The 239,306-nt window shown below is 50.7% G+C and overlaps 10 protein-coding genes across 16 annotated transcripts; 6 read left to right on the plus strand and 4 right to left on the minus strand.

The window, feature by feature from the left end:
- Positions 1–2,651: 2,651 nt before the first annotated feature.
- On the plus strand, positions 2,652–15,754 carry EEF2KMT (eukaryotic elongation factor 2 lysine methyltransferase; the record flags this gene model as incomplete). The annotated part of the gene is made up of 8 exons (XM_082856622.1): positions 2,652–2,747; positions 4,598–4,660; positions 6,556–6,636; positions 7,465–7,566; positions 11,967–12,100; positions 12,184–12,479; positions 13,787–13,936; positions 15,644–15,754. 8 exons carry the CDS (start codon positions 2,652–2,654, stop codon positions 15,742–15,744), a joined length of 1,023 nt encoding a protein of 340 aa, XP_082712748.1. The 3' UTR covers positions 15,745–15,754.
- Positions 15,755–16,591: 837 nt separating this feature from the next.
- Positions 16,592–27,848, minus strand: ALG1 (ALG1 chitobiosyldiphosphodolichol beta-mannosyltransferase; the record flags this gene model as incomplete). Its single annotated transcript, XM_082856621.1, has 13 exons — positions 16,592–16,723; positions 17,836–17,911; positions 18,812–18,926; positions 20,057–20,167; positions 20,916–20,975; positions 21,298–21,336; positions 21,519–21,640; positions 22,390–22,500; positions 22,838–22,927; positions 24,405–24,553; positions 26,387–26,490; positions 26,629–26,706; positions 27,644–27,848. 13 exons carry the CDS (start codon positions 27,846–27,848, stop codon positions 16,592–16,594), a joined length of 1,392 nt encoding a protein of 463 aa, XP_082712747.1.
- Positions 27,849–29,087: 1,239 nt separating this feature from the next.
- On the plus strand, positions 29,088–40,444 carry LOC309973481 (UPF0764 protein C16orf89 homolog; the record flags this gene model as incomplete). Its single annotated transcript, XM_082857773.1, is given in 9 exon segments — positions 29,088–29,198; positions 33,862–33,880; positions 33,883–34,009; positions 35,302–35,419; positions 36,784–36,919; positions 37,596–37,700; positions 39,179–39,265; positions 40,253–40,377; positions 40,379–40,444. Coding segments are annotated over 9 exon segments (894 nt in total).
- Positions 40,445–41,516: 1,072 nt separating this feature from the next.
- On the plus strand, positions 41,517–49,857 carry NAGPA (N-acetylglucosamine-1-phosphodiester alpha-N-acetylglucosaminidase). Its single transcript, XM_082856342.1, has 11 exons — positions 41,517–41,620; positions 41,711–42,166; positions 43,164–43,303; positions 44,258–44,366; positions 45,445–45,573; positions 46,055–46,260; positions 46,365–46,412; positions 47,456–47,584; positions 47,745–47,876; positions 47,962–48,025; positions 49,432–49,857. The coding sequence occupies exons 1-11, from the start codon at positions 41,535–41,537 to the stop codon at positions 49,640–49,642; spliced, it is 1,710 nt and encodes a 569-aa protein (XP_082712468.1). The 5' UTR covers positions 41,517–41,534; the 3' UTR covers positions 49,643–49,857.
- Positions 49,858–60,344: 10,487 nt separating this feature from the next.
- Positions 60,345–98,469, minus strand: SEC14L5 (SEC14 like lipid binding 5; the record flags this gene model as incomplete). Of its 2 annotated transcripts, none has more annotated exons than XM_082856465.1 (15): positions 60,345–60,450; positions 62,735–62,913; positions 64,500–64,727; positions 65,202–65,336; positions 66,343–66,477; positions 70,092–70,263; positions 71,861–71,931; positions 72,025–72,113; positions 73,669–73,858; positions 76,233–76,345; positions 79,960–80,107; positions 80,728–80,856; positions 83,201–83,332; positions 83,751–83,900; positions 98,407–98,469. In XM_082856465.1, 15 exons carry the CDS (start codon positions 98,467–98,469, stop codon positions 60,345–60,347), a joined length of 2,040 nt encoding a protein of 679 aa, XP_082712591.1. The 2 variants fall into 2 exon arrangements, with proteins under 2 accessions (XP_082712591.1, XP_082712590.1); XM_082856464.1 differs by having other exon boundaries at positions 79,960–80,152.
- A 15,560-nt stretch (positions 98,470–114,029) lies between these two features.
- On the plus strand, positions 114,030–157,274 carry PPL (periplakin). Its single transcript, XM_082857125.1, has 22 exons — positions 114,030–114,097; positions 133,715–133,814; positions 138,281–138,435; positions 139,103–139,223; positions 139,836–139,961; positions 140,051–140,092; positions 141,508–141,669; positions 141,766–141,873; positions 142,803–142,898; positions 144,152–144,274; positions 144,370–144,516; positions 145,152–145,303; positions 146,601–146,698; positions 146,866–147,023; positions 147,950–148,128; positions 148,209–148,347; positions 149,100–149,293; positions 150,598–150,748; positions 151,502–151,585; positions 152,293–152,409; positions 152,909–153,001; positions 153,762–157,274. The coding sequence occupies exons 1-22, from the start codon at positions 114,036–114,038 to the stop codon at positions 156,417–156,419; spliced, it is 5,265 nt and encodes a 1,754-aa protein (XP_082713251.1). The 5' UTR covers positions 114,030–114,035; the 3' UTR covers positions 156,420–157,274.
- A 234-nt stretch (positions 157,275–157,508) lies between these two features.
- Positions 157,509–194,259, minus strand: UBN1 (ubinuclein 1; the record flags this gene model as incomplete). Of its 2 annotated transcripts, XM_082857538.1 has the most annotated exons (18): positions 193,668–194,259; positions 189,174–189,461; positions 185,579–185,665; positions 184,924–185,019; positions 184,427–184,561; positions 183,602–183,705; positions 182,454–182,892; positions 176,113–176,183; positions 174,594–174,723; positions 174,304–174,422; positions 174,037–174,165; positions 173,709–173,852; positions 165,665–165,715; positions 165,524–165,566; positions 163,184–164,407; positions 161,883–162,126; positions 161,517–161,606; positions 157,509–159,567 (listed from the first exon to the last, which is right to left on the minus strand). In XM_082857538.1, exons 2-18 carry the CDS (start codon positions 189,420–189,422, stop codon positions 159,518–159,520), a joined length of 3,405 nt encoding a protein of 1,134 aa, XP_082713664.1. In that variant the 5' UTR covers positions 189,423–189,461; positions 193,668–194,259. The 2 variants fall into 2 exon arrangements, with proteins under 2 accessions (XP_082713664.1, XP_082713663.1); XM_082857537.1 differs by lacking the exon at positions 157,509–159,567 and having other exon boundaries at positions 161,431–161,606.
- A 251-nt stretch (positions 194,260–194,510) lies between these two features.
- On the plus strand, positions 194,511–230,837 carry GLYR1 (glyoxylate reductase 1 homolog). Of its 4 annotated transcripts, none has more exons than XM_082857404.1 (16): positions 194,511–194,586; positions 195,626–195,662; positions 196,822–196,901; positions 207,130–207,268; positions 207,816–208,058; positions 211,684–211,770; positions 212,686–212,742; positions 213,690–213,740; positions 213,830–213,903; positions 216,940–217,039; positions 222,033–222,143; positions 222,838–222,939; positions 223,652–223,814; positions 224,133–224,312; positions 224,629–224,753; positions 228,673–230,837. In XM_082857404.1, exons 1-16 carry the CDS (start codon positions 194,549–194,551, stop codon positions 228,745–228,747), a joined length of 1,662 nt encoding a protein of 553 aa, XP_082713530.1. In that variant the 5' UTR covers positions 194,511–194,548; the 3' UTR covers positions 228,748–230,837. The 4 variants fall into 4 exon arrangements, with proteins under 4 accessions (XP_082713530.1, XP_082713531.1, XP_082713532.1 ...); XM_082857405.1 differs by having other exon boundaries at positions 194,535–194,586; positions 222,051–222,143; XM_082857406.1 differs by lacking the exon at positions 207,816–208,058 and having other exon boundaries at positions 194,535–194,586.
- A 556-nt stretch (positions 230,838–231,393) lies between these two features.
- On the plus strand, positions 231,394–237,434 carry ROGDI (rogdi atypical leucine zipper). 2 transcript variants are annotated; one of them, XM_082856466.1, is made up of 11 exons: positions 231,394–231,464; positions 231,536–231,607; positions 232,288–232,370; positions 232,595–232,649; positions 233,373–233,453; positions 234,232–234,327; positions 235,568–235,666; positions 236,043–236,156; positions 236,232–236,281; positions 236,394–236,520; positions 237,247–237,434. In XM_082856466.1, exons 1-11 carry the CDS (start codon positions 231,420–231,422, stop codon positions 237,319–237,321), a joined length of 897 nt encoding a protein of 298 aa, XP_082712592.1. In that variant the 5' UTR covers positions 231,394–231,419; the 3' UTR covers positions 237,322–237,434. The 2 variants fall into 2 exon arrangements, with proteins under 2 accessions (XP_082712592.1, XP_082712593.1); XM_082856467.1 differs by lacking the exon at positions 237,247–237,434 and adding an exon at positions 236,830–236,931.
- A 331-nt stretch (positions 237,435–237,765) lies between these two features.
- Positions 237,766–238,247, minus strand: SMIM22 (small integral membrane protein 22; the record flags this gene model as incomplete). The annotated part of the gene is made up of 3 exons (XM_082856623.1): positions 237,766–237,842; positions 237,949–238,034; positions 238,112–238,247. The coding sequence occupies 3 exons, from the start codon at positions 238,245–238,247 to the stop codon at positions 237,801–237,803; spliced, it is 264 nt and encodes an 87-aa protein (XP_082712749.1). The 3' UTR covers positions 237,766–237,800.
- Positions 238,248–239,306: the final 1,059 nt, after the last annotated feature.

A 239,306-nucleotide genomic window follows, 5' to 3' on the forward strand; every position in this document is an offset into this window, starting at 1 on the left:
AGTGTTTCTCATCTGAAAGGGGTAATAAGATTTCATCTGTCCTTCTCATCTACCTTGTGCAAGCACATTTAACAAATTAGCTCCCAAGACACTTCCAAATGGAGTTTTATGAGAGATTTGTGAAGGTAAATGTATTAGACTTTGAACACAGTTCAAACTCCAGAGGCAGCACCAGTGCCTTTCACTGTTCTGCTTTTCACTCAAGACATAATAAGGTCAAATGAAAGTAAATTTTTTCTTTTCTTCCCATCCCCACCTCTGTACCACTCTTACTCTTCTTCCGGATTCCTTTCCCTGCAAAGTCAAAGCTACTACTCTAAGCCCTCATAGTTCCATGTGCTCACCGGCGCGGTACATATTGCCATTGTACTTCTTTATTTGTTTGTGTGATAATTAGTTCAATACCTACTTCCCGCACGAGACCCTGAACCCCTGGAGAGCAGCAACCACTCGGGTTCTTCTCACTGTTGCATCCTCAATGCCTGATAGTGCCAGGCACATAGTTGGCGCTTAATAAGTATTTGGTGAACGAAAGACTCTATGGGTTAGAAACAGACCCTAACTGGGGTCTGGGGCTGGGGGATCAGGGGCTCCTACCTTGTGTTGGAGGACGTCATTGAGAGGTAAATGAAATCGAGGGTAATCATTGTTAAATCCATCACACCTGCAGCCTGCCTTTATCGCTCAAGCTCGCTTTAGTTTTTGCTATAAAAGACTGGCAAGTCCTCTAAGCCTAAACAATAAGACGTAGCCTAAACAATAAGATATAGCCTAAACAGTAAGATGTTTGCCCGAGTTGTTTTCCAGGAACTTGGAATCAGCTGTCTCTAGTTCAAGCTGGTTAAGACTGGTTAGGACCACCGACCCTCCAACTGGGCATGCGCGAGTGTCCGTTCGTTGACCTTCTGACGTCAGAGGGCCAAAAACCCCACCCTCTGAACCTGCTAACCATTTTCTGGACAAGCCTCCCATGAGGATGCCTGTAGCTCATTTGCACCTGCGTGAAACGACCATTACCTCACATTTTTCCTATTTACAATCGCCTTACCCCACGCCCTCCACGTCCCAGACTACCCGGCTTCTTTAGCCCATAAATACGCCAGCCCCTCACCCACAGGGAAGCAGGTTTGAGATTTGTTTTCTCGTCTCCTCACACGGCTACCTTGTGAATAAACCCTTTCTCTGCTGCAAACGTCGGCGCCTCAGCGTTTGGCTTGCTGCGCCTCTGGCAAACGAACCTGTTGGGTAACAAGGTGACCGCCGGTTGACCCTCCGAGCCGGTCCCAGTCAACCAGGGTCTCCTCACCCCACCACGCCCTCAGAAGTACATTCTGCCCCCTGTTCCCACAACAGAAGCTGTTTCGAGGATGCAGCCTAGGGAATTCCCTGGCGGTCCAGTGGTTAGGGCTTGGCTCTTTCACTGCTGGGCCCTGGGTTCAATCCCTGGTGGGGGAACTAAGATCCTGCATGCCGCACAGCTCGGCCAAAAAGAAAGAAACAAAAAAAATGCAGGCTTGAGAGAGCAATGTTCTGTGGAGATACTGGACTCCGTTAAGGCTTCGCTATAAACTGTTAAGATTCTGGCAGGAGTGTGTGGAGAGGCAGGACGTCATTGAGAGGTCAATGAAATCGAGGGTAATCATTGTTAAATCCATCACACCTGTAGCCTGCCTTCACCGCTCAAGCTCGCTTTAGTTTTTGCTATAAAAGACTGGCAGGTCCTCTAAGCCCAAACAATAAGACGTAGCCTAAACAATAAGATGTAGCCTAAACAATAAGATGTTTGCCCAAGTTGTTTTCCAGGAACTTGGAATCAGCTGTCTCTAGTTCAAGCTGGTTAAGACTGGTTAGGACCACCGACCCACCGATCTATTCTCCTTGAGGTGCCCACGACATGCCTCGTAAGTTCCCTCACTTATTAAAACTGCCACCTACCAACCTGGAGGGGCCTGCTGCTTTCTTCGGTCTCTCCTTGCCCCCGTGTACGCGGCAGTTTGCCAACCAACACCTTTGCCTCGGTGCCTTTTACCAAGGCGAGAAAAGTCTTTGAAAGTCTGAGCCCACCGGCCCACAGACCTGAGGAGACGCCCGCACCCGAGGCTGAGCTTGAGGGCGCAGTCCCAGAGGGGTTGGGGGAGGGCTAGGATTAAGCCCAAGGGACGACGCGTCTGCCCAGAGGGCTCCTGCCAAAAAAGACCCTCGAGAAGGCTCTGGAAGAGCGAGAATGGTTACCTGGCCCTTGGCCTGACTGGGAGCTCTCGCCGCCCCGCCCAGCGGAACCTGGCGCCAAACCCTGACTCCGCCCCCACCGAAACCCTGGCCACGCCCCTTCCGACCCTGGTCCCGCCTCCCAGGCCCCAAATCTGCCCCAGAGCCCGCCTTCAGGGCCCGCCTCCAATTTTCCCAAGTCCCGCCTTCCAGGACCCCTGCAACGCCTCGACCCACCCCCACCCCACCTCCGCACGCACCGCCGGCTGGCACCGCCTGCTGAACCCCGGCTCCCTACCTAAGCCCCGCCTCCCAGGACCCAAGCGGCGCCTGGCCCCGCCCCAAGCCCCACCCCGGCTCCGCGCGTTGCCTCGGGCCGCCTCCCGGCGCAGCCCCGCTCCCCGCTTCTCTCGGGCAACGCCGAGGCCCGTCCCCGCCCCGCCATGGCGCCTGAGGAGAGCGCTGAGGCTGCGCCCCTGCTGCGAAGTTTCGAGCGCCGCTTCTTGGCGGCGCGCGCCCTGAGCTCTTTCCCCTGGCAGGTGGGCGGTGGGGAGCGCGGAAGACGGGTGGGGGGCGCCGGGGTCGCGGTGGAGCGGGGCTCCGGGATCACCGCTGCTCGCCCCGCCACGCGGCGGCCTCTGCTCCCTCGCGGGCCCCGGCATCACGTCCGGTTCCCCGGGCATCGCTGGGGCCAGCGCGGGCTGGCGGCGGGGAGCAGGAGGTCCACCTCAGCACCCTTGGGCCCACCCTGCGCTCAGCCCCCAGCTCCGTCCTCCCCTGGGCCCTTCCCGCCCTCCGCTGTCTCTGCAGACCGAGTCCCACGAATTGAAGGAATGCGGGCTTTCCTCCCAACTCCTTTTTTCGCTGGGTTTTTAGGGTCATGGACAGTTTGTGCCTTTTTTTAGCCAGTTGTTATCCTGGCCATTGGGTAACAGCTGCTGCTGCTCATTTAAACAGCCCACGTTCTCAGGGCAGCGGGAGACCACGCTGCGTTGAACTCAGCGACCAGGTCACAGACCCCTCAGGCCTGGGTGTTCTCATCTGTGTCAGCAGCATTGGACAAAGCCCTCTCAGAGGCAGCTGATGGAAGAGACAGGGAGGTACAAAACAGTCCAGGAAAGAGACGAAAGCTCACTTCCCTGCCCTGGGGACCTGCCATTCACACAGAGGCGCATGGCCGAGGCAGCAGCTTCTTTCTGCCAAGTCCAGGGCTCTAATGACGCTGCGTCCTTTATAATCCATAATTCAAGTGCGGTGAACCCACTGGGATGGCTCAGTTTGAACATATATTCCTCCCCAGGTCTGCCCCATCTTAAGCGTGGAGGTTAGTCATTTGTGTTTCATTGACATAAACCATTTAGCATTCTGGGAGATCATTTCCCGTCAGAAAGGAATGTGTACATTTTTTAACCCCAAATTTAAACTTTCATGACAGCATCCATTGGGCCCAATTCATATCGACTATAATTGTTCATGAGTGAGTGCTTACTCTGCACCAGTCCCATGCTAAGTGCTCACTTAGGCTCAGCCACAGCACCCATGTGGTGAGAACTGTTCTTACCATTGGTTTGACTAGAAAAGAAGTTGACAGCAGCATTGGAGCACTCAGACCTGGGAGACAGACAACCTGCTTTGAATTCTGGCCCTGCCCCACCCCTCACAAGCTGTGTGACCTTGGGCAAGTGACTTCGTCTCTCTGTGCCTTTATATTCTTATTAGTAAAATGGGGGTATAATGATGTTTAACCTCATAGGGCTGTTGTCAGGATTACATGAATATGTGTTAGCTAGTACTTTTTATTCTGTCAACGAATGTTTACAGAATGCCTTCCACAAGCCAGGCACCAGTATCAGCAGAATACAGACAAAGCCCTGATTAGATGGGAGAGCCAGAGAATAAACAAGTAAATGAATAAGCAAGAAAACACGGGGAGATGATGGTGGCTGGAAAGTCAATACAACAGGGAAATGCATCAATTTAGGAGAGTCGGGAAGGCCTTCCAAGGAGGTGACAGGAGCCGGGACCTGAACAGTGAAGCAGCCATCCTGCCGTGGAAAGGTTTCAGGTTGCCCACCAGGTGTTAATGCTTGGCTCCCCCTGTAATTCCAGTTCAGCCACAGAGCTGGTCTGTGACCCAGGCAAGGCTAAGCTGCCAGGGCTAATGCAAACCAAGAGTCTGTCTTCTGATGTTCTTTCTCTGACTCATCCAGGTGTAACCCGGAACTTCTCAAGGTCAGGCTTTCAGCTGCCTGTGCCTTCCACATCATTTGGCCCCAGGTCCCTGGGGAGAGATCACTTAGCACTTTGCCAACACGTCCCATTGCATGTTTAATGTTCCTGTGATAATGCCCTTGAGATTTCTTTCTCTTCCCCCTCTCTCTTTGAATAGAGCCTAGAAGAGAAATTAAGGGACTCATCAGGTTCTGAGCTGCTGCTGGATATTTTGCAGAAGGTAAGAATCACAGAATCACTGGAACGCATCAGTGGCCTGACTTGCCCATGAAGACGTAACAGGTGCACACGTATCCTTTAAAAAGAAAGACGCTGCATCTGGGTGTGAGTACCTCAGACAGCTCCGGCTCTTTTGTTTTCTTAGATAAAGACATCAGAATATACAACAAGCTGCATGAGAGGAGGGAACCTGGGGGATGTTTTTTTAAACCGTCCACAGAGAAAGTGGAGATGACAGCTGTAGGAACATCTTCTAGCATTTGCTAACTGCTCAGAGACTTTTTTTTTTTTAACGTTTAAGGGGAAAAGAAGCAGGCAAGTCTTGCCCACCAGTGTGTCTTGTCTAGTTGTGGATGGGCCCCTGCTTTTTGTAGGTGGGGTTTGAACTCTAAGGTGCATCTGGGTGTGGGTAGAGGAGGGACCACCACTCTGCCCGGCCTGTCCCACTCTGCCTGCCCCTGGCCATGTGGGTCAGGTGTACATCACAGTGCATCCGGGCTCTCTACCCTCTTACGGGTCATGAATCCTTCTGAAAACCCAAAGGTGTGGACACTACCCCAAGGAAAAAATGCTCCAGAAGAGTACATTTTGTGTACAAATGCATGGGAATCATACACACCCCTCCAACCACTGGTCCTGTCCAAAGAGCCCAGGGTCAGAATTCCTGTCTGGAGGGTGAACCAAGAGTATCCATCTGACCACCGTGTCGAGAAGATGCACGAGCTAGGGAAGATTCCCAGGAGATCCAGCAGTTCAGGACTGTGAGCTCAGACCTCTCTGAGGCCATTGTCATGCAGTCTGCTCTGATTTTTCACCCCAAGGTTAAAACCTAACACCCTCCAAGCCCCTGAAGAGTTGTGTGGACATTTTGTTGCCCTTGAGTAAAATCACATCCCTCCGGCCAGCAGGTCCCATGTGACACAGGCCCTACTCTCACTGTTCCCGTCCCCTGCCCTCCCTCCCAAAATGCCAGGTGGGGGCCTGCACAAGCTACCCAGCTGCCTGGAACTCATTCCCCTGCTCTCTGCTTCTCTCAGCTTCAGCCGAAGTGTTGCCCTCAGAGCCCCCATCCCTCTCCACTACATCCCAGGCAGAGTCCCCACCTTCCTCTGTCCTGGTCAGCGCAGCACCCCAGCCGGGGGTGTGATCTCCAAGGGGGCAGGTGCTGAATCTGCCTTGTCATACCATTTGGAGCTCTCACCCCTTCCATGGAGCCAGACAGTCCCACATTTGTCCTCACTACAAACTCTAGTTCCTGCTGGCTGCTCTGGGAAGGGGGATGTCTTAGTCCTGCTATAACAGAACCCCACAGACTGGGTGGCTTGTGAACAACAGGAATTTATTTCTCACAGTTCTGGAGGCTGTGAAGTCCAAGATCAAGGTACCAGGAGATTCAGTGTGTTGTGTGGTCCCACTTCCTGGTCCAAAGACGCTGTCTTCTTGGCTATGTCCTCAGATGACAGAAGGGGCAAGGGAGCTCTCTGGGGTCTCTTTTATAAGGACACTAATCCCATTTATGGGGGCTTTACCCTCATAACCTAATCACGCCCCAAAGGCCCCACCTCCTGATATCATCTCAGTGGGTGTTAGAGTCAACATGTGAATGTAGAGTGGACACAAATATTCAGTCTACAGCAGGGTGTTAGCCTGAGTCCGTATGCCCTATGTTCCTGCCCAGAAAGGGCATTAGAAACACTGCCATGGTCTGTGCCACTGTAGTGGAGAAATATTTTTAGGAAAGGGCTTATATCTTAAACTCTTTCAGATGCATAAGGGTCACCCAGGGCCAGAATTCCAGGAATCGGATAACTGGGGTTTGCCCTGTATTCACTTGAAGCTCATGGGAGACTTAAGGTGGAGTCACTCCAGCAACCCACACTGTGTTCCTCGTCACAGACCGTGAAGCATCCTCTGTGCATGAAGCATCCCCCGTCAGTGAAGTATGCCTGGAGTTTTCTCTCAGAGCTCATCAGAAAGGTCAGTGATGGGCACTGGCCATCTGGTAACCAGGCAGCATCTAGGACTTGGCTGGCTCTCCAAACGTGGGCTTTGCCTGTTGGAGCCCAGATCCATCCCATACTCTTTGCCTGCTCTACAGATCCCCGTGTAGCAGGGGGCTCCCTGGGCAACTGCTCCCAGCTGAGTTCCACCAATGAGAAGCCATGGAGGGAGGGAGGAAAGGAGGGGCGAGGGTACTTTCTCTGTGCTTTGAGGGGTCTCCAGCAGTGGCTGCATCTCCTCTGTGGTCCTGGTCCCCCATGGAACCTTCCCACTCCTACCAGGAACCCCTGAGTGTGGGAAATGCCACCTTCTCCTTCTGTCCTGCCAGCTCTCACATATCCCATTTCTCCTGCCCTACACTACACCTCACCCTCACCCTCTCTACACCTCTCTTTGAGGTCCCCCAGGTCCCCCCACCAAGTGATCTGTATTAAGTCAATCACATCCCAAGTCTCCCCTCCAAATTTGGTGAAAATCCTCCAGCCATTTTTACAAGTCATAGTAAAAGCAAACAGGTGGGGGCTTCCCTGGTGGTGCAGTGGTTGAGAGTCTGCCTGCCGATACAGGGAACATGGGTTTGTGCCCCGGTCCGGGAAGATCCCACATGCCGCGGAGCAGCTGGGCCCGTGGGCCATGGCCACTGAGCCTGCGCGTCCAGAGCCTGTGTTCCACAACGGGAGAGGCCACAGCAGTGAGAGGCCCGCGTACCACAAAAAAAAAAAAAGCAAGCAGGTGGAACCTTGGTTTGATTCACGAGGGTCAACTTAATCCTCTTGCTGAAGCTCTCGCCCTGCCCGCCCCCAGCACGAGGCTATCCACACGGAGCCTTTGGACGAGCTGTACGAGGCGTTGGCGGAGGTCCTGACGGCCGAGGAGCCCACCCAGTGCCACCGGAGCTACCTGCTGGTAGGAGACATGCGCCCTCCTCCACACACACAGTTGATTCAGGCTCCAGTCAGCCTCATGTGGCTTCAATCCTGACTCCTCAGCTCTGTAGTCTTAGACGAGGTCAGTTAACCTTCCTGAGCCTCGGTTTCCCCACCTGTAAACCAAGCACTTCAACAAATAACACCTGTCTTACAGGGTGACTGGCGTTGAATTAGGTAACACACATGAATTGCATAGCAGCGATCTGGCGCTCAGACCTCAATAAATATTTGATGGATGGATGTTACAGGACAGCAGTCTCTCCCCACTGTCCACTGCCACCATCACCAGGCTGACCTGGTGCTTGGCCTTCTCACTGGTCACCTGGCTTCTTACCCCACAGAAGTCCATTCTACACACAACAGTTTTTGTTTTCTTTCTTCTTTAACCTTTTATTTTAAAACACAGATACAGAAAACCATGCAAAAGAATTAGATTATCGAATTGTTGCAAGGCGGCCACCACGGTAACTGCCAATCTAGCCAAGGACTTGGGCAGCCAGCCCACAAAGCCCTCATTTGACCCATCCCAGCCCTCCCTCTCTTTCAGAGTAATCACTGAGGTCGTACCACTGCCATGTGCACCTCTGGACATAGTCTTGCCCATTAACTAGGTCTGGCTCAAAATTTCCATTCATCCGCAGGTCCCCCCAGCTCTTCCTGGCAATTTGGCCTGGACAGCTTTCCACAAGCTGGCTTTTTGTCGCACACACATGGTGCTGTTCAGCTTGTTCCTCTGTCCTCTGTCCCCCCAAAATTGGCGGCTGGATTCACAGGCCCACTCGGACTCTTGTCTATTTGACCCCTTTGGCAAGAAAACAGCCTGGGTCCTAGAAGTCACGTCATCTCTTTTTTATCCTCTTCATGGTAGCACTTGTGGGTGCTTAAAGCTTAGACTCATTAATTCATTGAAGGATGCAAAAAGGTGATTTTTCTTATTTATTTATTTGTTTATTTATGGCTGTGTTGGGTCTTCGTTGCTGCTCACGGGCTTTTCTCTAGTTGCAGTGAGCAGGGGCTACTCTTCGTTGCGGTGCGCGGTCTTCTCATTGCGGTGGCTTCTCTTGTTGTGGAGCACAGGCTCTAGGCACACGGGCTTCAGTAGTTGTGGCACGTGGGCTCAGTAGTTGTGGCACACAGTCTCAGTTGCTCCATGGCATGTGGGATCTTCCCGGACCAGGGCTCGAACCCATGTCCCCTGCATTGGCAGGCAGATTCCTAACCACTGCGCAACCAGGGAAGTCCCAGTGATTTTTCTATCATTTTGTTTTCATTCATTAGCTGGAGAAATTTTATAAGGAAATGCCTCCTTTCATCCGTATTTGGTTACCTACTGGTACAGCTAGTAGAGGAAAGGCAGAATACAGACTCCTTTCCTTTTCAAGATAGTGAGTTGGTTTCCTGTCATTCCCAGTAGGGGTTCAAACCATTGCAAATTGCGTCGTTACTGAAGCTCAAAATGTGCTATTTTGAGTCACTTCAAATAGGCTTCTTTTTTTTTTTCAGTAATTTTATTTTATTTATTTTTGGCTGCATTGGGTCTTCACTGCTACGCATGGGCTTTCTGTAGTTGTGGCGAGCGGGGGCTACTCTTCATTGCGGTGCGCAGGCTTCTCATTGCAGTGGCTTCTCTTGTTGTGGAGCACGGGCTCTAGGCGCACAGGCTTCAGTAGTTGTGGCAAGCGGGCTCAGTAGCTGTGGCCTGAGGGCTCTAGAGCACAGGTTCAGTAGTTGTGGTGCACGCACTTAGTTGCTCCACGGCAAGTGGGATCTTCCCGGACCACGGCTCAAACCTGTATCCCCTGCACTGGCAGGCAGATTCTTAACCATTGCGCCACCAGGGAAGTCCCCTCAAATAGGCTTCTGAGTCCTTTGACATCACCTCATAGTTTTCTTACTTTAGTTTATGTCAAGCTTTTCCAGACTCATCTTGTATGTTTCCTGCCCCAGACCTGGAATCAGCCATGTCTTCAAGAAGCCCTAGTTTCTTTTAGTGGGAAATGATATTTAGAGACCACAGTCTGGGCATTAGGGATGATCATTGCTGCTGTCTAGGCCTTTCCGTGGACAGAGCTAGGATATGGGTGGAGATACATATCCATACTTTTTAAGAGAAAATACCTCATGAGTCCATATCGATGTTTCTGATTCAGGATCAGAAGGGTTTTCACTCAGCCTCTTCGGCATTGGATCCCTATCTCCTTTCTTCTGCTCTGGAAATTTCGGTTCTCAAGAGCATGGGGATGATGTTAGGATATCCCCCAACTGCCTTTGGCTTATCCCATATTATTCGTGCGTGCAGCGATCTCAGAACAACAGCACTAATCCCTCACACCAACTGTGGTTACTGAAAACAGCATAAATTTTTATATGTGCCACCCTCATTCTCCCTACATAGACATCATAGAGCCGTTACATAGTATTACCACAAACTAAGCAGCCCAAAGCAACATAAATGTGCTATCTTCCAGTTCTGTAGGTCAGAAGTCTGCTGGGCTCAGCTGCTTACTCTTCTTTGAGTCTCACAGAGCTAAAATCAGGGTATCTGTAGGACTGGGCCCCCGGGGGAGGACCATTCCAGGCCCTTCAGGTCATTGGCACAATTGCATTTTCTGCAGCTGCAGGAACGTGATTCCATTTCCTTCCTGGCTCTTGGCCCAGGATTGTTCTCAGCTTCTAGGAGCCGCCCTGTCCCCCTGACTCATGGCCCCTTGATTCCAAAGCCAGCAACCACCTCAAATCCCTCCTGCCTCTTTTTCTTCTGCATCTCCCAAACATCAGCCCTGATGATTAAATCGGGCCCACTTGGATAATCCAGGATCATTTTCCCATGTCACGTTCTGTAACCTTAGATGAATCTTCAGAGTCCCTTTGCCAAGAAGCACAGCACAATCACAGGGTCCAGGGATACGGGTGGAAACATAACCGACCTCAGGCACATACCGTAGTCTGTTACTTTTCAGTCTCTGTATTGGTCCGTATATTGATGTCTCTGTAGCCATTTTGGTTGTCTCATGTTCATTTTCTAGGAGGTTCTTTAAGAAGGGCTCGTCGGATGGACCTTCCCGGACTTCTTGCATGTTGATAACAGATTGAGCCATTTTTACTTGAATCTTGACTCACACCTTCTCTCCCTGAGTCTCTTAAATATATTCCTCCACTTTCTTTGGCATAAAGCATCATTGTGCAAAAGCCTGATGATAATTTAATTTTCTTTCCCTTTTATGTCACATGCCCTTTTCTCTTAGATAGCCAAAGCATTTTTTTCTTTAAAGTCCAGTAATTCTATTAGACTACGTCTCGAGGTTGTGATCGTTCTGAGTCAGTGACCTCAGGTGCAGTGTATACTCTTTCAATATTCATTTCAAATCTGTTTGTTTTCTCAGGAATGCTTTCTTGAATTATAATTTTTAGTATTTGTTCTTTGCTTTTGTTTCATTAAAGGTACCTAAAAATTTGTGGCTTAAACAACAGAAATTTATCATCTCACAGTTCTGGAAGCTATAAGTGCAAAATCAAGGTGTCGACAGAGTTGTTTCTGTCTGCGAGGAAATGATGTGCTCCAGGCCTATCCTCAGCCTGCAGATGGCCATCTTCTCCCGTGTGTGTGTCCTAATGTCCTATTCGTATAAGGACACAGTCAGATTGGATTAGGGTCCCCTTATGTCCGTATTTTAACTTGATTCCCTCTACAAAGACCCCATCCTCAGGAATTCCCTGGTGGTCCAATGGTTAGGACTCCGTGCTTTCACTGCCAAAGGCAGGGGTTCAATCCCTGGTCGGGGGAACTAAGATCCCGCAAGCTGCACGGTGCAGCCAAAAAAGGAGGAAAAAAAGACCTCATCTCCAAAAAGGTCACACTTTGAGTTGCTGGGGCTTAGGACTTCAGCATATGAATGTTGGGGGGAAACGATTGAACCCATGACAATCTCTTAATTTCTTTTTGATTTTTAAAATTTTGCTCCTTTTCACTTCCTGTTTCTCTTTAAGGTTGATCTGTTTTTATGTTTTGGTTTGTTGTTACGCTCATGCTTTTTTGAATAGCCTTTATTTCTGAAATGATGTTTTCTGTTTTTGTCACACATTTCTAAGTGTTTCGAGTAGCCATTCAGGCCTTGCCTCGGGGCCCTCACACCCCCACTACCGGAGCAGGCAGGTTCCCTCCTAGGTGGGCTCTGGGGTCACTGTCCTCGGGTCTACCACGTGCCCTGTTGCTTCCCTCTTCTGTCCCCACTGACACGTTGAGCTCACGAGGGTTGTGTCACCTGCTCAGAACCCGCCAGTGGCTCCCCATCACATTTAGACTCAAATCCTAATTCCTTATGTGATCCACACCTGCCCTGGTTGCTGGATTAATTCTCTCTCCCTGTTTCTGCCTAGCCCTCCGGGGACTCTATCACACTCTGCGAGAGCACGGCCATCATTTCCCACGGCACCACGGGCCTGGTCACGTGGAATGCCGCACTTTACCTGGCGGAGTGGGCCATGGAGAACCCAGCGGGCTTTGCTCACAGGTGACCTGGGGGTGCAGGGCTGGGCACCAGGGAGGTTTGCCACAGGGGGATCACAGACACAGCCGCTTCTCCCTGTCATGCAGGACTGTCTTAGAGCTTGGCAGTGGAGCCGGCCTCACGGGCCTGGCCATTTGCAAGATGTGCCGGCCCAGAGCATATGTCTTCAGCGACTGTCACAGCCATGTCCTCGAGCAGCTCCAAGGGAACGTCCTTCTCAACGGCCTCTCATTGGAGCCAAATGTCGCCGCCCTGGCCCAGCACCCAGAACACGACACCACCGATGCAGAGAGCCCCAGGGTGATGGTGGCCCGGGTGGACTGGGATGTTGTGACAGTCCCTCAGCTTGCTGCCTTCCAGCCGGACATCGTCATTGCCGCAGGTACCGCCCAGCTTAGGCCACTGGAGTGTGGCCTCCCTGAAGCTCCACCTGGCTTTCAGTGCTGGGAAGGGGACCACCTTCCAGCCAGTGAGTGAGCCACCTTCAGTGAGCCACCTCCCACCAGTGAGTGCTGCCTGGTGGGAGGAATGATGGGATTTGGGTCGTGTGGGCCTCCAGGGTGACATCAAAGCACAGAGCGTGCCTCTTGGGTGCCCTAAAGCCACAGCCCTCCCATTTGAGACAGTGGCCATGCCTACTGCCACGCTAATGGTCCATCCTATAAAGGAACCAGCTCTTCCCAGCAAGGCCTGCGATGAACAGAACAGGCCCCAGGGCACCAGACTAGGGTGACCAGTCTTAGCCAGGCCACAACCCAGCGGACAGACTTCACGTCCCTCTCCAGCAGCCTGAGGGAGGCCTCTCAGTTGCCATCCAGAACCTAAATGAATAGGCCAGAGCAGCCCCACAAAGCAAGGGAGCCGAGCTGGCCCCACCTACACCCCCTGTCTTCAGATGGGGGCGGAAGTGGCCACAGCAGCCTTGTCCTTTCAGGACCACAAAGAACAGCATGATCCTGATTCCTCTGCATGCCCTGGGCCAGGCCGAGGGTCGGGGAAGGAGCTCTGGGTGCCCCCACCTCTGTCAGCACCTGCTTCCTTCTCCATGCACACTTGTGTGTCCCTGAGGCCGAAGGCGCTCTGCCTGTGTATCTCTGTCCTAGGTCCTCAAAACGAGTCCCACAAGGAGGGACCACCCACTCTGGTGCAAGGATGGGACCCTTGAGGGAAGGGGCATATGGTGTGGGCACCAACGGGACCGTTGCCCTCCACGGCGCTCACCCAGCCCCATCTGGCCGATGGTACTGTGCTCTGGCCTGGCCATGGCCCTGAGACCCAGGCCCAGAGCAGCTGGAGCACAGAGGCTAAGCAGCTCACCCCTGCAGGCCCAGCTGGTGGGCGGGAGGGGGCTTGCCCCCCACAGGAAGGAAACAAGAAGTCTGAGGCAGTCAGGGTTTGCTTCATTAAGCATCTTCTAAACAGGCCATAGGCAGAGAATTGATTTTTTCTTTTAAAGGAACACCAGTGAGTCCTGGATATTTTTCATGTGTTGCAGTGTCTTTCAGCAGCTTTCTCTGCTAAGGGTTTTTCTTTTTACCCCCGTAATTTTCTTACCGTCCAACAGCACGAACCTAATAGAACTGCTGCTTTCCAGGCCTTCACCCTGCTGCCCATGTCGGCACAACCCAGAGGCCTCTATCCTGGGGTCCTGGAGGAGCCCCTTCCAGTAACCTGGGGTTTTTATTGCAGATGTGCTATATTGCCCAGAAACTGTCCTCTCCCTGGTCGGGGTCCTGCAGAAGCTCTCTGCCTGCCAGAAGGACCAGCGGGTTCCTGACGCCTACGTTGCCTTCACCATCCGCAACCTGGAGACATGTCAGCTGTTCACCACGGAGCTGGGTGAGCCCCGGGCCCCTGGCTGGGCTGCTGGCTCTGAGGGGCTGCCACCCAGGCCTGCAGGGCCACTGCATTGGCCACACACAGGACTCCAGGGAGGCAGAAATCAGGAAAGTAAAAGAATGGGGCCCTGGAGACAAGCCAGGAAGCCCCAGACCACAATGTGCTGAGCCAACGACCCCCCACCCTCCGCCCAGGAGGTCAGCAGAGGAGCCAGGCCCAGGGAGTTGGTGCTCTGGGGAGGAGATGGCTGACGCGGTGATCTCAGAAGTCTGAGACCAGCAGTCCTACTGTGTGTTTAGGGCAGGTTTTCCTTGCCTGTAAAATGGAAAGGATGGTGGATGCCAGCTGGTATCAGGGTAGATGAGTTCTGGCCACACAGCAGTCAGGTGCAGGCTCTGGAGGTGGGTCCCAGGTGGAGCTGGGCCACCCCTCTCCAGGTCTTCATTCATTGTACAGCAGAAACATCCACCTCAGAGGTGGAACAGGGCTGGCACAAAGGGTGTGCTCGGGAAAACGGCAGCTGCTGTTACTAGATCAAGCACACAGTAAATGGAAGAGTGAGGGATGCTTTAGAGAAGGGGGTGGGGTCTGCCTGAGTTGCCACTGCTGCAGGCGGGCACTGTTCTCAGACCTGACCTGCGTCAGCCCTTCTAGCACCTGTTGGGGGGGGGGGGGGTGCTGCCATCCTCTGTTCCACCCGTGAAAACACCGGGGTGCAGGGCAGCTGAGTCATCACCCAGGCACCCATGGACTGAAGCCAGGCAGCTGGCTCCCACTCTCCACCCCCAACCCCATGACCCCCACTCTGCAGTCCTCACCACGAGCCAGGCCTGATCAGGGTTTCCCACACATGACTGGGCAGCAGTGCAGAGCCCTGTGCTTGCCCCAATCCCCCACCCCCCAAACAAAGCTCTCGCACAACTGCCTCTGCTGACAGAGAGGACCAGCGCCCACCCCTGTACAGCGTGTCCCACTGACAGCGGGTGTTCAGCCTCGAGAAATAACGAAGTCCTTCAGATGCTTATGTGAAAAAATATCCACGCTGTATTTTAAGAAAGCTGAGTGCTAAACAGCATATACAGTATAAACTCATTTTTTAAGCTCATTTTTATTTTAAAAAAATAACTGTCATGTTAATACACATATGGGGAAACTCCATACACACCAATTAACATTATTATTAACATGTTATACCCGGACGGTAGTATCATGACACTTATACACTGTATGTCTAGTATTTCATTCTTATAAATACTAATTTTTCATTCCTAAAAAACTGATGACAAAACAATTCTTGCCAGGGGCTCGTCAGACATCTGTGCTTACACAGAGGACGTGAGCCCCTCTGATACAGGTCCAGCCTCTGAAGGCACCAGGCTGAGCTGTCAGGCAGACGTGGGTTCAAACCTCAGCTCCTACTGAGCTGTGCCCGGTAACAGGATGGAGGACCCAGACGGGGCCATGACTTTCCAGGGATGCACACGGCCCAGTGGGCAGACGCAGCAAACCTGGCTGCTGTGAGCTGCTTACAAATGGGATTCCTGGTCCCACCCCTGGAGGCTGATTCCAGGTGTCTGGATGGGGCCTGGAAATCTGTAGTCTGTACCCCCCCCACACACCCCCAGGCCTATCCCAAAGCCCCACACTGATAGGGTAGTGTCCCATCCCCAAACCCCACATCCTGAGACGCATATGTTCTGTCTCCAGGCCAGGCTGGAATCCCGTGGGAAGAAGTGCCTCGTCACGACCAGAAACTGTTTCCCTACGAAGAGCACTCGGAGATGGCAATTCTGAAACTAATGCTGTAGATTTATAAATGGTTTTGAAGAATAATGTGAAAATTAAATCACTGTTCTGGAAAGAATGTGATAAAACTTGCACTGGACTTGAATGTTTGAAGAATGTTAAATTCTGAATCGGGAACCACAAACTGTTCGAATAAAATATAAACTGTTCAAGCGTGTAGACCCCTCTCTGCCAGCTGGCTTAGTCCTTAAGAAAATCACCATAAATCAGAAATGAAATTTTTGGCTCAGAGATAAGCATTTCATTCGCGCAAATAAAAAAACAAACCAAGTATGTTCCCCCCAACCTGGACGCAAATCCCTCGCGGAGCCAAGCCCGCTGCACACGTGGCACATCTGACTGCCCTTGCAGGGCGGTGGGCTGCAAAGTCTGTTTTCAAGGCAGGAATCAAAATATTAGGGACACAACCAAGCAATTCTGGGAAAGGCAGACACCAGGAGACAAAACAAGGATGCAGAGATGTTCAAGACGACACAAATAACAGAAAAGTCATAAACTGGGAGAAAGAAAGACTCATAAGACAGGAAGAGAAAAGAGAGAAGGGATTCAGAGCCTCCAAAGATGAAAGCAGGCTAAGCCAGCTTCCTGGTCAACAAAAACTCCTGATTATTAAAAGTAACTTCATTCCCCAGGCAGTGCCCACTGCCAGCCTTTCAGCTTCCATCCACCAGGAGGCGCTGATCTACAGAGTTTGCCCAGGGACTGGCCAGCAGTAGCGGCTGTGAGGAGGGGAGTATGGGCCAGCTCCTGGGGAGGAAGATGAAAGGTAAGGAGGGGTGTCAGCTTGAGGGTCTCTCTATGATGTCCAGCACAGGACACCTCAGGAGTTTCAGTCGTTGGCCCGAGGGGTCACGTGTCCGTGATCAAAGGGAGCACTGTCCGCTTCCAGCTCTCATCCCATCGAAGCTGCTCTGACTCCCGGAGGTTCTTGCAGAACTGGTTCAGTTTGCCAGCAGGATCAGGAAACTTTGAGAAAAGCATCTAGAAGACCAGAACTACCTCATCACTGCTTCCTGCCCCCACCCCAGGTTCCACCCCAAGCTGCCCCTCCTCCTTCCCAGCAGCCCAGGCTCCTGCTGCACCCCAAGCCCAGCTGCCAGGCCAGTCATTCTGCCAAAACCCTCCCTCCTTCACCGCACTTCCAGAACCACCACCAGTGTCCTGGGGTCTCCAACGGAACTCCCGCTCTGGCCCAGCTTCCACACCAGGCCTGGCTAACTAACCCTTCTCAACAGCTCTGACCCCAATGTCCCTGACCCAGCAAGCCCCCCTCCCTCACCAGGCACAGGGGAGCCTTCATGGCCCAGCTACGCTCTATCTCCTGCTCTGCTCCGACCTGACGGCACAGCCAAGCTGCAGTGTTCACCATCCACACCCCATGCTCTGCCAGCAGCCCCCCGCCTCTGCCTCTGCAATGCTCTGCTGTTCCTTCCACCAAGAGCTGGCCTCTACCCAGCACTGTCCTGCCCACGTACTGAGAACTAGGTGATGCCTGCGTTCTTTCCAGCTCTGCTAAACTAAGGTGTCTGCAGACGCCAGCCTGTGGGCTGCATGCAGCCCTCCGCCTGTCTTTGTAAATAAAGTTTTATTGGAACATAGCCACACCCCTTCATCCACAGATTGTGGATGCTTTCACGTTACAACAGAGTTGAGTAGTTCTGACAGAGACTATGGCAAAGTCTAAAATGTTTTTTTCTGAGCCTTTCCAAAGTCTGTTGCCCTTGGTCTCAATGATCAAGAATGATGACGTGTTACTTTTTGTAATTTGTAGTAAGAAAGAAGTATCCTTTGAAGATGCCCACCCATCTCATAAGGCCGGTCCAGGAAGCTCCCTCGCTCCTCACTCTCCCTTCTCAGATCCAATCACCCCCTAAATGGCACAGTCCACCTGGCTCTAGCATCATTGTGTGGTGTGAGCTCCATAAACCCAGACGGCAGGTGGGGCGAGCCCTGATCCCTTCGGGGCCCAATGGAGCCCAGCCTCTGAGACCGCTGCCCGCTCACCCATACACAGCCCAGGGCCACCCACCCAGCTGCAGGAACAAGGAATCTCCAAAACCCTGCAAGCCACAGTGTGGGAGCAGACACGCTACCTGCAGCTGAGCTGCCAGCTCCTCTGAGTCCTCGAAGACCAGGCCATTTTCCTCGTGTTTCACAAGCTCGTGTAAGCTGCAGAGAGAATCAGGGGAGGTCTGAGAGCTGCCTGGAGGAGATACAGAACCCAAGGTGCCCACCTGCTCCCCCCCAATTCCACCCCACCCGCAGGCTAAGCTGGAGGCAGGAACAGTCTGGTTTCAGGAAGCCTGTTCTTAGATTTGGCATCTGAATAGAAAAAAGACCTGGCAGGATACACATTAAAAATCCAAACCAATTTGGGGAAGGAGGGACAGCAAAGGGGTATGTGGACTTTTTGTGCTACATGCTCTCTTCAGTGAGAACGTTCTTAGTAAGTTCTGCCTTTTTTTTCTTAATTCCACAGCAGAGAAACCAGGTAAAAGGCAGCCCTGCTGGAGGCAGGCTCAGAGGTGATCAGGGGGTTGATCCCAACACTATCTGAACCCGGGCTCCAACATCCTGGACTTCCCATTCAGAAGCTGGCTCCTCAGCTCATGGTGGGGCCACTGTTTCTAGAACCTTTTCTAACACTACCGTCTCCAAATGCCCTCTCCTGCCCATCTTTGCCAGGAAGAGCGGAGACAGAAATACACTCATTCAACTGATTCGAACACAACTACATGAGATCAGACTAAAGGGACAGAGAGAGAAATAAGTCCATGTGAGCTGTGCAGGCAATTCCAGCCACCATTGCACCCTGTGAGCACAAGCCCCCAAGTAGAGTACTTAAGACTCCAATTTTTATTCAACACGAGTTCTAACTGGAAGCCACCCTGTCTGGTGGGGCCCAGCCCGCCCACAGGGACCAGAGGGCTCCTGCTCCCTCTGGGTGGCAGAGCTGCACAGATGGGGAGGTGGAGCCCTCCAGGAAGCTTTCCCGGGCAATTCTGCTGGTTCCCCCCAAGCTGCTGATTTGATAACCTAACCCTGGGAGGACTGGGTTTCTGCTCCTACCACTGGAAGTTCACGGCACACACAGGCAGGCAGCACCCGAACATGTCCACCACCTTCATGGGCAGGTCCAGGCCACTGGAGGACCGGTGTAGGCAGACGCCCAGGTCCGCAGACCCTGCAGGGCGAGGATGAGGGGGCCATCAGCTCTGGCTGTGCGCCCGGTGACCACACATCCTGCAGGACTGTGGACTGAGGCCTGCGGGGAGGAGTGGAAAGGGGGTGATAAAGTCCCCAACCCCACGTACGACTGCCTGGGGTTGGCCGAGCAGCCTGGCAGGAGGCTGGGACACGGAGGTGCTTCCCACCTGCCGCTCCTGGCCTCTCGGCCCTTTCTGAAAATGACCTGCCCGTCACCAATGTTTTTCTTTAAACTGACCCCCTTTTTCTCCTTAACCACGCTGTATTTTAAAAGAAGCCGCAGCAATGATTGCTTAATGGGTTCTGAGTTTCTACTTGGGGTGATGAAAATGTTTTGGCAAGAGACAGTGGCGGTGACTGCAAAACACTGTGAGTGTAATTAATGCCACTCAATTGCATACACTTAAAAATGGAAAAATGGTTAAAATGGCAAATTTTGTTATGTGTATTTTATCACAATAATTAGAAAAAGAACCCAAAGCAGACCCAACAGAAAACCAGCTGTCGCTGTGAATATAAAGCCAAGGAAGCAACCGTATATCACTCAGTGCCGCTGGAGCTCCTGCCTACAAAGGCTCCCCGCCTCCCACTCCGGAGACAGCTTAGTGGCTGCTGAGACCTATAGGCACCCAGCCAATAAGCCCTCCCCAAGGGATCAACAACGCAAGAGAAGGGAGGGCTGCCCCTTCACACTGGGAGAGTCCACACTGTTTACCTCGTGGTCTCTGTACCTCCCAGACTTGGGAATTGACCCCAACTCAAGCCCCGCCCAGCCCTTCTGCCCAAGGGAAGAGCAGGGTGAGTGGAGGGCGTGGAGGCCAAGAGCACTCCGATGGAGGTAACCTTGGCAAACAGGCAGGGAGGTGGCACACCAGGAAACAGCCTCGTTCTCCCAGAGTCCAGCCAGGGCCCATCCCAGCCTGAGACCTACGTGTGTAGGGCCCCTGAGCAGACAATGGCTTGAAATCATTAAAGGGTTAAAAAAACAAAGAATATGCAAAAGAACCTGGTAAAACATTCATTATCTGGCCCTCTTCAGAAAAACTCTGTCCCCTGCCCTCAGGTACTCCCTTATAAACCCCAGCCCTCCCCCTGCAGGCCTCTTACCTAGAAGCAAGGGGTAGTCCTCGGCCTCCAGCCATGGGGTACAGACCTGGATGTGCTGGAAATGCTTCTGGCAGATGAGGCGGCTGTAATACTCCTTCAGAGGCCCTTTGCCTTACAGAGAAAACCGGAGTCACTGCACTGGGCCCACGTCTGGCCCTGTCCCCCAGCCCCAGGCCTGAGAAGCCCCTGCAAGGGCGTGAGCAGAAGGCCCACAGGCAGCAGCTCCAATCAGGCCCCTATCCAGACCCCTTCCAGAAACGACCCCCAAGGGGTGTGCACCTCGACTGCTGAGGCCATGGCCGTTCCCCCAGCAGGCCTTGGGCTGGGAACACAGCCAGGATAAACTCTGGCCAGGCACCAGAGTGCCCACCAATACAGCTTCTCACACAGACTGCCCCTGTGCCCCGCCCAGATCCCCAGGTGGCACAGCATGAGCAGTGGGCTCCTGCCGCCCCTGGGCGTCCAAGGGCCTGGAGGAGAGGAGTGTCCAAGGTGGGGCAGCTGGCTGAGGACCCTCCTCCTCCAACCAAATCTCCTCTGCCTCTCTCTCTTCACCCGGCTCCTTTGGAAACAGTTTGACATTGGACAGCAGACTCTCATTTTTAAACAAAAAGATACGTGGAAACCACTGTGAAGTAGAAAGCTCAGAATCTCTGAGGTCACGCTATCTGAGATTGAAATCTAGACTCCATGCTCTGCCATGAAGCCCTTCTGAGCCTCAGCCTCCCCATCAAGCTGGTGTAGAAAACCATACATCACAGAGTTGGGGTGAGAATTAACGAGACAACAAACATCACAGGCCTGACATGCCTCCACTGCCCCGTTTGATACAGGAACAGGGATGGTCCCAGGTGGGTACCTGTTATAACACAGACCAGAGGAGGGAGCCTTTCTCCATCGTCGATCAGCTGTTCGAACTCTGTGTTTAGGAAAATAAATACATGATAACCAAGATCATGTAGTCGGGTGAGTGAGGGGCTGATGCGAGGGGATGGGGGAAGGGAGAGGAGGAGGGAGCACTGCTCCCAACCATGCAATCCCTTCTCCTGGAGGTGGCAATTCAGAGCTAGGCTGGTCACTCACTGACCCAAAAGGGGACTCACGCCTGCCACCTCCACCCAGTGGCCCTGGCCCTGGGGTCAGGAACACTCTGCCAACAACACCACGCAAGGCCAGGCGAGCATCCTGCAGCTCAGCAGCCCCCCGACAAGCCCAGCTCCTGGTCACAGCCATACACCTACTTTCTAATGCTGCCAACAGGATGGAGAAGTCTTCATCCTCTACGGGAAAAGAGAACCGAGTGTCACGGGCCAGTTTCTAGATGCCTCCCCACCCAGCTCAATGTGTTCCCCTTTCTCATCGAAGCCCCAAATACATGTGGGGTGCACGCCTGGCAGCGGCGAGAACACAGGCTCAGCCAGGTGCTCATACAAGCCCCAAGCGCCCGGGCGGGTCCTGAGACCTGTCCAGCTCGTGCTGCTGACCAAAAGGGCCGGCCGCCCAGGAAGGCAGGTCACTGTTCCACTCTGGGCATCCCGCTCCGTGAAGGCCGACCTCTCCATTACCGAGTCCGAGGGTTCTGAACTGAAGGAGCAGAGAGAGCCCGTGAGCTGCCACAGAGCAGGCCCTTGGGCCCAAGAACGGCCATTCTCCCACCAGAGTGAGGCCCGCAGGCTCCCAGTTGTTGGGGTGCAGCCACGTCAGAGCCACCAGGTGGCCCTACCACCCAAGGCCTTGGGCACAGACCTGCACCTTGCTTTCTCTCTTATCTGTATTTATGTGTTGCTAGGTGCTGAGGTCGCAACGGCAGACAAGGCCAACTCAGCCCCTGCCTTCACAGGGCTTACTGTTCTAATCATCCCCTAGACTTAAGATGAGGACGCTGTGACCCCTCCAACTGCCCCCATGTTACTGAGAAGAACAAAGACCAGCTGTATGGAGAGCCGCTCAGAAGGGCTCTCCTTACCCCTGGGAGATGCCCAGAGAACACATAGGTGCACAGACCCCGCCATGCGGTCAGGAACCACTGGCAGGAGGGTAAGGACACCCACAGCCTAGTACAGGGCAAACACTTCCTTAAAGGGCCAAAGAGTAAACACTGTAGGTTTTGGGGAGCCATACGGTCTCCATTGCAAAGCCCAGCTCTGCTCTTATAGTGTGGAACTAGCCAAGGACAACATGTAAATGAATGAACGTGCTGTGTTCCAATAAAACTTTATTTACAGAAACAGGCAGCAGGCCTGCAGCCATAGTTTGCCATCCCCTGGATTAGATCTCCAGGTCAGCAGCGAGCATAAAACAAGGCAGCTGAAAGCTGAAGACAGCAGACTTACCAGGCCCTGAATGCAGAGTAGGTGCGGCTCAGCTTCATAAAGAGCTGGTGTTGCAGGTCCAAAGGCGTCTCTTTAAAGAAAGATGCTGGCTTGTCGTAGACAGTCACAGCTCTGCAATGAGATCATTGGGGGGCTCTATGGAGGGGTGAAGAAAGGCTTAAGGAACATAAGACCCAGAAGTATCCAGAAGAAGAAGGGTGCTTAGGTATCCAAGTCTCAACAATAAGCTTTAGAATTACTTGGAGAAGCACAGAGAGAATTTCTAACATGAACACTTCCTGGACCATCTGGCTGGCTGGGAAAGAAACTCTAGCTTCCTCCTCCCTCAGCCTCCCCAAACCAGTAACCACCTCCCGGAACCCTGGGAGCTCCCAATGCCTTGCAACATGACACAGCAGCTGGGAGTCAACGGCGCTGGGAGGGACCCCTCGTTTCCCGAGGCCCCTACTTGATGCCCCAGTTCTCTGCCAGGTCTTCCCGCATCGCATTGGTCACACACAGGTTCAGGTGGGACAGGCGTCCGCAGAGCGTCTCATACCTGAAAAGACATATCAGTGGTCAGCCCAGAGCTCTCTGGGCCAGGAACCACCACCCCAGCCCCATGGGACTCAACACCTTATGATACAGAAGAGGCCGCAGAGCTGGGATCTCCCAAATCAGGTCACTGGCGAGGCACCTTCCCCATGTTTGCACAGAGTTCTACCACCTGTACTATTACCTCCCGCACACCTTTCTTTAAATCAGATTGCTTTTCAGCTTAAATACAATTACTTTCAAGAGAAACCATATATCACTACAGAATGGAAAATCCAGTCTCTCTTGCCATAAAATGAAGGAGAAATACAATAAAATCTTGTTATTAAATCTCAGCCACACTGCACTATTCCCTGCAAAGGCTGTGGGGCTGAGGCTCACTCCCAATGGGTTACAAAGGGAGTTTAGCAAATGCTAGAAAGGCGTTATCAACAGATTAGCTCCAAACGGAGACTTGAGCCCTGGTGACAGGGCAGGACTGAAAAAGAACTGGAAATGAACAGGGTTATTTCGCGTGTGTAGGTACCACGGCCTGTTCCTCACTCAGGATGCAGAGAAAGCTCTGGAGCTGGACTGCCTGGGATGGAATTTTGGAGCTCACATGTATTAGCTGTGTGGCAAGTGACATGAGGGCTCTCGGTTTCCTGGTTTGTAAAAAGACAGCGATCACAGGACACCCTTGCTGGGCGGCACTGGAGTCTGAATGGGATAAAGGCTTGGCCTGAGGCCTGGCATGCAGCAAGCGCTCACTGACTGCTGCTGCGACCACCACCCACGAATGACCCATCAGGGGAAACGCCACAGCCGGCCAACGGCTTGAGGCTGCAAGTCCACACCGAGGCAGATGGTATAACTCGGACTCAGAACACGACATTGCTTCCTCCTCCAGGTCCAACCTGCTCCCAAGGCCCTTCTTCCCTCTCCCTGTCTCATCAGCTGCAGCAGACTGTGACCCACATCCCTGTCTGCCAGCAGCAGTCCCCAGTTTCCATTTGGGTATCTGGTACGGGTTCATCTGGGACCCCAGCTCTCCAGTGGAGCACTTGTCCCAAGCCTGAGACAACGGGGTACTGAAGCCCCCCAGGCTCAGAGGGCGTCAGAGGACGCCAGGTGCGCAGGAGCCAACCACAGGCCTGCTCTCTCCACTGAGCCTGGTGGGGTGGGGATGAGAGCGAGGGGCTTCCAGAGCCTGAGAAATACCTCTAGGAGGAAGTGTGGAGAGACATGAGAGGGGTCCTGATGACACCTTTTTTGAGCTCAAAGTCAGCCATTTCTCAGGACTTTTCAGTTTCATGGGCCAACAAATGCCCTCCTTTGCTCAGGCCTGTTTCTATCACTTGTCACCAGCGTCAGTCCAACTCCCCAGCCTTGCCCTCACCCCCACAGGGCACACGGGAATCAGCTTCCCCGGGTCTCCACACCGGCCCTTCTTCCCACCACAGTTTGGGGACAGTGTCGGCACCCTCATCCCAGACTCTCACCACTTGGCCAGCAGAACAAGGGGGTGGCCGGGGCCGTGCACCAGACCCATAATGGAGTAGCCGTAGTTGTGCCAGTCAATGACGAGCTTGCTCCCACAAAGGCAGCCTGCAAACCAGCACACGGCAATGGCGGGCAGGCCCGGAGGGTTCTGGGAAAGAGAGACTTGAAGGAAGAGAAGGAAACCAGACCACGGTCAAGAATAAACCAAGTAAAAATAACGTACGTGGCAAAGAGTCAATTATCTTTACAGAGCTCTTGATAATCGATAAGCAGAAGAAAGACCCTCTTCCTCACCAAGAGGTATAAACAGTCATAAAAGAAAATTGACCAACCTGATAAGTCCAAGATCACTGATATTCAAGGAAACAAAAAATGGAACAAGGAGGTACCATTTTTCACCTATCAGAATGGAAACTCTAAAACACTTAATGATACCTGGTGGTGGTGAGGATGGGGGGAAGAGGCTTCCCTGTTAGGTGGGGGATAAATTGACCCAACCTTACTCTAGGACTATCCAGTAACACATCACAACATTTTAAAAGTGCATGGACTCTGACCAAGCACTTCCCGTCCTAGGAATTTATCCCAAGGAAGAAACAGAACCCATGCAAAAGACATATGTTCACTGATACTCTTCACCATACAATTTTAAAAGTAAAGGGCTTCCCTGGTGGTGCAGTGGTTGAGAATCCACCTGCCAATGCAGGGGAGACGGGTTCGAGCCCTGGTCCGGGAAGATTCCACATGCCGCGGAGCAACTAAGCCCGTGCGCCACAACTACTGAGCCTGCGCTCTAGAGCCCATAGAGCCCATGCTCCACAACAAGAGAAGCCACTGCGATGAGAGGCCCACACACTGCAATGAAGAGTAGCCCCCGCTCACCGCAACTAGAGAAAGCCTATGAGCAGCAATGAAGACCCAATGCAGCCAAAAAAAATAAATAAATATAAATAAATTAATTTTTTTTTTTAATTTTTAGGTAAAAAAATCAGGAAGGGCTTCCCTGGTGGCGCAGTGGTTGCGAGTCCGCCTGCCAATGCAGGGGACACGGGTTCACGCCCCAGTCCGGGAAGATCCCACATGCCGCGGAGCGGCTGGGCCCGTGAGCCATGGTCGCTGAGCCTGCGCATCCGGAGCCTGTGCTCCGCAACGGGAGAGGCCACAACAGTGAGAGGCCCGTGTACCGCAAAAAAAAAAAAAAAAATCAGGAGGAATCTGAGTGCTCATTAAGATGAGACTAAATGAATACATTAGGATACATCTCATATCAGGATACAATACAGTCAATTAAAAGAAGGAGGGCTTCCCTGGTGGCGCAGTGGTTGAGAGTCTGCCTGCCGATGCACGGGACACGGGTTCGTGCCCCGGTCCGGGAAGATCCCACATGCCGCGGAGCGGCTAGGCCCGTGAGCCATGGCTGCTGAGCCTGTGCGTCCGGAGCCTGTGCTCCGCAACGGGAGAGGCCACAACAGTGAGAGACCCACGTACCGCTAAAAAAAAAAAAAAAAAAAAAGAAGGAGCTTCTCTACATTAAAAAGCAGTCAAGGTAAGAGGCTAAGAGTGGAACTCCAGAACTAGAGTGACAACCTGGTTCAAATCCTGACTCCAGCACTTCCTAGCTGTGTGACAATGGGTTACTTACAGAACCTCTCTGGGTCTAGGTTCCCTCATCTCTAAGTGTAGGTAACACAAGAACCTACTTCTCAGGATTGTTGTGAAGAATTAAATGAGATAATGCATGTAAAACACTTAGATATGTAACAAGTACAAAATAAGACTATCTGTAAAACACTGAAAAACAGAAGGGATGAGTACCATAAATAGAATGGACACATACCATAGGCTCCTACTCATGTTTTTAAAAGTTTATACACACACATGTGAATATGCATTTACCAATCTGTACATTTTTTAAAACTGGAAAGTAAAGAAAACTGTTAAAACAGTGGTTCTCACAGCGGGAGGTGGAGCTGACACGTACCTGGAGAAAGATGTAAGCTGCTGGCTTCCTGCACATCAACTTCCACAGCAAGTGCACTGCCTGAAACACAACTTTGACTCCATACTGGAGAATATGGGGCCCAACTGCAAGTCAGAAAACAGCCATCACTAGTAAAGGAGTTCTTGGCAATTTGCAGATCCCCCCCACCCCACGCTCCCCGCCCTCCCCTCCCCCCCACACACACACAGATTCAGAGATATCGGGAGTTGACTGCTTCCTACCTGCAAGTCTCTGAAGTTCTGTCAGACTCACAATCTGAATTCTGTCGCTTTGCAAGAGCTCATCGTGGGGTTTGGAGGCTGAAAAGAATGTCCCTATTAATGTGCTGGAGAAGATGATCTAATTTAAAGTCAGATGATCCCCGCCCCACAGGCTGAATAGGGGAGAGTGTTTTGGAACCTCTCTGTTCCTCAGTAGCCAGAACAGAGAATGAGGCCAGCTCTTGTCCAGATTCCACTAGACCACCCACAGAGGGCGGGCTGGAATCTTATCCATTTTTACTTAGCACAATGCCTGGCACATAGTAGGCACTCAAGCTGACCTAGATTCCCTGGATGGTGAAATTATCACACCATAGGGAGACCCCTAGGAAGTCTCACTCCAGCCCCTCACCCTGGGGTAGCAGACTCTAAACAGGGACCAGAGGCAACCAGTGCTATTCCTTTTTTCCCCTGATATGGGATAGAGCTACCTTCCAAAGATGTCAAAGTGGGGGGAAGATGGAGGAGCAGACACCCCTGCCCCTGCACACTGAGGGAAAAACGCTGGACATCCTGCGAAAATGAAATACCTCCTGCCTGCAGAGTTCTGCGCTGAGGGTGAGGAACGGAGAGGAGACAAGTTGCCTGTCTTCTCAGACACTGCCTGACAAAAGAAGCCTCAGAGATGTGCTTACCAGCACTTGCCCTGGGATCACATCCACCCGGGTTCCAGTCCATCTTTCCACTTACTAGGAATAAGTGAGACTATGCACTGAGTTCATTTAGCTTAGCACAGTCCTGGCATATGGCAGGCGCTCGATTAATGCTGACTGTTCCCAGGGACCCACCCAGCAGAGGCTGGGCAGAAACCTGGCAACCGCTGTCCAGGCCACAACCCGGCTCGTCCAACCTCGGAGAGCTGCCCGGCGGAGGCGAGGGTAAAGGGGCGTCCCAGCCTCGGCCCCCGTGGGGCGGTCAAAGCCGAGGGTCAAAGGCTGAGAGAGCAGCCTCCCTCCCAGGCCCCCGGGGCACTCACTGCAGAACCCCAAGAAGGTCACGGAGAAGCCGCACTTGGCCAACGACAGTGCGTGATACTGCATGCGGGGACTGCGGCCCACGTCGCCCAGCACCACGACAATCACGTGGCGGGCCGCACGCCCCCACCGCCAGCGCTTCCACGCCACCAGCAGCAGCAGCAGCGTCAGGGCCAGCGCCAGCAGGACCACACAGGAAGCCGCCATCTTAGCGGCCCGGCAAACGTCACGTGACCGCGCTCCCGCCGGCTGTGCCGGCTGTCCGCAGCCGCAGACCGAGCCTCCTAGGTGGGTGGAGAGAAGGGAGGCGGGGACGTGGTTCCCTGTTCCCTAAGCCGGGGCCCGCGAACCTCCAACCTGGGAGCGGAAGTTTAGTGGTATTAAGGTAAAGCTGTTACTATGTAGGGATCTAGGAACATTTTTTTCTTCAAAGTTCTAAGATAATTTAAAATATAGTGAGATAACAATTTGGATGAAACACATAAGCATAATGTTGAGAAAAGAGACCAGCCAGAGTGCATACTGGCTGGTTCCATTATGTAAATCAAAACTTCTCTTTACTGTTAGAAGTTAGAGGGGTGACCTGCCTTGGAGGGTCGGGGAGTGAGTGGGAGGGGGCAGTGGAGAGCTGGTGGGGGTGTCATGGTCTGTTCCTTGATCTGGGTGCTGGTAAGGTAGGTGTGGTCCATTTGGGAAAATTCATCAAAAAGCAAACTTATTCATTTTTCAGGGTGTATGTTGTACTTGAATAAAACATTTAAAATATAAAGAGAAAGAGGGAGTTCCCTGGAAGTCCAGTGGTTAGGACTCTGCACTTTCACTGCCGAGAGCCGGAGTTCAATCCTTGGCAGGGGAATGAAGATCCCACAAGCAGCGTGGCACAGCCAAAAAAGAAAGGAAAAAATAGAGACAGAGAGAGAGAAGGACAATGAAGGAACTAAAAACCAGAACGATTTTAAGTATTCATAGTAAGAAAGGAAAATTTCCCCACTGACCCTCCTGTCTCACCTCCCAAAGTAACCACACTAAAGAGTTCTGTGTGGATCTATGTGACAGCGCTTTGACTTTGAAATGGGTCCCCTTGAAGCCACCCCCTCTGCCCTTGCCTTGGGAGCTGCCCCAGAACCTGCACGTCAGGCACAGCGACCACCTGCCCTCAGCCCCACCTCACCCACCCACATATTAGACAAATGACACAGCGCCTCCTCCCTTGATGAGAGCCTGGATGGGGCAACACCAGGGACCCTAGAACCCAGCTCAGGACTTGGCATGTATCTCCTTTGCTTCTCCCAATAGCCCTGTGACTCCCCTTCTTACAGGTGAGGTCATTGAAGGTCACAACATTAGTGAGTGTGTGGCAGAGGCAGGGCTTGAAACCTGAGGGTAGAAGAGGGTAAGGAAGGACGAGTACATACATACGGATGGAGGGATGGGCAGACAGACACCATGGGCAGCCTCGTTAATGCCCCAGTTCCCAGGGAGGCCACTGCCTTCCGTTACATTGCCAAGGGTGTGAAGCTGGAACGCATGCCCTGCCCACTCCGGGCACCCTCTGAGGTGGGACGGGGCTGGGATCCAGAGACCTTGGCCTCAGGGTGCCTTGAACTTGAGCAAGTCACTCTCTATCAGTTGGCTTTCCTGACCTGTAAATTAAGGGATGGGAACTTCACATCTCAGAGAGCCCCTCTTGTTCTCATGATCTAAGAGGATAAGGACCAGGTGCCATGGTTGTGACAAACCAGAGGTAAACGCCTCATCCTGGAATATGAAAGCCTGATTGAGGAAGGCGTTGGGATCGTTCCCCTAGGGAGATAGAGAAGCAGGATTCATCACAAGCCAGTCCTGCTTGTACTGCTTGCCCACTTGGCCAACATCACACATGAAATTCAGTCCTCCCAGAGGTCAAGAAGGTACTGTTTCCCTTTCCAGAGACAGGAGGCTGAACCTTGGCAGAATTTCCACGATTAAGAAGTGGGCTTGGGGGACTTCCCTGGTGGCGCAGTGGTTAAGAATCCACCTGCCAATGCAGGGGACACAGGTTTGAGCCCTGGTCCGGGAAGATCCCACATGCCATGGAGCACCTAAGCCCGTGCACCATAACTACTGAGCCTGTGCTCTAGAGCCCGCGTGCCACAACTACTGAGCCTGCATGCCACAACTACTGAGCCTGTGAGCCACAACTACTGAAGTCCACGTGCCTAGAGCCTGTGCTCCACAACAAGAGAAGCCACCGCAATGAGAAGCCCACACACCGCAACGAAGAGTAGCCCCCACTCGCCGCAACTTGAGAAAGCCCTGCGCACAGCGACGAAGACCCAACGCAGCCAAAAATAAATTTAAAAATAATAATAATAAATAAAAATTTAAAAAGAAGAAAAAAAAAAGGATGTGGACTCAGGTGTTGGAATCACTGAACCACCTCATCCTAGCTGTGAGACAGGGGGTCAAAATAAGTCACTTTCCCCCCAGAACTTCAGATTTTAAGGTACAAAAGGGGATAAGAATAGTACCCACTTGAGGGGTTGTTGTAGGGGTTAACAAGTGATGATAGTGACAGGCTTCACCTGGAACAGTCGTTCTCAGTGACACACCCAAGCCAGAAAAAAACGGTTCTTGAGGAGTAAAGAAAAACATACTCTTTTTATGTATAAAGTGCAGATATAGATACGGCACACAAACAAATATGGAATATATCTGCTGTATTAAAATTTCACCTGGGGATTTCCCTGGTGGTCCAGTGGTAAAGAATCCGCCTTACAATGCAGGGGATGCGGGTTCAATCCCTGGTCAGGGAACTAAGATCCACTAGGCCCTCGTGCCACAACTACTGAGCTCACGCGCCTCAACTAGAGCCCGCATGCCGCAAACTACAGAGCCCACATGCCCTGGAGCCTGCACACCACAACTGGAGAAGAGAAAACCTGCACACCACAACTAGAGAGAAGCCTAAGCACCACCACGAAGAGCCCTCATGCAGCAACTAAGACCTGATGCAGCCAACAATAAATTAAATAAATAAATCTTTAAAAAAAAATTTTCAACAGGGACTTCCCTGGTGGTCCAGTGGTTAAGACTCTGTGCTCCCAATGCAGGAGTCATGGGTTCAGTCCCTGGTTGGGGAACTAAGATCCCACATGCTACACAGTGCAGCCAAACAAAAATTTCACAGGAGTTCTGAACAAAAACTTGTGCAGGAGGAACCCTCCCACATCACTGGTGGCTGTGGAAAATGGTGCAGCTGCTGTGGAAAGTAGTCTGGCAGTTCTTCAGTAAGTTAAACGTTAGCGTACAGTTACCATGTGACCCAGCAATTGCACTCCTAGGTGTATACCCTAGAGAACTGAAGACAGGTTTTCAAACAAAAACCCATTAATGAATGTTTATATCACCATCATTTACAGTAGCAGAAAGATGGAAACAACTCAAGTGCCCATCAACTGATGAATGGATAACATGTGATCTATCCATACAATGGAATATTTTTCAGGCATAAAAAAGGAATGAAGCACTGATTCATGCTACAAGATACATGAACTTTGAAAACGTTATGCTCAGTGAAAGAAGTCAGACACAAAAGGTCATATATTGAATGAGTATTTGTGTGAAATGTCAAGAGTAGGCAAATCCATGGAACCAGAAAACAGAGTAGTGGTTGCTAGGGGCTGAGGTTAGGGGGGATGGGGAGTGATTGCTGATGGATGTGGGGTTTCTTTTTTGGGGGATGAAAATATTTCAGAATTAGACAGTGGTGGTGTTTGCACAACTTTGTGAATATACTTTTAAGAGACACTGCCAAAGTGTATACTTTAAAAGGGCATGTGAATTTGTAACAGGGAAGAGCTAAATTGGACTCCATGTTCAATCTGTTTCTTTGACTTTAACCTTTGCTTTTCGTTGCTTTTGTTATTATAATCATACATAATGGCCTGCCTCAGGGAACCCTGCCCCTTTGCCTGAAAGTTAAACTAAAGTGCCTCTGTTCAGCTCACAGGGAGATAATCTGAACCCCCCCCCCCCCACCTGTGGATGGCTTCAAGAAAGAAGAAATTAACACATCCCCTCACCAGGGGATTTTCGCAATTATGGCCTTTTTACTTTACTTCCTCATCTCCTCCCCTTCTCTGTACTATAAAAGAAACTGGCATCCAAACCCCATAAGATGGTTTACCGGAGACACTAGTCTACCATCTTCTCGGTCTGCCAGCTTTCCGAATAAAGTCGTATTCCTTCCCTCAACACTTCGTCTCCCCATTCATTGGCCTGTCGTGCAGCGAGCAGAGCGAGCTTGGACTCGGTAACAAATTATATCGCAAAAAAGCTATTATTTTTAAATGTTCACGGGGAAATGTCTTAAAAGGCTGGAGAAGGGCAAGAATGAAAAATAGATTGAGAAACCCTGAGCTGGAGCCTGCCCACAAGGAACATCAGATGCACATTTTGGTGGTGGTATTTTTATTATTCTTACAGATCTATAATCTCTTAACTGAAACCCTGGGGACCAGATATGTTTCTGAATTCAGAATTTTTTAGAAAGGGCATATGGCATGCATACACGTAGTAGTCCCAAAGAAGTTCGGGACAGCACCCAGTACTCCAACAGTGACATTTTGCAGGGAAACAGATGTACTTTCACAGTGAGTGAGCTGCATGAGGGCGCTAAGTCCTCACTGTCCCAATACGAGAAGCACACGTGGCTGTGGGGCTCTTGAAATGTACCCAGCCTGAGCTGAAATGTGCCACGAGTGTAATACTCCCCAGATTTCAAACTTTGTAGTAGAAAAATGATATTAAAAAAAGAATGCAAATAATTAATTTTTATTGATTTTTCATGTTGACAGCAAGTTGAAAAGATAATATTTTGGATATTGGGATCTATTTGTTCAAATAAAATAGATTGTTAAAATTCATTTCACCTGCTTCTCTTTGTTTTTTTTTTTAATGTGGCCACTAGACGATTTTGAAGCACCCACGAAGCTCGCCCTTTGCAGCTCATATTCTGTCCCTACTGGACAGGCTCCACTCTAAGAAATCCTCTGTTCAGTTCAGAGGGCAGGTGTGCCCTCAAACGATCTTATTCCAAACTTATTTTTAAAAAAGGGACCTCCCTGGTGGTCCAGTGGTAAAGAATCTGCCTTGCAATGCAGGGGATGCGGGTTCGATCCCTGTTCAAGGACTAAGATCCCACATGCCGCGGGGCAACTAAGCCTGCGTGCCACAACTACTGAGCTCGCGCGCCTCAACTAGAGAGAGAAAACCCTCACGCCACAACTAGAGAGAAGCCCACGTGCCACAATGAAGAGTCCGCATCCCGCATCGAAAGATCCCGCATGCTGCAACTAAGACCTCGTGCAGCCAAAAAAAATAAATAAAATTAAAAGAAAAAAAACAGGGGCTTCCCTGGTGGCACAGTGGTTGAGAATCTGCCTGCTAATGCAGGGGACACGGGTTCGAGCCCTGGTCTGGGAGGATCCCACATGCCGCAGAGCAACTAGGCCCGTGAGCCACAACTACTGAGCCTGCGTGTCTGGAGCCTGTGCTCTGCAACAAGAGAGGCCGCGATAGTGAGGGGCCCGCGCACCGCGATGAAGAGTGGCCCCCGCTTGCCACAACTAGAGAAAGCCCTCGCACAGAAACGAAGACCCAACACAGCCATAAATAAATAAATAAATAAACCAGCTCCTTGTATGGTCCAGCCCTGCCTCCCAGGCTCCCAGCTCCCAGGTCCGTGGGGGTGAGTGGGGAGATAACTGGCCAGACATCATGACCAGACCCCAGCCCTCCCGAGCTTCGGCCTGTCCCTCTGCAGTCAGCGTCCACCACCCTCTCCCAGGTCTGGTCCTTAAGACCATCCTAGCCCGTGTCATCGTGAAGTCTGTTCCATAAGAGCTCCACATTCTAATGGAACAAAAGGTGTCAACTAACCCTACTTATATGTCTCAAGCTTCCATGGGATGTGATAGATTTAGTCAGAGCCCATCCCAACACTGTTCCTAGTGATTTTTAAAAATTTTTTTACAGAAAGAGCTTCCTTTGTGTTTCAAATGCAGTGACCAACCCTCAGGCAAGGCTTGGAGCCCTGAAGGCACCCGAGTGTGCTCAGGGCTGCCAGGGGAGGGACAGCCAGTCCTGGGCTCAAAACCACAGGAACCTGGGGGGCGGTTAAGCTCGGCATGGCCCACTGCTCCTGGGTCTCCCCGCAACCCTCTCCTCTCTGCCAGAGTTCCAGCCAGCCGTTGAGCCTGGTTTTGGAAGCTCCCGCACATCTGGACCCGCACCAAGGCCTCCATGGTCTACTCCACGTTTGAGCAGCAGGACTCCTTCTCAGAGGAGCACAGTGACCTGTGCCTGGTGCAGCTGCTGGGAACCGGGTGGCCCCCTGGACGGGCCCCGCTTCCTGAAAATCCCAAAGTGCTTGCCCTCCGCCAGTCCTCCCGTCCCACTCACTCTCCAAATCCCCAGGGGTTTGGGCAAAACCAGGCGCAAGCTCCCCCGAGAGCTGTTCCTTCTCCCATCCCCATCACTGTGAGTCAGCCCCCCTCTCTCCACCCGAGGCTTCCAGCCCTCTCCAAACACCTACCTCCACGCCCTGCACTCCCCAACTGGCTGGTCTCCCCACACCAGAGGGATCCTTCCAAAAAGCACATCTGAACACCCCACCCCAGTGCGAAGCTTCCTTGTTCTCAGGAAAAGCCCCGACTCCTCTGCCCTTCCAGGTCCCCGGGCCGGTCCAAGCCCTGGGGCCTCTTTTCAGACTCTCAAAGGCACCGGCTCCCTCCCACTTTAAGCCTTTGCCTGTGCCTGGCAGTCGCCTCTGTGGGGCCTCCTCCCACCCTGCCCCGCCCCAGGCCATGTGCCTAAGTAACTCTGCTCACACTTCAGGGCCAGCTCCAGCATCCTTCCTCCAGAACCTTCCCTGACCCCACCGCAGGGGGCTGACCTCCCATGGTGGACCGGTTCTCTTAGCCAGATGCAGTTCACATTTGTTTTATGGTTCTGTAGAACAAATGTGAACTGCCTCTGGCAAGGAGAAACAGTCCCAGAAGGCAGGACAGGGCTGTAGGCCCCAGAAAGAAGGACCCAGCCTAGTTTAGCTCACCTGCTGTGCAGTGGGCTTGGAGCAAACCCCCAAGGGGCAGCCCTAGGTGCAGGGACCCATGAAACCCATGAGCAGAAGGGGCAGCAGGTGCCCGAGCTCCCACCTTCTCAGCATCCTTCAGAGAGGTGTTTGGGCCAGGACACAGCTGGGCTTGCAGACGGGCTATGCTCCAGTGAGGGACCTGCCCTGTCCCTTCCATGGGGCAGGCTTGGCACAGGGGGGTGGGCATGCCAGGCCCGGGGATCTGCTGTTCTGGGTCCAGGGATCTGCTGTTTAGGGCAATTCTGGGAAACATGGTACTTGGGAGTCCCACGGAGAAATGGGAAGTCGCAGCCCCTGGTGGCTCCCCTAACTCAGGATAGCTCCAGCATCGCCTCCCCTGGGCCAGGGGGAACAATTTAGCCAATCCAGACACAGGACACCTGTGTTTATCTGGCATGGCTGTGTGCCTGGACCCTACTGGGGGGTCTAATAACTAGAGGGGGCATCAGGACCAGGAAAGGCTCCGTGCCCTCGGGCTTCATTCAGGACACTTTTAACAGCTTGGAACCACTTCTCCCACAGGACAAACAGCAGCCAGCCCTGCAGGCTCTCCGGTTTCTGCAAGACCCTCGTGACCAGGCCCGGCTGCTCTGGCTACTGTCTGTCTCACCAGCTGCTCTTCTTCCTCTCGGCCAGAATGGTGAGTGCCTGGCGTGGGCTCAACCCCAGCCCAAGGAAGAGGAAGAATGACTGAAAGGGGCTCATGACAGTGTAGTTTCGTATGTTCACACCTGGAAAATAAGCAGGTTTTAAACCCCTGCTTCAGACCTCAGGAGGCAGAAGTGAGTAGCCTGTCATTGTTCAGCCATGAAATCCAACCACAGTGGTGTGGTGGGGCGGGGCGGGGGGGGGATGAGATTCTGTTGCACTTTGCATGCTGAACTGGATCACAGGGTATTAGAAGAAGAGAGTGAAGCAGCAGAAAGAACTCAGTAAACAACAGATGGAAAAAGGTCTTAGAACAAAGTCAGTAGCTAGCTGCTTCCAGAAAACCAAACCAAGACCAAAACAGCCCCACCATCACTTCTCCTGTGCCCAAACACTCTTCCAAGCACAAGATTTGCTAGATACACATTTTATTTTATTTTATTTTGGCCTCACCGTGGGGCTTGTGGGATCTCAGTTCTCCGACCAGGGAATGAACCCGGGCCATGGCAGTGAAAGCACCGAATCCTAACCACTAGACCATCAGGGAACTCCCGCTAAATACTCATTTTAAACATATATTTATTTATACACAAAGTAGGGCTTGCTATCTCTATTCAAAAATGTTACTCAATGTCCATAAATTCTTAGCCAAGAAAGGACTTGCTGATTTTGTTTAATAGATTTTTTTATTATTATTTATTTGTAAGCTGTCACAGCCCAGTGTTTTTGTAAATACAATAAAAGCCAAGTTACAAGGAAAGTTATTGTGATTACTAGATTCAGCAGATAGAAAGTTGCTCTGACATATTGCTATAGAAGTTTCCAAAGCCTGTTCTCATCCCCTGTCCTTGTCTCCGTGCAACCGCTCCGCGGCCCAGGCTTTGAGCTGCACTGTAGCTGCCTGCTTGCGGGGTTAGGCTGAAATCAGAATGCGGTGACAGAGCGCTTTATAGCGCCCCCTAGTGTCAGGCGTCGTGTCAGGCACTTCCAGGTTATGGTACCGGCCCCCCCCACCCCCACACACACACAAGCTCCCCTCGGGTGCAGCTCCCATCGGCATCGCCCTTTCCCCATGAAAACCCTTGAGGCTCACAAAGGTTAATTTAGGGGGTGGAAGTCGCACAGCTCCTAAGCTGCAGAGCCGGGGCTCGAACTCAGCTCTCTCTGTCCCCCAGTGACTAAGCCCCACCAGGCTGGGAGTGTGGATAGGGAAGAAATTTTGGGAAAAGGGAAAGGACTTGCCCCAAAGGCAGCCACTTAAAAAACCGTTTCAGAACAGCAGGTCTTTTCCTGTAACAGCGTGCATGAATCGCTCAGACCACCAACTTCCTTGTCTCTTGGTGTTTGTTCCCCCAGATGGAATGCACGAAGGGGCTGTTCCGCCAGAGCCAGCGCTACATGAACCTCTTCTGTGCCAACATGATGGACCTGAACCGGAGAGCTGAGGCCATCGGATACGCCTACCCCACCCGGGACCTCTTCATGGAAAACAATGGGCCCCCCGCATTCTGCTCTAGGAACAAAGCAGCAGGGTGTCCCTGATTCCGGCCACACACACAAACACACACATACACTAGGGCTGCCAGGTTTAGCAAATGAAAATATAAGAGGCCCAGGCAAATTTGAACTTCAGATAAACAACGAATACATTTTTAGTATAAGTGTGCCCCAAACATTGCATGGGCTATTATACTTAACAATTTTTTTCTTTTTTTAAATTTTTTTGCCACACCGTGTGGCATGCTGGATCTTAGTTCCCCAATCAGGGATCGAAACTGCGTCCCCTGCAGTGGAAGAGTGGAAGCACTTAGTCTTAACCACTGGACCACCAGGGAAGTCCTACTTAACAATTTTTTATTCATCATTTATTGGAAATAAATTTAAGTGGGCATCCTGTATTTTATCTGCCACTGTTTTGACTGCTTGCTGCCCCCAAAATCTGGCCCAGTGACGGAGCTCTGGACAGACTGAACAAGGCAGGACCCAGGTTTGGGGGCCCCTGCTTACTAAGGCAGACCCTCAGGGCTGCCTCCTTGCAGCCACTGTGCTGAGTGCTCACCTGCTGGTGCCACCTCTCTCTAGCAGGTGGCACCATGGTGGCCTTGGGGAGGGGGAAGAGGTGGGCCTGGGGGATAGGCCTGAAGAGGGTCCCCTGTCTTTGCTTCCAGTCATGGTCTGTGGAATCAGTGGCTTCTCCAAATTCTATAAACTCCGGTGGCTGGAGGCCATTCTCAGCTGGCAGAAGCCACAGAAAGGATGCTTTGGGAAGCCAGGTGAGCTGTACTTCCTCCCTGGCTGGGAGCAGGGGTGGGGGTGGGGGCGCTGGGCTTCTATGCCAGTTGGGGAAAGGATGTACTGGTGTTGGGGGGGTGCAGAGAGAGGTGTGCAACATGCATGTCCATGCACACACATGCACACACACACATACATACACACACACACACATGTGGAAATAGGCTCAGAGTTTTGGAAGCCAAAACTTTGCAGGATGAGGGGCGGTCTTGTTGGAAGATATCGGACCCCTGCACCTGTGTTAACAAATTCCTTTCTTCATCAAGTATTCCCTGAGCACCTACTATATGCCAGACACAGTTCTAGGCTCTGGAGAAACTAGGCAGGGAAAAGAGAAACGAGGAAAAGAGACAGAAACCACCTACACAAACCAGTAAGTGAAATGCGAGTTCTGATAAGGATTGTGAAGGAGACATCAGGCTGAGAGAGAAAAGAACATTGGAGAAGCTTCTTTAGGCAGAGTAGTCAGGGGAGATGTCTGAGAGGTGGTGACACAGAAGCAGGGGTGGAGGGAACTATATTCAATATCCTATGATAAACCATAACGGAAAAGAATATGAAAATGAATATGTATATGTATAACTGAGTCACTTTGCTGTACAGCAGAAATTAAACACAACATTGTAAACTGTACTTCAACAAAATTTTTTTAAAAAGAAGAAGCTGGGACTTCCCCACCGGTCCAGTGGTTAAGACTCCATGCTTCCACTGCAGGGGGCGTGGGTTCAGGGTTTGATCCCTGGTCGGGAAACTAAGATTCCCACATGCCGCGAGTCATGGCCAAAATTAAAAAAAAATAAAGAATAAAAAGAAGAAATAGAGAAAAAGAAGAAGAAGAAGAAGCAGAGGGTGGAAAGGCAGAGGATGCAGCCCCTTTCCAGCCATGTGACACCAGACAGCTGGTCCTCTTTGGAGTATATCACTTCACCTCTCTGAGCCTCAATTTTCCTGTCTATAAATAAATGAGCAAAATAATCTCCACCTTCCTGAGCTATGAGGAGTAGACATAATACATATGAAAACACCTAGCTTTTGCCAGGTACAGACAAGGCTCCCAGTAAATGCTGGCTTCCCAAATGAGAAGCTTAGGATGCTCAAAGACCAAAGCTTTTGAAATAAGATAGTCTGTTTTAAGACAGAGGCATTTATAAAATGAAGATTCTCAGGCCTCCAGACCTATAGATTCAGCAGGTGGAGGGGCTGCGGACCCCCATTTTCAATGAGCTCCTCTGGCCATTCTGATATTGGTGATTGGGGGACCACAATTTGGGAAACATCAGTAGATGCATATTGAGGTGGTGTGGAAGTATCTCTACCCAGGGGCACGAGGAAACTTCCAGAAGTGCCTCCAGATTCAACAGAAGACTTGAGTTACTTGAGGTGTTGTGAAGAGTAGGGGGCTTAGCCAGTAATATTTAAAAATCCATCTTGAGAAGTTCACCTTTCATTCTTCTCTCAGCTGCTGAAGATGAAGAATTACCCAAAGCCATTCAGTACCAACAGCATCTTTTGAGAAGAGTGAAGAGGCGAGAAAAACAATTTACAGGTAATGAAAATACCCAAGACATGAAACCAAAACCTAGAAAGGATACACACGGCTTGCATTCAAGGAAAACAGGCTCCCAGCATCACCCAGGAGCCAGGGTGGGGGGCCTTTGTGTTTGGGAGCTAGAGGGAAGGGTAGGAGTCTCTGATGCCCTCCTCTTTGAAAGTGGGGAGTCCAGAGATGCTGTCTCCAGTGAAGGGAACATAAAAGAGAAGTTTCGGGGCTTCCCTGGTGGCGCAGTGGTTGAGAGTCCGCCTGCCGATGCAGGGGACACGGGTTTGTGCCCTGATCTGGGAAGATCCCACATGCCGCGGAGCGGCTGGGCCCGTGCACCATGGCTGCTGAGCCTGCGTGTCCGGAGCCTGTGCTCCACAACGGGAGAGGCTACAACAGTGAGAGGCCCGCGTACCACAAAAAAAAAAAAAAAAGAGAGAGAAGTTTCAGTGTATTACACACTGAAAGTCACAGAGATAACTGCTCTCGGTCAAAGTCTAGTCAGGAAAACAGAACCTGCATCAGGAACTTCAGCAGAGGGAATTGAATATAGGGAACTCAGAGGTGCTGCAAGAGCTGAAAACAGAAAAGGTGAGAAAACACAGACATTAACCACTGCAGGAAGCCCCCGTCCTCCCTGGAGGCAGAGCTGGAGGGACCGTGAGAGGAGATGGGGTGAGCGGAGCCTGCAGAGGCTGGACACAGAGGAGACAGAGAGGGGCAAGGGGAGAAATACCCTGGCTTCTCCCCTCATCCCACCTGTGCCTGCCTGTGGTGGGCAGGGCAGTCTGGGAAATGTAGTTTGGAGGGGTTGGTGCACTGGGGTTTGGAGCAAAGAAGGGCAGAGAGGGGATCTTTGAGCCAGGGGACAAGTGATGAACACAGTTCTGGTGGCCGCACGTCCCCAGGCTGGCCGAGGGAACATCTGAAAAGTACTCCCAATGGAACGGTGGCCACCCCCCAGCACTCACAGCAGGGCCTGTGCCTCCCCAGATGGCTGCTCTTCCCACAACACGGCCATGGCTGTTGCAGCCCTGGGCGGCTTCATCTACGTCCTGGCGGAACTCCCGCCAGCAGACGGAGAGCTGCGGCCGCCCACACCGACACCACCCAGCAGCCACTGACAAGGCTGGTTCCATGCCTGCCACCTGCCAGGAAGGTGGCCTTTCGTCCTTCCTTCCTTAGTCCTGGGGCCTGGGTCACACCCTGAGAAGGAGGCAGCCCAAGCAAAGCAATCCAGCGTCATCCCCTCAGGGAGCAGGGCTGGGGATGTGGGGCTGGGATGGACCCAGGCTCGGAGCAGATGAACAAATTTAGAGTGCAGTTGAGTGGGGAGTTGAGTCTTGTTCCTCAGCCTTTCAGACAACTTCACTTGGGATAATTATAGCACCTATCCCTATATTACCTCCACAGCTGTGACAGTTGTGTCTGTAGAGTACTGAGAACAGTACCTGTAATGTAGGAGGTGCCAGGTAAATGTTACCTGCTCCTGCACAGTGAGGATGTCGCATTCCCTGGGAGCTTGTCCCGAGGCAGTTGGCGGCGCCGGGGGGTGCGGTGGGGGTGGGGGGCTGGCTCATCAACGTTTCTCTCATTCCCAGCTTGCTTCTCTTCCCTCCTGTTCTGCTTCAGTGTGAGCATAACTAAATGTGGCAGGTGGAGCCCCGACACTAATCTCATGTCTGGGAAAAGACCTGGAAACTTATTATAGGTCCAGGTGTGTCTGTGGTGCTGATTTCAGGCTACGTGCACATGGGCATTAAAAAAAAAAAAAAAAAAAAAAGCTAGGGGGATTCCCCGGTGGCGCAGTGGTTGAGCGTCCGCCTGCCGATGCAGGGGACACGGGTTCGTGCCCCAGTCCGGGAAGATCCCACATGCCGCGGAGCGGCTGGGCCCATGAGCCATGGCCGCTAAGCCTGCGCGTCCGAAGCCTGTGCTCCACAACGAGAGGCCACAACAGTGAGAGGCCCACGTACCAAAAAAAAAAAAAAAAGTCTATGAATAAAGCGCAAACGTTAACAATTGGTAAAGATAAGTAAAAAGTGTAAGAGAATTCTTTATACTACCTTTTTTTAACTTTCCATAGACTTCAAATTACATCAACGTGAAAACTTCCCGCCGCCCCAGCGCCCGCCCCTTCTAAAATAACACAGTAAATTACAGGAAGAGATTTTGGGATATCCAGAAAAGTATAAGCAATTCAGAGCTAAAAGCTGCCACCAGAAGTCCTAAGTCATGTGGGGTGGGCCCACGTGACCGGAGGCCCGAGTCCAACATGGCGGCCTCCATGGGTCGCTGCCTTCTCTTCTTCATTTCACTGCGCGGCTTCCTCGGTGAGGCGTCCGGCGACCTCGGCTCGGGGTGAGTACAGCTGCCTGGGTCAAGCCTCGTTGGGGGGTCCCCCAGACCCGGGCACAGCACTCCGAGCTCAGGTCTGCCCCATCCCAGCAGGGCCTCCCGCGACGATGACTTGCTGCTGCCTTACTCCCGCACGCGGGCGCGCTCTGCCCGGGACTGCACAAGGGTGCGCGCCGGCAGCCGCGAGCACGAGAGGTGGCCGCCGTCCCCCTCAAACCCCGGTGCCCGCGGCCCCAACGTACGCATCTTCGTCTCGCACTTCGCAGACCGCGCGGTGGCCGGCCACCTGACGCGGGCCGCCGAGCCCCTGCGCACCTTCTCGGTGCTGGAGCCCGGCGGGCCCGGCGGCTGCGCTTCAAGGCGCCGCGCCACCGTGGAGGAGACGGCGCGGGCGGCCGGCTGCAGCGTCGCCCAGAATGGCGGCTTCTTCCGCATGGATACGGGCGAGTGCCTGGGGAACGTTGTGAGCGACGGGCGGCGGGTGAGCAGCGCCGGGGGGCTGCAGAACGCGCAGTTCGGGATCCGCCGCGACGGGACCCTGGTCACCGGGTGAGGAAGCAGGGAGTCCCGTGACTGTCTAGGCCCTAGATTCTAGAGCAGAGAGCCTGAGAGTTGAGGTGTAGCCGTGCTGCCGTGTTCAAGTCCCCTAACCAAACTGAGCCTCCGTTTTCTCATCTTCAGAATGGGGAAAGTAATGCCTTCCTTGTAGAGTTTATTCATTTTCCAGTATCGTGTAGCGCTTGCTTTGGGTCGGTAAATGTGCTGCGTACTGAGGATATAGCTGTGAACAAGCACAGCCTTTGCCTTCAAAAAAGGACACTACCCCCCCACCCCATTACTAGGAAAAATAAACAAAACCCAGGGAGATAATTAAGTTAATTCAAATTGTATATGTGCAGTGAAACGTTGAACAGATTGTAAATAGAGTGTTGAGTTTCGGGAAGGTGATAAGGAAAGACTTGTCTGGGGAGGTGACCTTTGAGTTGAGACATGAAAATTAATCACAAGTCAGCCAGAGTCAGAACTGGAGGAAGAGCATTGCAGTCAGAAGGAACAGCAAGCACTAAGGCTCAGAGGTGCAGAGGGGCTTGGTGTGTGTGAGGGACTGAAGGAAGGAGCAAAATATCAGAGGAGGATAGGACCGACTTTGGTCATTTATTTATTTATTTTGACTTTGGTCATTTTAAAGCTTGCTCTGACCCTGCTGGATACTAGGCTGGTTGGGCCGTAGTAGGAGCAAGGAGGCCAATTAAGAGGCTGTTGCAGGCATCAGATGGTAGTTTGGCTGGGGTGACGGCCTGAGAGATTAAGGGCCATAGGTGGACTTGTGATCTGTTGGGGATGGTTGTTTCTGTTAAATGAAGTGTAGATTGGGATGCCTAGACTGTTTGCAAAGATTGCTTCCAGGACCAGGCAGGTTCCTGGGCATGAGGAGGAATCAAGTAGCCAGGTGGTGGGGCGGGCGGGGGTAGTGTGTGTGGGGGGGAGGGCACTACCTGCAGCTGCCACTGCTGTTGACTGAATCTCATGCCTTCCCTGTGTCCAGGTACCTGTCTGAAGAGGAGGTGCTGGACACTGAGAATCCGTTTGTGCAGCTGCTGAGCGGGGTCGTGTGGCTGATTCGCAACGGAAGCATCTACATAAACGAGAGTCAGGCGGCTGAGTGCGATGAGACACAGGAGACAGGTGGGGGAAGGGCAATGAGTATGATGAGATGTGGGTGATGAGTGGGGGTGTTGGCAACAAGCCTCTTGAAAACCAGGACCAGTGGGGTGGTGGGGGAAGTCTTTCAACAAGTACTATTCTAGGTATTGGGGATCAGTGGGGATTAAAGCAGATAAGATCCCTGCATTGTGGACTATATAAGAAATGAAATAGATATTAATTATACTGGAAAGAAGTGGTAAGTGCTAAGAAAGAAAAAGTTGGAGGAAAGGAGCTATGGACAAGAGAATAGAGAAGTGTTCCTAAAATGTTTGTGGACCGGCAGCATCAGCTCGAACTTCAGCCCCTACCCCTGTGCCTCAGTGCTACAGAATCAGAATCCCTGGGGCTGAGGCCCAAGAGTGTGTGTTCTAAGGAGCCCCCTGTGTGATTCTGATTGACATTCAATTTTGAGAACCACTGGGATATGGAATACTGGGACAGGGAAGGTTCCCCATGGCCCTGATGTGGAAATGGGCTGTTTTAGACTGTGCAATCAGGGAAGGCCTCATGGAGGAGGTGACTTAGATCAGAAGGCGCAAGCCATGGGAAGAGCTGGGGAGAAGTGCAGTCCAGCCAGAAGTAGAAAGTGGCGGCAGGGTGTTCAGAGGCGTGGGCCCCCAGGAGATGAGGTAGAAGAAGCAGGCTAAGGAGGTCATGCCAGGCCTTGGTAAGGCATTTGGATTTTGTTCTAAGGACAGTGGAGGCCGTTGGAGCATTTTCACCTGGAGTTTGATCTTGATTTACATTGAAGAACGCCCTTTGGCTACTCTGCGGAGACCGACTGGGGCGGGGCACGGGAAGAGAGATGTTGCATGCATAGACCTGGAGGTGGAGAGTGATGTCTCTGTGGAGAGTGACTGGCAGAAAGTGGCAGGCAGAGCTTAGTAGGCCTCCCAAAGGGCCAGGTGATCAGCCAGGCTGCCTCTCCTTCAGGTTCCTTCAGCAAATTTGTGAACGTGATGTCAGCCAGGACAGCCGTGGGCCACGACCGGGAGGGGCAGCTGGTGCTCTTCCACGTGGACGGGCAGACGGAGCAGCGGGGGTGAGTGCCGTGAGCCAGGGCCTCTAGGCCTGGGCTGAGTCCTGCTCTGAGGAACTCCAGCCCACCAACAGCTGCCCTTCTGACCTCCAGCTGTTCCCTGGGGATGTTCACAGCCATCTGTTCCCTGTCTTCCCACAGGCAGAGGGTCCCTAGATCTGTCCCACTTCCAAGAACTCATCATCTTCCACACACTTGCTCTCAGTCTCGCCAACTTAGGGCCTTATCTCTCCTGAGCTCTGATTGGGGTGAAAGGAAATTATCACAAAGTTAGCTGGGAGTAGACCTCGGTTCCAATCCTAGCTTGGCCATCTGCTGGCTCTGTGGCCATAGACAAGTCATTTGACCTCTCTGAGCTGCTGTTTCCTCCTCTGTAAAGTGAGTGTGCCAGTCTGCTGTTGCTGTGTAACAACACAGGCAGCACTGATTTGTTAGATCAAAGCTCTGTAGGTCAGGAGTCAGTGGGTGGGGGGGCCCAACTGAGTTCTCTGTTCAGGATGTCCCACAGACAAAACCTAGCTGTTGGCCAGGCGGGGTGCTTATCTGGAGCTTCTGGGGAAGAATCCTCTTCCCATCTTCTTCGGGTTGTTGGCAGAATACAGTTCCTTGGAGTTGTAGGACTGAGGTCTTTGTGTCATTGCTGGCTGGGGGCCTCTCCACTCATGAGGCTGCCCACGTTCCCCCTTATGTATATACCCTTCTCTTGTATATCTTGAAGCTGCAAAGGTGTGTCAAATCCATCTAATCCCCTTGTATTTCCAATCTCTCTCACTTCCTCTTCTGCCTCAGCCATAGAAAGCTCTCTGCTTTTAAGGGCTCCTGTGATTCCATCGGGGCCACCCAGATAATCCAGGACAGTGTGCCCACTTGCAGACAGCTGTGCCATGTATCATAACATGATCAGGAGAGTGATCTCTTGTTATAGTCATAGCTTCCCGGGATTGGGACAGGACACCTTTTGGGGGGCATTTAGAAATTTGCCTGTCATAGTGGGTGTGTGATACTGTCCACTGTGGAAAGTAAGATGCATTAACCCAGAAACGGCTGTGGCAAGGTCAGCAGCACTGGTCTTGTGCCACAGCATTAACCTGTGGGAGATGGCGGAGTTCCTGCTGAAACAGAACGTGGTAAATGCCATCAACCTGGACGGAGGGGGCTCTGCCACCTTCGTGCTCAACGGGACCCTGGCCAGTTACCCATCCGATCACTGGTAAGCATACCAGAGCCCCCTTGTTGAGGTCCAAGGCCAAGCTTGTCCCCGACTGTCTCATTCAACAAATATTGAGTACCTACTCTGTGCCCGGCTCTGGGGATTCAGCAGAGAGCAGGAGGAGCCAAGACCCCTGCTTCTCGCTGCTTACAGGAAGTATATGTAGCGTACCAGCACCGCGCAGGCCGATGGAAGGGGGTGATTGGTCAGGAAAGACCTGAGGATAGTGAAGCATGAGCTGAGATCTGGAGGATGAGGGGCTAGGTGGGCATGGGAGAGCCTTCTGGGCATAGAAGAGCATGTGCAAAGGCCCTGGGGTGGAAGGGATTGTTGGGGGTGGGAAGAACCTGTAAAAGGCTGGAGAAGAGACAATGAAGAGAGGCAGGGAAAGGCAGCCCTCAGGGGCTGCAGTGGGGGGTTTGAGGGTTTGCTGGGGTGGCCAGCACTTCAGCCTCTCTTCACACTCCTGTTTCTTCTGCAGCCAGGACAACATGTGGCGCTGTCCTCGCCACGTGTCCACCGTGGTGTGTGTGCACGAGCCCCGCTGCCAGCCGTCTGACTGCAACGGCCACGGGACTTGCGTGGAGGGGCGCTGCCAGTGTACGGGGCGCTTCTGGCGGGGCGCCGCCTGCAGCGAGCTGGACTGTGGCCCTGCCAACTGCAGCCAGCATGGGCTCTGCACGGAGAGTGAGTGGGACTCGTTGGGAGGCAGCTCCATCCCGGGCTCCCCGCTCTCACTGCCCCAGCCCTGCCTGGGCCCTCACCTGACCTTCTTGGTCTTGTCTTGGCAGCCGGCTGCCGCTGCGAAGCTGGATGGACAGGGTCCAACTGCAGTGAAGGTAAAAGCCACCAGGCCAGCCTCCTCCCCAGCCCCCTGGGCACACGGGAGAGGGTGAGCCTGGCAGCTGCGAGCCTCAGCTGCCTTTATCCCTGCCTCCTGGTCTGCAAGTCGCTTGCCTCTTGTCTCATGCTTTTGCCTCACGTGTAAATCACTGTATTAGTGTCCTGGGGCTGCTGCAACAGATTCCACCAACTCAGGCTTAAAACATTACTTTATTCTCTCACAGTTCTGGAGGCTAGAACTCCATAATCAAGGGGTCAGTAGGGCTGCACTGGCTCTGAAAGGTCTGGGGGAGGGTCCTTCCTGCCTCTTCCAGCTTCTGGGGGTCCCATGCATTCCTGGGCTGGTGGCTGCATCGCCCCATCTCTGCCTCTGACTTCACAGGCACAGCCTTCTCCCCTGTCTGTCTCCAGTCTCCCGCTCTGTCCTCTTACAAGGACCCCAGGCCACTGGACTTGGGTCCACCTTAAGTGCAGGATGTTTTCATTCCAAGATCCTTAACTTAATTGCATCTGCAAAGACCCTATTTCCAAATAAGTTCACATTCACAGGTTCTGGGGATTAGAACATATCTTTGGGAGGACACAGCTCAATGCACTCATAACCCTCCATAGCTTAAATCCTTAGTGGCTTTCTTTGGCTCTGAGTGAAAAACTTGAACTCCTCAGCATGACCTGCCAGGCCCTGGGGGCTCCAGCCACGCCCTGCTCTCCAAGCCTCAATGTCAGGTCCTCAGAGGCCTCCCCACCCCACCTCCTCAGTGCTTTGCTGCTGCCACAATAGGTCCCCTCCCTCCAGCGTGTGTCCTCCCTTGTCCTTTGACACCTGCTTTCTGGCTTGCTGGCTGCCTGCCCTCAATGAGATCACAGCCTCGGGGCCTGCCGCATACCAACTTCTCCAGAACTATCTGTTGGGAGAACATGTGAACCTACAGGGCCACTTGGGGCGAGAGAGTTGCGTTTGCAATCCTGTTGGCCCCAGCCTGGGTGGGGTTGCGGGGCAGGACCAGATTTTGCAAAGGCCCTGCTTCCCTCATCCCAGCGTGCACCAGCAGCTCCTTTGGGGAGGACTGTACCAAGAAGTGTCAGTGTCATAATGGAGCCACCTGTGACCCAGTTCGGGGGACCTGCGCCTGTCCCCCTGGATTCACTGGAGACATCTGTATGCAGGGTAAGCTGGAAGGGCCCCTGACTCAGCCACGAGGGAGCCCCGCCCAGGGGATGCTTCTGCATCAGCTCAGCTCAGCACACCACTGGGCCCATCCCGGCAGTGCAGAGAGAGGCCCTGCCACTGATGCCTCCACCTCTGTCCTCCTGGCTCCTCCCTGCAGAGTGTCCCCTCGGCTGGTACGGGCCAGACTGCCAGAGCCCTTGCAAGTGTGAGCACCAGTGTCCCTGCGACCCCCAGACCGGCAACTGCAGCCTCACCTGGTCACACACCTTGAATAGCATCCTCTCCCGAGGTACGGCCCCTCCCAGCCTCCCCGGGGACAGCAGGGGGCAGACCCCTCCTCTCCCAACCTTCAGCCTCTCCCTGGCATCTTGCAGTGAAGCAGTGTCTCCCGCTACCCAAGGACACCCTGCGGGCAGGAGAACTCTCCCTTTTCACCAGGTAGGTACTTTGCTGGGAGCTGGGGCAGGGGTGGGAGGAATCCCCCCTCCCTCTGCCTTTGAGGCGTGGCCTCTGCTCAGGGTCTGGGCAGGGCTAGGAAGTGGCAGCTGGGCACCAGATGACAATTCTCTGACATAAGCACAGGGAGAGTCCTAGGTGATGCTCGCAGCCACCTGTGCTGTCCAGGGAGATGCTGAGAAGGACCCTGGCCACCACCCCAGTGGAATCTAGGGGCCAGGTTGTGGGCTTTTTTTCTCAGCTTCCGGTGCAAGAAGCATGAAGCCCTGAGCAGTTCACGTCATTTCTCTGACACCTGGGGGTGTTCACCCCTCGTGTTGGGTCTTTACTTTCTAGTGCAGGGGGTCTTCAACTTGACCTCCAGGGGAGTGTGTTAAAAGAGAGAGCTGGGTTCAAGAACCAATGCTGTTGGTCTGGGAGCCCCACTTGGAGAACCTCTCTTCTCATTGTTCTCATGTCCCATAGCACCCCTGGGTGCTCGGCCCAGCCCCGTCCCCTCAAAGTGGGAAGCAGGTGTAGGTGTGAACGAAAAGCCCCTTAGCCTTGTCCTGGAGGCAGCACCTGGGAGCTCATCACAAACGCAGATCCCAGATCCCTCCTGGAGGTCCTGACCCTGAGTTGGGTGGGGCCTGGAGGAAAATCCTGGAAGTGTGCTGGGAATTGCAGCGGAGCAGGGACAGTGGTTCCTGGGAGCCCTGCACCCCAAGCTCAGCCTCCTCGGGTGTGAGACCTGCAGTGAGGGAAGGGGTGCCATGGGGTGCTAAGGGGCACAGCTGCAGGCCCTGCCGCCCGAGCAGTCTGCTTTTGCATTGAGGGCTTCAGACAAAGACTCACGTGAAGGAAAAAAGATCATTGAAGGACCCCACCCATCCCTGCCAGCTCCCTGCCTTGGAGGAAGGGGTGTGGGTCCTCCCTGCTCTGTGTGCTTTGAGGACCCTGGAGAGAACCCAGCCTCTGTTGTCAACATCCCCGGAAGCACAGAATGCAAACTGCTGCTTCCCGGGGCAGATTAGGTCCCCAGCTGTATTACATGTGGCCTGTACCCATTGAAATTTACACTTATTAGCAACATCTGAAACTCAGTAACATTCATGTAAAAATCTTCTTTTTTCCCACGGCTGCTCTTGAAATATCAGGAGATGTGGCCGCACCGGCCTTAGTCCCACATAACAACTGTCCCCGCTGCTCCCAAACATGCGTGGAGTGTGCCCTCCACCCCACCAGGCCCATTTGTTCCTCGACAGTGTGCGGTCCCTGGAGGCCCCCGACCCTGTGCCCCTGTTCTGGGAGGAGGAGCCAAGTGAGGGGAGGGAGGGAGCCCCTCCAGCACACCCCCAGCCCGAAGCGCCCAACAGTGTCCCCGTTCGGGGTTTCTCTCCTGCCCCCAGGACCACCTGGCTGGCCATCACCTTGGCCCTGGTTTTCCTTCTGGTGATCAGCATGGTGGCAAACGTGTCCTTGTTCCTCGGGTCAAGGGCAGCGAGGAGCCGGCACCTGGATGGGGCCTACGTCTACCACCCACTGCAGGAGATGAACGGGGAGCTCCTGGCTGCTGAGAAGGAGCAACCGGGTGACACCTGTAACCCCTTCAAGGACTGAAGCCTCCAGCTGCCCGTCATGACCTGTTCTGGAGGCTCGTTGCCATGAGCTCTGGCTTCTGCAGGGGAAATTCCAAGGCCACTGACCATCTGGGTGGTCTCGACCCACGTGCCAAGCCAGGCTTCTGACAGCACCTGTGCCTCAGCCCCTCACCTGGCCGCCTGCCGTGGCACGTGCAACCCTAGCGATGCAGCGCGCCCTGGAGAGATGCTGCCTCCTTCCCCGCCTGCCTGTGCCTGCCGCTCACGAGGCCTGTCCCCCAAGGGCCTGCCCCGCTGCTGCCAAAGAGCCTCCAGCCTCCTGGGGCAGGGGCGCTGCCAGTGGAACTCATGATGACCGAACTGTGGCCAAGTGGCAGGGTCCAGCCAGCCCCCGTCGGATGGGGTGAAGAGACTATGGCCACATCGAGGGACCCTTTTTTACAGACCTCATCACCGAACTTGCCAACTAGAATTCTATTTCCCGTCATGGGAAGCTCCTTAAAGGGAAGAGGGGTGAAATCATGTTTACAGGCTCTCTATTTTGTCCTGCCGCCAGAAGGGTTTTTCTACCACTTGAATAAATTGATATAATAAAAGGACCCCTGGAGCGGCATCTGAATGTGGAATTGTGGAATTGAGGGACCCCTAGATTTTGACAGGTGGGGCTGCTTAACCTGAGTCAGGGGCATGTCCAGCTCCCTTATCTATTTTGTTTAATCCAGGGGTTCTCACTTTAAAGTGTACTCGAATTATCTGGAAGAGCTTGCTAAAAATGCAGATTCTGGCCTGGGCTGGAGCCTCAGAGTCTGCAGGTCTCACTGAGCTCCCAGGTGATAGCTGCAGGTGTCTGGACCACACTTTGAAAGAGGAAAGTTTAGTCCGCACCATGTTTTAGTAGAATTTAAATTAGTTACCAACGCTTAGAAGTCAAGAGGTTAACTCCAGTTTTCTGGTTTCTGTCTTTTTATATATATATATAAATTTATTTATTTTTGGCAGCATTGGGTCTTCGTTGCTGCGCACAGGCTTTCTCTTGTTGTGGCACGCGGGGGCTACGCTTTGTTGTGGTGCACGGGCTTCTCACTGCAGTAGCTTCTCTTGTTGCGGAGCACGGGCTCTAGGCACATGGGCTTCAGTAGTTGTGGCTCGCGGGCTCTAGAGCGCAGGCTCAGTAGTTACGGCACATGGGCTTATTTGCTCTGCGGCATGTGGGATCTGCCCAGACCAGGGCTCAAACCCATGTCCCCTGCATTGGCAGGCGGATTCTTAACCCCTGCACCACGAGGGAAGTCCTCTGGTTTCTCTTTAAAAGAAAGAACTCGAAGCCCCAGCTGATGCCCTCCTGCCGCAGCAAGGAGGCAATGACTTGTCCGAGCTGAGATTGGCTGGTGCCGTCTGGATCTGTCCTCTCCAGCTCATAACAGCCCCAGCAGCTGGCTTCCCTCACCTGTGACCTGCATCCCGGCGAGTATTAGAGTTTGTAACTTGTGGCCTCGAAGGGTCTTTAGGAAGTGCCTGGCGACACCCTGCCCTATGAATATAATATCACACTGTGTGCTTAGCAGCTTTTGGGGGAGGGGAGGTGGGGGAGGTGCTGCTGTTTCCAGCAGGTCCTCAAATAGATCCAGGCATGTGATGGACTGAATGTTTGCATCCCCCCAAGGTTTGTATGTTGAAGCCCTAACTCCCAATGTGATGGTATTTGGAGGTGGGGCCTTTGGTTTAATTAAATTAGGCTTAGATGAGGTCATGAGGGTGGTGCCCTTATAAGAAGTGGAGGAGACAGGAGAGCACCATCTCCATGTGCACACAAAAGGACAAGGCTGTGAGAACACGGTGAGAGGATGGCCGTCTACAAGCCAGGAAGCAGACCCTCACCAAGAATGGAATCTGCCAACACCCAGATCTTGGACTGTAACTGTAGCGGTTACCTAGTGCTATGCAGAAAACAAGCCCAAAACTGGTGGCTTTAAACAACCAGTCATTGCTTCTCATGAAAAGTAATTGTTTCTTGTGCTTCTAAGGTCAGCTGGGTGATTCTGTTGATCTGGGCTAGGATCAGCGAGTCCAGCTGGGCTCACTTATGTGCCTGCCATCAGCTAATGGGCCAGCTGGGGCCTGGTCTGGGGTGGCCACAGCTGAGGACATAGCTCTGGTCCGCGTGGTGTCATCCTCCAGGGGGCTGGCTCAGGCTTGGGATGAATGTGGAGATGGGGATCCAGGGAGAGATGCGAAGCCTCTTGAAGCTTCACCCCTTGATGAAGAGCTGCAAAGGAACATGAATGCAGGAGGCTGACTGAACCCATCACTGCAGCTGAGCTACTGTAACACGGGTCTAATTTCACTTTAGAAAGGAAGTATTCGGTTCAGAGAAGTGAAATATCACAGGCCAGCTCCCAGCCTCCAAGTTCCTGCAGGGATGCATCTGTGGGTCTGTATGTCTTTGTCTTTCCTGGAGACAGGGTGTGGAGAGCTGCCGTGCCAGCCTGCGACATTCCCTACAGGGAACAGGATGTTTGGGTCCTACAGTAGGTGCCACAGGCCAGGGTCTGTCGGTGTCCTGGGGCACATCTCATCAAGCACCTAGTGGACCCATCAGCCCACAGCCCACAATACCCACCACCAAGCCACCAAAAGTTCTCCCTTCTCACTCAGCCCCCATCCTGAGTTTGTGACCAGGTTGGAGGAAAGAGGGGAATGGTTTTCACAGCATGTCCAGGAACTTGACCGCCACTTGTCCAAAGATCCAGGAGCAGGTTTTTATTCCTCCTTCCAGAAATATAAACAACCGAGTTCACGTGTTCCTCCAGGGACCTTGTGTTTCATCTCCACCTGGAAGTTTAGTTTTGTATTTTGCTTTTATTTACTTATTTTTTGGCCACGCCGTGTGGCATGCAGGATCTTAGTTCCCTGACCAGGGGTTGAACTTACGCCCACTGCAGTGGCAGCGCAGACTCCTAACCACTAGGCTGCCAGAGAAGTCCCATATTTTGCTTTCTTTTAATGAACCCCTGGGCTGCTTTGTTGTTTTGCCGCCAGTGTTCAAGGGTAGGAAATAGTTTCAAGAGCTCGGACAAGTTCCCAGGCACCTTAGAATCGATTTGGCATATTCTTTTTGTTTGTTTTGTTTTGTTTTTTGTTTTTTTTTGCGGTACGTGGGCCTCTCACTGTTGTGGCCTCTCCCGTTGCAGAGCACAGGCTCCAGACGCACAGGCTCAGCGGCCATGGCTCACTGGCCCAGCCGCTCCGCGGCATATGGGATCTTCCCGGACCGGGGCATGAACCCGTGTCCCCTGCATCGGCAGGCGGACTCTCAACCACTGCGCCACCAGGGAAGCCCAATTTGGCATATTCTTAAGACAGCTCCCAAGCCTGGCTGCAGGTCTGAATGTATTCCCCCAGAATGACCCACTGAATCAGAATCTCAGGGGTGGGAGTTGGTGGGGGGGGGTCAAGGAATCTACAGGGAGCACCCCCGGGGATCCTGAGGCAACAAGCTGTGGAAACCCTGGTCTTGAAGGGTCTGACGTCCACTGAGGGCATCTTTGTTCTCAACTGTGCTGGCAGCTGGCTGGAGAGTTAGAGTGCTGGGCACAGGCCTAGTGGACTCCAGGCCAGAGGGAGCACAGCAGTACCTGGGGAGGGTCCATCGTGGCGTGCCTGAGGGTCCCTAGGACACTCTGAGCCATGTGAGTCCTGCCCACATTCACCCTCCCTGTGGCCCATGGATTTTTAAAAAATTTGTCACAAGCAGGTATCTATCTTTTTTTATTTTACTTATTTTAATTTTTTTTGTTTTTTTGGGGCCAGGCTGTGCAGCTTGCAGGATCTTAGTTCCCCGACCAGGGATTGAACCCAGGCCACAGCAGTGAAAGCGCTGAGTCCTACCCACTGGACCACCGGGGAAGACCCACTGGTATCTATCTTTGCCCAGCATCCAGTCTCTCTTCTTTCGGTAACTTCCCTTCTTAGGCTGGGTCCCCTGGCAGCAGAACCTGACACTAGGCTGTGAGGGCAAGTAGTTTATTTGGGAGGCGACCCCAGGAAGCCCTGCTGGGGGACAGAAAAGTGAGTCTGGGAAGGGAAGGCAGCCCGTACACGGTGCCTGAGTGAGCAGCTCCCACTGTGGGCGGACAGGCTCAACCCCTGGGACCTCTGGGGGGTGGAGAGAACACCTCGGAGTTGGCCACCTGCTCACAGGGAGCTGAGGGTGTTTATCAGCCTACGTTCATTCATTGAGAACTGAGTTGAGAACTGCTCCTGGGGGTTAACTCCCTGGCACTTCCAGTCTGCCCTTCTCAGGGACGGGGTGATGCTCCAGCCACAAGAGGTAGCCATCAGAGAGAGGGTTGCAGGTTCGTATATCCAGATGTCCTCTGCCCAGGGAAGGTGGGCAGGGCATCGAGAGCCACAGCCGAGAGCCTCCCTCACGTTGCCTTTAGGTAATACCTCTCCCCCAGTCTCCATCCTTGTGGTTTGGCTGGCACTGTCACCTCCCTCCAAGTCCCAGGTGGTCTCAGTGGATGGTTCAGAGATAGGCATCTGTCCCAATCGGCCAATCAGAGCCCACCCTGGAACTTCTCCTGGAAGTGGGGGTGAGAAACTCTGCCAGGATTGTCCAGCATCCAGGGTGTGGGCCACATGGAGGAGAGTGATGCCAGTATGGAGAAGAACCCAACCAAGAAAGGGGGATATTTGATCCCCTGGATCCAGCTGTACCTGAAGCATTCTTGGACTTCCCAATTACATGCACCAGTAAATCCCCATTTTGCTTGAGAGAGTTTGTGTTGGATTTTGGGGTCTCTTGCAACCCCAAGAATCTGAAACTCATGACATTTTGGAGTTGGGAATTTGCAGAGCTTAGATGGGACATGGAGCAGGAGGCAAGATAGTGTCTGAGATTCCAGTACCTACCTGTGGTGTTGGGGGAACACCTGTGACACGAACATACAGGAGCCTAAGTCATTGGTACTGCTGGTCGGGGTTAACATGGGCTACTCATGGCTGTGCAAGTGTTCCCTCCCCACCCCATGGGAGTGATGGAAGACTCCCGGGCACAGAATGTGTACTAGAAGTCCTGGGGGCCTGACTTGGAACCCCAAGAGTTCTGTGTGTTGGGCAGTTGCCATGGTGACATGTGTCTCAGCTGCTGGGCTGCTCCTTATTTAGTTTTAGTATCTGGAAAGACCCCAGAAAAAGATTCCAATCCTGGGATCAACGGGTGGGCTCAGGGGCCCTGAAATGGAAACGGGATTCAAGTGTGACGCCACAGCTTGCATCGGATTCTCGAAGGATCTGTGTCCTGGCTCCAGGACTCTTAGGTCAGGGGTTTCAAATTGTGCCTTTTGGGGACCCGCATTTCTCAGCAGTGCCTTGGTGGGTGCTGAAGGGAGGGGAGGGGAAATGGGCTGGGGAGAAGTTTGAGAGCCACCCAGCACCTTTCCTTCCGGCTCCCTCCAGCTCCTTCCAGGCTCTGCCCAAACTCCCGCAAGAGCTACTTGCACCCTGAGACCCGCCTCCTCTGCAGAGGCCCCTGGCCTCGGAGGAATTGGGCCCAGAGGAAGCCTTTGGGCCACAGGGAGGCTGGGTGTGTTGTGTTCTGCCCTCTCTGGACCGAAAACCCAAGGGGCCTCCCAGACGTCAGCAGTGGAACCTGACCCCAGCTCAGACCTGACCCCAGCTCGCCTGCCACAGGGAGCTCTTAGCCACACCCATGGCAGCTGGCTGTTGTGAGAGCCCCTGCCCAACAGCTCCTGGGCAACCAGTGGAAAAGCAGCAGCTGATTGCTACCTCTCCGGGCGGGTGGGGGCGGGGGGGATGGGGGGGCGCCGAACGCAGCCACAGGAACCGCACCTCCTCTGCTCCCCCGGCAGCCCTTGGCCTCCTGCTCCAAAACAAGGGACCCTTCCAGTGGTTAGGACTCAGCGCTTTCACTGCCGTGGGCCCGGGTTCAATCCCTGGTCGGGGAGCTAAGATCCTGCAAGCTGCACGGCTGCGGCCAAAAAAAAAGGGAATTCCGGGCTTCCTGGTGGCACAGTGGTTGAGAGTCCGCCTGCCGATGCAGGGGACACGGGTTCGTGCCCCGGTCCCGGGGGATCCTACGTGCCGCGGAGCGGCTGGGCCCGTGAGCCATGGCCGCTGAGCCTGCGCGTCCGGAGCCTGTGCTCCGCAACGGGAGAGGCCACAACAGTGAGAGGCCCGCGTACCGCAAAAAAAAAAAAAAAAAGGGAATTCCACGACGCCTGTGACACCTTACTCCGTGTCCCAGGGGCGCTCGCAGGAAGGACAGGGGCCACCCCAGACAGGCCCCCGCCCCCTCCTGATGTCAGGACTTGGCTGTCCTCTGATGCAACTCTGGGACTTCGGTAAAACCCAGGGGAGAGGGCAGAGCAGCCCAGAAAGATGGACAGCAGGGCCCTCACCTTCACCTGGATACCTGGCAAGTAGAATCCAGGAGCCCACTCCCAAGACTCGGTGTTGGCAGTGATGAGTGGGGCCTAGAGGCCCGCATTTAATACACTGAAAACTGCACATGTGTCTGTTCATGCACTGTATGCATATGTGGTGGGTTGAATAGTGTCGCCCCAGAATTCATGTCCACCCAGGACCTCAGAATGTGACCTTACATGGAAGTAGCATTCTTGCCAGTGTAATTGGTTAAGGGTCTTGAGATGAAATCATCCTGGATTTAATGGGCCCTAAATCCAATGACTGGGTGTCCTTATATAAGAGAAGACACAAAGAGGTGAAGGCCAGGTAAAGACAGAGGCAGAGACTGGAGTGATGTGGCCACAAGCCAAGGAATACCAGGAGCCTCCAGAGGCTGGAAGAGGCAGGAAGGATCCTCCCCTAAAGCCTTAGGAGGGAACACAACCCTGCCAACACCTTCATCTCAGACTTCTGCCCTCCAGACTGTGAGGGAATCAATTTCTACTGTTTTAAGCTACAACTTTGTGGTAATTTGGTACAGCAGCCCTAGGAAACTAATACACTATATTTGTGCTTTATATGTTAAAAACGTGATTTTTTTGTGCCACCCTCTTCCCTCCGAGAACCAATCTGCAACCCCTTAAGGGTGATGTCACCCCTGTTGAACATGCTCTTGAGTCTTTTAAGCAATAGCTGAGTAATTCTTGAACAAATCCAGGGAAACCTCCAGGGTTCTAGGAAGTAGACAACAGAGGTACATCCAAATCTAAAACGTTTAATGCTTCTGGTTGGAGCAAACGATCCGGTGAACAAGAAACATCGTGTTTTCCTGGCTGAAACAGACTGTGTGATCAGTTCATTTTACAGGGGGAGAAATTCCAGACGCAGGGTAGGAAAAAAAGTCTCAACCCGTGGGGAGAACATTCTGTAGCTTGTTGAGGGAAACACCACTTGGAATGATGCTCTTACAGATGAGTGGATGTGCCCAGAGAACACAAGAAGTTTCTAAAAAGGGAAAGTCAGAGGTAACTAGTATCCCAATCTCCCACTTTTCTCCAGATGCACAGTGTGTAAAACAGTGACGGATGTCTTCACAGGAAGTCTGGAGTCTTTGGATGAGAAGCATTAAATAATCAGAATAACCACTGACTTTTATCAAGAGCTTTCCATGTGCCAGGCTGAGGACTTCACAGCCACTCTTGTTTCATCCCACTACAACCCAGTGAATGAGGTAGGCTCTGCTATCCCTATTTTACAGATGAGGATATTTAGGCAAAGAGAGGTTAAGTCACCTGCTGGAGGTCACACAGCTAGTGAAAGGATGGCTGCGGCTTGAACCCCACTTTGTCGAGATTTTATGACCCAGGCTCCTAAACCCAGTGCCTGGGCAGGTCCTATTGCTAATGGGCCATTTCTGTCCTGGCCACAATAGGCTAATGAACAAGATGGAGGAAGAAACCAAGGCAAGGAGCTTCCAGCCCTGGGGTCTGGGGAATTTAGAAGCCAAGAGCTCGGCAGCGCTTCCTGGGATTTTTAACCCCAAGCCTCCCAAAGGTAAGAAGAATGGCTACTGACTGATGATGCTCCAACATGGGCCCCAGGGACCTCCAGCACAGAAGAACAATAGCAGATGCCACTGTGGTCACCTGCTGCTCCTGTGGCCCAGCTCCCTTTGTCCATTGGGTGACTGGCCCTCCCCTACTCCACTCTTGCTTCTGGAGGGAATGTCGATCACAGGACCCCCAGCCTCTTGGCCAGTATGTCCACAAGAGTGAGTACGTGACTTGCCCAGGGCCAGTCAGAGCCTTCTCTGGGATTTGAGATGGAAAGAGTCTCTTTCTGGCTTAGAGATTGAGAGCCCTGTGGTTGTAGGCTAGGGGCTGCTGGCAGCCACCTTCCCCTGAAGGTGGACAAGAGGACAGGCCAGCATGCAAAGTGATGCAGAACCAAGAGGCCTGGGTGAGGCTAAGGATCAGCACAGGAGCCTGAGGACACTGGGCTCCTGCATGCAGTCGTACCGGAAGCAAGCAAGCACCACCCTCGGCCATCCCAGTTACAGGAGCCAGGGAATTCCCTTTGTTGCTTAAACCTGTTTGAGCTGGGGCTTTCCCGAGGTGGGGCGGAGAGCAAGCTCTCAAAAAGAGAGGGTAGAGGCTCCTCATCGCTGCGGCTGCTAAGTCTGCACAGCTGATAGCCGACCTTCCTCTCTGGAATCAGCAGATCCAGGTTCCACTTGTCAAAAGCTACTTATAAACTCAAGTGAAGGAAAGGCTTCTCCATCCTTCACTGGGGGCTAGTCCTAGACACTAAGTGTGCGGGGAGTGCCAGGGCAGCTTACCCCAAAATGCTTCTAGTTTGTAGAGACAAGCTAGAAATTCACCTAAAGATAGTTGAAAATATTGCAGATTGCTCCCAGCGAGAAACGCCTGGTGACATGGGAGCAATTTGTTTTAAGAATGTCTCCAATCTCCCTCCCTCTCTCTCTCCCTCATGCATGTACACATACACCTTAATGCAGGATACAGAGTTTGGGATTTTGTTCCTATATCTGAGAAGTGAACTGAAAACCTTAAAGGTGGGCAAGGCTCCCTCTCTGCAGGGAGAAGGGGGTCTCTGAGGACGGCTCCTTCCCTCTCCTCCAGGTATGGGGTTGAGGGTGGCATGGAAGTAGGTCCTTGCCCCGTCATGTCGAGCTTGCATGGAGGTGACATCCCCTTGGTTGTGAACCCACCCCTTGGGCAAGGCCCAGCGACTCTGGGTGTCAGCCAGAGACAACCCCAACTGTAAGCAAAGCTGTGAGATGGGAGTAACGCTGAGTCTCTCGCCCCAGACTGTGGAGCTACTTCAGTGAAGTCCCTCCCAGGCAGACAATGCAAGCGAGTGATGTGGGCTAGGGGTGGGTTGATAGAGAGGGGTGGGGACTGGGGTGGCCCCATCCAGGGGCGCAGCTGTGTTGTCTTTACACAGCAATAGTGGCTCTGTTTGGCCAACACTCCTATATGCTTAAGTGAAGCTGTAAATCCTGATTTCTGTGTGAAATGCCCCAATTTTTAAACCTTTTGTTTAGGCAAAAAACAAAAACACTAAAAGCAGGCCGGGGGCTTCCCTGGTGGCGCTAGTGGTTGAGAGTCTGCCTGCAGATGCAGAGGACTCGGGTTCGTGCCCCGGTCCGGGAAGATCCCACATGCCGCGGAACGGCTAGGCCCGTGAGCCATGGCTGCTGAGCCTGCACGTCCGGAGCCTGTGCTCCGCAACGGGAGAGGCCACAACAGTGAGAGGCCCGCGTACCGCAAAAAAAAAAAAAAAATTAAAAGCAGGCCAGATCAGACTGCAGGCTGCCAGTGGTGACCTCTGACCTGTTGCCTTTTTGCAGGCCCAGGAAATGAAAGGAGAAATGTCCTCAGACCCCAAGGAGACCCACACCCCTCCCATGCAGGAACTCGGGGAAAGTCTTTCAATATTGGAGCTGGTTCTGGGGGTCAGATTTGCCCCAGGGCAGCTGCAACAAAGTCATAGCCCCCACACCACAGGGGAGTCCTGATGACACATTGAGAGCCTGGATCCAGCCTTACCTGAAGCAAGTCCTCCTACACTGGCCAGTTACATGCACCCATGATTGGTCACCCTTTTTTGTTTAAGCCACTGGGAGGTGACTTACAACCAAAAAAGTTTCAATTAAACAGATTCCCAGGAGAGAAAGGGACCTCCAGAGAGCATAAAGATAGCCAGAGCCGCTTTATCACTGCCTGGAACTCAGCAGAAAACCTGGGCCTTCCCACCCTCTTCAAGTCAGGGGTGGTCAGGGTTAGGCCTGCCCAGTCACGTGCTGGGAAAATGAACTTCAAGTCCAGGGTAGGCGGCTCCCCCCCAAAGTGGGGCCTGTAACTCAAATGACTGCTCACCAGCATATCCTGGGACCCAGGGCATCGCTATGGGTTTAGATGCTATGGCGAACACCCAACATTCTTGCTTCTTATGGAGGGAACCCCAATAGTCTTAGGAGGCCACCCCAGGGAAGCAGAGCCAGAGGTGGCGGGGTGCAGGGGGGCACTGAGCCTGATGACATCCCTGAGCCCCCAGACCTGAACGCGGTTAGCCCACCCCTTGGCTTTTCGTACGCGAAGCCCCATCTGAGATGATTCTGTTCTCACCACTTCAAGAGCCCACAGGGCTCCAGCCAGCCCGATTTTGGCTATGTCCAGATCCAGGGCTGCAGCCCACATGGTCCCAGGCCTCGTGGATACTTGTGGATGTGGGAGGCGAGCAGGCTGCCCCGCAGGGCTCGGTCCTGACTATCTGGAGACCAGGGAGCTGCTGTGGGACTGGCCGGAGGAGGAGGTGGTGGCGCTGAGCTGGGAGAAGCGGCTGGTGCAGGATTCCAGGCTGGACATGGAGCCCCTGGGGAGGAAGCACACGCACGTTGCCTTCTGGTGGTGACACAGCCCTGGGTGCAAATGAGGCCCCAGGGCCCTTTCCACAGGGCTGGTAACCGCCCCAGGCACAGAGGGCAAGTGCAGAGGGAAAAGCAAGTGAAGCTGTGATGAGAAACGAAGCCCAGCCCATTTCCCTGCACCCACTTCCCCGCAAGAAGAGCCCAGCCTTCCACCTACCATTCAGGGGCTTCCCTGACCCGGGGGCCTAGCATGGCGCAGAGGGGACCCCGTTATCTCCAGCCTCCCCTCTCCGCCTCCTTTCAGCTCCTCTGACACCTGCCTCCCATCGTGGGACCTTGTGTGTCTACACCTGCTGCCAGAAGCCTTTTTCTCCTGCCCAATTTGCCCAGTCAAATCCCACTCCAGACTACGGAGCAGCAGTGTCCAGGAGACCTTTCTGCTATGACAAATAACAGATGTCCCATATCTGCGCCATCCAACACGGCTGCCATTGGCCACATGGGGCTGCTGGGCATTCTAGATGTGGCTAGTGTGACCAGGAACCGAACTTTTCATTTTATTTAGCTCTAATCACTATGTTTAAATTGTTACCTTTGGCTAGGAGCTACCGGGTTGGAGAGTGCAGCCTTAGGGCCCAGCTACTCAAAGTGTGGTCCGGGGACCAGCAGCACCAGCATCTCCTGGAGCTTGTTAGAGCTGCAGACTCTCCGGCCCGCCCCAGAGCTGCACAATCAGAGTCTGCATTTTGACGAGCCCTCCAGGTGATCGTGTGCACACTGCCTAGATCTCAACTCCAATGTCACTTCCCAGACACCTCCCCCACACCCCCGCACCCCTGCCCACCCTGTGCCAGGCCTGGTCCTGGGCTCTGACAGCGCCCTATGTTAAGGCCTCTAGCACCTCCTGGAGTGTGACCTTGAGCAAGGACCCCAGGCTGGAATAACTTCATGGCATCTATCGGTGCTCGGGTGTGGATACGTGGTCTCCTGCTCCATGATGGCAGACCCTATCTGTCTGGCCTCCCCAGGGCCACCGGTTGCCCACTGAGAGCAGCCTTGAACTGGTTCTCTCCTGACACTGTTGAAGGTCAGGGCAGCAAGGTTCCCCCACACTGACCACACAAGACAGGCTGGCAAGCAGCATCCGGCCCACCCCTCAGCCTCCACCTGCCCTTCCGACGGCAGCAGCCCCCAGATGCAGGTGTCTGTGTGTCTGAGTGCCTCTGGACCTCAGTCTCTCTCTCCCACATTGAGCCCCAATGGCCAAAACAGGCTGCTTCCCAAAGGGAATCACCACCCTCTGACACCCTGTGGGGTCTCCCTTTGGAGTAAAGATGCTGGCCCAGCATTTCTTTTCTTTTTTGGGGGGTGTGCTTACGGCTTGTGGGATCTTAGTTCCCCAACCAAGGATTGAACCCACGTCCTCGGCAGTGAAAGCGTGGAGTCCTAACCACTGGACCGCCAGGGAATCCCCAGGCCCAGCATTTCCTGTGCCAGCTGCATGTGCCCCTAGGATCCCTGGAGCTCTGCCTTGGATATGGGTCCAGACTCAGTACCCTCTCGGAGCCTCAAATTTACTCATCGGTAAACAATTTAAAGCATCATTTTTAGAAGGAAACTACACAGATATATCACGAAGCAGGATGCAAAATCACACTTGTTTTTAAAAGATAAAACACAAGGTATGGAAGAAACCACTATTGAGTGCTTACTGTATGCTCAGGTGAAGGGCAGGCTTCCCCCAACCATCTCATCCTCAGGACAACCCCATGACGTAGGGGCTCCTAGTTAACAGTTGGGGCTCAGAGAACTAAAGTGACTTGCCTGAGGTCACAGAGCAACCAGGAAGTGCCGGAGGTCTTAACCACTACACATCCCTGTCTCTCTGACAGCAACACTTGGGGAGAGTTGTCTGTGAGGCATTATTCTAGAATGTTCTAGAGCAGTCCAAACCCAGTTTTATGGAATTCTAGGAGTGAGGGGAGGTACACATAGGAGGGCTCAGGCTCCCCTTCTCCCCCCACCAATCGATCTGGTATGTTAGGCTTCTGTGCATGGCTTCATTTGAAGGCAGGGTTCTGCAGCTGAGGCTGAAGCAGCACAGCGATCTGATCGCTCATGAAAGGGCGCTGAGCCACGGGCAAGTTTAACAACACCCATGCCAGGGCCCCACCCTGGAGAAGCTTGAGGGCAAGCAGAGGAGGTGAATCCAGTGTCCCTGGCCCAGAAGGAAGTGGCCTCAGGCATGCTGTGGGCCTGGTCTGGAGGGGAGTCGGGGGCCCCTCGTACCTGAAGTCCTCAGACGCCAGCACCTCGTAGTAGTAGAGGAGTTTGCACCTGGGGCCAGGGCTGTGCAGGGCCATCAGGACATCCTCCACGCCTGGGAGGCTGCAGGCCATGTGGCCAGGGGCACTGTGCATTTGCCACTGGAGCAGGTAGACGCCAGGCCACTGGGTCACGTGGGAGCCCTGAAACACAGCAGCCACACGCCTGAGGCCCTGGTCCACCAGGGAACAGGAGGCCCTTTCTAAACCAGTCCACCAGCAAATCCTTCCTTTTGGGGTGTCCCAAAGCCACCTTTGCTTCCCCTCCGCTGTTACCCCATATCCCTGGCAGCTGAGAGCCTTCCTCTTAATCGAGATGGGGGGTGGGGGTCAAGGCCTAGGGGGTGCGGCTATAGGACACCAGAGGTGTGGTTTGGTTAAACACCTGGATTTTGTTGGGCCCTTGTCCTGCCGAGTGGGATTTGCAAATTGAGGAGACCTGGAAAGGGAGCTTAAATGTGCTTAGAGTTTGTTGAGGGCAGAGGGACAGCAAGAAAGGAGGGTGTTAGGTTTTTTTTGTTTTTTGATTTTTTTTTGCGGTACGCGGGCCTCTCACTGCTGTGGCCTCTCCCGTTGCAGAGCACAGCCTCCGGACGCGCAGGCCCAGCAGCCATGGCTCACAGGCCCAGACGCTTCGCGGCATGTGGGATCTTCCCAGACTGGGGCACGAACCTGTGTCCCCTGCATTGGCAGGCGGACTCTCAACCACTGCGCCACCAGGGAAGCCCAGGAGGGTGTTAGTTCTTATAAGAAGAGCAACTTTGAAAAAGGGCTGGGATGTTCGGTGGGACCCTGGGGCGGGGGTGCTGGTGTATGATGTGACAGCTGTCTGCTCAATTCCCTTAGGAGACCTCCAGTAAGATCTGCACTGCTCGCCAGTGCGTGCGTGGGTGCGTGTGTGTTTGAGGCTGGTGATGTTTGACCTGCAAGCACTTGCCTCACAGAGAATGTGGGGGTCAGCAGGGGTGGCTCACGTTCTGGTGACACGTCCGAGTGCTGTTCCCAGACCTACAGTTTCTCTGTTGCCTGGGTTCTGAAAACTTGACTGTGCATAAGGGATCACAGTGAGAGGTGAGGGATACAGACACCAGGCCCCACGCCCAGAGGTTCTGAGCCGGCCCTCCTGCCGTGGGCCCCAGCAACCTGCATCTTTGACAAGAGTCTCGGAATTCTTAGGATGGGGCCCTGCCAGAATCTTTCTCCCCAACTGTCCCGCAGGGTCTCTGAGGCCAGAGACCAGGTCCAGTTTGTCCATTGCTGTATCCCCAGAACCCAGCACACAGTGGACACTCAGTCCTGAGTAATGAATGAATAAATGAACGAAGAAACAGAACCTAGGAACTTCCCTGGTGGTGCAGTGGTTAAGAATCCACCTGCCAATGCAGGGGACACGGGTTCGATCCCTGGTCCGGGAAGATCCCACATGCCTCGGAGCAACTAAGCCCGTGCGCCACAACTACTGAGCCTGTGCTCTAGAGCCTGCGAGCCACAGCTAATGAAGCCCATGCGCCCTAGAGCCTGCACACTGCAACTACTGAAGCCCATGCACTCTAGGGCCTGTACTCCGCAGCAAGAGAAGCCACGGCAATGAGAAGCCCGCGCACCGCAACGAAGGAGTAGCCCCCGCTCGCCGCAACTAGAGACAAGCCACGCACAGCAACAAAGACCCAACATGGGCAAAAAAATAAATACATAAATAAATTAAAAAAAAAAAAAGAAAGAAACAGAACCTGGATGCTCTCCCCTTCCCGGCAGATGAGGGGGGCCTCCACACGGCTGTAATCTGCACCCAGGGCCCAGCCTTTGTCTGTCAGCTGCCCGCCAGCCCTGGCACCAGGCTCCCGGGGGCCCGGCTTGGGAGCCTGCTTGGTGTGGTACAGACTGAACATCACGTCCCCTTGCAGGATGTCAAAGTCCCAGGTGATGACTGACTCCCTCTCCAGAATCTCCACTGCGACCTACGTGGGGACAGGTGACAGGTGAGGTCTGAACGTCCAGCCTGGTGGGAGCCAGGGTGGGGAAGTTAGCTGCAGGGGTGTGGGTGCCCACCCCGGTCTCCATTCCCTCAGCCCCGACCCCAAGTCCAAGAATTGCTCTGGACAAACAGAACCACCTCTGACTGAAAAATGCCTGGGAGGATCCACCCTGAAGCAGGGTGACCGCAGGGTGACCCACAGCCAGTGACCGGATGATATGAGGGTACAAGAGGCTGGCCCCCTGCCATGCTCTCCTCACGGATCAGGCTGGGCTAGACCGTGGCTAAAACCAGCTCTTGGCTTAGCTTCTGCCCCGCCCTCCTTACAGGTTTCTCCTGAGCCCTCATCCTCTACACATCACTGGCACAAGAACCCTCCACTCAGACTCCACTTCGGGGTCCCTGACCTACAACGACACCCAGCCCAGCAGGCCCGCCCAGGCCGGGACCCCGGCACCTCATGGGGGGCCCCGCGGAGCACGCTGGCCGACTGGTAGGTCTCTCTCCACTGCTGCAGCTGGTCTTTGTGCTCCTGGTCCTCTTCCGTCAGGTAGAGGGACTTGGGGACCAGCCCTCCTTCAGGGACATTACACTGGGGGACAAAGACAGCAGAGACAGTCAGGGCCCAGCCAGGCCTGGCTGACCCACAGAAAGGTGCTCTGTGACCCCTGAAACCACACTTATAACATGCATATATATCCTGACAACTGGGGAGACCTGGGTAAGCTTGGCAAAATTCCTAGGAAACGTCGTTTTTTGTTTTTTGTTTTTTGTTTTTTTGCGGTACACGGGCCTCTCACTGTTGTGGTCTCTCCTGTTGCAGAGCACAGGCTCCGGACGCGCAGGCTCAGCAGCCATGGCTCACGGGCCTAGTCGTTCCGCGGCATGTGGGATCTTCCCGGACCGGGGCACGAACCCATGTACCCTGCATTGGCAGGCGGACTCTCAACCACTGCGCCACCAGGGAAGCCCAGGAAACGTCATTCTTTACCCTGAAATCGTGAAAGCTTGCTCTTTGAGATTTCTGTTGGAGAAAGGAAAAGGGCTGCCCTCCCACAGTCATGAGATAGGGTCACCCCTGCCTATCATCTCACCCTCCAGGGCAGGCAATAAAAGTGGTCTGGGGGGAAAAAGGGGGTCTGGGGCCGCCTCGCCTGGAAACAGTTTCCTGATCATCCCCTGCCATGAGGCTGTGGGCTGGGGATAAGTCCCTCTGGGTACACCAGCTTCGGGGTTCAGGCCGCTGGGACACTTGAGTCCCCTCCCCTTGCAGCAGAGTGTGCAAAGCCAGCAGCTAAACCCTAACTGCTGCCTAGCAGCGTCCTGGATGGCAATACAGAGGGGGAAGCCTTTGCCTGGCCTGGTCTCTGAGCTTTCGGGAAACTTCTGTTTCGCTCACTATGTTTGAAAGAACCAAGGTCAGGCCCCTCCTTCAGAGAGGACAAGCTCTGCCCCAAAGAGCCAGCAAGGCCCTCCCCATGTCAGAGCACACACAAAGGGCCTGCCCTCCTCCCACCTCCCATCCTCAGCCCTGCCTCTCGGAGGCCACAGACCCTCCCCGTGCCGTGCCGTAAGCGCAGGGCCGGCTGGGGCCTCACCAGGCACTCTCCCCCGAGGAAGTCGGGGATCACTTCTTTGTCCAGGTAGTCGACAAGGCCTCCGGGACCCTGATAATTGCTGCCACTGTAGATGAGGAACTTCTGCCTGGTGTTCTCATTGATGAAGGGGCTGATCTGAGAGGAGGAGATGGGGCAAGACGGAACGCTGGTGTTTTTCTAATTGAAGTGTAATTCACAGAACACAGTTAACCATTTTAAAGTGAACAATTTGATGGCTTTTAGTTCATTCACTATGTTGGGCAACCATCACCTCGAATTCCAAGACATTTTCTTCCCCCCAAAAGGAAACCTCAGACCTGTTAGCAGTCACTCCCCTTTCCTTTCCCCTCAGCCCCTGGAAACCACCAATATGCTTTTTTTTTTTTTTTTTTTTTTTGCCTATTCTGGAGATTTCATAGAAATGGGATGACACAACATGTGGCCTTTTGTGACTGGCTTCTTTCACTGAGCGTCACGTTTTCAAGGTTCAACCACGTTGTAGCATGAGTCACAACTCCCTTTTCACCTAGAGATTGCCATACTGAGTGTAGTCAGTCAGAGGAAAGACAAATATATCACTTGTATGTGGAATCTAACAATGTGGTACAAATGAACTTATTTACAAAACAGAAACAGAGTCACAGATGTAGAAAACAAACTTATGGTTACCAAGGGGGAAATGGGGGGGGGGAGGGATAAATTGGGAGGTTGGGATTGACATATACACACTACTAAATATAAAATAGATAACTAATAAGAACCTAGTGTATAGCACAGGGAACTCTACTCAATACTCTGTAACGACCTATATGGGAAAAGAAACTAAAAAAGAGTGGATGTATGTATATGTACAACTGATTCACTTTGCTGTACAGCAGAAACTAACACAACACTGTAAATCAACTATACTCCAATAAAAATTAATTAAAAACATAAAAAAGAAAACAAAAGAACTCCCTTTTCATGGCTGAATAATATTCCATTGTGTGGATGACCATGTTTCATTTATCCCGGATGGAAAGTATTTCAACACCAAGCTCTAAGCTGCACGTCAGTCTGGTTTTTCACGGCATCCCAATGCTGGGGTGGTGCCTGACTCAGGAAATAGTTGGGGAAGGAAGGAAGGAAGGAAGGAAGGAAGGAAGGAAGGGAGGGAGGGAGGGAGGGAGGGGGGAGGGAGGAAGGCACTTAGCACAGTAGAGCACAAGCCAATTCAGCAAGGAATGCCACAGGCAAAAGATCATTTGGGGGACTTCCCTGGTGGTCCAGTGGGTAAGACTCCATGTTCCCAATGCAGGGGTCCTGGGCTCAATCCCTGGTCGGGGAACTAGATTCCACATGCATGCTGCAACTGAGAAGTCTGCATGCCACAACTAAACATGCTGCAAAAAAGACACCGCATGCTGCAGCTGAGACCCGATGCAGCCTAAATAAATAAATACTTTTAAAAAATCATTTGGGAACTAGAAATCCCACCTGTGTGGGTCACACTCCTTCAGCCCCCATCCCGGGAGGTGGTCCCCGTGGGCCTCAGCAACCTGGCTCTGTGCACTGGCTTTCATCTGGTGTGGCCAGTGGGGGAAAGGGGGCGGGGGCAGCAGGAGATGGGAGGCGGGTGCGTCTTCCCTGCTCCCTCCCTGCTCCAGTGCCCCTGGCAGCTGCCACCCTCACCTGCCGAAGCTCTCTCAGGGCTCCAGTAACAAGGACATTCCCTCCTCGTGTCCCTCCAGCCCTGGGGTCGTCAGGGCTTACGGCAGTGGCCAGCCCCTGGGGCCTCCCCATCCTGCCCACACCCCTGAGGAGTTCTGCTGTGTCACACCCCCACTGGAGTCACCTGGGTGAATCTGCTTCTGTCCAGGACCCCGACCGACTGGCTCCCACCCCCACCCGACGTGCATCTTCTTAGGAAATCTCCAAACAGCAAAGAAACTTAATTTTCACAAAGATCAGGATATTTCAAGATAAAATGCTACAGTAGCAGATCCTGCCTGTCCCTCCCACAGCTCCTGTTCCCCAGCCCATCCCCAACGGAGCTGTAAAGTAGCCCCAGAAGCTAGGGAACTTTCTGCCCCAGAAGTCTGCTCATGTCCTCTCCTCCACCAGTCCTGCCATGGCTCCCTACTGCCCCAGGACAAGGTCCCATCTTCGCCACAGCCTGGACTCTGCAGGCACTGGGCCCTGAGCATCTTCCCAGCCTCCTCTGGCCACTGATTTTTCAGTCCCTCGGAAGCACCCAGCCGGGCCCTGCCTCCAGGCCTTTGTACATGCTGTGCAGGTTAGCCACCACACCCTTCCTCCCGCCCTTCTCCCACTTGACTCCCACTCCTTCCTCATGTCTCAACCCATGTCACCTTCTCAGTGGAAGCGTCTTCAGCTCCCCAACCTAAATTATACACGCCCTCGCCCCCTGACTTAGTCTCCCCAAGAACCCTGAACGTCCCCAAGCCCATGTCACAGGGCATCATGAAGCAGTTACTCACGTGGGGCTATTGGATTTCTCTCCCCCCCACACCCCGTGACGCAAGGGTACACACTCTGCATTCCCAGGGCCTGGAGAGGTGCCTGGCACACAGCAGGCACTTAGTAAAACACTGAATCCATTTAACTTTCAACTCACAAATCTACCCTGATTGAACCTCTAGGGAGAGCAGAGATTCTCAGGCTTTCCCAGGCACCGAATGCCAAGGGCATTCGGTAAGATGTTGACCCCGAGTCTGTAGGATGGAGAGGCCTGCAGACCACACTTCGGGAGCAAGGCCTCAGGGCAGTGGTTTTCAACTGCAAGTGATAATCCGGTAGTGGTTGTGATATCAACTTAGCTCTGTGACTAGCCTATTTTGAGTGGAGTGGACTAGAAAAGAATAGCAAAGAGCATGTTGTAAGTAGTTACGATAACCACCACTTGAGAATCTGTTGTTTCGGGGGTGTGTGTGTGTGTGTGTGTAGGCACGAGCCACACGAGGAGACCAGGTGGCAACATAAAGTGGGTTGTGGGCAAAAAGTTTTAAAATCCCAATAGCACAGGATCCCAACGCTCTTCGGAATCAGCTCACAGGAGTCCCAGGAACGTTGTACAATTCTAAGTGTGGCCCTCCCGTCCATGAAGCAGGACAGTGGACATGTAAAATGTGGTCCACCCATACAATGGAATATTATCCAGACATAAAAAGGAATGAAGAAATGATTCTTGCTACAACATGGATGAACCTGAAATCATTATGCTAAGTGATAGAAATCAGACACAAAAAGCCTCACATTGTATGATTCCACTCACATGAAATAGCTAGGACAGGCAAATCCACAGAGACAGAAAGTAGATGAGTGGTTGCAGGGGGCTGGGGGGAGGAATGGGGAGGAACTGTTAATGGGGACGGGGCTTCCTTTTTGGGGTGATGAAAATGTTCTAGAACTAGCTGGTGGTGATGGTTGCACAACTCTGTGAGTATACTAAAAACCACTGAATTCTATACTTTAAAAGGGTGAACTTTTTGTTTGTTTTTGGGGTTTTTTTGGCTGTACCATGCGGCTTACAGAATCTCAGTTACCCGACCAGGGACTGAACCCGGGTCATGGCAGTGAAAGCCCGGAATCCTAACCACTAGTCCACCAGGGAACTCCCAAAAGGGTGAACTTTATGGGAAATGAAGTATATCTCAATAAAGCTGGTAATTAGAGGAAACAATGCAGGATAATCGGGCGGAGCAGCTCACAGAGGGCCCCTCCCATCTCAGGCTCCTGGTCTTTCTTACCAGCGTCCAGAGCACAGGGAAGATGCGGGGGGCTCGCACGATGAGCAGCCGGCCCAGGGTCTCAGGGTAATTGTCCTCCACCACCTCGATCATGCGCAGCAAGGCCTTTATCCCTGGCCGCCACAGGTGCCGCAGGCTGAGACCCTCCAGGTCCACCAGGCAGGTCCAGGAGCTGCGGCAAAGATGCCCCCTCACTCTACCTCGCTCGGCCACCTCCCAGGGCCCCCAACACCATCCTCAGGGACCTGGGAGCCCACAGACAGGGATGGAGGGAGAGGCTCAGTAAGGCAGTGCTGGGAGCAGAAGGGGCAGGGACCACAGGGCACTCTTGTGGACCCTGCCACCGTGGGGAGGCCACGTAGCATGGAGGCTCTGAGTGTGCACACCGAGGCTGAGCACCCAAATTCAAGTGCCTGAGAGCTGTGTGACACAGGCACCTCCTCATCAGGACAGCGGCAATCACAGTAACAGTCCCCAGCTCATCCATTGTTAGGATTAAATGAGATGGTCTATGTAAAGCTCTCTGCAAGGACAGGCACATAGCACATGCTCATTAAAAGCCAGTTTTTACTACTAATTGCTGAAAAGATGCTGACTGCTAAATAGAGCACACACTCCAGAGCCAGATGGCCTGGGTTCAAATCCCAGCTCTGGCATGTGTTGTGTGGCTTTGGCTAAGTTACTTAACCTCTTTATGCCTCCATTTCATTAGAACCAATTCATTAGGAAAATGACTGTTTGGCTGCAGCAAGTGGTCCCCGGGAGCCTGTCCATCCAGCTTCATTCCCTTCACCTTGCCCACTCACTCCTAGGAGTGCCTTCATGACACCCTGTCATCTGAGCCATCTGGGGGGCATTCTGCTTCTGGCCAGGATGATGATTGATCGATTCCCCACTCCAACCCCAATGGATGCCCCTTTAGGAAAGCTCTAAATAGCAAAGGAGCTTAATTTGCACAAAGATCAGGATATTTCAGGATAAAAACTTCAGTAGCAGGGCCTGCCTGTCCCTCCCTTATAGGCTGTGATAGGGTGACATGACTCAAGGAGCTTGGAAGAGTCCCTGCTACACAGGAAGTGCTATGTGGTGTTTGCATCACCTCTTAAAGTCATGGCTTACAGGATCTTAGTTCCCTGACCAGGGATTGAACCCAGGCCCCAGCAGTGAAAGCGCCGAGTGCTAACCACTAGACTTCCAGGGAATTCCCATTAAGTCATTGGTTTTGATAAGCCATAAAGAAACCCTAGGAAGGGTTTACAGAAGAGGAAGCCACAGCTCAGAAAGGTTAAGTGCCTTTGGGGGCAATGCCACTGTAAGGACTGGTGTGGGAAACTCCGCTCAGGAATAGGAGTTTGGGGCAGCCCGAGGAGGCGGTGGGTCACTGGATGTGCCATGACACCTGCGAGGTCCGCCTGCCTGGGACACTGGCAGGGTGGCTCTTGGGGTGGGAGCGCTGGTCTCGAAAAGCCAAGTGCAGGAGGCTGCATGGCACGGGGAGAAAGTCCGCGAGCCCGAGCCAGATAGGACCGGGTTCAAACTCCAGCTCTGCCCCTTCCCCGCTCAGCAGCCTTGGAAGACCTCAGCACTCTGAGCCTCAGTTTCCCCTCTATAAAGAACAGGGATGCTGAGAGCCCCTGCCTCGTAGGGTAACTGTAAGAATTGGGGGAGGACATTTCCGTAAAGCATCTAGCAGGCTGCCTGGCACGGCATCCATGCCCAGTGAACTTTGGCTGTTTTTACTGTTTGGGGGAGTTTGCCTGGGTTCTTGCCTGATGGGACGGCCAAACTGTTTTGTGTTCCCTTCACACCGCTTCTGTCCTTCCTCATTGACGCAAAGAACCTGGAAAGCAGAGAAGGTGCTGGCGAATGTTCACTTGGCTGCTCCAGCCGCAGGAAACCCCGGGGGCTCCCAGGAGCGGGGACCCCAACTCACATGCTGCAGCAGCACCTCCTCCCCCACGGCCTTCATCAAGCCCTTGGTGTCCATGTGGCCCAGACGCAAGATGTACAGGGGGCGGCCATCTTTGGGGCGGGGCCGAGCAAGTGGAGAACAAAAGGGAAACAGAATTACATACTTTTACATAATCCTTCATATATATTATATATGTACAATCAATTCTTGTTATTTGCGGTAGTTAATTTCTATAAAGTCACCTCGAACACTGAATCAAGGAACTCAGAACCACTGCTTCTAATTGGGGAATAGGAGGTTAAGTTTCTGCCAGCCTCTGGTCGTGACATTTTTGTCAGTCGATCGATCAGTGTGTAACTTTGTTCTGCGTGTGTTTCTATTTGAGGACACGTTGTTTAATTTACACTGTTGATTCATTAACGTTGAACGCATGGCCAACAGCACTGTAACGCGTGCCTGAATGGAGTTTATCTCACATGAATTTTCTCCAGAAGGTGCATCACAGCCTTCGTGCGCTTAGGAACATAGTGCTTCTGCACGATGCGAAATCAACACAAAAAAGCACAAAATGCAAGAAAAAAGAAATGGCACTAGATAGGCTGCAGAAAGGATACTCATTTACAGTAGGAGCTGAAACAAGGAGGCAGAAGGACACTTGTTCAACCTCAGCTGGGGATGGATGTGCACGTCGGGTGACTCAGATTTTTCGTCACTCTGTCCGTGAAGGACAGTGAAAGCTCCCTGAGTATTGATTTGGGAGTTACAAATAAATTTTAGTGAGTAGGCAAATACAGAATCCATGAATAACACAGACCGACTGTATATTGAAAGCAAGCGTGTCAACCGGTTCTTCAGGAGACTCAAGCACTTGCCCTAATCAATACATATGAATTTTTAACTAAAGGACATTGAAAAGCATAGCAGGCGCTGGCGTCAATGGCAGATTAATAAAAAATCCAGAGATGATATTTGTAGTGGGTTGAACAGTGTCCTCCCCAAAGTTCATGTCCATCCAGAACCTCAGAATGTGACCTTATTTGGAAATAGGGTCTTTGCTGATGTGATTACTTAAGGATCTCAAGATGAAATCATGCTGGATCAGTGTGGGCCCTAAATCCAGTGACCCGGGGTCTTTAAACGATGAGGAGAGGACACAGAGAGATACCGAGAGGGGAGGCTGTGTGAAGACAGACGCAGAGATTGGGGTGACGTGGCCACAAGCCAAGGAACACCTGAGGCCACCAGAAGCTGGAAGAGGCAGGAAGGATCTCCCCCAGAGCCTTCGGAGGGAGCACCGTCTTGCTGACACTTTGATTTTGGACTTCTAGCCTCCAGAACAATGAGAGGATAAACTGCTATTGCTTTAAGCCACCCAGTTAGTGGTAATCTGCTAAGGCAGTCCCAGGACACTAATGCAGTCAGTATTCATGCAGCCAAAAAGTAATGGTGGGCTGACCCAGTCCCTGGGAGAAACATCTTGTCTCCAGCCCAAACGTCTATTCCAGCTCTGCCTTCGCGGCTGGGTTATCACCTCAAAGGCATCTCCAGATGCCCAGAAGAGCCAAAAGGAAAAATAATAAGACGCTAAGATGAAAAGGGGCATTCAACGTGCATTCGACAGTGACCCAAGTGTACACTCCATGTTATGTAGGTAAAGAGACGCACCCATGTCCTGGTAGTGCCAGCCCCCTGCGTAGAACTCCTCCAGGAGGGCAGGGGGCCACCAGGTCTGAAGGAGGAGGTCCACCTGGTGCTGCTGTCGCCAGCTCAAGGACTGGCACAGCATCTCACGGGCCCTGTCCAGGTGGAAGTCTCGAGCCCTCAGGAACCTAAGGATGTGCTCGTCTTTGGGGATCTGAGAAGAGAAGGAGGAGAAAGCCTTTAGCGTGGAATTCCCTAAGCCCGGCGGTGAAACTGGAAAATGAGTCTCCTGTCTTATCTGACAAACACTTAGCTGGGAAAAGGACGTTTAACTCAACCACGACGCAGCCAAGGGTGGACTGCAGTGAATGTCTGAGTTTGGGCTTCCTAACTTCCCCTCCTGTGCTGGCGGTGACATCTCTTTTCTCTTGGGGAACTGCTTTTCCTGCCCCCTTCCCAACACCAACGGTGGTTTTAGTTAGTGTTGCCAATCACAGGACCCCACTCCCACGGCCTCCGGTGGACAAAATCCATGCCAGGCCAATCAGAGCATTTAGACAATTTTAAATCTGAAGAAAGGGGCATGAATCCCTTTCTCTACCGAGGCAAAGGGGAGACTCAAAGCTGTAAGCAGGGCTTCCCTGGTGGCGCAGTGGTTGAGAGTCCGCCTGCCGATGCAGGGGACACGGGTTCGTGCCCTGGTCTGGGAAGATCCCACATGCCGCGGAGCGGCTGGGCCCGTGAGCCATGGCCGCTGAGCCTGCGCGTCCGGAGCCTGTGCTCCACAATGGGAGAGGCCACAACAGTGAGAGGCCTGCGTACCGCAAAAAAAAAAAAAAAAAGCTGTAAGCAGCCACAGATCCAAGCTCAACAAGGAAGCATGTCTGAGGGGATGAAGCAGACATAAACGGATACAAGAACCAAGCGGTCTCGACAGCATTTAAGTCCTGGTTTCATGGGACTTCTCTGGTGGTCAAGTGGCTAAGACTCCGCACTCCCAATGCAGGGGGCCCGGGTTCGATCCCTAGTCGGGGAAATAGATCCCACATACCAAGGATCCCGCGTGCCACAACTAACAAGATCCTGCATGCTGCAACCAAGACCCGGCGCAGCCAAATACATAAATAAATATTAAAAAAAAAAAAAGTCCTGGTTCGGGACATCCCTGAGACAGGCTGCGTGGTCAGCTGAATGGTGTCCCACCAAGATCATGTCCACCCAGAACCTCGGAGTGTGACTTTATTTGGAGATAGGCTCTTTGTAGAAGTAATTAGTTAAGATGAGGTCGTACTCTATTAGGGGGTGCCCTACTCCAATGTCTGCTGTCCTTATTATAAGAGGGAAATTTGGATACAGACACAGAATGTAAAGAGGGGAGAAGGCCACGTGAAGACAAAGGCAGAGACTGGAAGTGACGTATCTATACACCAAGGACTGCTGGCAGCCATCAGAAGCCAGGAGAGAGGAATGGAACGGATTCCCCCAACCCACCCAGCCTCCAGAAGGAACCAACCCTGTTGACACGTTGATTTCAGACATCTGGCCTTCAGAACTGTGAGAATAACTTTCTGTTGCTTTGAGACACACAGTCTGTGGTATTTTGTTTCAGCAGCCCTAGAAAACTAACACACCCCACTTAACAGTTTGTTATATGAGCCAATTAAGCCCCTACCCCCGCTTTTTTTGTCTGGTTGATTCAAGCTGCATTCCTAACACATATAACCCAGACTCTAAGTAACATGCAGAGGTGACAAGCTAAAGCCCACCGCTCTCCTTCCTTCCCTCAGGCAAGTATCAACAGTCAAGGGAAAGCCAGCCCCCATAAAAAGTGCACTGTCCTGAGTGCTGTGCTGAGCCAGACACCGAGTGGATTGTCCCTTGTAATTCACTCCGGGGGCAGGGGGTGTGCTCACATTGTACCCATTTTACAGATGAGGAAACAGGCAAACAGGTTACATCCCAGCCCAACACTAAAGTAACTCCCTTGTCTGCCCCCCGGTGGGGGGAGGGGAGGAAAGGCAAGCAACTCACGACTAGGCTGGAAGCTCTTATTCAACAAAGCTGAAGGTCAGGCCCGTGATTGAGACCTACAGGCATGGTGGACACTCATGAGTGGGGCTTAGAGTCTAAAGGCAAAGCCCAGGTGCAGTCAAAAATCAACCCTCGCAAATCATTAAATCTCTTAGAAAAGAACAGTATGCATGGTTTTGTGAACACAGTGACTGTGTGGTGACTGTGCTATGACTGTGCTCCCCAGGGGACATTGGCGATGTCTAGAGACACTTTTGGTTGTCACAGCTGGGGAAGAAGAGCTCCTGACCTCTCATGGGTGGGGTCCAGGGACACTGCCCAATGCCCTATGGTGCACAGGACGGCCCCCCATAAAGAACTGTCCGTCCTCAAATGTCAACTATGCCAAGGATGGGAAACCATGCTATCAGTGCTACGTACAGAATGCATGAGACAAGATATAACAAAAGAAGGCCAAATAGAAGTGTCCAGCATTGTTAATTACACAGACTTACTTACCTGGCCCTTCCTCCCCCCATGCCTGAAGCTGAGTCGCTACAGCCCCAGCCCTGACCCACCTTGCCTTTGTGGGTCTCCTGCAACCAATGCCGCAGCTGGATCAGGCAGCTCTCCTGCATGGGTGTGAGATGGCCCAGGCACCTCTCAATGTAGTCCGCAGCCAGCTTGTCCCCTGGAGGAGAAAAGGGGGTTCAGGACAGCAGGAGATGCTGTATGGTCTTCCCTTTCTGAAACCCTTGCCTTACTGGCTACCTTGAATCCTAAACGTAGTTCCAAGCACACGGTGACCCTTTCACCAATTAGCCACTGGTCTTCAGATCTTCTAGTGTTCCCAACCCATTTCCAAGGTGATTCTAAAAACTCATGCTGGGGCAAGCCTGGATCTCACTGTGCTGAGTGATGTGTCCCTTTGACCCTCAGAAATCAAGATAATTCCTACCCTCTGGGAATGTAAGTTGATATAGCCACTATGGAAAACAGTATGGAGGTTCCTCAGAAAACTAAAAATAGAGTTACCATATGATCCAGCAATCCCACTCCTGGGCATATACCCAGACAAAACTGTAATTCAAAAAGATACATGCACCCCTATGTTCACAGCAGCACTATTCACAATAGCCAAGACATGGAAACAACCTAAATGTCCATCAATAGATGGTTGGATAAAGAAGATGTGGTATATATATACAATGGAATATTACTCAGCCGTAAAAAAGAACAAAATAATGCCATTTGCAGCAGCATGGATGCAACTAGAGATTATCTTACTAAGTGAAGTGAGTCAGAAAGAGAAAGAAAAATACCATATGATATCACTTATATGTGGAATCTAAAATATGACCCAAATGAACCTATCTACAAAACAGAAACAGACTCACAGACATAGAGAAAAGACTTGTGGTTGCCAGGGGGAGGGGGAAAGGGAGAGGGATAGACTGGGATTTTGGGGTTGGTAGATGCAAACTATTACATTTAGAATGGATAAACAACAAGGTCCTACTGTACAGCACAGGGAAATATATCCAGCCTCCTAGGATAAACCATAATGGAAAAGAATATTAAAAAAGGAATACATATGTGTATAACTGAAGCCAGGGAGCCAGGACCCCTCAGCAGCTTGGCAGTGTGATGATTGCAGTGTGACTCTTTCCTACTCCTGTGCTGTATTGAAATGATGGGGACTGGGCTGTGTTGCAAATAAATCATTTTTTGTTGTTAAAAAAAAAATCATTGTAAATCAACTATACTCCAATTAAAAAAAAAATTCCCACCCTCTGGAGCTGCCCCACCCTCTGAAGATTATTGACAACATGAGCTCATGTCTACTGACATGCATCATCTGAGCCAGCTCCCAACAGCCCCTGGGAGGTGGGTGTCACTATCGTTCCCACTTTAGAGAAGACAAAACTGAGGCCAAGAGAGGTTCCCTAACTCAAACAGGTAAATGCCTGTGGTGTGCCCAGCATAAAGGAGGCAGTGGATAAGTACCAGTCCTTTTTGCCTTCCCACCTCCCAGCCCCATTGTGGGGTTCGAGGTTTTGGGTAGACAAAGCCCTGACCCCAAAATACAGCCTGGGAGCTGCATGGATCATGCCCACTGTTCAATCCTGTCTCGCACAATTGGGCTGTTTGAGGTCAGCATGTGCCGGCATTTAGAGGCGGGACTCGGAGCTGAGGTCTTGTTGCCCACTCTGAACTGCTGTGGTGGCGGATGCTGGCATGGTGAGGCATCTCAGCATCTTAGCATCTCAGCCCTGGGTGCAGATGGTCCACAAAGAGCAGCCTTCATGGGCATAGACTGTTCTTTGTGTGCAGAGGGCACAATAAGAAAACAAACAGAATGTCTACACATCCAGCAGCAGGACCCAGCGTTTCCCTCCAAAACAAAAAAAGCCCAGGGCTGGTGGTCATGGCAACTGCACCAGTAGCCACCTGGGTAAACAGAGTCAGGAGGAATGCTGTGGAGGGACCACCCAGCTCCTGCAACACCTCAGAGTGGTCAGAAGCAGAGATGCTGAAGACAGGGAGGGGGCAAGGCGGGGATGAGGGAGGAAACACGAGGGAGGCAGTAGACGCCAGTTTCCTTCCGGCCTCCAGGCAGATGTGAGGCCCCTCTCTCCTTCTGAGCACAAAGGCTCAGTGACACAGAGCAGGGTGGAAGGGGCATGATCCTGCCTCCCTCCAGCCATCCTGAGTACTGGCTTTGCTGGTGGACAGCACAGACAGAAAGGGAAGGGAAGGCCTAGTGCAAAATGGGGAGGGCACAGGGCACGACACACAGAGTGTATGCACAGAAAAGGGCAGAAGTGCAGTAAAAAAAAAAAAAAAAAAAAAATTTAATATTTTAAAAGCACACGCACAACAGCAGCCATCTAGTGCACACAGTTGGTGAAGAATAAATATTTGTTGAACAAATGAATTTTGTTCTCCCTAAACACAGCCCCAGATGTATTTTTGTGGCATATCTCTGTGTCAGGCAAGCGCTTACACTTCAGTGGTCCCAAAGAGAAAACAGTCATTGTGGGCATTAGTGCACATGGTTAAAACTGGATTCATGGGGCATGTGCAATTGTGTGTCCTAGGTTTTTTCCTTTAACACTATATTGTGAACATTTTCCATGTCGATGAGAGTCTGAAATATGACAAAGGGCTAATTGCCTTAATATGCAAAGAGCTCTTACAAGGCAATAAGAAATTGATGGGAAAACAGGAGAATGGACATAGGACAAGAACAGGAATTCACAGAAAAAAAAAAGAAAGAAAGAAAGAAAAGAAAAAACCAAACATGAAAAAATAAAACGACCTCACTCATAAAGAAATAAATGGCCACTAATCTACCATTGGTCACTCTTTGCCCTTCAGAAGTTTAAAACATTTACTAATAGTCTCGAGGTAGCTGGGGTAAAGTCCGGAATAGATGCAGCTACACATTTTTGGTGGGAACATTAACTACTATACCTCTTTGCAGGCCTAATTGATAAATCTACCAAAATTTTAGTTGCATATAACATTTGACTCAGCAAATCAACTCAAAATTATATGCTATATATATATGCTCATGAAAATATTTTTTAAAACCTTAAGTAAAAGGGGTACCACATTATTTGCATTTTTAAAAAGCATGGAAACAATCTACACGTCCATCAATAGGAGACTAGTTTAAAAAAACCTAAAATAATAAATAATCAATCTTTATTAATAAATAAATAATGGTACAACCACACCACAAAATACTGCAAAGTGCCAATACACATACACTGATACAAAAAGCTGTTCAAGCAACATTAGTAAGTGAAAAAAAAGCAAAATATCGAATGGAATGTATATATGCTCTCATTTGTTCAGTGTAGGTTACACATGTGTGTATGAGTGTATACACGTGTGTGTGCGTATTATGTACGTATATATGCCTAGATAATTTCAGGAAAAACTGTAGTTGCCTCCAGTGAGAGGAAAGGAGTCTTACTTCCTACTTCACATCTTCTGAGCAGTTTCAATTTTTTTCTACCACGATCATGCATTACTCATTTAATATAGAATATTAATAAAACAGAGGAAACGGCAGCCCTGAGGTACCAGATCAGTCAATTCCTGATCTAGAAATAAGTCAGTTCTGCCTCTTGGGCTGGAGCACAGAGAAGGCAAAGCAGCCAGGAGAGGGAGGAAGCTGAGTCCCAACACCAAGGGGACCCTTGGTAACTCTCCCCACCCCCACCTCCTCCCCCCAAGAGTGAGCAAACACGCTGCAGACCCCAGAACAGAACTGGCTGGCTGCCTGAGACCTACCATCAGTACTGACCATCTCGGGAGCAGGGCCCTGGGCGCTACCAGGCCCGCAGACCTCCAGGGAGCCAGGATCCCTCAGCCCAGCCTGGGAGTGGGTGTCCTCCTCTGGGACTGGGGCAGGTGTCCACCGGGGAATGTGAGAGGTGCCCTGGGAGATGAGCTCGTTCAGGTAATGCTCGATCACCTCCTTCCCCTGGAGGTCAGAGAGACACATCAGTACCTCGGAGTTCAGCCTGGGAGTCGCCCCCTCCTGGCTCTGGCCCCAGCCAGCCTGACATGTGGCTACTGAGCAACTGAAATTCAGCCAGTCCAAAGGGACATGTGCTGGGAGTGTTAAATACACACCAGATTTCCAAGACATAGTACCAAACGAGGAATGTAAAATAGCGCACAAATAAGTTTTATATTGATAACACGTGGATAAAATATATTATTAAAATGAAGTTCACCTGTTTCACTACACTAACAGGCCTCCACTCAGTGATGGGTCTGAGATCTTTAAACCAAGCAGCGCACAATGTCCCTCTGTCCAGGGAATTCACTGCCCAAGCCTAGGAGCTTTAGGACAATGACTATGGTGCCCCCATTATGGACCGGGTGCTTTCCATCCATTATCTCATGTGATATGACTTTGATTAGAATACCCATTCTACGGATGAGGAGACTGAGACTGAGGAAGGTTAAGGGTCTTGGGGTGGCAGATCGGGATCTGCAGGCTCTGAGGTCTGTGCACCTTCCTCTGCATGACCTATGGAACCCGTCTCTTACCCTCTTGACGTTGGCTGTGTACTGCTTCATGGCGATCTTCTCCAAGGCACTTTCAAAGCCAAAGAAGGACCGGATGTCGAGCGAGGCAGACTGCTCAAAGCATGTCCAGTCTTCATTCTCAGGGTGGACCTGAAAGCCAGGCAGGGGCAGTGACATGGTCTCAGTGTGGGAGACGCCATGCCCTCCCCAGGGGGCTCTCTTGGAGACCTGGACCAGCTAGAGCATGCAGTGGACAGCACGTCACAGCCTGGCAACACCCAAGGGCAGCAGCAGTACCAAAGGGCCCTGCCCAGAACAATGCAAGGCCTAAAGCCTTAGAGAACAGAGAGCCCTCTCAGGAGGGACCAAAAGAAAGTGAGACCAATGTTCCCATCCCTTAAAAATTGTACATACGTAGTGATATATTTAAATAACATATTTAATATACTATTATAAATAAATTATACATAAATACTATATTTTATATTTTAAAAATATGTATTTATATATCATATCTTTATTATAAATAAATATGCATATATATGTAAGCAAAGACAAATTTCATGGACAGAGCTACTGTGCAGACCCAGCCTTAGTGCCTCTCAAACTTCCGTGGGCAGAAGCATTAGCAGGGCATCTGTTAAATATGCAGATGCCTGGGCTGAACAGGTCCAAGGTAGGGCCTTAGAATCTGTATTTACAAGCAGCCTTGGTGATACTGCTCACCAACTGTTGGCAGAACTCACTCTAAGAAACACTACACTAAAAGTGACATAAAAAACTACCACCAACACCTCCCCAGAGGTAAACATCCTGGACTCAGTTTCCAGGAGGCTCCAAGAGGAGCTGAAAATGTGGAAGGAAAAAGCGGTGAGAATTTACTGGATGCCTGCTGTATACGAGGCACCACACAAAGTGTCTAGGGACCAGACAGATGAATGAGGCAAGGTCTCCCAAACAGGGGGCTGGGCAAAGACACATCAAAAACACCCAGGGGACTTCCCTGGCGGTCCAGTGGTTAGAACTCCATGCTTCCACTGCAGGGGGCGCAGGTTTGATCCCTGTTCAGGGAACTAAGATCCCGCAAGCCATGCGGCACAACCAATTAAAAAAAAAAAAAACCTGTAATGGGCCACATTTTTTACCCTGGAGTTACCACCTTGAGCTAACCATCTGGGATGTAGCATCAGCTAAGGGGCTTTACCTACATTACCTCATTTGCTTCTCCCAGTGCCCAGTGAGGCGGGTTCTGCTGCTGTCCCCATTTTACAGATATGGAAGGGTGGCCCGGGGAGGGGAAGCAATTGCCCAGTGTCACTCAGCAAGAAAGTGGCAGAGCTGGGTTCATCCCAGCAAATGCCTCCAAACTCCTCACTGCAGCCCCGAGGCCAGCAGTACTCGGCCCCTGCAGCCCCCATTCTCAGACCTCCCTCATCCGCCTCAGGGTCTTCACACGTGCTGTTTCCTCCTCCAGAACTCTCTTCCCAGCCCTCTCATCCTTCCAATCTCAGCTTCAGCGGCATGTCCTCAGAGAGGCCTGGGGGACACTGTTACCTAAGACCCTGTCACCTCCTCTTATTTTCTGTAACTCTGGATCCCTTCTTAGTACTGTGACAAAGTTGTATGTATATATTGATTTTTTTTCTCATCTGTGTCTCCCACTGGAATGGAAGTCCCGTGAAGGCAATGGTCAGGCAGATTGGTCCACTGCTGGGTGCCCAGGACTTGTCAGGTTGCCTGGCATATAGTAGGCGCTCAATCAGTATGTACTGGAGAATAATAATTATCATTAATTACATTAAAAGTTAACATGAACTGTACTCATTACTCTATAATGGCCTATATGGGAAAGAGTCTAAAAAAAAAAAAAGTGGATATATGTATAACTGATTCACTTTGCTGTACACCTGAAACTAACACAACATTGTAAATCAACTCCAATAAAAAATTTTATGAAAAGTTAAACACGTGGGCTTCCCTAGTGGCGCAGTGGTTGAGAGTCCGCCTGCCGATGCAGGGAACATGGGTTCGTGCCCCGGTCCGGGAAGATCCCACATGCGGCTGGGCCCGTGAGCCATGGCCGCTGAGCCTGCGCGTCCGGAGCCTGTGCTCCACAACGGGAGAGGCCACAACAGTGAGAGGCCCGCATACCGCAAAAAAAAAAAAAAAAAAAAAAGTTAACACGTATACAGGACTTAGTATGTGCCAGGCACTGCTCTAAGAGGTTCAGATATTTTACTTCATTTAATCCTCACCACAACCTATGTGGTAGGTACAATCATTAACCCCATCTTACAGGTGAAGAAACTGAGGCACAGTTTCATTAAGGGGGTGGGGAGGCAGGGTCTTGTATTTAGCCAATAAAATACAAGATGCCCAGTCACACTTGAATTTCAGATAAACACGAATAATATTTTAGTAAGTATGTCCCAAGCAGTTTTTGAGACTGCTTAAACTAATACATATATATCGGGGCTTCCAGCCCGCTGCTCACCGTGTAGCTGCAGTTCTCCTTGACCACCACGCGGCTGGCGAAGGTCTCGTTGTGCGCTTCGATGAGGAGAGTCCTCTCCTTCCAGTTCAAGACGTTTCTTTGCACGAAGACCACGTGCTCGACGCCTGCAATCTGCAGGGACAGGGCAGCAGGGACGTGCGTGCTGGACGTGAGGTGGCGGCTGGGGGCGCGAACCCAGAGTGTTGGCGCCTGTCACCCTCGGACCCCGGGACCCCCAGCCCCCTGCCCCGCACCTGCCCACCAGCCAGAGCCCGGATCCCCGACTTTTCCCCCTTCCCCCGACTTCCCGGACCCCGGGACTCCCTCTTGTCCCTGGTCCTCCTACAGTCTCAGCCCAGCCTCCCGGCCCTCGTCTCTCCTGGACACGGGAGGCCCCCAGCCCAGAACGCCCTCCGGGTACCAATACACACTCATTCCAACGCCTGAACCCACCCCCTGGTCCCAGGTCCCCCGCCCGCCATCCCCTACCACCCGTCCGGTCCCCTCCTCCGCGGGGTCCCTGGTTCTCCAGGACCCCCTCCGCGCCCACCTTCCGCAACAGCCGCGGGGCTTCCACCCGCAGCCGGCAGCTCCGCTCCACCAAGTGCACCGCCCCATCAGCGCTGCGGGACTCGCGTAGGACCTCGCTGCCCAGGAAGACCGGGATCTGCGGGCAGGTGGGGAAGCGCTTCTCATAGGCCTGGGGACAGAGGGGCGGGGGTGAGCGCCAAGGGGGCTGGGGGCAGCCAGAGCACAACCTTTCTCCCTCCAGCCCTCACTGGGCTGTTGTCTCAATTCCGAGAGGGGGTACCCAGAGAAGAGAAGAGAGTCCTGGCCTGTGCAAAGAGCAGTGACCACTGCCTGTATTACCAAGACCACTGTCTTAACATCTATTCTAGAGCAGTGACACAGGAGTGCCTGAGCTATGACTTGGCAAATCACGTTTTGACTCTACATTTGAGTTTTTGCCCTGGGAAGGTAGAGTGGGCTAGCTTGGGGCATTTTATTTTTTATTTTATATTGGAGTATAGTTGATTAACAAAGCTGTGTTAGTTTCAGGTGTACAGCAAAGTGGTTCAGTTATACATATACATGTATCTATTCTTTTTCAAATTCTTTTCCCATTTAGGTTATTACAGAATATTGAGCAGAGTTCCCTGTGCTATACCGTAGGTCCTTGTTGGTTATCTATTTTAAATATGGCTTGGAGCATTTTAAAAGAAGATATCTTTTAGAAAAAAGCAATCGACAAAACCAACACCCCTTCATGATTAAAACAATAAAAAACAACACTCAACAAACTCGGAATAGAAGGGAACTTCCTCAGCCTGACAAAGGGCACCTACAAAAACCCCAGCTAACATCATACTCAATGGTGAAAGACTGACACTCTCCCCCTACGATCAGGAAATAGGCAAGGATGTCTGCTCTGGCTGCTTCCATGCAACATTGTCCTGGAAGTTCTAGCCAGGGCAGTTAGGCAAGTAAAAGAAAGAAAAAGCATCCAGATTGGAGGATGAGAGCTCAATTCCAGAAGAGCCAGGGTCAGAGCCGCCGGGGGGCATACCAGCATCCGTGGCTGACTGTATTCAAGCAGGGTTTGCTCCAAGAGCCTGTCACAACCACGTGTCCCAGAATCAAGGATCAAAGTGAGCTCCAAAAATAGTGCCGGCATCTGAGGACACACACCTCCTTCCCTTCCCTCCTGGCTCCTGGCAGGGAGGCGGGACCACCCAGCTCAGAAGGGCAGAGGCGCAGGAGGGACAAGGAAGAGATGCTTGGTGCTCTTGGTGTCACTCAAGGTCCCACGAGGCCAGCCCAGCACATCGTCCGCCAGGGTCAGGAGGACAGGGCTGCCTCCATGTGTAGAGGCTGGTTGCTTTGTACAAACACCCCAGGGTTAGAATAACTCTCCTCAGGGGAGAATGCACAATGGCACTCCTGGGGGTCTAGCCTCAGGGCTGGCAAGGGAGGCGAGGCCCCCTGAGAACTGTGTCTCCCCTACACATCTCAGGCCACCTTGAGCCCTCTTTCAAAGGAAGGCATTTCTCCACTGAGGAAGGAGCTGCATAGCAAAGTAAGCAGAGCTTGGGGTGGGGTCAGGCGCCTGGCATGAAGCCCAGCTCCACCTCCAGGAGAAGCAACTCCCTTCTTTTCTCTTAGCCATTTCATCATCTGGAAAATGGGTATATACCAGGTTGAGTATCTCAGGCAGAGCCTGGAACATAGTAGGCACCCAGGGTTTTTATTCTCCAGGCAACAGGACTCAAATGGTGGCACAGTGCACATTTACAAGAACTGCAAACAACACCCTCCCAGCCCCTTCTGAGCAGAGGGAGAGCCAGAGGAGCTGGGCTCTGCCCCACCTCCGTGATGGGCAGAGGGTTGCTGACCTTTTTTTGAAAGTTTATGGAGGGAAAAGGGTGCGTGTGTCAGAACTGGTCAGGCTCAGTTTGAGTTCCTGCTACCTTCTCACTGCATGACCTTAGGCAAGTCGCTTGCCCTCTCTGAGCCTCCGTCTCATCATCTATACAATGGGCTGGTGGTAAGGATGTCGCTAGACCACGTCTCAGAGCAGTTGGCACCCAGTGAGGCCTCGACTCTGCTCCTCCAGCTGTGTGCCTTCTTCCATTTAACCCTCTGAATGGTGCCCTCATTTGACAAATGAGGAAACTGGAGCCCAGAGACACTAAGTAACTTACCCAATGTCACACAGTGCAATATGGTGAACCTGGATTTAAATCCCAAGCCGGCCCAGCCCCTGCTCCCTCAGGAACCCCTTGCTCAGCAGCTTGGAAACAGCCCAGACATTTTCCCCTGGGGCCATGTGGTCTTGATTTCTCTACCCTCAGTCCTTCAACTCCTGCCAAGCAGTGGCCACACTGCCCCTGAGCATCTCCAGTTCCTCTGTTCTGCAGTCTCTCTCCTGCTCCCCAGATGGAATGACATACTCAGAACAGGCCTGGATGCCCGGAACAAATCCCACTCTTACTCTTACACTCCTTACTCTGTTCCACCATCCCACCTCCCACTGCAGCCTCCTTTTCTCCGCTCCAGCCTTGCTGTTTTTGGAACATGCTGTCATAGGTTGAATTGTGTGTCATCCACCCCTAACAAAATTCATAGGTTGAAATCCTAACCCCCCCCCCAGTACCTCAAGATGTGACCTTATTTGGAAATAGGTTTGTTGTGGATGTAATTAATTAAGACGAAGTCGTATTGGAGTAGGGGGGAGGCCCCTAATCCAATAGGACTGGCATCCTTTTAAAACAGGGAAATTTGGACACAAACACACAGACAGAGAGAATGCCATGTGAAGATGAAGGCACAGGTTGGGGTGAAGCCAAGGAACACCAAAGATTTCCAGCCACACCAGAAGCTAGGGGAGAGGCATGGAAGAGATTCTCCCTCGCAGCCCTCAATAGGAACCAGCTCTGCCGACACCTTGATCTCAGGCTTCCAGCCTCCAGGACTATGAGGTAAAAAATGTCTGCTATTTAAGCCACCCAGTTTGTGGTACTTTGTTATGTCAGCCACAGGAAACAAATATACCCACCAAGCTTGTTCCTGCCACAGGGCCTTTGCACTTGCTGCTCCCTCTTCTTGGAACACTAATCAATCCACCTGACATCCAAGGGGGAGAGAGGTTTGAGTCACAGGGGCTTCCAGAGGGTAGGAGACCTGGATTGAAGGCTCAAGAGATGTTCTGGCTTCAGGGACTCATCTGTGCCAGCCCCCCTTCCTGGGATCTCCTCCCCTACCTTCATCCCTGCAACGCTGCCTCCTGTACTGTTCTCTGTCCTGTTCATTTTCTTGGCAGCACTTATGGCACCTTCTAACCATATACGTGCTTGCACATGGCATACCCAAGGCCTGGGCTATGTGTTTTTTTTTTTGCGGCACTGAACTCAGACATGTGCCCATCTCAGTTCTTGGGCTAACTAGGGCTAACAAGGAAAAGCCGACGGGCAAGGAAAGAAAGAATGCAAACTTGCCAATGGCCCAAAAAGCCCCAAGAAAGGGGTCCAGGGAGAGAAATGACAGGCCGTTAGTGCAGTGCACACAGCCAACCGAACTTCACCAACTTCCTGTTGTTACAAACCTCTTGTTGGAAGAATCCCGTCTGGCACCCCCAGATAACGGCGGAGCTGATCAGCAGCAGACGGGCTCTTGGACACAGCTTTCTCTGACTGTGTGAGGGAAGGCACTGCTGTTTCAACAATGGTGCCACCCCAAGCACTGTGGGGACCCCAGAGCCCAGGCTCCATCTGGAAGGCAGGGGGCCCCAAAATAAGGAGTCTACCCCAGTGCTAATTCTCCAGGGTCAGAGGCTGTCAGCCAGAGATTCCCTGGGGTTGTGAGGGCTGGTGTTGACACCGTTGTTATGGTGACATTTACAGAGGGCTGACTGCACCATTTTGTCCTCATGACATCCCGTTGGGATGGAAACTAGTATTTCCCCATTTTACAGATGAGCAAGTTGAGGCTCGAGAAGGCAGAGTGACTTGCCTCTGGCATCACAGGGCCAGTAAGTGGTGGGGTTGGATCGCAGGTCCATCTGACCCAGCCCCCAACCTTGAACCTCCCAGTCCTGCCTCTCAGTGGGCATTGGCTACATCACAAATGTCAGTGTTTTGGAAATCCTGAATCCTGCTGGCCCAAAACCCTCAGATCAGGGGCCCTTTGCCTTTGGCAGGTGACAGGGTCTTACAGGATCAGGTAGTTCACAGGACCCTCCCTGTGTTGGAAACCAGCTCACACAGATAGTTTTATCCCTACTTGAGAGCCTCAGACACTGACTGCTATCCCCACAAATCAGGCCTGAGCTTCTCCCAGCTGGACAAACACATGCTGTGGCCTCCTCGGGGACACAGGGTAGCAGAAGGATTTGGTTTCAGCCCTTCCGCCAAGTGATTGGAGAGGGACACCCACGCATGCCAGCTCAGAAAGGGAGCTGGTCCAAGGCCCAGAACCTGCCCAGGCAGGGACAGGGCTGGGGCAGGCAGAGGCCAGTGGAAACTTCTATTGAAGGTCTCCTACAAGCTGCCCATCCTGCAAAAATCCACATCAACACACTAACCATGTGGAAAGGGGAGCCTAGATTCCTAGCCAGACTTGCCCATTTCCAGGCTGGGTAACCTTGAGCACAGTACTTCCTGTTTCTCCCCGAGAACACGATTAGTCTATAACATGATTACTCTATAAAGGGAAGTAATCATGAAACCTCCCAATGAGTGCTCAGTTGTGCCTCTTTCCTTCTTTCCCGTGTCACAACTGCTGAAGTAAAAAGTCATCAGCCCTGAATCCCTACTGCTTAGCAAAATACCTAGCATGCAGTCGACACTCAATAGACATTACATGATAAAGGAGTGAAGGACAGTGTAGCTTAGCCATGAAGGTTGTGGACTCTGGGGCTTGGGTTCGAATCTCTACTCGGCTTACTACCAGCTCTGTAGCCTTGAACAAGTCATCAAGCTCTCAGTTCCCTCCTTCCTTCATTTGTTAAAAGGAGAATAAGAAAAGTAGCTCCCTTACTGAGCCATCAGGGGAATAAAGGAACCTGTTTTGGTTAAGTGCTGAGAACAGTGCCTGGCACATGGTTCGTTCTACATAAGCATTTGTTCAATAAATTTAAATTTTAAAAAAGAGTGAGATTCTATAAAGTACAGAAAAGCTATTTCTGCTAATCACTTGACAGCTGCTCCCTCCTCCCCTCCCCTCCCTCCTTCCTTCCTGCTCTTCCTCATGCAAATTCAAAGGAAGCTGGAATGCTGCTTACCCCAAACCTTCCGCCAAAAGTGGGAAAAGAATATCCAAACCACACCAACATATTCTAGTCCAACACTTCACCTTCTCTTTCCGTGCTGCAGGCTGGATTTGGCACTGACAACCGTGACCATTGCACAAAGTGTACCCTCCCTGTCACACTCCTCAGGGGACTTTCTTGTCCACCCCCAGCTTCCCCCGCAAGCCTGGGAGACCCCAGGACAGACGTATCAATCCTCTCAGCCCCCCCAACTGTTTTTTTAAATTGCGATATAATTCTCATACCATAAAATGCACTCTTAAAAATTGTACAGTTCAGGGACTTCCTTGGTGGTCCAGTGGGTAAGACTCGGCGCTCCCAATGCAGAGGGCCCAGGTTCGATCCTGGTCAGGGAACTAGATCCCACACGCCACACCTGCACCTAAGAGGCCACATGCCACAACTAAAGATCCCGCATACCACAACAAAGATCCTGCGTGCCTCAACTAAGACCTGGCGCAGCCAAAATTAATTAATTAATTAATTAAAAAAATAAAAATAAAAATGTACAGTTCAGTGGATTTTAGAACATTCACAAAGTTTTGCAACCATCACCACTCTCTAATACCAAAACGTCTCATCACCCCACAGAAACCCCACACCCATCACAGTCACTGCTCTTTCCCCCCACCCCAGCCCTAGGCATCCACTAATCCACTTTCTGTCTCTATGGATTTGCCTTTTCTGGACATTTCATGCAAATGGAATCATACAATACGTGGCCTTTTGTGTCTGGCTTCTTTCACTGAGCATGATGTTTCTGAGGTTCATCCATGTTGTAGCCCGTGTCAGTGCTTTATTCCTTTTCACGGCTGAATAATATTTCATTGTGTGGACCCCCCAGCTCTTGGCAGAGTTGCTCAGAGTTGCTGAAGGAGCCATCAGACACCCGATGGCAGTAGTTACATCCCCGCTGATGAAGGCAAGCAGACGTGGGTGAACCAGGGCAACATCACTGGAACATTTTGAAACGACTGCTGTATACAATCTATAGAAACAGCTGTACCCAGATGGCCCTGGAGCTGAGAAACCTGCTGCTATTCTAGTCAAAGGCAGCTCAGGAGACAAAACGGAGTCAGAAGGACCCAGGGGGCAAGGCTGGGATATGGTGAAATGGCAGAGACAACGCAACGCCTGGGGTTTAGACACTGCCTCTGCCACCTGCCAGCGGGGTGACCTCAACTTAGCTTCTCTGAGACTCAGTTTCCTCAGAAAGAAAAGGATGATGATGATGACAATGATACCGACTCTGTAAGGGGTGTTGAAAAGATTAAAGGGAGATAAGGTGTGTGAGGCATTTAGCACAGTGCCAGTCACCACATAGATTTCTTTTTTTTAATGGACAAGGGTAAACCAACAGGTTCTTGAATTGATATTTGTACACCCATGTTCACAGCAGCATTATTCACAGTAGCCAAAAAAGTGGAAACCACCCCAATATCCATTGACAAATGAATGGAAAAACAAAATACGGTCCAGCCATGTAGCGGAATATTATGCATCCATAAAAAGGAATGACACACGCTACAACGTGGATGAACCTCGAAAACATAATACTCAGTGAAAGAAGCCAGACACAAAAGGACAAATACTGTGTGATTCCACTTATATGAGGTCCCTAGAGTCGTCAAATTCATCGAGGCAGAAAGTAGAATGGTGGTTGCCAGGGACTGGGGGAGGGAGAGAACAGGGAGTTAGTGTTTAATGGGGACAGAGTTTCAGTACGGGAGGATGAAAAAGTTGTGGTGATGGATGGCGGTGACGGTTGCACAACAATGTGAATGCACTTAATGCCACTGAACTGTACCCCTAAAAATGGTTAATTTTGTGTTATGTATATTTTACCACAGTTTTTTAAGAGGGTAAGCCATCTTCTGGATGGTTTATAGTCCTACCAGATTGTGATTTGGAATAGGGTATCATGTCTGTGTTTATTTGTTTATAGTCAATGCCTCTGTCTCTAGGTCTGTTTCCTTCCCCACTGGATTCCCCAGCGGCCTCGTAGCACACCTGGGACACCATAGACACCCAGCCAATATTTGCTGAAGGAGGGAAGGAAGGAAGAGGAAGGAAGCCAGCCTCCCTTTGCCTGGCTGGGACCTGGTGTCCTCCTCGTGAGGTCATGCCAGGGGAACGTCTGGCCTCTCTGGCCCTGCGGGAATGTGTAGCCCCTCCGCTGGGCCAGGGCACTGCACAAAAGCCTGCTGTGGCTTCTTACCCACTCGTGGGGAGCGGAGTGGGGAACAATTCTCCTGTGAACATGCCCTGCACCCACGGACTTCCGGGATCAGCTGGTACCCCTGATGGTTCAGGAAGAGGCAGGGCAGCAGTGAGGCCAACCCAGAGTATTTTGACACTTAGTGCTATGTCAGGATCATGATGGGAGGGAAATGCTATTTTATTTTTATTTTTTTATAAATTTATTTATTTATTTATGGATGCATTGGGTCTAGAAAGCGGCAAGCAGGGGCTACTCTTCATTGTGGTGCACGGGCTTCTCATTGCGGTGGCTTCTCTTATTGCAGGAGCATGTGCTCTAGGTGCGTGGATGTCAGTAGTTGTGGCACATGGGCTCAGTAGTTGTGGCTCGCAGGCTCAGTAGTTGTGGCACACGGGCTTAGTTGCTCCGAGGCATGTGGGATCTCCCCAGACCAGGGCGCAAACCCGTGTCCCCTGCATTGGCAGGCAGATTCTTAACCACTGCGCCACGAGGGAAGTCCCGAAATGCTATTTTAGGTTTTCTAAGTGTCTCCGAAATGCACCCAGCCTTGGTCAACTCTGCTTCCCCAAGCTCTCCCCACCTCTGGGATGGAAATGCCCCCTCCAATCCACTTTCCACACCTTCCCAAGCGCCCAAAGTCCTTGAAGAAATGAACTGACCCCACCAACAACTTTCTAAATCACAGGGGCCCAACTAAGTAAGCCACATTCATTTCTTCAAAGAAACAAGTTCTGCCCCAATTACAAATCCTGCTACATGACATTGCCTGGACACTCTCTCTCTCTCTCTCTCTCTCTCTCTCTCTCTCTCTCTCTCTCTCTCACACACACACACACACACACACACACACATACAAACACACACACACACTGCAAGCTCTATGAGGGCAAGAAGGGATCATGTCAGCAGAACCAGGTCAAGACAGAACGAGAACAAGACAGACCAGGTCTCCCCCTTTCTGAAGCTTAATGTAATGAAAAAGACCCATATAAACAAATAAACAAGCAAATTCCATATAAACAAGTAGGCAAGCAAATTAACAGAATAATGATGCATTTCAGGAAGTGCTAAGAATCACCTAGTCTGTAGCTCCTGCAACCTGGCACGGTGCTTGGCACACAGTGGAAACTCAATAAATATTGATGGAATGCATACATGCAAGAATTAACGCATGCATAAACTAATGAATGAGGGCCTAAAGTTGATTTCAGGGCCCCCTGAAATCAGATTACTTTGCTGGGCAGTGGATCACCTCCGTTCTCCCAGCCCAGATCAGAGCCCGTCAGGGCCCTGTAAGAAATCCAGGGTGGAAAATGTTGCTTCCCTTAATCTGTTAGCAACGGGATCAGATGACAGGCTCCAGGGAACTAATTTAAACTCATTTAAATAAGGCCCCAGCTGCTTTATTAAAACTACATCCATAACAACGATTCCAACTTTAACTGCCTGCCGTTGGTCTGGGCTGCAAGGATTTACCTTCAGAGGCTGCTCCTTATTAATAACCCATTTGCTAACTTACAAGCTGTTTATCAATACAAAGTCCAGGTCTTTAAATATTTTAACACTTAATTGCTACCAACAGCCCTCACCTCTATAACCTTTCCTCCGGATGAACAGCCAGCCTATTGCTTAGGAAATTATCATGCCGTCTTCCTTCTTTAGGTTTGCAGAATCTGAGATGACCACAAAACCACAGGGCTTTGAGCCCCACAGGGACCCCTGGGCAGTGGACGGACAAGAGGTAGGCGGGTTACTTCTGAAGCCACCTCAGCCACTGGCACATAGATGTTCACTGAACATCAGAGACAGAATCCAGGATGTCTGTCTGTGAGCTCAGGCTATGGGGTCAGATTCCCTAAATTCGAATCTCTGCCATTTAGTAATGATGCCATTGACTGAGAGTTATGGGCTGAATCGTGTCCCCCCAAAAAGCTATGTTGGATAACTAACCCTGGGTACACCAGAATGTGGCCTCATTTAGAAATATGGTCTTTATACAGGTAATCAAGTTAAAATGAGGTCATTAGGATGTTCTTACAAATCCAAGATGACTGCTGTCCTTGTAAAAAGGGGAAATTTAGGGAATTCCCTGGCGGTCCAGAGGTTAGGACTTTGCACTCTCACTGCTCAGGGCCCAGGTTCAGTCCTTGGTCGGGGAACTAGGCTCCCACTAGCTGCGTGGCGTGGCCAAAAACAAAAAAAAAGAAGAAATTTGAACATAGAAGTGCACACACACAGGGAACATACCATGTGAAAGTTGGAGTTATGCCACCACAAGTCAAGGAGCTTCAGAAGCCAGGAGAGAAGCCTGGAGCAGATCCTTCCCAAGCGCCTTCAGAGGGAACACGACCCAGGTAACACCTGGATCTTGGACTGCTGGCCTCGAGGACGGGGAGGCAATACATTTCCGTTGTTCTAAGCCACCCAGTTGTGATGCTTTGTTACGCGGCCTTAGCAAACAAATACACTGACACAGGGACAGTCTCCTTAACCGCTCTAAGCCTCAGTTTCCTCTTCTGCTGCAGCTGAGGCTGCTATTAAAGTACTTGCCTCTGAGCTGGCCGGAGGGGGTGGGCACACAGAGTGTTCGTTAAACCTTTCTGGACTGTTGTGATCAGCTGCCCTCCAAGAAGCCAGGGACTGTAAGTTTTGGCTCTGCTCTCCTTTGCAGGGTTCTGATGGGGTGTGGACATTCCAGACACAAACCTGATGGTAACTGCCCCATGGGACGGCTTACTCGGCCCAGAGGCCACCCCAATAACTTCAGATCCTCAGCCCTGAGAAACAGCAGAGCTCATGGTTGGAGATGTAAACTCTGGAGCCAAACTGCCTGCAGTTAAGTCCACACCTGCCATGTGTTCGCTGTGTGGCCTTGGATAATCCATTCATCCTTTCTGTGCCTCAGTCTCCTCAACTGTAAAATGGGGCTACCCAACGAACCTAGCTCATGGGGTAGTTCTGAGAAGCACATGAGTTAATATTTGAATGGACTCAAAACTAGTAGGTGCTGTGTACATGTTTGTTAAATAAAATTTAAAATAGAATCTGCCTAAATATTCTAAATAACAACGACCATTCACAGTAGGGGTTTCTTTGGAAGGAATAGGTCCACACAAAAACTTGTGCATCCGTGTTCACAGCAACGTTATTCATAATAGCCCCAAATTTGAAACAATCTAAATGTCCATAGGCTTGTGAATAGATAAACAAATGTGGTCTATCCACATAACGTGAATATTATTCAGCCACAAAAAGGGTTGAAATACTGATAGAGTCTACAACCTGGATGAACCTTGAAAATATTATGCTAAGTGAGAGAAGTCAGTCACGAAAGGCCACATAGTGTATGATTTCATTTATATGAAATGTCCGAAATAGGCAAAACCATAGACAGAGAGTAGATTGGTGGTTGTCAAGGGCCAGGCCCGACGGGGAAGTTTAGGAGATAATGATTAAAGGGTATGGGCTTTCTTTCTGGGGTGATGAAAATGTTCTAAAACTGACAGTGGTGATGGTTGCACAACTCTATGAATATACTAAAGACCCTTGATTTGGACCCTTTTTTTTTTTAATCATCTCTATTGGAGTATAATTGCTTCACAATGGTGTGTCAGTTTCTGCCCTACAACAAAATGAATCAGTTACACATATATACATATGTTCCCATATCTCCTCCCTCCCGCGTCTCCCTCCCTCCCACCCTCCCTATCCCACCCCTCCAGGCGGTCACAAAGCACCAAGCTGATCTCCCTGTGCTACGCGGCTGCTTGATTTGGACGCTTTAAATGGGTGAATTGTATGGTAGGTGAGTTATAGCTCATAAAAGCTGTTAAAACAATAAATGATAATAATACACTTTAGGGATATTTCATGAGCATTAAACAACATGCCAGGCTCTGTCCGGGTACACATGTCCCTTCACTTAATCCTCACTTCAGCTCTCTGAGGAGCAGAGGCCTTTATTATCTCCATTTCACAGGTAAGAAACTGGAGCAGGGACCCAGCCTGGAGGATCCGGCTCGTAACCTCCACCCATTCAGGAGAAGAGCCCAGATGAGCTGGAAATCATTCACAACAGGCTGTAGGCTGACCAGGGAGTGGCCTTCAGGGCTCAAGTAACCACAGTCCACAGTCCAAAACATGGTCTTTGTGTTCTACATACTGGGATCTCCACAAAGACCCCCCCACCTTCGGGGACCCCACATTCAAAGGGACAAGGGATTCTCTCCAACCCTGATAGGCAGCTGCCTCCATTGTCTTAATTGTATTCCTCTGCTTACCAATATAATACAAGCTCATTGTTTTGAACCCAATAATACAGAATACTATCAAGAAAGGAGAAAGCAAAGGTCCCTAGAATTCCATCCTTCAGAAACAGAATTCACGTCAAGGAATTTGGCCCAAGGAGAGAGATACCCACTCAGTGGGTTAGTTACATTTTTGAAATGAAAGAGAGAAATCATTTTTTTTAAGTTTTAAGCTGGATCTAGAAAGGTTGCCTTAGTACTATTTTATAACCAATTCCACAAACCCAGTTTCAGTGGTTTGTGAACTTCAGTGGTTTGGTGGATTTCTGAAGAAGTGAAGGGGTGCTTTGATTCTCAAGTCAGTTTTGTTAAACAGAAAAACCAAAAGCCAGCTTGTCTGGTCACTCGGATGTGGTCAAAATAGCTGAGTTCATCCGAAACTTCCCTGGCATCTGACCCAAACTGAGGGCAAGTGTTTAGCTGAGAAACAAAGACCGACATTAAGTGCAGAAAAACCCTTTTGTGCCCGCACAGCGAGCAAGTTATGTTGAGTTATGCAGCTATTCTGGGGACAATGATGTTTTGTAAACAGTCGGCAAAGTGGCTTTGTCGACAATGTTGGGGCAGTTTGGGGCCCTTTCACCAACAAGGACTGTATGGAGATAAGGCGACATAGTATTTGAAAAATACAAATGACAAATTAGTACAATACAGATAATAAATATCTGAAAACTTTTGTTTCCTGTTGTACCCACAAGCATTTATCCATCAACCCCTAGAGATTGTTAACAGCTAGGGGAGTAAACTGAGTCAATTATGGAACTCAAAGCTGACAAAATACACTTCACATATTCCAACAGTCCTATTAATACAATCTTAAGTGCTAAGTCTTAAGTCTTAGCAGGCATTTTTATTTTAAAATGCAATGATTGTAAATATTCTTTTGAGAATCCTAAACATACTAAATTAAATTCACATTTATTAAGCCCATGCAATAATAAAAATTTGCTAGTTTTCCATTCTATAGTCGTTTGTCTCAGCTTCTTGGCTTCATGGCTTTCTGGGCCATAGGTTATCCCAGAAAAGTGGGGACAGTGTCTCTCTTCTATTGAGTGAATGAATGAATGAATGAATGAGTCCTAGGATCAGAATATGTGAGCTGTCTGGAGCCTTAGACAGAGGATGATTATTTATATTTAGCTGCCATTTATTGTCCACTAAGTATAGACCAGGCCCTGTGCTGGCCACCTCCCCTCCCCCACCCCCCACCACACATGCACTACAATCACCTTCAATCCTAGTTACAACCTTATGAGGTGCATATAACCAGTCCTATTTCACAAAGGAAGAAATGGGGGCTCAGAGAAATTCAGTGACTTTCTAAAGACACACAGCCAGAGCACAGCCAGGCAACGGCAGGGACGCAGCACCTCTGACTGCACATCCCTAAGTCTCTGGGGTGTCCCACCCCCTTTACAAATGAAGGAAAGTCACACAGACAACAACACAATAACAGTAACAATAACAGTAATAGCATTTGGTCTGTGCCAGACCTTGTACTGGGAGCTTTACATGTGTTGACTCAATTAATCCACAACAGACCCCCAGATTTGGAAACCATGTAATCCTCATTTTAGAGACGGAAAGTGCAGGCTCAGAGAGGTTAAGTAACTTGCCCAAGGTCACCCAGCTTGTCAGTACAAGCCCAGGCCTGCTTCTGCTTCTTTCCTGACCTGGAACCATCTACACATTACAGCACGACATGTATGGATTACTGCAATGATGCTTTTTCATCTTTTATGTGACATACGTAGGTAGATTCATAGAATAGGTTAGGGGAGGACACACACACAGAGCTGTCAACTGATATCAAAGTCCTTGGAAAGAAGGCTGGGATTAAGCAACCAAGGGTGGGATGAGGACAATGTGGGTGGATTCTGGTGTTTCTTACACTTTCAGTACAATCACTTAAAACACCATATGGTGTAATAACAGGGACAGCTGCATTTAGTGAGCACCTACTGTGTGCCAGGCACTGAGCCAGAGGCACCGGGCACTATTTCATTCACTCCTCACCACAACCCCATAGCACTGCCTCTGTTTTACTGGGGAGGAAAGCTCTGAGAGGCAGAGTGATTGGCACCAAGAAGGAAACCCACGTCTGCCTGTCCCCAGCACCTGCCCCACAGTGCACAGACCACTGATCCAGGAGGGCCTGGGAGACAATTCTATGTTGCATAGACAACTGCTCTCAGACCCTTCCTGCCCACACGTGCCCCCTCTCCCCCTGGTCTCAGCTTCCTTGAAGGGGAGGGGAGGGGGTGTGTGAGCAGAGGGAGGACATGGGGGGTGTTGTGGCCCTGGAATTACCCCCTTGTCCCCGTGCAGGTCCAAGCCCGGCTCTACCTCTTCCTGGCCACAGAACTTAAGGCCATTCCTTCACCTGTCTGAGCTTTGGTTTAATGGAGGTAAAATGAGAATAATAAGAGCTTCTGGGAATTAAACAAAACAACATATGTAAACTTAGCAAACCCTCAGTGAATGGCTGCTGTCATCATCCTCATTAGAATATGTACCATTATTATTATTATTATTATTATTATTACTATCAGTACACAAAACGACAGCCAGCAAACAACTCGGCCTTTGCTATCCTTGTTTTCTGACAAAGGAGACCAAGGTGCAAACAGATAAGCTTCAGTAAGGAAAAGAAAGAAAGACCTTGTGTTTGGGTCAGCGGGCAAGGGTTCTAGAAGTTGTGGGGAAAGGTGGGATGGCCTGGTTAGAAGCTGGACCCACAAGGTTAGTGGAGTAGCTCATTAATTCCTTCTGATCTGGGGATCCAAGGGTCTCCGTCTCCCTCCCATCATAGCTGACCTCTTGTTTCCCTCCAACTGTTACACAAGGGGCCCCAGGGTCAGAGGTCACTCACCGCCATGACCAACTCAAATGGGTACTTGTAGACGCAGACAGGAGACTGGTACTTCTGCACCATGTTCTCGCAGGACCACCAGCGGAAGCCAGCCAGGCAGGAATGGGCACAGAGCCTGGGTGAGGGTATCTGGTGAGGGAGCAGCTCCCTCCACGGGAAGCAGGAACCCTGCCCACTGCTCCCCCAGCAAGGGGCAGGCCCATCCCTCTGGCCCCATCCGCACATCTCCCCAGCCCTCAAAGCAAAGGGGCCGATGTGATTCCCAAATTACTTTGGGCCATGCCCCAAACACTTGCCCTGTCCATTACTCAATGCCCCAGACCACACTCACTCCTCAGGAGCAATCAGTACCCCCAAACGTTCCTCCATCCTCATGCTGAGGGCCCCCGGAAAACCCCATAAAGCCACCCACCTGGAAACACACACATTCGCAATTCTTACACTCCCACAATTCATTCACCCACTGCACCCCACAGCTTACCATGGGCGTCCCGACCCTGCAGTCCCCCCAAGAATCATTGCACCTGCCCTCCCATTTTCCTCCAAGACACCCTAACATACGCACACAGTCTTCACCAAATTTCACACGCACTGTCTCTGCCACACACGCGCACACATGCACGACTCCCCTCCCACACGAGACCGCCCTTGCATACGCACTCAACTTTGCACACACGCCCAGCTCCCTGGAGCACGCACCTACTCAACTCCATGCTCGCACACAGCATCCCCTCTAGGATGCGCATAGAGGTTCACACACACGCACACACACTGATGCATGCGCCCACACGCATGCACGCACAGGTCCCCCGAAGCCCCGCTCACCCTAGCCCTCGGAGTCTCCGAGACGCAGCCCCACGGCAGCACGGAGCTGAGCCCGCCCGGATCCCCCGCGGCCGCCTGGCCCAGAGCGCAGCACCTGGGGCGGGGCGCAACCGCGATCGCTGGACCCTGCAGTCCGGGCCGGCGATCGCCGAGCGTGGGGCGTCCTGACCAGCACACCCTGCGTCCGGGCCGGTCAGGGAGGGGCCTGCGGGAGGGGGGAGCGCTCCAGGACCCAGGACAGCGGAGGTCCCGGCCTGGCCTGGCCCCGCCCCCGCCCTCCCTCTCCGCTCAGCCCCGGCCCCGCCCAGATTTACCCCCTGGACAGGCCCCGCCCCAGACTGGCCCCACCCCAGCCTTAGCCCCTCCCTTCTTTTTATGCATCCTTGTTTGACCACGCCCCCACCCCGGCCCTTTCTCCAGACTGGCCACTCCTCATGCAGGCCACGCTTCCATAGGGTCCCGCCCCTAAAGCACGCAGCCTCGGGGATGGCTCAGCCCCAGGAAGACCCCGCCCCAAGGCTCCAACCCCAGTCTAGCTCTACTCCCAGGCGAACCCTTGCCCCGCCCAGCCCCGCTGGCCCTAGTACAGTTCACGTTTGGCCCCTTCCCTAACTCGGGTCAACCCCCTCCTGGGCTCTGAATCTGCTCCCTCCACTGGCTACGCCCCAAAGCCCTTCTGGCCCTGCCCTAAGACGCCAACGTGCGTCTTTCATTCACATGCTTGCTTTTACAGAGCTCCTGCTAAGTGTCAGGCCTTTCTAGGCTCTGGAGAGTCATCAGTGAACACAACAGGTAAAAAATCCTTGCCCTCGTAGAGTTTACATTTCAGTGGGGGAGACAGACATTAAATAAATAAGGCAAATGTATAGTACTATGTGAGATGGGGGGAAATACCAAGGTGAAAAAATAACCAGGGAAGGGATTCAAGAAGCGAGCGGAGTGAGGGTACAATTTAAAACAGGGTGGACTGGGGCTTCCCCGGGAGGGTGACGATTTCCCATCCTTCCCACTTTAGCTCACAAGTAAACCCGCCCGGCCCTCCCAGGATCCCGGGGACCCAGCCTTCCTTCCACAGCCCTCCCTTCCCTCTCCCCATCTGTTTGTCCTGGAGGAGCCAAGAAGCTGGCTCTGGACAGCCTTGTCATCCGTGTATTCATTCACTTGACATTTACTAAGCACCTACTATGTGCCAGCACTCTGTGACTTCACCCATTTGCAAGAGGGAGTCAGACAAACTGCCTGCCCTTGCGTGGCCCACAGTTCTGGGCAGGGAGAGTGTGTACAGGGAGACAGCGCTCTGTTTAGCAAATATATGGTTGCAGCTTGTGATAAAGAGCCCGTTTGCTTCCTTCCTAGCGTGTGTCACACTCTGTAATCACCTTATTTATTCATTCATTTTATTTATTTGTAGGTCTGACCCAGGAGACTGTGAGCTCCGCAAGGGCAAGAGACCGTGTCTGTCTTATTCATCTGCCCCACGTCCGCAGGATCTTACTGGGGACATGGAACACGGGTAAGTACTCTGCGTTTTCTTGGTTAAGGTTATCAAGAATGGAGATGGAGCACACGGTTCCCATCCCTGCCACAAGGTGGCAGCAAACGACAGTCCATGGCTCCTGGGGTCGCCACCAAGGGGAATTGTCGAGGAAGATGGGAGTCCGGGGTGTATCGCTGGACCCGGGGTTCATCAGGGAAACTCATGCTCCTCCTGGGCGTCAGTGCAGGACGCGTAGTGAGCATTCACACTGTTGGCCGTTGTTACAGCACGAAAGGCATTGAGTTGGCACAAAGTAACCACAAATTGGGATGTTTACACCTGGAAAGGTGGGGCGGAGCAATATATCCCAAACTCTCCAACTCCTAAGACTTCCCTCAGCAGGGTGCATGTTGAAATCCCGTGCACTGCTCGAAGAGCCTGGGAACGTGCTTGTTTAACAAGCTCCCCAAGTGGTTCTTCTAAGCGGACAGGCCTGGCAGTGTGGGGGGATCTTGGAGGTCATTCCTAGCGCCTGGGGATCCCAGGATGCTTGGAGTAAATGCCAGCCCTGGGGAGGGAGCCTGTGCGCTCTCGTAAGTGGGGGAGGTCCGGTCGCAAGAGCTCCTCCTAGTTGTGGGCGTGCTCACGCTCCTATTATACTTTTCCACCCAGGCTGAATCGTCCTGGCTACCCCGCTCGTGTCTTCTTGGCCACAGAAGGTGGCAGCTTGGGGGAGTAGGAGCTGGCGTGGGAGATAAAGGGGTTGGGGGCAAGAAAAGTCACGAGGAGCAGAGGAGAGGCCCTGAGACTGCGGGGAGTCTCCAGGTCTCCTGGCTACCATCAGCGCCGCCCCTGCCCGCAACCGGTGAGGAGGCCACTGGGTTGGGGGGGGAAGGGGTGCGATCGCTGCGTGGGTACAGAGAGCTCAAAGTGGAAAATGGGGCCTAGAAGGGAATGAGAGTCTCCCTCCCTCCTCCTCCAGCCAAGAGAAGCGAATTAGTAATAGCACCACCTGCCACGTGTTTCCTATTCCGTTTTCCTATCAATCACTCCTACAGTTTATTGAGCACTTACTTGGCACGTGCTGTATCAGGCACAGTTCGAAGGCTTTACAAACATTCACACGTTTAATCCTCAAAAATAACCCCCGTAGGGATGAAAATGTTTTTGCACTCCACAGAGGTGGTGGTTGCACAACACGGCGAATGCACTAAATTGCCACTGACTTGTGTGCATTAAAATGGCTAATTTTATGTTATATAACTAGACCTAAATGGAAACAAACAAAGCAAAAAACCTTTCAAGGCCAAAACTCTGTTGATCCTTGTTATAAAGACAAGGAAACTAAGGCACAGGGAGGTTGAGTAACTTGCCCTAGGTCACACAGCTAGTAAGGAACTCAAACCCAGGACTTCTTGTCCCAGGGCTGCAGCGGAAGTACCCAGAAGATGTGATTTCCCAGCCTGAGCTGCAAAGATATCCAGGCATCCTGGTTCGGGACTGAAGAGGTACCAAAAGAATGGGCTGATTCGATGGGAACACTTGGAGGCATGAAGTCAGTCTCAGGGGCAGGACGTTCAGCCTCTATCTGCCGCTTCCTTCTTGCCCTGTGAGACTGACCGAGCCACAGCTGCCTTTTGGTATGGTGGGTTTTGAAGACTCCAGAAACCACCTCGCATGTTTGAATATCTTCCCACAGTTGGGCCACTGCCACAGGAAATTCAGCCATCAGTAATGCATTTATTTGAGTAAAACACTGGGCCCAATCCAAACACAGATGCCCCCAGAAGGCATCCTGCAGGGAAATGTCCTCGGAAAGCTTAATGTGACACTGCGGGGAGGGGGCGGGGGAGCTGGTGGGGAGTGAGAGGGTCCAGAGTCCAGACCCTTGTGGGGACACAAGCGGCCCTTGATCTGGGCCCTAGAATACATAAAGGCCCTGGGAGGGTGCTGAAGCTGGAGAGAGTGGGACATTTTTTTTATTATGATAAAACATACATAACATAAAAATTACAAATTTTAACCATTTTCAAGTGTACAATTCAGTGGCTTTTAGTACATTCACAAGGCTTTGCATCCATCACTGCTGTCTAGTTCCAGAACATTTTCATCACCCCGAAAGAAAACCAATACCCATCAAGCAGTCACTCCTCCTTCCTCCCTCCCCCCAGCTCCAGCAACCCTCAGTCTGCTTTCTGCCTCACATCTCATTTGTCCTGGGCTGCTCCTAATCCTGTTCCTTCTTCCTCCTCCCAAGAGCAGAGCTCAGAGACCTCCTAGATTGGGGACCTTCCAGGGCCATCAGGGTCATTGGCAGGGTGGCCATGTACAGGTGTGCAGGTTGTAGCCTGCACAACTCTGTGTGGTTGTCCTGGTCATTGGGCCACTTTAACTGAGCGGAGGCTGAGTCCAGGGGAGCCTCACCCAGAGGGCCATAGAGCCAGGCCCCACCCACCTCAACCCCCAGCCCACCCCCAAGTCCAGTCACTTCCACACAGGCTTTGGGATTCCAGCAGGCGCTGCATGTGGAGTTGGGGTCCAAAGGCAAGTAAAGCCTCTGAGCCCCAGGAGCTCTCAGCGAGGAGGGGAGGAAGTAAAAGGAAGGTAGGATGCCCCAGGAGAGTCAGCAGGGAGCTAGGGAGGGGGCTGGGCGGCAGAGTGATGAGTGCTGGGTGCCGGAGTCAGGTTGGCCTGGGTGTGAGTTCTGGCTCTGTTACCTTCCAGTGTCCCTGCAGTGTATGTGGCTGCAGTGTCCCCTTCTTTAACATGGGGATAATGCGGAAATTATTCAGCCTTAAAAAAGGAAGGAAAGGTTCATGGATGAACCCTGAAGACATTATGCTCAGTGAAAGAAGCCAGACACAAAAGGACAAATATTATATGATCCCATTTATATGTGATACCTAGAGTCATCAAGTTCACAGAGACAGAAAGTAGAAGGGTGGTTGCCAGGGCACGGAGAGGGGGAGTGGGGAGTTAATGTTTAATGGGTGCAGAGTTTCAGTTTTGCAAGATGAGGAAGTTGTGGAGATGGATAGTGGTGATGGTTGCACAGCAGTGTGAGTGTATTTAATGCCACTGAACTTGCACTTAAAAATGGTTAAAATGGTAAATTTTATGTTATGTATATTTGATCACAATAATAAAAAAAAATCACATTGGAAAAGTCTGAAACAAAATAGTGGTAAATAGTGCCAGCTTGGAGAGAGGGTCCATCTCCCATGAGACTCTGTTGAGAGCATGGCGTTGAGATGGAAGGGGAAGGAGACACCCACTCCCTGACCCCCTACTCTTCCACCTCCACCCATGACCTTCCTTTGGCCCAGAGTCACCATGATGGTGGCAGATAAAGTCCCCTGTGGGGAAGGGAAGAAGGGACCCCATGTATGAATTTCCCACTGCTGCTGTAACAGATCAGCACACTCTTTAGTGGCTTAAAAAACAACACAAATGTATTATCTTACAATTCTAGAGGTCAGAACCTGAAATCAGTCGCGCTGGGCTACGATCAAGGTGTCGGCAGGGATGTACTCCTTCTGGAGGCTCTGAGGGGAGAATCCATTTCCTTGCCTTTTCCTGCTTCTGGAGCCTGTGTTCCTTGGCTTGTGGCCTCTTCTTCCTTCCTCACGCCACATCTCTCTAATCTCTGCCTAAGTCGGGCATCCCATGGCCTTCTCTGCTGATGTGTCTCTGTCTCCAGTCTCCTTCTGCCTTTCTATTATAAGGACTCCTATTGTTGGATGCAGGGCCCACGGTAAATCCAGGATGATCTCATCTTGAGATCCTTAGTTTAATTACATCTTTAAAGACCCTTTTTCCAAATAAGTTCACATTTCCATGTTGCAGGGGGTTAGGACTTGGACTTGTTGTCTTTGGGGGACCACCATTAGCCCACTGCAGGGCCCAGCTTGTGACTGTACCCTGGGTTGATTTGCCTCTCCTGGGGTGCTCTCCCCCATGTCCCTCCCCGAGGGTCACTTTCAAAAGCAAAGCCCCTGCACCCAAGCTCTGTGTTCAGGGGGACCTGGGCCAGGACCGCTGTGGCCTCTGACTCCTCTAGGTTGAAAGGAGGAGTGTCGCTCTTGCCTTTCAGCAGATTAGATGTTACGCCAGCCCCCCCATCCAAGTCAGAACAGCGCCGGGGAGCAGGGACGGGCAGAGGAAGAGGTAGGGCTGCGATTGCGTTGAGTCAGAGGTCTGGGAGGGATGAAGGAGGCTGGCCCATGGTGCTGGAGACGACACTCCAACATCAAGAGGTCAGCTCGGGTCATGATTCTGCCCACCAAGCTGGGTCAGACCAAGGGGCTAGGGGCAGACAGCCTCAGGCTCTGAAAGCTAAACTTGGCCCCTTCAACAGACCCCAAGTGACCCCCACAGCTCAGTCCCTGAGGCCCTAGCTGCCCAACCATCCCCTACCCCAAGCTGCCCCTGCTTTGAGGAGAGGCCAGGGTTCCGGGCCATCCACTTCTCCCCTCTGCCTGGGGCCACCCGATGTGACAGTCAGCAGTCACAGGCAGCTATTTATTTATTTATTTGGCCACACTGCACAGCATGCGGGATCTTAGCTCCCCAGCCAGGGAACAAACCCACGCCCCCTGCAATGCAAGTGCAGATTCCTAACCACTGGACTGCCAGGGAAGTCCCAAAGGCAGCTATTTAACATGTCATATGTTCATGTAAATAAAAAATATAAACAACAAAATTAAACATCCAGTTGCACGAGCCACATTCCAAGCGCTCAATAGCTACACGTGGCTCGTGCCTCCCTTAAAATACAGAGTATTTCCGGCATTGCAGGAAGTTCCTTTGGCCAGGGCTGCTCTGAGTCATCCCTGGACCAGCAGAGGTTGCACCCTTTCTTGGGAAGAGGATGAACTGGGTGGGTGTGGAGTAGGGACCCCAGGGCCAGGAGGAGGGGGTGTTTGTCCAGAGCCGGCTTGTGTTGACTCATCGGTTCCGAGGCCTGAGCCCGGGTGAGGGATTAAGACTGAGCCAGTGACCAGAGAATGGCCCGGGAGGGCAGCCTGTGGTGACTGGGCCTCCTGGGTCCAGAGCAGGAATGTTTGACCTCAGCAGAGAGAGTGGACAAAGGGCCCGGGCAGGTCCAGACTGGGGTAGACACGCAAACTCGCGGACATAGGGGCAGCTCTAGTTTAAATCACAAATGGCAAAAACACACTGGTTCACTTGCTACAGCCTAGACTTCCTTTCCTGCAAGGCCTACGGACCCCCGCCTTCCTGACCCCCATCCACCTTTCCAGAGCCTGATGCTTTCATCGTTCATCTGCCGCTGCCCCGTGGATGGGCATTTAAGTCATTTCACTTATTTAAATGCGGTTGTCGGCTTGATTTTCTAGCCCTTTCTCGTCCCAGACCGGGGCATACAGGCTGTATCTTGTTAGCTACTGTATCCCCAGGACGGGGTGTACAGTAGGTACTCCATAAATGGATGGGTGAACATGTGGGAGGCACTTTGTGGGCAAGAGGTCAAGATCCTCCCCTCGGGACAAAGAAACCTGATTCCCATGGAAACATCAGTGATGCTCAGGAGGGAGGAGAAGGAGGAGGGAACCTGGGGTCCCTGCCTGCCTCCAGTGAGAGGCTCCAACCAGCCTCAGCCTGGGGTCTGGACACTTTCCTCACAGTATCCCCGGGACCCCCAGTCTGTGACTGTGCCTGGGGTGCTCCATCCTTGGGGACATGGGAGAGGTGCCATCATCCACCAGGGACCTCATACTTACACCGTCCCCACCCCAATCCTCTGCCGCCAACTCCCTGAAGGCAGGAACATGTGTCCATTGTATTCCACTTGTATCCTGAGTGCCTAGAGCAGGACTTGTTACATAGTAGGTGCTCAATAAATATTGGACGAATGGACGAATAACTCCCTTCTCTTCCACCATGGTCCTGACTCAGGACCTACTAGCCCTTGGTTGGTCCTCCTCTGGGGATCTTCCCCAGGACCGTGGTGCAGTGACCCTCTCATTCACTCACTCATTCATTCATTCAACATGACACTGGGCACTTACTCTGTGCCTGGCACCTGCTGAATGGTGATGGAGGTGGAGACAAGGGTGCTGGCTCAGACCGCAGGGTTTAAATCCTGAGGCCCCTCCTGACCTTCCTGAGCAGGCACTGAATGCCTTGGAGCTTCAGTTTCCACATCTGAAAAATGGGGAGAGGAAGAGGGCCAGTTTGTCATCTTTGTTGTGGCGATGGTTTCACCATTGTGTGCTTGTGTCAAAACTCATCAGATGGTACACTTTAAATATATACACTCTGTTGTACACCCATCACACCTCAACGAAGCTAGAAAACACAGTGCCGACCCTCCGAGCCAAGCACTTAGCACAGGGCCTGGCATATAGTAAACACTCAACAGATGTTGTTATTGTGTGTCATTGTTATGTGTCTTACTTCACCGAATCCTTTTAAGACTCTATGGAGCAGGTGCCAGAGAGTCCCCATTTTGCAGATGGAGAAACCCAAGTTCGGAGAGTTGAAGACATTTCCCCAGGGTCACATGGCTAGGAAATGAAGGAGCTGGGATTTGACATCTTAGCTCCCTGGCTCTTCCCCATTTTACAGATGGAGAAATTGAGGTTCAGTGAGGTTAAGCCCCCTGCCTAAGATCACACAGCTGGGCGCATGGCAGAGCCAGGATTCAAATCCAGGTTGGCTTCAAGCTAAAACCTGATTTGATTCCATATTCTCTCCCCTGTGTCCTGGCCTGGCCATTACTCAGGCCCCCAGGCACAGGAGGGAATGGGGTCCTGCCCTCCTGACCTAGGCCATTCCCAGGGGCTGTAACACACTGGCCCCAGAAATGTAGCCCCACCGGTCTGGGCAGCATGAGCCCTGGCAGGCAGGGCAGGAGGAAGTAAGCTTGGTCGTGGGGAGGGGAGTTTTGGGGTTGGGTTGGATAACCTGTCCTGCGAGGATCCCAGGCCTGGCAGAGCCTGTCTGGCCCCATGGCCCCATCCAGCTCCACTCACTGCCCTGACAGCGTGACCTCCTCACTGAGTGGCCCTCACAGCTTGATCTAAGAGGCCCAGGGATGGGCTTGAAATGAGGTGTCCAGAGATGTGGGGTAGGTTGTGCTGGAAAGCCACCCAGAGTTCAAGATGAAGCCTGGATCTACAAGATGCGATGATGGGGCAGTCTGGCTGGGCCAGAGTGGATGCCAGCCTGTGGGTGAGGCCAGGTCCAAGAGTTCCCCGGCTGAGCAGAGGGTTAACCCCTCAGTGGCTGGGTCCTGGGGCAAGGGCCAGGGTGGCCAGGACCTCCAGCCCCTATTCAACCGCTGGTCAGGAGCTGTTTGAATACTTTGACAGCAGACACAGGTGTACAGGTGCACACCTGCATCCAGAGAGGGCCAGCAGGAAGGTCATCTGAGCAGTGGCTCCCTTGGGGAGCAGCAGAGTGGGGCTGCCTGGCAGGCAGTAAATAGGTGGCCAGGATGGGGCAGCCTTCCAGGGGCCCTGGGCCGGTGGGGGCCTGAATCACATTCTTGGGGGATGACTCAGGGGCAGGCCGAGTGGGTGACTCACCATGTACCTTCTCCTGTCCCTGCTGCCAGGGCCCAGCCTCCCCTCTGGTCCCAGGGGGGCTGTGGGGAGCTCACTAGGCCCCCAGCCCAGGGCTGAGTGTGTCAGCCCATGTGGGCTGGAGGGCCAACATGATTTTCCATCCCCTGCATTGTTTTGCAAGAAAAGTAAATACATGTTACAAAACTCAGGGTGAAGCTGGGCCAGCCCCCTCCTGTCCCCTTGGAGGGCAGGGAGGAGAGGGACCTCCATGCCAGGTGCTCTGCACACATCACCAAGCGCTGGCTCATCCCCATTTTACAGATGGGGAAACCCGGTTCAGAGAGGTTAAGCCACATACCCAAGGTCACACAGCTGGTTGTATGGTAGAGCCAGATTCACACAGAGGTTGGCCTCAAGCTACAGCCTGTGGGTTCTTCCCAGGCAGGTATAGACCAGGGCCTGAGCATGGGCTGCATCTCTTTCTGTTCACAGCTGTGTTTCTCAGGGTGGCCCAGAAACCCACACGCTTCAGCATCCCAGGGAGTATGTGTTTGTTAACATGCAGATTCCTGGGCTGTACCAAGACCCACCCACCTGTAATCTCAGAAGAGGGACCCTGGAATCTGTATTTTTAAATGCTCCCCAGATTGGGGTGAGGCCATACCATTGGAGATGGGAGAATGACTGTCTGCAGGAGAATGGGCTGGGCCTCCGCCCTAGGAGGAAAAGGCTCTGTGGTAAGGAACCTGCACACCCCTCTCTCCAGGACTGGGGCAATGCTGCCCTTCTTGTTTCAAACTGGTTCACAGAAACACCCGAGCCAGCCAGGGAGTGAGTGAGCACCTCTCCAGCTGCTGGGGAAACATTGACAGCAAATAGGGAGGGTGTGGGTGACCCTTCAGAAGATGGTGGTCCTCCTGGGAGCCGGCAGCCTGGCCCAGCTGTAGGGAGGGGACAGAGTTCAGGGGCCTGGTTGCCAGGGAGCAGGATGGCCCTACAGATACTATCTCCGTGAGGTTAACCGTCATGTAAACCACAGGAAAGCAAACACTCTCCCTGAGACCCCACCCCACGGCACAGGCAGAGCAGATGAGTCACTTGGCATAAGAGGGCTCCATGGAAGCAAACAAATCCCATCTGCCCAGAGGAGAACTCACAGGGCCAGGTCACAGCTCCCATCCCGTCCGGCCTGCCCACAGAGCAGCGTGCACACGCGTGTACACATGTGCACACACACACACACACACACATACACAGCAGCACCAGCTCAGAAAGCAGATTTTAGAGACTGGAGGGAGGAGGGATGGTGCAGCACAACTCAAATTCCTCCCTCAATCTGCTAATTCTCCCTGAAGCACCTGGGCTGGGCCCAGCCTAGTCAGCGGAAGCCTGGCCCCTATGCCCGAGCCCAGGAGGGTGGAGGCGGGTGGGGGTCTGAGGGCGCGGAGCCAGAGCAGGCTAACCCAGGAACCAGCCCAGCTGGGCACGGGGCCTCTCAGTGCTCTTCCCTGGAACATGAGATAAGAGAGCTTCCTCCTGCGGGGGAGGACTGGGAAGGCTTCACCGGTATGGGTCCTTGGGGAGAGTCAATCAGCTGAAGCATGTTGGCCACATGCCATGTTGCCTGGCACGGAGTTGGTCCTCAATAAATGAGAAATGGCATTAAATCATGTGTCACAGCTGTCACTCAGCAGCTGAGCTACAAGCCTGCTAACCTGGAGGTCTCTACTTAGGTTCCCTCCCAAAAGCCAGATTTCACTTTTCTAGGAGGTGTGGAGAAGGAAGATATGAAAGTTTGGAGAAGTCCAGAGTTCTGACACATTTTGGAGGGGTTCCTGTAATTGCTTGTAACCCTCAACCCCATGAGCACGAGCCTCCAGCTGCAGAGGTAATCTCCTCCCATTTGTGGAGCCCTCACTCAGTGCCAGGGGGCATACCAAGTGCTTAACACATGGGATCTCACCCTAGGAGGTGGATGCTATAGTTGTGCCCATTCCACAGATGAGGAAAACTGAGGCTCAGAGAGACAAAATGACCTGCCCACAAGCTGTTCACATAAGTGAAAAGGACTGAGCAAGGACTCCACCCCAGGACTCCCCAGGCTGCTCCCCCTCCTCCCCATCTTCAGAGCTCTGATAACGCTCTTCTCCCCAGACTCATCCCAGTTGGCTTTGTATTTGTTTTTAATTAATTAATTGATTAATTAATTAATTTGGCTGCATCAGGTCTTAGTTGTGGCATGTGGGATCTTCTCTGCGGCCTGCAGGGTCCTTCATTGCCGTGCACAGGCTCTCTAGTTGTGGCGCATGGACTTAGTTGCCCCACGGCATGTGGGATCTTAGTTCCCTGACCAGGGATCGAACCCACGTCCCCTGCATTGGAAGGCGGATTCTTAACCACTGGACCACCAGGGAAGTCTGGCTTTGTAGTTGTTGTATCTTTGTCTCTGACCTTAGACTATCAGCAACTTGAAGGTAGAGAGGCTTCTTTCCTCAGCATGGGTTCTATTTTGCCCAAGTGTTATATCTTCCAAAATCCTTATCAACCAGTATCTTTCAGTCCAGTCAGAATGTCCTACAAGGAAGGAGGTTAGTACCATAGAGTGTGGTACTGAGTGGGCACTGACAGAGGGGCACAAAGTAGGGAGGGGGCAGGGGAGAGGGCGGCAGGGAAGGCTCTGGGAAGAGGGAATGCCAGGCTTGGGTCATTTTGAAATGAGTTTTTAAAGAGTAGCTGAAAAAAGCCATTGGAAAAGCAATCTAAGTACATATAAAAATAATATCCAAAGGAAATTTTAAAAAATAAAATAAAATCCAAACACTATAAAAGAGCGTATAATGAAAATTCAGATTTCTCTCCTGAGGGGACTCATGGCTAGCAGTTTGTTGTGGAACCTTCCAGAAGTTTTCTGTGTGTATATGCACATACATTCCCTGCTTCTCCCTCACACTTTGCTGCTGGTGCCTGACTACATTCTTTTCCAGCTGCATGGTCTTCCCGGTGTAGATATGCCCTGGGTTATTTAACCACCTGACCCTGATCCCAGTGGCCAGCAGGTTGTTTCCAGGGCCTCCTCCCTGGCAACACTACTGCCATGAATGTTCCCTAAGGTAGGTTTAGCCTCCAAGGGAAAGGTAGTCAGGAGAAGGAAGGAAAAGGGTTTCCACGCAGGGTTGTGCCATAAAGCAGGGTGATGGACAGTGTTCCTTCCTGAGCCCTTTGGCTCACCTGGGGTGCAGGAAGGGGTCCTGGGTGAGCAAGCTTTGTCCACAGTTCGGGCTTCTGTAGACCCCGGGTCCCTGCGCCTGCCCAGCCTGTGTGCTGAAGCCTTGGCTCCTCCCTGACACCTGCTCCCAATGTCGGCTGGCTGGACTTGCAGTCTCTAGGTGCCGGCCAACCCCTGTCCTAACCTCAGACTTGGGAAGGGAAGTCCCTTCAGGATGGAGGGAATTGCTCAAGCCCTCGGCTGCCTTGTGAGGAACTCCCCGCCTAGGACGGGCGTCTGAGAGAGGAGCCAGGCAGAGCCAAGTTCAGGGGGGAAAGAAAGGTTAGGTTTGACTGGAAGGTCTGTTCAGGTTTCTCCACCTGAGCAGGTGGGGAGCTGCAGGCAGGATCCCTCACTCCTGACTTCTCATAAGAGGCCAGGGACCACCAGGGGCACTTGCTAAAAGTTCAGATTCCTGGGACCCTTCCTGTGCTCCCCAGTCAGGAGCTGGGGGTGTGTCAAGGCCCTGGAATCTGCATTTTACAAACTCCCCTGGAGATCCTGAGCTGCGGCACCCCCCAGGGTCCTTTATCCTTTTTAGGTCCCCAGACCCCTTTGAAAAGTTAACAATTTGAGGTCATCAATTTATTATTATTATTACTATCATTATTAATATGTGTCATTCCCCCTCCTTTTGAAAGGTTAACAATTTGAGGTCATCAATTTATTATTATTATTACTATTATTATAATTATGTGTCATTCCCCCTCCCTTAAGAGAAAGGCTCTTTGCTGCTTTTTGGTTTTTCCCTTTCCTCATCAACGCAGAAGAACCAGGCAGCCAAGGCTGGGAGAGTGTTCATGTCTGTTGAATGAGTCAATGAATGAACCCGTTGAAAGAGATAGACCCTCCCCCCAAAAATGCACATTTGGACACACACATTTTGAAAGCAACTGTAGGAGGATCCACAGACCCGCTTAAGCCCATCTGCAGATGCCCCCTTAGGAATAAGGTTTTCCTAAAGTCTCTGTAACGCTTCAAAACTGAAGTCCTTTGGTGGCAGGGACACCAGTGGCCTAAAGGACATTATTCTCAGATGCTCTGGGGTCTGGGACAGGAAAAGCCTGTAGGCATCAACTTCCCCACCAACCTCCTTATTTTTATTTTATTTTTATTTTTTATTTATTTAATTTTTTGGCGGAACACGGGCCTCTCACTGTTGTGGCCTCTCCCGTTGCGGAGCACAGGCTCCGGACGCGCAGGCTCAGCGGCCATGGCTCACGGGCCTAGCCGCTCCGCTGCATGTGGGATCTTCCCGGACTGGGACACGAATCCGTGTCCCCTGCATCGGCAGGCGGACTCTCAAACACTGCGCCACCAGGGAAGCCCCACCTCCTTATTTTTAAAATAAAAAACAGCTGGGGAAGGGACTGCCCTGAGGACTCTGGATACCCAGTGGGGGCCCCTTTTTCTCTGCCTCTCAGACCTCATTGCTCCCCATTTGAGCCCTTTGGCCATAGCTTATCTCCAATGCCTTCTGGCATCTCCCGGGGGAATGTGTGTTCCTCCTTCCCAGCTGAGCTCAGAACCCCCAGCGCCCTCCAGAGTGGTGCTGAACCCTCCCCGCTGCCAGGGCCCCACTCTGGCTCACCTCCAGACTCAGTTCACTGTCTGCTAACTGCAGCCTTCTCTACTGGCACACGGCGCAACAGGGCCACGGTCTAACCTGGACTCGTGCTGGCACAGTCTAACTTGGCACTTCGGGCGCTGTGCTAAGTGCTTTGTGTGAATTAACTACAGGAACCTCCTATGGGATGGAGGACAGTTGTTATCACTGTTTGACAAATAAGGAAACTGAGGTTGGGAACGGCAAGAAGCCTTGCCAAGGAGTCAGCTGACTGTAGCGGCAGGATTTGAACTCAGGCGGGCGCACTCCAGAGCTCCCTTCTCTCAATTGCCATCGACACTGCTACCACCTGAATGTAATTCGCTAGCTATCCGAGGCATAGAGACCCATCCAGTGTCTGCCACACCTGGGAGGTGGGCACCCACCTGGGTTCAGCCAACGAGAAGGGAGAGCTGATGCCCAAGAGGGGCAGCAGAGAGCCAGATGGGGCCCTCAGTCAGGGGGGAGCCAGGCCCGGAGCGCGGGGGTGAGGGGGATACTGAGCACGCTCGGGAAAGTGGCCAGTGAGCCCCCGCCCGCCTGCCCAGCATCTCGAATGTCCGTGCTGGGCGGTGGGCTGTGTCCTGACAAGACCCGGTGTCCCCACCCCCAGTCCAGAGCGGACGCCCCACTCGATCTGGCCCGGCGCCGCACGAGCCTGGAAGCCCCGCCCGCCTGGTGCCCCTCCTCCGGGAAGGTAAGCACCACCTTCTCGGGAGCGGCTGGGAGAGCCAGTGGCCTGCGAGAGCCCCGCCCCCCGCGAGTAGTGACCGCGCGCCGCCGCCGCGCAGCACTCGGGGCTCCAGCGTCGCCGCTCGCTCACCTGTGCTCGCTGCTCGCCCTTTGGTGCGCACCGGGGCCTCCGCAGCCCAGTGCCCTGACCGGCGCCGCGACCCGACGTCCCACCCGCCCACCCCGAGCGCCACCATGAACTCGCTCTTCAAGAAGAGAAACAAAGGCAAATACAGCCCCACGGTTCGGACCCGCAGGTGAGGAGGCGCCCATGCGCAGCGCGCTTCGCGGCGCGCTGGGCCGGGATGCACCGCCCAGGTCGTGGGGGGCACAGCCGAGCCTCGAGGGCTGAGGGGATGGGGGGGTGCGCAGGAAGCACTGCCCTGGGAGGCCCAGGGGGCTGGGAACCCAGCCAGGAGTGCGCGACTCGCGGGAACGCGGGGCCCGAGGGCCACCCTTGAGCTGGGAAGCACCGCCAAGGTGGGGATGCGGATGGGCTGGGGGCGCCGAGGGAAAACACGCTATTTGGCACCGGAGAGTTCTAGGAGCCCAGAGAGCACTGGCTTGGGTGCTTAGAGGGCGAGGAACTTAGCTGGAGGTACAGGGGACCTCGGTGTTGCGGGGTCGCCCTTGCGCCAGGGGTCCTCCTGGGCCAGGAAGCACAGCCAGGGTGGAGAGTGGTGTGTCCTCTGGAGGACGCTACACCCAAGGCCGGGGAGTGGGGTGCGCAGGGGACCTAAGCATCGTCTAGGGGCGCACCCGGGCCGTGAAATTTAGCTGGAGCGTGAGGCGTTGAGTGGCGGGCGTTCACCAGTGCTTCTTGGAGAGCGCGCAGGTGCTCCTGGCGTCAGGCAGGCGGGGATGGGGGGGGGGCGCCTGATGGGGTTGTGCCACCTGCGGCAGCACTTCCCAGCACCTGCCATCCTGCGCTCCAGAACCTGGTCCAGGGGAACCGGTGGGTGTGGGGTCGGGTTAGGGAACCTGGGCTGAGCACCCCTTGTCCACCACCCGCCCCGGGGTCTGCGCATCGGCTGAGAGACGATGGGGCCTTCTCCCTCCGTGATTTCTTAGGGGCGTGGCTGCCCCCTGAAAAATCACAAAGCCCCGAAACTGGTGGCGTCTCTAAGCCTCGGGTTCTCAGGGCTGCCTGGGAAGGGAATAACGTGTCTCAATGTGTTTGCTTTGAAACGGCAGCCCACGTCGGTTTTAAGCCTAATGTATTCACTTCATAACTGGAGATGCTAAGATCGAGAGTGGGGGCAGAATCAGACCCTGCCTTGTCCTCTCTCTAAGGAAAATGGGGCGGGGCCTCCTAGCTGGGAGGGAGCCTTTACCAGACTTCTCTCGACAAGGGGCTTCAGGCAGGTGGGGAACTCAGCAATTGCATAGCCCACCTGCCTGGGAGTATCCACGCCAAAGTGCCCTCACCTGAGACACCCCCTCCACCGAAAGCTGTCCCTCACTCCCTCCCAGGCCCCAGATGAAAGTGAGGACACTCTGGCCTGGGCTCCCACCCTGCCCCTGTGGTCCAGTCCAGGCAGACCTGTCTGACAGGTGCAGGCGGCCTGGGCACTGGCATGGGGAGTGTGAGCCTTCCATTTCTTTGAGTTCCAGTCCTTTCAGAAACTCCCCTGTCCTGTGACCCCACTGCCCCCTCTCTCCTTTGCATTGTTTCAAGCTCAAAGACATTTCTTCCCCTCCCCTCCCAAGATTCCCGCCCCCCCCACACACACATACACGTACACACAAGCCTCCCTGGTCTTTCACATCCCCAGGGAATGGGCAGGGCCCTGCGTGCTGTTCCTCTGTGGCTGAGTCCAGCTGGCTCTCAAACCCAGCTGGGGTCCCGTCCAGTCCCTGAACTGTTCTTTCAGACGTTGCACAATCAAATGCTCCGTGCCAGGCACGGAGGACTATTCTGTTCTCCCCCCACCAAGACTGGGGCCCCTCCAGTCCTTCACACACGCACACACCCACACACCAGGAGATGGGCCAGCCTCGCCCTGCCCTCTGCCTCACCCATCGCTCAAGCTCCCCCTTCCTCCAGCTCTCCATCCATCCAGTTCCCCAAGGGCTGGGCTTGGACCTAACAAAAGTTATAATGAATCCAGACAAGCTGGGAGGGTCTTGGCCTTCCCAGCAGAGGGTAGGAAGGAAGGAATTCCCATCCTTTACAGCTTCAGGGACTCAGGGTGGCAAGGACACAGGTCCTACCCCTCTCAATACTCCTGGCCCAAAGCAGCCACCCTCTGCCCCTGGCTGAATGACTGATCTCAGCTTAGAGATCTCTTTCTCCAGGAAGCCTTTCTGATTCTCTCCCCAAGATGGGGTGAGAGACTCTTCCATCACACCCCCGTGGCCCCACACAGTCACAGCCCTGGGTAGGAGCCAGGTGCCCATGGTCATACAAGCCCAGCATGTCCCTCTGCCCCTTCCCCTTGGTGAGGACAAGTTCATGGACCAGATTGTGGGGTGGGGGGTTGCCTCTTGCCCAATTCTGTCAACAAGAATCTCTTGAGTGTTACCGAGTGCATAGCCCTGTACCTGTAACTCTAAGATGTGGTTGCTGGTCACAGGGTGCTGACCCCCAAGTTATTCTTGCACCCTGAGTTTTCTGGGGCCCTCCTCCTCTGTCTGGGGGAAGGCGGGCGGGGTTGCCAGTGAGATTCAGCATTGAGGAGGCTAGGAGCTCCTCACCTCTGGTCCCAGCTCTGCTACATCTGCTGTGGGCAGAAACCTCTCTGAGCCTCAGTTTCCTTGTCTGCAAAGCAGGGATGGTGCTAATATCTTCTGCATAGAGTTGCTGGGAGGAGCACATGTAACAATGGAGAGAATGCCCCCAGCACATAGGAATTACCCAGCCTGAGGGTCAGCATCCCTGTCCCCAGCAAAGGGGATCCAGGAACCAGGACTTGCGACCTTCACACCCAGCAGTCACGGGCTTTGGACTGCACAAATGAACAGAAATTAGTGAATGGAGAGCCCCCTTGGAGAAAGCCACCCCTCCCTGTTTGTCAGCCTTTTAGCAGCTGAAACTGGGTGTGAACTCAGCTGCTCTCATTGCCCTGGTTCCTAATGACAGGTATGGGAACTGGTGTGCACACCTGAACTAATGACAGGGTCAGGCCTGATGGTGCAGGTCACTGGGGATAGTATCCAGCTCAGCAGGGAGGGTCTCGAGGGGCCCTGGTCCTACCGCCCTGCTTTGTGGCTGAGAGTACAGCTCCAGCCAGCCCCTGCTTCCCGGCTGTGTGACCTAGAGAGAGCTGCTTGGCCTCTCTGAGCCTCTGTTTTCTCACCTGTAGAATGGGCATAAAAGTAGTACCTGCCTGGTGATATTGGCATGAGGATTAAATGAAATAATGCAGGGAAGGGTTGAGAATTATAGGAAGCCTCAGTCCACGGCAGCTATGATGATTATAACTATTGAATAAATTCGAATAGGCACCTACTATGTGTCTGGGATTGAGCTGGATGCCATGATGGACAGGCAGTGCACTGCACAACTCCAGGGGTACCATTCCCAGGCGGTGGGGGTGGATGTGGAAGAGACATTGACAGTCTCTCTGCACTTGATGGAATTTTGCTTAATTACTAGTATGGTTACAGGACTGTGTCGTGGTGGTGATGGGAGCCTGGTGCGGGGGGATGTAGAGCTGGACAGACGAGGTCTCCAGCCCGATGGCTCTGGTGCTCCCTGACTGGTCTGAAGTGAGGGCTGTCAGGGTTACGGGGAGACCTGGGCTATCAGGGAGGACTTCCTGGGGAGGTGTCTGCCCTGTCATTGGGAGAAATGGAGTGGTTAGATCCAGTTCTGGAGTTAGACTGAATTCTGCCTGTGTTTGATTTTGGCAAACAAATTTGGCCTCACTGTGAGCTTCAGCTTCCCTATCTGTAAAATGGGGCTAATTTTGCCCCTCCACACAGGCCTGGGCCCCAGTAAGCACCCAACAGCCTCGGCTCGCTTCCTGACCTCACCTGGGCACAGTCCTGCAAGAATGGCCCAGTCCTAATGGAGGGGGTGCCCTATGTGGGAGGCAGGGCCCAAGGCTTTGGAGACTGGTGAAAGAGCTGTGTGTCCTGGAAGCCAGCTGGGGTACCCTGGGCCTCTCGGTGGTTAAAAGCATAGAGTTTGATGCCATCCAGGTTTGAGTTGAAGCCCCAGCTCTGTCTCTCCTAAGCTGTGTGACCTTGGGCAGATCAGGTAACACCTCTGAGTCTCAGTTTCCTCATCTGTGAAATGGGAGTGATGCAGGAACACCCAGCTGGTGAGGTCACTAGTGGATCAAGCAAGATAATGCATGTGATGGGCCCAGCCCCAGACCAGGGCTTACAGTGGGTGCTCAGTAAATCATGGCAGCCAATATTGGTAATCACACACTGCTGTTAAAGATGAGAATGGTGCTGAGACCAGAGGTGACCAGGCAGCTGGTCTTCTTCCAGCTGTGGAGGCTACAGCCCAAGTGGCGCAGGAGGTCAGCTGACTCTCATTCAATCACCCCAGCATTCACATGGACCCCCACTTAAGAAGACACATGGAGGGGGACTTCCCTGGTGGCGCAGCGGTTAAGACTCTGAGCTCCCAATGCAGGGTACCCGGGTTCGATCCCTGGTCAGGGAACTAGAGCCCACATGCATGCCGCAACTAAGAGTTCGCATGCCACAACTAAGGAGCCAGCGAGCTGTAACAAAGGAGCCCATGTGTCACAACTAAGACCTGATGCAACCAAATAAATAAATAAAATATTTTTTAAAAAAAGAAGATACATGGAGAAACTTCCCTGGCGGTCCAATGGTTAAGACTCTGGGCTTCCAATTCAGGGGGCATGGGTTCAATCCCTGGTCACGGAACTAATCTCCCACATGCCGCGCAGCACAGTGTGGAGAGACACTCATGCGCTGATCAGTGAAGCTGGAAAGCTTGAACAGTTTGGGGGAGGGCCCTGTCAGCAAAGCCCACCTCCCACCATGTGGGTGACCAGGACCGAGTGGTCCACGCAGCCATTTCTCAACACCTACTGTGCTCCCAGCATGGCCATGGACGTTATAGCATCTCATTCTGACACCGAGCCTGCCAGGCTGGTGGTGGTGTCCCATTTCACAGAGGGTAACACTGAGGCCAATAGTAAAGGCACTCACCTTGGGCTCACAGCTCACAAATGGCTGATGTGGGGGGCTCAGGGCCCCTGGGGAGGGAAACTAGGTCTCCCCACCTGTACTTGGGGCTGGTGGCAGCTGTCTCTGGGACTGCTGCAGGCCAGATGGTGGAGTCATTGGGTTTTGTATCCCTGACTCCACCCAGCAGCCCTTTCTGCCTCTCCTCTCTCTGGCTTTGCCCTCACTTGCCCAGTTCGCTTGGCAGAAGGAACGAGACCTAGTAAATTAGATTCAGAACAGAACAATGGCTGCTAATGGTGGCATTTCAGGCACGTCAGGGCACTTATCTGGGAGCAGGGAGTTTTGTGGGGAGAGGCTGAGCTCAATTCATACCTTTTAGGCAACACTCTAAGGAGGGTGAGGGACCTCTGGAGGGCCCTGGGGGCTGGGGGAGAAGCTGCCTTTGGGAGCGTTTCCAAGGCTCTTTGTCAAGGGAGGAGGACCCAGGAGTCCCAGCTCCTCTCCGCTCTAGGCAGGGCTGTGCGGGGCGTTGCCAGTGCCACCTGCCACTCTCCCAGCCTGCCTGCCCCGGCCTGTCTCAGGAGTGCGAAGACAGAAATGGTCCTTGGTCTTTGTTCTCTCTGCTTTTGATGGGTCTTCTGTCTTCCATCCTCCTGAGCCTGGGGAGGGAGGCCCCAGGTGCCCCTTCCTGCCTCCAGGCAGGTAGAGCCCTTCCCTTTCCTGCATGGGAGGGCCTGAGCAGAGAGTCCCTTGTCCCATCCCCCATCTTCTGTGTGCTCCATAAACAGGCTGCAAGGGCTTCCTTGGCACGGTGGTTAAGAATCCGCCTGCCAATTCAAGGGACACGGGTTCGAGCCCTGATCCGGGAAGATCCCACATGCCGTGGAGCAACTAAGCCCGTGCACCACAACTACTGAGCCTGCGCTCTAGAGCCCATGTGCCACAACTACTGAGCCCACGTGCCACAACTACTGACGCCCGTGCGCCTAGAGCCCGTGCTCCGCAACAAGAGAAGCCACCGCAATGAGAAGCCCATAAACTGCAACAAAGAGTGGCCCCTGCTCACCGCAGCTAGAGAAAGCCCACGTGCAGCAGTGAAGACCCAGCACAGCCAAAAAATAAATAAATTTATTTATTTATCTTTTTAAAAAATGGAGGACAAGCCAGAGGTTTCTGGATGGAGAGACACAAAGGGAGAGTCTCAGAAGTGGGGGAGGGGACAACAGGATGGGAACTGGGAAAGGTGTGAACACATGACAGCCTCTGAGGTTGAGTCCTAGCTTGGAACAACCTCCCTAAATTATGACTGTATTGTCCTTCTTAGATAATATTACCCTCATCTGTCTTTTCCAGGTGAGGCTCAGAGTTTCAGAGTCTCAGCTGCTATGAGCTGGGAGCAGGCGAGCTGGCTGGTTGGGTGTCCCAGCTGGTCGCCAGCCCATCCTTTCCTGGGCAGAGGGTTTGTCAGGTCTTATATGATAAATGCACAATGGGCTGCTCGCTGGCCAGTAGCTCCACCCCATCAAGGCCTGCTGACCCTGGAAGGCTGAGCAGCTGCAGTAAAACAGTCACGTGCAGAATTCTTTGCTGCGCCAGCAGCCTGGGCTCAGATTTCAGACTCATGGCTTTTAAGGTTCTCATGGCTTCTCCATCCTGGGCGTGGAGACTTTTTGGTTCTAGTTGAAGGTTGAGGAAGGATTCTGAGTTTATGCCACCAAGAACAGAGCGGGCTGCAGTCCTGCTGCTCCGGATAAGGAGCTTGACTCTTCTCAACTATAAACTGGGCAACAAAACGCCCATGTTACTGAGAGGGAAGCTGAAGCTAAAGGCAGGGATGGAGGGCTTGGTGGGTAGAATAGAAACAGCCTGGGTTTGGGAGATGCAGACCTGACTTCCAGGTCCAGCTGTGCCTCTTGTCAGCTGTGCTGCTGGCCACATTCCTGCCCCACTCTGGGCTTCATGAAGGCAGGGACTTTGCAGGCTGTGTGGTCACTGCCACATCCCTGGAACGATGCCTAGCACACAGCAGGTGCTCAGTAAGCAGTGGTGGGAGGTCTGTTTTGAATCTGCAAATCAGAGGTGTGTAGGATAATGGAGAGAACTGGACGTGACATGTGTGAAGCATCAGGCACATAGTAGGTGCTTCATAAACCAAGGCCAGTACTCCTTGTCCACTGGTCTCAAACCCGGAATGACGTCGTAACAACCGGGAGTGTTGAGATTGGCTTGAGCCCCATTTAAACCTTGCAGAAATCTCCAAGACACGCCTTGGTGTTACCCAAAGTGGCTTGAACTTCTGTGTGTGTGTCTGTAATGAGAGCCCCAAAGCACACACTTTTGGGGAGGTCTTCCCTGGGCAGAAACAGATTGGGCCATGAAACGGAGCCGGAGTTACTACACCAGCAGCCCTCTCACTTTAGAACCTACTTCCCCAGGATTTATAGACAGTAAATTCCTCCACACCCAGCTAATTACCATGGAAGTTTCTAGTAGGGAGCCTATCAGTCAGTTGACCAGTCAATCTGGTATTTGTTGGGTGCTTCCTGGGTATTGCTTTCTACAAGACTTCCTTCCTGCAGAGACCTGGGGATTCTTCCTCAATCTGCTCCCCTAACCCTGTAACACAAGACTGTGGTTCATTCCCTTGTTCCCAGCCCTGCCTGCACGTTAGAATCATCTGAGCTTTGAAGGTGATGCCCAGGTCCTGTTGCAGACCAGTTAAGTCAGAATCAGTGAAGCAGGGCCCAGACTTCAGTCTTTTGATGTGCAGCCATCAAATCCCATGTTTTCACTGATTGCCTTAAGTATATGAGCAATATAACTTGTCCATAGAGTTATATGCACCTTGCTCTTCCTTTAAAAGAGCTAAAGCAGCGGTTGCCTAGTCTGTCGCACTCTCTTCTTTTATTCTCAACCTTCCTGTGTTATTTTGTTTTAGGTACATGCCTTATAAAATGGCATAGAGCTGGCTTTTTTTTTTGTCTTCCTGTTCTCACCTGAGAGTCTTATCTTTTAGCAGGTGAATTTAACTCATGCACATTTATTGTAATGAATGATATGTTTGGACCTACTCCTGCCATATTATTTTGTATTTCCTATTATCATGCTTTGTCTTTGTTTCCTTCTTGCTCTTTCCCTGCATTTTATTGGACTGAGCTGTATTTTCACAATTAAGTTAGGATACAAGGCCTAAATGGGGCAGAATGGATGAAAATACCCTGACCCAGGCAATCTAAATCTTTAGAATTACAGTTATTGGGGTGCTTTTCTTAATCCTGCCTATTAGACCATAAACTTCTGGACAATAAGGACTTACTTATCTTTTGGTGGGGGCTCTTTCATAGCCCTTAATTTCATGCCTTGCATAGGCTTGGGGCTCAATAAATAGGTGTTGAATTGAGCAAACATTTAATTAATTAATTAATTAATTTATTTATTTATTTATTTATTTTTGGCTGCATTGGGTCTTTGTTGCCACATGCGGGCTTTTCTCTAGTTGCAGTGAGTGGAATCTACTCTTCGTTACGGTGCGCGGGCTTCTCATTGCAGTGACTTTTCTTGTTGCGGAACATGGGCTCTAGGCGCACAGGCTTCAGTAGTTGTGGCATGACTTGGTAATGGAGAAGGGCTTATCCCCAGGGCCTGTAAGAGGGGCAGAGAGAGGACAAGGATTTGGGGGTGGGGGTGAAAATTTATTCAGCAATTACTGAATATCTAGAAATATTGACGATCTGAAAAACTGGCGGTGGGTGGCAGCAGTCACCAGCATAAACGCTGACCTTCTGGCTCCAGGGAATTCTCCCTTCCTCCCCAGGCTCAGCTTCTTTATCTGCACTGCAAGCAATAATAGTACCAACCTTGATGATGGGCTGTTAGGATTAAAGCAGGACTGCGTGTCGGCGCTGGGGTTTCTTCATACCATTTCCTTCCCCGCAATGGCCCGTTCAGAGGGACAGGCTGGGAGCCCCTTGTGGTGACATCTTAGGAGAATGACTCACCCTCAGCTACCACCACTGATTGTTACTCAACCACTGGGTTTAATTATACTGATAAAGATGCCAACAAGACGTAAATCATCACGCCTCCCCTGGGTGGTGCACGCCTTGCTGCTTTGTCCCGCCTCCCCAATATCTCCTGTCACTTTGTGGAATAGTATTGACATCCCCCATGTTCTGAGGAGATGGCTCTGGCACCTGTTCAAATCTTGGCGTTATCACTTTTCAACTGTGTGACCTTGGGCAGGTTTCTTAACCCGTTTGAGCCTCAATTATCTTCATCTGGAAAATGGAGAGATAAGAATTGTTTACGTGCTATAAAATGTCTGCTCAATTCAATACCTATTTATTCAGCCCCAAGCCTGTGCGAGGCCTCGAATTAAAGGCTACAGAAGGGCCAACCCAAGAGATGAGTAAATCCTTTTCGTCCAAAAGTTTATAACCTAATACACGGAATTAAGAAAAGCGCCCCAATTACTATAAGGGTGCCCTTCTCCCAGGGCTGCGAGATTTCAGCAGATGTTGCAGGAAAGGGCTGAGTGGGTGATGGGCATCTAGTGCGTCCTCTCAGTGTTTGGTTGTTCATATTCAGCAATCATTTCTTGCACCTACTGTGTGTGCCTTTGTGGCAGGGGCAGGGCAGGTGTCCTGGAGTGATAGCCTTCACTCTCTCAGCCAGGCAGTGTTTAAAGGAGGTGGAGGCTGGGAGCCACCTAGCCCCCAAGATGAGCTTGGAGGTTGCCTGGGAGCCGCTTAGGGCCTGGCTGGCCCTGGAGGCAGCCTGCCTACATGGCAAGTAGGAGGCCAGACCCCTTCTCTGGGCTCTAGGAGGGGCGAGGCTGAAGAGGCTGGTTCCTGGGAGAGGTGTGGGCTCCTGTGCATTCCAGGCATTCCGAGACTGATCCTCCCCGCTGGCACCTACAGAGACAGAATTAACCCCAAAAGGGAGGAACCATGGACATGATCAAGGGCCAGAACATGGGGATTGACTCAGGCCTGGAAGGTGAGGTGGCCCTGGCCAGGGAGGAAGGGCCGTCCCCATCAGACACACTCTTAACCTGCCAGTTCCCATCTCAACACCTGGAAAGAGAAAGCAAGTTGGGCTGTGACCGACGGGGTGGGGGTTATGGCAGAGCTGTGGCCTCTCCGTGGTGTCTGGGGTGTGAGCTGTTCCCTGGAGTGGCAGGTCAGGAAAGAGGCTGTTCTCTCAGGCAGGAGGGAGGGATGGCTGGAGCAGGTCACATGCCCCTGGCTCTGCCCCATGGCCATGGGCAAGGATGCTACAGCTCCAGTGGCCTGGAAAAGGGTGTGGGGCTGTGGTCTGTGTGCCCTGGCACTGCACAACCAGGCACCATGCTCTGATGGGCACAGCTGGGAGCCCTGGATTGTTTTGAAGTCAGGCAGCCAGAGACCCATAGATGAGACCTGGCCTTGGCCAGGTGTCTGGCCAGCCTGTGTGGGTCTGGTGGGAGAGTGGCAGGAAAGGACCTTTTATTACATGTCCCTAGGTACCAGGCACTAAGTGAAGTGGATAGATGCTCTGAGCATCTATCAGCTTCGTTATGGCAGAACTGATGGGCTGCAGTCACTATGGGCTTAGAGCAAAGCGCTCCAGAGGCCCCAGAACCACCCAGAACTGTGCTGTCCTATTTGTTAACCACCAGCCACATGAGATGTGCTTAGAATAAACTGAGATGTCCTGCAAGTGTACACCACGTGCCAGACATTGAGGAACTTACTATGAAAAAAAGAATGTAAACTATCTCACTAATAATGTTCTATTCACTAGCTGTCAAAATAACATTTTAGCTATATGTGGTTAAATAAAATAGTGTATAAAAGTTAAGTTCATCTGTTTCTTTTTATGTTTTTCATGTGGCTACTAGGAAGACTTAACTACAAATATACTCATATTCTGTTTTTATTGGGCAGCGATGGCCTTGAAAGCAAAGTAACATAGTGCCGACCCCACCCGCTTCTGTTTGCTACCCGGTCAGTAGATGCAATAACCTCACTGTGCGGACAAGGAAATTAAGGGTAGGCAGGTGAAACAAACCTGAGCCTTTGTGGTGTGACAGCCACGTCCAAGGTCCAGAGTGCTTTACAAGGATCATCTCCTTGAATTGTCTCAACCCTCTGGGTGGGGCTGATTCTTATACTCATTTTGCAGATGAGAAAACCGGGGCACAGAGAGACTAAGGAACCTGCCCGAGCCCAAACTCAGTCTACGTTCTTTCCCTGGTCCAGGCTGACTCAGTTTCCCTCCCTGCAGGCAGGATGGAGAGGAATGGGCCAGTTGGTGCAGGGTGACCAGGAGAGGGAGAGCTAAAGGCAGCAAAGGTTGGGGCGGGAGAGGCAGGTCCTGGGCAGGAGAGCGAGCTCTCTTCTGAGAGTGTTTGGGAGCATTGGCAAGTTTGAGGCCGGACAATGGCGAGATCTGGTTGCATCGTTGAAAGATCTCTGATAAATGTGCCGAAGCTGGCTGGGGGCAGCGAGAGTCAGGGTGCAAGGAGATGGTTGGGTGTGGCTATTGGCATTGGTCCAGGTGAGAGGTGATGCGCTTGATCAAGGTGAAGACCTTAGGGCCCGAGAGAGGATGGGAGCACAGGGCTCTGTTCCTAGGTGGAAGCAGGAGAGGGAGAGGCAGGGATCTGGGGTGGTTCTTGGGGTTCTGCTTAAACGACCTGGTAGATGAGGCCTCCCCACCCTTCCGTCCTGTGGTTTCCCGGATGCAGACAGGGGAGAGTTCTCAGAGCAGCAAAACTCATGGTAGAAACACCCTGAACCTCTCAAATCCCCAAACCTAGTGACCTGATCCTTAGTCCAAACTCAAGGTGGTTGGGCCTGGGAGCCGCATCCTCCTTGCAGCCTCATTACCCGTATACGTGCATGGCCTCTCCCTGCAGGAGTCGGAGGAGACATTTCCAAATATTGAGGTTACTTGTGAATTCTCCACGCCCGGGCGAGGTGACATCCACAAGGTGGAAGCAGAGTGCGTCTGGGCTTGCACAAGCATCGGTGTGGATGGTGTGGGTGGCCCGGGGTCTTTTTTTAGCTCTCCGTACCCGTGGGTTCTCACATGGAGCCTTAGCTGCTGGCCTTTATCTGCTCCTTAAAAGGAGCCCAAATCCCTGGGTGGTGACTCGGGGTGGAAGCAGAGAACCCCGGGCTCCCTCCAAGGCAGCACTTTGTATCCCCTCTTTCTCTCTCTTTTTTTTTATAAATGTATTTATTTATTTTTGGCTGTGTTGGGTCTTCGTTGCTACATGCAGGCTTTCTCTAGTTATGGCGAACTGGGGCTACTCTTTGTCGCGATGCGCGGGCTTCTCATTGCAGTGGCTTCTCTTGTTGCAGAGCTCGGGCTCTAGGCGCACGGGCTTCAGTAGTTGTGGCATGCAGGCTCAGTAGTTGTGGCTCATGGGCTCTAGAGCGCAGGCTCAGCACAGGCTTAGTTGCTGTGGGATCTTCCCAGACCAGGGCTCGAACGCATGTCCCCTGCATTGGCAGGTGGATTCTTAACCACTCTGCCACTAGGGAAGTCCTCTATCTGCTCTCTCAATTAACTGCCCCAGCCCTGAGGGGTGTGGACTGCCATGACCCCCAGTGACAGATGGGGAACCTGAGGCTCAGAAAGGCTAAGTAACTGACAGTTTAACAAGGACTGTGTCAGGATCTGAATCTAGGCTGCCTGCCATTGGTCTGGGTGCTTAACCACTAGGTTATACTGCAGTACAGCTATATCGTGGGAAAGGGCCAGGGGCTCCCCACACAAACTATAGCAAGAAGAAGTGACTAGTGGTGGGTGGGGCTGAGGGTCCTCTGAGACGCCTGTATTCTCTTTCTTTTTGCTCCATATGGAGCATCTGCAGAGTCTGGGTGACCTGGAGTGCCACCTCTGTCCTCACTTCTCTAGTTGGCATCCCTGCTGGCCCACTGACCAGACCACAGGCTGTCCTGGGCTGCCCCCTGGACATCACAGCACTGGGTTCCAGCCCCAGCTCCCCACTCTGCAGCTGACCTCTTGGGCTGTGAGTGGCCACCTGCAAAGCAGGTCGGGCTGTGGTTATTGAGTTTCTAACTCCCGGTGACGGAGAGAGCATACCCGACGCCACTTGAGGCTCCCAGGCCGTCTCCCCACAGTTCCAACACTCAGAGTACATCCTGAGATACAAAGAGACGTCTGTTCCAGGCTGGTGCCTGTGGGCTCAGACCCAGAAAGCAACTGTTTGTCCCCGAGTGTCCTCAAACCCACCCCGGGGCTCTGAGGCAGCCCCCCGGGTGGCCTGCACCCCGTTTTCCCTCCTCTTACCAGGAGTCTCATACGCAGACCAGACCAAGTAAATGGGACCCCTTGTTGTGCCTTAGATGGGACCTGGACCCTCGCCAGACTCCAACTTCCTCAGCCCTGGAAAAGAAAACAAAGGCAGGTTCTCTGGAGAAACAGACCCAGTCTGCTGGGTGTGACCATACCTGGCTTTTGAAACCCACTCGCATCCCCTGACTGCAGACTGGGCTGGGCTGAGAGGGCTGTTTCTGGGGACAGCCTAGTCTTGGGTCCCCGTCAGCTTTTACCAGATGGGGTGTCAGGCCACAGCACCCACTGCCCTACTTGTCCGGGTGGGCATCCTGGACACACCATCACCCAGAAGCATCCATTCCTATAGGATTTTGCTGGAAAACCTGGAAATCTAGAAGGAACCTTTTTGTAGAAAACTGAGCTATGAACTTTGTTCTGCCTCCCCAGTTCCCCCCGATGCCCTCTTTCTGTTCCAGGACCCCAGGTTGCATTTAGTCGTCAGGTCTGTCATCTAACCCTTAGTCTGGTCTTTTGTGACCTTGATACTTTTGAAGAGGTCTGGTCAGGTGTTTTGTAGACCGTCCCTCAATTTGCGTTTGTCTGCTGGCTCCCAGCGATGACATGGAGGTTTTGCGTTATTGAGGAGGATTCCGAGAGAGTGCCGTGTCCTCCATGTAGACGCACCTTCTCCCTGGCATTGTTCACCTTGCCGTCCCCAGCGCTGTGAAGTTACTGATTTTTATTTTTATTTATTTTTATAAGAATTTTTTTAACATTTACTTCTATTTTAAAATTTTTATTTATTTAAAAAAATTTTATGTATTTATTTATTTATGGCTGTGTTGGGTCTTCATTGCTGCTTGCAGGCTTTCTCTAGCTGCGGCGAGCAGGGGCTACTCTTTGTTGTGGTGCACGGGCTTCAGTAGGTGTGGCACACGGGCTCTAGAGCGCAGGCTCAGTAGTTGTGGCACAACGGGCTTAGTTGCTCCGCGGCATGTGGGATCTTCCCAGACCAGGGATTGAACCCGTGTCCCCTGCATTGGCAGGTGGATTCTTAACCACTGCACCACCAGGGAAGCCCCCAAGTTACTGTTTTTTTTAGAAGGAACCTATTTTACAGGACCAGGCGCCACTGGCAAGAAGGGGTTCCCAGAAGAGAAAGGGGGTCCACAGGCAGAGCCCCATGCACAGGTCAGGGAGCAATGTAAGGGCTCAGTCTCATTTGAATGGCAAGCCCTGCAGGGAGTAAAAGTGCAATGAATAGGTGTTTCATGAATAGTCTTTGTCACCATTTATGGGGCCCCTGCGCTAGGTGATTAGAATGGATACTTGGTTTTGTTTTCTTATTTTTTATTGGAGTGTAGTTGATTTACCATGTTGTTAGTTTCTGCTGTACAGCATAAGTATTTGTTGAGTGTCTCCTGTGTGCCAGGCACTGTTTTAGGCGCTGGTAAAACCGGTGACACTCCACTCTTGAGCTTACATGATGTCTAATCTGCTTATGGGCCCCCAGAGGCTGCTCCCAACCTCCAGCTCAGTCCTTGAACCCCAAAGTGGTCTTTGAAGCTTGAGATTCTGGTGTTTCCAGAAGTGACCCTGACCCTCCCTGCCCACCTCACTTACCTAGATAGGATGTATCTTGCCCATTTGACAGATGGTAAAACCGAGGCCCAGAAATGTAAAGTACCTCCTCTAAGGTTACACAAATGGATTTGAACCCTGTCTGACTAAGGACACTGGCTGCCCACCGTGTGACCTTGGGTGGGTGCGTTTGCTTCTGAGGGCCTCAGTTTGCTCACATATGTAATGAGCAGGTGGGGCTGGATGACTTCGGATGCAACTACCAGTGCCCATGGTCACTGCCCGCAGCCCCTGTGTCCATGTTAAACTTCTGAGTAAGTAGAGGGAGGCTGGGCATGTCCCTCTCTCAGCCTGTCACTTAGAGCCGCTTCCCTGGTCCCGTCCCTTCTCTGGGTGGCTGGGGGCACCTCGGCTCTCCTGGCTCAGCCAGGAGATTTTCATCTCCGTGGGTGGGACCAGGCTCAGAAGAGGTTGCTAGGGAAGGGCTGTATCTGGGCCTCCATCAGTCGGGCGGGCTGACAGCACCCTGGTGCGGCTCATTAGCCAGATGAAAAGCTGGACCGGCCCAGCCAGTTCCCAGCCCTCTTGGGATCTGCACCCCCTCTCTGCGGGTTCCCAACCCGCCCACATTCCTCTACTCCTGGTGTGCGGCCCTGCAGCTCTCAAGAGGACACACGTTTGCTCCCATGGCCAGCTAGATGGCAGGAGGAATGCAGGACCCTTTGGGGCCACTCATTCAGGACTCCAAACCCAAAAGGCAAAAGTGCTGAGACTGTCCTCCAGAGGCCTGGATTGGAATCCCAGCTCCACCCTGCTTTCTGGCAGTGAGACTGTGGTCAAGTTATCTAATGGCTCTGTGCACTCAGAACAGTGCTACTTCAGGGGGTGGTAGGATTAATGGGCTAACTATATGTGATTTGCTTAGCACCAGCCGGGCACGTGGTCATCCCTCTGTGAGTGTTTAACGAGCATCTTCCAGGCAGCTGGGCATAACCCGGAGCTGGCCCAGCCTCCATGGAAAACAGGATAAAAAGGCAGGGACCACTCAAGGTGGTGAGGGAAGAAGAAACAAACCCCTATCACTTACAAATGTTTTCGATAACAGCTTTATTGAGATATAACTCACATATCATATAATTCACTCATTTAAAATGTACAATTCAGCGGTTCTGAGTATATTCACAGAATTATACAACCATCACCATAATCAATTTTAGAGCATTTCATCACCTTAAAAAGAAACCCACACCCTTTAGCACTTGCTCTCCTTCCTCCCCATCCCAGCCCCTCGCGACTACTACTCTACTTTCTGCTTCGAGGAATCTAGCTATTCTAGACATTTCATATAAGTGGATCTTTTGTGACTGTTTGTATCTGGCTTCTTTCACTTAGCCTAATGGTTTCCAGGTTTCTCCATACCGTAGCCTGTATTAGCGTTTCATTCCTTTTTTGGTTCAGCTGTATTCCGTTGTATGGATATCCTGCATTTCATTTATCTATTCATTAGTTGAACATTTGTGTTATTTCCACTTTCTGCCTATTGTGAATAGTGCTGCTATGAACATTTGTGTACAAGTTTTTGTGTGGACCTATGTTTTCATTTCTCTTGATATCTATCAAGTAAAATTGCTGGTTTCCTCACCTGTAAAGGGGCACACAAACCTCCCCCAGGGGCTTAGGGTGAGGATGCTGTGAACGTGTCTGATGTCTGGTGAAGCGTGTGCCCTAAGTGTCCGATTACCATGGTGACTCTGTGGTCATCCCCAGTCAACAGATGGAGAGACTGAGGCGCCTCGAGGGTAAGGTGCTTACCTGGGATGGTCCAAGCAGCAAGTGGTCCAACAGGACTTGGAACCCATGCCTGTCTGACCACAGCTCCCACTGAGCTGTCCTTTGTTCTCCACCAGGAGCACCAGGTCCCTGGGGCTGGCTGTCCCCCCCACCCCCACCCTGTGTCCCCTTCCAGTGCTGGGCTTCAGCTGGAGTAATGGGCTGGCCAGGGTGGGGTCCAGGAGGCACTTTCCTCGAACCTGCCCAAGCCAGTGAAGGGGCTGGTTGAGAGCTGGCCCCATGCCCGGAGGTGGAGCTGCGTTGGACCTGACAGGGATGAGGCCTCCACCTAACCTACACTGCAGGTTCCCAGTGGTGGCCCCAACTGTCATGGGTTAAATATTGGGTTGAGACTCAACACGTTTGAGCGCTGAGGCCAGGCTGGGGTCAGTGGCTGGGGTAGTGCTGAGGGCAGAAGTGCAGCCAGGGTGGGGGGCAGTGGGGGTCAGCCCATGACCTGGCAGCCTTATCCCTCCTTACCCAGATCCTCCACCCACAGTCCCCTCTTCTGAGCCTTCCTGGATGCTCCACTGAATACCAGCTTTCTCCACTGCAGGACTTCTCAGAGCCTTTACTGGCTCCTGAACTTATTGAGGAGCTGGGTTTTCCTAACTGCCTAGACTGACAAAGCCTTCATTCCAGGAGTGATTTACAGGACTGGGGTTCCTGGAGCCCCACTTTGGGAAAGGCTGCCTCCTTGGTTGACTTTGCAGAGAGTGTGGCCTGGGTCTTATTCCCTAAGACCCTCCCCTCTTCCCCCTAGTTCCTGTGTGTCCAGACCTGGCACAGAGCAGGCCCTCAGGCAAGGTTTGGGACGTGGCTGGACAGACTCACAGCTCCTGTTTGTATGCCTGTTTCCACCCCCCTCCAGCTTCCCCCCATGCCAGCAGTACCTGTGGTGTTGGACCTCAAACCCTGGAGGGTATCAGGGTCCCCTGGGGAACCTGTAAAAACAGTAGCAATAATAATATAGCTTCCTGGGTCCAGCTCTGGAGATCCAGATTCAGAGGCTCTGGGTTAGTGCCTGGGAATCTGAATGTTTCGTGCCACAATATGTGGGTCCCAGGCCTTGATTTGAGGAATTCCACTCTGAAGAGCTGGCTGCCCGCTCTGCTTGACGGTCAAGAGCCCTGCCCTGGCCCACCCCAAGGGACACACCCAGGACCTGCCTCTTTTATGGCCTTTCTTCATCGGAGCCTTCTGCCCACAAACCCCAACTCCTCTTCATCCTTCAGCCACCACCACCTCCTCTAGGAAGCCTTCACTGACCATCCCCATTCCTACCAAGCTAGTCAGGAGGCTTGCCTGGTCATGCCTGCCTCAGTCTCGTGACTATTTCTATAAATGCTGATTTCCTCCCAGTCTGGGGGTGGCTGTGCCTGTGTGCATTACTGGGCCTGGCACATAGTAAGTGCTTGAGTGTGGGCAGAATGATGCTTCTGGGTGCTTAGCTTCTCAGGCCGAACTGTTGAGCCAGTATAAAAGGTCTCTGATGGAGATTAGAGGACTAATCTAATCTAAGTACTAATCTTGACCATTGCTGGCCAGCTGGCTGGCTGGCTGTGTGACATTAACCAAGTTGCTTTCCCTCTCTGGTCTTTGTTCCTTCCTTTGTTTAAAGAAAACAAAGTCGGAGGTGGATCAGTAAGGCTCCTTAACGACTATAATCATGAACTTTGAACCTTTGTGAGATTTATTGGGTGCCCAGCCCTTTGCCTGCATAACCTCACTCCCATCCCTAACACCCCACTGGGAAAGGTCCATCTGACAGCGGGAAGCAGAGGTACAGAGAGGGACAGCAGCTTGGCCAAGTCGCACAGCGAGAACCCACATCTGAGTCCAAAGCCAAGGTCTTCACTCCCACAGTAGTGTTTGCCAGAGTGGTGTGTGGTGTGATTTCGGGGGGGGCAGACAGATGTGACAGGAGGAAACACAGAAACACCAAGTGAGAAAGCCGTTCTGATTTCAGGTCTCTCTCACATGCTCTGAGAACACCCAGGAGGTCTCAGCCTGGTGCCAGCACAGCTCTAACTTGGCTGCAGTATGTGCCAAGCTCTGCTTTTAAGCAGGTGAGGGCAAGGCTCAGTTTCAATGTGTGCAGGCGGCCTAGTGTCAGGCTAGAACTTAATGCCATCCTTTTATTTCTGTGGAATTTATTTTGGTGGTTACCTCCATTGATGGCAAGGACTTCTGGTTTTATGTTTGCAATGGGAAGAGCAATTTCCTTTTTTTAGTAAATTTATTTAAATATAAAGAGTGAGTAGATTAAGTGTCAGGTAGCTAATAATGCTGCTTACACAAAAACTTGTACCTGAATGTTCATAGCAGCCTGATCCGTAATGACCAATAGGTGGAAACAACCCAAATGTCTATCAGTGGATGACTGGATATGTAAAATGTGAGATATTCAAGCTGTGGAGTATTATGCAGCCATAAAAAGGAATGAAGCACTGACACATGCTATAACATGGATGACCCTCAAAAATATTGTTAAGTGAAAGAAGTTAGACATGAAAGGCCTCGCTCGTATTGTAGGATTCCACTTCTATGAAATGTCCGGAGTAGGCAAATCCATAGAGACAGAAAGTGGATTCGTGGTCGCCAGGGGCCGTAGGGCGGGATGGTGAGGAGTGAGCACTAAAGGATGCGGGGTTTCTTTTTGGGGGTGATGAAAACATTCTGGAATTACATAGTGATGATGGTTATACAACCTTGTGAATACACTAAAAACCACTGAATTATACACTTTAAAAGGGTGAATTTTACATCTCAGTAAAAAATGTGGAAAAAAAGGGTAAGTGTGCTCTACCAGCATGGTAAAACAGAAGCGTTAGAGCGATGGCCAGAGCGAGGGCTGATTCCCTGCCAGGTGCTGCCTCCTTTCTGGGCCTTTAGTGACGTTGCCCTGGGGGGACAGCCAAGCTCCATCTGAGGCTCACTGGACAGCTTCTGCTCCAAGCCTGGGGCTGGGGACAGCCTGGGAGGCTGGGTGCTGGTGGGGACCCGGCCCTTGCCCTCTGGCCCTCGGCCTACCTCCCTTCTTCCGCCTGCAGCGTCTCTAACAAGGAGCTGTCAGAGCTGATCAAGCAGCTGCAGAAGAATGCCGACCAGATGGAGAGGAACATCGTGGACACGGAGGCCAAGCTGCAGAGCGTGAGTGCCCCATCTCCCACCCTGGTGCCCCCTGTGCCACCAGCCCTGCTCAGGACCAGGGGTTTGTCTGACCCCGTGGTTCTCACCTGGGCGTGATTCTGCCCCCAGGGGACATGTGGTCACATCTGGAGACATTTTTAGCCGTCACAACTTGGGGAATGCAGTGGGCGGGTATCTAGTGGTGGAGTCCGGAGATGCTGCTATACACCCTACAGTGCACAGAACGGCCCCGTACACGGAATGATCCAGCCGCAAATGTCAAAGTGCCCAGGTGGAGATGCACTGAAGAGGAACCTCCTTATTGCTGGTAGTACCAGCTCCTCCACCCCGGGTGCAAAGTTGCTGCAGCTTATGGGCCCCATCTGGAGGAGAACCACAGACTCAGGATCCAGGCTCTGGTTAGGATCCCAGCTTTGCCACTTACTGTGTGACCTTGAGCAAGTCACCTTACCTCTCTGTTCATGCGATTCCCTCTGAAAGGATAAGAGCGATTGTCCCCACCTGCTGGGCTGCTGTAAAGATTCGATGAGATTATGCAGCTGCAGTGCAGGGTTCACTATTATTATCAACATCATCATCCTTACTTCTCCTACCATTGCCACTACTCAGATGCAGGCTGGGCAGATCACTTTCCCTCTCTGTGCCTCAGTTTCCTCTCCTATAACATGGGGATAACAACCGACCTGAGCCCAAAGGTTCTCCTGGGGATCCTGCACCGTGGGCCACACTGGAGCCGTGCTCACTCCTGTGAGCTGCTAAGATGACCCCCTCTTCTCTGAACCCTCCACAGCCAGTGCAGTTGAGTTTATATGTTTTTTTTGTAGCTGGAGAAACTGAGGTTCAGAGAGGGCCAGGGCGGACTATGTCAGTGACAGAGCTGACCCCAGAGGCATCCCACAGGTGGGGTTGCCAGATTTAGCAAATAAAAATATAGGGTATCCAGTTAAGTTTGAATTTTAGAACACAAATATTTTTTTTTGTATAATTATATCCCATGTACTACTTGGGATATAATAATATTATAAAATCATCCGTTGTTTATCTGAAATTTGAATTTAACTGGCGTCTGTATTTCATCTGCATTCCAGGCATGACTAAGACGAGGGTCCAGAGGAGTGGGTGGCTAAGGGTGGACAGGTCACGAGAGAGGTCAAGGTCCGGCCGGCCCCACTGCTGTCCCCAGGCCCAGACGTGGCTGCCACTCCTCTGAGAGCCAAGGGATCCACCCACCTGAGGGCCAGTCCCCCTGAGACCGGAGGGACAAGGGTGGGCTGGGGATGGCACAGCTGGGGGTGAGAAGTGGGGGCATGGGGAGAGTGGGGCAGGAAAGGCAAGAGGGCCCCCCTCCCTCAGGGTCCCCCCTCCTCTCTCTCATTCCTTTCCTGACTCCACCTCCCACTTTTCTTTCCGGCCTCAGCCGGCCCTGCCAGCATCCTTCCCTCTGGCCATGCCCTTGCCCTGGTACCCAGCCCCTTTGGCAGTTTTTTTGTCCCCTCTCTTGTGACTGCCATGGTGGCGTGTGCTTTCCTAAATGAAAACAGCTTTTTGGAGTGTGTCCTTTTTTCCTCCTAATAAAAGTAATATGTGTTCGTTACAAACATTTCAGGACCGATAAACAAGTATAACGAAGCAAATTAAGATGGCGTATGATTCCACCACCAGAGAGAACGATCATCCGTTAACCTTCTGGTGTCTCTGTGACCTTTTCTTGTGTGTGTGAATAGCGTCCAGCTCTCTCATTGTATTTGCTTAGAGTAGTGACTCAAAGTAACAAGGATGTTTTAGGGAGATAATTTTGAACTATTTTCTTTTCATTCAAATGAACAAACTTAGGAAAAGAAACCACGCTTTGAAGACTGCATGGGATAATCTTTCTGTCTTTTCTCTTCCTTCCTTCCTTCCTTTTTTCGGAAGAAAACATCATTATTAATTTTACTACCCAAACGTTCTCTTGAACTTTCCTATTTTTTTATGGAAGTGAGATTCACATAAGATATAATTAACCACTTAAAGTGTACAATTCCGTGGCATTTTGTACATTTACGATGTTGTGCAACCACTGCCTCTATCTGGTTCCAAGGCACTTTCATCGCCCCAAAGGGAAACTCCACGCCCGTCAGCAGTCATTCCCCATCCCCTCCCCACAGCCCCTGACAACCGCTAATCTGCTTTCCATCTCTTTGGATATACTTATTCTGGATATTTCATATAAACAGAATCATACAGCATGTGACCTTTTGTGTCGATCCCAATTTTTAAATGCCAGAAAAGTTGGAAGCATTGGAGAACATCCACATCCTCACCGCATCTCCTGGATTTGCTGTATCCCTCATCTGTCCATCAGTGTGTGTGTCATTTACAAGATATGTCAGTCCCTATGGTTTTTTTTTTTTTTTACTTTAAAAAACTTCTCTATGGAAAGTGTCCAAGTTTTAAGAGCTCACCCTTGTGAGTTTTTGCATCAGTAGGTACCCATGAAACCGTTACTCAGGTCAAGATAGAGGAATTTCCCAAAAGGTCCCAAGGGACCTTCCCAATCAATCCCCCAGAGGTAACCACTGTGCTGACCTCTGTTCCCATTGATCAGTCTTGTCCAACTGTTGACTGTTGAACACCCACATGGCATATCTTCCCACTAGATGTTCTTTATTGTCTCGGCTGGAGAGGGCTTGCGTTCCCACACAGCACCTGCACCTGTGTGAAATAGGAAATGATTAATTTACTTCCTCCTTTTGCAAAATTAATCTTTGACACTATAACTGCCCAGCAGAGCTTCAGATCGGCTGGTGATGGTGGAGCTGATAAAATTCCACCCAAGCCAAGAACCATGACATTTTGTTGCAACTTTTTAACTCGCCAGACCCACCCATGGTGGGGTGATGGCCCAGCGCCATTGGACTTCTGCCACGTGGACCTCACCCCCCCAAGCCCCTCAGGGCACTGGGCCCACTTGCTGCTCAGCCCTCCCGGCCCAGGAAAGACCTGGAAGAACGGGCTGGATACCTTCTCTTCCTCCGAGAGGAAGTTGAGTCATTTGACACCGTACCAGGCACCACATCACTTCTGTTCACTTCTTTTTCCTTTTGCCATTTCTTCCTTTTTCTTTTTCAACATCTTTATTGAGGCATGTTTTACAGATCAGAAAAATGCACCCCCTTTAAACGTACAGTGCAATGGTTTCTAGTAACATCACCAAGTGGTGCAGTCATTTCTGTAGATTGGTTTCGGAACTTTTTTCATCCCTTCATAAGATCTCCTGTGTCCATTGACTGCAGATCCCACTCCCATCCGGCCCTTGGCAGCCACTCATCTACTTTCTGCCTGTGAATTAGCCGACTCGGGGCAGTGTCCGTAAATCGGTCCCGTGCAGTGTGGCCTTCCGTGTCTGGCTCCTCTCACTTGCATGGTTTTGAGGCTCGTCCCTGACAAGCCCGCATCTGTGCTCCCACCTTCTCGCTGCCAAGGGAGAGTCCTTGGGTCACTTGGATACCTCTTCTGGAGCAGGGGTTTCTCTTACTCCCATTGCAGAGATGGGGACGCCGAGACCCAGCAAGGGGAGGGGACTGGCCTCGCAAGTCCCCCATGTGACCCCCGTCCAGTCTCTGGACCCCCAGTCCAGTCTCTGACTCATCCCCCCTGGGCCTGGGGTCCCCCGGGCCTGGCACAGTGCCCAGCCATGCTCCCTGAAAGTCCACTAAGTGGATTAATGGACTGTGTTTAGAAACCTGCTGTACCCGCTGCTCATTCATTGTTCTTCCGTAAATAAGCAGAGACCCTGGACTCATCAGCGACTTATCCATTGTACCTCCCAGATGCCCACCCACTTTGTTCATTCTCGCCATTTCACTGGTGACACCCCAGCGTGGGCCACCCTCAGCTCTCACCCAGGCCCTGTCACAACCCCTGACTGTGCTCCCAGCTTGTACCCTGTTCCCTGCAGAGCCCCTGGAGGAATTGCCTTTAAGGATAGGTGGGGCCCCGTCTCCCACTTCCTCCCCCGTCCCTCCTTCCAGCCTCAATCACAGCCATCCTTTCCTCCCACAGGACCTTTGCACAGACTATTCCCTCTGCCTAGAACACTCTTCCCTTTCTTCCTTCCTTCTTAGCCTGTGTCACCACCTCAGAGGGGCCTCACTGACCCCCAGAGCTCAAGCAGGTCCCCCATGTTCCACCTCTGCTGTGTTTCCTTGGTAAACACCAACTTGTAGGAACTTGCAGTCACCTTTGTGAGGTTTATCTATGACTTGCCTTTCTGGGGGTCTTCCTCTCCCCTGGGCTGGGCGGGGGCCATGTCTCTTTGTGCACAGCTGTGTCCCGAGCCGGCCACAGCAGGCACTTGAGCAGAGGCTGGGCAGGGCTGGGGGAAGCCATCGCTCGCCCCTCTCCTCCCATCCCTCCCATCCCAGCTGTGCCCACTGAGTCCCTGCCCACTCTCTCTCCCCGCCCCTTTCTTGTGACTCTCACAGGACCTGGCCCGGCTGCAGGAGGGCCGGCAGCCGGAGCACCGGGACTCAGCCCTGCAGAAGGTTTCAGACTCAGAGAAGCTGCTGTATGTGCTGGAGGCAGACGCGGCCATCGCCAAGCACATGAAGCACCCCCAGGCGGACATGATCACCGAGGAGTAGGTCCCCTCCGCTTCGGGTCCTGAGGGACCTGCTCGGGACCAGGGCAGGGGGGCTGCAGCCACTCAGCATTCAGGAACCTGAGTTGGGGTTTGTTGAGGGTTAACTGGATGCCAGCACGAGCCAAACACTTTATGTTATCCTCACAACAACCCATTTTGCAGTTGGGGAAACTGAGGCTCGGAGCGCTGGTGTCTCTCTCCTGTCCTGGTCAGAGTGTGACTACAGCCCCCTGACCTCCAAGCTTGCGAACACATTCTCTCCTGCCTAATGCCCAGCTGGCTTCCTGAGCGCCTGGCTCTGGCCTCAGCTTAGATGTGGACAAAGCACTCTCACTGTCATGGCCCCCACCACCCTGTAGCCCTGCTGGATGGTGGGCTCCAGAGAGCAGCAGATCTGCCTGTTTCTTCTGGAACCTCCTGTGGGTCTGGGTGCACAGTAGGGCTCTCAGGAAACATTGGTGGGGGAAGGTAGAATGAAGGAAAGTGGACAGGAGCAGGGTGGGAGTGATTGCCTGGACCCAAGCCCACAGTCACCCTGTCCTACCAGGCCACTGAGCAGAAAGCTAAGGCCAGGGGCTGGGGTGGGAGGCCGCCCCCCTCGTGGCATATGGCAGTGCACCCACCAACCAGCCCCGTAACCAGGGTGGCCACTCTCCCCACTTAGCATCTGTCAGCTGAAGGAGCGTGTGACCAGCCTCCGCGGGAAACACAAGCAGGTCTACAACCTGGCAGTGAAGGAGGTGGACCCGCAGGTCAACTGGGAGGCGCTGGTGGAGGAAAAGCTGGTATGGCCTGGGGTTCAGCTGGGGTGGGGCTGTGTGTGGGCCGGGGGGACCCCTACCATTGAATGGGCACCACAGTCTTGTCAGGGAGGGAGTTGTGTTCCCGGTGTTTCCTGATGTTTGTGTCAATGAGATGAGCAAGGCTCAGAGAGGTGCAGTGCCTAGCTCAGGGTCACACAGCAGAAGTGGTGGAGATTGGGACCCTCCCGGGCTCATTGGAGTCCTGGCAGGCTGGGGGCAGTGGCCAGATTTCTGGCCGGCCACTGCCCTGCCTTTGCCCTCATCAGCCCATCTCCACCATGGAGAACCCCGGGCACTGGGTGACCCCAAACAAGTGACTCCCCCGGCCGAGCCTCTGTTTCCCCATCTGTGAAATGGAAACAGTAACCGTGAGGGCCTCTGAGTTTGCTGTGAGATTAAATGAGATAGGATGTGACAGCCTCTCTCTGCATCCCTCCGGGGCCACTTCACTCACTCCTTGGCCGGCACCGTGAGGAGGAGAGCCGAGGCTCCCAGGGTATGGGGTACTGGGTGGGCTGCCAGTACTGGGTGGGCTGTGAGTCCTGAATCCCTGGCCCACCCTCATGCATGTTGTCCCTCTGCCCGCCCGGCCAGGACAAGCTGAGCAGCCAGAGCTTCGGGTCGGACCTGCCGCTGGTGGACCACCAGGTGGAGCAGCACAACATCTTCCACAATGAAGTCAAGGCCATCAGGCCCCACCTGACCAAGGACGGGGGCAAGGTATGTGCACAGGGGTGGGGGGGGCCCCGGGGAGGAGGGGCTCCCACCTGCACTCCCGCCCTAACCCATGCCCTCGGCTCCGTCCTCAGGAGCAGAACAGTGAACTCCAGGCCAAGTACCAGAAACTGCTGGTGAGACGCCCCCGGGAACGGGATGGGAGGGGCTGGGAAGCCGGGCCATGGGGACAGAAGTGTGTGCAGTAAACACTTCAAACAGGACGGAGGGGGATGAAGTGGGAAGAGGCAGTACCCCAAGCCCCTACCTGAGAGGCACCCCTGTTTGCCCTGTGCTCGTGGAAAACCCCAAGAGACCCCATGGATACAGTTCATCTTACTATTTGCTTCTTAATTCTTTATTGAGCACCTACTGTGTGCCAGATACAATGCCACCTGCTTAATAAACGGAAGTTTTTCTATTTCCTTTTTCAAAACCTTTAAAGAATGTCTTCTCTTTTAAATTTTTAATTAATTTATTAATTTATTTTTATTGGCTATGTTGGGTCTTCGTTTCTGTGCGAGGGCCTTCTCTAGTTGCAGCGAGCGGGGGCCACTCTTCATCGCGGTGCGCGGGCCTCTCACTATCGCGGCCTCTCTCATTGCGGAGCACAGGCTCCAGACACACAGGCTCAGTAGTTGTGGCTCACGGGCCCAGCTGCTCCACGGCATGTGGGATCTTCCCATACCAGGGCTCGAACCCGTGTCCCCTGCATTGGCAGGCAGACTCTCAACCACTGCGCCACCAGGGAAGCCCCAAGAATGTCTTCTTTTTAAAACCGCACAAGTGATACATAAATGTTGTGGACATTACAGACACTCATTATGGACGTTACAGACGCCTCAGACGTGAGAATGCAGAGGCGGTGATAGTATAGCCGGTAGGAGGCTCTGGAGCTGGGCTGCCTCCACCCCTTTTGGTGGGGAAACCTTGAGCACAAGCTGCTGAGCCTCTGGAAGCCTCCGTTTCCTCATCTGTAAAACAATCACTTCCAGTCCCTGGCTCATAGGATGCTTTGAGGATTGCATGAGTTGATGTTGGAGAAGTCCTTAGCACAGTCCTGGCACGTGGTGGGCCCCACACATGTGTTCACTACTGTTCTCATTTGCAGAGTGGAACGCAGACATCCGTCCTCCTTCCCCTCCTCCTTGCCCTGTGGTAGTTTGCTACGATCCCCCAGCACCATGACATGTTAAAGAAAAAAGTGGAAGTGTAGCTGCTGATGTTTTTTGAGCACCAGCTGTATGCCAGGGTTGGTGCCCTATGAGATCAGTGCTGTTGTTATTCCCATTTTGCAGACGAGTAAACTAACGTTCCACAAATATGTCAATTCTGTGAGGGTTTTGTGTGTTTTGCTCACTGCTGTATCCGCAGGGCATGGAGCCGTGCCCAGCACTTAGTAGATTCTCAGAAAACATTTGCTGAACGAATGAAGGGGTTTCGGAGGGTGGGAGGCGGTCAGGTGACTTATCCAAGGGAGTGCAGTGGAGCAGGAGGCGTGGAGGGAGGCTGTTGCCGGCAAGGCCACAGCCCTGTCCTTGCCCGCCCACAGGCGGCGTCTCAGGCACGGCAGCAGCACCTGAGCTCGCTGCAGGACTACATGCAGCGCTGCACCAATGAGCTGTACTGGCTGGACCAGCAGGCCCAGAGTCGTATGCAGTACGACTGGAGCGACTGCAACCTCGACTACCCCAGCCGCCGGCGCCAGTACGAGGTGGGCACTAGGCTCTGGGGGTGCGGGCCAGGGGGCTGGGAAGGAGCACGGGACTGCCTGGCTGGTCAATGAGCCCCTCCACTGCCCCTGCTGCAGAATTTCATCAACCGGAACCTGGAGGCCAAAGAGGAGAGAATTAACAAGCTGCACAGTGAGGGTGACCAGCTGCTTGCCGCCAAGCACCCCGGAAGGAAATCCATTGAGGTACGTGAGCCCCAGGAAGGGACGCCTCCTCCAGCCTGCCCTCCGGGTGGCCTCTGCTCTGGGCCACCTACACTCAGGCAGGCCCCAAGGTGGGTGTCCTGTGTCCATCTGTCTGTCTCCATTTTGCTGCCTCCTCTTGCTCTGTCTGACCCTGAGTCCTCTCCTTATCTCAATGCCCTGCCCTCAGTCCCTGGACTTCTGAAGCCCATGTGGTGCCCGTATTAGTTTCCTATTGCTGCTGTAACAAATGACCACAAACTGGGTGGCTTTAAACGAAGGAAAGTTATTCTCTCATAGTTTTGAAGGCCAGAAATTCGAAATCAAGGTTTTGGCAGGCTTGTTTCCTCTAGGTCTCTAGGGGAGAATCCTTCCTCATCTCTCCTTGCTTCTGGTAGTTGCTGGCAACCCTTGGCATTCCTTGGTTTGGGGCTGCATCACTCCTGTATCTGCCTCTGTGTCGTCACATGGCCTTCTCACCTGTGTGTCATCTCCTCTTCTTATGAGGACACCAGTCATTGGATTTCAGGCCCACCTTAAATCCAGGATGATTTCATCTTGAGATCCTTAACCAATTACATCTGCAAAGACCCTATTTCCAAATAAAGTCACATTCTGAGCTCTGGTGGACTTGAATTTGGGGAGTACCTCTGTGAGATTTTTTAAAAAGCACCACTTTGGGCAGACACAGCCCCTACTTGTCCCTTGTGCAGTGTACAACCTGAGCACCCATACACAGCAGCCCTGCTTGGCACCTCAACACGTTCCCCTCACTCCTCCTCCCACCCCTGGGCGGGAGGTGGCTGGGAGCCACACACACGCAGAGGCCAGATACCTCCTCCTCTATCCTTTCCTGGTCTGGAATCCTGCCATCCCTCCCTTTGTGTCCCCGGTGCTTGGCCAGCAGCAATCTGCCTCCTTTCTCCTGGCAGGCTCACATGGAGGCTGTGCATGCAGATTGGAAGGAGTACCTGAACCTGCTCATCTGTGAGGAGAGCCATCTGAAGTACATGGAAGACTACCACCAGGTACCTGCCAGCCCAGGGCCCCATTGGTGGGAGCACCCAGTGCCTGCTTGGCTCACTCATGGCCTCAGTGCTACTTCCTCCAAGAGCCTTGCAGGGCTGCCTGCCCAGGCCTCCCAGTACTTACACTTCTGATGACGTGGGCGTGCCCCAAGCTTGCTGGGCCCTTGTCTGCCTTCCCTGGGGGCTGGGTCTGGAGAGTCTGACTCACCAGGATAGTGTAGGCACAGGAGTAGGTGTGTGGAGTTTTAATTTTGGTAAAAAATATACAATATGAAATTTGCCATTTTAGGCATTTTTAAGTGTACAATCCAGTGCATTCATTACATTCACAATGTTGTGCAACCATTGCCACTGTCTTTCCAAAACTTTTTCATCACCCCAAATAGGAATTCTGTACCTAGTGAACAATCACTCCCCATTCCAACCCCTGGTAACCTCTCATCTACTTTCTGTCTCTTTGTTCATAGAAGTGGAATCACATGATATGTGGCCTTTTGTATCTGGCTCTTTCACTGAACATAATGTTTTCAAGGTTCATCATGTTGTAGCATGAACCAGAATTTCATTCCTTTTCGTGGCTGAATAATATTCCATTGTATGCATGGACCACGTTGTGTTTATCCATTTACCTGTTGATGGATGCTGCATTGTTTCCACAGGAATGTGTTTTTAACAAGAGAGCTGCACGTGATTCTTATGAGTAGGTGATTTGGGGACACTTGAACTCAGATGATACTATTGTAACTAACTCCTGGTTCAGTGTCAGCCCTTCTGGGCTATGAGCTTCACAGGGATCCCAAAGGCATGTTCATAGCTGCAGCCCAGGGGACAGCTGACAATGAATGATTCCAGAGCTAATGGGCTGAAGAATGGGCAAGAAAGTTTCCTAGAACCAAGTGGGGAGGCTTATCTTCCATGTACTAAGACTTAGAATAAGTCAGGGTGTCCCTAGCACAAAGAGAAGAGTGGAATAGAGAAGAACCCTAAGCTTACTGGTGTATACACATGAAAACAATATGTCATAGAGGTGGCATTGCATGGATTGGTGGGAAGGGACCTGGTTACTCCCTGTGAAGCCCCCCAGGAAGCTGGGCTGGGGAGGGTGTGGGTGTCCCCAGGTGGCAGAGCCCATGGATTCAGGGTGAGTGGGAGGCCCAGCCCTACCTGGGAATGGGCTTAAAGTCACAGCCAGGATTAGCCCCAGGTGTCCTAGCACTGTCCTGTCCGTGACAGGGCCCCCCGGTCTCCTCTAGTTCCACAAAGACGTGAAGGATGCCCAGGAGCTGCTGCGCAAGGTGGACTCAGACCTGAACCAGAAATACAGCCCCGACTTCAAAGACCAATACCAGATTGAGTTGATGCTGCGGGAGCTGGACGTGAGTGATGCCTGAGCAGGCCCCTCCCCAGCTCCTTGCCTGCTGACCAGGGAAGGCTGCGTGATCTCACCTGGGCATTCCCCCCCCATGTTTAGGACCAGGAGAAGGCTCTGGACAAGTACGAGCACGAGGTGCGGGGCCTGCAGAAGCGAGGGCAGCAGGTGGTACCTCTCAGGTACCGCCGGGAGACACCATTCAAGCCCATCCCAGTGGAGGCGCTCTGTGACTTTGAGAGTGACCAGGTGAGCCCCTGCCTGGTGCTCCAGGTGCCCCAGGCAAGCTGGGCCCAGATCTGCCTCCTCTTATGTCACTGAAAGGCCTTAGGAGTGACATGGCTGGATGCAGGGTCTCAAATATTTCAGGAGCCTGTGTTTATCTCCATCATGGGGTCCTCTCTGCCAATGCCCCTGCATCACCCCACCTGCTGCCCTGGCCTTTTCTGTCCTACCAGCTTAGTGGCCCCAGTCATTCTAGCAGAAGTCCCAGGGAAGGTTCTCATTGGCCTGCTCTGAGTCATGTGTCCAGCCTAAACCAATCACTGTGGCCAGGGATGCCATTCTCTCATTGGCCAGACCTGAGTCACATGTCCACCCCCAGAAGTCAGGAAATGGAGGGACGAGAACACATGGGCTGGGACTGCACAGGGACTCCCCAAAGGGAAATCCAGGTGGGTGCTAGGCCGGCAGACCCAGCACATGTTCTCTTGGTGCTGGCCCCTCTCAACTCTCTATGATGGAACCTCTTGGGGAGGATCTGAGAAACAGGCTAAGACTCCCCAGGTCCCAGAGTTAGGGGTGGGGCTGAGATGGTGACTGGGCTCCTGGCCATCAGGTGGGGCAGGTCTCTCCATGTGTTCTGACTGGCCTGTCCCCACCAGGGCCTAATCTCTCGGGGCTACAGCTACACCCTGCAGAGGAACAACGGGGAGAGCTGGGACCTCACGGACAGCGCAGGGAATGAGCTGACTGCCCCGGCTGTCTGCTTCATGATCCCTCCCACCGACCCCGAGGCCCTGGCTCTGGCCGACAGGTACAGGGGCAAAGGAAGGAGCCAGCGTGGACTGGCCGCACCCCCTGGGCCCCTCAGGCCACGTTCACAGCCCTGGGCACCCCAACTCAACCTCAGGGTGCCACTAACATCCCCACACCTGCACCCCTTGGTGGCTCAAGTGGGACAGCAGCAGATCCTGTTGGCTGAGCTGACTTGTGTGTGAACCTCTGGCTCTGGGCACACATCAGGGAGTGGTTTTTCTGCAAGGGCCTCTGGGCCTTTGCACATACTGCTCCCTCTACCTGCACACCAACCCACCACCTGTTGGCTCAGGCCTCTTGGTTTGAAGACCCAGCCTGGGGGTCACCTCTTCTGTGAAGCCTTCCCTGATTGCCCCCTCATCCTCCACCCTGGCTCCAGGAAAAGGGCTGCCGCCTCTTTCTCAAGCACCTTCTCCCACTGCTCGTGCTGCTCTCATTAGGGTGCTTTGTGTCTGTGTCAGTCTCATTGGGCAGAGGCTCCTTGAGACTTACTATTTTCAGGGCCTTGTTCAGTACCTGGTGCAAAGCAAGTACCCAAGAACTCTTTGTTGAATGAGTGATTCAAGGAATTCCTTAATTTATTCATTCAGCAAATATGTATTGAGCACCTACTGTGTACTGCTTCCTCAGGGGTAACATCTTGGTGGGGAAAACAAATGAGCAAACAAGATTATTTTATAAATTTATTTATTTGCTTTTATTTTTGGCTGTATTAGGTCTTTGTTGCTGTGCGCAGGCTTTCTCTAGTTGCGGCGAGTGGGGGCTACTCTTTGTTGTGGTGCGTGGGCTTCTTGTGGTGGCTTCTCTTGTTGCAGAGCACGGGCTCTAGACCCGCGGGCTTCAGTAGTTGTGGCACATGGGCTCAATAGTTGTGGCTCGTGGGCTCTAGAGTGCAGGCTCAGTAGTTGTGGCGCACGGGCTTAGTTGCTCCGCAGCATGTGGGATCTTCCCGGGCAAAGGATCAAACCCGTGTCCCCTGCATTGGCAGGCAGATTCTTAACCACTGTGCCACCAGGGAAGCCCAAGATAATTTTAGACAGTAAGACTTGCTATTGAAGAAAAGAGAGACAAAGAAAGGAAGGAGGGAAAGAAGGGGTCCGTTGAACCCAAGAGCAAAGAAAGACCAGCGTTTCAGCAAATCCTTTCTACGTGTGTCGTGTTAACTTTTCAAAGCATTTTGATGAGCTTCCCGACTCCTCGAGGCTGTCTGTCCAGCCAGACTCCAGGGTCCTGTGTCAGTGGGCAGTAGGGGCAGTGGGCTGCCCCAGGTCCCCAGCCCATTTTTGCTGTCACAGCCTGGGCAGCCAGTACCAGAGCCTGCGGCAGAAGGCAGCTGGGAGCAGAAGGGCGCTCCAGCAGCGGCATGAGGTGCTGAAGGCAGAGAACTCTGGAGGTGGGTACCAGACACTGCCTGAGGCTCTGGGGGGACAGGGAGGCAGGGCTGGGCCCAGGGTCTGTGCTGCAGATGGGATAGTGGAGGTGGGGAGGCTGGCCCTCCTACGCCCCCTCCCTGGGCCTCACGATCCCCACTGCCACCCGACTCTGATTTCCCTCCGGCAGATGTCTCTGACCTGCAGGGCCGGCAGCTGCTGGCTGGCTTGGACAAGGTGGCCAGCGACCTGGACCGGCAGGAGAAGGCCATCACAGGGATCCTGCGGCCGCCGCTGGAGCAGGGCCGGGCCGTGCAGGACAGTGCTGAGCGGGCCAAGGACCTCAAGGTACCCCAGGTTGGGGGCAGAGGCTGGCCCACTGGCTCCCCGGGGCCCCTGCTCAAGGTCTTATCCCCATGGGGTGTCTTGGCGCTCAAAAGGGACCACTTGCCACGTGTAACAGGAAGTCGTGGGGAGTGGGGCTGCTCTAGGCCAAAGACTGAGGAGGTGCCTGAGGCCTGGTGCCCCCAAGACACACCCCCAGGAAAAAGGGCTCGTGGTAGAGCTGACAACAGCAGGACTGCAATCTGAGCAGATCAGCACTGAGCTGAGTGAGAGGCCGCGGTGCCCGGCAGCACACGGGCTCTGGGGCGACAGGGCCAACTCACTCGCCTTGACCACAGACACCGTTCAAGCCCAAACCTCAGTGTCTTCAGTAAAATGGGCTGATCCCCACTCAGGGGGCCTCGACAGGATGGGGTAAGATGAGCCGCATGAATACCATCTACTCCTCACCTCTTTTACACACACACACAGTTTCCCGGGTTCTCGGCGCCCTCCACGATGGGCGTGACCGTTCCCGGTTTACAGGAGAGGAACAGGGTTCAGAGAAGTGCCGTGGCCCTTGACGGGGCTCACACCAGGGCTGGTCTGCTTGGGGCCGAGCCAAGGCCAGAGGACGCCTGATGATACAGGGGTAGGGTTGGGGCTAGGCCCCACCATGTCCCCTCCTAAGCTGCTTGGAGTCGTACCCACCTCATTGGAGTTGTCCCCAAAGATGAGTAAAGCCGTGTGAAGTAGTGGGAACAGGAACCTATTAATATTCATCACTCGTGAGTCACCATCCACTGTGTCAGAATTCCCAGGGATGCTCATTACAAACACCGACTCCTAAGCCAGCATCCCAGATCCCCAGTCAGGCCCCCCGGGGAGGACATCCCTGTGTGGGGGTGGCTGCCGGCTGTGGTCAACGCGAGGGGCTCTGGTCCCCACAGAACATCACCAACGAGCTGCTGCGCATCGAGCCCGAGAAGGCGAGCAGCACGGCCGAGGGCGAGGCATTCGTGCAGGCCCTCCCGGGCAGTGGCAGTGCGGCCCTGCTGAGGACGCGGGTGGAGGACACCCAGCGCAGATACGAGCGCCTGGTGCAGCTGCTGGACGCGGCCCAGGAGAAGTGGGTGCAGGTGGGCAGTGGGGAGGCCGGGCGGGGTCAAGGTCCAGCACCGCCCCCCAACTCCTGACTCATGTCCTCAGGGTTGACATCGCCAACCGCCTGGAGAAGAGCCTGCAGCAGGGCCGGGAGGTGCTGGCCTCATACGAAAACCAGCTGGCCCAGGAGGACACGGTGCCCAAGAGTGGCCATGCCCTGGACAGCAAGAGGCAGGAGCTGGCGGTGAGTGTGGGGACCCTGGGCTTCAGGAGCCTTTCTCTGATTTGGGCATGGGCTCCAGGTGCCCCTGCCACCCCACCTGTGGACAGTCGAGAGGCCCAAGGCCCAGGGCAGCAACTCTCTCCAGGTTTGGAGTCCCAGCTGCACACGGGGTTTCTGTGGCCTGTGGAAATCAGGTGCTGGTATCTTAAAATCGAATGTCCACATAATCCCCCCAGATTTCCAGTGTCTCTGGACAAGCAGATCTGGTCACCTGGACCCACATGCCTGCACGGCGCATCAGCTGAGCACAGGAGCCTCTGCCCCAGCCCAGCATCTGCCCTCTTCACCATTGCCGCTGGGCCCGCTCTAAGCATTGGGGTCTGTGAGCCCGTGGGAGGCCCCTTATTCACAAACCACCTCACAAAACCATTGCCCTTGTGGTGAGGGCCTCACCTCAGAGCCCAGGAAACAGGCTCAGAGACCGGAGCCTTCACGAGGGCCACTCCAGTCCCGGGCACAGTGTCACAGGCACGTGCCGTGTGCCACAGGGTTTTAGAAGCTAGTTTTCCCAGAGTATTGGTCATTGTAACAAAATGGAAACTGCAGAAATGACCACGGGTTTGAGGAGAAACTCAAGAGGCAAACCACCGGTCCCCGCCCAGGTCCAGGCCTGCCACCCGCTAAAAGCAGGCAGCCCCAAGAGCTCTGGGTAGCACCATCCCGGGCCCTGGAGCTCTGGCCACAGCACCTGCCATCTGCCTCTGCCCCGGCAGGCCATGGCCTCCGAGCTGCAGGCCCAGCAGGCCCTCCTCAGCGAGGTGGAGCAGAATCTGCAGGCCGCCAAGCAGTGCTCTGGCTCGCTGGCCAGCCGCTTCCAGGAGCACTGCCCGGACCTGGAGCGCCAGGAGGCCGAGGTGCACAAGCTGCGCCAGCGCTTTGACAACCTCTGCCAGCAGGTGGAGCTCAGGTAAGGGGACCGCGGGGGCCCTTGGCTTAGTCCGCCTTAAGGCACCAAAGTGGGATTTCTACAGACAACGCTGAAGGCTGTTTGATTTCTAAATAATTTCCTCTTTCTGAAAAAAGCAGTATATATACAAGATAAAATACACAAAGGGATTATAATGACCAAACCCTTCCCCCAAGATCAGCACTGCTACCAGTTTCTTGTGTGTCCTTCCAAAAACATTCTGTATGAGCTGGGGTAGGTAATTAATGTACGAATGACAACACACCACATACAGTGTGTCTTGCTATTTTCCCTGTCATATATTTTCCCAGCCTGATGAGTCAGTAAGTGTTCCCCCCTCCTCTTCTGTTTTCTGGAAGAGTTTGTGTAGACTGGGTATTAATTCCTTAAATGCTTGGAAGAATTCACCACTGAAGCCATCTGGGCCTGCAGTTTGTTTTTTTGTGTGTAAGAGGGTTTTTTAACTACAAATTCAACCTCTTTAATAGATATTGGACCATTTGGGTCATCTAATGCTTGAGCAACTTCAGAAGTTTGTGTCTTTCAAGGACACATTGTCCATCTCATCAAGTTGTTGAGTTTATTGGCATAAAATTGTTCATAATATTCTCTTATCCTTGACTATCTGCAGGATCTGAGGGAATGTCCTCTCTCTCATTCTTGATGTTGTATTTTCTTCTGTTGTATCTGTTTATTCTTCTTGTCCCCCTAATCATTATGTTTGAGGTTTATCACGTTATTGACGGTTTCAATGAACCAGCTTTGGTTGCAGTGATCTTTCTCCTGTTTTCCTGTTTCCTGTTTCACTGACATCTGCTCATTATTATTTCCTACTGCTGCTTACATTAAGTCCAATTTGCTCTTCTTTTTCTTTCTTAAGGTAGAAGCTTAGATTGTTGATTTGAAAGCTTTCTTTTTTTTCTTATCTAAGCATTTAAAACTACATACTTCCCACTAAGCACTGCTTTTGTTGTGTCCCACAAATTTTGATGTTTTTATTTTCAGTGAGTTCAAAAGATTTCCTCACCTCCCTTGTGATTTCCCCTTGGATCCATGAGTTATTTAGGTCCTAGAATTCACAGTGGGCATCCCTGTGAGTCCACAGAGGCGGGCCTTCCTGCACTTTACAGAGGCCTCACAGTATTCCAACACAATATTCCATAATTTATCTAACTACTCCCTTCCTGGTGAACGTTTAGGTTATTTCCAGTTAAATTACTTTTGATGACCTCTTTAAAAAGGGACGGCAGGCAGCTCTCAGTGAGACCTGAGAGCTCAAAGGCCTGACGGGCTTTGCCCCACAGGGTCCAGATCCTGCAGAGCACCCGGGCTGCTCACGACGCCTTCTATAGTGGCCGCGACCGCCTGCTGCAGTTCCTGTCCCACATCCCCAGCTACGAGCCCCAGGAGACAGACGGCCTCGGCCAGATGGAGACCAAGCTGAACAACCAGAAGGTGAGAAGGCCACTTCCGCGTTCACAGGAGGATGGTCACAAGGGGGGTCAGAGGTTAGCAAGCCCCTTCATGGACGGGGGCCTGGCAGCGGTCCTGGCCAGGCGGGCTCCCAGCACCCGAGTCTCTGACAACAAGGATGGGGTCTCCCTCACCTCTCCGTCCTCAGTGCCCAGCACAGGGCCTGGCCCAGAGTGGACACTCCGTGCAAGCCAGCTAAATAAGCAAATAGCTACAGGGACACAGGGGAGCCCTCGGGGAAAAACCCATTTCCAAAGCCCAGAGTGCTGGCTCCCCAGAAGGCAGCAGGGCCTTGGGGTGAAGGACGAGGAACAGGAAGCCCGACAGCCTGGTCTCAAATCCTGCTCCCATCCCCATTAGCCATGTGCCCACGGGCCAGTCACTGCGCAGCACTGTGCCTGGGTTTCCCCGTTCATAAACAGGAGGTGAGGACGGTGCCTACCTCACAGGATGTTGGGAGATTCAGTGAGATAATCTAAGAAAGATACTAGAACAGTGCCTGACATTTCGATGCACTAAGTAAACACAACTTTCCTGCCAAAGATGATTATCTTCTTGGCCCTTCTTCACAGGGCCTTAGAATTGCCTTTTGTAACAAACAAATGTAAACAGGGAAGCCATTCCTTATACTTTGTGCTATGGAAGAATTCCAGACTCCAAGGAATCCAGCTACTCTATCTAGGTTTTGGATTTTTTTTTTAATTTTTGGTTTTCAAAGTCTCTGTTGTTTTACAGAACCTGCTAGATGAGATAGCAAGAAGGGAAGAGGAAGTACAGAAAGTCTACGCCCACTCCCAGCAGTACCAGCAAGCTGTCAAGGTGAGACGTGACACCCTGCCCAGAGTGTAAAGCAGCAGGGCCTCTTCCCACCAGCTGGTCTGGCGGGGTGTCCTCAGGCACTGCTGGCGGCCACGCAAACCGGCACAGGCCTTTGGGAAACAAGATGGTACTGGGCATCGAATACCAGAAAAGGATTTTCTACTGTAAAGCAGTAACTGGGGGAATTTATCCTAAAGGAAATAATATGAAATAATAATAATGTGGGATTAACAAAATCATTGTACAACAGAATTATTTACAATAGCAAAACAGACAAACTAGAAATAACCTAAATGTCCAACAGCAGAGGAACAGCTAGTAAATTATCACCTGACCACACAATGGATGTTAAAGTCATCAAACTGATCCACAGGAGAATTAGGAGGAGGCAACATGAGAAAAGCCATAACTCTAATGGTACAGAGTTCAATGAAGAAAGCAGAATGCCGTGGTCTCTAGGCCAGGGAAGGCCTGGAAGGAGCATGCTCTGGGGACGGAGGGGGATTGTGGGCCTACTTTTTCTCGTCGCACATGTTATTCAGGGACGTAGGTACATACCACTGATGGATCTATGGTTATCAAAATCTCCTGGCAGGCAGAACAGGGTGTGGCTGAGCAGAAGACCTTTGCAGTCAGCTGGAAGGGGCACAAGAACATTTTGGTCTCACCTGCTCTTGTCTGCCCTCTGCCACGTCTGTCTCACGCAGGACTACGAGTTGGAAGCAGAGAAACTCAGGTCCCTCCTTGACTTGGAGAATGGAAGAAGCAGCCACATGAGCAAGAGGGCCAGGCTCCAGTCCCCTGCCACCAAAGTGAGGGAAGAGGTGAGCTCTGCAGGCCAGGCCTTCTCGGGGTTCCCTCGCTCCAGAGAGCATGGCATGCAGGCCTCAGAGACGCACACACAATAGGGAAACTGGCCCAAGAGCCCTCCTGGGTGCCAACAGGTTCAGTAAGAGGAGATAACTTATTCTGGGGTGGTGACATGGATATGCCTAGAAAGACAGCCTGCTGGGTTTATCTGAGCCAGAGCCACGGACTCCCCCTGCTCCCCCTAAGTAAGTACACACACACAGAGGGCCGATGTTATCAGCTCCTTCCATACACGAACACGTTAAGGCTCAGAGACAGACCTGCTCAAGGTCACTTGCTGGGGGTTTAGGCTTCTGACTCAAAATCCAGTTTTCTCTCCTATAGATGAGACTGTAGTAGAACTCCAGGTAGGAAGGGGCAAGAAGGTTCCCTCTCTCCCCAAATGCCAGACTTTGCAAACACCATCCAGCTTACCTTCGCTTAGCCTGTTGACTCCTATCTGCTCTCCTGTAGGAAACGGCTCTTGCTGCCAAGTTCACGGAAGTTAATGCCATCAACAGACAGAGGCTGCAGAATCTGGAGTTTGCTCTGAATCTCCTGAGACAGGTAATGGATCTCAGTAAGGCATTCTACTCAAAACTTTCCCGAGAGCTGCGAAATAAGACTCATTGTGCCTCAGAGAAACAGTCTGTGAACCAGTGGGCATGTCCCCCTGCGAACAGGGTTGGGTGGCGCCAGTGCAGACGCCAGCCCACGCCTGTGCCCCTGTGGACGTGAGTCCAACCTACATGTCCCATCCCTCAAACATTTGCTGAGTACCCAGAAAAAGGTAACTTATTTTTAAAAGCCCAAAACGTTAACGACAACATTGTAATAGTTAAGAAAGTGGAAGCAACTCAGTATTCACCAGCAATGGGTGTGCGACTGAGCCAGGGTCTGTCCACACAATGGAAAATGACGAAGCTGTCACACGACGAGGTAGCACTCTCTGTGCCGCTGCAGATTCTCTCATAAGTGCAACAAGCAGGGAACAGAACAGGCAACACCGTTAGTGTGGAAAAAATAAATATGTGTCACATGCAAAAATATACGTGTCTCAAAGGTGACAGTATCCTGTACGAACAGGACCAGCGGTGACAGACAGCCTCTGCTTCACACTCTTCTGTGGTTTTAAAATATTTTCCCAGATGCATTTAAACTAGTTGTTTTACCATTTTCAAAAGGAGGCCTAGGACTCTAGTGAACCCGGCACTGAGGGAGTCCCCTAGGGACCACAGGACAAGCAGTCTGACCTCTGGTGGGTGGCCAGGTGGGGTCGGGCCATGCAAAGTCCGGCATTAACCCTGCGCTATCTTCTCCTTCCCAGCAGGCTGAGGCAGGCATGAGCCATGAGGCCCTGCCCAGGGGCAAGCCGGGCTCCGAAGTAGAGGAGACGTGGAAGATTCAGAGGGAGCTGGACGAGGAGGCGGAGCGGAGGCAGCAGCTGGAGAATGAGGTCAGGAGCGCCCAGGAGGAGATCCGGACCCTGCAGAACCAGAGCCCACAGGAAGCAGTGGTGAGGAAGGTGCTCAAGAAGGTGCCAGACCCCACGCTGGAGGAGAGCTTCCGGCAGACGCAGCAGACCCTGGTGGAGGAGCAGTGCAAGAACCAGCTGCTGCAGAAGGAGCTGGAGGCGCTGCAGCTGCGGCTGTGCGCCCTGGAGCAGGAGGCCAGGGATGGCGGGCAGGAGTACATGGTCAGGGAGGTTCTGCGCATCGAGCCGGACCAAACCCAGGCCAACGAGGTCCTGAGGCTGCGGGAGGAGCTGGAGGAGCTGCAGCGGCAGAAGGGCACCCGGGAGGCAGAGGTGCTCCTCCTGCAGCAGCGCATCGCAGCCCTGGCCCAGGAGAAGAACCAGGTGCGGGAGAAGGTCACCGAGAAGGATGTGGTGAAACTGCAGAATGACCCCCAGCTGGAGGCAGAGTTCCGGAAGCTGCAGGAGGACCAGCAACGGGAGCATCAGCTCAGGGAGAAGCAGGAGGAGGAGCTGAGCTTCCTCCAGGACAAGCTGAAGAGGCTGGAGAAGGAGCGGGCCATGGCTGAGAGCAAGATCATCATCAAGGAGGTGCTCAAGGTGGAAAAGGATGTGGCAACCGAGAGGGAGGTGGGTGACCTCAAACGCCAGTATGAGGACGAGGCCGCCAAGGCTCGTGCCAACAAGAGGGAGAAAACGGGGCTGCTCCGAAAGATCTGGGCCTTGGAGGAGGAAAATGCCAAAGTGGTCGTGCAGGAAAAAGTGCGGGAGATCGTCCGGCCAGACCCCAAGGCAGAGAGTGAGGTGGCCAACCTCCGCCTGGAGCTGGTCGAGCAGGAGTGCAAGTACCGGGGGGCCGAGGAGCAGCTGAAGAGCTACCAGAGCGAGCTGGAGGTGCTCCGGAGGCGGGGCCCCCAGGTGGAGGTCAAGGAAGTGACGAAGGAGATCATCAAGTACAAGACTGACCCCGAGATGGAGAAAGAGCTTCAGAGGCTCAGGGAGGAGATCATCGACAAGACCAGACTCATCGAAAGGTGTGACCTGGAGATCTACCAGCTGAAGCAGGAGATCCAGTCCCTGAAAGAGGCCAAACCCCAGGTGCAGACCAAGGAGGTCGTCCAGGAGATCCTGCAGTTCCAGGAAGACCCCCAGACCAAAGAGGAAGTGGAGTCTCTGAGGGCCCAGCTGTCACAGGAACAGAAGAAGCAAGTGGATCTGGAAATAGAGAGGGCGTCCCAGGAGGAAAAAATCAAACAGAAGGAGGAGGAGCTTTCCCAGGTGAAGGAGAAGATGGTCCAGCAGGAGGTCGTCAGGTACGAGGAGGAGCCGGGCCTGCAGGCCGAGGTGAACGCCTTCACCGAGAGCATCGACGCGGAGCTGCAGCAGATCGATGGCCTCCGCGGGGAGCTGCAGCAGCTACAGCGCAGGCGAGCGGAGCTGGAGTGCCAGCTGGAGGAGCTGGAGCGCGAGCGGCAGACACGCAGGGAGGCCGAGCTGGAGGTACAGCACCTGAAGCAGCGGCTGGCCCAGCTGGAGGAGGGGGAGGCCCGGGAAAAGGTGACCCTCAAGCAGAAGGTGGTGCTGCAGCAGGACCCCCAGCAGGCCCGGGAGCACACCCTGCTCGCGCTGCAGCTGGAGGAAGAGCGGCACCGGCGGCAGGTCCTGGAGCATGAGCTCAAGACCCTGAAGAAAAAGCTGGAGCACCTAGAGAAGATGGAGGTCAAGGAGAAGGTGGTTCTCTCCAAGAGCATCCAGGTGGAGAGAGGTGACACCGAGCAGGAGATTCAGAGGCTAAAGAGCAGCCTGGAGGCGGAGAGCCAGAGCAAGAGGGAGCTGGACGCGGAGGTGAGCCAGCTGGAGGCCAAGCTGTCGGAGCTGGAGTTCTGTAACTCCAAGTCATCCAAGGAGCTGGATTTCTTGAGGGAAGAGAACCACAAACTGCAGCTGGAGCGGCAGAGCCTGCAGCTCGAGGCCCGCAGGCTCCAGTCCGAAATCGAGATGGCGGTGGCGGAGACGCAGGGCCTAAGGAGCATGCCGGTGGCGGCAGACCCTGGGGCGCAGCTCGACTGCCGCCTCCGGTCCCTGGAGCAGGAGCTGGATGACCTCAGGCAGCTCTCTAGAGACAAAGACCTGGAGATCGACGAGCTGCAGCGACGCCTGGGCTCTGTGGCCATCAAGCGGGAACAAAGGGAGAACCACCTGCGGCGCTCCATCGTGGTCATCGACCCCGACTCGGGCCGCGAGCTGTCCCCAGAGGAAGCCCACCGGGCTGGCCTCATCGACTGGAACATGTTTGTGAAACTCAGGAGCCAGGAGTGCGACTGGGAGGAAATCTCCGTCAAGGGTCCCAACGGGGAGTCCTCTGTGATCCATGACAGGAAGTCTGGCAAGAAGTTCTCCATCGAAGAGGCCCTACAGAACGGAAGACTGACCCCTGCCCAGTACGACCGCTACATCAACAAGGATATGTCCATCCAGGAGCTGGCCGTCCTAGTGTCCGGGGAGAAGTAGGCACGGCCCCACCTTCACCTTCCTGGAAGCAGATGCTGGCTCTCTCCTGCCCAGTACTCTCCTTGGTATCTTTTCTCCCTGGCCCCGTGCAGCTCCTAATCCGTGCAGAACCCCGTGTGTCCCCCCAGCTGCTCAGAGCACAGCTCAACCACAAGCGGGACAGGCACCTGCTGAACCGTCATCCAACCAGGTGAGTGACCTGCTTCATCTCCCGATGATTCAAACCCGCAGTGCCCTTCGTCTTTCTCCTTTTCCCACACAGTCCCATAAACAGACTCCTTCCAGGTGTGATACCTGGAAGCAACTGAAAACTGCGAAAGCACACAACGACCAACAACTGGGGTGGACAAGCCCACTCCATGCAGCACTGACCTCCACACCCCAGCACGGGAAACTCTAGGGCAGAAAGGCCTCCCTGCTTCAGCAAAGCAACAGCTCCCCAGGCCTGCAACCTGCATTCACACCCCTCGGGATTCTGGCTCAGCCGACTCTTCATCAGAGGCCTTCTGGGGAGACGGATCTGGGCTCTATGCCAGAAAAGGCGCAAAGAAACCAGAACAGCATCTGACCCTGGTGCTCGAATGAAGCTTAACTGTCAAGCCATACTGTCCCAAGAAAACGCACCATCGGGGAACGTTTCACATTTTGAAATTAAAGTACTTTCCTGGTGGACTGTGTTGCTGTTAGCCTTAGATTCGGTGCCTAGTCCTGCTTATTATCTCACTGCCATTAGTAAACTCCACAGTTGATTTTCTACCAAACAAATTTCGGGTCCTCTGTATCTCACGTATTATGTAAGAAAATGGGAAGTAATAGGGAACTCTATTTATAGTGCAAAAATAAACACCTGGTGGCTTGATTCTAATATCATGGTGTGTTTCTTCCTCTTTTGCATGTGAGGCTTAGTCTCCAACACCCTCTTGGCTTTTAGCCAAAATGAATGTTCCCTACATACCAGCTCCTATGGGAGAAAGAATTACTTGCAAATATGGTAAAAGGAAATAAATGAGAAATGATGTTTTGGAAACCTTGAAACAATTTATTGGGTGGTTTTATACAAGATTAACAATTTCCACACCACCCCCAACACCAACATAGTCGCTGCATGAAAGCCACAGCCCTTTCACACCCAAGAAACGCCGGCAAGAAAAGCCCTGCAGCGCCGTGGCCCACGAGCCCGCTCCGCCAACAGACCTGCCTTGCCGTGGCTCTTTAAGTCATTCACTCTTTCGTTACCACAAATAAAGCATCAACAAGGAAAAGAAACCTCATAAACTCCCCATCAAAGAAACGTTTCCCTGAGGCAAGAGGCATCACTAGATTCCTAAGAATGAGGGTATCCTGCTCCAGCCGCACACTCAGTGGTGCTCGGGGAGGAGGGAGCACTGCAGGGAAGGGAACCAGGGTGTTCTCCTGCTGCTCAGCGTTCACGGACGGCCTCTGCGCGGCTCTGAGCTCAGCAATACAAATCTCTTCTTTGGCTCTTTTGCTACTACCTAAGACTATTCTGTAAACTGGAAACCCAAGTTGCAAAAAATAGATATAATAAAGGGATAAGGAATCCACTTAGCCCAATGTGAAACACATGTTGGTTTTTATGTAAAAAAGAGCACAGGCCTGGCCGACTAGCTGGCAGAGGTCTTGCTCCCCCTGGAAACCAAGCAAACTCTGTTGTGAATCGTGAGTTACCAAGCATTGTAACCTGGGAGTCAGGAACCAAGAGAGCTGCCCGTGTCTCCACACAGGCGTACATTCTGAGGAGGCTGTTTACTCTCAACGTATCAGAAATCACTTAGCTAGAGCAGTCAGTTCAGACTTCACAGGACAGGCAAGTGCCGTAAAAATCTTTGTGAAGCAGCCACTGGGTGAGTGGGAACAGTGGGATGACTTGAGCTCCGGGTAACTGTCCCAATCTGTCTCTGACGTGCTCTCCAAGCTCGTCAGCATGTCACCCTGAAGTCAATGCATAGCCCTGCTGCCTGGAAAGCCAGGACCTCCAGGCCTGCTTCTACATGGCAGATGCTTCACAGAGGCCTGTTCCTGCAGCTCTGCCTGAGAATAGTTTTTAAATAAACTGGAATGTCTACCTGCGACTTAGAACCCCTCATATCCTTGGCCCTCGAAGAGATGAAGAAGGGCTCTGGGGCTCTGCAGTCCACCTGTATGAACTCTGGAAAAACAAAGTGGGGGGCCTGGCTGAACTGGGACCTGGGATCTGTGGGCCCAGATGACCTTCAAGTCAGGACGGCACAGATTATGATGTGCAACCATAAAAAACTCAAACTATGTCTTAAATACAGACATATCTTTAAAAAAGGTCTTCATCTGAGATCCACTCAGAGGGCTGAATGGATGTGTGTCTAATTCTGCTCCACCATAAAGGCACTGGAATTATGTTTTCCTAGGAACAACATGACTTGCGAAGAATAGTCCCATTCTATCCAATGCATTTAATGGTAAGGATGAAAAATGAGCCAAAAATAAGTGTCTTTAAAAATCCTACCACAATTGTTGAATCTACAAAGGTCTTTTCTCTAAAAGAGCTTCATTGTCATGTTCAGTGGAGAGACGGGCCCCCACGATGAGCACACATTGGGTGTATTTTTCAAAGAACAAGGTACATCTCCCAGCTGTGATGTTACCTGGGTTTGTCCTGTTGAGCACACAGCCTGAGGATGGACGGACACTGTGACCATCCAGGGAGCCCACTGTGGCCAGAAGGAGCCCCGACCAGTAGGGTGCCATGAGGTACTCTGACCAAATGTGAGGGGGTCGGGCAGATGTGAAGCACAGGTGCGCCGCGCCACCTGCTCTGCCCCGCCACCAGAGCTCTGAACACGACCCGGCGCGCTCCCCAGCCTAGCGCTGCCCCTCCGACGATTGTCTGCAACAGAGCGAGAGGCCTGGAGCACCAGGCTGGTCAGGGCCTCCAGAGAAGCACGGGGCTGCTCGCCTAACTGAAGGCACATCACACATGCCAAGAGACGCTCCACTTAGCACTCACGCCTTCTCCAGAAGAAAATCAATGGCAGAAAAAGCATAGTTATTATCCGACTTCCGAGACCTACTCGTTCAGCTTCCAGCCTTTCCCTTGAAAGTCACAATTTCCGTGGCACACTGGGCCCTTTCCCATGAAGCTGAGAAGCATCTGAAAAAGAGTAAGCAAAAACAGAGCGTAAGATTTTCAGGATCTCTGATTCCCTTAAGGCAGCAGTAACCAAACCTCAAGGGGATCACTTCTTAAATAGCAAAAGCCCCTGAACACTGAATGTTCTAAGGCTCAAAGGAGCCGGACACGCTGGCAGGTTATCTGAGTGTGCTGCTCCTTGCAGTGGTGCAGAGTGCTGCGCACTGGGAGGGCAGCTGCTGGCTGAGCACCGTGTTCACAGAACCGCGGCTCTGCTGTGCAACACGGGCCACTCCAGTTCTCAGCCACAGCTGTCATCCCCAGGCAGAGCCGGACTCCATAGTGAGGACTGAAAAGCACAGTGAGCATCCACACCATCAAAGACACTCAGGTCCTAAAAGGACAAGCTCAAAGGCACTAGCATTCTGAGTCCACGTGGGAAAGAAAGCAAAGCAGATACAAGTCACAGCTGGAACAAGCAGACAGCTTTTCACTGACAATCACTCAGTGTAATCCTACAACACAAAGAATGTCTAAAAGAGAGATATTCAAATAGCCTGTTTTAGCATAGATGCTTTTCAGATAGCATTTCAACACCCAGCGGAAAAACAGGTAGGAAATGGTACAAGAAAACGCTTTTCCCTTTTTTGCTGAAAATACCACAGATCAATGGTCACGTTTTCAATGGCTCTTCAATTATTTTCTGTTTGAAAGAGTGTTCCGGAAAGCAGAGAAAGTGCAATCTTTCAGCAGCCACAAGCTCTCGCCTGGACGGCTCTGTGACCACCAGCTTGCGGAATGAGTCCCTGCATCTGACTGCTTCTCCAGAGGAAAACGGAGTAACTGCTGATACAGGCTTAGCACCCCCGTTTCTTTCTCTGAGAACAACATTTCCATCTTGGGGATTTACAGTCCATTCTTGCACCCAGCTGGCCTCTGGCAGTCACTATGAACGTGTCAGCCTCAGGACACAGGGCCAGGGACCCACGGCACATCTGGAGGCGGACACGGGACCAAAGCTCTCAGCACGGCAGGTCCCAGGCACATCCAGCTGGGCAGCTCCCCGCCTTACATCTACCCAGGACCCGTCCACCAGGGCTACCCAGGCTCGGCTTCCTCAAGAATGGCTCTCCCTTGAGCAATGTAGCCCCCAGGTCGTTTCTGGAACAGGTCTAGAGCAGTAAGAAGAGCAGCAGGCCAAAACAGAGATCCCGTGAGGGTTCCCAGCAGTACTGCATTACGTGTGCCTAAGGGCCAAGGTCCCAGGACAGGGCAAGGCAGACCACTCACTGTGCAGGTGCTGGCTCAGGGCCGTCTTCTCACAGCTATGAACCTAGGGCCGTAGGCCAGTCCCTTTCTGAAAGGCACTGCTCTATGGAGAGGAGACCCAGGGAATGCTGCCTCAGTCACGTCGTGATCCCAAATCTCTGCGTTGACACCTGGACTGAAGAGAAAGCTGCTCCTCTCCTGGACACATGCTGACATCAGGGAAAAGGGTCCCTCCCGAAGCCTTGCCACCTGCTGCTGCTACTTGGACTTTCCCTTTTACTTAAACTAAATTTAGAGTCTTCTGTTAGCTGGTACCCCCTAGAAGGGGTAGCAGTGTGAACCTAAAGGCCGGTAGTGCCCCAACTAGCCCTTGGAAAATCAGCACCATTACCCCTCTAGTTTTTGTTAATTAAAGAGAAAATGCTGAGCTATGGGTGGGGAACTCCTCAGCCATGATGCCTGTGGCCATCATGACTTCCTCTGTGATCACAGAGGGCAAGGCTGACCCGGGAGATGTCACAGCGGTAGACAGAGCCTGTGTCCCTCAGTCTGAGTACCCACAGAGCCGAGCCTCAGAGGACAAACCCACACAACATGACAACGAGAGGCAGACACTTACGTCCTTGGCAGCAGACAAGGCCTCTGATGGGGGAGGGGAATGGCCCACAGTGCGTGTGGCCCTCTGACCACCTGGAAATTACCTGGCAGACTCTGTGGGATGTGGGTAGACACGGCAGCGTGTGGGAGAGGTGCTCCGCGGGGCGGGCTGGAGTGCAAGCCAGCCAGGAGACCTGAGAGGAAACAGGAAGGGAGAGAAGAACAAAGCACACACATTGAAGACAGGAGTGGAAAGCAGCCTCGGTGCTCCAGAGCCCCAGGCGACCTACTGCACTGGTTCTGGATGGAAACCCCAAGGGGGTGGCTCAGCAGGGTCCCCGGGAAGGCTGCCCACGATTACACACCAGACAAACACAGGAACCCAGCACATAACAACAGAACCTGTGGGTCACACAGAGGCACTGGGGCACCTTCTTTACCTCCAGTGTGGGGAGGAAGGAGACACTTACTGTGGCCGAGGCCGTGGTGGAACGTCCCAGGGGCAGGGCCTGTGACGATGGCATCCTTGGAGACCCCTGCTTTAGCGGAGGAGTCAGCACTAAAGGAGATTACGTGGAGGGGGAGCTGGGAGATAATTCCCAAGGGGTTCGAGTTCAAGGCCCCAGGCAGCTTTGGGCTGCCTGCCTTGTAGGATGAAGACAGTAGATTTAAGGGTGAGGAGCTGGTCAGCAGCACAGCCCCACTCGTTCCTTTCTGGGGAGGAAGCACACAAAGGGATCAGCACTCCAGCCCCATACAGAGCTCAATCACAAACCAAACCTGTTAGCATACCTGGGGGGACACATGCACGTAAGCCACCCCTTGTGAAGGAACACCCTCCACTGCGGCCCCAAAGGGAGGAGGAAGACAGTCTCTGTGAACTGGCATGGAAGGGCTCCCAGAACAGAGTTCATTTTAAAATGCAGGTGTTAAATATGCCTTCCTTGTGCAAGAAAGAAAAGGAAGGATACCCACAAATATAAGTATATAGGAATATGTGTACATGTATACTTGTATCCATAAAACATACACACACACACATTTGTAAGTATTAATCTTTGTTTTTAGAAAGAAACAGGAAAAACCTGGAAACTAAGGAACAGTTACAGGGGGTGTGTAGGAGGAGGGCACAGGTCAGCAAAACTTTGCTCAACACACCTTTCTATAGTTTTGTCCTTTGCAACCACATGGTTGTCTTATATATTGGAAAAATGGAGAAAAAAATAAGCTCGCTCTCATTTTCCCAACCTGCATCCAAACTTCTTGTAATCACCTACAGGCAAACCTCATAAACCACTGGACTCTGTCAAATCGCCTTTGTCTGACCTACAGAGTCTTTCCAAACCCAATCAAAGGATCATTCTTAGAAGGTACTGATCTTCCTAGGGCATGAATATCTCCACATAACTAATGATCTGAGAGACAGTATGCATCTCATTTACTTGTTTGGAGAGATGGACAGGCAGGAGGCTATGAAAGGAAAGTTTTCTAACTCATTCTATGCCATCCAGATCCATAGCCTCCCTGCAAACATGGTGCTGACAAAGTCCTTTCCCTCCATTCGTCCTCCCAAGGAGAAGTTTCAGGCTCTGCCTGGGAGTCCTGCCACCAGAAAAGTAGAAACCTGGAAACAGGAAGCCCAGTCCTCCTTCCAATTTCCGGGCTCTGTTCCTACCTGACCTTCAGTGTCAGATCTCACTCTCTGACCACAGCAAGGCCAGCAGCCCTGCCCACAAGGCCCACGAGGGGAGGGCTGCTTCAAGGTACTCACTGGCAAGGAGGTAGACGATGTCACGCTGCTCACCGCACTGGGCTTCAGGGAGGAGGTGAGTAACTTGGCCACTCCCTGGGTCCCCCCACTAGAATCTCCATTTGGACCACCTGGAGGGGCCACCAGGGTCAACTTCTGGGAAATAGGTGGTTTTTTCACTGCAGAGCCTGGGATGGGTCGGCTGGCGGACTGTCCTGTGGAAGGAGGCTGCACAGCAGGGAGCAAGTTCCCAGAAGCAGAGCTCTGGACTGGTGCTCCTCCAGAGGAAGAGCTGCCAGAAGAAACCCCGTGCTTGGAGATAGAGCCGGCAAAGGGACTGTTCTTGTAAGACGGCCCTGAAGAGCTGGCTGAGTGCTGTTTTGCTGGATGGCTCAGGGCAGTGGAGGACGAGGCTGGGGTCTTATGAGAGCTGCTGCTGGAGGCTGGTGTGCCTCCTGAAGACACTGGCGTGGAAGGATGGAAGCTCTGGCTTTTGGTAGCTGTCTTGACGAGCTGGAGGAGGGAACGGTGACACTGAGGGGAGGCAGGCTTTGGGCCCTGAAGCTTACTGACAAACGGAGCTGGGGGGGTGAAGCTCTTCTGCTGTTGAGTGCCTGCATGAAAGACTTTGACCTGGGGGCTGGGCACAGGAGCCCCTGCCTGGGGTGCGTGAGACGTCCGTGGCAAACTATGGTGCTTTGCTTTGGACTGCTGCACTTCTGGCAGGCCCTTGCTGAGGGTAGCCTGACAGGACAGTTCTTTGTAGCCAGAACTCTCTGGTTTTTTCTCCTGAGAGGACTGCCCCAGTGCCAGAGCCTGTTCAGCCAGAAAATTGAGGGGTGACTGCAGAGAGCTAGAGGGTGGTGGGGCAGAAGAAGGGTTGGGCTTCGGAAAGTTCCTTTTTTCTTCTGTACATAAAACACCTGCGACTTTCTCTGCAGGCACTTTTGAGGGTGCAGGCAGTGTGAACTCAGAGCTCCCGCTGGCTCTGCTATTCAGTGCAGCCAGTTCCTTGGACACAGCCTCCAATGAGGAGGCCGAATTACGGATCAAGTCTCCATCCAACGAGTCCTCCACGTTGATAGGAGCAGGATTAGCAAGGCTGCCAGATGCCTGAGATGAGAGCTCCCTGTTTGCAGCCCCAATGCTCAGGCCTCCTCCCAGGTGTTCTGAAGGCAAAGCAAGGGGGCTGCCAATCTGGCCTGATGGGACGGAAACCTTTTTATCAGGCTTAGTCGATGATTCCTAAAGGAAAGCAGAAAGGCCGATGTTTACAAATGTCCAAAGATGCCAACACTGGCCCTGCTGACAGGACATACGCATGAGAATACAAGACAAAGCAGCGGGCTTTCCTGTGTGATCACAAAGCCAGGGAAGAAAGGAGCAGGTGCCAGGCATGCGTGAACTTGGAAATGCCGCAACCCCGCCACCCTCTGCCCACGCCTGCGGCTGGGGCTGGGCTGACCCAGGCATGCACACACACCTCCACAGGGAAACTCTTCGCTCTGTTTCTGAAAAACTACAAGACTCGAGCAAAGAGATGTTCTCCCTATTGGCCCTCACACTACCTCAATGCTCCTAGCCACAATCAGAGAATGACATGGGGCAGGGGAACTGCCTTAGTTTTCTTTCCCTCCTTGGTTTCCCTGGCACCTGTCTCCTCCGTGGGCTCAGGAACGGCGTCTGTCCTGTCACTCCCGCCTCCCGAGCACTTGGTGCAGTGTGTCTTAAGGATGTTGGAGGAGCTCAACAGACTCTTAGGAATAACTGATCTGCATGCTTGTTCCCTCGGACTGTTCAGGTATGGTGAAGTGCACTACAAAGCCTCAGGAACTGGCAAGAATTTTGGTGAAATGGCAATTTTTACTACATTGAGATCTCTGCCACATCAAAGTCATCTCACAGTCTGTAGTTTCCAACCGTCACACTCCCCTCCGAGTCTGCTAGTCAACTGGACAAAGCCTCCCGCCCTGCCTGGTGCAGATCCAGGCTCACCTGCTCTTCACTAGGATGGTGCTCTTCCATAAGAGGTTAGGACAATTCACAATGTGACACTTTCACATTTGCAAGAGCTCATCACTCCTCAGAGGGCTGTCAGGAGGACCTCACATGACCCTGCAACGACCCCAGGAACTGACCAGGTGGGTGCTGTTTCCTAGAACTGGGGCTGAAGGGCACTAGTGGCCCGACTCGGGTCTCTGCCCTGTCGACCCCAGGCCACTCCTGTGGGCCAGGCTGCCTCTTGGTACAACCTGATCCCAAAGAGCTATCTACAAGACCAGCAAAGTTCAATGAGCTGCCAGGAGCATGGCTGCAGAGAGATGAGAAAAGATGACATGTGACCTGGGCAGGCTGACTCACCTTCATCTTCATTTTGGAAGAGGCCATTACTTTCTTCTTGGCCCTGTTCAAAGGAATGAACACAGGAAAGGTTCAGAGGAGAACCACGAAGGAGATAAAAATGCCAGTAGTCCTGACAAGTGAAAACACTGAGACACTCACAGGATTGACGTCAGGTGCCCGTGGCCTCGTCTGCTCTCCTTAAACAGAGTCCTGGAACAAACAGAGAACACTGGGAAGTCTGCACAAGCCCCCTGAAAGCAGGCTCTGCTTCCAGAGCCTCGTCACCTCCCTGGTACTCAGTGGCTGTCACTCATTAAATGTCAGTGGGCTGGTGAGAGGGCCTTAGTAGCTGCACTGGCCACCTGAAAGCCAAGGAGCTAGAATTCACCAAAACAAGCTATGGGTCTGCCCCCAAACCTCTCACAGTGATTTTTCCCTAAAGTCACGAGCACTTTCCTTACTGCCTATTCTCATCTCTCTCCAAAAGTAAAAATGTGAAGTGACCCATGGCATTATCTTTTCCCAGAGAAACAACAAAAATTTCTTTATGCCCTCCCCTATGTACCTTCAGGAGTCCAATCTGTAAGTGACAAGAGCAATTCTATTTAAAGGGACACTGAGACAAGAAAAGGCCTGCCCAACCAAGAACACTCACTAGCTCCAAGGGGAGGGTCCTGGGAACACGGCTGATTAGGAAGCACCAGGAATGGTCTGCCCACCTGGACAACATTACACTGGCAGAATCCATCTGATGGAACTATTCGGTAACTCTAGAGGCTGTTCAAAGCTTACAACTTCCAGGGGAAGACTTAGATGAGTAAACTGTGGTTAATTTCAGGTCTCAACATAGTAGCAGCTGCCCATCCCCCACCCAGCGGCCTGTGCAGGTGTTCCTGGAGCAGCTTGCACACAGCTCGTGGAAACAAGCGTGGGCAAAAAGGACCCTGGTCTCCAGAGATGAGGGATCTGTGCTCTGATGGCTGATCACTGCTTCTGATCACAGAGGTGGGAGGTGCACACAGCTGTTGTTGCACCTCAGGCTGAAGTGACTGCCAGGGGATTTAAAGGGCTGGCACCACCTTTTAACCTCCTTCTTTTTCTGATTTTCCCCTTTCTGGTGTCAGACATTAAAAAAAAAAAAACTACCTACATGGGAAAAATTAGAAAGTGACTGCGTGTACCAGCAAAAAGCTCAGAAATGACCTAAGAGTAACACATTAAGTTCACACATCAGGCTGATCCTCAACACAGCGACATCCTACAACAACAACAACCACCAATAAGCAAAAACAGTATATAAAAAAAAGCAATCCCTATGTAAGTGGGAGAATCTGATTTCCAGAGTTACCACAATATTAGATTCAAATGTCTGGTGTTCAACAAAAACTCACAAGGCATACAAACAAACAGGAAATATGGCCTGTTCAAAGGAGAAAAAACAAATCAACAGAAATTGTCCCTGAAAAAGACCAAATGGCAGCACGGAGCAACTAAGGCCGTGTGCTACAACTGCTGAGCCTGCGCTCTAGAGCCCGTGAGCCACACTACAGAGCCTGCGTGCTGCAACTACTGAAGCCCACGCACTTAGAGCCCATGCTCTGCAATGAGAGAAGCCCCAGCAACGAGAAGCCCGCACACGGCAATGAAGAGTAGCCCCCACTCGCCACAACTATAGAAAGCCCTTGCACAGCAACGAAGACCCAATGCAGCCAAAAATAAATAAATAAAATTAATTTTTTAAAAAAAGACCAAATGTCAGATACACTAGACAAAAACAACTGTATTAAAGATGCTCAAAGAACTAAAGAAAGATGTGGAGAAAGTCAAGAAAATAACATGTGAACAAAATGGAAATATCCATAAAGAGACAGGAAACCTGAAAAGAAACCAAAAAGAAATTCTGGAGCTGAAAAGTATAGTAACTGAAGTGAAAAATTCAGTAGAGGGTACTTCCCTGGTGGTCCAGTGGTAAAGAATCCACCTTCCAATGCAGGGGATGCAGGTTTGATCCCTGATTGGGGAACTAAGATCCCACATGCCACGGGGCAACTAAGGCCACGTGCCACAACTAATGAGCATGCAAGCCGCAACTAGAGAGCCCGCATGCCACAACTACAGAGCCCACGTGCTCTGGAGCCTGTGCACCACAAATAGAGAGAGCCTGTGTGCTGCAACTACCGAGCCTGCTTGCCACAACTAGAGAGAAGCCCATGGTGCATCAAAGATCCTGTGTACCTCAAAGAACATCCCACATGCTGCAACTAAGACCCAATGCAGCCAAAAATAAAATAAATAAAACAAATAAATATTAAAAAAAAAAATTCAGGGCTTCCTTGGTGGCGCAGTGGTTAAGAATCCGCCTACCAATGCAAGGGACACAGGTTCGAGCCCTGGTCCGGGAAGATCCCACATGCCACAGAGCAACTAAGCCCATGCACCACAACTACTGAGCCTGCACTCTAGAGCCCGTGAGCCACAACTACTGAGCCCACACGCCTAGAGCCTGTGCTCCGCAACAAGAGGAACCACTGCAGTGAGAAGCCTGCACACCGCAACAAAAGAGTAGCCCCCACTCACCACAACTAGAGAAAGCCCACACACAGCAACGAAGACCCAACGCAGCCAAAAATAAATAAATTAATTAATTAACAAAAAAAATTCAGTAGAGGGATTCAAAGGCAGTTTTGAGCAGGCAGAAAAAAGAAACAGTGAACGTGAAACAGGACAATGAAGATTATCGAGTTTGAGAAACAGAAAGAAAAGACTGAAGAGAAGTGAACAGAGTCAAGGGAACTGTGGGACAGCATCAAGCAGACAAGCACACACCAGCACAGCATGGACATCCCAGAAGGAAGACAGAGAAAGGGGCACAGAGAATAGTGAAGAAATAATGGCTGAAAACTTTCCAAATGTGAAAACAAACAATGTAAGTGTAAATACATGAATATAAACATCCAAGAAGCTTAAAAAACTCCAAGTAAGATGAACTCAAAAAGACCCACACCAAAACACATGATAATCAAACTTTCAAAAGCCAGAGGCAAAGAGAGAATATTGAAAGCACCCAGATATTATTGAATCATCACACACAGGGATCCTCAACAAGATTATCAGCAGATTTCTCATCAGAAACTCTGAAGACCGGAAGACAGTGGGCTGATATATTCAAAGTACTAAAAGAAAAATACTGTCAACCAAGAATCCTATATCTGACAAAACTGACCTTCAAGAGTGGGGGAGATAAAATCAACTATACTTCAATTAAAAAAAAAGTGGGGGACAAATTAAGACATTCCCAGATAGATAAAAGCTGAAGGAGTTCATGATCAAAAACTTACCCTGTAGGGCTTCCCTGGTGGCGCAGTGGTTAAGAATCTGCCTGCCAATGCAGGGGACAGGGGTTTAAGCCTTGGTCCGGGAAGATCCCACATGCCATGGAGCAACTATGCCCATGCGCCACAACTACTGAGCCTGTGCTCTAGAGCCCGCAAGCCACAACTACTGAGCCCAGGTGCCACATCTATTGAAGCCCGCGTGCCTAGAGCCCATGCTCCGCAACAAGAGAAGCGACCACAATCAGGAGCCCGCACACCACAAGGAAGAGTAGCCCCCACTCACCACAACTAGAGAAAGCCTGCGTGCAGCAACAAAGACCAACACAGCCAAAAGTAAAAATAAATAAAATAAATAAATTTATTAAAAAAAAAAAAAACTTACCCTGTAAGAAATGCTCAAAGGTCCTAAAGGTGAAATGAAAGGACACCAGACAGCACCTCAAAGCTACATGCACAAATAAAGATCTCAAAAAGGTGAATACATGACCATTAGAAAAGCTAGTGTTATAACAACAATAGTTTGTAACCACACTTTTTGTTTTCTACATCATTTAAGAGAATAATACATTTCAAGAAAAAAAATTCATTTAAGGGACTTCCCTGGTGGTACAGTGGTTAAGAATCTACCTTCCAATGGAGGGGACACAGGTTCGATCCCTAGTGGGGGAACTAAGATCCCACATGCCACAGGGCAACTAAGCCAGCATGCTGCAACTACTGAGCCCGTGCGCCTCAACTAGACAGCCCGCGTGCCACAAACTACAAAGCCCACGTGCTCTGGAGCCTGCGTGCCACAACTAGAGAGAAGCCCACACACCACAACTAGAGAAATGCCCTCGTGCTGCAACAAACAGCCCGCGTGCCACGAGGATCCAGTGTGCTGCAACTAAGACCCGATGCAGCCAATAAATAAAATATTTTTTAAAAAAATTAGTTTAAAAGCTATTATTACTGTAACTTTGGTTTGTAACTCCACATCTTGTCTTCTACAAAACTTAGGAGGCATTTAAAAAACTATTAGTTTATATTTTGGGGCACACAATGTATAAAAATGTACTTTTGTGACAGCAGCAGAGCTGTTAAGGGGGCAGAGTTTTTTGTTATGTTGATCAACTTACAGAAGTAAGTCCCTTCTTACCAGTAATTACCTTAAATGTAAATGATTCAACACTCCAATCAAAAGACAGGGACTGGCAGAAAAGATAAAACGCATGATCTAACTATATGCTATCTACAAGAGCCAAAGACCTGGGACTTCCCTGGTGGCGCAGTGGTTAAAAATCCACCTGCCAATGCAGGGAACATGGGTTCGATCCCTAGTCCGGGAAGATTCCACATGCCATGGAGTGACTAAGCCTGTGTGCCACAACTACTGAGCCTGCACTCTAGAGCCTGCGAGCCACAACTACTGAGCCTGCGCGCCCTAGAGCCCACACGCCACAACTACTGAAGCCCACACAATCTAGGGCCCGTGTGCCGCAACTAATAAGCCTGCAAGCCGCAACCACTAAGCCCACATGCTGCAACTACTGAAGCCCACGCACCTCACAAGAGAAGCCACTGCAGTGAGAAACCTGCACACTGCAACCAAGAGTAGCCCCTGCTCACCACAACTAGAGAAAGCCTATGTGCAGCAACAAAGACCCAACGCAGCCCAAAAAAAAAAGAGCCAAAGACCTGAGATCCAAAGACAAGAACAGATTAAAAGTAAAAGGATGGAAAAAGATACTCCATGCAAGTAATAACCAAGAGAGCAGAGGTGGCTATCTTAATATCAGACAAAGTAGACTTTAAATCAAGAAAGGTTACAAAAGATAAAGAAAAATATTATATATTAATAAAAAGTTCAATACAGCAAGAAGATATAACAATTATAAACATTCATGCACCTGACAGACCATTAAAATACAATATATGAAGCAAAAACTGACGGAACTGAAGGGAGAAATAAACAGTTCTACAATAAAAGCTGGACAGATACAGATACAGAACATTCTACCCAACAACAGATACAGAACATTCTACCCAACAACAACAGCACACACATTCTCAAGTGCACATGGGACATTTCCCAGCATAAACCATATGTGAGGCCACAAATGAACTCTCAGTAGATTTTAAAAGATAGCTATCCACAGGGAAATCAGCTTGGTGCTTTGTGACCACCTAGAGGGGTGGGACAGGGAGGGTGGGAGGGATACACTAGAGGGAGAGGACATGGGGATATGTGTATACATATAGCTGATTCCCTTTGTTATACAGCAGACACTAACACAACATTGTAAAGCAATTATACTCCAATAAAGATGCTAAAAAAATAAACAAATAAAAGACAGCTATCATAAAAAGTATCTTCTCTGTACACAATGGGATGAAGTTAGAAATCAATAACAAAAGGAAAACTGGAAAACTAACAAAATTGTGAGAAAAAAACAAGTGGCAGATACACTAGACAAAACCAACTTTTAAGAACACACTTTTAAATAATCAATGGATCAAAGAAATCACAAGGAAAATTAGAAAATACTTAAAAGACAAATGAAAATGAGAACACAACATACTAAAACCTATGGGACAAAGTGAAAAGTGGTGACAAGGGGAAATTTAGGAACTTCCCTGGTGGCACAGTGGTTAAGAATCTGCCTGCCAATGCAGAGGACACAGGTTCAAGCCCTGGTCCAGGAAGATCCCATATGCCACGGAGCAACTAAGCCTGTGTGCCACAACTACTGAGCCCACATGCCACAACTACTGAAGTCCGCACACCTAGAGCCTGTGCTCCACAACAATAGAAGCCACCGCAATGAGAAGCCCACGCACTGCAATGAAGAGTAGGCCCTGCTCGCCACAATTAGAGAAAAAGCCCATGTGCAGCAACGAAGACCCAATGCAGCCAAAAATTAATTAATTTTAAAAAGAAAAAAAAAGAAACGAGAAAGGTCTCAAATCAACAACCTAACTTACAACTTAAGGAAGTGGAAAAAGAAGAACTAAACCTAAAGCTAGCAGAATGAAGGATATAATAACGATTAAAGCAGAAATAAGCAAAATAGAGAATAAACAATAAACATAGTTATAGGTCTATTCAGATTTGCTATTTCTTTGTGATTTAGTCTTGGTAAGTTTTGTGTTTCTAGGAACTTGTCCATTTCATCTAGGTTTAAAGACACTATCCACAGAGTAAAAATGCAACCCACAGAACAGAGAAATATTTGGTAACTTATGTATCTGATAAGGGATTAATATCCAGAATATATAGTGAACTCCTAAAACTGAACAACAAAAAAACAAGCAAACCAATTAGAAAATGGGCAAAGGACTTGAATACACATTTCTCCAAAGAAGATATACAAATATCCAGTAAGTACATGAAAAGATGCTCAACATCACTAATCATTAGCAAAGCGCAAATCAAAACTACAAGACACCACCTCATACCCATTAGGATGGCTACTACCAAAAAAACAGAAAAAAGTGTTGGTGAGGATGTGGAGAAATTGGAACCCTGTGCACTGGTGGTGGGAATGTAAAAAGATAACAGCTGCTATGAAAAACATTATGGTGAGGCCTCAAAAAATTAAACACAACATCACCATATGATCCAGTAATTCCAGTTCTGGGTATATATGTAAAAGAACTGAAAGCAGGGTCTCAAAGAGATATTTGTATGCCCATGTTCATAGCAGTATTATTCACAATAGCTTAAATGTGGAAGCAACACAAGTACTATCAACAGATGAATGGATAAGCAAAGCATATACATACAGTAGAACATTATTCAGCTTTAAAAAGGAAGAACATTCTGACACATGCTGTAATATGGATGAACTCTGAGGACATTATGCTAAGTGGAGTAAGCCAGACACAAAAACAAACACTTTGTATAATTCCACTTATATGAGGTACTTAAAGTAGTCAAAATCATAAAAACAGAAGAATGGTGGCTGCCAGCGTCTGTGGGGAGAGGGAAATGTGGAGTTAGTGTTTAATGGGTACAGTTTCAGTTTTACAAGATGAAAAAAGTGATGGAGATGATGGTGGTGATGGTTGCATACCAATGTGAGTGTATTTAATACCACTGAACTGTGCACTTAAAGATGCTAAACTTGGGCTTCCCTGGTGGCGCAGTGGTTGAGAGTCTGCCTGCAAATGCAGGGAACACGTGTTCGTGCCCCAGTCCGGGAAGATCCCACATGCCGCAGAGCAGCTGGGCCCGTGAGCCATGGCCGCTGAGCTTGCGCGTCTGGAGCCTGTGCTCCGCAACGGGAGAGGCCACAACAGTGGCCCCGCGTACCACAAAAAAAAAAAAAAGATTCTAAACTTACATTAAGTGTATTTTACCACCAAAAAAAAAAAATTTTTTTTTCTAAAGAACACTAGTTCCAGGTAACTTTCTCTGTGTATTGCAGACATAGTCCATTCGTGGGAAGCTATGTAACACAAAGTAGCCTGTGAGGAAAGTCTGGCACTTAACTCTAAGAAGTAGTCACCCCTGCCAGTTGCAAATAAGAATTCTGTTCAGAACATTAAAATGTTCCCAACACAAATCTGTCTTTCAACTTCTTCTAGTAGGAGCCATTATCTCAGGAAAGGGCAGATTGAAGTGGGATGAGCATACAGCCAACTTTGAACTGAAGTGGGATAAAGAATGACAAAGACAAAACCCCACAGATAACGTCCCTCTTCTAAGGGAGACAGAGAAGCCCCCAGTCACTCAGGTGAAATCAGAGTCGAGTTCACTAGCCGGTGACTCTCTGAGGGTGGGGCTCTGGAGCCTGGTGCAAAAGAATCACTCAGACATCTCTTTATCGCAAGAACGCTCCACCCTATGATCACACTGACCACACTGACTGCTCGCGGGCCCTCACCTGGCCTGCATCCAGCCTTTGGGCCAGAGAGGTTTGACCTCAGCATCCAGAAACGCCTTCACGTAGTCCTCCCAGGATTGGGCCTTGTTCCTCTCCAGGTCATAGCTCTCCAGTTTGATCTTCACCACCTGACAGAGTAGCTCCCTGAAGAGTAGGCAGAAGTCAGAACCTTTAAACTACCCCAAATGCTTCTTCAAGGTTTCAATCATGTGCTTTCAGCAGCCCTGATTAAAGTAAATGATTCTAACCTTCATTAGAAATACGGGAACATGCTCAGACACTGGCCCCACAAACCCTCCACTGAGGCAAGGTCCCAGTTTGGGCACACCTGATTTCATCATTCCACTGGAATTTCTTCCGGGGTCCCATTATCCTCCTGCCCCCCTTTTCTTCATCTTCTTCCTCATCAGAACAAACCCGTTCTCTCTGCTCCTTGTCTTTCTCCTCTTCCAGCATCCTAGGAGGTAGAAAGAATTAGGTGGGACTCTAAGGTCACTGCAGAACTGCTTCCTTCTGCCCACCATCTCCCCCCACCCCCCAGGACTTCTAAGAAAAGGAGGTCAGAATGCTGAAGGGAGTGATGGGACACACTTACTTAGCGACCTTGGCTTGCGTGTGTGCCTGGCATTCATCCTGGTACTTGGCCATCTGTTCTGGCATTGCCCTGCCAATGGCTTCCTTAAGCTTCTGGATAGGCTCCTTCAGACGCCCCCCCTGCAGAGAGCAGGACATAAGTCTGGTTTATGCATCACTTCTTACACTGAGCACACACTATAGGAATAATCGCACGGAGGCAGCGCAGCAGCAGATGTGGCATCTATAAAGACTCCATCACCCACTCCGCTGCGCTCCGAAGCCAAGGGGCTCCACTGCAAAGTCACCCACCTGTTCACAGAGGTGAAGTTTTCGTGCGCGCTTGACCAAGGTGTCTTTGCTGCAGGGCAGGAAGGAAGCAAGGTAGGCATATACCCCAGAACGGGTCTGGCTGCTCAGCTCCCGGGTCTGCGCCTCTATGCTGAAGAACAGAGCAGAGTTACTCACCACAGCTCCTTTCGTCTGCAGGAGCCAAGAGCAGGCCAAGCCTTAACTTGCCTGTCACAGTGTACTGAGCAGCCAGCACAACAGACCTCCAGCAGTCACCAGACCCAATAAACTTGGCTAGGTAGAGTGGGTCAAGGCTCTCAGGTCAAAGACAAGACCAAGTCAAAGGTGTCAAGAAAACAGAGCCCAAAAGAACAAGGTCTGAATTTCTGAGTTTCATAAACAAAGAAAACATAAATGCTTTCAAACTGGAAGGTAATTGAGTTACTTGGGGTCAACAGGAAATACTTTCCAGCAGATTTTCCCTTGACTAGGGTGGTCAGGGAAATCCTCAACCCTCCAGCGTCCCCATCTAGATGAGCAGAACACAGTCTGTCTTCAATCCCTTGAGTTCTCTGTATCTGGCACGCTCCAGGAGACAAACCCCTCATCTGTGCTGACTCTCAGGTGCTCCCTGACCCAAGTGGCCAGTCTCCATCCTGGCCAGGCAAGGTCCTTTGCTAGAATATTTCCTAGTCTTCACAACTGTTCTTACATGTGCAAAATCCTCAGCTGTTGAGCAGTAAGCTTCCTCTGCTACATGATGCAACCAGGAGAGAAGGTGGCAAAGCTGGCAGGCCAGGTACAAAGAATCTGGTTTGGATTTATACACGTGGCGTTTTTGGGGTTTTTTTTTTTTTTTTTTTTTTTTTGCTTTTTAATCCAACTCATATAGTGTGATGTCTCAGAGGTTCGGGTGTTTGTTAGACGGGCTACGGGATGATGAGCAATGGCCTTGGGAGCAAGAGTGAGAATAAGAGGAGAATGACCGGGTATGCTGAGGAGTGCCCCAGGAGGTCAGGTCCTTGCCTGCACCAAGCTGTCTCTTACTTTTCCCAGAGATGGGCAAGCAACGCCTTCTCCCTCCTCTCATCTCACGCTTAGCACAAAATCCTCTTCCAGCACGCCATGACTATTACAATGTTCTAATAATGTCTGCTGCCTAAGATTAGTATGGTCTACCATTTCCTAGAGACAAACATTTGATGTCCCCCGCCCCTGGCCTTTTTTATTTTTGTATTTATGTATGTATGTATGTATGTATGTATTTTTTGGTCTTGCCTAGCGGCATGCGGGATTTTAGTTCCCCAACCAAGGATCGAACCCATGCCCTCTGCAGTAGAAGCTCAGAGCCCTAATCACTGGACTGCCAGGGAATTCCCCCCTGACCTTTTTTAAAAGAATAACAATAAATAAAAACCAATTTTTAAAAATCTCATCAGTGCTTTCCTATCCCATACATAGCTGAATTGTACTCCCAATTTCCCCCAGCCTGCTGAACCCACGCATGGTAACAGCAGATACAAAGAAACAACATACTCACTCTAAAAGGATGCCATTAATATCCTGGGTGAAGAACTTCTGTCTGCTCTCTCCCTCAGCAGCTCTGGCAGCCTGGTTCACAGTAGACAGTAACATCCGTTAGTGCACTTTCCCTGCAAGGCCCTCACACTCACCCACAGGCCTACAGAACACCTGATGATAAAATCCTCACCATGCCCTTCCCTACTCAGCCCTAATCCCAGATTAAGTTCACCTATGATCTCTGTATGCTCCAGAAGTGGTACATCCAGCTCTTTTCACATGCTCCTGAAGCATCTACGGACTGTCCCTTCTTCCCAGGACTTGAAACAACAGGCACATAAAAGAAAATCAGAGTCAAGGGAATCATGAAGCATCTGATTCAGCCAGCAAGCTAACTCCTGTGCCCAGCACTCTATCATCTAAACTGTGAGCTGGAATCTCCATACATCTACAGTACAAAACAATCAAGAACTTTAACAAACCTGCAGTATTTGAAGGTCTTTAGCAAACAAAATAATAATAATAGTAATAATAGCAACAATAATAACATGCTGCTTTAGCATTTAAGGGCTATAATTCTTTGAAAATTCATAATCTAATTAGGGTATATCATGAACTCTATTACTCAGACCACTGGAATGACTAACACACTTGAGTACCCATTAACACAAGATAGAGCTGGTTGCTATACAGTGTTTTGCTTCCCGTGAGTACACAGTTAATAATGCCCTGGATGGCAAGCCTGGAGACTCCTGAAGCAACCACAGTGGGCAACAAGGACACCAAATGCACAAGTGAGGAAAGCAAACTGCAAAAGCCTGAACCAGTGGTTCTCTGTTTGGCTGCACACTGGAAGTACCTGGCAGCTTTCCCCACCCTAGACCCATCACATCAGAATCTCTGGGGAATAATGTATTCCTTAAAAGAGGCCTAAGCGTCAGTACTTTTTTAAAAGTAACTCTGGTGACTAGCATGCAGAGGGTCGAGAAGCACTGATCTAAACCCAAGAGTTGCTGGTCCAAAGTCTTTAAGCAAAATAAAATTTCAGGCTTGATATATAACAATGATGGCAAACAACGACAATAAGGTGATTGTCTTAAATGAAATGATCAATCCTGATCAACCCTCTGAAACACCCACCTTCCTCTGGCCCCACTGGCCTTCCTCTCACTGCATCCTCTGGGTCCTCTCCTGACCTCTTGACTACATCCTGTCTCCTCCACTAGCTCCTTAGCTGCAGATGGGCTCCCAGGTTCTATCTAGAACCCTCTTCACCTGATAATGTCTCCCCCTCAGCTTCAAAATAACATAAACACACACAGGTCTCTCAAATCTAAACCTACTCTATACACTTTTTTCTAAGCTCTGGACCAGAATCTTAAATTACTTCTATGAATGAACGACCCTCTGGTATACAAACTTGACTTGTCCAAAACCTAACCTACTAGTTTCTGCTCTTCCTCCTCCTGTGTCCCTACTTCTAATAACAGCACTCCACCCTTCTTAAATCCTTCCACTCTTCTTTAGAACCCTTTGGCAGCCCTTCCCAAGCCTAGAATCAAACCCAAACTCCTCCACCTGGCATTTAGGGTCCTTTAGGATCTGGCCCCAGCCATCCACTCCAGCCCCTCCCAACACATACCAGGAGTCTTCATTATCCAACAACTTGCCCATCCTCAGCCCTGTGCCCTGGCTTACTATAAGGCCTTCTCTCCCATGAGGCTGGCCAAGACTGCTGCCTCCAGTCCGATTCCTATGTACCCCCAGGAGCTCCTTTTTCACTTCCTCAAGTCTGGCTGTTCACCTGACCATCTAGTTGGCCATCCAAACATGACAGAGCTTATTTCATCCTGCTCTGTCCCATAGCCCGTTGTTTACATGGCTACCAGTCCATCTGTATAACAAGCTCATGGAGAAGGAGAACTGAATCTAACTCAATATATTTCCTACAGCTGCCTATCACATAATAGCTACTTAGTAAATGTCAGCTGAGTGGATGAATGAACAAACAAATGAACAGATTATCACTGAAAGAATGAAAACTCGAGGAAGAAAAGCTTAGAACCAAACAAAACTTGCAGAGGATATGCAAAACTCAAGCATGGCTAGAGGAGAGCACAGAGGTCTGAGATAGCAGGTGGAAAGGGAAGAAAGAAAGGGCGTCACTGTAACCCATTCACTTGCCATTTCTTATACTGTCAGAGGATTCGGAATCCACTGTGGCACCTTTAATGTACTGGGATTATGACTTCAGTTTGAGAGAAAACAAAACTGAGTCATTCTGTTGCTGTAGCTTATACACTGCTAGTTATAAGATGCAGAAGCACCTTCATGTTAATTCAGCCTAATTAACACGTATTTCAAATGCCTGTTTGTCAGAGCCATCAACAGCTCAGGTTTCCAATCAATTTTTTTTTGGCCACACTGTTTGGCTTTTGGGATCCTGGTTCCCTGACCAGGGATTGAACCCAGGCCCTTGGCAGTGAAAGCTAAGAGTCCTAACCACTGGACCTCCAGGGCATTCCCGCCAATCAAATTTTATCTTTAGATATCAGCCATTTCAGAAGCTTTCTGGCTATAAAATTTTTTAAAGTTTCTTTTTCCTGATGCCTTTTGAAATGTGTTTTTTTTTTTTCTGATGTCTTTTGAATCCTGTAGACCAGTATCTCTGAGGATTTGGTTTTATACTGAAGATAATTAGTCAAGTATAAAACAAAATCCTCAGAGATAAAATTTAAAATAAATCTAATTAAAAGAGCAGTTGGATATATATTTGATAGTCTGCCAGAAAGAAGTGACATCCCTCAACCCTAAAGACAGACACCCTTGCCCAAGGAATTGTATGAATCAGTCAGTCCTAGATTAACTAGGAAATGAAGTTAAACCAAACAGCCAGATCATGCTGATTTACAATAGTTCCAATAGCCTTTTAATGAGTTCTTTTATTCATTATAAGAAGAGCCACTTGTAGCCTTTCAGCACTGAGATCACCACCTTATATACTGTACCTGTTTTTGCTGAATAGAATGAAATCTGGCATGATTTTCTTTTTTACAAAGACCAAACAGGTTGTTATTTTTTTTCTACCTTATTCTCCTTCGATCTACGTCTCCCTGGTTTTGCAATGCAAGGGTTCTAACTGTATAGGAGGGTAAGCAGTGAGCAGGTAGAATGGTGGGTGACATGGGGGTCTCTGTTTCTTTTCTATTTTTAGTATCGGTATCATTTCCATTTTATGCTGGATTGAAGAGGACCAAAACAGAGCTGGTCATCTGTATGGAGCAGGCTGAGTAGCTGCCAAACCACATCACGACAGTAAACTGAAGGCGCAACATACCTGAACTTTTCAACAATCAAGACAAAAGACACAACCAATACATATTAAGAGAAGACAGGGGTAAGGACATCAAATCAAACGACTGGGTTCCCTGGGGCCCATAAAAATGTACAGTACAAGGAAGTAAGAAGTGGAAAATGAGCTAACATGAGAAGAAAACAGTAACAATTCTGGAGTATCCAAGGTCGCCCTCTTGGAGTACCTCTTTAACATACATAAATTTTCAAATGTTTTTTTAAAAGTTTTAAGTATCACATCTAGTTAGAAGTCAAATCTAATTTCTGCTTCCAACAGCAAAAACTTTTCCCAGGGAAACTGATACATGTAAGAATAGAATCTGCTTAAGTACAGTGGTGGACTGCAAACAGGACCACAGATTCCTCGCCTCCTAGTACATGCATTCCCCCACGGAGAGGTGGCCCCTAGTTGGTGACTTGCTTTACCAATACACTGTGGCAGAAGAGATGTGGTGCATACCACTTCTAAGGCTAGATCATGAGGGCCTTACAGCTTCCACCTTACAGCTCCCTCCTGAAATGCTGCCCTGAGACTGTCATGCCCTGAAAAAGCCCAGGATGAAAGAAGGGAGGAGAGAGAGGTCCTGCCATCCTGGCTGTCCCAGCGCCAGCCACCATCTTGCCCGATGAACACAGCCCCGAGAGCGAGTCCAGGCAGGACCAGAAGACGAACCGCTGGCCACAGTCAGGAGAAATGAGTCACTGTTTGAAGCCACCGAGTTTGGGGGTGGCAGGGTAGATTTTTAGACAGCGGTAGAAACTGATACATGTATCCTCTAGGGCCAAGATTTAAAATCTAAACAAACTATTACAAAAATAAAAGAAGAGGGTAAAAAAGAAAAAGAAGGGGAGTGAAAAATAAAGTGAGAAACACATAAACACTACTAATGTTATAGTTATATACATCAAGTTTAATTTAAATTTTTAAAATGCAATGACAGGGCCTCTTATTAAGGATCCAAATATCCATGCATGGCTTTTGAAATTATATGCATTTTTTGTGTACATAGGCGTTTTTTCCCTGGGAGGAATCTCTGCCAGAAGACTCTCAACAGGGTCTGGGTCTAGAGCACTTGTGCACACATGCAGGAGGCTCCAAGTGCCCCAAGCACAGGGCCCTGGTGGGAACAGAGCAGCTGGGGATCCTTTAGAGTGGCATTAAGTAACTTTCTAAATTAAGCCTTCTTTTTCATGCAACCATTAAAAGTAATGAGATCTTTATAAATAATATTTATTAAGTGAAAAAACCAGGAAATTATTCACAACTATAATTACAACTGCATAAATACATATATACAGAGGCTAGAAAAGGATATGTAAATTGAAAATAGTTTTCAGATTGGCGGGATGGTGGGTAATACCCATTTACCCCTCTATTTCCCAAATTTCTTAATGCTGTTATAGGAGAAGGGGCAGGTGATGACTGAAGTATCAATTTCACATCTGAACATATTTTCAAGCCAGTATGCCTCCTGGTCACCACCTCCTCACCAGGACCCGAGCCTACCCTACCTATGGGATTCTGAACCCTGTGTCTCCACCGTGCCCAAGAGGCAACTGAGACTTGGCAGTCACCAAGGAAGACAACTTGCTCACTGTCCCCCCAAGAGACTCCAGAAAGCGAGGTTTTCTCAAATCACAACCCAATGCCATTTCACGTTAAACCACCGTTTCCACTAGATTTGTCTATCTTTCCCAAGAAAATGAAATAATGAGTCTAAGTTATCAGACTAGAACACAGTCTTTGGTGGGAATAGGGACACAACCAAGAGCCATTTTTACTTTTCTCTAAAAAATGACTGGCTACTGCCACACAGATCTTACTCAGCTCACTCAACAAGAATTTCAGAAACTACAAAATAATTTGATTACAAACCAGAGGATTGAAAAGAATAAGGAATAATGTTTTTTAACATAAATTCTGAGAGAGAGCACAGGACATGCTCAAACATGCCAAGTTCAGACTCAACTATTTCCACCTTAACATCCTGTTAAGATACACTCTGAATCCTGACATGGCATAATTCATTTAAATGGTTATGTTCCAACAGAATACTGTGCATGTTCTACAAGGATGAACTAGAGCTCTGAATCACACGTTTGAATTATTTCACATGTTGTGTTCAAGTGTTTTTTGGAAGTGAGAAAATCATTTGTAGCAGTGGTTAACATTTCACCCTGCCCTAAAACACAAGGGATATTATACACAGCAGAGATGCTGAATCACTGGTTTAAAACTTAAGCTATAGAATGTAAGTGCCACCAGAGTTGTGTCACAAGTCATGATGTCTATGGTAAAACGGTATTTTAACTAAAAGTCATCATAACTAACAACCCGTGCTTGGTTTATAGTCAGAATTCATGTATCACCGAATTGTCAGTCCTTAGTGCTCTAGGGATCAATTCCCAATCACCAGGAGGAAAACAGGAGCAGTGTCTGCTATTTTCTGAAGACTGTTATTGTTTTTAACATGGGGCATGGACAGCATTTATGGTTCAGCTCCTTCTTATTTAGCACAATTTAGAATTCCTGTAATCACTACCTAACACAGGTGACATGCAAGTCCAGGGAGCAATTAAACCCAGTGGCAACTAAGCATTGCCCCATGTCTAACATATGACGGCAAACTTCTGTGAATTTTCAAAACCTTCAGAAGATTACTAAAAAGATGGATCTCTGCCTCAGCTGCCTGCTGCCAACATTAGTGTCTATCATACAAAAGGAAAGATACTCTGACAGGCATAAAGTAGGAAAAGAGAAAATCTCTCCAGAAGACAGTAAATTCTCCAGGAGTGAAGGAACCATGAAAGGCTGAGAAATGATGCCTGACAGGCAGAGAGTCCACTGTTCCCTCACTTGGGATGAGAAGAAAGCTTGGAAGAGCTGACACTGGGACTGCCCACTGACTAAGGGTTGCTCTAGGCCACGAGCTTTGAGTGGTTCGGGACCAGCATCAACTGCCCAAACTACTTCCAGGAGAGCCCGGCCATTCCATGTCACCATACCTGAGCCAGCTCCTTAACGCGCTTCTCCAGGGGCGCAGGCAGGCCTTCGGGAAGGGAAGAGGGCTGCCTGAATTCCTGGTCCAGTCCCACCCCAAGGGAATCGCTTTCATCATCCATATCGCGGAAGGGGCTTCCTTCTGGAGACTCACTGAGCAGCTGCTCCAAGTCCAAATCAGTCAGCGAGTCCATGGCTGTGGCTGCCTGCAGCAAGTCGTTGTCAGAAGTGGAGCCGAAGAGCGAGAGCAAAGGGTCAGAGGCGCCCTCCAATTCCCGCAGGCCCTGAGCTTCCACCGATGAGACTGCTACGGGCTTATGCTCTTCGTCCCTCTTTCTCTGAGCCTCTTTCTCCTTCTGAAATTTCTTCAGCATCTCTTTAACGCTCAAAGCCCCAGAATACTTCTTTTTCTTCTTCTCCTTACTGGCATTGAGGGCTGTGAAGCTGCAAGCAAGGGGGAAGTCAGTTACTAAGGCTGCAGTACACCTCAAAAGGGAAATTCACAGAGGGGCTTCAGCCCTGCTCCCAGCGCAATGGTCTCCAGGAACCTCAGTCACAAGTCCACCCTGTTACTCCTCCTCCCTCCTCTTGGCATATGGAGCTCCTTCTTGCTGGGACCAAAGCTTGAGATTTAATATAGGTTAGCAAAACAGTATCACAAAATGCTACATATCCGATGGGTTTTTAAAAACCACTGCCAGGCTGAAATAAAAGGTTGCAAAAAAGGGAGGGGTAAGAAAGATATTTAAAGGAAGAAAGCAGGAGCAGCAGAGAGCAGCAGCAACTTGAAGGGCGACTGGGGTGAGACCAAGTGAGGCAAAGGAAGCAGGACTGGAGAAGACAAAGGGGGAACACAGACAGGAGAACTGGGGCAGAGGAGGGGTGCCCAAAAGAACAGGAAACATCAGCAATCATACAGTGACAGAAATAGCTGCCAACACTGACAGTGGGACAGAGAGAACTCTGATGTCTGACACACAGAGATGTGAGAGTACAGACTATGCCCACATGGCACCGTGGGAGGCATGAGGGGGAACGAAGGCCAGGCCTTGCTGCCTCTTCTGAAGCTGTGAGGAGGAGGGCGAGTCAGCTCCCAGGTGTCCTGCCCTAACAGTTCAGACATCATCCTAGCAAAGAAGCTGCTGCCTCTCACCCGGCTTTGGAAAACTTGGACTTTTTCGATTTCTTCTCCTTGTCATAAGTGTCATCTTTTTTCTTCTTCTTTATCTTCTCACCACCTTCCTTCAACTTCCGCTTCTGAGAATTAAAGACAAGGCACAGTTACACGGCTCCCTAACTCTGGGAGCAAGTGCACTACACAGCACCGGCCTCGCTCCGCCCAGGGTACATCCTGAGAGCTGTCTTACTTCCTTCACGAACAAAAGCTTTCCGCTCAGTCCTTGGACCACAGACCCACAGGTCAGGACAGCATTCCCACTGACAGCGGCTTCTGGGAAACCCGGGCCTGAGGCAACAGAGGCCATTGTGCAGCCTGAACAGCTTCTGGTTTAAAATGAGCTATGTGTGGGCCTACCTTGCATTTTAAACACACAGGCAATGGTAGATAGCTTTCAAAATAAATTTATCATAGGGCTGACTTGTTCTCGTTGGGGTGACAGCCCTGGGAACTGAAGTCCTCTACATGTCCACAGAAGAGACACAGCAAGCTGGTGCAAACTCCCCTCACTCCACACCCTTCACTGCCCTCGTCCCCGCCCTGGGACCACCTCGACGAATGAATCCCTGCCGAGCCTGCAAGGACACAGGCATGGATACAATGACCGAGACCTCCAGGTTCACAGCACCTCGCCACAGCACACATGTGAGAAGGGAACCGCCAACCTCGGCACAGCTGGTGCCTTTCCGCCAATGTCCTGAGTCATCCTAAACCAGCACGTATTCTGGCAAGTCACCTACTGATCTCATAAGGTCATGTAAAAAAGCACTTCTGAAATCCAAAAGCGAGCAACGTTCTAACCTTTGGAGATTTTTTCTTCTTTTCTTTAATGAAGTCATCTTCAGATTCTGATGCTTGTCTAAACTGCAGCGTTCCCGAGTTAATGTAAAATCCTCCATACTTTGTAGTCAAAGAAGCAGGAACAAGCTCATCATACTGAAGGGGGGAAAACAAACGGTCAGCTCCAAGTTCTGTACTACAGTCCAAAGGTGCAGAGCGCGTCTTGACAGAGCAGATGTGACTATGTTTCTCTGTCACATTTCAGACAGCATGCTAAGAAATGTTTCTGGTCAATCACCAATGTCCAAGTTAGAAGGTGTTTTGGACATCTCTGATCACCATTTTCATAAAGGAAACCAAGGCCCAGATCAAGGTGTCACTTCCTCTCCCTTCAGTGCAGCTCTTTCCTCGTGCTAAGGGTACATCCACTCTGACTCCACCCCCAGCCTCCAGGCGCCGTCGGTAGATGCTAGGGTGCAGTGGTTCTGGTAGTCTCAGAGGTTTCATTAAGTACTTACCGCCTCAGAGTTATCGATGAAGGAATCAGATTCATCATAACCATAACCCATATCAATCAAGTCCTGTATTCGGTCTTTTCTACGTTTCTTTCCACCCTAAAATTTAAAATTGATCACATGCTTTTTTGTACTTGTGGTAAGAACACATAACATGAGATCTACCCTTTTAACAAATTTCTAGGTCTAGGGTCACAGGGTTTTTTTTAATACACAGAATTAATTGTTGCCTTGAACCCCATCAGCTAATGACTAAAGGTTATAAAGCACTGGAACAGTCTCATACACACACACTCCAAAACCTCATTCCCTGAAGACCTTACAAAATAGGACAGATTTGTAAATGCATAGAGTGGCCTAAGACAGAAGAAAGAACTAAATGGCGTCATATGCTTTGCACCAAAACGTTTATTCTCAGGATAAATTCTAAGGGTAAAAGCCCCTTCTTATTCATCCGTTTAGCTCCACACGAGTTCCTGCCGTATGTTTTCTTATCTTAATGCATTTGTTTAATAACTTCATTCTGTTCTCTCCAAGGTCTACACTTGTTTCCACATCAGTGTTGATTAGATGATAAACCACTAAAGGAATATGGAAATGTCTGAAAACCTCTCCCATCCAACAAGGTTGTTTTTGTTGTCCAATAGAGAAATCTTACATATTTTTCTTCAAATTTCCGGGCAAGGGCCTCCACTTTATGCCTTTCCTTTTCTTCATCATTGAAAGGATCCGAGAGATCTTTCTTCTGTAAAGAGACCATTCCACAAAAATAGGAGTCACAAAAAAATTCCCACAATGCTATTCCTAGTGCCTGCACTGACTCAACACCTATAAACTGCATAATAAAAACAACTGTTTTTCAGAAAAGACAAGGTAGAATACATGTTACCTTCCCATAAGTGTTTACCTTAGCTGTTTAAGAAAGTGAAATTTCCATTCACGAGATTCAAGAGAACTTGACTAAATGCCTACAATCGCCCATTGCACGCAGCACTAGGTCCTGCAGGGCTCCAAATATGGCAAAGGGACTTTAGTCAGGGGATGCTCAACCCATGTAGAACTGTGTTCCAATATAACTGATTTCCTTTGTAATCCTAAAAATTATTTTATGCATTTAAAAACATTATTCTAAGAAGGGGTCCATAGGCTTCACCAGACTTCCAAAGAAGTCAATGGCTCAAAAAGGTTAAGAACCCACTGAGCATAGGACAAGCTCTTGACAGCTATTCAGCCTTATTGGTTAGAAGAGTGGTATGAACTTGCACTTCTCTCAGAGCTACGAAGAGTCAAACCCAAGTTCATGGCATTACCTTTCCTTGGAAGCTTATCTTGAAGGATCAATAATCTCCCTTCCCTCCCAATCTTAATACTCCCTCCAGATACTTTCATGCGGTTTTCCAAAGTTTATTTATATTCCATAAACTTACTCTTACATTTTTCTTGAGAAAATTTTTCAGAGTTGGACCTTAAGCTTCCATGGTAAGGATCTTAATTTTAATAAAAAACTCCTGTACCAAATACACTTAAGACTTTGGAGTCCAAAAGCACTAAAGATCAGATGCTTGTTTGAAAACAAAATTCTCCCATCTCACCCTCCCATCTCTGCCTACTGAAACTCCACTTACCCATAAAGGATCAGTTAAATGATTTAGGACACACACGTACAATGGGACATTACAGAACATGTACGTATCATAAATGGGTGGTCTTTAAAACCGCTTGTCTGTATCTTCTAATTTTTCTACACTGATCATATGTAACCTAAGTGGTTCAAATAATTTTTAAGAAAACCTACCCACCTGGAGCAGTGCTGGATTTAATGCATACTCCTTAATGCCCTGCAAACAGCAGTCATCCACTATTTCCTGAATGCATGAAGGTCCAGCTCTGTCTCAACAAAGCATCTGGAATGTAAGCTCCTCTCTGTCTAAGCCCTCCAGGGCCTGTATTTGTACCAGACTTAAACCATTACCACATTGTGACTTCTGCTACCTGTGCTGGTGTAATTCTCCTAAAACATCTACAAGAGCGCAAAGTTCCTGTGAGGCTGGGACAGCAACTTTCCCACATTTACATAGTCCTCAGCATCCAGCACAGTGCCTTCACATTCTAAGATATACATGCTAAGTGAGTTAATACATGAATGTGTCAGATTACATTGTGCTTTAAACACTGCAGAGTAGACACTGTAATTCAGGAGTTCTGAATCTGAAGGCCAGGAGTGAATCCCCTGAAATTGGATCCAAAGTTCTCTGTGTAAGCCCCATGCATTTTTCTGCAATTGAGGAGGGCATCTGAACCCCCAAAAAGGTGAAATCAGAGCACTGGAGTTCTAATTTCAGTTGACCTACTAATTTGGTTTGAGCCCGTAAATAAATACCTTAACCAATCCCTGCTACTTTTTATTCCTCTCAAGGAAGAAAATCCTGTTCCTACTTTGGAAAAGAGTTCATGAATGGATTTGAAATTACTTTTTCTCATCCTGACCACTGGCCCTCATACAACAGGCTGACCCCTGGCACAGACTGAATTGGCTTCCATTCAGCCAATCAGATCTTTACCAAGGAAACACATTTTTATCTGAGTAAAGAAAAGTGGATAATCCTAACCAAAGGCACTCACCCCAAACAGCACAACCATGGATTAGACTGCTGGAGCACTGGCTCTGAGGCAATCTGCTAGAAATCATGCAACTGCATGATCTCATCCACACACACCACACCACCCCCACCCCGCAGACACACTGTGAGCCAGGTACTACCCTAATCCCCATTTCACTGAGAGCCACTCTAGAGATCCAAATGCTGCAAATGCAGGACCCTACTCACCTTTCCCTCAGAGGCCAGCCTAGCACACAGGTATACAGTAGGTGCTTATAAATAAATGCTCTTGACCTAGCTCCTACTCAAACTGTATGATTCCATTTATATGAAATACAAAAACATGCAAAACTGATCTCAGCTGTTAGAAATGAGAACAGTTGTTACCCTTGAGGGCTGAGGCAGTATTTTGGGAGGGCAGAAGGAGGGTTTCTAGTGTCCTGGAAAATGTTATATTTTGTAATCCAGGTGCAGATTACATGGGTGTTTGTGAAAATCCATCAAACTGTATGTTTATCATATATGCACTTTTCTCATGTACATAATTCAGTTAAAAAGTTTATAAAAAATTTTTACAATGTTAACGAATTGCCAAAGTATCAGTAATAACTGAAGCTGGGTAATGGGTACATGGGGGTTATTATACTATTCTCTCTACACTGTACATGTTTGAAACATTCCATACTAAAAAAGTAAAACAAGTCTGCCAAGAAAATAAACAGATCGTTTAAAAAACATTTAAGAAATCAAACTGGGACTTCCCTGGTGGCGCAGTGGTTGGGAATCCGTCTGCCAATGCAGGGAACACAGGCTCAAGCCCTGGTCCAGGAAGATCCCACATGCTGCGGAGCAACTAATCCCGTGCGCCACAACTACTGAGCCTGAACTCTAGAGCCCGAGAGCCTCAGCTACTGAAGTCCGCATGCCTAGAGCCCGTGCTCCGCAACAAGAGAAGCCACCGCAATGAGAAGCCCGCGCACCGCAACGAAGAGTAGCCCCCACTCGCTGCAACTAGCAAAAGCCCGTGCGCAGCAACAAAGCCCCAGCTCAGCCAAAAATAAATAAATAAATTAACTAATTAATTAATTATTTAAAAATCAAACTGATTCTCAAAAGCCCTAAAGGCTGCCCAATTCCAGGGGAGTGGGGGATAAGAAATCCCAACAAAAACAAAACCCACAAAAATAGGTTTCTATCCATCCAGGTAAAGAAACTATTCAGAATATTACTTTTCAAAAGAGATAAGCAGGCTGTGTCTTTTGCTTGCCCTAATATTAGGCACAGTGAGATTCCCTTGGAAAAGAGAAATGTCTAGCATGAAATTCCAGCACTGGAAAAGCCAGGGACTGGTCACACTTACATGTAACATTTATAGACTTGGTATGAAAAAATCTGGTTATTTATTCATATTAGTTAGCCATAATTCAAATTAGCCTTGGATGTGCCATACATTTTCTCTAGCATAAATCAGGAGAATGGTTCTAGAAAGAATTCTATCCGTTCCTACCAGAGGAAAAACCAGCAGACCTTGTGCTTGCTTTGTGGGGGAGCCCAAAGCCTCTCTAGTGCTGCTTCCACCCTCTGGAAGCCCCATCCACACACGCTGCCCAGAGCATTAGATTTGCAGAGTGAGCTGGGGTCACTGGGGTATACCTTGTCTGCAGGCTGAGGTCCTTTCACCTTCCCTCGTAAGTTCTTCACCAGCTCTGGGTAGAAGAACTCTGGGCAGCGCTTGTGATCTGGCTCAAAGAGGGTAAGTGTGATCCGAACAGCTGCTGCAGCGGGCTCAGAGTCCTGATGCTGTTCTGCTCCCCCAACCTCCTCTTTCCGGGATTTCTTCAAAAATGCAGGATTCAAAGAACCTGGGAGAGAGGTGAACTGGACCCTGTGGGGCTCCGACATGGCTACCAACAAGTCTTAACAGGTGTCACTGCATGGCTTCTGTTAACATTGAAAAGAAGAGCCAGGTCAAACCGAGATGATAAAAATGGTGATTTTTCTTGTTCAGTTATACAGATTTAAGTTTAAAAAAAAAATTTCACTGTCAAGAAGAATGACTGTTAAATTTATCTTAACTACCATTTGCTGCTTTTTTCTTCTTAAATACTATTTATTTTAAATATAAAAAATTTCATATAGATATGAAAAGCACCCCAAATCCTATCATTCAGAGATAATCACTGTTTAGCATACTTCCTTCCAGTCTTTTTTTTTCTATGCATATTCACTAGATTCTTGACACTAGAGAACCCATGCTGATAGAGCCTTAAAGAATCCTCAGAATTGCAAAGAATCCTAGACAAAATTGGTTTTCATTTAATTTATCCAATACATTTTTTTTTACTTCTGGCTGAGAATAACCTCTGTCTTAAAACCTCTTTATTTTCATCACCAGCAGTTTACTTTCATGTAGGGCCATTCTTCACAATGACAGTTTTTATCAGTTCAGAGAAGTGCTGCCTACCCCAGGATAAGTAAGACCACTGTCTCAGAAGCAGTGTGGCTAGGCTCACTTCTGAACACCAGCCTCTCACCACCCAAACTTGGGCCTCAGCAAAGTGACAAATTATCACAGGCCAAAGACCTTCAAAGTTGCTTGGAAATGATCAAAGTATATTGTGAACTACAGAATTCCAAGGATTTACAGAATATAAACATGTAAATCACACTATATATTGTGTGTGTGCTTTATGTGTAATTTTGTGTCCTACCTTTTAAAACCCACATTCTACCACACCAATAAATAAGAATATTCATTGTAGCCTTGTTTGTATATGAAAAATGACAGAAGCAACCTGAGTATCCAGCATTAAGGGAATGGTTGAAAAAAATCGCAGCTTTTTTATTGATTTGTAAGGGCTTTTGACTTGTTATAGATATATAAATAATAAATACGTAATGCCTGTCATAGCTCTCATACTTTCTCCTGCTTTGCTATTTACTGTTTAACTTTGCATAGAGTGAGGTATGTTGAAAGAAATTTTAGCTTTTTATGCAGTTAAAACTAGGCTCTTTTCCCTTATGGCTTCTTCCATTTCTTTTATGCCTATAATGTCCTCCTCCAACCAAATAATACCTGTAGAAGAATTTACCCATTCTTGTTTTATAGATGTATTTTTCACATTGAACTCTTTAATCCAAGTTGAATTTACTATAAGGTGAGAGGTGAGGCCCTAACCTGGTTTCTCCCCAGCATCGATCACCAAATAATTCCTCTTTTCCCTGCTGATTTGGCATATATCATATGTCTTTAATATCTTAAGGTCTATTTCTGAAATGCATCCTGTTATATCCATCTAGTATCTAGATTCCTGAACCAGTACAGCACTGATTTGAAAAATTCGATGGTATATTTCAACAACTTAAAGATTCATTTTTATTATTCTTTTAAAAGTAATACTTGGCTATTCTAGCCTATTAATTATTTCAGATCAATTTAAAAATCACTTTGATAAGTTCCCCAAAAAGCTCACTGCATTTTGAATGTAAATGAATCATAAATGTGAATTAGTTCAGGAAGATTTATATATATCTTACATATCCATATACATCATGTGTATCTGTATACATGCAATATTCACTTCTTCTATCATGACCATAAAATTGTGATCTATAAGACCAGGTAAGGGAGTAAAATATCTAAAAATGAACAGTTAAAATAATTTGAAATAGAAAACAAAGCAACTGGCAGCAAAACAGGTTGGTGATGCAAAAGACCATCATGCACTAAGATGTCAAAAGAAATTCCCCTAAAAGAAACTTTCAAGGCCCCCACAACAGTCGTGATTCTCTGAATTGTGGAAATAAATCCCAGCTGAAAGGGATTTCATAAAGGTCCCCCCACTCATAAAAGCAGGCAAAGTGAAGGTGAATGTGAAGGCATAAAGGTCCCCTACTCATAAATGCCGGCAAACTCTCACTGTAAGAAGAGAATCTGCATGTTAACTGATGGGATGCAGAAAGGTCATCTTAGAAGTGGGAACTAGGTCCCTGCCCTTGACTAGGCAGTAATTTAAAAATGTAACCTTATCTCATCCCAAATTTTAGATAGTGTAACTTCAATCAACCCAGACGGTAAAAATTCATCTCTTGGTTGTGTAAGTGACTTTGCAGGCCTGCGAAAATACAGAAATAAGACTAGAAAATAAAGTAAATCAAACCTACAGCATATTAACACTTAGATTTTCATTTAAGTTTTACAGTCATCGTGATAATCGCTGTTGCTTGTTACTAAGTCATTTCAAACATTTAAGAGAATCAGACATTTTAATGAATGATGTTAGACTTACAATTTTAATTTGAAATGCTTAAGGTAATATAACTAAATTTGAAAGTGTGCTTTTAAAAGACCTGACTTACATTTACACGTTTATTAGACTTAAAAGAGTTAAGTCCTTGGAAAGATTTAACTTCTAGATTTACAAGTTCACTGTTTTAGAATTTTGAAGTATTTGAGAGAACAAGCATATAAAGCTTTAAATGCTGTGTAAAACATTTAAGGGAATTTAATTTCGTAAAAAAGAGCTCATTGTTTACGGGAATTTAATCTATTAAACTGTTGCCTTAATTGAAAGTTTGTCAAAAATCAAACATTTATTTTTATGTAAACATTCTTAGATTTACAAATAAAAGATTTGTCGACAAAGCTTAAAAAGCTTTAAAAAAGCTAAGCATTTAAATACTCGATTTTAATGAGTTGACCATTAATTCTAAATATTTATTTATTTATTGTTGGCTGCGTTGGGTCTTCGTTGCTGTGTGCAGGCTTTCCCTAGTTGCAGCAAGTGGGGGCTACTCTTCATTGCGGTGCACGGGCTTCTCATTACGGTGGCTTCTCTTTGTTGCAGAGCACAGGACTAGGCGTGCAGGCTTCAGTAATTGCGGTGTACAGGCTTCAGTAGTTGTGGCTCACAGGCTCTAGAGTGCAGGCTTAGTAGTTGTGGCACACGGGCTTAGTTGCTCCGCGGCATGTGGGATCTTCCTGGACCAGGGCTCGAACCCATGTGCCCTGCATTGGCAGGCAGATTCTTAACCGCTGCACCACCAGGGAAGTCCCCATTAATTCTAAATAAAAGTACAGTATTCTACAAACAAAAGCATCCCTCTTAAAAACCTTCAACTGATGTTATCCAAGAAATACTAGCCTCCTTTTCCATCTCAGATTATTCCCAGGAATAGTACTTTTTGTTGTTGTTACATATCCTCTTAATCATATATTCAAAATGATTATTGGTGAAATGTAGAAAAACTGAATTTTATGCTGATTTTGTAATTAGTCTGTTCAAGGAACTCTTATTTATTTTAATGGTTTTCCCTTAACTTTGTTTTTAAAAACAGGCCGTCCCATCATCCACAAAAATGAGAATTTTGTCTTCTCCTTTCTGAAAAATTATGTTTTATTTTTGTTTCATGTCTTATTGCATTGGCTAGAACTGCCAGGATATCAGACAATATATTCTTTACCATGTTCCTGACTCTTAACGGAAATGTCTCTAGATCCAGTGTGAAGTTGATTTAAGATTCATGTATTTTATGAGGTCATTCAAGTATCCTTCCTCAAAATTTAATAATTTTTAAACTAAGAGAGTGTGTTGAATTTTATTAAGGTATATCCTGGAAACTTAAATACGCTTTAAATGATCAACTCGTCTTTAAAAAAACACAAAATAGTTAACAGTAAATGACAGTTCCTGAAAACAGCTGACGGTACTTCAGGGAAACCGAACTCCAAAGAGAAACCAGACTGCGGACAAGCCAGTTCGCTAAAAACCCGCTTACAACCAGTCCCCGTATAACAAAACGCCCATAGGAAACGGCGTGTGGACCTGCCACCTTTTCAAGCAGGCGGTGACTCAAGAAAAGTCCGGTTCTAAGTTAAGTCAACACCTGACTTAACTGTTTGGGTTCTGGAACTGGGATTGGGACCTTTAAATTTTTTTTATTTTCTCCCTAGGATGTTGACGTTCAGGCAGACGCTGTGTTGAACTGCTGTTCACAGTTCCCCATTCAATGGTTTAGTTTTAACGTACTGAAACTACGCCTAGCATCTGCCTTCCTGCTGTCACAACTGCCTGCTCCCAACTTCCCTAAAAGTGTCAAACTACAACAAGGCTTACGTGAGAGCCCGGTCCCGACAAACACACGCACCTTTGTCACCGGCGCAACGTAGGCTACACCCCCACGGGCCGCACTCGTCCCCCCGCGGCCGTCCTCATGCCGGCCCGGGAGCCCGGTCTGCGGCGCCGCTAGCGGCCGGCCCCCGAGCCATGCCTCCCGGCGGGCGGCCGCCCTGCGCCGCGGCCCATGGTCAGGTCCCCGCGCGCCCGGGGGGAGCTTCGCCGGCCGTGCCGCCGCGCCGACCCAAGAGGAAGCGGAGAGACGCCGGCTCCACGCCGGCCAGGCAACTCGGAACCTCGGGGCGGGCAGCACTTCGCCCCTGGAGAACTTGCGGCGCGGACGCAGGCTGGGAGCGACTCCCCCGACGCCGGCCTTTAGAAAGCGCGCTCCGCCGCCCGGGGGCGACCACGCAGAGCCCGCCAGGTGCGGGGCCCCGGACGCGGGCGGAGGCTGTCTTCCAGGCCGCGTTGAAGTCCGTCAGGGCAGCTGCCGGCGCGGCAACACGGCCCGCCCGGGGGCCGGCGAGGGAGTAACGGCCGTAACGGAAGCGCCGAGGGGGAGAGGGCTGGAGGCCAGGGCCCGGGGGCGGGGTGCCCGCAGGGCCGGCTCCCTATCTCGTTTGGCCGGCCGCACCGTCGCCGCCGCCTCAGACCGCGGCGCTTCGTTGTCACAAGCCGGAGGGAGGGGGAAGGAGCCGGGAGTCTCCGGGATCCGGCGCGCGGAGACCGCTGCTCCCGGGTCACGTGCTGCTAGACCGACCAATAAGCCCCTACGGGCGCGGTAACGTCAAGGCAGCGGCGTGGCCGGTTACGGCCGTCCCCCGTCATGTGACCGGGCTCACTCCAATGGGCGGCACCGGGGCGACCTGATGTTCCCGACGGCCCGTGCGTCGGCGGTGGTTGGGTGGTAAGATGGCGGCTGTGAGTCTGCGGCTCGGCGATTTGGTGTGGTGAGTCCGGGCTGCCAGGGCCAAGCGAGGTTCGCGGGGAGCTGCTTCCCTAGGCGTGAGGTGCACGGCCCGCCTCGAGGCTGCTTTTCTATGCGCTCCAGGTCGTGGAGAGAGGGCGAGGCAGATGCCGGCGCTGGGAACGAAGCCGGGCGGAAGGGGCAGCCTGGCCCCGGGGGACTGAACCTGAGGGTGGCCGCAGCGGGCCCGGCTCTGAGCCCCAAGGCTGCCGGGGTAGGGCTGCGTTCCGGACCCGGACGCTGGCGGCGGGGAATGCCCGGCGCCGCGCGGCTCCGGGGGACGCCCGGTCCTCGCCTCGGGGTCTGGCTGGGGCTCCCGGGAAAGGAGGAAAGCCGGAGAGCCCGCGGGGCCATCTCGTCTGGGCAAGCCCGTCGAAACCTGCGTTGCGATGAAACTGACCTGTGCCGGCGGCTCAGCCGGGGGTGTCGAAACCGGACTGCTGGCGCTGCCCTGTGAAGAAATGGAAGGGGGACTTTTCCTTTACAACCGAAGGGTTGGCAGTGACCAGTACCTTCTTGGGTGCCTCTCGTGGTCTGCTTCTGTGTCCCAGACAACCGCCCGAACCGAGACTGACTGTCGCCGCCTCCCTCGAGCTGCGTAGCTCGTTTCTCGACCCAGAGGAAGGGCTTCCATAAGCATTTGTCAAAGCCGGGCTGGTGAATTAAACCAGACTTTGTAAGGGGAAGTCTGTGTTTACAGAACGAACTGCCCCCCACCCCCGTCACGTCACGGAGAGGCTCTAGACAAACGACTCTTGGTGGTTTTGTTTTTTTGTGTTTCTTCTCACCAGCAGAATGCCCATACCTATGCACATAAGTCTACAATTTTGCATTGCACTTCTGAGGGACTTGGGCCTCTTGGGCCCAGCTGTGGAAGTCACGTTAAGAACTCCGGGTTGCCAGCTTTTCTTCTGGCACTTGAGGGTGGAAGTGGAGATTTAGGGAAATAAATTGCATGTTGAGTGAGTTGAAGATGGACTGGCTTTTCCAGGGCAAATGCTGACTCTCTTTGTTTTCTCTAGGGGGAAACTTGGCCGGTATCCTCCTTGGCCGGGAAAGGTGAGTGTCTTGCTACTAAGACGTCTAAAGTTGGGTTTGAGGAAGGGGAGAATGTAAGATGTATTCCCCCTCAGTTTCTAGCATTGAGTTAAACTGGGCTTATTTAAATAACACTCGGAATTTTTTTCTCTTTAGTATCAGTTTATTTAGAAACGGCAGTATAATATAAACCAGATCCTTTAATCTGTAGTAAGTTATTATTTTTTGAATCAGAGGTGGTTTGTGATAAAGTCTTTTAATCCTGAAAATCCATTCTAACTTGAATTTAGCTTTGCACTTAAATCTAACAAAAGGAGAAGCAAATAAATTTTCCAGGAAGAAAAATCTAAATGTAGGTTAGTGAAAAGTCAAAGTATTTTTGTCCCAACTAAGTTTAAATCTTTTTTCCATTTTACCATATGTGCTACTCCAGTGCATCTTTGCAGAAGTTGGCATTCCACATTTTGCATGAGGCGATCCCTCATAGCTTTCCAAATGTTCTGTTTTTATATTCTTGCTAGGAGCCCAGGAAATGTCTTTAGACTGTCTCTTTGCAATATGGCATTTTCAGTGCCTCAGTTGTTCTTCATTGTCGCTGTTACCTGTCTCAACTCTTCCTGCACAGAAGTATTTTTAAAAGTATTCTCTATATTTCTTCAGTGATGACAGGCTCACATTGCAGGGGGTAATGACGTTGGCCTTAGTTTTAACTGCTTTTAAAACAGGGCCGGGCTTCCCTGGTGGCGCAGTGGTTGAGAGTCCGCCTGCCGATGCAGGGGACACGGGTTCGTGCCCCGATCCGGGAAGATCCCACATGCCACAGAGCGGCTGGGCCCGTGAGCCATGGCCGCTGAGCCTGTGCGTCCGGAGCCTGTGCTCCGCAATGGGAGAGGCCACAACAGTGAGAGGCCTGCGTACCCCACACACACACAAAAAAAACAGGGTCATTTTAGTGAAAGGTATATTGTATCTGCTGAACACTGTAGATCATAGTAGATGTAGGGAACTCCTGGCATATTTGCACATTTCCACATATCTCAGTAGAAAAGTGACAGATTTGGACAGAAACTAGGCCCTGTGTTTGGTTTTGTTTTTTAAGATGTACTTCTTTTGTTTTATTTTTTTTCTTACCAACTTATACCTGTGGAAAAAAGCCTTTTTCTTCCCTTTCATCCCCTAGATTGTTAACCCACCCAAGGACTTAAAGAAACCGCGTGGGAAGAAATGCTTCTTTGTAAAGTTTTTTGGAACAGAAGATCAGTGAGTAGTGCTCACCAACAGTTTCACTTTCCCTACGTTTGGGAGTTGCCCTGGGTTGAAGCTGCTTTGTGAATATTCTATGGATCCTAGTTCAGTCTCATTGTAGTTTGTAAGAATGGCATATCATTCTGGCTTCATACCTAAGTAAAAGGTGCTATTCTTATCTCCCAGAAATTGTCCTGGGCAGCTGTCCTGGGACCAGTGACAATGTCAGTCAGGTGGGAAGTGGGGTGCCACCTTCCAAATATGATAACCTCATTGAGATCAGTTCTCACGTCTCTTTACCCAACCCCACAGGCAGTTCCTTTTATCAGGGCCATGTTTGGTTCTCTTTTAATGGCTTTATCATCGTAGCTCAGGCATGAGGTATGCAGTGAAAGCTAAAATTTCATTCATCTTAAAGTAATTGCTTAGTCTTGTTCTTGTAAAACTAGATGATTTGATCTAGTATTCTAACGGTAAAGCCTTTTTTTTTAATCTTCATTGGAGTATAATTGCTTCACAATACGTGTTAGTTTCTGTTGTACACCAAAGTGAATCAGCCATATGCATACATATGTCCCAGTATCCCCTCCCTCTTGAGCCTCCCTCTCATCCTCCCTATCACACCCCTCTAGGTCATGGGAAAGCACTGAGCCCATCTCCCTGTGCTATGCTGCTGGTTCCCACCAGCCAACTGTTTTACATTCAATAGTGTATATATGTCGATGCTACTCTCACTTTGCCCCAGCTTCCCCTTCCACCCCATGTCCTCAAGTCCATTCTCTATGTCTGCCTCTTTATTCCTGCCCTGCAACTAGGTTCATCAGTACCTTTTTTTTTTTTTTTTGGTTCCATATATATGCGTTAGCATACGGTATTTGTTTTTCTTTTTCTGACTTACTTTACTCTGTATGACAGACTCTAGGTCCATCCACCTCACTACAAATAACTCAATTTCGTTTCTTTTTATGGCTGAGTAATATTCCATTGTATACATTGTATATATGTGACACATCTTCTTTATCCATTCATCTGTTGATGGACATTTAAGTTGGTTCCGTGTCCTGGCTATTGTAAATAGTGCTGCAGTGAACGTTTGTGGTACATGTCTCTTTTTGAATTATGGCTTTCTCAGGGTATATGCCCAGTAGTGGGATTGCTGGGTCATACGATAGTGCTATTTTTAGTTTTTTAAGGAACCTCCATACTGTTTTCCATAGTGGCTGTATCAGTTTACATTCCCACCAACAGTGCAGGAGGGTGCCCTTTTCACCACACCCTTTCCAGCATTTATTGTTTCTAGATTTTTTGATAACAGCCATTCTCACCAGCGTGAGGTGATACCTCATTGTAGTTTTGATTTGCATTTCTTTAATAATTAGTGATGTTGAGCATCTTTTCATGTGCCTCTTGGCCATCTGTATGTCTTCCTTGGTGAAATGTCTATTTAGGTCTTCTGCCCATTTTTTAACTGGATTGTTCTTTTGTTATTGAGCTCCATGAGCTGTTTGTATATTTTGGAGATTAATCCTTAAGAGGTTTATAGTGTCTGGTCTTACATTTAGGTCTTTAATCCATTTGGAGTTTATTTTTGTGTATGGTGTTAGGTAGTGTTCTAATTTCATTCTTTTACATGTAGCTGTCCAGTTTTCCCAGCACCACTTACTGAAGAGGCTGTCTTTTCTCTGTTGTATGTTCTCACCTCCATTGTCATAAATTAGGTGACCATATGTGCATGGGTTTATCTCTGAGCCTTCTATCCTGTGCCATTGATCTATGTTTCTGTTTTTGTGCCAGTACCATACTGTCTTGATTAGTGTAGCTTTGTGGTATAGTTTGAAGTCGGGGAGCCTGATTCCTCCAACTCCATTTTTCTGTCTCAGGATTGCTTTGGCTGTTCGGGGTCTTTTGTAACAGTAAAGCTTTTTAACCAGATCTGTTTTAGAGTTGAAATCAGGACTGTTAATTTGAGATTCTTCAATAGGCCATATAAGAAGTCACAGTGAAGCAAAGAATGTGTATTTGAGTTTCCAGCGACTTGTTTAGCTTTCTCATCACTCCATCAAGTTGATTGCCTGGGTCTAGCTAGATGGTTTGATTTAAGTAGTTGTGTTTCTATTTATGATTCTTACAGGAAAACGTAGCTTTGGGTTTGAAAAATGTCTGTGACTTTCCTGATATATCTAACACCAACATTTAAAATATACATTTCTAGAAAGCGATATATAATATTCCATAGGAAAATCTCTTACAACAGTATTTTTCACTGGCAAGCTTATGTGTCAGAGTGCTTACCCTGGTTTAGAGTTTGCATGGCATGTCTACCTTCACCAAAAACATATACAGACATACCCAGCCCCAGTTCTTGTCACAAGCTAACTCAGCAGCCTTTTGGTGGCAATATTTCAAGGGAGTCACTGACCCAGAGCTGTGAGAGCAAGAGACAATCTGGAAGAGGGAATGTTCTGGTAATGCCTTGAATTTACAGCAAAGATTGTCTGGATGCAGACAAGTGGAGCCACACTCCACATTGCTGGACACCAAAGGGAACTTCCAGAAAAGCAAATGCTGTGGTCCCCATCTTCCAGGGACTCAGGACAAGACATAAACTCAGGTGACAAGACGTAAACATTTTAGATGGGATTAAGTGCAGAATGAGCGATGTGTAGAATTATTGTTAAAGGGTTCTAGAACAAGAAGAGATCAGCAGAGAACAGCTAGGTCAAAGAAGGTTGCTGGAGAGATGGGATTTAGGTCAAACTCTGGAGGATGTCTAGAATTTGGACAGGCAAGAATAGTAAAGGCATTCCAGGCAGTGGGGCTACTGTAAACCCCTGGGAGTTAAGTTGGATGTGTGGACAGAGAGAGCCTTCCTGCGTGAGGTAAAGAACTTGTGCTTGGGGAGAACAGGGGCAACGTGGTTGGCCCAGCTTGGTTAGCTAAATGAAGAAGTACGCAAATCTGAAACACAAATGGGACCTCATAGAAAGTGGGGAGTTAATCAGCTTACAGGAGACCTGAAAGCTATTGTGTTTTTATGATAATTTTTTAAATGCTAGAAGGCTAGAAGAATAAACTGTCGTCCCTATGTATACAAAATACTACAAATAGGACACAGGAAATTGGACCTGAGGGAATCTCAGCACTCCAGCACTCAACCAGGCAAACCTTTGAAGCCAATGAAAAGGATGAGTTTCCTGGAACAAAAATAACGTGTTGGTGGTGGTGATGATGTGATTTCTAACTAAAGTTCTTTGAGGAGATTCATAAGCAAGTGGATACACAGCTGTGGCTAGGTATAATATCTTTAGTCTTCTAAACCTCCTTGATAGTGTTTGTAAAAAACCATTTAAAAATTAAGCTATCAGGGAACATGTTAACTTTTTGTGGCTAAGCGGTTGCCTTCATGAAAGGAAACAAAGGTTAAGGATCTACAGTACGTCTCTAAAGGGAGAAGGGTTCTTAGTGATCAGTGTTAGGCAGACTTTATTTAGAATCTTTGTATTAACTGAAGGCAAAATCTCCAGATTGTTTGGTAGCAGTGAATTACTTTGGGGAAAGAGCTCTGGCTTGTTACCAGCCTAATGTATATTCAGATACCACTTTTGCCTGCTCTGTGATTCGGGCTGCTTCACTTTTCTAAGACTCTTTGTCCTCGTCCACATGTGGGGATAACACCCCCTACCTTGTAGTTACAAAGAAGTAGCATCACTTACTCATAATATTGGTTGGCAAGAGCAGGTGTTCAACAAACATCAGGTCGGGGTATAGATCTGTTACAAAAGAAAAAGCTGATTAGAAGCAGGTGGCTTTAAGTAAGGAAAATGTGAGAGAGAGAGAGACAGACCCTGCCCATGGTAGGGCAGAGTGGGGAGGATCTGTGTTTGAAAAGAAAGGCATCTGAGAGTAGGAGATTCCTAAGGATGTCAGCCAGGCCTGTTGTTTTGACCATAAAGGCATTGAACACAAAACAGTACATTGTTCCACCTTTTTCTGTTTGGTTGGTTTTGTTTTGTTCTTGTTACTCTTTTTCTTATTTTTACATCGTTCCTCCTTTATGTAAAAACTGTATCGTGCCTCACCAGGAGTACTATGTGCTGTCTAGTCTATCATTCTAATGGGATCTGATGGAACTAGTTAACATCGGGAAAGGGGACTGAATCAGGTGAAAGAGAGGACTCTTTAATGTGAAAAAGCAAAGACCAAGAAAAGAACACCATCAGAACTGGTGAAATAATGAGCGGCCTTAAAGAGATAAACACTGACTTGTTCATAAATCCTCAGGTGTTTGACAAGGGGCACCGTGAGTAGAATAAATGTTGTGTGACTGTGTTTAGGACATATATAAGGAGAACTATGTGAGACGTGGTTTAGACAGGAAATGCAAGTGGACTTTTTAGGGATGAGAATGACTTTTTACGAGCAAAGCTGTAAGTGGCTACAGCAGAGGCTGGACTCTACCTCACATTTAATGCTTGATGCCAGGGAGAGGGGCGTGTGCTCCTGGCATGTTCTAGGGGCTCCGTTGGTCACTGGGCCCTGACCTCGGTGGACATGTTCTGACCCAGTGAGGCTGTTCTTGTATTCCTGAGGAACATAGGATTCAGTCAGGGATGTTCAGTTTCAAAACTGACATGCTATTTAATGAAAATATAGAGAGATGTGATTTTTTTATATTAAGCAGGGACTTTAATTAAAGAGTAAAAAGGGCAGCTCCTTAAGATAAATGGTGATTTCAATCTTTTAGAAACTTGATTTTCTCTCTTCCTCTTCCAAAACATCTAGCAAATTATGTTGACTTCCCACTGGAAGAGGGAACCAGGAAGAGAGGGCCGGGGGTGATGTCACCAGGATGGCGACATAGTTCGTTCCTGACTTCGCTCCCCCTCACAAAAAGGAAGCGAGGAATAGACCTTCCCAACCAGCCTCCCCTGTGAGGGGAAGGACTTAATATAAGATAGCTGGATTCAGCTGAGCCTAGGTGGCTACATGGGAATTGCCCACAGTCCTTTTCTATTTCGCAAAAATTCAGAGGGGAAAATAACTTCAGTGTAATTTTGCCAACTCCACCACATGACCACATCAAAAGATTAAGTCTCAGGTACATGATGGCCCACTTCGAACAGGTGGCTGCTCATCAGGGTAGAAACTGAGCTCAGGGTTTAAAAGTTTCATCAGTGGCCGTGAATGGCAGAATAGAGGGAGTACATTTAGTTTGCAGGTGCTCAAAAAACCACCAGAAACAAACCAGTTCAAAGAATACCGTGGGCAAACAATGGGTAAATCCCAAACAAGAGTTTCTGTAGCAGTCAGGAAACAAGGATTTAAGTGATAAGATGTCCAAGGCCTGAGGTACTTTTTACATCAAGCTAGATATAAGGTGGGACAGCCTGGTTGTGAGGTGTCTGAGTGAGTGCTAAAGTAACTTCTAGAGGGAATGCCCTGGCGGTCCAGTGGTTAGGACTCCTTGCTCTCACTGCCGAGGGCCTGGGTTCAATCCCTGGTCGGGGACCTAAAATCCCACAAGCCTTGAGGTGTGGCCAAAAAAATTTTTCAAATAATAAATGAAGTAACTTCTAGAAAAGTTTGTGGCTCATAATTAGAAGCATAGCAGATTGGAACCATCTGAGCATCCCCTTTTCTTTTCACCTGGCACCTGATTGACCCACTTTCCCTGCATCCAACACATGCAGTGGTTGGAGAATTGAGCCAAGCAGATAGTGAGAGCCACTGCTCCAGTATTTGGAGTGAGCCAGCAGTGTCCCTCTGCCAGAGCTGGACAGTAGTTATCCTAGAGAGCTCTGAGCAGGTTCTCCCCTCCCAGCGCCAACAGCAGCTCCTGTCCTACAGGTGCCTCCCTTCGTGGCTGAGGCAGTGGACCCCAGGAACAGGTGTCATGCATGAAAAGAAGTGGCTGGCCATATTGGTATTGGCAGTGCAGCTTGAGAGCCTTATGCAGCATTTGGGAATGTTTTCAAGTTTTGGAAACAAAAATCTTCTAATTCTGTTTTCTCTGCTAGGCTTTGTTTTTTGGGGGTTTTTTAAAAACTTTTTTTAAATTTATTTTGGCTGCATTGGGTCTTCATTGCTACATGTGGGCTTTCTCTAGTTGTGGCAAGTGGGCTTATTGCTGTGGCTTCTCTTGTTGCAGAGCACAGGCTCTAGGCGCACAGGCTTCAGTAGTTGCAGCACTCAGGCTCAGTAGTTGTGGCGCACGGGCTTAGTTGCTCTGTGGCATGTGGGATCTTCTCGGACCAGGGATCGAACCCGTGTCCCCTGCATTGGCAGGCGGATTCTTAACCACTGCACCACGAGGGAAGTCCCTGCAAGTCTTTGTTGATGTCTGTATGATAATCAGTTGCTTGAAATTAACTGAAATTGTTAGTTATTTGTTTTATGGCTTTTTTGGTTGTTTTGTTTTTTGATTTGCATTTTTTTGGGTGTCTTGATTTCTGAATAGCTTAGACTTGGACCTGTAACATCTCAGTAATCCTCAGCCTCTTTCATTGGTTTAAGGGGGTATGGGACAAGCATAGAAATTATTTGTGAAGTACTACAGTACTCCCCAAATCCGGATGGAGAGGTGAACACATATCTCTGACCTCATCCTTGTTCTCACCTGTGGGCTATGCTTGCGTGTGTGTACTCTCTCTCTCCCGCTCAGGTTATTGTTGCTGTGAAGTCTGAGACACATAGACGAGGGTGCTTGAGATTGTTCATAGACTGGCTTCTTTACTATGATATCATAGTTTAGTTTTAATTTAAGGGGAAAGCAGGCCAGAATTATGGAAGTGTTTGAAAATGTGAAATTTTTAAATTTATTTTGAGTGTATAATCGGAAGGTGGCTTAGTGGAAGTTTTATATTCTCAAATGGAAGGCATTTGTGGGAGGTGTATCAGAATACCAGCGTACGTTTGCTGCTCTTGGCCATGTTACAGGTGCTGTTACACAGTCAGCCAGGCAGTAGCTACCCACCTGAGCAGACCTACACAAGGAAGTCATGGGGGAGAACCCTCTGGGCAGTCAGGGTAGCCCATGTGCTAGAGCAAAGGCCTTTATCGTTGATATGTTGTTTTTTAGGAATAATAGATATTCATGGTTTCCCTGCAAATCAAGCTGTAAACCGTTGAAACAATTTCATTCATCCTCATCCCTCAGCCACCCAGTTTCTGGCCCATAGGCATCCAATTATACTAGTTTCTTATGGCGAGTCCCTCCAGAGACACTGCACATCATCATGAAGTTACATGCTCCTTTTTCCTCGTCTTTACACAAGTGCTTGCATACTACACACACTGTTCTGTATCTTGCTGTTTTCCACTTAGGCAAGTATCTTAAGGGACCTTCCATTTCATTCTTTGTAATGATCTCACTGATTGCCAGTTAGCTTGTTTTCGGGCATTTACTTCTACAAACAATGTGTAATTAACTTCCTTGTATATAGAAGCAAGGCCGGTTTGTTAGGCACAACTTGACTAAGCCTGATTTTTTTGACTTCCCAGCCCACAGCAAATTGGTTGGAAAAGGTACAGCTCCATCCAGGCATTGGGAGCTCGTTAAGAGGGAAATCACAAGTTACAGCTTATATCAAGCAAAGAAACAGAACAGTCACTTTAAAAACATACAAACAACAGCAAAAACTACAAAAAGCCTCCGCAACCATACATTATTTAACCCAGAGGTCAGCAATCCAGCCCCTCTGAAGGTGCCTAGGAGTTGTCATTTACTGGGTGATTATTGAGCACCAGTTGCATGCCACGCCCCGCCTGATGGACCTCAGTGGATGGAGAGTGGGGCTTATTGAAGCTCCAGCTGAAATTCAAGCTTGCCCTTTTTAAGGAGACAGAGTTTTTCAATATAGCCTTCGGAGAGAAAATTATTGAGATGGCCAAAGTGAATTTCAATTCATCTTGCTTTCAAGAGATAATCTTCCTAGGGCTCCAGTGGGCTGGCTTTTTATTTACTGTTTTTCTGACGTGACAGGATGTTTCTCCAACAAGAGGTTGATTTCTTAAGTAGATTAACATTTCTTGCATTTATCGTGTTGAAGTCATATTTATACTGTCAGTTCTTTTAGCAAATTATTTTCACTTTTCAAAGATGGTCATAAGAGGAAAATTTCAGTATCTCAAATGCCAGTCTTTATTTAGGATGAGTGTTTTTTTGTTTTGTTTTGTTTTTTTAATGCGGTACACGGGCCTCTCATTGTTGTGGCCTCTCCCGTTGCGGAGCACAGGTTCTGGACGCACAGGCTCAGCGGCCATGGCTCACAGGCCTAGCCGCTTCGGGGCATGTGGGATCTTCCCGGATCGGGGCACGAACCCGTATCCCTGAACCCATATCCCCTGCATCGGCAGGCGGACTCTCAACTACTGCGCCACCAGGGAAGCCCCAGGATGAGTGAATACTGATTGTACTGTTCTCCTGGCAGAAGTCAGTAACGCACTTAAAATGCTTCAACTAACAGATGGGCATGGATTTATTAGTGCTTCTTCCACAGATGTTCTCACCTTTCCACTTGAATCAGAGGTTCATGTGAGGGGGTTGAGGAAGAGGGAGTTAGGGATTCTTAGAGTTTCTTGTCCCATCTCAAGGGGCTCGATGAAAACCACCCAGTCTTTCTTATGCTAGGAACTTGGGCAGGTCTCAGCTTCTGACCTGAAGCTCGGAGAGGGAGGAGGCTTCTCCTGAGGACTGTGGGTCTTTAAGCTTCATCACTGATACTTGTGTCACCTTAGAGCTGCTATTTAATCTGAAAGTTTGACTTGCTTTTCAGGGTGTGTCTGGCTTTTCTTCTGACTGTGCTGGTGGTTTGTCCTTAGAAATGCTGTAAATGCACTTGCTAAATAATGTAGGGTCAAAATTTAATTCCATTTTTCCTCCTTGTAGATCAGACCCATTGGGTCTGTTGTGTCCAATTTCAAACCTCAAGATGAGTTGGTCGCTAGAAGGGTACCTGCTTACTTCATCTCATTGGAGCCCTGTGCAATAAGACCAGCGTCTGAGTGCCCGTTCACTGTTTTATTCTCTCTAGTCTTGTTTACCCATAGATAACATGCCTAGTCCTAGTTTGCAGACTGATGTTCCAGAGATTGTGTTTGTGCAGACCCATCATCACAGCCATTAGCACAACCACTCAAAGCACAGGTGGCTGTTGCTGGGTTGGTAGCTCTATTTTTATGTGCAGAGGTTAGCACTTTTACTGTTATTAGTGAATATTCTCTAGCTTTCTCTAAAGGAAAGAATCCTAAGTTAGTGCGATAGCCTAGTTTCTATATCCTTGACTTGACCCACTTTTTCTGAAGGTTATGCTATGAAACCTCTGAGTATTGCATGGTAAAATATGTAAATCAACTCTTACCTTGCCAAGCCTATAAAATTCTCTCCATTATTACTGGTGTTCTGGAAACTGAATGTCATTTAGGGAAACCACAAAAGCCAGCTGGGGCAGATTTATGCAGGTTAGTATGGTAGGCCAGTTATTCCAGAGTTGATGGCTTTTTTCATTTTCATGTGTTTTGCATTGGTGGTAGGAATTAAAAATCGGAAGAGTATGTTCCCTTTCCTCTAATCTCAAGTAGAATCTTGTTTTTAAAAGCCTCCTTTTGTGACTACTGCCCTTGTTCCAATGTGTCACAAGTTTTGTGTGGTTTAGGAGCCCTGGGTACAATCATTTATGAACAAATAGAGGCTCCAAGGCTGCAGACATTTGTAGAAGCAGCAGATTTTTGAAGGTGTTGCCTTTCTTTAGCCCTCGTAGCATCCCCCATTCTCAGTGGATTGACAGGTCATATTCTGGCTCAGGCTCTTGATGGACAGTGATGCTGCTATGGTTGATAACGCTTCCAAGAGCCCTGATTCCCTGGGATCCACGTGGGGCCATTTGTACTATGTAGTGAGAATGGGAGCGCATCTATAGGTTTCCTCTGCCCTGAGCTAGTGGCAGAGTATGTGTGTTTCAGTGTGGAAGGCTGGTGAATAAGAGTGGAAATAACCTGCAGTGCAGTGATTTTATTTGGAGGATGCTGATTTTGGTGGTGGTTGTTTGACTTGTTTCAAGAAAACATACTTTTAGGCTCAAGAGTTTGGGGTGGTCAATAGCATGTTTTGGAAAAAGATGGAAGGCCTGTTTCAAAATCCAGTTAAACCAAACAGGTATTTGCATTCTGCTGGGGTGAGGTCTTTGATAGTTTTGGGCATAGGCAGTGCGGATCATACATATCCTTTCTCTCTGTTTTCTGCCAGTGCCTGGATCAAAGTGGAACAGCTCAAGCCGTATCATGCACATAAGGAGGAAATGATAAAGATTAACAAGGGAAAACGATTCCAGCAAGCTGTGGATGCCGTAGAAGAGTTCCTCAGGAGAGCCAAGGGAAAAGACCAGGTGAGAGGCTTCACGATTCTCACTTTATGCTGACTCCAGACTGGTTATTTTTGCATAGTAACTGACAGATTAAATATCGCCCGAACCCAAAACTATTCTTAATGCAATGCCAGTGGAGAGAGAGCTACTTCAAATCTAAGGTATCAGTGTTTTGCTAATCAACTTGAAACTCCATGCATGTGGCTGACCTTTCTGGAATAGATTGTTGCTCTTAGGAAAGTCTCTTGGACCCAGGAGAAGTATCTCAGCTTTTGAGTATAGCACAGGCCTTCTCCCTTTTATAGCATGGAGGTTAGGAGCACGGCCTCTGGGCTATATCCACTCCCTGGGTGTAAATCCAGTTTGGGGACTGTGGGCAAGTGACTTGAATTTCTTTTTCAATCCACTTCCCCAGATATAAGTGGAGTTGACAGCAGAGCCTACTTCATAGGGTTGTTGTGTGGATAACACACGTAAAGCACTTATCACAGGGTGTGGCTCCTGTAAATCATGGTAGTGATGGTGGTGGCTGTTGTGGTGGTTATCATTATTATTATTAAACTTTCAGACATCGTCCCACAGTTCTGCTGATGACAAGAATCGGCGTAATTCCAGTGAGGAGAGAAGTAGGCCAAACTCAGGTGATGAGAAGCGCAAGCTTAGCCTGTCTGAAGGGAAGGTGAAGAAGAACATGGGAGAAGGAAAGAAGAGGGTGTCTTCAGGCTCCTCAGAGAGAGGCTCCAAGTCCCCTCTGAAAAGAGCCCAAGAGCAAAGTCCCCGGAAGCGGGGTCGGCCCCCAAAGGATGAGAAGGTTTGTTTTATCTCTGTAGCTTCTGGGATTAGTGACTTTCTTTTGTATACCGGAGAGCTGAGCTCTACGGTATGCTTCAGCTCCCTGAATGGACGTAGAGTCCTCTGCTATGTGCTGCCCTAAAGAATTCTGCAGACCAGGGGAGGGTCACGGCCTGGATGCACGGGTGGACCAGATGGTCGAGGGAGGAGAAGGGTCCACCTGAGCCAGCGTGCAAGGGCTGGCACTGGAAAGGGCTGAGCAGGAAAGAAGGGAAGGCCTTCCATACACGAAGGGCGCAGCCCACGTGGGCTCGATGTTAGCATGCAGAGTCTCAGTACTGGTAGAGGACAGGAAGGAGACCTGACAGGTAAAGACAGGTTGTCACCCGATTGTGGAGAGCCTTGAGGTCTAAGCAGTGTTATACTGTCATGGAGTCAGTAGGGGGCCGTGAACACGGTGTTTGAGCTGGATGTGGAGGTGGCAGTGTGCTCCCAGCTGTGTGTTAGGGATCATGGCGGGCAGAGAAGAAAGGCTCAAAGCCAATGAGAAGGGTAACTTCAGGTGTGCGTTCATAAGGAGCTTTCCTTGGCGGGGGTGGGCGGTGGGTGGGATAGCAAATATTGAAAGGAACTGTGTGAGAGGCACTTCAGAGGAAGAGTTCATAAGATTTGGTAACTGGTTACATATAGGGGATGATGGAAAAAAGGGAAGGGAGATGATTTCAAGTCTGTGCTTGGGGAAATGATGATGCCTTTTTTCTGAGCAGAGGAGTAAGGAGAGGAGCTGGTTTATGGGGCAAGAGGACCAGTTCTGTTTTGAGTGTGATGCATTTGGAGTGATGTCTAGACTGCCAGGGAGGCTTCCAATAACATAGGATGGAAATGTAGGTGTGGAGGAGCGAATATCTAGAGAGGATGTTGGATCCATGAGACCAGATGGGGATTGTCTTAGGGGGAAGCAAGGAGAGAGAAGAGTGAAGGGCAGAAATTGGCTTTGCAGAGAGGATGCACATAGCTCAGGGTTGGAAGAAGTGGGCAGAGCCGGCAAAGTAAAGTAAAGCAGAAATAATATACCTCTCACCTTCTTCCCAAAAAGATTTGTATGAGTCTTAGAAGCCAAGGGAGGAGAATTTGAGGTGAAGGGGGTAGTCTGTCAAAACACAGGGGAAGATTGTTAGAGCAGGATCAAGGGGTTAGAAGCCAGATGGCTGGCACAGACAGACGGGTTATGAGGCCGTGATGAAACGCTGAACGTGAGATCAAAACTTGCAAGTTCAGACACCAGTGAGACCAGTCAGGGAAGGGAGAGAGTGCTCAAGCAGGAGGTTGGGCCGAGAGCATTAGGGGTGGCAGTGGCTGCTGTCTGGGGAGGCCAAGGCCCCCCCCTCAGGGTTACAGCCAACTTTTGCCAAATCGTCTAGTTTTTCTCAAGAGAAGCTGGAAATACAGATTTTTTTTTTTTTAAGTGAAATGTTCCAGTTTTAAATGTTAGAAGCTAACTCAAATTTTTAAAACACTTTTAGGTCCAAAGGAACATCTCTCTGGACTAGATTCAGCCTGTCAGCTGCCACTGTGCCATCTCTGCATTAGAGAAGGTCTTTCTCGCTGTTACATGACCTAAGACAGAGAGTAGATGAGAGCAGCTGTAGCGGTGGGGACAGCCAAGGTGACCATGAGTGCAGGGAACCTCCAGCCAAAGGTGGAAAAAGTTTAGAAATTGCCAGGAGCAGTGCATGAACTTTTCAGGGGGTATGATCTGATTTGATCCAATTAAATTGATTTCCTGGGGACCCACAGAAATCTGGGCTGTCAGGTTTTATACTGTTCTCCAAATTCATGCTGTCTGGTATCTTAAGCCATGGATCTCACCAACTCCTGTGCTCGCCCTGGAGAGAAACTTCTTTTTGGATAAAGGGAGGTATAAAGGAGAGGTTAGGAGGAGGACCTAGAGTTTGAATCATGACTCCGTGACTTGTTACAGCTGTGCAACCTTGGCCAACTGCCTTTGCCTCAGTTTCCTTGTCTGCTTATTGAAAATAATAAAGCCTCTTAGGTTTAAGAATTAAATGAGTAACAGAAGCCAAGTACTTAGCGCCTGTGACACTATACATTCGATGAACATTGTACATCTATTTATTTATTATTTTTTAGCAGTAGCCTGTTGTGCAGTGAGAGTGTGGTTGTTTTAGTGCAACCCCAGGGGCTGCTGCCAGGCTTACTCCTCACAAAAGAGTGTGTGTTGCTATAGTAATTGTTATTTGGCTGGCGAGCTCCTCTCTGAAACAGCACAGTAGCCTAGCTGATAACTGGGCAGAGCCCCAGATGATTGCCATTCTGGGCCATAATTCTCTGTCCCATGAGGATTAACTGAAAAGCCTGACCTTGATGGCAGGGGTGTCGATTATGTGTGGGAAGGCAAAGGCTGTGTTTGTGTCTAGACTCTGTGTGGGAGCCATGTGAGGGGTGCACATTCACCCTCTCTCGGGGGCTCTTATTTCTGAGTCCTGAGCTGAGAACTGCAACTCCGGGCACAAACCATCCGGACAGGACAGAACTGTCCGTGGTTCTCCTAAAATCCAGACTTGTGCAGAGAGCAAGGAGTCAGGAGTTGAGGCCTTTGGTCAGTGCTGGACAGAGAGCTGTGTTCTCGCCTTACTCCCTTCTGTTGTGGCCTTAGACAAGTCACTAGGCTGGTGACCATTTACATTTAAATTAATTTACATTAAACCCAAATTAAAATCCAGTTTCTTAGTCACACTAGCAGGTGCTCCATAGTGACATGTGACTTGTGGCTACTGCACTAGATACAGCGGAGTCAGAACATGTCCATCATGACAGAAACTTCTCTGGGACAGTACTGCGCTGGGCCTCTTATTTTTTTTTTTTGTTTTTTGTTTTTTTGAGCGTCTCCACTGCGGGCCAGGTGTCAAGGGATAAAGCTCTACAGCTGATCTGCTCTTGCCCCTCCACCACAGATTTGACCTCATGTCCATCTCCCCATTTGCTTTCTTCCAGCCTCGGTGGCCCTCCTTGCATTTTCCCCTCGGCTGTCTAGTGGAGATCTCAACATGCCCCACTGAACTCTTGACTCCCCCACCCAAATGGTTCCTACCTTCTGTCTGGGGAGAGAGCAGGCTCCTGGCTCCTCAACATCCCGGTTCTAATTCTGGCTTTGTCACTTAGCAGCTGTAAAAAGTTGGGCAGATCTCCTCACTGCTCCATGTGGCTTTCTTAGTTTTTTTTGAGATATGGTGGATTCCTTCTGAAGCCAGTATTGTTATCTTAATGTTCATTATTTGCCATAAGGAATTTTCTCTGTGACCTGCTGACCACACTACAGACCACAATCGGGCTTTCCCGTTACCTCCATCCTTATGAAATTTTGGCACAGGAACACATTTGTTACTTCTAGAACAGAGAAGAAGAAAGGCTCCCTCTGTGTTGACAGGAACTTGACCTGTTTCTCCCGATGAACAGTCATCAGAGCCATGCCTGGGGGGAGACCGCGGAGCTGGCAGGGCTAGTTCGGGATGGAGTGTGACTAAAGGGAGCAAAACAGTGAAGAGGTGCTCCCAGAGTTAGGCAGGAAGACACCTGCTCCTGAGGTGCCACGGCATTTTGACGATCTGCCTTTCCCTCTGTAGGACCTCACCATCCCCGAGTCTAGTACTGTGAAGGGGATGATGGCCGGACCCATGGCTGCGTTTAAATGGCAACCAACCGTGAGCGAGGTAATAACCTCTCCCGTGGACCAGGAGAAGCCCGGCCTCAGAGCTGGTTTCCTGGCCTGACTGTGTGATGTGCTCTTCCTTTCCCCCACTTTTCTTGTGTATGAGACTTTTTTTTTCTAATTGCCAAACAGTACAGAAGTGAATGAGTTAAAAAGCACAGGTCTCCACCCTGGGGCATCCTGACTGTTAAGCTTGATGTAACTCACTCCAAACCCTTTGGTGCACCCACTTAACCATCATTTACATAATCACATACCCCTCTTACAGTTTTTACTTTCGGGAGTAGTGTTGGTTTTCACAAAAGTGGGATCATTCTGCAGATTTTTTCCACTTGGTACTTTATAAACACCCTTTCACTGTATATACAGCTTTGATGTTGGTAGCTGCACACTACCTTATCCTTGGGGTGGATGCACCGTCCCGCTGTTGCTGGGCCTACTTAGGAAAAGCCTTGACGGTCCTGCAGTTGTTGCCTCCTCATTTCTTTTAATACTGATCCTCAGTGGGTCAAGACACTCAAGGGTCTGGCACCAGGCACAAGTGGGCCAAAATCCTAAGATCAGAAAAGTTTGAGAATTTGGTTTGGTCTTCTGGGTCATCCGAAGTGACTGGTGAATGCTGGATTTAAAAAATAGTATGCTTTTAAAATATTATTCCAGTGTTTGGGAATAATTTATCCACCAACCTGGCAGAAACGTTCATTCTTTTCCACTTGAAACCAGTTTTCCTCCAGGTAGGATGGGCATCGTTTATGAAAGGCTTAGACCAGCAGTGGGAGAAGAGTTTCCAGGCAGTTGTGAGAATGAGCCCAGCTCCCAGAGGTGTTTCAGCCAGAGGAGAAGCTGGTTTTCAGGTAGAAGGAGGTGACCTGTGTTGGAAGATAACTTGTTTTATTAAATCATTTTCTGGTTTCAGCCTGTTAAAGATGCAGACCCTCATTTCCATCACTTCCTGCTCAGCCAAACCGAGAAGGTAAGTTGTTCTTTGAGGTTCTTCATCCTTGGTCAGGAGCTGGCCTGAGGGGAGAGTCCTGCTCCTTTGGAACCTCACCCTAGTCTGAAAAGTTAGTCTGTACCTGTACTGCTGCCCAGAGCAACTAGTTAAGTTTAAAAGTTACATAGAGGACCACTCGTGAATCAGGCACTGTTAAGATTAAAAATGGGGCTTCCCTGGTGGCGCAGTGGTTGAGAGTCTGCCTGCTGATGCAGGGGACACGGGTTCGTGCCCCAGTCCGGGAAGATCCCACATGCCGCGGAGCGGCTGGGCCCGTGAGCCATGGCTGCTGAGCCTGCGCGTCCGGAGCCTGTGCTCCGCAACGAGAGAGGCCACAACAGTGAGAGGCCTGTGTATCGCAAAAAAAAAAATATTAAAAATGAACCCAAAAAAGCTTTTAAAACTTAGTGGCTGTGTGGTTGAGATATTTGCAGTTGCCTTCAGAGTCTAGGATGGAATTGAAACTTCAGGAGCTGTCGACCACCCACAAGGTAGCCAGTGCTGCTGGATGAAGGCAGTCTCCATGAGCCCTGGGAGTGTGGGGATAGTTTCCCCAAGTGTCTACAGGGCTGTCGGTTAGGCTGAGCCCTGATAGGATCTGCTGATGGTATGTGACCTTGGAGTTGGACAGATCTGTATTCCAAGCCTAGTTATACTGACCAGGTCTGTAATTCTGGGCACATGACCTAACACCTCTGATTTTCAACGTCATGATCAGCAAAAGCATCTTGTAGAGCTGCGTGAGAGCTGAATGAAGTGACGCAAGTTAACTTTTCATATGTGGTTTGGAATTCAGTAAGGTTGGACACCAAATAAGTTTTTGATGTTAACTTCCCGCTTTGGGCCTAACCTTAATAGGGAAATCGTAATGAAGACTGGTTAAATGTTCAGTTTAATAAGTGGTTTTCTCATTTCTTCTTTATTAGCCAGCTGTCTGTTACCAGGCAATCACAAAGAAATTGAAAATATGTGAAGAGGTATGTATGTTCCATGCCTCCTCATTTTTATTTTCATTGGGGCCTCACATGGGCAGGCTGACCTGACGACTTGTGCTTCCTTTCCCTAGGAAACTGGGTCCACCTCCATCCAGGCAGCAGACAGCACGGCTGTGAATGGCAGCATCACACCCACAGACAAAAAGTAGGACCTTTGATGAAGAGGCTTCCTGTGCCTCTGGTTCTGCTGGGGCCAGAGGGTGACCTCAAGGTGGCTTGTTAAGGGTTGTGTCCCAACCGTTGCTGGGACTAAATGGAAAGAGAAAGGGAAAGTTGTAATTCTTACGACTTGCCTAGGAGTAATTTGACTTGTGGGAGACAGAAGCTGCCCTATAAATGTACTGTGGATTTGGCTTCGTGCTCACCGGTGAGTCTCCAAGCAGGGAACACTTGGATCAGTGGTTCTTAGACTTTCCTGTGTCTCAGAATCACCTTGGGGAATTCCCTGGTGGTCCAGTGGTTAGGACTCCGAGCTCTCACTGTCAGGGACCCAGGTTTGATCCCTAGTTGGGCAAGTAAGATCCCACAAGCCTTGCAGCGTGGCCAAAAAAATAAATAAATAAAACAGCTAACTTAAAAAAAAAAAAAGAATCACCTGGAAGGCCTCTCGTAAAGCACCGATTGCTTGACTCCACCCATAGGGTTTCTTGATCAGTAGGTCTGGGGTGGACAAATTCCCAGATAGCTGCTGGTGCTCATCAGGAGACCATGCTTTAAGAACCACTGTCCTTGGCCCTGGTGGGGGCAAAAGATGAAGGCAGCCCGTTGTCCTGCCTTCCCTGGCTCTCCCTGCTGTCGCCTCCCTGTCCTTCCTGTGCACCTGCCTGCTGCTCTCCGCCCCACCCAGACAGGTGGGGGACTTGACTGTGGTCCCCAGGCCTTAGCTTGCATCCACACTTGCCTTTGCCTCAATTCTGACAGCTAGTTGTATTGTTGGAAAGGGTTCTTGAAGAAGGAGCATTCTCTTGAAGTACGTAGCTAAGTCTGAATCTCCCATCTAAGTCTTCTATAGGGTTCTTTCTCAGACTAAAAACAGTGTCTTTTACATTATTCATCACTTTTTGTAGTTAAAGTCACTTGTTCTGTCAGTTATATTTAGTGAACTTCCTTAGTGGAGTGAAGGAGCTAGAGGCATGTTATATGCTAATAAAAAGAGGAATGGGTATTGCCCATTAAATTAATGAGGATTTTGTTGGCTTTTTTAAAAAATCCAGCTCTAGGCCAAGGACAGAGTCCAGTGTTTTCTCCCATCAGTCAAACCCTTTTTTAACATGAGTGTAAAGCCAACTACAGAGCAGACCAGCTGCCTCGTACCCAGTCCACCTGGTCCACATTTTCCATCTTGCCTCAGGGACACCATGAGGGACTGTCAGTTGCTGTGTTTAAAATGCATAAACTTTATCCCCAGGTCTTCTAGGTGTCCTGAAACACCAAGAAAAGGAAAGAGAATTAGTATGTCATGATTTAGAATCATAGGGAAAACTTGTACTACCCAGATAGCTGTGAATGACAAAAGATACCTCCTTGTTTTTAAGCTTTGGCTTGAAACTTAATGGTCAAGGGTGCCATTTGGTGAGGAAGGTGGTGGTGGGTTCCATTTTCAGCATTTGATTCAAATGACTTAGAGCAGGCTGGGACAGAGAGTATGAGAGTGCATATTCCAGCAATGATAGCGGAACCTCTGAGCCAGTTTGAAAAGGTGGCTGCAGATATGACTTGCAGGAGACTGAAAATACTGAAAGGATAACACAGGTCAAAGTGAAGAAGCTGCAGAGGATCTTAGAGCTGAGAGAAACACAAGCTGAAAACAAGAACATGAGGTAATAAATGAAGAAAGAGGACTTCTCTGGTGGCGCAGTGGTTAAGAATCCGCCTGCCAATGCAGGGGACACGGGTTCAAGCCCTGGTCCGGGGAGATCCTACATGCCGTGGAGCAACTGAGCCCGTGCGCCTTAGAGCCCGCGAGCCACAACTACTGAGCCCACGTGCCACAACTACTGAAGCCTGCGCCCTCTAGGGCCCACGTGCTGCAACTACTGAGCCCATGTGCTGCAACTACTGAAGCCCACGCACCTAGAGCCCATGCTCCACAACAAGAGAAGCCACCGCAGTGAGAAGCCCGCGCTGCAACAAAGAGTAGCCCTGGCTCAAAGCAACTAGAGAAAGCCCACGTGCAGCAACGAAGTCCCAACGCAGCCAAAAAATTAATTAAATGAAGAAAGAGGCATTGTTTAGCCATGTCTCATGCAAGGAGAGTTACAGAAGTGCAAGAACCAAGAAGAGACATTTGGGCAAGGTAAAATCATCTATAAAAGCATGTAGCAGCTTGTAGCTCCCAAGTTCTAGGGGTTGTAGGAAGGAGCAAGCTGTAGGAAGTGAAGGTAAGCCAAACATACTGTCCACCTGAGTACTTCAGATTCAGAAGGATCATAATGGGCCTGCAGTTAGAAGGCGTGGTGGAGAGAAGGACAGGCCAGGGTAGAGAAGCAACGGGAGGAAAGAGGTTCAGGAGAAGAATCCATGCACTGGGAAAGAAAGATTGGTTCCAAAGCTCAGGTGAGGCTTTGAAGAAGCGAGGCAAGGCCTGTCCCTGCTGACTGCACGAAGAGTGCAAAGGTGGTGCAGGGCGTGGAGCTGGGAAGGGGAGGTGAGCACCAGGATGCTGACTCCTGCAGTTGAGGAAGGTGGCTGGCTCCGTACTTACTTCTCCTGTTAACTTGTCATGGATCCCAAGGTGCTTTAAATTGGCATCTCAAGACCTAGGACTCGAGGTGGCTGATCAGGAACTGTTGCAGGATCTGAAGATAAATGTCTGCCTTCTCACTGTAATGGAATTGTAAGCTCAGACCTTCTATCAAAGCAACAAGGAAATGATTTGGAAGATTTGCCATAAACCATATGAGTCATACTTCTTGCAGTGGCAGTTGAGGATTTTAAAATGCCTGTTTAAACTTATGAACACTTTTGAACAGTGGCATGATAAGAAAAGGCACGCTTTGCCTGCACTACCGCTCGCTCTGCAGTGGTGGTGTCAGCACACCACAGAGCAGCGTTCCTGGTGGTCTGAGGTGAGGCTCCCCAGGTTTATGAGGAAGCAGAGCCTGTGTGGCATTCAGGATCTCACCCTGTCCTCCCCCACCCCACCCCCCACCTTGAACTGATCAGTCTCTCTCTTTTTCAGGATAGGATTTTTGGGCCTTGGCCTCATGGGAAGTGGCATCGTCTCCAACTTGCTAAAAATGGGTCACACGGTGACTGTCTGGAACCGGACTGCAGAGAAAGTAAGCATTCATAGTGGTGCTTGTTGGGTGGGGTGGGACAGAGCCTTGACCCTTGGGGTAACTAAGGATAGGACTCTCCCTCCTGTCTCTCTTCATCGTTCTGCATGCCATGGAGTAGAAGCCAAGCTCTTAGTTCAGGCAGGTGGGGGTGTAGATACACCAGTGTAGGACGTTATCATAAAAACTGAACATTTAAAACACCCAGGGGTATAAAATGAAGTGGAAATTTTCCCCTCTCTGCCATTACCTGAAATAAGTAATAGGAAAAAAACCTGTCAGGTTTTTCCATGCACATGCAAGAGTTTGTGTGTGTGTGTGTGTGTGTGTAATCATTGATATGGAGAGTGTGTATCAACAGATCTGCTTCGTCCTTGTTAATGGCTGCACTATGTTCTGTGTTTGGATTGTATTAACAGCACCGTGCCGTAGAACATTCTGTGGTGAAAGAGGTGTCCTATATCTGCACTGGCCTGTGTGGTAGCCACTGGCCACATGTGACTCTTGAACACTTGATTCATGGCTAGTAGACTGAAGAATTTTAAATTTTGTTTCACTTAAAAATAAACAGTCTCCTGTGGCTAGTGGCTACCATATGGGACAGGACAGGTTTAGAAGTTCTTAACCTCAGGTGGTCCATGGATTCAAGGGGTCTGTGCATGCCCTGAAATGGAATTCCAAGTCTTTTGTAATGGAGAGAGGCCAGGCTCCCATCAAGTTCCCATCCAGGAAAAGGTAAAGAACCATAGTCTAGGACTTACCTGGTGGCGCAGTGGTTAAGAAACCACCTGCCAACACAAGGGACCTAGGTTCAATCCCTGGTCCGGGAAGATCCCACATGCTGCGGAACAACTAAGCCCATGCGCCACAACTACTGAGCCTGTGCTCTGGAGCCCACGAGCCACAACTACCGAAGCCTGTGTGCCTGGAGCCCGTGCTCTGCAACAAGGGAAGCTACCACAATGAGAAGCCCGTGCACCACAACGAAGAGTAGCCCCCACTCGACGCAACTAGAGAAAGCCCATGCGCAGCAATGAAGACCCAACACAGCCAAATAAAATAATTAATAAATAAATAAATAAAATTAAAGAAATAAAGAACCATAGTCTAAGTACCAGAAAATTAAAGCAGTGTATTTGCCAGGAACGAAGAGACCAAGAAAGAACCAGCCTCTTGAGGAACAAGGTGTGGCTAAGCATATATTTGTGAAATGATGGGGTGAGCATCCCATGTGTGTAGCAAGGTGAGAGCTGGAATGAAGGGAGGTAGTAGAGCTGGTGGATTTGAATAAACAAAAATGTTCTAGGCAAAGTAAGAAGTTCACTTTGTTAAAACCGCCCTTTTCAAGAATAATAAGGAACTGGTTGGAGAGTTGAGGGAGCCTGGGAGAAAGGGCACTGAAAGCCATGCTAAGAGATGTGGGCTTCAGGTGCTGGGCATTGGGTAGGTGCTGTGGGGCCCTGAGTCAGGAGTGAGATCTCAGAGGCCCTTTCAGCAGATATTTCTGATTCAAGGCCAGGGTAACCAGGAAATCTAGACATGCATACTTGCAGAACATCGGTAGAATCTAAGGGTTTGCATTATAAGTATGTTCCCATTTGATAGAAGTGCCTCAGGTCATCCTGTTTTCTTGATTGGAAAGCTTAATTGTTATAAACGTGGCCATTCTTTCCAGATTAATTTATGGGAAGACAGTAGAGCAAAGCAATTATGAACTTGGGCTTGGAATCAGACAGCTCTGCTGCTTACCCTCATTTCTTTCAAAAGGAAAAACCAGAAGAAAACAAAATTATTAACATAGATCTTTTTAAGTCTGTCTTTTTAAGGAAAAAGGTGAATTTTTTTTTAATAAATTTATTTTTTTTTATTTTTGGCTGCATTGGGTTTTCATTGCTGCACACAGGCTTTCTTTTAGTTGCAGTGAGCGGGGGCTACTCTTCATTGCAGTGCGCAGACTTCTCTTTGCAGTGGTTTCTCTTGTTACGGAGCACAGGCTCTAGGTGCACAGGCTTCAGTAGTTGTGGCTCACGTGCTCTAGAGCTCAGGCTCAGTAGTTGTGGTGCATGGGCTTAGTTGCTCCGTGGTATGGAGGATCTTCCCGGACCAGGGCTCAGACCCATGTCCCCTGCATTGGCGGGCAGATTCTTTTTATTATTTATTTATTTATTTATTTTTGGCTGAGTTGGGTCTTTGTTACTACATGCAGGCTTTCTCTAGTTATGGCGAACAGGGGCTACTCTTCGTTGTGGTGCGCGGGCTTCTCATTGCGGTGGCTTCTCTTGTTGCGGAGCATGGGCTCTAGGCATGCGGGCTTCAGTAGTTGTGGCTCACAGGCTCTAGAGCGTAGGCGCAGTAGTTGTGGTGAACAGGCTTAGTTGCTCTGTGGCATGTGGAATCTTCCCCGACCAGGGCTTGAACCGCTGTCTCCTACATTGGCAGGTGGATTCTTAACCACTGCACCACCAGGGAAACCCAAGATGAATATTTTTTTTAATTAGTTTTTATTGGAGTATAGTTGTTTTACAATGTTGTATTAGTTTCTGCTGTACAGCAAAGTGAATCAGCTGTACCTATACATATATCCTCTCTTTTCGGATTTCTTTCCCATTTAGGTCACCACAGAGCATTGAGTATAGTTCCCTGTGCTATACAGTAGGTTCTCATTAGCTGTTTGTTTTATACATAGTAGTGTATATATGTTAGTCCCATTCTCCCAATTCATCCCAGCCACCCCATGAATAGTTTTTGATAATACTCCTCACAACAAAAAATAAACGAAAAACAATTGAAAAGTACGCCAACTCGTTTTTTTTTTATTTTTTGGAATTTAAAAATTTTGTATTTCTAAAAATTTCCCACTACCCTAACAATTTTTATGTATTTTTCCCTAGTTTTTGTGGGGGGTTTTGGGGGTTTTGTTTGTTTGGTTTTGGTTTTTTTGAAGTATAGTTGATTTACATTGGTAGATTAGTTTCAGGTGTACAGCATAGTGATTCAGTATTTTTATGGGTTATATTTCATTTAAAGTTATTATAAAATGATGGCTATATTTTTCTATGCTGCACAATATATCCTTGTAGCTTATTTAGTTTATATATAGCAGTTTGTACTGTCCCCTACTCCTATTTTGCCCCTCTCCGATTCCCTCTCCTCACTGGTAACCACTAATTTGTTCTATGAGTCTGTTTCTTTTATTTATATTCATTTATTTGTTTGTTTTTTAGGTTCCATATATAAGTGATAGTATAGCGTATTTGTCTTTCTCTGTGACTTATTTCACTAAGCATAATAATACCCTCTAGGTCCATCCATGTTGTTACAAATGGCAGAATTTCATTCTTTTTATGACTGAGTAATATTCTTCCGTGTGTGTGTCTGTGTGTGTACCACATCTTCTTTATTCATTCATCTGTTGATGGACACTTAGGTTGCTTCCATATTTTGGCTGTTGTAATGCTGCTATGAACATTTGGGGTGTGTGTATCTTTTCAAATTAGTGTTTTTGTTTTCTTTAGGTATAAAACCAGGAGTGGAATTTCTTGTTAAACAAATAGTATAGTAATGATTTAAAGATTTTTAAATAGCTCACAAAGAGGAAACAATTAATAAACAGAGGTATTAAAGAGATTCAGTAATCAGGAGTAATCAGAATATATCAAGCAGAAAGTGGCCATTTTTGGCTTGTTAAATCATCTAGTAGGACAAGTTTTTAATGTATTTATGTGTACTTATTTGTTGTTTTTAAAAAATGTGCTCTGTGTTGGTGATTTGAGACTTTGCCAGACATCATTATAAATGGACACAGCCTTATTCGAAAGCCATTTGTCTACATTTTTTAAAACCATTTTTGGAGCCTGTTATATTCTACTTACAGAGATCTAAATTCAAAAAATAGAAGAGATGGATATTTGTTGGGCTCATTTATAATTAAAATCAGGCCAGATATTGAACTGCAGGAGAGCCATTAGGTAAACTCAGGTATATATCTCAGTGGAGTATCCTGCAGCCATGCGTTATAAACAGTAATTATGAAAGTCTATAATATTGATAGATGTAATCATATAAAATGTTAAAAATTAGATGCAAAATAATAGGTCCAAATTATTCTAAATACTTTTTTGAAATGCCTTTAGAAAAAGGAAATACAGGGCTTCTCTGGTGGCGCAGTGGTTGAGAGTCTGCCTGCCGATGCAGGGGACACGGGTTCGTGCCCCACTCTGGGAGGATCTCATATGCCGCAAAGCGGCTGGGCCCGTGAGCCATGGCCGCTGAGCCTGTGCGTCCAGAGCCTGTGCTCCGCAACGGGAGAGGCCACAACAGTGAGAGTCCCGTGTACCGCAAAAAAAAAGAAAAGAAAAGAAAGAAAAAGGAAATACAGCAAAATGTTAATGATGTATTTTGTTATGAGATGTTCTAGTGATTTTAATTTTCAGAAAAGAAAAATTAGTGCTTGTAGACCCCCCTGCCAGAAACAATTCAGTACGGAATGGCAACCTGTTAGCCCAAGCCCTGCTTCCCCAGCTCACAGGGCACTGGGTAGATTTCACCACAGCCAAGACAGCGACAGCCACAAAGAGCGGCAGACAAGTACTATTCACATCCTGTTCTTCATTCAGAAAACCTTCAGCAGACGTTTGTTTTGTGCCTCCTGTGAAGTAGAACATGGAACATCCTCCTAGGCAAGACTGGGGACTTCCCTGGCAGTCCAGTGGTTAAGACTCTGCGCTTCCACTGTAGGGGCGTGGGTTCAATCCCTGGTCAGGGAACTAAGGTCTCACATGAGTGTGGCCAAAAAAAAAAAACCACAAGACTGTGCTTAAGGGGCTTCCGTCCACTTCCCTGAGCAGTCAGACTGCCCGCTGGGGTCCCTGGCTCACAGTCTCAGCCTCTTGCCTTGGAAGGCCACTCCGGAGGACTGAGCACTGCATCTCTGGCCTGGCTGGTGTGTGTGTTGTGCACTGCCTGCAGCTCACATTAGGATCTGTGACTTTTGCAGTGTGATTTGTTCATCCAGGAGGGGGCCCGCCTAGGAAGAACCCCCGCTGAAGTCGTTTCAACTTGTGACATCACGTTTGCCTGCGTGTCGGATCCAAAGGCAGCCAAGGACGTAAGGATCCCCTCCCTCCCCTCAGCGTCTCAGGTTGTGGCCGGGAAAACTGGCTGGCCTCCTCCCCTTCTCCCCTGAGCACTGAGTGAGTGTTTGCATTGGGGGAGGGGTGGGGCAGTGGATTTCCCATTTGGGGGCCATCTCCCATTGTGAAGGGTGTTTGCATAGATTGAATACAGACTTCCTTTAATTCAGAACAAAGAATGAAACTGATGAGGGTCCCTGAGGTCTGTGCTGAAATGTGAAATGGTTCCTGACAGGCTAATGTATTCCTGTTGAGCTGGAAGCTTTGGTGTGCCTGTGGTCCATGTGACAAGTTCCTATGTTTAGCTATCGCTGTATTTGTATGCTTTAAAAGTTCAAGTGCAGTAGTCATCTTGTTAAACTCATGACTGGACTAATCCAAGTAAATCCAAAGAAGCCAAAAAAAATAAATAGTGAGGTTCCATCTTTTCAATGGGAGGTTTTTAATAAAAAGAAACACACATGTTCTTTTTGAAGATAAATGGGAGCATACCATAAATTCTCCTCTTTCCCTTGCTTATTTACATGCTCTTCCCTTTTGAGCCTTGATATTTAGCTTCTATTTGGGAAATGAGCCAAAAAATCAGCAGGACGCTGACCTTAGGTCTAAGGGGCTCCTGGGTGTCTGGCTGGGAGCCTGGGCTATTGCTTTTCCCTTGTGTCCCCACAGCTGGTGCTGGGCCCCAGTGGTGTGCTGCAAGGGATCCGCCCCGGGAAGTGCTACGTGGACATGTCAACGGTGGATGCTGACACAGTCACCGAGCTGGCCCAGGTAGCGGCCTCATTCGGGCTGGCCCTCCAGCATCCTTTCAGTTGGAGCCCAAGACCCAGGCTAACCATGCCGAAGAGTGGGCAACTTAGTTACTCTAGAGCCAAAGCCAGAGACTTTGGGACTAGCCTGTCTTCACTCTCTGCCTTCAGATCTACAGCTAGTCTGAGTGGCTGTGAAAGGAGACTTGTTTCCTGGCTGGGATGGGCATTGGGTCCTATAGCTGCCAGCCTCTCAGAAGCAAATCTAGGCTGCCAGCAGGGCCTTTTTGAGTTAAGCAGCTTTCTACAGATACTAGCAGAGTATTCCACCACGCTGAGCCACTGGGCCCAAGTGAGGGGGTGGTGATTTGTGGCCCATGTGCATTCTACGGGTGGCTAAAATCAAGGTAAGACAGTGTCTTTAGGAAGTGTGGTCAACCACGCCATTGGCATTGTCATGTTGGTTATAGTCTTTGGTCTTTGTGAGAAATTCCGAGTAAATGGGAGCCTATGAGGACACCCCAGCTTCTCTCTGTCTACTGCATGTGATTCAGGCACCTGGTGGAGGACAGTCTGCTGACCCTCCCATTGTCAGTCCAGCACCTTGGTACGGGCATCAGCTTTGGGGCCTCGGCGTGGAGGGTCAAGTGCTCCTGCCCCAGTATGCTCCTTGCTTCCTGCCCAAGACCTTCATGAGAGGCAAGGCCTCCAGAAGCTGTGACTTTCCTTTCCAGGTGATTGTGTCCAGGGGGGGCCGCTTTCTGGAAGCCCCGGTCTCAGGGAATCAGCAGCTATCTAATGATGGGATGTTGGTGATCTTAGCGGCCGGAGACAGGGGCTTATATGAGGACTGCAGCAGCTGCTTCCAGGCAATGGGGAAGACTTCCTTCTTTCTAGGTAACATGCCTGCCCACCTGTCGGGCCACTTCAGGCCTGGAGGCTGGGTGGGCCACATCCCCTCTAGACCGCCCTGATGACACCGTCAGTCCCGCACGGCCTCTCTGCCTGGGGCCCCCGTGGGAAGGTTTCCTTTGACTTGCACAGTCAGTGCCTGGAAGGAGGAAGAGCCAGAAGGGTCAGAGCCAGTTCTGTCAGGGGCAGGTGAATGGGGCCTCCCCTGGGTGTAGAGGTGGGTCCAAGCAGGGGTGAGGGTGGGCAGAAAGTCCCTCCCCACAGGATTCTTGGGATGTGACCACGATTCTTTGCCCTGGGCAGGTGAGGTTGGCAACGCAGCTAAGATGATGCTGATCGTGAACATGGTCCAGGGGAGCTTCATGGCCACCATCGCTGAGGGGCTCACCCTGGCCCAAGTGACAGGCCAGTCCCAGCAGACACTCTTGGACATCCTCAATCAGGGACAGTTGGCCAGCATCTTCCTGGACCAGAAGTGCCAAAGTAAGTTGCGTTTGGCCTCTCTTTTGCGTTTTAGTTTTGGTTGAAGCTGGGAACTGGGTCAGGCAGATGTCACAGAACAGTGTCTTCTTCAGGTGCTCATTGTGTGTGAATGATGCACCCACTCCAGTCAGTCCAGGCCCCCAGTCAGAGAGCATCCGGAGACATGGTAGATAGGATTTGGGGCTACAGGCTGGGAACTTGTCTCTTGGGTGTCCAAGGGGGAGGAAATGCTAGGTATTGACCTCTGACAGGACTCCAGGTGGTTTCTTATTTAGGATCCTTTCAGATCTTCTGATGAATGACTTTCCCTCCTCAGATATCCTACAAGGAAACTTTAAGCCTGATTTCTACCTGAAATACATTCAGAAGGATCTCCGTCTAGCCATTGCGCTGGGTGATGCCGTCAACCATCCGACTCCTATGGCAGCTGCAGCCAATGAGGTAACAGCAAGAGGCCGCGGTGCTAGTCCCAGCAGCCCTCCTTTGTTTCCCTTGCACTCCTCCCTCTGCTTACTTTGGCTTGGCTTGGCTCTGTGTCTAACCTCTCAAGGTGGAATCTTAGGTTGCTGATTTTAGACCTTCCTTTTCTAAGTATATTTCCTCCGAGCCATGCTTACTTCCCTGGGAGTTCTTCTTTGACCTGTGGATTATTTGTCAAATACAAATAAAAACCCTGAAGGGTTTCCTAGATACCTAATGGTTATTGATTTCTAATGTATCTCTGTGATCTAAAAAAATATACTACATATGGATTTTAACTCTTTACATTGATTCAGACTTGTTTTGTGGCTCAGCAGATGATCTGTCTTGGTGGGTGTGCCATGTTCACTTAAGAAGACTGCGTGTTCTGCAGTCGGGTGCTGTGTTCTGCACATATCAATTAGGTTGAGATGGTTGGTAGTATTTTTTCAGATTATCTTTACTGACCTTTTTCTCTAGTTCTTTCAATTGCTAAGAAAGGGATGTTAAAATCTCAAGCTGTGATTGTGGGATCATGTTTCTCCCTTTAATTCTGTCCATTTTGCTTGATGTCTTTGTTATTGGGCTCTTAGCCATTTATGCTTGTTATGTCTTCCTGATGAATTTGCTCTTTCGTTATTAAGAAATGTCCACCTTGATCTTTGTCTTGAAGTCTGTTGTCTGATTTTCATATGGCTGCTGTAGCCTTCTCATGCTTACGATTTCCATGTGATGTATTTTTTTCCATCCATTTACTTTCAACCTTTGTTTTAAAATTGTGTCTGTTGTAGACAGTCTATAATTGGGGCTTGCATTTTTATCCATTCTGACACTGTCTGCCTATTAATTGGATTGTTTAGTCCTTAACATTTTTTTTGAATGACATCTATTAAGCACCTACATAGGCACTTTTTGGAAACAGTTTTTTAGAAGTTCAGTTTTCTTATCTCAATCTGATAGAAGTATAAGCTTAAAAAAAAAAACAGCTGAGCAATATTTGTCTTTACTATAGAATTACAATAAAAACAACATTTTGGGCTTCCCTGGTGGTGCAGTTGTTAAGAATCTGCCTGCCAAAGCAGGGGACACAGGTTCGAGCCCTGGTCCGGGAAGATCCCACATGCCGCGGAGCCTCTAAGCCCGTGCGCCACAACTACTGAGCCTGTGCTCTAGAGCCTGCGAGCCACAACTACTGAAGCCCGCAAGCCTAGAGCCTGTGCTCTGCAACAAGAGAAGCCACCGCAATGAGAAGCCCGCGCACCGCAACGAAGAGTTGTCCCCGCTCGCCGCAGCCAGAGAAAAGCCCGCGCACAGCAACGAAGACCCAACGCAGCCAAAACATAAAATAATAAAATAAATTTTTAAAAATCTACATTTTGTGAAACACGTACATACATGAATCACACAGATTCATTTATTTTAGAGACTCTGTCTTCCAAGTGCTATAAACTATATGCATTTTTATTCAAGTTAAATAGAGGTTTCAAGTAGCTTGTTCTATAGAGACAAAGAAGAAGTAAAAATACACAGTACTGGGGAATTCCCTGGCTGTCCAGTGGTTAGGACTCCTTGCTTCCACTGCTGGAGGCCCAGGTTCCATCCCTGGTTGGGGAACTAAGATCCTGCAAGCCGCACAGCGCAGCCAAAAATAAATAAATAAATAAATAAATACACAGTACTGTTCTTTTCAGACCTGCCTTTGCATAGTTTATAATCTTCTGTCCTTGAATTCTGTGTCTCTGTCCTTCCTTCATGTGTCTGAACATCTCAGAGTACTTGTTTCACTCTTCCAGTTTGAAGTACAATTTCAGGTTCCTCCTTTCTTACCTTCAGGTTCTCTCTTGGTAGTGGAATTCCTCATGTGTTGTATAATTTTTCGTTGATGAGTTTGTAACTGTGGTTACTTCTGAAGGGTTCCATGGTGGCTTGTGTTGGGAGCACTTTGTGAGGTGATTTCCACTTGCCTCTCCCTTGACTACAGGATTTGTTGGCTTGGAAACAGACATTTTGGTTAATTTCTTGATGGAGCACGGCACTTTCTGGCCACTGTTTGGAGTTCAGGATCTTGAGGTTAACTGGTCCATTAACATTTAGTCTTTGTCTTGAAGTCTGTTGATATGTGGTTGGATTTAGAGCTACTCTTTTATCATTTGATTGCCATTTGTCCACTCTGGCTTTTGTTTGTCTGTTCCTCCTTTCTTTTGGGATATCCCTTTTTTGGGATATTTGAATATATTTTAGAATTCCATTTTATTGGGACTTCCCTTGCGGTCCAGTGGTTAAGACTCCGCCCTCCCAATGCAGGAGGCCCGGGTTCAATCCCTGGTCAGGGAACTAGATCCCACATGCCACAGTGAAGATCCCGAGATCCTGTGTGCCACAACTAAGACCCAGCGCAGCCAAATAAATAAATATATATTTTTTTAATTCCATTTTATCTGTTGGCTTTTTAACAGTGCATCATTTTTGTCTTTGCTCTAAGGATTGCTATACACATCCTTAATTTCACATCCTAGATTAGACCTCTTTACATAAAATGTAGATCCATTTACCTCTCCCTCCCTCATCTTCTAAGGCAGGGTTTCTCAACCTGGGCACTATTGACGTTTTGATGTGGGTGCTCTCCAGTGCACTGCAGGGTGTTTAGCAGCATTCCTGTCCTCTACCCACTAGATGCCGGTTGCACCCCCTCAGTTCATAGAAGGTGTCTCCAGACATTACCAAATGTCACTCCAGGTGGGGAGCAAAATGATCCCGGGTTGAGAACCCCTGCTTTAGAGTACAGATGTCCTATGTGTTACATTTGTCTTTGTTTTAAACCCACCATTGTCAGAATGTCTTGCTTTAAGTAGTCATATGTATTTTAAAGAAATTCAGAGAAAAAATAAGTTCATATTTCTCTAATTTACCATTTCCAGTACTTTCCTTTCCTTTCTGAAGAATTGAATTTCTCTCTGGTATTGTTTTCCTTTCAGCTGGAAGAACTTGCTTTAGCATTTCCTGAATGCAGGTTTGCTGGCAATGATTAGTTCTCATTTATCTCAAAAGGTCTTTATTTAGTCTTCATTCTGAGTTGACAGCTACACCTGAGCTGTAGTGGACATCATGTTTAGAAAAAGAAAAAAATGCAGGCAGCCAACTGTGTGGGAGGAACCTGTGTCCAGCTGCATTTTTTCAACATGACTGGATGTTGTGCTGCCCTTGTTAAATGATGGCTTTTTAATTTTTCTCACACTCTTTCATACTCGTCTAGTACCTTTAGGGTGGCTGTTAATTGCCAAGCACCATGCTAGGCTCTGGGGACACAGGGTGCAGCCCCTTCTTTTCCTTATGGAGCTTACATTTTAATGGAAGGAGGCACAAAGTAAGCACATAAATGTTTAAACAAGTAAGAATTGCAGAAGGTTAGAATTATGAATAAAGTGGAACAGAGTAAAGGGATGGAGGTGGCTGGGTAAAGTGGTGCAGCTGCTGCTTCAAGTGGGATGGTCAGGAAAGGCCTTGGAGCTGATTGGGAAGGAGCCAGCCAATGCTGAGGGAAGGACAGGGACAGTGGCCCAGAGAATAACATGGGAAGTCCTTGGAGCAGGAAGGAACATGATTATAACTACTAACAATGCTGAGCCCTGCCTCTGAGCCCTTTATATTCCTCACTCCATTAATCCTCACAATAACCCTGTTACCTTCTCCATAAAGTCAAGAAGCAGTGGTGGAGACACAGAGAAACTGAGGCACTTTGTCCAAGGTTAGGCCAGTCAGTGGGTGATCCAGGAGTCACACCCAGACAGCCTAGACTCCAGAACCTACCTACCTAACCACATCGAGAACCGCCTCTCGGAAGCAGATCTGTGTCTGTAAGTCAGCTTTGTGGCCAGACTAAGCCCATGTCGTTTTTTTCCAGGTGTACAAAAGAGCCAAGGCACTGGACCAGTCTGACAATGACATGTCTGCCGTGTACCGAGCCTATATACACTAAGCCCTTGACCCCACCCCCACCCCCCCATCTTCCCTCTGACCCCCTCTTCCTCACATGGAGTTGGGGTCCTGGGACTTAACTCTGGACCAGTCCACCTGTCTCCATCTTCTTTTTTACAGACTTTGAGACTTGCCATCAGCACAGCACACAGCGTCGCTCCTCCCCTGGAGGTCCTGGAGAGGGGAGGGGTGTCAGCAGGATTGGCCTGTGGGAAAGCTCTTGAGCTGGGCACCGGCCTTGGACTAGGTGGCTGTGTGTTCACACACACACACACACACACACACACACACACACACACACACCACCATACTGGCTCTCGCCCCAGGATAGAAGCTGCCCAGAAACTGCTGCCTGGCTTTTTTTTTTTTTCCCTTTTTCCAAGCTGTCTTATCTCAAACCCCTTCCAGCTGAGGAACTAGAATCAGCAGTGAGAAGTGGAAGCTTTCCCACTGCTACCCTCACAACGAAGAGGCTGTGGTTCTGTCCACTGTCCCCCACTGGATCCCACGCAGAGAGAGGCTCTGGGCCAAGATGAGCCAGCAGACTGTAAACCGAGGGTCCCATGGGCCCTCCAACCTCAGGTGACCAGCTGATGAGGATTGTCATGTTTAAGCTACCAATGTGCAACCAACTCTCCATAAATGCCTTTGTGAGCTGAAAAGGGATTGGCAGAGTCAAGCGAAGACAGGGCTCTGGCTTTCCAGGGAAAGCAGCAAACAGCCCGCCCCTAGGTGAGCTTCACAGAAGCCCTCTCCTCACTGCTGTTCAGCACCTGCCCGGAAGTCACCGTCACTGTGGAGCCTGGGCTGGGATCAGATTTCCTTGCTTTGGTGTAAGGGTGCTCACTCCTCACCAGGCTGTTGTAGTATTTGGATTTGCATTCCAGTCCTTAGGAAGGGGGTCCTGAGGGCCAGCACTGAGGATTGAAGAGGGAGGGGTATGGGGTTCCTTCCTATTTCCATTACGCCACAGACCCTTCACCTGGTTCTGAAGAGCCACTCTGACCCACATCCCCTCACAGCAGTCCCACCTTCTCCAGCCCATCCCTGCACAAGTTCCCTGCATGCCCACCTCTCTCCATTCTCCTCCCCTCCCCCTTTTCTTCTCATGGAGACAGTATTGCTTTCTGTCTCTTCCTTCTTTGGTCCAGACCCAACCTGACCAACGATGACCATTTCTTAGGCTCAGCTCTTGAAACAGGAATGAGTGTCTGCACTTCAGCCAGCAGCTTGGTCTTCGGTGCTTTCAGGGTCCTGGGGTCTGTTGGGAGGGCAGAGGAGAACTAGGCCTGACTGAACCAGAGCTACCTGACCCTCAGAGGCAGATCTAAGACATCCTCGAGACCCTAGCATTTCTCCTTGGGTAGGGGACCAGAGGGGCTTGGAATGTGGCATAAGAACAAGGAGAAGTTACCTAAAGGATGTCAGTGTTTTCTCCCTCTGCATGGGTTGGATTTTCCAAAGTCACACCGCAGAAGGTCAGCAATTATAGTGAATATGTGATGATAAACAATGAGGTGGCCACGCTGGTGTGGGGCCCCTCCCCCTCACAGCCTTGGCCCTTTTCCACTGATCAGAACCCAGGTCAGGGGATCTCAGAAAACATGGGTGGAGGGCAGGGGAGATGCCCGTGGTTTTTGGCACAGTTGTTAATTTCACTGGGATTTTGAATTCTTTTCTGTCTGAACACAAAGCCTGTGCTAGTCCTAGCCGGACACTAGGGGGTGGGGGTGGGGGAAGATGCTGTAATGAAACTGGTTAGTCAATGTTGTCTTAATATTGTTGACAATTCTGTAAAGTTCCTTTTTATGAATATTTGTTTAAGCTATTTCACCTTTGTTTTGAAATCCTTCCCTTTTAAGGAAAAAATGTGACACTTGTGAAAAAGCTTGTAAGAAAGCCCCTCCTCCACCACCCTTTTTTTTTCCTTTAAACCTCCTTTAAATGACAAATCTTCTAGGTAATTAAGGTTGTGAATTTTTATTTTTGCTTTGTTTTTAATGAACATTTGTCTTTCAGAATAGGATTGTGTGATAATGTTTAAATGGCAAAAATAAAACATGATTTTGTGCAATTAACAAAAAGCTACTGCAAGCAAAATAAAAACGTTTCTTGTTAACACAACTGTGACCTTGGCGGTGGTCTGCGCCCAGACATCGAGCGCCGTGCGGTGGTGGGAGGGGTAGGGCCCGGCGTGGAGCGGAGCGGCGGCCTCTTCAGCACGGCGACGGGACTGTAGGGTCCGCGCGTTAGTCCCTCCCGGACCGACGGAACTAGTGGGCCGGAGGCGAGATCGGGCGGAAACAAGGTTCCCCGTCGGCCAATCGCCGGGCGCGGCGAGAGCAAGCTATCGGGCCGGCCAATCGGTGAGTGTGCGCGGAGCAGGGCGCCCTATCAGGGCCGAGAAGGGGCGGGACGAGCGTCCCCGGCGCTCCGGCCCGACAGTAGCGATGGATACGGCGCCGGAGTGCTCAGCGCCCGCGGTTGGTGCGGGCGGTGTGCCGGGCGAGCCGGAGCAGGCGGGTTCCGGGGCGCTCACAGCGTCGCGAGCTGGAGGCGGGGCGGGCGCCCGCGCAGCCAATCGGCGGCGGGGGGTGGGCCCGGGCGCGACGGAGGACTGAGCGGCGAGCGGACGGCGGGCCGGTGACGGTCGCTGGGCAGCGAGCGGCGGTGATGGCGACCGTGATGGCAGCTACGGCGGCGGAGCGGGCGGTGCTGGTGAGGCTCGCGGGCGGGGTGGGGCGGGGGTCGGCGGTCCCGGGCGGCTGACTACGGGCCTGTCCCCGCAGGAGGAGGAGTTTCGCTGGCTATTGCACGACGAGGTGCACGCCGTGCTGAGGCAGCTGCAGGACATCCTCAAGGTAACGCGCCTTGAGGGCCTGTGCGGACGCCCACCCTCCCTACCCTCCCCCAGCGCGGCTCCTTCCCCGGCCTCCCGCGGCTGCCGCCCGAGCGCCGACTGTGTACGCAACGCGCGGTATTCAGACCAGGCCCTGCCCTCAGAGGACTTAAGAGTCTAGCCGGGAGGCAAGCAGTAGCAGATAATTACCCAATTCCACAAGCAGCCCTGTGAGCGCGGCCCCGGGGGTCGGGGAAGGCCTCCTTTGGAATTGACATTTAACCTCAGATCTGAAGGACCCAGCATTTTGACCTCAGCCAAGTACTCGATCTCTCTGGGCCTCCCCTTTGCCAAAAGAAGATACTAGTACCGCCTCAGGGCTGTTGTGATAAAATAAAGCCAATAGAATCACAAAAAAATGTCCAGGCAGTGCCTGGTAAAGCCAAAATTGTAGGTTGCCATGACTACTGTCTCCCCTGACTTTGCTCCTCACTTCCAAACCTTACCCAAGCCGGGAGGGTATCTCTCGGTTCTCTCCCCCGGGTTGGGCACACAGTAAGCTCCCAGGGAGTGTGGAAGGAGCAGGTATCGGCTCAGGTAGGACCTGAAACTCAGGCTGTGGGGGAGGGGCCCTGGGAGTGGGGCTCCTGGACACATGGCTAGGCTGGAGTGGGTGAGCTCTACCCCAACTCCCCTCTGCAGGAGGCCTCTCTCCGCTTTACTCTGCCGGGCTCAGGCACCGAGGGGTTCACAAAGCAGGAGAACTTCATCCTGGGCAGCTGTGGGTGAGCTTGGGCTGGGTTGGGGGTGGGTTCTTGGGGAGGGGTTGGGATACCCTCTAGGACAGGTGGCACAGCCCTGCCCTGCAGACTGATTTCAGCTCCAACGTCCAGAGGATATGCAGTGGGACGGGCTGGACCATCCTGTGACAGCCAGGGACGGCCTGTTGGGAGGATGGGGTGGTGGGAGGGGCAGCCGCAGGCGCTGCTCTGACTCCCACGTGTTGTAGCACAGACCAGGTGAAGGGCGTGCTGACTCTGCAAGGGGATGCACTGAGCCAGGCGGTGAGTCTCCCGGCCCCTCTCCCCTTCCCATGCTGCCACAGGACCCAGTGGGGAAGAGCGTGGGGGCCTCCTGCTTATCCCAGCTCTGCCGCCAGCCAGCTGTGTGACTCTGGGCAGGATCCTTGACCTCTCTGGGCCTCAGTTTCCTCGTTTGTAAAATGACACCCTCCCTAACCCGCTCATGAGATTGGTGTGTGGCTTCAGTGACAGGTGCAGGAAGGGGGGAGGAATGCTTTGCACACAGCGCTACCTGGCCCTACCTGGATTCTGGGCCCCAGGAAGCGTGGGCATTGGCAGGATTAGGCTGGCCCCAGATCAAAGTGCAATCAGCCAACATCTGAGCTCCAGCTGCACTTGACCCTGTGGCAGGTACCAAGGCCTGGAGGAAGGTCCCTCTCCTCGGGTGGGCGTTCCGTCACTTGGCATGTACACATGTTTTCCGTTTGCCCACAACTACACGCTTCCTCCCAGACGAAGCCGCCTTCCCCTTTCTTGGCTCTTTTCCCTTTCACTTCTCGTGGTTCCTCTTGGGCCTGAGTTCGTTTCCTGACCTCCCTGTTCACTCCCCAAATGGCCAGGGTGTTGAGAGGCCCTCTGCCCCATGTAGTGGCTGTGGCCTGAACCACCATACACACGCCATTTCTGCCCCCGGCTCAAGGGCTCAGAGTGGCCAAAAGCAGGAGGGCATCCTTCTGCCCAGCTTATCCTGCTCTTGCCCATCAGGACGTGAACCTGAAGATGCCCAGGAACAACCAGCTGCTGCACTTTGCCTTCAGGGAGGACAAGCAGTGGAAGCTGCAGCAGGTAACCAGGCCCTTCCCCAGCCACGACTCAGGGGCACAAGGGCAGGCAGGGGCAGCCCCTTGCAGCGCTGAGGCCTCCTGGGCTGGCCACTGTGGGGACCTGCAGCCACAGCAGGCTTGGGAAGGTGTTTCCTAGCAGCACAGCTGTGGTGGGCAGTGCCTGGTCTCCTAGCCTGTCCTATGTGTAGGCCCCCAGCCCAGCGGGAACTACAGGGATACCCTGAACAAGTCACTCCCTGCCCAGAGCTTCCAGGGGCTTCCCCTGGCTCTTGGAGACCAAGTCCATGCTTCCTAACAGCACCTATGTGATTGGGCCTGGTTTCTGTCCCCTCCTTCTCTCCTCTCACTGGCCACCAGCTGTTTCCACCTCAGGGCCTTTGCTCGGGCTTGTCCCTCTGCCCGGAGTCCACTCCCTCAGCTTTTCTCATCACACAAGTGTCAGCTCAAGAGTCGCTTCCCTGGAGCCTCTCCCTCACCGCGCTCATCACCCTGTTTGTTTCCTTGTGCAAGTTGCACCGTCTGTTACCTTGTGCCTTTACTCTATTATCCTCTGTCCTCCTTTGGAAAGTGAGCCACATGAGGCCAGGGACCAAGCCTGACTCACAGCATCCAGCCAGGGCCTGGCCCGAAGGCAGCACCCACCCTGCCCCTCCTAGGAGGATAGGCCCTCAGGGTGGGGGTCCGTAGGCTGGGGCCCCCAGGGACGTGGCTGCTGTGAAGCTGGCTCCTCTCCCTGCCGAGGCCCAGCCCACTAACTGCTCATTGGGTGCTGTTTTTAGATCCAGGACGCCAGGAACCACGTGAGCCAAGCCATTTACCTCCTTGCCAACCGGGAGGAGAGCTACCAGTTCAGGACAGGAGCAGAGGTCCTCAAGGTGAGCTGCCCGTAGGGATGGGAGAGCCAGGTTCCCTGACCTCTGACTGGGCCCCTGGAGAGCTCTGCCCCCACATTCTCAGGTGTAGCCAATGGTTGACCCTTCACCTCTCAGTGTATACATGTCCATCCAGCCACAGTTGAAAGGCTCACAGCCCAGGCTCCAGAAACAGCCCTGGGCTCTGATCCCAGGGCCCCCACTATGAGCTGTGCAACCTCAAGTCACTCACTTAGCTATTCTGTGCCTCAGTAGCCTTGCCTGTAAAAGGGGGACAAGCTGTAGTGACTGCCAATCGTGATGATGCAGGTAAAGTGGCCTCTAGTAAACGCTTGGTAAACAGTAGCTACAGGTTTTAGTACCAGCAACAGAAAAACTTTTGTAATTAACAAAGTGAATTCATGTGGTGTGGAGAGACAAGATGAGCTCAGATGCCCTGAGTTCATGCTTTAGCTCTGCCCCTGACTTGCTGTGTGTCCTCAGGTGGTTCACCTATCCTCTCTGGACCTCATGAAAATTTGAAACCAGATGGACTAAGGTCTTTCTCAGAACTGTGACCACTCTCTGGGGTGTAATGTGCAGCCCCCATGCCTCCACCCAGTAATTGTGCCTTTCCCTGGAGCCAGGTGACCCCAGCACCATGGCAACAGCTGGATGAATGGCTGGAAGCAGTGGAAACTGGGGCTCTGAGTTCGAGCCAAAGCTTTGCTCCTTGACAAAGGGAAGGGATGAGTGCAGATGGTTCCACCGTTCCCTAGCTGTGTGACCTTAACCCTTTGGAGCCTCAGTTTCCTCACCTTTGAAAATGGGGCTGGTGTCCACCATAAGGCCTCAACTTAGCCATCCCAATTCTTCCTTGAGGAAGCCCTCCGTGGCCCCTTGCACCCAAGCTGAATTAGAGTCCCTTCTTCTAAGCTCCTTCATTGCCTGTACCCTCATCCACCACGCCCTCGTGCCCCTGGGACTAACTTCTGGTATCTTCTATTCCCCATTGGACCAATACCCAGGATCCCATGCAGTAGAACCTTCTGTCCTGCCCCCGACCCCCAGCTGGAGCCCAATTACCTGCATCTTTAACAAGCCCCATGCTGCAGGGGTTCAGGCCCTGAGACTGTGACCTCCATGGAAGGAGCTGGGAGCTACCATAATTTTGTTGCTACTGACACAGGGGTGGGGAGGGGGAGGGGATCAGGACCAGGCCTCGCTGCCCTCACAGCGGCTGTGACCAGCCCCCTTCCCCCAGCTGATGGATGCCGTGATGCTGCAGCTGACCAGAGCCCGAAACCGGCTCACCACTCCAGCTACCCTCACTCTGCCTGAGATCGCTGCCAGCGGCCTCACGGTCAGTGGTGCCTCAGGCCGGCCCCTGCTCCAGGAGAGGCGGTCCCCACAGAGGGGCCCAGCTCGCGCCTGGGAGGGACACAGGGGTGCCAGGAGGTCCTGCAAGCCCCAAATTGTCGACAGAGTCCTATGTGCAGTTTTCTGGGATGGGGTCCTTGGCTTCCATTCTGCATCCCCCAGATATGTACCCCCCTGATCTGGATCAGTGGGTCCCAAGCCCAGTGGTGCAGGAAGCTATCTGTGGTACCTGAGAAGACACTGGAAGCCCCAGTCCATGGGATGGGGACTGGGAGTCCCCGGGGTGGTTGGAGGGGCGGGCGTGAGATGTGCCTGCTCAGCCCTCATCCCCCTTGCCTGCCCGGCCCCCCTCCCCACAGCGGATGTTCGCCCCCGCCCTGCCTTCCGACCTGCTGGTCAACGTCTACATCAGCCTCAACAAGCTCTGCCTCACCGTGTACCAGCTGCATGCCCTGCAGCCCAATTCCACCAAGGTGAGCACCCCACCCACCCCATCCCTGCCCGCCCTAGACCCCAGGCCTGACCCAGTCTGATGTTCTTCTGCCTAGAACTTCCGCCCAGCTGGAGGTGCCGTGCTTCACAGCCCCGGGGCCATGTTGTAAGTACCCTGCCTGGGAGGGGTCCCTGGAGCGCCCTCGCCCGTCTGCACCTCAGGGGATGGGGTCCTGGCCGGCTGAACTGCCCTCAGGGACCCTCCCATCTCCCCGCAGCGAGTGGGGTGCACAGCGTCTGGAGGTGAGCCACGTGCACAAGGTGGAGTGTGTGATCCCATGGCTGAACGATGCCCTCGTCTTCTTCACCGTCTCCCTGCAGCTCTGCCAGCAGCTCAAGGATAAGGTAGGGACATGGGGGCGGTCAGGGCCGGGCTGGGCCTCACGCAGATTAGGCCAGCCAAACAGCAGGTTGTTTAGCCCCTTCTTTTTTGGGGCGGCACACCTCTAAAGGGCCCCCTAATCTTAAGATCTGTCGTACCCTCTGCACACCCCAAACAGGTGGGCCATGGTGTTGCTTGGCAACAGTATCCTCTTCCTGACACATGGCCCTTGGATGACCTTCAAATCTCACCTGGGTCACAGAGGGTGCAGCAGGGGCCAGATCCCCTAGCACCACCACTCACCATGTCCCCCCATCTCCCTCCTTCCCCAGATCTCTGTGTTCTCCAGCTACTGGAGCTACAGGCCTTTCTGAACAGAGCGCCCAAGATCCTGTCCCCCTGGGAATGGCCCCTGCCCAGGGAGTCCCTGTCCCCCCCCCACACACACACACACATAAACACACACGCACGCACCCACACACACAAAGTGCCGACCAGAGCTCGGCACTGCGGGCTATTTATTTCCCTCTTCACCCTGCCCTGCCTGTCACATCTGCACAGATGGGACTGAACACTGGACCCACTGGGAGGAAGTGACACTGGCGTGCTTTTTGTTTTGAATGGGGGAGGTCAGGAAGGCGGAGCTTCAAGGTAGCCTATAGTCCAAGCCCTGCCCTCACCCCAAGGCAGGAACCTTTGGACTCAGGCTGGGGCCAGGCCCAGGGCTCTCCTTCCTCCCCTCTTCGCAGCCTGTCCTCCAGGATGGCAAGGGGCAGCCACACACCCCCTCCCACTGGAGCCTGAGGAGTGGGTGGTGGCCCTAAGCTCTGAGTTGGGGAAGGAGGACAGAAGCTGCCCACCATGAGCTGTAGTGCCCTTGACTGTGTTCGCTTGGCAACCCTGGCAGGGCCTTCAAGAAATAAAGATCATCCGACTTTGCCTGGAGCCCTTCTGTCTGTCTGTCTGTCTGTCTGTCTGAGTAGGGACCTGGCCAGGGGTCCCTGATAGTCAGGAGCTGGGCCGAGTACCCAGTGACTGAACCCCTGGCCTCCAAGGGGCCGAATGGGATGGTGAATGGGCAGCCGCTCGGTGGCTGCAGCACATCACCCGAGGTCTCCTGGTGACAGTCATGCCATCTGAAGGTTGTGAGGGACACAGGGGGCATATGGATGAAGCAGTGGGGGCCTACACTGCCCACCGTGACAGGAGGCTCGGAATACACTCCAGACTCAGGCTTTGGCTGAACAAGGCATTGTTATTGCTGCCCAGCAGGACAAAGGCAGGGGAGCAAGAACTCTCCGCATTAAGGCTCCAGGGCAAGGTTATCAAATCCCCCGGCGTGTTTCTGCAAGAGAGGCACACGGGCTGGTGGCTTCACTCCTCGGCCCCCGGCCCGCCCCACCCCACGGCACCGCCACCTTCTCGGCCTGGCCCTGGTGCTCCAGGCTCACCTTCCGGGACCTGGAGGAGTGGCTTTGGCAGCAGCCACAGCAGCAGCAATGGATGCAGACGACCAGCAGCAGGAGCGCCACGACGCCTGTGGGCAGGATGGGTATCCAGATATGGCCCTCGGCCTGGGAGGCTGCCGGGGGCCAGAGGCCAAGCCACACTCACCGAGGAAGACGAGGAAGATGATGAAGGCACCGGTGTCCCACTCGGACTGGAACAGCTGGTGGCTCCACAGTTTCCCCAGCACTTGCTGGGCTGTGGCGCTCAGCTCCTGCTCCACATCCTCCGTTAACAAGGCCATCTCAGCTGGATGGTCCTGGGCACCGCCTGCTCCAGCCCCCCAGAGGGCCACCTCAGAATCCTGGGGCTGCCGCATCCCTGCCCCCCTGCACTGCAGCCCTGGCCCTGCCCTCCCACACCACCCCTCTTGGCCCCAGCCCCTACCCCAGCCTCTCTTCCACTTCTCTCCTGGCCCTGGCCTGAGCAAGCTCCTCCCCGCCCACTCCCCCCAGCAACCCCACCCCTGGGCCCCCACCTGCCTTGGAGATCTCCCAGCCAAGCAGGTGCTAGGTCCTGGGAATACAGACTACTTCCTGCTTCCGGGTCCACATCACCTGAGGCCTTGGCAACCAGCCCCGCCCCCCACCAGTCCCCCAGGGCCCATGGGGGCACCGACTGAGCTCAGGTGAGTCAGCAGGTGCAGCACGGAAGGAGGAGCCCACAGGCCTCTCGGCCTCTTCATTCCAGAGATTTTTCTCAATAGACCAGACAGCCAACCTGGAACACAGCAGACACTCAGCCGCTGTTGCCTTCATGAATGAAGAAAAGACAGAAGAAAAATGGTGGCAGGTTGGAAGGAGGAAGGGAGGTGAAAAAGAAAGGGGAGGGAGGGAGGGGAGGGAGAAGATGTTTCTGTTCCACCGCCCTTGCCTGGGCAGCGACTGTGTTCCTGGCAGCGCAGCAGCAGCAGCCTTTGGGGTCCTTCTCTATTCTAATCCTCACAGTGATGCTTGTGAGACGATGGTTATGGTCGCTCAAATGAGCTCTCTCCCCAGAACTTGGAGCCCAGGGCCCCTGACACGGCACCTGGAGCTGTCTCGCCTCCCCCCTTACCCCCAGGCCCTGGGGACCTGCTGTAAATCAGGTGGACACACCTTCTTATCCTTGTGGGGCTTACGGTCTCGCTGGGAAAACATGTTGGCTAATGTTAGGCTCTGTGCCTGACGCTATACAGGCACACTTTACTGCACTTCACAGATGTTGCATTTTTGATAAATTTAAGGTTTGTGGAACCTTGAGTTGAGCAAGTCTGTCGGTACCATTTTCCAACAGCATTTGGAAACTTTTTCATTTTTATTAT

The sequence above is a fragment of the Leucopleurus acutus genome, assembly GCF_964270905.1.
Source record: "Leucopleurus acutus genome assembly, chromosome: 16".
In the NCBI taxonomy this organism is placed as follows: Eukaryota; Metazoa; Chordata; class Mammalia; order Artiodactyla; family Delphinidae; genus Leucopleurus; species Leucopleurus acutus.

Coding starts and splice junctions, on each gene's coding strand:
- NAGPA (XM_082856342.1), top strand. CDS start 41,535: ATGGCGGCCTCCATGGGTCGCTGCCTTCTCTTCTTCATTTCACTGCGC. Junction 41,621..41,710: donor TCCGGCGACCTCGGCTCGGG/GTGAGTACAGCT, acceptor CCATCCCAGCAG/GGCCTCCCGCGACGATGACT. Junction 48,026..49,431: donor GAACTCTCCCTTTTCACCAG/GTAGGTACTTTG, acceptor TCCTGCCCCCAG/GACCACCTGGCTGGCCATCA.
- PPL (XM_082857125.1), top strand. CDS start 114,036: ATGAACTCGCTCTTCAAGAAGAGAAACAAAGGCAAATACAGCCCCACG. Junction 144,517..145,151: donor GTGACTTTGAGAGTGACCAG/GTGAGCCCCTGC, acceptor TGTCCCCACCAG/GGCCTAATCTCTCGGGGCTA. Junction 148,348..149,099: donor GCAAGAGGCAGGAGCTGGCG/GTGAGTGTGGGG, acceptor CTGCCCCGGCAG/GCCATGGCCTCCGAGCTGCA.
- GLYR1 (XM_082857404.1), top strand. CDS start 194,549: ATGGCGGCTGTGAGTCTGCGGCTCGGCGATTTGGTGTG. Junction 196,902..207,129: donor TTTTTTGGAACAGAAGATCA/GTGAGTAGTGCT, acceptor GTTTTCTGCCAG/TGCCTGGATCAAAGTGGAAC. Junction 222,144..222,837: donor ATCCAAAGGCAGCCAAGGAC/GTAAGGATCCCC, acceptor GTGTCCCCACAG/CTGGTGCTGGGCCCCAGTGG.
- ROGDI (XM_082856466.1), top strand. CDS start 231,420: ATGGCGACCGTGATGGCAGCTACGGCGGCGGAGCGGGCGGTGCTG. Junction 232,650..233,372: donor GGGATGCACTGAGCCAGGCG/GTGAGTCTCCCG, acceptor CTTGCCCATCAG/GACGTGAACCTGAAGATGCC. Junction 236,521..237,246: donor GCCAGCAGCTCAAGGATAAG/GTAGGGACATGG, acceptor CCCTCTTCGCAG/CCTGTCCTCCAGGATGGCAA.